The sequence below is a fragment of the Trachypithecus francoisi genome, unplaced genomic scaffold (assembly GCF_009764315.1).
Source record: "Trachypithecus francoisi isolate TF-2019V2 unplaced genomic scaffold, Tfra_2.0 Lachesis_group5, whole genome shotgun sequence".
Taxonomy (NCBI): domain Eukaryota; kingdom Metazoa; phylum Chordata; class Mammalia; order Primates; family Cercopithecidae; genus Trachypithecus; species Trachypithecus francoisi.
This window is the reverse complement of record NW_022681470.1, coordinates 119,457,657-119,746,014: the sequence shown is the minus strand read 5'-3', so window position 1 is coordinate 119,746,014 and position 288,358 is coordinate 119,457,657. Positions and strand designations below refer to the sequence as shown.

General features: G+C 35.0%; 1 protein-coding gene and 1 pseudogene across 1 annotated transcript; one reads left to right on the top strand and one right to left on the bottom strand.

Annotated features, from left to right (window-relative positions):
• Positions 1 to 75,269: 75,269 nt before the first annotated feature.
• Positions 75,270 to 276,132, bottom strand: OLFM3 (olfactomedin 3). Its single transcript, XM_033197368.1, has 6 exons — positions 275,645 to 276,132; positions 108,444 to 108,590; positions 102,227 to 102,382; positions 96,966 to 97,185; positions 78,791 to 78,897; positions 75,270 to 77,628 (listed from the first exon to the last, which is right to left on the bottom strand). Exons 1-6 carry the CDS (start codon positions 275,711 to 275,713, stop codon positions 76,951 to 76,953), a joined length of 1,377 nt encoding a protein of 458 aa, XP_033053259.1. The 5' UTR covers positions 275,714 to 276,132; the 3' UTR covers positions 75,270 to 76,950.
• On the top strand, positions 142,597 to 163,761 carry LOC117076047 (annotated as a pseudogene).
• Positions 276,133 to 288,358: the final 12,226 nt, after the last annotated feature.

Genomic DNA, 288,358 nt, shown 5'->3' with positions numbered 1-288,358 from the left:
TAGTAGCGCCCCTCACAATTTGTGTGTCTCCTTCCATAATGCCCATAACGCAGAGTTGTTGCTAAGATGTGGTTTCCATCCAGCAAATACTTTCCCTACTTTACGTTTTTGTTTGTTTGTTTTGTTTTTGTTTTTGAGAGGAGTGTCGCTCTGTCGCCCAGGGTGGAGTGCAGTGGTGTGATCTCGGCTCACTGCACTGCAGGCTCCACCTCCCGGGTTCAGCCATTGTCCTGCCTCAGCCTCCCGAGTAACTGGGACTACAGGCGCCTGCCACCACGCCCGGCTCATTTTTTGTCTTTTTAGTAGAGATGGGGTTTCACCGTGTTAGCCAGGATGGTCTCAATCTCCTGACCTCGTAATCCGCTCACCCTGGCCTCCCAAAGTGCCTATTTTACGTTTTACTTTTCAGCAAGGGTTTTAAAGAAGCATGTGTGCCTTTTTTCACTGGCTTTTTCACCTTCTGTCATCTTGGTTTCAGGGAGCATGACAACCCTGAAAGCCACATATGGAAGATGGCAGAAACATACGACGGAAGGAGTTTGTATCCTTGAATTATTACTTTAGGGAAAGCTTCCAGTCAATCAGGAACACCTTTGTGTTTTAGAGGAAGAAATAAAATTTAAATGTATATGAGCTGTTTTTAGATTGATTTGTTACAATAAGCTAATGCTGTTAACTAATAAACAAGGCACGATTTTGTGTTTATTTTTAATTTTATTATAAGGGAAATGTTACAGACAAGAAGTACTTTAGTGATATTTAGGTGGTTAGATGCCAGGTTGAAGGGAAGTCTATAGTGAGGGAAGTCTGTCGTGACGTGTCCTGGGATCCTGTCCTGTCTGACTTGTATGACATGCTTTGCAATTATGTTACGATTATTTAACTGGAAACCTATAAAGAAGTCGTGTTTGCAAGAACTATCAATAATTACAAATTGATTTACAAATTGCTTATAATTTTATTTTTATGTGAGAAGTCAACATACTTAAGTTTCACGTAGGAGAAAGGAAAGAGAATTGCTGTTTTTATGTTTAACAAGATGAGTAAATACAGGATGAAGAAGATGTGACTCAACAGCAATTCATATAAAATATCCTGAGGTTTTTCATTGGCCACAAATTCAATACAAATAAAAATACCAACGTATTGTGGCTACGTTGTGGAAGTTTCCCTAGCCTTCTCATTTTACGAACATTTGAGGGAACTGAAGATGTATGTCCTGGAGAAGCAATAACTGAAAAAAGACTTAATATCCGCGTTCCAAGCTTTAAAGCTATCACATAAAGTTGTATCTACTGTGGCTTCAAATGCCAGAAGTTTCATCAATTCAAAGAAGCTGGAGGGGATCTTTTAAACTTTTTTCTCTGACAGATCCTTCAAAGAGAGTTGTTGTTTCATAAAGTACTGAGGAATCTGTCACGGAAAACATACACATGGAAATCAAAGAGCCCTGTGCCAGAACGACTGCAGCAAGCATTTCTTTTCAAGTAAGTTTGACTATGTATCTCCAAGGTAGTGGCTCCCAACATTTTCCATATCATGGCACAAAAGAAAGAAATATTTGTGTCTCACAATGTGGTTAATTGTGATAGGCCATTTAAGGTGAGTGACAGTTGGCTGAAGCTCAGCCCATCCCACTCCCTGTTGGTGGTGGGAAAGGTTTATCCATTCACCTCTAACCTTTTCAGAGTACAGCATTGTGTTGTGGCACATGAGGTGGAAGAACTTAAGTCATATCCAAGTCTAAGATTGCATGATTCTCCATTAGAGGATGGAAAGGTCTTTTCTTTTCCCTGCAAGAAATGGCTTCCATTTTAGACTAAATGGCAGGAAATAGAGCAAATGTAGATGAAATTTATTCTTGCTTCTGATTCTTATATAATTGCTACAGTGCTCTGATCCTCAGATTTGAAACTGGGTAAATAATTCTGTATTTTTATTATTCTGGGAACTTGTCTCCAAAAGTAGGGTACTACTTCATAATAAGTCCATTACTTGTTAAAATCTGTGCAAAGAAGTAAGGAGAAACAGAATATTCGATCTGTAGAAAAGAAATAAGGGCTTCTGCAGATGAAAGCATATTAAGCAGAATGCTAGAATAACAAATGATAATGTCCTTTTCAGAGGGAGCTAACAGAGCTGCAAGATCTTGGACTATGTCCATATTTAGTTTCCCATGTCAGTTCTGAATTTTTAGCTGCTTAGATCTAAGTTTTATTTCAGCTAGAAGGATTGTAACTACTTATGTCATATTGAAGATATCAAGTGGGCAACCAATTTATGACTACATACAGGGGAAATTATATTATACTTTTAGTCATGAGCTCAATTTTAATCCACTAAGAAAGTCTTCCTTGCCAGAGGACTACTTGTGTTTTCCAAAAACATGACTTCTTGGATCTCAACTCTTTTGTAAAATCTTTAAGGTGAGAGAAAGGGATGAAGGATCTTGTCAGAAAGAGAAAACAGATCTCCCATGTCCAATACATGTTTGTTCTGGATTTTCATCATTTTAAAATTTTTGTCATTTTATAGAAATAATGCAAATTAGCAATAATTTGCTGACAATGTTATGGTTATTTTTTATTTTCCATTTTTTTGTAACAACTGCTATAGTTTGGATTTCTGTTGAATTAATATTTATTTATTTATTGAATCTTTAAACATTTATTCAGAACTCATTCTGTGCCCAGCACTGTACACAACATGTTGGGAAGGACAAATGGAAAAAAAATAATTATTGACCAGAGAGAATAAATAGTCTAGGAGAGGAAATAAATATACGTGCTGATGCTTACATATAATGTAGCAAACACTCTGCTCCTATATATTCAAGATTATACACAGGCGAAAAGTGAACAGATTAGATGGAGAAAAATTCTGAGAAACAATTTTGCAATGATGTTGGGCACAGAGCTGAGTCGAGCTCACTCTGTGCTCACTTTTATTAATTTAACCTATTGCTCTAGTCTTCTCACAGATCATCCTCTTAGATTATTTCTAAACGTTAGGATAACTCTGATCCCTGCCCTCTGAATCACTCTCCATCATTTCTCTGCCCTTTCAAACAAGAGTAATCAATTTATCCTTACCTTCTGCCAGATCCTGTTATTCATTCGTATGCTCTTTCACACAAACACTTTCGTTGTTCTGTTTTTCACATTTTCTATGTTCCTACTCATTTATTTTTGTCTGTGTGATCTGTCAGTTATTGGAAGATGTATATTAAGTCTTTTGATAATGGATGTATTAGTTTCTACTTGTAGTTGTGTTGGTTTTTGCTTTACATACAGTCAATTCTCATTGTTTTTCATAGTTCTGTTTTATAAAGTTGCTGTGAACACTGAATTAGTGAATATTGAACCATTATTCTGAGGGGAAATACAGGGTTAGGTTCCTGTGAGTCTCTGGTCATAATATTTCCATCAACTTACCAATACATAAGGTTTTTGTGTGTGTGTGGTTTTATTTAAAGACACCTTATTTAGCATACATTTTTGATTCATTAACACATAATTTGTGGCCAACAGCATTTAACTCATGCTTGAACAAAGCTTATCTAATAATAAGTATTTTCTTTATAAGGTACATTACAGCTTGCTAGTGCTTATGAAAACTAGACAGCATTTCAGCATTACACTTGGGGGCCATTTTATACTGTGAAATCACCAAGAAAAAGCACAAAAGTCTGAAAGACACAGAACTACATAGACCTTGAAAAGAACACCCGGTTACAGTGTCAGTGCTGAAACAAGAAAGCAAAATGTCACTTTCTTCAACCTCCTCTGGGAAGGTGCATTTAGGGCAACTCAAATGTTTTGCTACTCTGTACATGTCTGAAAATGACCACAAAAGTCCTATGACTATTGCTTTGGGGGATACAAATAAACTGTAGTGAGCGGGAGAATTTGCAAATGTGGAAACCGCAAATGACGAAGATTGCCTGTATTTGAAACTGCTATTAGGTGCATATAAGCTTAGAATTATTATACCTTCCCAAATAATTCAACCTCTTGTAAATAAGGAGTGAATTTCTTATTTCTAGTAATGTTATTTGCCTTAAAGTGTGTTTGGTATTAACTGTGTATCAGCTTTCTCTTGATTAACGTATGCCAATCTTTTTTATATTCAACTTTCCTGTCCTTGTCTTTTTTTTAATGTGATAAAAAATACATAACATAAAATGTATCCTCTTAAACATCTTTAAGTGTACAGAACAAACATAGACAACACCACTAATTTGCATGTCATCGTTATGCAGGAATCATGCTAATCATTCTGGTTTTCATATAAGTGCTGCCCAATTGAGCACTATACTTATGTTTTAACTCTGCCTTTTATAAAGAACTTTTGGATATACTTACAATACAGTCTAAAAAAGAAAAACTTTCCGTCTTTCTCTTGAAATTTTAGTCCTTTTATACTTACTAGAATTAACTATTTGGATTCATTTCTATCCTATTATTTTGTGCTTTCTGTTTTTCCCACTTTTACTATATTTTTCTTTCTTTTTTCGTCTTTATTTACATAGATTAAACTTTTTCTTGTCTTCTATTTTTTCTTCTAACTGCGGAAATAATTTTTAGCTATTGACTCAATTTATCTAATATATATAAGACCAATCTAATTTCTATTTTATCTTGGATCAGTTTAGAGACTATGTTTATTTCTTTTCTTACAATGATTATCACAGATGTGTTAGCATGTATATTTTATTTAGGGAAAATAGAATGGAACCAGGCACCAACATTTGAATATTACTCATATTAGAATTATTAGCTCTAAGGAAATTTACTTCATTATTTGTGGAGAAGAGTCTAATTTTTTTTTTTTTTTTTTAGGGCAAACGTTGAGCTGCCCTCTGGACTCCAGTGTAAAAGATGTGGATAGTAGCTGACTAGTGTACATATTATGTATGCAGACTTTGAAGGAATGCCCCTTGTTTTTAGCTGTTCTTCCATTGCTCCTGGAGACTCTGAGTTCAGAGATTTTCTAGTCTCTGATGGGCAGAGTGGCTCCTTTCCTCCCTGCAGTTTTCTTCATGCCACATTCTGGATTACAACCTCCTCCAAAGCGTGTCGTCTGTCAATATAATGCCATCTCTTGATTTCTCTGTTTTCTTTTCTTCACTATAATAGGTAATTCTATGTTTTAGCAGATCTAAATACTTTGCCTTCATATTCAATCCTAGAGACTAATTCCTTATTGAAAACAAACTTTACTATTTTATCTGATTAAAAAAGTAATAAGGTACATTTCAGTAACTTGGACTATAGAGAAATTATAGAAAACATTAAAAATCCATCCACAGTCTTGTAACCTAGAGATTACCATTGTCAATATTTCTGTATTTCTCTAGTAGTCCCACAACATACATTTCAAGGTGTCTAGGGTGAGCCAGAGCTTAGATTTTAAGTATAGATAGGCATGTGTACTGGAAGGTTTAAAGTGTTAGCTTCATCAATAACAAGGTGTATGGCTTTGGGTAAATCTCTTAGTCATTCTGGATTGTTTCCTCTCCTGTACAATGGAAATAATAATACCTAATTGGCTTATTGTGAGCAATACATTAATTGACACATGTAAAATGAGTAGAAGAGTGCCATGCACAAAGTGAAGACTATATAAATGTTAACCATTTTTATCCCTTCTACCCATGCAATTGCAAATGAGAGCCTTACAAGTGAGGAAATTCATCCATCTTTATATGAGCCTTGCCTACCTTGTTATAGTGGCTGGTTTTGTCATGGACACTTGAACTCAGTGGGAACCATCACATTAGTTGCTGACTTGGGAGAATAAACTGACTAGATGAAGATGAGAGAGAGAGTTTTTGTGGTGCTAGCTCCAGTTACTCTTGATACTATTTGCTGTCTTTGTGCTTCTGTATCTTATCTTCTTGTGGCTCTGTTAGGTGGGCAAAATCTTCCTTTTGCCTATCCAATTTACAGTATTTTCAGAGTCAAATCAAAGAGTCTTAAAGAATGCATTTATTTTCCTGGATATTAATATTTTCCTGGACATGATTTATTAGACAAACATTTCTACTATAAATATGAAACACTTTACACATATATACCCATCTAATGATTACCACAGTCCTATGTAATATGTATTAAAATCTCCACTTAATATTCGAGGTTACTGTGACACAGAGAGGTTAAGAAACATTCTAAAGCAGGGAGTCTAGGTCCAAAATCTATGTTTATAAGTGCTAGGCCATGTTGACATGCCCCGGTCACTTGGGCTACACTCCAGTTTGCAATATGCAAAGAGAATATAGATTCCTTTGATAGAATTTACACACCAAAGAATCTTATGAACCAACGTCAATCTGCTTACCAACTCTCTCTCTCACACACACTGACTAGAGATGAATCACTAAATTAGTCTAATCCAGTAAAATTATGCCTACCTAATATTTTAATTAGTGCCTTTATTTTTTTCCCTTGCCTACCATCTCCTCCAGGTGACATCTGATTGCATAAAGAAGATTTCTTTATTTGAGATTTTGTCTCAGAAGCGAGTTCAGAAAGAAAGGAGCTTGGCATTGGGTTTCCTTTTCTGCCTGTGTAGGTGATGGTATGTTTGGGTGATAGTATGTTTGGGAGATGGTAGGGGCAGCACTCCTGCATACCAGGGTTGTAGTATGGTTGTTAAAGCTGATCAGTGACTTCTTTTATTATATTATACCTTTCTTCTACTTACTTGAGAAAATAAGCTTCATATGCTAGGGGACATGCTTTACAGAAAAATAATATTTTATAAGTATTTTTATTCTAACTTTAATATGGCCATTCTAGTTTCCTGTGGGCATTCTTTTATCTAACACATGTATTTCTTTCTTCCTTTTTTTTTTTTTTTTTTTTGAGACGGAGTCTCACTCTGTCACTCAGGTTGGAGTGTGCAGTGGCATGATTTCGGCACACTACAACCTCCACCTCCTGTGTGTAAGCAATTCTCCTGCCTCAGTCTCCTAAGTAGCTGGGACTACAGGCGCATGCCGCCATGCTCAGCTAATTTTTTGTAGTTTAGTAGGGACAGGGTTTCACCGTGTTGCCCAGGCTGGTCTCAAACTCCTGAGCTCAGGCAATCCACCTGCCTCGGCCTCCCAAAGTGCTGGGATTACAGGTGTGAGCCACCGCACCTGGCTATTCTTTTTTTTTTTTTTTCCATCACTTTGATTTAGTACGTTTCTTATAAGGAACCAGCTTTATTTTGTTTAAAGCCCCAAGTCATGCTTTTGCTTTTTAATTGATATGTTTAATTGCCAGAGCGTATATAAGTTCTCCATTAATTTTGCCTGTGATTTGGTGGGATATTTTGATTTTTAACCTTAAGCCAGATCCTTTTGTATCTCTGCTGTCATGGCAGGCCATTCCCTTTTGTCGTGTGCAGACCATGCTCTCTTAAACATACCCCCCAAATTTTATTCTATCTTTTGAAGAAGATTATTTTCGGTGATATATTTTTCTTCTCAGACTTCAAAGCAAAGGCTCCTTCTCCTTGATTGTAAGTATCTTTTCAGAAACTACATGACTTTTTTCTGTTCCCTCCACTCACCCCCAAATAAAAATGTTTCATTATCCAGCAGGTGGATGGGTCATGACTGCAGTGTCCCTAGCCTCTTTTAATGTCCACTTGTATGCTGGCATCTATCCCTGAAAGAAACTTTTGTGTCGTTGGTCCTTAGCTCTATTTGTTGAGTACCATGGCCATTCGCATACAGAGGCCTGCTAGAGGGCTTGTCTCTGCTTCAGCTGTGGATATCTTTGCCTTGTTAAGTGGATCATATGCATTAGCTGTCCTGCTTTATAAGTGAGGAAAATGAAAGACTAAACGCAGTAATGATATCAGTGCTTCTCTCTCTCCTTCTAATATTCTTCTGTATATAACTCAACAGTCCTGTATGCAGTGTGCACAGCCATAAAGTTCCATTTCCTGTCACGTTGTATACTGGGAGTTTCAATCTCTGTCTGATTTTGTAAATAAAGGCTCTGACAGGGAAGTGGCTGAGAGGAGGATAAGGTTCGAGTTAAGTTGCTTATAATTCCAATGCGATTGAGGTAGGTCTTTTTTAAGTGTTCGCATTCTGGGATTGGTAGTACATGGCTGGAGTTAGTCAAAATGTTGTATCTAACAGTCTTAGGGTCTTCTGTATTCTGATGAGGTTTGTGGAGTTTATCCAGGCCTTTCACCCATGCCCACTAAATATCACCATTAGTAAAAGTGTAGTTTAAGTAAGAGAATATGGCATTCCCAAAGCTTTGATTTATAGTGCCATTCAAAGTTTTCATCTTTCTATGTCTCTTTGTGGATTGTTAGTGTAGTGTTTTCTTGCTATTCTGATAACCTGTTAACATGAAGACTTGTCATCTCATCTTTATTCCCAGTCTGATTCTCTATATATTTACACCACTTCCTCCTTGAAGGATATAGTACCCAAAGCATGAAAGAATGTATTTGGAGAACAGTTGGATATATGGAGTTAACAAACCCTTGTTTGCTTAATTTATCTGTGAGTTCATTTGTATATCAATTTATCTACCATCAAATATCAGAAGATTTAATGGTCTTTCAAGTTGAGAGAAAGAGCACGTGCAAAAGATGGGAGACCAACCCTCACATCACATTCCATCATGTAATAAAAATACCTAGATGTTTGGTGCTGCTTTAAATGTGAACAGAGTAATGGGAACTGAATTTACTAAGGCAGGATGAAATGAGACTTGCTAAGCTGGTGTTTGAACTTTACCCTATTGGCAGTGTGGAAACAATGAAGGTAATTAAACACCAAAGTGACTTGATTCAGATTTGTATCTCAGGGATTTAGCAACTGAGGCAGCCACTGATCAGGTGGAAAGTGCAGGGACCACAGACAGGACTATCAGTTTGGAAACTGTTATAATAGCTTAGGTGAGAGTTTCTAAGGGCCCACATTAAGACAGTGGTCACATGAAGGTTGGAGAACAGGGGAGGTGAGAGATTTAAGAAATACTTAGCTGATAGACCAATTAGATTTTGGATTTGATGCGATGGGGGAGAGAGAAAGAACAGTCAAGGATTACAGTTGTCTATATGTTACTTGGATTAATGGATTCATGTTAATTTCTCACACATTAAGGCATGTGGAAGGGGCAGCAAATGTCTGGGGTTTCTGAAAGACAACCAGATGGAAGGAAATTAATATTTATTAGCCACCTACTAAGCACTTGTACAGTGTTGGAAACCACATGTTGTTTCATTTTTTTCTCCCAATAACAACATGAAATTTAATAATTTTATTTTACAGATAAGGATCCTGACTTCTGTACAACTTAGTTAATTAAGTCACAAATTCTTGCTGATAATAGAAAATTTCATGATTAATGTACTGTAGCCCAGAGTTGAACCCAGATCTAGCTGTGTCTTATTCACACACTTCCAGTGATGAAAGGCTAAAGGGTATCGGGGTGGAGTTGGAGAGCAGTCAGTACAAAGACCCTGGAAACAGAGTGCCTGTTTCACATCCCACCTCTGCAAGTTTTAAGCTTTGTGGCCTGAAGTAAGATTTTTAAGCACCCTGTGCCTTATCTTCATCTTTGATTAAATAAAGCACAAAGTAATAGTAGTATCTGTTGCATAAGGTTGGTTTTTGAAGTTTAAATGATGCGAGTGCATGTGTGTGTATGTGGATTATGTACATATCGTGTGCGTGTGTGTGTATATATATACACACACATGAATAAGTGCATATTATATAGATATATACATATCACTCAAAAACAGTTTCTGGTATGTATTTGCCCTAGGTAAGTGCCTGACAATTATTATTACTATTATTAGTGTTATGACATTTGCATTTCGTGTGAAATCATCTCTTAGAGAGTTGCAGATATAGGTACAGAGGCCAGGAAGAAAGGTTAGGGGTCAAATATTTTGATGTAGGTCATAATTAGAGTCAGTGAACTGAAATGATTTTCCTTCTAGTTTTAAAAATTGTTTTGAATATTTAAGAATCTGACTTTCTGGGAGAGAACTTTCTTTTGTAAAAGGAGATTTGTATTTATAATATAATAATAATTCAACCAAAGCACATACTTCAAAAATCTTCACCTGTGCTTTTCTTTTAATATGTTAAAATCCCTTTGGTGTCTTTGATAAATTAAATTTATCTAGGTTTTCTAGAAATGCTTTTGGGATTTTAGTGAGGAGGAAAAAAAGCAGTTTTCATATGTAAGTGCAAAGTACAAAGCAATTTTTTCAGAGTAATATAATAAGAAACCCACAAAAGTCCTGATGGATTCAAACTCCAATTCTTGCACAGTATTTCAAAAGAAAATTACGATAAAGGGAAAGTGTAAGCCCCATAGATACATGAAGCTGAGATTTGCTTTCAAAGCCATTTTATGTTGGGTTTGAAACTGGTAACTTTCTTAATTGTTCCAAAAATTCTGAACCTCTGCCCAGCCTGTTATTACAGCAGTTTGTAAAACCTTCATTTTGCTAATGTCAGATAACTTTTGATCTCATATAGGTTTAAGGACTGTGATAAGGGTTCAGATATATAGGGCTGACTAAGGAACAGTTCTCTATGACAAGCAATTCACAGTCACATGGGAGAGACAGGGAATGGGTTATTAAACACAGGTTATTATGGAACACAAAATAGGCAACTAACATTGCTGGGGGGAAGAAAGTTTTTCTGGAGGAAATGACACTGAGCAGAATCTTTAAGGGTATGTAGGGTGAACCAGGTAGAAAGGAGAAGAAGGGAAAAATGTTTTAGGTTGGGGGAAACAGCAAGAGTAAAGTCATCCAGGTGAGACATAGCCTGGCAAAGAAAGAAAACTCCTACTTAGCCCTAGCAGTGTTGCTGGAGCATAAAGGGCAAGGCCTGGCTGCATTCTAGGTGAGTGAGTGAGGACTTTAATTAGATCAATGGTGAAAAAGGTGGAGGCGACAAACATGGTCACATTTTATGACTATTTACTCTTTCAATGAAGAAGACTTTCTTAGCTAGATAGGAAATCCAGAAGACTTAAAAAAATGATTGAGAAACTAGACCACATGCAAGTGACAGATAAAGATGTAAACTTCTTGGTATGTGAATTATTAAGAAATCAATAAGGCATATCCATATAGAAGAGTGTATTCTTCCCACAGCTGGTAGGATGGAGTCTAGTCCTTTTGAAGATTCAGCCTCTGAGAGAGCCTTTTGTGCTTGAGCTGACTCTAACATGTCAACAGCTACCTATGTCAGCTGGTTAAGATCATAACTTTCATAACAATCCCCCAAGCCCATTAGAGACAGCAACAAAGAAATAGTGGGAGATATCTATCTCTTAGCTTATCTGTTCCTCTAAGCTGGGTGATATGTGTAAAATAATGTGCAGAGTGACTACACATTTAAATATAACAGCCACATAATGTATTAAGTAAAAGATTTGTAGGGTTTTGAAAAGACTATTTATACGTTTAGTCATAGGAACTATTAACTATATCTCTAACCTTCAAAGACGGCTTACACACCAATAATAACACTCCTCTCATAGGAGCAGAGTTTTTCTTCTCTAGCAAATATATCTATATTAAAATGACAGATCAATGTCCTTTTGGGGGAAATTTCTCTTACAATCTGATATCAACTCACTTGTGAAATTTTCATAATGAAATTTTAGTTTAGGAATTGCAGAGGTGTTTTAACTCTACCTTTTCTGACACCTGGGCCAATGGACCCAATCATAGGTGTAACTCCGAAGAGAGTAAGTAGACCCTGTTCTTAAATCTCATACATGTTTTAGTTTGCCCTTTTCTCCTCCAGATGGAGTGGGCAACTCCCTCATTCTTCTTCGTTCTCTAAATCCTGAGATTAATCTGTTAATCTGAGCTGTCTATGAAGACAGATCCACAGATAAGGATACTGCCTTACTGGATTTTCATGGCAGGGAGAGTTTGCTGGAATTTTATTTACATGTATTTACTTGTTTTCCTTTTTATAAGCTATTAGGTGCACTTTAATCAAGGAGATAAATTAGAAAAGGGTATAGGAGAAAACAAAACACCATGTCCTATTGCACATATTGTATAAATTCTCAATATCTGCTTGTTCCCACAAGGGTATTGAGTCCTTAAATCCTATTAGAGAATACAGATTGAGTTTGTAAACTGAAAGATCTCTGGAAGTAAGTTTGGTCATAGTTTATGAGTTTAACTCAGTTATGTATTTCCTAAACTAAAATCAATTTCATTTTTATTACCACAGAAACAAACATACATAGTTGAAGTCTTACTTTAGACATACTTAATTGAAGTGCTCAAATTATTAAATAAAAAAATAAGGCTTGTATTTGAAAAAGGAAAATAAAACAACAACCACAACAACAAAAAGACAAGACAGAAATACTAAGCAACTTTATTTCAGCCAGGTGCTGCTTGAAAATACAACAAACTATCTTCAGAATACTTTCATGTGTTGTTGAAAGAAAGCATTGCAACTAATATAGCTACAAAGGAGAAACAGTTATTCTTAAATGTGATCTGTTTGCTGGACCTGAACAGGGTAAGGATTCAGACTTGATTCATTCAATTACTGTTCCCAGCAGTGTTCTCACCAGCATATTGCTTTTTTGGCTGCTCAAGAAAGTTGAAATAAGATTGGGTTGTATGCAAGAAAGACCTTAAAGAAACAAAGAGCAGGTTATTGGCTTTAAAAACTAAGGAAAGTACATTTTATATTTTATGTTATTTAAATGAATTGAAATATAATGCATTTTATTTTTTTAACCTCCAAAAACTAAGCTTTTGGAGTGATTAAATAAATATAAAATCCAAAACATGAGTCGAAATATTGTCTTTTGTGAATTTCAAAACTTAGCACTCTAGTTTTGCAATAAATGTATTCTATTTATTGCAGTGTACAAAAATGCATAAGTTAAAAAATAACAGAATTAGATAAACATATTTTTCATCACTATTATGTCCATTTTCTCTTTACAAATCAAATGTTTGAAAAATAAGCCTTATGTCTCAAAGCTATTTTACTGTATTCAAAATATTTGCTGTTACTAGAAAATGATTTTCTAAAGGAATCCTGTTTATTGATTTTTGTAATAAGCCTAACCCAGTATAGTTCTTTTTAAAATAAATCCTTTAAATTTAAAAATAAAAATTGTATATACTTATGGTTTACAACACAATATTTTGAAATATTCATATATTGTTCAATGGCTAAATCAAGCTCACTAACGTATCCATTTCTTCACATACTTATTTTATTTTGTGGTGAGAACACTAAACATCTTTTAGCAATTTTTATGCATGTAATAAATTGTTATTAACTATGGTCACCATGCTGTACCACAGATTTTTAAATGTCTTCTATCTAAAATCCTGTATCCTTTGACTGTATCTCCTCACTGACTAGTATATTTCTACGCATGTAATATGTTCTCATTTTGCACTAATCTGGACAAAATGAAATCTTTACGGCCTTAGACATCTAATCATATATTAAATTTAAAATTAGCACCATAGTGAAAATTTTTGGAACATTATTTGCAAATTTAAAAAAATTGCATATTATAAAATTATTGCCTATGGATTCACTGGATACTTTAATGAATAATATGAATAATATTTTTTCATTCATTGAATGAATAATTATTTGGCATTTTTCCCTAATTAACTGAAATATTTATTAAAAAGAGCTATTTACTTGTAACTCTGATTAGTAATTAGAATACTTGTCTTCAAGTAGAATTCACTGGTAGTGCAGTGTTATAGTTGATGGATTTAATAATATTGAAGTTATTATTCTGGCATCTTATTTTCAAGACTGTACCAACAGAAAAGCATGTTTTGAAGGAATCTGATCCATTTTGTAATAGGAAAATACCTCCTATGAGTCATTTCTTATTATATTTTCTGTAGTGAGTTTTAGAATTTCATAATTTTAATGAAGCAGTTTACAGAATCATGTTTCCTCAGAGGGTTATTAGTAATACATAAGAATTCTACAGCCTTTGACAAATGAGTTTAAAACATAAGTATGAGTAAAATGTGATATTATTTATAACGAATTCTTTTCTACCTGGTGATTTTTTTTTTTTGGAATGCCTCTTTTCTAACTCAGCAATACAGAATTTCTTAGTACCTAAAGCATATAGAGTTGAACCTTGTTTTTTTATTCATCTTCTGATGGATTGCAGATAGAATTACATCTATTAAAACAAAACAAGATTTAGTAAAAGCTGTTACAAATTACAGGTAGATCATGAAATGAATATTAATCTTTCCTCCTCAACAGTCATCTTATCAAAGTGTTCCCTAGGTGGTTGACTAAGGTAGAGAAAGACTGATGTATGGCCTGTGATATTTTCCCCATCGTGCTCTCAGGAAGGACACCTGTTGACCTTCAGGTAGGGCTCATTACCAGCCCCAGTGCATCCCGCTGCTGTCTGATATGCCGCTGCCTTTCCCTATGGTCCCAAATTAACCAGCCTATCATAGATTACTTTGATGGGTAATTTCCCAACATTGCATTAACTCAGTTCAGCAGAGCAGAAGAAGACAGGCCCTATTTATATGAAAGAGTTAATGAGGCTTCATAGTTAGTCACCATAGCCCTCAAAGTAAGCTAGCATTAGCAGACTGGACAGTTGCTCCAGTTCCTCATGAGAACTGACCTAGCATTTGATATAGTATGATGTCTTGATTAGTTCTACAGCTTTCCAGGAACACCAGACAAGCTTATAAATGACAAAAGTTTATCAATAACCACAGCAACTCTATGTGTTTGATTTTATTTATCAATAACCACAGTGACTTTATGTCTGTGATTTTGTCATGAACTATTGCAATTAATTGATCATTATTAATATTTTCTAAATGTATTCAATAGAAATAATGTTGAAGTATGTTTCTATAATCAAATAATTTTGTTGTTGGTGGTGGTTGTCTGAATATTTCATCAGGGATTTGAGAATTTTTATTATGCTCCTATACATTGTGATTCTCCAAGCTTTATTTGGCCATAAATGTTTTTATTTTATTTTAATATTTTAAATTAAGATCATCGTTTTAGTTGAGAATCTTTTCTATAAACAATACTCTTTTCTACTCTTGATGTGGGCAATAGTGTAGTTGTACACATAGCACAATTGCAGATTTCTGAGGCATTGAAAATAAATAATTCATGATCCCACATATTGACTGAAGTAAAGTTTGTGCATCTGCGGTTTAAGCATTACAAACCACAATGTTAACAATAGATTTTGCATATTAAAGAGTATTCTTTTAATGAACTGTGTGTTACAAAATATTGCCACAAAGCTGTCTTTGTAATTCTCTGTTAGAGATTTGGCTTCATTCTTTCCTTAAGGCCAAACTTCAACTTGAGACTTGGAAAGTGTCCTCATTATGCTAGGATGCAACTGTTCTTATAATTATACAAAGAGGCAATAAACATTGCCAAGGATCAAGGTAACAATTTTATAGTATTATGCCATCCCAACAAAACTCATCTGAAGTTGATAAAATAGCTCCTGTATGATCAGAGACCTTTGACTTAATGAAAACGGTTATAACATCTCCAGAAAATTGACTCACTCAGTAAAGCTGTCTTTTACATAAAACGACATATTTTTTCTGTTTGGAATGATCTTTTCTGCCGAATACTGCCTTAAAGTTTTAAATGAGCTTAGGCCAAAAACCTTACAAAACAAATGAATTTGTAATACTTTTGACTTACTGGCCTGTAGTTCACCTTTGCAGAAACTGCTAGTGAAGCACATTTGCTGCATCTTCAACAAGGACAGGGCTGACTCTCTGCCAAATTGCAAATGAATGTTCTTCTATCCCACTTCCTGGAGTCCTTGCCTTCTCTTGTCCTGTCTTACTTGGAGCATCCTCTTAAAACCTCTACTAATGACAGCATTTCAGACAATGTAATAAAGTGGAGATGGAGATACTTGGGAGATGAAGACCTGCCCAGAGCTCCAAATAGCACACTGCAGAAGCCAACACTGATTCAATCTGTCATGAGGGTTACCTGAACCAGGAGGCTGGCTAGCTCACTTTATTTTACTATTTTTTAATTATAAATAAACTTTATTGGTATAGTAGTTTAGAACATGATCTGTATAGATTATTGACCTCCATCTTGGTAAAATAGGAATAGTAACAGTGCCTCATAAGTTTGCAAGAGTAAAACGAGTTTAAAAACGGATAGTGCTGGCCGGGCGTGGTGGCTCATGGCTGTAATCCCAGCACTTTAGGAGGCCGAGACAGGTGTATCATGAGGTCAGGAGTTCGAGACCAGCCTGACCCACATGCTGAAACCCCCATCTCTCCTAAAAATACAAAAATTAGCCGGGTGTAGTGGCACATGCCTGTAATCCCAGCTACTCAGGAGGCTGAGGCAGGAGCATCGCTTGAACCCAGGAGGTGGAGGTTGTAGTGAGCCGAGATCGCGCCACTACACTCCAGACTGGGTGACAGGGCAAGATTCCGTCTCAAAAAAAAAAAAAAGATAATGGTTAGAATAATATCTAGCACATAGAAACTGCTCAATAAATATTCATTATTAGTGTTATCATTGTTTCTAGTTCTCACATCCCAGAGCTCTTTACACTTACCTTCCAAGTCATCCGCCATTTGGTTCTGTGCAATACTGATGCTCTTCCATTTACAAACTTTCAATTAACATAATTTCAGAGACACACAAAGCAGTGCTCCAGGAAAAAAGAATGCAGAAGCTGCCTACACTATAGATGGTGACAGTGGCCAGTGACAGACTGTCATTTTTAACTAGTGACAGATTAACTTAGCAACAGTCTTTCTGAGACTAACCTGCCCCAGGAAAGATTAGCTTTCTCTGTTTTCTTTCTTCTTTTTTTTTTTTTTTTTTTCACTTGCCAGCACTAGATTTATTTTTAGGAGGCTAGCTCACTTTGAATAGAAGGGCAGACTATTCTCTGCAAGCACCTTTTTAGCAGCAGTCTTAATATTCAAATTATTCTTGTGTTAATGATAGCTAATTCACCTGAGTAGAGTAAAGCACTAATGAAACTGTCTAAGGTGATGCAAATGTATTCTATGAGTCCTGTTAGTTGGTCAGCCAGGTGAAACAAAGATGAATTGTGAAAGAGGATAAGGAGAACCACAAAATGCAAAGATAATTTTTGTCAGAAAAAGGACCAACAGAAAAAGCATCACACTTCCCAGTAATGCCCCTCTCATCCCTGTGGTACTCATTTATTACACTTGTATTTACAGAGACTCTGGGCCTCCCTGCCCTTGCATATCTCTGCTCCATATGAATTTCAGAGGCGTGACCTTAGCACTTCAGAGCGTTAAGGTGACCTACAGTACCAGTTTGCCCCAGGTTGAGGGGTTTCCTGGGACACAGAAATTTTAGTGCTAATACCAGGGCAGTCTGAGGCAAGCCAGGATGGCTTGTCACCTTAGCAAACAAGCAGATAAATGCTTTTCAGGCCCCCTTCTCTCTCCCTCCAACTAAGAGCTGTGGTAGTTCATAGGAATGAAAAAAGCATGGTTTTAAAATGAAAAGATCATTGCTTAACTTATTTGTGGCTAGGCAAGATAGTGAACATTTTTCACCCCATGTTTTTATATTTGTAAAATGAAGATAATAAAGTTTATCTCACAGGATTGAAGGAATATGGAAAAACTTCTTACAAAGAGAGCAGTAAATCAATGTCAGCCTCCTCTAATTTTCACAGGTGTTTTGGTCCTTGAAGACTGTAAGCCAATACTTTTTGCAAAAGACATGTATTCTAAATTTTTTTTGCTGTAAAACTGACCTCCTCAACATTTACATGGAGCCTTGTATTTAAGAACTTTATTTTACAGTCCTTGAATATATCTGAGTATTCCAGGTGACTCACATGAATATTCAAGGCCTTTGAGGTGTTGTGTTGCATTAGGCATAGATCTTCTCTAATAAAGTTGCCTACACAACATCAGGTAACTTTGATTTAGTCAGTTCAGTAGGAAAAACTCAACTACTGCTTAAACTTATATGTGGCTTTCCTGATTTAACTTGTAATTTTAGTCAAAGTGGTAGATCTGGTAACTTTAGGCTGAATCCTCATGAACTGTAAAGCAGCTCCGGGTTGGATATGGCACATTACAGCAGAGGCATGTCATTTTACTTCACTTCATCCTTCCTTGCTTTCTGGGATTGGTCTAGACTCACTAAGTCTAAAAATATAGCACTTTCTGGTATTAAAAAATAGAAATATATCTGCTTTGTGCTTTTAAATATTTGGTCATATATTTGTAGCTCAGAAACTTAGGCACTTTTCTCCCATACTTTGCTGATCACGGACTTCACAGCAACTTTTGCACATAATTGAAAATCTTAAGGAGAGAAGGTAGAGTGTGAGCTTATTTCACTAAAAAGTAATGGATTTTGTAATTTTTTAAACATGTCCCTTTTTTGATTCTATTCAATATTTACTATTATTAACTCAACATAAATATTACTATTCTATAAGGCCAGAGATAGGAAAATCTGTGTTTATTAAGTTGATGACATTACTCTTAATGGCATAAACCACAATTACTTTTGCATCAACCTAATAATATGGAGGGCCATTATAAGGACCCCTCACACACTTTACTGACTCAATAGACACATGTTCTGATCGTAAAATTTTAACTGCTATGCTCATCACTGCCTCTATGCCTTTGCACTTTCTGTTCTCCCTTACTAAAATGCCCACATTATCCCTCTTAATTATAGTGTGGGGCATAATGGCACACTTATACTCATTAGTTAATACATAGTTCAAATGGCCTTCAATGTAAAGCTTTTTGGAAAAATTAATGCTGTAGCTTCTTGTTCACATGCCTATCTCCTTAATAAACTGTGATCTCTATAGCTCACTTAATTCTTCTATCCCCAGCTCCTAGTGTAAGTTCTGGCAATGCATATTAAAATGAAATAAAATTTTGTTGAAAGAATGAATAAATAGATGAAAGATGAGTTTTTAGGTTAAGTTTGGCCATTAACTTACTGTGTACACTGGAGTAAGTCATTAGCCTGTATTTGGGACTCAGAAAATGATACTCCCAAATGAATGCCTTCAAAGCAGCCTCAGAAGCAACAGTTTTTCTGTGAACTTCTCTTACTCTCCTGTCTCCCCGTCCCGTTCTCCCCTGAGGTAAGCCATAGAAATGAGAATCCCTCTTCCCCAAGGTGGGTCATAGAAAACAGAACCCCTCTTCCCCCAAGTCAGCCACAAAACCTAAAAATATTACTCTAACTTTCCCTCTGCCCTATCTGTATAAAAGCTGGCCACAAAGAAATCTGACCTAACTTAGTTGATTATAGATCATAAGATCCTCATTCTGGAGAGGGTCCTGCCTTATACCCAGAAAGAAGGAATACATGCTCTGAAAAGCCAAGAAGAATCTAGACAGACAGGCCTTACTGGGTTTCCTCACTCAGCCTTTTAGCATTAGAACATGCTCTTTTTGTCCAATCATCTTTCTACATGGCAGACCATACTTCGTTGAACAAAAGTATAAAAATGGACAATTTCCCCTGTATCTTTGGGTCTTCATTTAGTAGGTTCCTGTGTATACACGTTAAATAAATGTGTACGTGTTTTCTTTACTTAATCTACCTTTTTTTTGAGTTGATTTGTCAGCTAACCTGGAGAGAGCAAAGTCCTTGGCCCCTTCACCATTGAAGATTCTTTACCTATAAAATAAAAGTACTGGAATAGATTATTTTTATGGTATATCACATCATTGTACCCAATCAATAATGCCCCTTCCCTGTCCCTCAAAGTGGATTATACAGCCCAGCTCAGTGCCAGGCAACTCCCAGTTCTTTCTGTAGGTAAAGTATAATTCCCACCCATGATCACAATGCCAAGGGAAGGAACAGTGTTTCAGTTTTGAGCATAATGTGTTTCACTTAAGAGCCTGAATTAGAGTTATGGCTGATGTGTAGCCTAGATATACTATGAATGAGACTTAAACAATTGTTGCAAACCATTTGAATAATTCACTCCTCAAGTTTTCTTTTCTAGTCTATTTTTCCATAATATTACTAGCATTTATTAAAAATTTCTCTACTACACTTGGGTTTTTTTTTTTTTTTTTGACAGAGTCTCGCGCTGTCGCCCAGGCTGAAGTGCAGTGGTGCGATCACGGCTCACTGCAAGCTCCGCCTCCCAGGTTCACGCCATTCTTCTGCCTCAGTCTCCCGAGTAGCTGGGAATACAGGCGCCCGCCACCACGCCCGGCTAATTTTTTGTATTTTTTAGTAGAGACGGGGTTTCACCGTGTTATCCAGGATGGTCTCCATCTCCTGACTCCGTAATTCAGAGACCTCGGCCTCCCAAAGTGCTGGGATTACAGGCATGAGCCATTGCGCCCGGCCTCACTTGGGTATTTTAAATATATTTAGAAAAGATGAGCTTAAGAAGCATGTGAGGCAATCTTACACGTGTGAGGCAATCTTACATCATCTTACAGAAGATGAAGTACATCTTCTGACTAGTTTGCCATGGAACTTTTAGGCTAGCGTGAACCGTCTTCCAACAAGCACTTGAAAACCAATAGAAACTCATCATAGTTATTCCAGCACAACTCCTGGCACCCAACTGTTATGGCCGTCAAAATATAAGTTGGTCCCCCAATAATCCCTACATACTAGTAATCATGGCCTTGTATAATTCCCTCTCATTGAGTAACTTGCTTATAACTAACATAATACCTCAGTGTTGACGGGATATTGCTTCTGTCATTAGATCACAAAAGATTCTGACTTTTGTGTTGGTAGCAGACTCTCTCCTTTGCTGCCTTCGATGAAGCAAGCTGAAATGTTGAGAGTTACATATGGCAAAGAACTGAGGTTGGTCTCTGTCCAGTAACCAAAAAAGGACTGAGACTTTCAGTCCAAAAACCTGTGAAAAATGGAATCTTGCCAACAATCACACAATCTTAGAAACAGATCCTTACCATTCTGGCTTACAAATGAGATGACAGCCCTGGATGACACCTTGATAAGAGGCATGTGAGAGAGAGACTCTGAAGAAGACCCAATGAAGCTGGGCAGGGACTCTTGACCATAGAAGCTATGAGATAATAAATGTGTGTTACTTTGATCCTCTAAGTTTGTGATAATGTTTTACACAGGAATAGATAACTAACATAACTGTGATTTATTAATTCAACCATCTGTTCATTCTACAAATGTTGATGAAGTATTTGTTATGTGCTAGAACAATGTTGGCACTGGGGATATAACAATGAACAAGCAGACATGGCTGTTGTCTTTTTGGAGCTTATTGTTTAGAGGGGAAGACATATCATTAAATTTGCAATTTTAATAAAGTGTGGTAAGAGAGTACAGAAGAGGGATCATGAGACACTGGGAGTCTAAATGGCAGAAAAACCTGACTAATAACATTGGTGTTGGGAAGGTTTATTTTAAAAAGTGTTATTTCACTTGAATTCTGAAGAATAAGACATTTATTACATGAAAAATGAAGAGAATGCTCCAGGGAGAGAGAACTTACGTACGATGAGTTAGAGATGAGAGAGAGTTTGAGAAAAGGGTAGAATTTCTGTATTTTTGAATCTGAGACAGAAAAGTCTTTTTAGATGTGTTGAGACAAGAACATGAAAGCCTGGTAAATCATTTTCAGACGTAAGACATCATGCTAAAGAAAATAAGCTACAATTACTAGTACGGAAACAGACACATAGACCAGTGGAACAGAATAGAGGATCCAGAAATAAAGCAGTACACCTTCAATCATCTTATCTTTGTCAAAGCCATTAGAAAAAAACAAAAAACAAACAAACAAACAAAAAAAAACAAGTGATGGGGAAAGGACTCCCTACTCAATAAATGATGCTGAGATAACTGGCTAGTCATATAGTCACATGCAGAAGAATGAATTTGAACCCCTACTTTTCACCATATACAAAAATTAATTCAAGATGGATTAAATATTTAAATGAAATACTTCAAACCATAAAAATCATAGAAGAGAACCTAGAAAATAACCTCAACATTGTTCGGCAAACAATGGCTAATTCCTCAAAAGCAATTATAACAGAAACAAAAATTGACAAATGTGACCTAATTAAATGAAAGAACTTCTGTGCAGCAAAAGAAAGTATCAACAGAGTGAACAGACAATCTACAGAATGGGAGAAAATATTCACAAACTATGCATCCAAGAAGTGTCTAATATCTACAATCTATAAGGAACATAAACAACTCAATAAGCCAAATAAACAAACAAAAACAAACAAACCCTATTAAAAAGTGAGCAGAGGACATGAAGAGATACTTCTCAAAAGAAGACATGCAAGTGGCCAATAAACATATGAAAAAATTGATCCACATTACTAGTAACAGAAATGCAAATCAAAACCACAATAAGATACCGTCTCATACCAGTCAGAGTGGCTGTTATTTAAAAGTTAAAAAATAACAGATGCTGATGAGGCTGCAGAGAAAAAGCATATTTATACACTGTTTGTGGGGATGTAAATTAGTTCAGCCACTGTGGAAAGCAGTTTGGACATTTCTCAAACAACTTAAAACAGAGTCACCATTCAACCCAGCAATTCCATTATTGTATATATACCCAAAGAAAAATAAATTATTCTTCAAAAAAGACACATGCACTTGTCTGTTCATTGCAGCACTATTCACAGCAGCAAAGACAAGGAATCACCCTAGATGTCCATCAACAGTGGACTGGATAAAGAAAATGCTGTACATGTATACCACAGAATACTATGCAGCCATAAAAAAAATGAAATCATGTCCTTTACAGTAGTGTGCATGCAGCTGGAAGCCATTATCCTAAGCGAATTAATGCAGGAACAGAAAACCAAATACTGCATGTTATCACTAATAAGTGAGAGTTAAACATTGGGTACTCAAGGACTTTAAGACGATAACAATGACACAGGGGTCTACTAGAGGTGGGAGACAGGGAGGGGACAAGCATTGAAGAACTACCTATTGGATACTATGCTCACTACCCAAGTGATGAGATCATTCATACCTCAAACCCAAACATCACACAATTAACCCATGTAACAAACCTGCACATGTACCCGTTGAATCTAAAATAGAAGTTGACATTAGAAAAAAAAAGAATTTTAAATAAACTGCCACCGATGACTTTCAACAGATGAAGAACATGGTCACATTTTTGTCTTTGGAAAGACCATTCTGCTTGCATTGTGGAGAATGGTTTGTCTACTGGTTACATTCAGTTGGAGCAGAGCGATGGTGACTTTAATATTAGGGATTTACTATAGGAAATGAGCCTTATAAAATGTAGGAGAATGAGGGATGCAAATGTCTAGAAAGAGAGCATGAAGATCTAAAAGGCCAAGCACATCCAGCCTCTGGAGAAAACCCGGAGGAGTTGTTTGTGGAGAGGTCTATGACAAGTGGTTGCCTCTGTGTGGCTACTTCCTCTGGAGTCATAGATATGAATCTGATGGTGAGTCAGGGGTTGCTGTTGGCAGACCAGAAGCTGGGAAGATAAGCTTCACATGCTTCTACTATGCTCTACATTTTCTTTTTTCTGTAGTCTCATCACCTTCCAACTGACTATAAAATTCCTTCCTTTGGTATATTTATTGTCTGTCTCCAAATTAGAAATATAAACTCCATGAGTGTGGGAATATCTGAACATTATTTTTATTCCTATCCATTAATATTTATTTCTATTACTAAGTAGCTTAGATCTAGCCCAAAACAATACCTGCTTCATCAGATACATATAAAAAGTAGAAAATTTATGTAATTTCATTTATAAAGGTATATATTGGCAGGTGTTCTGTGATAATTCTTCAAATTTATTAATTGGCTCTATTTTGCTTATGTTAAAATGATAAACAGTTTATCTCTAATATAATTACAAATGTTTTAATGTTTCTATGCCAGGATTGAGGCATTGTATTTAATTCTTACTTCTTACTACAGAGATGGAAATCAACTTAAGTGAAGTCTAATGATGATGATTGAATACATTAACATTGGAGGAAATTGTGTTCATAAGTTAATAGTCACATGGGGACATAGATCATTTCTCTTTTTCTGTAATATTTATCTTTAGTTCATATCTGATCAATTTATTTTGAAGATTCACTTTCCAAATTATGAAGTTTTCCCTGTGGTTCTGCATTTTCATATTATTAGACTGTTCTAAACGTGGCAATTTTTCTGATTTCTAATCCTTGTCAAGTCCTTATGCTTGTTCTGCGCATTGGGACTTAGATCAGGAAGCAGAAGATTTCTGTTTCCATTAGAGATGATGTCTTGTTAGAACTGATTTCAGTAACTTGTTCTCCTGAGATAAAGTCACTTTCAAGTTTCTTGAATAACTTGCCATCAAATTTCTCATGATTGGTACTCAATAATTTCTCAGCCTTGAAAGTCTTCTTGTATATTAATGTTGCAAAGCTCTGCCTGGTTTTGATTCATAGATTCAGGTGTGACAGTTCATCCCTACCCCCTGGGAAACCCAGTGAAAAGGTCTTTTCGAATATGAACTTGTTTTCATACATATACAGAGACTTCCTGGGGCTGTTTGTGAAAATTTGCTGGAAATGAATGCAGGCATCCTGGGGTGAGGGTGGGATATTGCATAGATTGTGGATCCTACTTCTACTTTATATCTTTGTTTTTGTTTGCTGTATCTTCTTTACTTCTGCCTCTATTCTACTTCATTTAGTCCTGGACCACAAATTAGAACACTAGATGGACACTATAGGAAGTGGCTTTAAAATAAGACAGGGTTTGGATTAAATTATAGATGTGCTGGTCATGCCATTTACAAACTACATGGCCTTAGGCATTTAACTTAGTTTTGTCAACCCCTATCTCTAATATAGATAATTTCTCATCTGTAGTATAGATAATTTCTTTATCTCAAAGTTGTATGAGAATTTAAATTGTGTGTGTATGTGTGTCTGCAGTCTCTGGAACCCTATAGGTGCTCAAAACGTTATTTACTGGTATTAAGATGGGATTAAAAACTTAAATGTACATTCAACTAGGTTTTTTAGTAAATGTGGAAAACCAATCGACAAAGATGGAAATTTGAAATGTAGGTTATGTCATCTTAAATAATCAAGAATCACTTTTCTAAATTAATTTGCTTTAGTTTTTTCTTTTTCTTCTCTTCCTTTATGCTATTTTTTTCAGCTTTATTGAAGTATAATGGACAAATAAAAGCAGTACATATTCAAGTTGTACAGTGTGATGATTTCATATACCTATACACTGTGAAATTACTACGTCAATCAAATTAATTAACACATGCATCACCACGCCAAGTTACCATTGTGTGTGTGTATGTGTGTGTGTGTGTGCACATGTGCGTGTGTGTGTGTGGTGAAGACACTATAGCTCTTTCTAGGCAAATTTCAAGTAAACATTACAGTATTACTAACTAGACTCACCATGCTGTTCATTTGTCCCATGACTGATTCATCATATAACTGATAATGTGTGCTTTTTGGCCAGTATCTCCCCATTCCTTGCCACCCACCCCCCTCAAGCTCCCAGCAAACACCATCCTACTTTCTGCTTCTATTAGTCCCACCTATTTAGATTCCATGTATAAGTGAGATCATACAGTATCTGTCTTCCTGTGCCTGCTTTATTTCACTTAGCACGTGTACTCTAGATTTACTTATGTTGTCACAACAGCAGACTTTTCTTTTATAAGGCTGAATAGGTTTCAATTATGTATCTATACCACATTTTCTTTATCCATTCATTGATGATGGACACTTACGTTGATTCCATAGCTTGGCTATTGTGAACACCACTGCAACAAAAATGGGTTTGCAGATAACTTTTGGACATAATGATTTCATGTCCTTTGGATATATATCCAGAAGTAGAATTGCTAGTTCATATGGCAGTTCTATTTTTAATTTCTGAGGAACCTCCATACTGTTTTCCATATTGACTGCATCAGTTTACATTCCCTTAAACAGTATAGAAAGGTTCCCTTTTCTCTACTCACTGACCTTTATCCTTACCAACATCAATACTATAATATTTCATTATAGTTTTGATTTGCCTTTCTCTAATTAGTGATATTGGGCATTTTATCATACACTTTTGGGCCTTTTGTATGTTTTATTTGAAAAATGTCTATTTGGGTTCTTTGCCAATTTCTTAAATTGGGTTATTCATTTTTCTGCTATTGAGTTGTATGAGTTTCTTTTATATTCAGGATATTAATTTCTTATCAGATATATGTTTAACAAATACGTTATTTCATTCTGTGGGTTGCCTTTTTTTTTTTTTTTTTTTTAATGGAGTCTTGCTCTGTTGCCCAGACTGGAGTATGGTGGTACGATCTCGGCTCACTGCAACCTCCACATTCCAGGTTCAAGTGATTCACCTGTCTCAGCCTTCTAAGTAGCTGGGATTACAGGTGCATGCTGCCACACCAAGCTAATATTTTTTGTATTTTAGTTGAGACAGGGTTTCACCGTGTTGCCCAGGCTGGTCTGAAACTCCTGAGCTCAGGCAATCCACTCGCCTCGGCCTCCCAAAGTGCTAGGATTACAGGTGTGAGCCACTGCATCTGGTCTGCCTTTTCTTTTTGCTTGTTTCCATTGCTTTATAGAAGCTTTTGTTTGATGTAGTTTCACTTGTTTGTTTTTGCTTTTGTTGTCTATGCTTTTGGTATAAAAACCATTGCCAAAGCCAATGTTAGGGAGTATTTTCCCTGTTTTCTTCTAGGAGTTCTATGGTTTTATGTCTTAAATGTGAGTCTAATCCATTTTGAGTTAATTTTGGAATATTTTAGACTAGCTCAAGTTTATTCTTTTGCATGTGGATATCCAGTTTCTCAACACCATTTATTGAAGAGATAATTTCTCCATGTGTACTGTGTACTTTTGTCAAAGGTTAGTTGACCATATATTGTGGTTTTATTTCTGGGCTCGCTATTCTGTTCCATTGGTCTATGTGTCTATTTATATGCCAGTACTATACTGTTTTGATAACCATCAATTTGTAATGCACTTTGAAATCAGGAAGTATGATACCTCCAGCTTTTTCCTTTTTATTCAAGCTTGCTTTGGCTACGCTGGGTGTTTTGTGGTTCCATACGAATTTTGGGATTTTGTCTTCTATGTCCATGAAAAAATTCATTGGAATTTTGATAGAGATTACATTGAATCTGTAGATTACTTTTGGTAGCATGGACAGTTTAACAATATTAATTCTTCCAATCCATGAACACGGGATATATTTCCATTTACTTGTGTCTTCAATTTCTTTCATCAATGCCTTATAGTTTTTGATGTACAAATATTCTACCTGCTTGGTTAAATTTATTCCTATGTATTATTATTATTGTTATTATTTTTGAGATGGAATCTGGCACTGTTACCCAGGCTGGAGTGCAGTGGTGTGATCTTGGCTTGCTTCAACCTCCACCTTCTGGGTTCAAGCGATTCTCCTGCTTCAGCCTCCTGAGTAGCTGGGACTACAGCTATTTTTTCTGTAGGTTTTCTTCTTCCATGGGTTATTCTTTCCATCTGCTATACTTGTCCTGCCTTAACACAATGTAGCCTAGCTAACTTATTTTCTTCAATTCCCAACCCAGTGTTCACTTATTCAAGAAGTAACCCCAGATATCTTTAACTAGAACAATTGTCCTTACTGAAAATGCTTATAGAACCATGTACATCTCTGTTATAATGTTGATGGCCATTGTAAATTAACATGTATGCAATTTTTAAGTCCTCAACAAATGCTTTCGCTCTGTGAGTTGCCAAGGTTAACTTTGTTTGCTGTTCTTGTTGTTGTTCACCATTTAACTTTAGCACCTAGCACACAGTATCTCGAACAAAATAGCAAAAAATACTTTTTGCATGAGTGTCCGAATGCATTAAGCAAACACATTTAGATTGTACTTCTCAATTTCTAGAATAGTAAGTACAAACTCCATATCTCCCTTTATATTCAAAGCAAATGAAATAATAGAAGTGTTGGAAGAAAGTGTTAAAAAGAAAGTGATGACTGGGCTAGATGTCAAGTGATAGAATTTTAGATGTTGAATCTTCAATTTCATACTTATGCCTCTTTAAGCAAGACTCCACCTCAATGTCATTTTTAAGAAAGAAATAATAGCTAAACTATGATAAATTTACTATATGCATTAGACAGCTGGCTAAATGATGTAAAGGCATGTCCATTCATCCTTAGAATTCCTATGAAATACATACTAACATAAAAATTAAAACAATAACATCTGCCAATTATATAGTACCATATGCCCAACACATTTTCAAGCATTTTACATTCATTATTTCATTTATGTACCAGGAGGATTAGACAAAATATTCATGAGAAATATTGTGTATAGTGTACATCAGAATATACAGGTGTTAATTATTATATCTATATAATCTAATGAAAAGCACACTTCTGTGTAACATGGAGATTAGTTATGCTATTTTATGACCAGTACTGTGCTTCTTTATTTTTTGCCAGGACTATTTTTCTTTCATGCCTCCTTTTGCAGTAATCCATTGTTAGTCAGTTTTCACCTGTGAGAATTTTGTCATATTTGACATTGCATATTTGGTATTCACAATTCTCTAACACTTCATGGCCAGAGGAAAATACTGTTTTGCATTCTTATAGTGTGAGATAACTGCAGAGAGTTGATAAATTATTTTTATATTCTTGAGGCCTATAAAATCATATTTTAAATGTGTTTACAGGCTTAAAAATCAGAACTATTACATATGATAAACAGGTTTCCTAATGTATTTTTGAGATATTTTGTTAAATTAAAAGTAATTATTTATTTCAAAAAACTGAGATAAATAACACAAAATACCTAAGGACATTTCTAACAATTGTAAAAAATAATAGAAATACTGACATCTAATCTTTGAGTATATAGCATATTACATTTAAGTTGAGTATACTTTCCTATTATGAACTAAATAAAATTCTGTATAAAATCTTATGAGGAATAAGAATAATGGAGAAAAAGTATTCAAATATAAAGTGATTTATTGCATGAAGCCTGCTTTTCTATTTTTTTTAACCTTAGCAGTGTATAAGTCTTTCTTCAAAACACAGGTTCTTTATTTATCATATGTATATTGGTCAATCATAGCCCTTGAGTGTTATCTTCAAGCATTTCTCAATCTTTGCTTATTAAAATAGATTTTTCTAGCTCATTTTTCTTACTTACAAATAGCCAGTAGCAGAAATAATAGCATGTAAAGTTATACAAAGCTGACTTCCCAAATAAAGACAACCCGGAAGTGAGAAACCAGATCCTAGTTCAACTTACTATGGGGCTTCTGTTTCATCATGTGTAACACAAGAAGTTAGGACTAGAATTCCATTCATTCATCATTCAAACACATATTTAATGTACCAGGCACTGCTCTAGATGCCAGAGACAGACAAAATTTTTTGTGAAACTTATATTCTACTGGAAAGACAGCAAAAAAATGACTTTATGATTAAATAGCATTTTTATTAGCATTCTTTTGCAGAAATATTTTAACACCTATATAAATAGTACTTTGTTTATAGTTGTAATTTAACTTAATAAATTTTATTGTATTTACTGGCTTATATAGAGAATTCCTTCTTTGGAATTCCTCAAAAATTAAAATAATGTTTTAATTTTTTTTATAGGTTGCAGTACTTTCTACAATTCCTGGAACATATGCCTGCTTAACGATAGTTTGCTAAGCAGATGAAGGAATACATAAATTAATTAATTAAAGGAAGAAGAAGGGAATGAGTAAAATTTTTGGAGCCTAGATTGAAGCCAAGGCTTTCAATAATCTCATTCAGGCCAATGTAAATTGGAAGTGGCGTTGAAGAATTTGCTTTGTGAACAATTAAAATCAATATTACAAATAACCATTCTCTTTATTTGGAGCAACAGAAATTGAAATCTGGTGGTATACATTAACCAGGCAGCAGGGCAAAGTCATGTGGATGTTCCCAGGTCAGAAGAAAGAGCTGTAATAAGGAAACAACAAATGACATGGTAGAGGGCCTGGAAATCTTCTATAAGGAACCATGAAATATTTCAAAAGAACATTATTACACATTTCCATTCCCTTACATAGAGAGAAACTATACCTCTCACTCTTCACATAGTAGTCAATGCTGCCTAAGATAAAATGGATTAATGTTTCAGTAGTGTTAAAAGTTGTAAGAAAAGAAAAAAAACTTATGCAGTAATTGCCACTAATCATATTGATCTTATGAATACATAATCCATTTATTTAAAAAAATAACATTACTTATTTCTCATCTATTAAACTCAATTGGATTAGTAATTTTATGACTTATTTTGATATAAACAATTTTACTCTTATCTTTTATATATGTGGATGAGTGTGAGACTGTTCATATGTATGTAAAACATATATTTATAATGCATATATTTACTTCAAAAATATTTAAAAATATGTACAATAGGGCCAGGTGCGGTGGCTCACGCCTGTAATCCCAACATTTTAGGAGGCCAAGGTGGGCGGATCACGAGGTCAGGAGATCGAGACCACGGTGAAACCCCATCTCTACTAAAAATACAAAAACATTAGCCAGGCGTGGTGGCGGGAGCCTGTAGTCTCAGCTGCTTGGGAGGCTGAGACTGCAGAATGCTGTGAACCTGGGAGGCTCAGCTTTCAGTGAGCTGAGATCGCGCCACTGCACTCCAGCCTGGGTGACAGAGCAAGACTCCGTCTTAAAAAAAAAAAAAAAAAAGTACAATAGATGATATGCAGAAATCTTTTTTTTTTTTTTTTCCATCTGCGGTGTAGCTTTCTCTGATTCAGCTACTTGAGATCAATCATGGTCCAAAAATATTAAATGAAGAATTCTAGAAATATACAATTATAAGTTTTAAATTGTGCACTCATCTGAGTAGCCTATGAAACTTCACACTGTCAGACTCTGTCCTTCGTGAGTAGTGAATCATCCCTTTTTCCAGAGTATTCTCCTGTAGACTCTACTCATTCATTAGTCACTTAGTAGAAGGCTTGGTTACAGGATTGACTGTTGAGGTATTGTAGTGCTTGTGCTCAAGCAACCTTTGTTTTACTTAATAATTACCTCAGAGTACAAAATAATGATGCTGACAACTTGTATATGACAAAGAGAAGCTGTAAAGTGCTTCCTTTAAGTGAAATGTGAAAGCTCTCAATAAGAAAATAAAAGAAAGAAATCCTGAGATTGCTGAAATCTAAAATTGTGGTAAGAATGAATCTTTTATCCATAAAATTCTAACAAAAGAAAAAGAAATCCACACATACTATACATAAGGTTCAGTACTACCCGCAGTTTCAGACATCCACTTGGGGTCTTGGAATGTATCCCCTGAGGAAAAGGGAGTACTACTATATTCCTAAATATTCTGAGTTGAAGATTTTCTTAAGCAGAGAAATTTAAAATATATATTATGTTAGCCTTTTCAGACTCTCATCATAAATGTGTGATTAAAAGCATCCAGTAACATAATACTAAATTATTATTGAAAAATATAACTATACACTTAAATATGAATTCCTTTTAGTAACATTTTAGCTTTTCTGTATTTACAAATAATAAGACGAGAAAGTAAAATAAAAACAAATTTTGCTGTCTAGTATTTAAATTTTGGCCTGAATATATTTCCTGAAATCTAGACTTTGGTTATAATCTCAAAATGAAATCAACAAATGATCTGGAATTGGCAGCATCATTTTTCCTAGAACTACGTTAAAATGTCATATTTGAATGGTATTATTCATGAAGCACAATGGGACATTTGAGCTTTGCTGGTGCCCATGGAATGAGATTTTATCTGAGGGATATTGCCATTTAACAATTCCAAATGCCGATCAGTAAAATCTGAAGTCCTTTTATAGTGACCTTGAGCTTGCTTCAAACCATGATGAACAACTTGAGAGATTAGTGAAGTAAAAGATTCCAGGCAAAGACAATACTCACCTTATCCAATTTGTGATTCTCATACTGTATGGATTAGGACTTTTGTGCACAGTTAGGGTGGTAGACAATAACTAATTATGTCAGAAATGAGAGCTGTCAGCACATGAAATCCAGGGCTTCAATCAAGTAAACTATCTTTTTAAAAATTATTAATTTGTATTATCAATATTAATACATTTATTCACATACCCATTCTGTTACTCTTTATTTCTTATGATGGCTCTGGGTTTCCATCTTGCATTATGTTGTTACTGATAGTAAATTCTTAAATATATTCTGTGCTGGTTTACTGGTTCATTATTTGAATTCTTCTTGATTGATTTATTTGTGAAAATACGTTTATTTCACCTACGTTTTTGAAGGCTATTTTATATGAGTATGGCAACGTAAGTTGACAGTTATTTCTCTTAGTACTTTAAAGATTTTGTTCCATTTTTGGTTGAATTCTGTTATTCTTTTGAGAAATCAGTTGTAAAATTAATTTTTTTACTTTGAATAATGTGTCTTTTAAAATTGTATTCCCTATTTTCAGATTCTCTCCTTTTGTTTGAGGTTTTCTTCTATAACTAGATCAGGTGTGTTTTTGTTGTTGTTGTTATTGTTTTTATTGCATTTAAATTTTCCAGTGCCTCTTGAACATGTGGATTGTTGCCTTTCCTGGGTTCTGGATTCTCCCCTGTCTTCTCTTCAAATTTTGCTTCTGCTTATTTTCCTTTCTGATTTGTGTTTGGGATTATATCTACATTTATGTCAGATATTTGACTGTGTTACACACAGCTCTTTTTTTTTTTTTTTCAACTTTCCACTTTTGTAGATGTGCTTTTTTTTTTTAAACATATTTTGACAGTCTGCTATTAAATTGTTTAAATTCTCAGCATTCCTTTTTTTTATCACATTTTTCTTTTGGGATAATTTTTTCCCTGACAATAAAAATAAAATGTTTCCTGAAACATTAAAAAGACATTTAGAGGGTTTTTTTGTAATGATTAAACACAGTTTTTATTTCTACATATTTAAAATTTATCATCATCCTCAAATGATTATTGTGAAAATGTGTAATTATAGGTTGGTGATTATCTTCTCTCAGCACTTTAAAAATATTATTTCACTGTTTTCTAGCTTCCACTCTTGCCATTGCTGAATATCCTTTTAAGTTAATCCTCATTCTTTTAAATACAATCTGTCTTTGTTTCTATCTTCAAGGCATTTTTTAAGATCTTTCCTTTTTTGTTTTTTCTTCTTTGGTTTTCAAATGATGCTTTTAGTTAAATTTTTTTCTTTATCCTTGTTGTACTTCCTGGGCCTGAGGATTTGTGTATTCAATAATTCCAGAACATCATACAAATTTTAAGAACATTTTGTTGAAATATAATATGCACTCAGAAAAATGCTCATAAGTGTACAGTTCAATGAATTTTTACAAACCACACATATTGATCTAACCAGCTCACAAATCCAGAAATACAATATTTGTAGAACTCCAGATGCCTCCTTCAGGTTCCCTTTCAGTCATCTTCTACTGCCAAGTGTTACCGCTTCTACTGTCTGGAATTTTGCAACCAAAGATGAGTTTTGCCAGTTGTTGAACCTTCCATAAATGGAATTCCATAGTACATATGATTTTATGTTGACTTATTTTGCCCAATGTTTATTTTAATCACCGAGTAGCGTTTTATTTTTCAAATACAGCCATTAATTTTTAAATATCCCTTAAAAAATCATCTTCTCAAAAACCAGTTACATATATGTTAGACTTTCTTATTTTCTTTCGTATCTTTTATCTTCCAGCTTATTGTTTTACTGGCTTGCATTATCAGTAATTTCTTTCCTTTTTTTGAGACGGAATCTCGCTCTGTCTCCCAGGCTGGAGTGCAGTGGCGCAATCTCGGCTCACTGCAAGCTCCGCCTCCCGGGTTCACGCCATTCTCCTGCCTCAGCCTCCTGAGTAGCTGGGACTAAAGGCGCCCGCCACCACGCCCGGCTAATTTCTTTCGTATTTTCAGTATACATGGGGTTTCACCATGTTAGCCAGAATGGTCTAGATTTCCTGACCTCGTGATCTGCCCGCCTCAGCCTCCCAAAGTGCTGGGACTATAGGCATGAGCCACCGCGCCTGGCCCGTAATTTCTTAATACACATCTTTCAATTCATTAATTTTCTTTTGAGCTTTTTATAACCTGCTGCCTAATCTGAACTTGATTTCAATCTATGTTTTTAATTTTAGTAATGATTTTTATTTCTAGAAATACTATTCACTTATTTAAAAAATATGCCTTATCTTTTAAAAAAATATCTTATTGGTGTTTTATATCTTTATTCCATTTTAAATGTATTTAAATATTTAAAGATACTTCCATCATATTCTAAATCTTATGGTTATATTATATGATATTATCAATGCCTAATTATACTATTGGCTGTTTCTGCTCACTCTCCCTAATGGTATCTTATGTTCCTAAAGTGTTTTGTGATCTTAAGTAATTAGATCATTTGTAACATGAATTTTTTTTAGAATCCCAGGAGTTATTGATTTTTTTGTGCTACTTTCTTGAGAATACAGTATTTGCCTTTGATTCTTCATGAGGCTACTATTAAGTTAATTTTTTCTTGGACTTTGCAAATAGTATAGATTAGAATTCCCAGCTTTGGTGTGACTTGAAATTTCCAGGAGAATATTTTTCATCTATATCTCACATAAAAGCTAAAATTTCCTTGTTTTTCCCTTATGCCGATATTATGTTTTCTCATCTGTAATTTTACTAAGGTTATAGACTTCTGAGGCATACCCTTTCACGTAGGGAGCTCCTTTCTAACACTCTACCTTATGTGACACTCAAGGTCTTGCCACTTATTCCATAATTGGCATGAAAGACAAAGGTTATTTTACTGAGATTAATACATCATCTTAGATTAGCTATGCCTTTTGAGTAAGCTCACTATTTATGTTTTCAGTTCCTCTTTTATTTTGCCTCTGAGATTTTGTCTTTAGTTCTTATAAATTCAGCTATGTCTTTAAAATCATGTTTGCTGTACATTATAGATCATTTTTAAATGGTTTGTTTTGGGAGTTTTAAAGGCATCTGTTCTGCCATATATCTGAGTTAGAGAATTTCCTCTTTTCTTTAAAAAAGACTCACTCTATTTTATTAAGTAGCTCCCTCCGTAGTTAACAATGACTTTGCGGAAGTTACTTTAGCTTTTGTGTCTTGTTTTTGTTTGTAAAATAAAGATGATAAAATTGTCTATTTCTTGTGATTTTTAATGGATCAAATAGTATAATAAATGTAAAGTGCTTTCAATAGTGCCAAACACATACTAAGTTGTTAGTAACTGTTAGTTATTACTACTAGCACTATTGTAACTGTTGATGACTCCTTTGAAGTATCGATTTCCAAACTTTCAATTATATTAACAATAATAATGGATAACTTAATATTTATAAATTTTCCATGTCACATCTTTTATGCAAGCTTCAATTTATGCTGCCAACTTTTCCTTAAATAACAGTTTCTCCAGAGTTTAAAGAAATCCAAAATGTTATCTATTCCAAATTTCAATCAATTTGAATAATGTCAAACAGATTGCCATCCAGTCTGTCTTGACTCATGCAGGGATGTGGAACTCAAGGAATATGTTTGATTTGTAATTCCCTCTTTCTTATAACTCATCATTACCTTTCCTTCTTCCTTCTCTGGCCTATATAAATGATATGTACACTGATGTAGGCCATACATAGAGAAAAAGAACATGATTTATAATGCTAACCATTGGACCCTGACACATCGTTTCCTGGGAGAAAGGAGAATAGAGTTCAGTAAAGAAAAAATAGTGACCTAGTTCAATATTATATATTTTTTTTCTTTTATGTTTGGACTTTTTCAGGCAGCAGTTCAGAATGGTTTCTAGATCCAGTGAGAATATATGCTTGAGGCTCTTGTACTTATAAAAGGTCAAAAAGAAAAAGAAAGAATGCTCATGAGTGTTTCTGTTGATTAAGATTCTTTTTGATTTAATGCTATGGAGACCAGGATTAAATATCCTTTGGGATTATGTTCATATAGATATGGCATGTATTATTGAATTATGCTTCCCAGGCTAACCCAGTAAAACAGGTGTAGTTTTAAGCCTGATAAGTTTAGGACAGTTATAAAATCTAATATTTTTATTTCTTGTTATGTTATCCTTACAGTGACATTTTCACTGCTTTGCTTTACAATGTGAGAATGAAAATGATAGATTCTATTTTATTTCTGTCCTTCTGGCATAATTTAAAAACCCTCATAAAATAATCAGGGAAATTGTCTCTATGAACAATTATGAAAAAAGCCATTCAAGCTGAATGCCTCTAAGTGAAGCTTCAAGAATGATGTTAATTTGTTGTAAGATACATTTCTGATGAGAATTATTATAAAAGGAGGAAAATAAAAAGGCATACCAGAATTCTAGAAACCCTAAAGAACTAGAAGCACACTCATACAACAACTTATTTTTCCTCCTCTGCCTCCTTCACAATTTTGAAGGAAAAATACATAAAGTGCCTCATTTTCACTTATTATGTTTGCAATGGCATTCTCGGATGAAGGCTGGCTCTGTTAACATCAAATTCTCCCTTTAAATTATAGCAGAGATGAAGCGTGTCACCTTTCTTTCAATTCTAGCACATAAAGAAAACCTAAGTTTTTTATCTTAACACTTCAAAATTTCTATTTCCTGGCACAGTATTACAAGATTTTTCAAGAACTAGCAACATTATTGATGGTATCAAAAAAGAGGGAAAGTAATTTTTTTCTTACATAGAGTGTATCTCTAGTAGCAATTATTTTCTTCTTCTTAGGAAATCACATTGATTATCCCTTATTCACAAATGATTTAAAAATCTTTAATTTGGAACTGTAGATCTATATGCACAATGAACTAATCATCTGAAAGTTACACAACCTTTCTAAATTTGAACTCCTTATTTTTCCCCAAACCCTATTCGTCTTATACTAAATGAATATCCTAAATGAGACACATTTCCCCAAGCTTCAACTACTAAATGGTTCTCTCTGCTTCCTACCTCCAACATAGACTTCACGTTCTCTCCATAGTGACCTACTCAAAGTTTATTCTATAGAACATGCTGCTCCAAATGTCACAACCTTCTCACACTCTGCTTCCTTTTCCTGGAACACAAGTCTCCTTGGCTTCCTTTATGTCTCCATCTCATTCTTTTGGATCCCTAACTCTCCTAGGAAGTGATGATGACTTAAGAAGCTCTCAGTTTAGAAGGAGAGATGGGAAGCCAAAAGAATACTTTAATATAAAGAAATGTCATAATAGAAACTTCATTACAATAATTTGTTTATATGTCTTTAAGCTGTTAAACTATAATCTTTTTGAGGTCATGGGTTCTATCTAATTTATCTTTGTGTTGTTAGTGCTTAGCATAATAACCAATAAATATTATTATATGTTTTTAATGAATAGATGATTAATAAATATTTACTAAATATATGTAGTTCTCATGACCTACCATTACAAAACCATTATTGTACAAGTATCAATAACATTTTTCATTCTCATATAAACTCTAGTCAACAGCTCACTGACAAGATTCAGATTTACATGAAATCATAAATTCTGAGGCAAAATCCCAGGTGTCTTCCAAAATTGGCATAATATAGTTTACACATCCTACTGCAGACTGTGCTTTTTAAATGCAAAGGAGCAGCATTAAACCAAGGGAACTATAAGGCCCTTAGAAGAAATTTTTATAAACAAATTATTTTCTCACAATGCAAGATGACTTCTTTCCTCAGCAGGATCTATATAGAGTTCTAGTTTCCTATTGGTCAAAGGATCAGAAGACCTGGTTTATGAGGCCAGTTCTGGTTCCTCTATGAGTTAGTGATATAATTTGTATATTTTTTTGAGGTACATACAGTTTTTTTATTTACAAATGTGGGTGATAATACCTACCATGATTACCTCACATAGATAAAGTGAGGCTCAAATGAGGCACTGCACATGAAAGTACTTTGAAACATATAGGTTGCTATAACAGTGTAAAATATCATGATTAGATAAAATGTATTAGCTTGTCATGATTGTATAAATAGAGGTGAATGTTACAGTGTAAAAAATAAATTTCTGGTCATGAAGTCTTTGCCCATGCAAAGACTGAATAGTTTTCTTCTAGGGTTTTATGGTTTTAGGTCTTACATTTAAGTCTTTAATCCATCTTGACTTAATTTTTGTATAGGGTGTAAGGAAAGGATCCAGTTTCAGTTTTCTGCATATGGCTAGCCAATTTTCCCAACACTATTTATTAAATAGGGAATCCTTTCCTCATTGCTTGTTTTTGTCAGGTTTGTCAAAGATCAGATGGTTGTAGATGTGTGGTGTTACTTCTGAGGCCTCTGTTCTGTTCCATTGGTCTATATATCTGTTTTGGTACCAGTACCATGCTGTTTTGGTTACTGTAGACTTGTAATATAGTTTGAAGTCAGGTAGCATGATGCCTCCAGCTTTGTTCTTTTAGTTTAAGGTTGCCTTGGCTAAATGGGATCTTTATTGGTTCCATATGAAATTTAAAGTAGTTTTTTCTAATTCTGTGAAGAAAGTCAATGGTAGCTTGATGGGGATAGCATTGAATCTATAAACTACTTTGGGTAGTATGACCATTTTCACAATATTGATTGTATCCACGAGCATGGAACGTTTTTCCATTTGTTTGTGTCCTCTTTTATTTCCTTGAGCAGTGATTGGTAGTTCTCCTTGAAAAGGTCCTTCACATCCCTTGTAAGTTGTATTTTGGATATATTATTCTCTTTGTAGTAATTGTAATGGGAATTCACTCATAATTTGGCTCTCTGTTTGTCTATTATTGGTGTACAGGAATGCATGTGATTTTTGCACATTGATTTTGTATCCTGAGACTTTGCTGAAGTTACTCATCAGCTTAAGGAGATTTTGAGCTGAGACGATGGGGTTCTCTAAAGGTTCAATCATGTCATCTTCACACAGAGACAATTTGACTCTCTGTTTTCCTATTTGAATACCATTTATTTCTTTCTCTTGCCTGATTTCCTGTCCTGAACATCCAATACTATGTTTAATAGGAGTGGTGAGAGAGGGCATCCTCATCCTTGTCTTGTGCTGGTTTTCAAAGGGAATGCTTCCAACTTTTGCCCATTCTGTATGATATTGGACAGCAAAAGCAATGGCAACAAAAACCAAAATTGACAAATGGGATCTAATTAAACTAAAGAGCTTCTGCACAGCAAAAACAAACAAACAACAAAAAATAAAACAAACTAAACAAACAAAAAAAAACTATCATCAGAGAGAATAAGGAACCTACAGAATGGGAAAAAAATTTTGCAATCGATGCATCTGACAAAGGGCTAATATCCAGAGTCTACAAAGAACTTACAAAAATTTACAAGAAAAAAAACCCAAACAATCCCATCAAAGAGTAGGCAAAGGATATGAACAGGCACTTCTCAAAAGAAGACATTTATGTGGCTAACAAACATATGAACAAACATATGAATAAAAGCTCATCATTACTGGTCATTAGAGAAATGCAAATCAAAACCACAGTGAGATACTATCTCATGCCAGTTAAAATGGCAATCAATCACTAAAAAGTAAGAAAACAGCAGATGCTGGAGAGGATGTGGAGAGATAGGAACGCTTTTACACTGTTGGTGGGAGTGTAAATTGGTTAAACCATTGTGGAAGACAGTGTGGTGCTTCCTCAAGGATCTAGAACCAGAAATACCATTTGACTCAGTAATCTCATTACTGGGCATATACCCAAAGAATTATAAATCAATCTACCATACAGACACATGCACACATATTTTTTTTGCAGCACTGTTCACAATAGCAAAGACTTGGAACCAACCCAAATGTCAATCAGTGACAGAGTGGATAAAGAAAATGTGGCACAAATACACCATGGAATACTATGCAGCATAAAAAGGATGAGTTCATGACCTTTGCAGGGACATAGATGAAGCTGGAAACCATCATTCTCATCAAACTAACACAGGAACAGAAAACCGAACACCGCATGATCTCACTCATAAGTGGGAGTTGAACAATGAGAACACATGGATACAGGGTGGGAAACATCACACACTGAGGCCTGTCAGGGAGTGGGGCGCTAGAGGAAGAATAGCATTATGAGAAATATCTAATGTAGATGGTGGGTTGTTGGATGCAGCAAACTACCATGGCATGTGTATACCTATGCAACAAACCTGAATGTTCTGCACCTGTATCCCAGAACTTAAAGTATAGTTAAAAAATAAATAAATAAATAAATAAATAAATAAATAAATTCCTACATTTGATAAAAAATAAAATCTTATCTTAATATAGTTGTTAAAATTTTTTCTTATCAATAACTATATTACCGTAATAATTGCTAATTTATTGAGTGTTTGCAATGCACTAGAAGCCATGCAGATTATCTCATTTAATTCTAACTACAAATCCATAAAGTAGGATGGATTATGAGCATCCTTACAGATAAGGAAGATGAGACTTACAGGTACTAAGTGATAAGGATATTCTATACTGTTGCATTATTTCAACATCCAAATTGATTTTACTCCAATTCCTAAAGTGGCCCTTGTAAAGAAAGGGGAAAAAAGTTCTAAAACGTGAGTATACTCTTGCTAGTCAGTGAGTTATTTACTTTTCCTATACTTTCCCAAGAATTATTCTAAGGTGAATAGTACATGAAATTACTCTTAGCATGTTTACCAAGGTCTGTTTTTTTTTTAAGTTTTTATGATGACATAAGAATAGCACATGGTATTATACCAGGAGGGTAAAAAGGAATCTGCATGAGATGCTAAACTTTTTCTCTAAACAAGCATCTTCCCCTGAGACATTTCTTTATCTATGTTCCCTAAACCAGGAGATAACGGTTAATTATCTGCCATTTGCTCAAACTAGAATCATTGGTATTATATTATTTTTAATTTTAACCTTCCTCCTTCATCCCTACTTCCCTATCCTTATTTCATTTAATCAAGTATCACGTCCTGTCTCTTCCACCTTGTCTGTATTTCTTGATTTAGTTTTCTTCTCTTCATCTCCTTTCTACCACACTAGTCCAAGTCAAAATGCTTCTTTGCTTAGAATACAGCAAACGTCTTTCAACTTGTACCAATGCATCTATTTTACATTTCTTTTAATTCATTCTCCAATGGCTAGATCAATCTTTTATATTGCCAATTCAATAATGCTGTACCTTTGTCTGAAATAGCTTGTGAATTCCAGTTGTTCTTCAAATAAAGTTGAAAAGCTCTGACATGGATTTTGAGTCTCTGTACGATCTGTTTTACCTAATCTCATATCATACTATTTCCCCCTCCTTTTATACCTAGTAGCCATATAGACCTTATTTCACTTTAGTCAATACCCACGCTTCTTCCAGCCTTGGAAGCCTGTATTTATCAGTTCCTCTGCCTGCAAAGGTCGGTCACCCTCACCTGCCACCTGGATACCAATAAGTCATTCTTCAAGCAGCACTTTACATGTCACTTTTTTTTTTTTTAATTCTTTTTTTTTTTGAAACAGAGTCTCGCTCTATCACCCAGGCTGGAGTGCTGTGGCCGGATCTCGGCTCACTGCAAGCTCTGCCTCCCGGGTTTACGCCATTCTCCTGCCTCAGCCTCCCGAGTAGCTGGGACTACAGGCGCCCGCCACCTCGCCCGGCTAGTTGTTTTGTATTTTTTAGTAGAGACGGGGTTTCACCGTGTTAGCCAGGATGGTCTCGATCTCCTGACCTCGTGATCCACCCGTCTCGGCCTCCCAAAGTGCTGGGATTACAGGCTTGAGCCACCGCGCCCGGCCAACATGTCACTTCTTAAAGGAGGCATTTCTCCATTGCCCATAGATTGGGTCAGATTGCCTGTTAATTGCTTTTGTGCATGCTGTTTTTCTTTTTTTTTTAATAACCTATATCACAGTAATTCTTAATCATGAAAGAAATTATCTTTGTAACTCAAACAAACACAGAGTTTTTGTTTTTCTTATACTTTTGTCCTTATAGCTGAGTAGTGTAAAAAATATTTCAGATCCCTCAGAAAGTGAGATGGTAAAAGATCATAAATAGCTATGCTCTAAAATTTCCCCTGTCATACCTGTTTACTGCTTGAGGGCAGGATTTCTATTTTGTTTATTGCTGTACTGTGTGACTGTGGCACAGAGTGGGTGTGCAATGACTATTTGGTAAATGAGTCAATATATGAAGTTTCTCTATGGATCATCTAGAACTCTAGAATTCTATCTAGAATAAAATAAAATATAATTCATTTCTTACTACCCAGATAAATGGAAACTACCGTTTATGAATCTCTTCATGGAATCAAGAATCTTTAGCCTAGCTAAATTTTTATATATATTTTTAATAAATTTTTAAAATTATAAAATTTTTAAACAAATTTTTATATATTTGTTATCCTTTATGCCTAATATATTTCTTGATTTTTATTACTTAATCTTGGAGACACCAATCTGAGTTGAATGCCATTATTCTTATTTTTATAAATAAAGAAACTCACTGGTAGTCTTCTAGCCACCCTCCACATCCTTTACCTCCTTCCATAGTAACAGGACTCCGGCTGGCACATAGTTTGTTCTTTTGGCGAATTCTCTCCCATCTTGTAAGAGAAACTATGTGTGCCTCTAAGCCTGAGCTTTTCAGAGAATGGATGTGCCTTCTCTTCTTCAAATACTTTCTCCCTTCCTCTGACTAACCCTGGGTATGGTAACTCAGCTGCATCCCTGTCTCTGTGAGGAGGAGAACGTCCTTTGTGCTTGGAACATACATGTAAGCAGCAAGCAAATGTGTATTATGTCTGACGTGTTCCAATTTGAGGTCCAGTTTTTAAGCAGTTTGCCTATATAATCAAGGTACACTCAGAAACGTATAATAATATTATCTATGGCCACCAGGTGGCGACCAATCTCAGGACTGCTTGGCTCAAAGACCATCCATCGCTTTCAAGGACGTCTCTGGGGAAAAAAATACAGAAATGTCTCTTTAATTTGTGTACGTATACAACCCTGCTTCATGTATCCTAGTTCTTATGTGATTATTTTCTCCAATTTCTTTTTTAGGTATTAATGTGTTTCAATCAGTCATCCAGTAATTCTTTCAATTAACTTTTAATGAATGCCTACATTTTTGGAGTAGATTCAAAGAACAGTTAAGTCTCTACTCCCGAGAAGTCTGTTGGTGGTCAAAAATACAGGACTCAAGCCTGTAGTCCCAGCACTTTGGGAGGCCGAGACGGGCGGATCACGAGGTCAGGAGATCGAGACCATCCTGGCTAACACGGTGAAACCCCGTCTCTACTAAAAAATACAAAACAACTAGCCGGGCGAGGTGGCGGGTGCCTGTAGTCCCAGCTACTCGGGAGGCTGAGGCAGGAGAATGGCGAGAACCCGGGAGGCGGAGCTTGCAGTGAGCTGAGATCCGGCCACTGCACTCCAGTCCGGGCGACAGAGCGAGACTCCGTCTCAAAAAAAAAAAAAAAAAAAAAAAATACAGGAAAGGAATGCTTAATAAATAAAAGAGAAGGCAATGTTAAAAGTGGTGCATATCGTAGAAATGCGAATACAGAATTTGAACGCCACAAGGAGAAAGTGCCTGTCATGTTTCTGTTAATATGAGCTGATGACTAATTAGCCAATATCCTGCTTAATTTAGTTTCTTCCTTACAACCCAGTAAGGTCAGAGCACTTCTGACATCTCTATTTGAACTAGAGTAGACTTAGGAATGAAAGAGGAGGCCTCTGATGAGATTCTAGCCCTTTATCTGCTTGTAACAGCCCTTATACATTGAGTTGCACAGTTTACTAATGAGCTCTAAATTGTGTCATTAGGCAGGTAGTTTGGTTTCATTATCACCAATTCTTTCAAAGTGGCACTGCTAATCTTTCCAATTAGCCAAGGAAAATCACCGCCAACCAATGGGATAACTGGGCTGGTGAAAAGAGGTTAGTTGGAAATGGTTGGTTTGAAACATAATAGTGTGTTCAGAAAATATTTTGGGAGAAATAGTAATTCCAAGGGGCAGGCAACATACATGGACATGGACTGCTTGAAAATAGTTTGGAGCGTTGGGTTGTCTTTGAAAATTCACAAAATAAAAACAATATTTTCAGAAATTTAATAAATTATCTTGTTCTTCAAACATTTTAATCTTTTATGATTACATAGGTATTCTGTACCATAGATTGTTATCCCCTCACATGTTCACTTCACATGCTTACATGTACACTTTCATTTTGTAATGTCATCCATGTTAGAGCACATAGTCTATTATTAGACTTATAATAGTCTAATAAGTCTATTAATAGACTTATAATAGTCTATTACAAGAGAATAAATTTCTCTTGCTCTGAAAATAAATATGTTGAATTTCTTCAACATTTATATATGGCAGGAGACCATTTGAATAGTTAAAATATTTTATAACTTTGACATTAATTTTTGATTTTACTGAGTATTTTCCAAATACAAAATAGAATTTTAGATCTTGAGTTTATTGTACATGGAATTTGAGAGAAGCAAGCTTTACTATCTGAAGTTAATCTTTTTTTTTTCTTTTCTTTTTTTTTTTTTTGAGACAGAGTCTCGCTCTATTGCCTAGGCTGGAGTCCAGTAGCATGACCTCAGCTCACTATAACCTTCACCTCCTAGGTTCAAGCAATTCTTGTGCCTCAGCCTCCCAAATAGCTGTGATTACAGGCGCACACCTCTATGCCTGGCTCCTTTGTATTTTGTTTGTTTGTTATAAATTATGAAAGGTTAAAGTGATGACAGTTGCTATTACTCACCCCTTGTCATCCCTTTTCCACTTTATTTGGGTTACTTCCCTTAACTTTTATTATTCTGTCACTATTTTTTAAGTTGTCCCTTACCTAATTCTTGCTTTGCATGTGCCCTTCTATTGCAATACAGCCTATTAGAGTTCATTCTAGTAATAGTGGTAAGCTAAATTTCATATGCCTTAATATTATTAAAATTATTTTACTTAGAAAGGGAAGCTTTAGAGTATGGTCTTAAATATCACCTTAAATTCATCTTGGATTAACTTTTTGAGAGCCAACAAGTTACTTATTCTTTTGGAGCAAAACAAACTGGGGAGCACAGGTTGCTTATCTCTGTAAATATAATCTTTTCTGGTCTTAACTATCTGTTTATACAAATATTGTATCTGTTCTATATGTTTATGCAGAGAGTTAGAGATGATTGAGAGATAATAGGATTTGATGATATTAAGTGACAACTTTAATGAGAACCCTGAAGTCAGACCAAGAGAGCTGATGGGAATTTCTTCCAAGAGATATATATATAATTGTGGCTTGAACATGTTTTAAAAGCCTGGATGAATAATTCTATTAAGAAAAATGCATCTAACAAATAGAACTACTAATTGAACTGTAATGCTGACCTTTAAAAATAACAGACATGATTAAATGCATATCATCAGAGTGGCCTTCCTGTCTAGATATAAGGCTTTTAAGTATTTCATTCCTCTCTGCTTATTGACTTTGGTTAATATATTCTGTGGATTTACACTTGATATATTCAAGAAAGTAGAAAATAATTAACCACCACTTAGGTTACTGTCAAGAATGATGAAGTAACAGAGATCCACTAGGTTTTCATGGACTGCTGGACTCAGAACACTTTAAATCCTTGGGATCTCATTAGTAGTACTTCCAATACAGTATCTTTGAAAATGAGCTTTGTTTCTAGTTTATGAGACACATGATTATCTGGTAAATTTAACTTAATAGAAATGAATTTTATCAAAAACAGGATTTGATCAAGAGATTTCAGCTCAACACTTGAGAGACACAAATGACTGAGCTCCATGAAATGAATGATTGGTGTATTAGTCTGTTTTCATGCTGCTATCAAGACGTGCTAGAGACTAGGTAATTTATAAAGAAAAGAGATTTAATTGAATCACAGTTTAGATGGCTGGGGAGGCCTCAGGAAACTTACAATAATGGCAGAAGTCAAAGAGGAAGCAAGGCACCTTCTTCACAAAGTGGCAGGAAAGAGAAGTGCCGAGTGAAGGGGGAAGAAACCCTGAAAAAACCATCAGATCTCATGAAAACTCACTCACTATCATGAGAACAGCATGGGGAAAACCACTCCCATGACTCAGTTACCTCCACCTCTTCTCTCCCTTGACAGATGGTGGGTTTTATGGGGATTATGGAGATTATAATTCAAGATGAGATCTGGGTAGGGACAGAAAGCCTAACCACATCAATTGGTAAGATACTACAATTTTGGAAAACCAATGGATACAGGAGGGGAGAAAGAAAGTCTCATGACTCTTCTGTGGAAGATGAGTTGATTAATGATGTTTGTAAGAATAAGCTAAACACTAGATATATACATTTAGCAAATAGACTTCTCCAAACACACTATGAAGTAGTAGCTATTATTATCTAAATTTGATGTGAAAACCTTGGTTTGCTTGGTGAGGTTGAATAACTTTCTTAAAGTCACAATGCTGGAAATCAGCTACAGTCTGTGTGACTCCAAACGGACTTTAAGTTTCAAGATTGTTTGGAAAAGCAAGGTGATAAATTTTAAGGAGTGAAAAAGAACAGGGTTGTCACTTGGTGAGCAAAAAGATAGAAATTTAAAAAGAAAAACATCCATAAGAAGAACATAAAGCAGGAAAAACTTTGCTACTTGAGATTTTTTGAGGCTCAAATGAAGCGAGAGTTTTTTCTAAAGAATAAAAAAATATACATTTCAGTTTTTTCCAGCTATGTTCCATTTATAAAATGCAAAAATTCTGAATAGCTGCTTTTATTTTCTACTTAATGTTCTAAGAAGAGACACACTTATAGTCAAATGTCAAGTCAGACACGAATCAGCCTGTAATTATTTTATATATATTGCCTAGCTAATGTTCTTTAAGTCCCTTCTTATTCATTGTATGATTTAACATTGCTCTTTTTTATACAATTAAAATAGAATTCACTATGGAGCTCATACAACTACCACCTTTAGCTATTAATCAAGGAGTCATTCAACTGAGAAAGGGGAGATTGAGATGCTGAATCATGTCTCATTTCATAAAGTCTACCAGAATAATCCATAAAGCAAATATCAACCTATTTCCAGTGAGTTGTGCAAGAAAATTATTTAGAATAAAATGACAGTTTGTTTTTTCAATTCACACATGGCTTGAAAACTGGCTTTTTCGGTGTGACAACAGCATTTCACATGACACTTTCTAAAGGTTAGAACATTAGAACAATTTGCCATACATTTGTTATTTGTTTGCTCTAATACTTATTGTTGAAGAGCAGAACAAATAATTGTGCACACTGCCTCAGCCAAGACCTTATTCTTGGCTTCTCAATTTACTTGTATGTAAATTAGCATAAGAAATAAGTGAGAAAATGAAAATTTCTGTTGACTTTTACTTAGATCAGGAAACAGTAAAGTTTTTCTCTTACAGAGCAATATAGAAAATATTATAGGCTATGATTGGTCTCTGTTACAGTCACTTGGCTCTGCCACGTAAGGGAGGCAGCAACAGATAAAATGTAACAAATGGGTGTGCCTGTTTCAGTGAAACATTATGCATAAAAACAGGTGGTGGGAGGATTTTGTCTCTAGGCTATAATTTGCTAATCCTTTACTTAATTCAACAGCCTACCTCTGGGAAAAGTATGGAAAATAAAAATCAGAGTTTTAGAAACATATGGAATTTTAGAGGTTCTGTGGCATTCCTCCATTCATTTTAAATGAGAAAACTGAGGCCAAAAATAAATAAGTGAATTGCCTGGAGCATCACAGGTATGCAGTCACAGAAAAAGAATCCTGGTCTCCCAGGTCATTGTTCTGGCAGGATTGCTGCCTTGGTTGCCCAGAGAATCGCAGAGGGAAAATGACCTACCTGGGAGTGTGGAAGGACACATTTTTGGTAGTCTGGTGGTGCGTCTTTCTGTATGTCAATATATGTAAATATATGCTAATTCAAATGGGATATTTGGCAAGCCTTAGGGCTCCCCATTTAGCTGCTACTAAGGAAGTTATCCCCAAAGAATACAAACTAGAATAAAATTGTTTCAAAGCCTGATTAATTTTTTGTGATCTGTGTAGAGCTGCCTGTTCATTTATCCAATTCCCTCAGCTGGGTCTCCTCTGTGGTCGTCTCTTCATTTTTTGCAAAGATCACCAGGCAAATATGCTCAGACTCCTCCTTTTCATGCAAGCAGGAGCCCTGGCTCACTCTGGCTTTGTTGACCATGGTGCCAGACAGATGCTGGAGATCTTTTAAACTGAATTTTTTCATTTTTGGTGATAGACTGGAGTTGAGTGATTTCTAACTTGGAGTGAGTCCTGGAGATTAAAGCAGGTGGTTGACTTTGGAACCAGACTTCTTTCAGAGTAGGAGACTAAAACTGGGAGCAACTTTCCTGCAATTTGCTTTTGCAAAGAAAGTGCTTTGAAAATACCAAAAGCAAACTCACAGTTTTGGACATTAGAATATGAACATTAGCTAGAAGTTCTTATAAGAGGATTAATAAACATTGCTCTGATGAAGATGATGATAATAATAAGCAATTATAGAAGGCTTACTATATGACATAAACAATTCTAAGTCTTTTCACATGTATTAAATAATTTATATTATATTATGTTCTGTATAAAACCCCTCCAGAGCTCTCCATTATATAAAGAATAAATCCAGAATCCTTAGCATCTAGATCAATACTCTCCCACATACTTTTTAGTATTTTCATTATTCTCCTGCATATATCATATGCCGTAGACATTTGGTGCTACTTGCTATTTTTTTAAAAGCTTTTTATTATCTTCTCTGGACTAGACACTGCTTAAGTGCTGGGAATACAAAAAACAGAATTCCCTTTTTACTTTTGAGACGCTTACTCCCTAGCTGGGGAAACAGCGTTCAGCTGGTTCTAGATTCTATAAACCTAACTGGAAGGAGGGGAAGTTAATAAGGCCTTTGTTGAATCCCCAACTAGTTAACTAGTTAGTCATGTAACTATGTTTATTGCACATTTGGATCCTCTCATTCAAATATTAGATTCCATTTATTACTTGAGTGCTTTCCAAGGTACTGTTGAATAGAAAAATATAAGTTAGAAAAATATCAGTTTCTTTAAGCTTATCTACATTTAAGAAAAAGAGAAATAAGCTTCTCTCTAGAAACAGAGAAATAGTTTCTCTTCTCTAGAGAAGCTATTCTAAATGTTGGGGAAAAAAAAGCCCAGGGTTGATTATTTGCATAAGGGAAAAGAGAACAATCAGAATAAAAATACAGTAAAAAAAAAAAAAAAAAAGGTCAATATCTTGACGGTCAAGATGTTGAAAAGGGTCAAAGCGAATGAGGACTGAGAAAAGGCCCTTTTATTTGTCAGGGAGGAGATTATCAAGAAAGCGTATTTAGTAAAGGGTAGTATTAGAAGCCAAATTTCTAGTGGCTAAAAAGGAAACAAGTAACCAGGGTCTAAGAAGTAATCATGGAAATACTTTGCATCGATTGGAATTTCCTCAATCGTAGCTTTAGAAGCAACAGAAGCTTGGTAAGTCTAGATTTTTAGAATCTTTGGTTACCTGTGTAACCATAGGAAGAGATCTATAAGCTTTATTTATGTTAGTGTTTCTATATGAAGGATTTTTATTTTTAAAATTTCTTACATTGATAATGTGAAGATATGAGGGTCAACAGAAAGTGTATGCTTAAGAAAATGAATCCTGCCAGACTCTTTCAAATCGCCTTGAAACTTTGGCTGATGATCTAAAACCAGCTGTCTTTAGGGATATACAAGAGCAGTTTACAGAAAACACAGAAAAAATGATGGGATTATTTTGAAGGACCACTCTGCCTCCTTTTTTTAGGATTAATATGCCAATAATTCTTTGGATGAAATTTTGGTTACAAATAAAATTTTGTTTTTAAAAAATTATGTTCTTGCTCTATTTTTAGAGTGTCATAACCCTAACACATTTTTATTGACCAAACACAGAGAATAGCAAGTTTCAAACAGTACCAACTCTTGAATTAGAGCCTTTTAGTCCTATATAAGCATAGTGTGACTTAGAAAGCAGTGCTGGAATGATGGCTGAATATTTCTTTCTCCTCTATTCTCCCAATTTTGGTAGAAGTAAATTAAAATATAGCTCACAAGCAGCAATCTATTTGGTAGCAGGGCTAGCTTTGTATTTCAAAACATTGAGAGGGGGACTTTACTTGACATGTTTGACTAATAGTGAAAAAAAGTTGGCCTTCAAATGTCTGAATAGTTGAGGACAAAAGCAGCTATTTGGTGTATTGTCTTATTAGTTGCTTAGATGTCCAGAGATTCTTGTGTGACTAATTAATAGGTATCCTGAAAGTTTACTCATTGTTAGACCATGTAGTCTACCACAGTGGTTTCTAGCCTTTCGGATTCGGAGAATGTATAACTTTTTTTAAAAAGTCGGCACAATTATATTGTATGGCCAATATATTATTTTAGCAAGACTTGTGGACAGCTGATGTTTTTGCTTAACTCAAAATTATTCACTTTTTCTCTGGTAACAGCACCCTGATTTTCTTAGAGGATCCAGCTCTTCCTCCTTTTTACTCCACGTTGTTCATAAGGGTCTGACTCTATCTCTGGGCTTAGGTATGGACATTTAGACCATGAAACCCTCTGGCTACAATGATTGGTTCAGGGTTAGTCTTACGATCTACCCATATACAGTAAGACTTTTGTTGAACTATTAGGAAAAATTTTCTTTCCACTACTAGGATTAGAAGTAAGGATGATGTAAGCCTGACTCCTATGAGATCACTGTCAAATCTGAGGATAAAGCCCTTTTAAAAGTAAAATAGAGCTAAGAAATGGAGAGAGATCAAGTCCTGAAAACATCACTTGAAACGTAGATGTAGACACATTTGCAACTATGACAATGAATTTTTTTCATTACATGAGTCAATACATTCTCTTTTAGTTTAAGCCAGTTTGGGTTAGGTTTTAAACATGTGCAACTGAGAGAATTCAGACTAATATACCAAGAAAGACCATTTAGAAATGCAAATATCTACCATCGTTTTATCATAAGCATTTATTTATTTTTATTTTTAAAAATTGTTAAAAATTTTGTGGGTACATAGTAGCTGTATATATTTATGGGGTAGTAAGATGTGTCAATACAAACGTGCAATGTGAAATAAATTCATCCTGGGAATGGGGTATGCCTTCACTCAAGCATTTATCCTTTGAGTTACAAACAATCCAATTACACACTTTAAGTTATTGTTAAATCTACAGTCAAGTTACTGTTGACTATAGTCACCCTGTTGTGCTATCAAATAGTAGGTCTTATCCATTATTTCTAACTATTTTTGTTTGTACCCATTAACCATCTCCAGCTCCCTCCCAGGCCCCTACTACTCCTCCTCGTCTCTGGTTATGATCTTTCTACTCTCTGTGTCCATGAATTCAATTGTTTTGATTTTTAGATACCACAAATAAGTGAGAACATGTGATGTTTGTTTTTCTGTTCCTGGCTTATTTCACTCAACATAATGACCTCCAGTTCCATGTTGTTACAAATAACTGGATCTCATTCTTTTTTTATGGATAAATGGTATCCCATTGTGTATATGTACATTTTCTTTATCCATTTTTGTTTCCAAATCTTAGCTCTTGTACATAGTGTACAAAAAATATAGGAGTGCAGATATTTCTTGATTTACTGATTTCCTTTCTTTAGGGTGTATACCCAGCAGTGGGATTACTGAATCGTATGGTAGCTCTATTTTCAGTTTTTTGAGGAACCTCCAAATATTTCCCTATAGTGGTTGTACTAATTTATGTTCCCACCAACAGCACACAAGTATTCCCTTTTCTCCACATTCTCCCCAGCATTTGTTATTGCTGTCTTTTGGATATAAGCCATTTTAACTGGGGTGAGATGATATCTCATTGCAGTTTTGATTTGCATTTGTCTGATTACTAATGATATTGAGCACCTTTTGATATGCCTGTTTGCAATTTTTATGTCTTCTTTTGAGAAATGTCTATTTAAATCATTTGCCTATTTTTTGATCAGATTCTAGTAAGATTTTTTCTATAAACTTGTTTGTAATCCTTATATATTCTGGTTATCAATCCCTTGTCAGATGGGTAGTTTGCAGATATTTTCTCCTATTCTGTGGATTGTCTCTTCATTTTGTTGATTGCATTTTTTGCTTCACAGAACCTTTTAGGTTGATATAATCTTATTTGTCCATTTTTGGTTTGATCACCTGTGCTTGTGAAGTATTACTCAAGAAATCTTTGCCCAGACTGATGTCCTGGAGATTTTCCTCCATGTTTTCTTGGAGTTGTTTTATATCTTGAGGTCTTAGATTTAAGTCTTTAAACCATTTTGATTTGATTTTTGTATATGGTGAGAGATAGGGCTCTATTATTCTTCTGCATATGGATGCCCAGTTTTCCCAACACCATTTATTAAATATACTGTCATTTCTTCAATGTATGTTCTTGGAAACTTTCTCAAAAATGAGTTCACTGTAGTTTTGTGGATTTGTTTATGGGACCTCTATTCTATTTTATTGGTCCATCTGTCTGTTTTTATGCCAGTACAATGCTGTTTTGGTTTTTATAGCTCTGTAGCATAATTTGAAGTCAGGGAATGTGATACCTCCAGTTTTGTTCTTTTTGCTTAGGATAGCTTTGGATATTCTGGGTCTTTTGTGATTACATATAAATTTTAGGATTTTTTTTTATTTCTGTGAAGAATGTCATTGGTATTTTGGTAGGTAATACATTGAATCTGTAGATTGCTTTGGATAATATGGACATTTTAACAATATTGATTCTTCTAATCCAGGAACATGAAATACTTTCCCATTTTTTGATGTTCTCTTTGATATCTTTCATCAGAGTTTTATAGTTTTCATTATATAAATCTTTCATTTCTTTGGTTAATTTCTAGGTATTATTTAATTTTATGTGTGGCTACTATAAATGGGATTAGTTTTTCATTTCTTTTTCACATTGTTCACTGTTAGTATATAGAAATGCTACTGATTTTTGTATGTTGATTTTGTATCCTGCAAATTTACTAAATTTCTTTATCAGTTCTAATAGCTTTCCTGTGGAGTGTTTAGGTTTTACCAAATATAAGATCATATCATCTGCAAATAAGGATAATTTGACTTTTTTGCTTCCAATTTGGATGTTCTTCGTAACTGTCTCGTCTGACATCATCATTTAATTTAAAAAAAGAACATCTTCATGAAAAAGAATAAAAGGCAATCCTTTGAAAAAGAAATAATTTAATTTTATAAAGTCATTGCATTTAATATTCTTATTTCTTAACAGACAAGCGAAAACCTTATCAAAAGACATCAAGGAATGACTGGTCCAATAGGACAGTAACTAAACTGAGGCTCAAAAGACAACAGTTTGAGTTTAACTTGTACCAGTCAGTATTACAGATTATTGGACAGTTACTTGGATTACTTGAATGGGTGACCCTTCAGTTTTTAACTGAAATGAATGATTCTTGCATAGCTATCCCATATGCTAGTTATGAGAAGAAATGTACAAGCTAGTTTATATAAAAATGTTCAAAAATTTAATGTCAATATAGTGCACAATTTATTAATTTCTTACCCGTGGTTATGACTTGAGGGCTGGAGAAATTTTAGTTTAATCTCTGAATGACTTTGGTAAATTAAGCTGTATCTCTACATGTATGAGGAATCTTTCAAAGCTTAAAATATTTGTAACAGTCATTACAATATATGGTTTCAATTTTTTGCTAACATTTTGGGTACAATTTAACTCAAATATTATAAAATGCACACTCATTGAATATGTTAGAGTTAAATAAAGTGATATTTTTCAAAAATGCTCATATTATGTGAAGAAATGAACATCTGTTTTATGGGCTAATTACGTGATGTGTAGCAAGCACTTTTTGTTCCTAGTTCTGTTTTGAAGGATTGGTCAATGAGCCATATCATAAACACTGTTAAAATGGGACTCTGGTGCATGAATAAATCTGTATTATTTTCTGTACTCTCAGCAGATTTTCTGTTTTAAAAGACAGACTTGATTTTTAAATGAATTTTATGGCCAGAATGAAACAACTGACTTTAAACCATTTTAACTGGCAAAAAGTCTGGTTTAGTGAAGTCCAGGATTTCTTTACCAGGAGACTGTTCTCTTTGGTTTTGTTACGTCTAAAGTTCTGGACATTAAGCTGAGCTTCTGTGAATTAGCGGTCAAAGTAGAGAAGTATGGTTGTTTTTCTATAAAAAGGATCTGCTTCATAGTCAAGGATTTGCATCACGTCCAATCACATTTGGCAGGAGGAAGAAGAAAACCGAGAACGCAGATAAAGCAATTGCTGACTGCTCTTGAGGCTACAAAACCCTGTCCTTCCCTAATCCTACACGGGTGTATGTCGATTTAGATGGTCTGTTCATTGGCAGCTTGACATTCAGATGAGTGGTTCTTCTCCTTTCAGTCTGACTTTGAAGTTTCTTGTTGCAGGGACCAGAGATAATAGGGGCCATTTTGCACCATTTATAGGAGCAAAGTGAAAGCAGCAATTTCTCCTTCAGAAAGCTACTGAAATGTCACCTGCAGTGAGCATATGTTTGGCAACAAGGTCATGTACTTGGCTATTTAAACAGTTTGACCAAAACCAAAAGGCCCCAGTGTTTTGAAGTGCTACAGTTTCACTGGGGGCATTATGACTTGGCCCGAATATGTCAGCACCTTTTCAGGTTGGCAACTCTTAGTCAGCTTTGCGCTATTTCATTTCAATATTGTCCTGAACTGACCTGATTTATTAATTTTACCAGTGCTGTATGCCTTCCATAGCTGTGGCTTTGTTAGGTAAAATGGGTTTTGCTGCTTCCAGACTTAAATGATAAATAGTGTGATAGATAAAGCACATGGGCTCTGGAGCCAGACTATCTTGAGGTTCAAATCTCACTTCTGTCACTAATTAGCTATATGATTTTGGGAAATTTGCCTACACTTTTGGTGCCTCAGTTTCCTTCTATGTAAAGTGGAGGTAGCTACCTCAAATGTTTTTTGTGAGGATTAAGTAAACTATCATAAGTAAAAGTGTCTAGCATATTTAAGTACTTCATCAGCATAAGTTATCATTATTATTATCATGGTTAAATTTTGATGCTTTATTGAATCCTCTTATTTTTGCTGATCCAGAAAAACTAATGATATCATCACACAATTGAGTCTGGAATATTTATTGACTATATGTACTTTGTTCATATCACTATCATAAGTGCTGTTGATGAAAGAAAACCCGATTATTAGCTCTTAGATGACTATGGCAATATCTGACATAGGGATAATTATAACAGAGAATAAAAGCTGGTAGTTTTCAAGGGAACTTTGCTATTTATTTTGATTGAATTAGTTAAGTAAGCAACCAAATCATCTATAGCCCTTGGTGCTACAGTGAAGATACTGGGCAAAGCATTAGAGGGTCAAAGAAATAGGTTGGGAGTTCTTTTCCACAAAAGGACTTGAGGCTTGTAGAGATTTTGTGTCTCATCCCTTAGTATTTAGAGTTAAAATGAATACAACACCTGGCTCCAAAGACAGTGCTTGACACACAGTGAATATTTTTTTCAAATAACTGTCCTCTCACTTTGCGAAGCAATTCACATGTACCTTCTCATCCAGGGTTTCTCAGGCTCAGCAGTATTGGCTATTTTGGGCTGGATGGTTCTTTGTTTTGGAGGACTGTTCTCTGCATGTAGAATGTGTAGCAGTATCCCTTGTCTCTACTAACTGGATCCGCATTCCTCACTTCCCCCACCCCCAGTTATGGTAACCAAAAATGTCTCCAGACATTGTTAAACGTTATGAGGGTCAAAATTACCTCTACCTGAGATCCATGAATTCTCACTTGATCCTCAAACTTTTTGTGTGGGGAATGATAGTATCAGGTTTCAAGTACACAGCTGAGAAAACAAAATTTCAGAGCATTTAAGTGACTTATGCAGTGTTCTCTCGCTAGTGACTGACAGAGCCAGCACTTGAACTTGGCAAGTTTTCTTGCATCCTAAGCCCTTCTTCTGACTTACATGACTGTACATGGCATAAAAGCCAAGACAGAAGCAGGTGGAATTACAGGGTGCAATAGCATGCAAGGGCAGCTGGCTGGTTCAGTTGGGCTGGTTAGAGAAGTGAGCACTCAGCAACTCTTCAGTTATGTTTCTGTTCTCCGGGCCATCTTTGGAAAGAACAAAAAATGGCCACAGTGGTCATTTCTGCGGATGAGTAAAACTCCCAAAAGGAACATCTGTTTACTTTATATCATAGAGCAACAAAGTGTCTATCTTATCTAAAGAAATGGAAAGAATAGCTTGGTCAAATTTTCCTAGCCATGGACACAGCTTATTGATATAGAAGGACATAATGATTTTGTTTATATCTGTGAGAGTCTAATTTAATTTCTTTTTCTTTCTTTTAGAGAACAATATATTCAAATCTTTCTTGAGGGGAAAAGTAAGGAAAAGAGCACCTGACGTCTAGAGTGTGTTTTAAATCATTCATGCAGACTGGCCTGTGAAATATAATTGCTGTTGCTTCCAGGCGGTTTTACAGACACAAGAGATCTAAATTTTACCTAACTGTGAAAATAAATTAGGGCCTTTTCCAGATGATGCTCCCTGAACTATAAATCTCCTTTGCAGTTTCAAATTCTATCTAAACAACTTGGCATTAAAATTCATTCAATAAGATAAGCTGGGCTAGCACAGGTGTAAGCAATGATCACTATTAATATAAAGAGGCCAGAAAGAGATAAAATGGAAGCAACAGAAAACAGAATGAGGGAGCTGGAAAGAGTTTAGAGGACCACATGAAAATTAACACATAAGAATGATTTATATGAAGAATTTAGTGAAAAAACAAGAGATGAGAACTTTCCGTCATAAATCAGATCTCTTTATATGCATTGCAGTGATCATAAGGGCACCCAAGACAGATTTTAGTTAAAAAGTAGATGTTGATAGAAAAGAGTTTGAGGATTTATCATTTGCTTCCAAAGCTATTATTAATGTGATCAATAAAACATTTATTCCATGCAGGCCAAAATAAATGGATGTGAAGCAGATTGTACTCAAAGCATCGAAATCAAGACTTTGGCATTAGCTAACTCTATGTGTTTAGACAAAATTGAACCATCTCAAAGAACACAGACTATCAGGCCTTACCCTAGAGTTTCTTATTCAGTACCTCTGGTGTGAGGGCACAAAAACTGGCCTTTATAACAAGTTCTCATGTGATGCTGATGCTGTTAGACTGGAAGCCACGCTCATGAACCATGGGTTTAGATATCACTGGAACCCTCCTGAAGCCCATTTTCTTAGGTGTAGAATGTGACTGAACACTACTTACCACCAAAGTATTTATCTGTGAGAAGTCCTTTTTAAAAGCATATACATACTTTTCTTTAAAAAAAAAAATATATATATATATATATACATACACATTTTTAAAAGAATTATTTTCAGTTATAATCTAGGACCACTCCACTGATCTGACTACTTTATGAGAAACATAATCAGATTATTATAGCATATGAAGACTGTCAGTGGTACATTCTAGTGACACCCTGGATATTATATTATTGAAAATAAATGGAATTATGGGATTTTTGGGGGGTGGGGAGTGACAGAATATTTGCTTTCATTACTTTTAGGATGTCCCATCTCTAGCTATTCTTTTCTCTTGCTTTCTGGTATTCTTTTGACAGTTAGAAAAATGAAAAATGTTGATATAGCAGATACATTCTTGAGCTAACACTTCCACCAATCATTGATAATCCATTTTCCAACTTCTTCCAATTCCAGACCATCAACAAGTAAGTACTATCTGTCTATATAGTGTCATGTTTTATACTCATATTCTAGTTTATAAATCCAAATCCTTTACAAATGTCTAATGATGACCTCTAATTTAAAGAATGGCTAAACTGAATTATATAGAGTTCTAAAGAACAAAATATTATTTAAAAAGTAGTGGTTATTTGAATACTTTATTACCCACTCCGTATTTCTGTATGTAGTTCTGTAAATAAGATGGGACACTTCATATGTTTAGGGAAATAAAATTATTATTTGTAATTTTGAAGGAATCTTTACATGTTTAAGCACTTTGAGTCACACCATGTCCTAGGCATTATACTAACTGCCGGAGAAACATTTAAATGAATAATTGATCTCAGTTTTTAAGAAGTCTACAATATATGAGGAAGATAACTTACAAATAACTAAAATATAATACAATTTGAAATCTGATGCAATAGGGGTATATACAAAATAGTATGAGAACATACAAAAGAGAGTAGAAAATGCCGTATAAATAGAAAACTATTTTTAGAAAGAAACATCTCATGAATGACCCAAGTTCTTTAAAATTATTTAGGCTATTCAAAACAGTAAATATGATTAGCTTTGGTGGAATTAAGCAGCAGAAGTTAAAACCATTGTGGAAGACAGTATGGTGATTCCTCAAGGATCTAGAAGCAGAAATACCATTTGACCCAGCAATCCCATTACTAGGTATATACCCAAAGGATTATGAATCATTCTACTATAAAGATACATGCACACGTATGCTTATTGCAGCACTATTTACAATGGCAAAGACTTGGAACCAACCCAAATGTCCATCAATGATAGACTGGATAAAGAAAATGTGGTACATATATGCCATGGAATACTATGCAGCCATAAAAAGGAATGAGATCATGTCCTTCACAGGGACATGGATGCCATTATCCTCAGCAAACTAACACCAGAACAGGAAACCAAGCACCACATGTTCTCACTCATAAGTGGGAGTTGAACATTGTGAACACATGGACATAGGGAGGGGAACAACACACATCAGGGCCTATTGGAGGTGGGGGTGAGGTGATGGAACTTAGAGGGTGGGTCAATAGTTGAGCAAATGACTACGGCACATGTAGGTTTTTTATGGAAAAAACCTACACGTTCTGCACATGTATCCCTTTATTTTGAAATACAGAAAAAAAATTGCCAGTAACTTTTAAAGGCTTGTTTTGCATGTTATTCAGGCCTAAATCAGGGTTCTCAAAAATTGATAACCATGTCCCTTTTCATCTGTCCATTTATGCTTCTAAATGGTTCTTCTTGGTTCACTTTATTTGAAGGCCATAAGCATTTGCTGAGTTACCAGTTTAATTTGTCAGTATTTCTCCAATACATATATTTAAGTGCTTATCATCTTTTAATCCTAGATATTCTTTTGGAAGTAATAATAAAAGTTGAAGCTGGAAGGAAAATAATTTTAAATGGTGTTCTTGAGATTATATAGTGTCATTAAGTGTCAGAGCTAGGACTAAATTTCAGATATTTTGATTTATAATATGATTTATGATAGGATTAAAATTTTTGCCACATGACATTACTTGCTTTTGAAAGTTGAAATGGAGCTATGTTTTGAACATACTCAAAGAGGAGTAGGCTTCAAATGAAGAGTGTCCCAGGCCTGGAGTGGCAGTCCTGTTGATGAATGGGGGTGAGTGGCAGAGCAGATTGAAAAGTGGAACTTGAATTAGCAATTAGCAGAGAACCATGGAATTTGCCTTCTTTTAAATAATAAAGACCTTTTTTAAAAATTTGAATAGATGCTGCTTTTAGAGTGTTAAATTATGTCTTTCCTGATCAGGGTCATCCTGGCGTGTGAGAGTTCCTAAACCTAGCAATGGGCCGTTTTCTTCTGCTTTATCGACTAAGACAGAAATTAGTTATTACAGACCAAACTGTGACTTCCCAAAATGTAAATGTTGAAGTCTTACTCCCTATTGTGACTGTATTTGAAGATAGGGATTTTAGGGAGGTAATTAAGGTTAAATAAAGTGAGATTCTAACCCAATGGGATTGGTGTCCTCTTAAGATAAGGAAGAGACAACAAACATCCCTTTCTCTCCACAAATGTAGAGGGAAGGTCCTGTGCGATTGCAGCAAGACCGCAGCCATTTGCATAATAGGAAGAGAGGCCTCTCCAGAAAGCAACCCTGCTGGTGCCTTGACCTTGGACTTCTAGCCTCCCGAACTATGAGGAAATGAATTTCCATTCTTTAAACCCCAAAGGCTGTGGTATTCTGTTGCAGCCCAAGCTGACTAATACATTACTTAACGTTAAGAAGTAGTATATACCACGGGCGCCGTGGCTCAAGCCTGTAATCCCAGCACTTTGGGAGGCCGAGGTGGGCGGATCACGAGGTCAGGAGGTCGAGACCATCCTGGCTAACACAGTGAAACCCCGTCTCCACTTAAAAAATACAAAAAATTAGCCGGGCGAGATGACGGGCGCCTGTAGTCCCAGCTACTAGGGAGGCTGAGGCAGGAGAATGGCGTGAACCCGGGAGGTGGAGCTTGCAGTGAGCTGAGATCCGGCCACTGCACTCCAGCCTGGGCAACAGAGCGAGACTCCGTCTCAAAAAAAAAAAAAAAAAAAGTAGTATATCTTTATTTTATTCATTTGATCCCACTGGTCTCAACATCTCTAGAATATTATGTGATTAGCTGAGACTAGATGGACTTTTCTAAAAATATTAAGCTTTGAAAGGGATGCTAGTCTCCTTGGTTGAAAGGTAAGAAATCAATGGTAAAAAATCTGACTTATGACAAAAATAGGATAATTCTATATAGTAATTTAATATAATGACAAACTTTTGCCCTTGAAAATGTCTGCATATTCATCCCATGGATAATGAATAATTCCTGCTATATTTTAACTTTATTTGTTCAATATATTCCTTAAATTCGTGTACAGCATGTACTGTGACTAACACAAACAGAGCAGCCATGAGATCCATTTCATTAAGAAAAGATTAGGTAGAGATTTTGAAAATTTCCCATGAAACTTTGAAGCACAATTCACTCCTTAATTAAAAGCAAACAGCTTTGCTTTTTGGGATTAAGCTACCTAATTATACAAAAAAAGAGGGAATATGTTGATAGAAAATGTTTGACTGAAAAGGGAAGAAAATATTATCAGAATTTGCCGCAAATGAATACCATTCCAGAAAGTATGATACAAAAATGAAAATCTAAAACATTTTGTAAATTCTATTCTTCAGTTTCCCCCAACTAATGAAGAATTAAAATCCCCACTGCTCCAATCACAAGCAGAAGTTAAGCCAATGATACTGAGAGATTGTCAACCTATACTATAGAGAACAATCTTTCTGAGATTGGAGCATTTATTCTGACCTCCCTATAATTCACAGTATAACCACAAGAAAGTTAGTTAATCTTTCTGTGACTTCATTTATGCCTTTGTCAAATGGAAATAATAACATTTACTTCGTGGGAGTATTTGGAGGTTTAATTAAATTAGTTCTTTGAGCTTCTTAGATGAAAGTGGCTATAGAAATGCAAAGCGCAATTATTAAAGTCATTTTTTCCTTTCCTATATGGAACAGGATGATTGAAACACATTTATTTTAATTAGAAAACTGACTAATTGCCTAATAGAAAACCTTGCTTGTGGCGTATGATATAATAGGTCAAATCTCTTTATGATTAATTATATCATAATCTAATTCTTTAGTAACAACAAAAGTATAACTGTGGGAAAATATTTTATGTTGAGAATCATGTAATATATAAAAATTCTAATACCTTAAGGTAATAGTGATGGAATTTGACTTATAGTCTTGTCATGAAATGTGTTTTTTTCTATACCACCATCTATAGGGTTGATGCAATTCCCCAACTTTTTTTGTGTGATGAATTAGTTACTTTTGCTTTTTGGTTAAAAAGAAAAAAGCAATGTTATCTCAGTAAGGAGGATGTTAATTCTCTAAAAAGAAGAAGCTTCCACAAGAAAAGCAATCTGTGTATATACACTCTTATCTGGGAGTTTGACCACATGATCAGGTAGTTTAGGATTAGGCCACCAGTCAGTAGGTTAAGGAATTGAGAAGTTCCAGTGTTGGAAGATCATCTACAGTCATAGTGTTGGAGACAGCAATGATGAGCCAGGATGCAAAATATTGGGAAAAAAGGAGTAAGATCTAAAGGTCTGCAGAAGATTCTACAAGGAAATTTAATGATGCTGAAGCCTGACAACAAGAGACTCAAAACTGAGCAATGGTGCTGTTTCAATGAGTGGACAGTGAGTGGCAATGAAGAGCAGAGGGAACTCAAACTCACCTCTAGACCCATGTGTATGAGGGCCAGTGAGAGAGGAAATAACCTTCTTTGAAAGAGAAAGTTATGTCCCTTGGGGAGAGCTAGTTTTCCATTAGACTCAGTAGAGGTTTTCAGCGTTGATAGCTTACTAGAAATGTTAACATCTCCTCAGAAACGCTAAAAGCAATACTGCTGCTGGACCCCATCCAAGACCAAGTCAATCAGAATCCATGGAGAGTAGATTCCAGAGAACAGTATAAAAAGGCTAGTGAAACATGCAAAGAGAGTCAGCTGATCTTCGACAAAGAAGCAAAGATAATGCAATAGTGAAAATATAGTCTTTTCAATGAATGATGCTGGAATAGCTGGGCATCGTTCACAAAAATTAACTCAAAATGGATCAGAGATCTAAATGTAAAACATAAAACTGTAAAATTCCTAGAAGAAAACATAGGAGAAAATCTAGGTAACCTTTGGTTTGGCAATTATTTTTCAGTTTCAACACCAAAGGCACAATTTATGAAAAAAATGATAAAAATTTATTAAAATTAAAAATCACTGCTTTCTGAAACACACAGTCAAAAGAATGAAAAGACAATCCACAGGCTGGGAGAAAATATGTGTAAAAGACATATCAGATAAAGGACTATCATCCAAAATATACAAATAATTCTTAAAACTCAACAATAAGACCACAAACAACCCAATTAAAAATGTGCCAAAGACCTTCACAGACACCTCACTAAAGAAGATATACAGATGGCAAACAATCATATGAAACAATGCTCCACATCATATGTCATCAGATAAATGTAAATTAAAGCAGCAGCGAAGCACTACTACACTATTAGAATGGATAAAATCCAGAACACTAATAACATCAAATGCTGGTGAAGATGTGAAGCAACACGTACATTTGTTTATTGCTGATAGGAATACAAAATGGTGTCGTCACTTTGGAATATTGTTTGGCACTTCCTTATAAAACTAAACACACTCTTACCATAGGATCTAGCAATTTTCCTCCTTGGACTGACCCAAAGAAATGGAAAACTTTTGTACACACAAAACCCTATACACAGATGTTTATATCAGCTTCATTTTGTAATTGTTAAAACTTGGAAGCAACCACAATGCAATTCAGTAGACGAATGGATAAATAAACTGTGGTGCATCCAGAAAATGGATTAGTAGTCAGTGCTAAGAAGAAATGAATTATCAAGCTATGAAAAGACATGTAGAAAACTTAAATGCATATTACTAAGTGAAAGAAGCCAATGTGAAAAGGCCACAGATGATATGATTCCAATTACATCAACATTCTGAAGAAGACTACACTGTGGAGATAGTAAAAAGATCAGTGGTTGCTAGGAGTTAGGAGGGAGGGAGGCATGAATAAGTGGAGAACTGGAGATTTATAAGGCCGTAAAATTACTCTGTATGATACTATAATAGTGGATACATGCCATTATACATTTGTCCATTCTCATAGAATGTACAACACCAAGAGTGAACCCTGATGTAAACTATGAACTCTAGGTGATAATGATGTGTCAGTGTAGGTTCCTCAACTCTAACATATGAAGCACTCTGATGTAGGCTGTTGACAATGAGGGAAATTTTGCCTGTGTAGGGACAGCAAGCATGTGGGAAATCTCTGTACCTTCTGTGCAGTTTTGCTTTGAACCTGAAACTGCTCTGAAAAGTGTTTTTAAAAAGCAAGCAAAAAACCAACAGATACCTCTCCAGAAAATCAAGCTAAGCTTAAGAACTGTTACTGTAGGCAGGCTTCCATTAGATCAAGATGAACGGAGCTTTGGGAGCAGAGATTAGAAAGGTGGGGGATATTTTTTATGACCAATTTTGAGTTCCAGAGGACAAACTGGTTGGGAGTCAAAAATCTGAAAGTGAATGTACATGTCATAGGAAAGTAGACTGAACTCTAGTTTTAGGTTTCTTGAACCAAGGGTATTAGACTGGGTGATCTCAAGCTGTGAACCTTGGGTAGTAGGATGGGGAAACAGGAAGTTCTTGTCAAGAACTCTCAGAGTTCTCTTGCTTCCCTTTTACTCTTTACCATGAGTCACAGGGAAAAGGAGAAGGAAAATTCGATTCTTAGCAAGTAAGGTCTTCCTTTGATCCTTGCCATTAGGAGTAGTGATGAATATAAACTACAATCCAGATTACCTTTTTTCACCTTTACTTTTCTTTTTCAATAGTCACTCAAAATATTAGCCTCATTGTATGTCTTTGTTTTTAAAAATAGCTTTGATTAACATACCTTATAACGAATTATGCATTACTGTTTCATGGTCATTTCTCGTGCTTAGAAAACTTGTATCTCATGCAGATAAGCAATTTAGGCTTTGACAAATGAAAGATTTAGTACTAGCCAGTTAATAGATGGCATTCAATAAAAATGAAATCATCTTAACACAACCTGCCTGTTAATAACAAGAAAGGTAGAAGCAGCTTTCTCTGCTGGGGACTAAAACTCAGTATGATTCTTCTGAAGATTAAACTCTGCAGTCTGGCCTCTTGACTATCTGAAAGTTTCTGGTAAAATTAGATTTTACAACTCCTGTGGTTCTGAGGGTCTAAGATATAGAAGATAAAATGTACAACATCAACATGATCTGAAGACTATATGGTTTGATTTAAGAATTTTGGAAGTCAATAAAGTGAAAACACAGTTTTTAGATGTAGGAGATGACCTGGTGGACTTAACTTTTCTTGTTATCTTTTTATCCTATGACACTTCTGTGACATTTGGGGAAAATAGAAATGGGAACATGGGTAAATGGCCCAATACATCTAATTTAATCAGATTCCTTTCCTACATCATATGCAGCACTGCAGACTTTATGCTTTCTTTACTCAACTGTATTCTGTTTCCTTAGACTATTACATCTGTCATGCAAAGCATTTATTTTATTTTTCTGGCTGAAGCAGTAGGTGTGGGCAAAGTTCTGTCAGCAGGATGTTCTGGGGAGCCTCAAAAGGCAGGATACTTATGACTGCAACAGATGTCGATGATTTTTAAGAAAATGCTGACTTTATACTGTGGATCTCTACCTCTCTTAGGGAAAAATAAGGAGTTTTCAATTGCCTGCAAGCTGTAAGAACAGAAGGGCTAAACAGCCTAGCTATAAAAGTGGAACACTAAAATTCTGATGAGGAAAAAAAAAAAATAACAGAGAAGACTTATCTCAGTTATTATTAGAGAGGAAGAAAATTTCTCTCTCAATGGTTCATTCTTTGGTTATGGTTCCACAGATACGATTAAGAGAAGAGGTAAAAGAAATTTAACCCTACATTCTGAAATACTCATCTCTGTTTCAATCTGATTTTTAAAACATTAAGCTGACCACAGAAGTGCAAATCTTCCCTGCTGTTAGTTTAGTATTATTATTGGTATGAGTAGTGGTGAAGTAGTAGTTAACAATCATTGTACGAAGTCTTAAGCATATTGTTCCACTGTTATCACATTACAGGTAAAAATAACCAAGGCATTTGACTGCTGTTATTGTAGACTCCAGACTTGAGGTTTCTTTTAACCTGGTACCTAATAACTGTGTTTAGGCAAACATGTATTTAATCCTATTATGTATATGAACACAAACATTTCAAAGCAATTAAAAAATGAACAGAGAAAGAAACAACTAAATAATATCAGATGTTAAGATATACACGTTGGAATTCTGACTTTGAGACAATTTTTTTTAAACAATTGATTGCTTCATTCTTTCATTTGTTCATTCATTTTTTCAACATTCATTGGGAAACCTCTATATCCCAGCCACTAATCTAGGCACTGCAACTAAAAACATCAGCAACACAGTGATAGTCTCTGTTATAATGGTATTTACTTGCTGTTTGGCAGTGTATGAAAATTAGAGAAAATAAGCAGGTTCAAAAATACAAAACTGAGTCTTGCAGCTTTTAACAAAGTGACCAACAGAGAAAATAAGCCCACAGAGCACACGGTGAGAAATAGAGATGTTCTCATTGGTCATCAGTGGCTCTTATGAAATTCCTCCTGCACTTATGAAATTCAGGACGAACTTGATCAGGCACTGTGGACTGCAAAGTTCATAAAAGACGCCCTTAAGTCTGCCTTTAATTAGTTTCTGGGTCCACAGTAACCAGTATCTAGTTTATTTAGTAAATACACTTGGTATTTTTTGAACACACCATAGATATTTACTGAATGAAGGAATGAATTGTTTCAATTCAGTCATCTTGTATATAGCTTAAACTTCTTTTTTTTTTTAATTCTTACTAAAAGCTTGACTTTATCTTCTACATTGCCTTTATGTTTTCTTTTCTTTTCTTTTCTTTTCTTTTTGAGACGGAGTCTCACTCTGTCGCCTAGGCTGGAGTGTGGTGGCGTAATCTCGGCTCACTGCAAGCTCCGCCTCCCGGGTTCAAGCCATTCTCCTGCCTCAGTCTCCCGAGTAGTTGGGACTACAGGCGCCCGCCACCACGCCCGGTTAATTTTTTCTATTTTTTAGTAGAGAGAGGGTTTCACTGTATTAGCCAGGATGGTCTCGATCTCCTGACCTCGTGATCCGCCCGCCTCGACCTCCCAAAATGCTGGGATTACAGGCGTGAGCCACCGCTCCCGGTTCCTTTATCTTTTATTTATTATTCATTTAGGATCTAAACTGCTTTTGGGGATATCCCTGGTTTTGGTGAAATAAACCTAATGTTTATTAAAGTGTCAGGAAGCTTTCACTGGACCTAAGACGCCTCAAAATCAGCCTAAAGAAAGCCCCAGAGAGGATAAAGCCTTCGTATTACAGTTGAACCTGTAGTACAGACATAGTTATATAATAATAAATACTCCAATTCCCTTTGGAGATTCATTAGAGGAGTCTTTGCTTCTGTTTCTTAGAACCACTAGAAACTGAATCATTCCTCCAGAGTAATGCACCTAATATGAGTTGCTGTGGTGAACTGCTGGTTAAAAAACAAGGTTTATTTGAGCAGATTGTATAGCATCATTAGTCAGCTTCTGACAGAAATTGGTCTGACAAACAGCTCACATATATTTGGGAAAGTAATTAATTGTGCTATAATATCAAGGGCAAGGTTTTATGTTTGTTTGTATAATAGATATGTGAACTTGCTCTTTCCTGAAAATCATTTCACCAATATCACTGTATCCTCCTGCAGAAACCAAAAACACATCCTTTCTTTTAAATTTGTGTGACTCTTGCTTTACCTTTCTTTCTAATGTTGATGCTATATACAGAATTATTTGGCCTGAGTAGGCATTACATTGGTCCAAGAAGCATAAGTGAAGATTTCAACAAGAGAGGAAAGATGACATTCAGAATGTGGATACTAGATAAGCTTAGAGGAAAGATGTCTATATTATACGTTTGTGGACAAGGATGGAGACTGAATGGATGGATGAGTATTTTGGAGGATAATGAAAACTAAGTTCTAAATGTTCGGCGAATTCTGCCAATTCAGCTTGAAATTGATGTAATGGGAAACAGAAAGTGGTTCATTGATGAGCAAAGGTGTGTTATAAATGTTTTATGAATATGAACGTGATGGAATAATGCAGGTTACATTTTGTGTGGAGAGAGTAGAAGAAGAGATATATGCCAGCAGCATGTTGTAGTACATTTTCCGGATAGAAGATGGTGAGACCTTCTGTCACTTGTAATGCTGGTGTGAGTCAGTGTGATTGAGGAGAAAGCCTTTTGGAAGAAGAAATAACAGATTTGTGTATGTTATTAAGAATTTGGACATAGGGAATGAAGGTGATGGAAGAGTTAAATGTGTCCAGAAGAATAGTGATATTATTGATCAAATATAATGGTTTAGCTGGTCAAGCTAGCAACATATAGAACCTACTTAGCAGAGATCACTATGTTAATATAAATATTGTTCTTGACTCCAGGAGATTCATAGTCTACGGTGGGAAGTGGACTAGTAAATAGATATTTATTTGTAGTACAATTGCTGTGATAGAGGTAAGTACAAAGTAATATGACAGCACACACAAAAGAGCAAATCACACACCTAAGGGAATAGTTAGGAAAGCTTCATAAAAGAACAAAAAGTTAAGCTCATCTCTGAAACAGGGGCAAGAAGTAACCATTTAAGAAAGATATGACAGATAGTGTTATAGGTAGAAGTGACAGAAGGGAAAAAGTGATGAGGAGTGAAACCTAAATTCTTATTTATTGAGGATGATGAAGGGTTGTGTATACTGTTTTAAGGAGATTAGACTTTGTATTCCCTAGGAAGACGGTGTGGGAGAGATTAGTTCATTTATGGAGATATTACCTTTAAATTCATTGAACATTTGCATACAGATATTTAGATAGCTAGAAATGCTAATTGCTGATGTGAGATGAATTTGGAAGTCATTCAGTAATAGTTGAAGGAAGTGAGAGGAGGAGTTCTTAAAAGCAGTGTAACGACGAAAGAGCCATAGACTTTTGAACTGAGATGAGGGAGAGACTATTCCTAGTTAGGTAGCAAGTTTAGTCAAATAATAGCAATATGAAATGTTTATCTTAGTTTTAACATAAAGTAGGTAACTCTCTGGAAACTACTTAAAAACTTTTGGAAACTGAATTAATAAACTTTTATTTTATCTCTCCTTTCCCTTTGGTATTTTCCCTTTCACTACAGAACCATTAGTCCCAGTTCACGCACAGTCTTTATTGATCTTTTAGAATCACAGAATAGTAGAAGGTTAGAGCAGAAAGAAAGCTCGGAGACCATCTGGTTAAGTGGTTTTCATACTATTTTTTTAAACCACAAAATGCTTTCTGACCAAAACAAAACAAAACAAAACAAGCCAACATAGAAACATTTTTAAAAGTAGATAAAAGTAAGGTTGTCTTTATTGGAACTGAAGAAAGAGTTTGTGGTTTATTATATCATCTCAATTAAGTTCATCTATCCCTTTATGGCAGACTCTGAGGAAAACCTCAAGCTCAAAAGAGTAGCTTTGAAAACTATGCTCAATATTTTCATTTACAGAAAAAAAAATTGCTCAAAGACGTATCATTATATTTAACTTTAGAGCAAATAGTCTGCCTTCTGGAAGAATTGCTTACGTTATATAAAGAATTGTTCTTCACTGATGTTACTTAAAAGGCATTGTCAGGTGCACTTACTTAGAAACCAGATGGATTAATGAACATCAGGCTTCTTGTTGGTGTACCCCATGAAAACACAGGCTAAGAAAGGAGGGGGTAACTCCATCTTTCCCTGGCCTTGGTAGTACATGTCCCTTTGATAAAATCCTGTCTGTTCTGCCAAAGACAAATCATATTTCTATGAAAAGTTTTTACTTACAGGAGAAAAAGGGGAAAGTCGGGAATCAAACGTTGAGTGGGTGAAAGTTAAAATGATTTTTTTTAAAAATTTTAAAAACAGGTATTAATGAGAAAAATAATAAAAATAACTATGGGAGCCCTTTTAAGCTTCTTTTTCCTGGAATAAAATGTACTGTATCAGGAGGGGTCCACTAATCCAAGAGAGCAAATTAAGCCTAGTTTTACCTTTTTGACACTTCTTATCTTTAGAATTTTACCTTAATAAGATATAGAAATTTATTTCCAATAAAATAAATTTGGAAAAGTTAATTTATCATGATGTTCCCAGAATGAAACAAATATTTTAGTGTTTTTATATATGGTAAAGAAGTTACTTGACTACTTAGTCTTATACTTCCTTGGTTATTAACACTAATTTTGGTATTGCTCTGTCAGACACTTTGCTGGGGCAGGTATGTAAGGCAAATATTCCATTGATCCCATTCTTGAGGAGTCCACACTAACATGAAGGAAGCAAATCATTGCAATGTGGTGTGATAATTTGATAATACAAAATAAATACAAAGGGAACACAAAATAATGATGGTTTTGTATGAAATAAGATGATGTCTTAAGTAAATTCTAAACGATTAATCAAAATTTAATGAAAGGGAGTTCGAGGTTAACCTTGAAGTGAATTATGAGGGAGGCTATATAACTCACTCTTTCATCTGATTTGAAAAATAATGGCTTACTTCGTAAGGGAACATTTCATAAAGCTGTAGCTGATGGCAGTACTCCTTGGCCAAAGGAAAAAGTAAAACTGGTTATACAGGAAAAGTAACAGAGGTGAGTAAACAAAAGAATCATTTCCAAACAGGGCACCAAATTCTGGGCATAGAGATGGAGATTGGGAAATTGATTGAATGAGAGCTGAAATCACTGAGTGAACAGAAAAATTTGGAAGATACTTGCTGAGAATAAATACTTGGAACAGGCATTTATTTACATGATTAGATTTTATCTTTTCATAAAAATCTGATGTAAGAAATTGTTCAACTTCTTTTTCTATGCATACTTCATATTCCAATAATAGTTTCTAATGAAATTTAATAAAGTTACTAGAGAATGAAAATACTTAGTTTTATTATTTTTGGTTTACATTGAAATGGAAGCTAATGGGTAAGTCTTCTCTAGTCCTTCATGATAAAAAGTCAAAGTAAACATCACTGATGGAAACAGCCTCAATTCTGTACTCAGCATTACTTTATCTGTGTGTGACTGTATTTTTTTAAATAAAAACATTTTTTAAAATCCTGAAGCTGTAGCGTATGTGCACGTCAACCACCATAGTTTCTAAACCATGGCAAGTGTTAAAAGCTTTCTCTTTTCTGTGTATATATTGCTGCAGTAGCTAATTTCAGAAGAGGAATTTGCAGTTAAATTTGATGGAGCACACTGCATTTGCTCAATTCTAGTCACAGTCTAATGGTGCTGCCAAAAGGCTGCATTAGCATTATAAGACAATGTTCTCCAGACTCAAATAGACGTAGGATAGGCTTCATAATAGAGACTTTTGGGTCACTGAATCTAACAAGAACGTGCCTGTAAGGCTCTATCACAGAAAAATAACTGGATTCATATATATATATATATATATATATATGTGTGTGTGTGTGTGTGTGTGTGTGTGTGTGTATATATGTATACATATGTACACGTATATATGTATGCATATATACACACACAATATATATTACACACACACACACACACACACACACACACATATATATATATATATATATATATATATATGTGTGTGTGTGTGTGTGTGTGTGTGTGTGTATATATGTATACATATGTACACGTATATATGTATGCATATATACACACACAATATATATTACACACACACACACACACACACACACACACATATATATATATATATATATATATAAAATCTCCTTAGAGGTTTTACAGGGAACTACTTTGTCTTGAATTCTTATGAAAACAAAACACAAAAAAATTACTGATAATGGGACGTTGATTTCTTTTCTTTCGGAATCAAGCTGAAATTCTTGAAGATTTCAAGAAAGATAACAGCCATTCAGTGTTTGTTAAAGGATATTTAATAAATTTGGGATTAAATTAGATTAAATTGACAGAGTAGTGGTATTCTGGGATATGGATTTCTTTGGAAATCTGATGAAAACTGGAAATCCTCTACCAGAAATAGTGCACAACCACATCTATATATTACATTTAGCATATAGTTTCAGGGGGTTCAGCCATTCCCGGAACGATATTTTTGGACTTCAGTTTAAAAAAATAAAAAAAATAAAAACTTCTGTAACTGAGAAATGTTAAGAATGTTTGGTCCATAGATTTCTAAGAACAGAAATAAACAGGACATATTATTTTACATGGAATAAGTGATGACGTTTCATTCTTTGTACGAATTTGCCATGGTAGGCTTCTTCTACAGGAGACCTCCCTTGACTATCTCCTCTAAACATTATCTCTTATCCCTTAACCTTGCCCCTAGCAACAACCAGTCACTCTTTATCATATAATTTTTTTATTTTTTCACAGCAATTAATACAATTAGAACTTATTTTTGTTGCAGCCTGTTCCCATTAGAATGTAAGCACATGAACACCTTATTTGTCTGTTAACAGCTATAACCCTAGCATCTAGAATGTCATCTGGGAATACATAATGCAGTAGTATCTGGTTGTAAAGTTGGATGACTACCCACTGGTAATATATATGAATTCATGTTAAGTCAAGAATGATATAGACAAACAGCTGGCTGGAAATGTATTACTGCAGCATGATACGCTTCCATAACATACTTATATGGTCAGTGTTTCTTTTATCCAGCTCATTTCTTTCTCCATTTAAACATTTTTTTGTCACAAAATATTAACTTTCTTAAAATGTCTCTTTATATCCAATGTTTTCAAGTCTAAATTGTGGTAGGGAATATATATTATGGCACTATTTTAGTCATTTATAAAAATCAGCTGCAAGCTCTTCCAGGCATAATATAACATTGATAGGGATGAAACATGATGCTGAACTGCATAGATGTGTATGGTTTACTCGCAGACTTCTCAGGGGACTAAAATATTCCTGAGAACTTTTCCATGTTCACCATATCACTTCATATCTTTAACTAGGAATAATTATATTAATACTATGTTTTAAGATTGCCATAGATAGAAAATATAAAAGTTATATCCTCTTAGCAATGTACAACTTTATTCTTTTCTTTTATGTCACTTGTAAGTCATATTTCATAATAATTTATATCTGTAAAACCTATTTGGCACTTGATAAACTGAGCTTCAAAGGGAGTAAGTTTTATGCCAACCAGTTTGACATTTTGGAGACAAGGTAGGCTCCAAACAGGATTAAAATTCCACTTAGCCTGATGGAATAGATCAACCAAAAGAGAAAAACTGCATAACATAATTTGAAGATGTAAGTCAGATAAATCAGCTTTGTAAATTCAGTTGGAGGGAACATTTTTTTTTTCCTGATTGGCTAAATAGTAGAGCAATAGTTTTCTATGCTTTATTCAAATGATTTTCAAGATTTGCATTCATGGTTTCTTAGAGAAATAATGACAAATTTTTCATGAAGTTGTTTCTTCTTCCATAAGTTAATGCTGTCATTATTTTATTTCCTAGTAGAAGTCCAACAATTCAAAAGAACAGATTTTATTAAGTCCCAGACTTTCTCTGAAGCCACTAGTAATGACAAATTGTTAGCTAATAGTTTTATGCTGAGTTTAGTTAACTTTTAGAATGAGAAATGATTCTATAATCTTGATTTCAGTAAGGATACTGCTTGCTGAACTGAATATTTATGACTCTGGGCCTGTCTATAAATAACTGTTTAAAGCTATAAACATTAAGTAATGAAGGCTTTGTTTCATTCTACAGAGTCCGCATATAATTCATGCTCCTTTCCTAGAACACTAGGTAGACTATCTCATAGTAGCACATCTCATGTTCTACTCATCATCTGATGATGGAGAAAGTGAAGTACACTTCGTTTCTAGATGTCCATTTTTTGTTTAAAGCTTATAAACAACAGAAATGTATTTCGCCCAGTTCTAGAGGTTGGGAAGTCCCAGCTCAAGGTGCCAGTAAATTCTGTGTCTGGTGAGGGCCTTTTTCTGCTTCATAGGTGATTCCTTCTTGCTGTGTCTTCACATGAGCATCCATCCTTTGATCATGTCATGGGAACTTTATCACATAGAGTACAATAAAGAATATAATCATAACTGTTCCATCAGTTCAACAAGATGACTTTTTGATTCTGTTTTCCAAATATTATATTTCTATAAAGCTTGGCTTTTACATACTCTGCAATGGTTAAAGTGATCAGATAAGTTTTTAAAATTTTTGTAAATTATACTTTGAGGAGAATAACACTAAAGAACTATTACGTGTAAAACTTAGCTTAATAGGGAAATAATTGGTTTTATTTTGAAATGAACATAAGCATAATTTTATATAGTTGCATTTTAAAAATAATTTTGCTGGTTGAAAAATTCATACACCTAAATTTGGTAATTATTTTAAGATATAAAAACATGTTTCTTATTAAGAATAAGAAACAATAAGAAATTAACATCATCTTCTGAAGATAACATTTCATCATCAGAGAGAATACTACTGACTACAAAGGTGAAATGACTTCATGAGTATGGAGACACGAATCAGAGATACTGAGTTTGTAATGAACCTTAACTAATCATAATTCTATTTATATAACACATCTGCTGTCATTTTTTCTTTTATCTCTACTTATTGGAAACATACTGAAATACTATCATTATCTGAACTCGTAGATGTAAGTTTAGGTGCAAATAATAAGCATATGATTCAAGCACCACAAATAACACACAGACACAATCAGACCATGAACATATTATTATATGAGTGATATGAAAGCTTGTTAATGATCTGGCTAATTCAGAAAATATCAGTTACATAGTTCAGTTAGGATTAAGACTTTCTGAGCTTGGATTTCTCCAATGCTTTGATTATGTGCATGATTCAAAAATACTCATTATCTCCCTCATAAGATTTATTTTATTTGTTGGAGATTTAAAAAACAGTGAATAGAGTAGTTCTTATTTATTTCAGGCACAAAACTGATAATAATTTATTAAGAAAAATGCTTTTAAACTGTAAATGTTTAATAATTATCACATTTTAAAATTCTTGTTTCCCCACTTCCAGTGACAATAATATCTGTGCTTACTCTAGCAGCACATACACTATAAATTGGAAATGGTGATAAAATCTTACTTAGAAAACAATAAAGTGGTTTGCAAGCTTCATACCTCATGAATAAGCTGTAATCAGCCAAATTTTGAATGTATGTGGTACCATATAACATTGTTTTAAGCAAACAAGTAGTGATGATACAGATATCTATTAGAGGCTCTCTACTTAAAAATTCATTCTTTTTTAAAATTAAAGTGACTTCCTTTCCTCGTACAAACTCAATATATGGAACACAGACTGATTATTTTTGTGGTGTGTGTGCAATGACAAGTGAATCTCCGAAATTTTCCAACTCCCAGTAGCAAACCAGAGCTTACATCAACTTGTAAAAAAAGAATAAAATATTGCAAAAAGACCCAGAGGAGTCATTAAATCATGCTAACTTTTTGTAGGCAAAAAAAAAAAGAAATCATTGTTAAACTTTGACAGTTTCAATATTGGGTCATTTAATTCTACAATTTTGACAGTGAAATATTTGAGGATGATGCTTTACTTGTGACATTTGAAATGAATTACACTTACATATTAGGATTTCTTTACATGATGCTTTATCTAAATTGTTACATCCTTATCTTTCAAAGAAAATTGTGGTACTATGTATGTGTGAAACTAAATATTTAAAACAATGTTTTATTGTTTATTATAGAACATACTTTTTAAATTGTAAAACCAATCCATATTAGTTTCCATAAAGCTGCCTTAGGGAACTATTTTTTTAATATGTGAAAAATACAGTCAAACTCAATGAAACGTTTGATATATAGTTTGATTATATGTTTTGTAGAGTTATTAATGTAAGTATTATTAAAGCTCTTCCCTTTCAATTACATTATTTTTCCACATACAGTGAATCAAGGTAACAAGGGGTTGTTTTTCCATTTTGTTTTCTGAATTGGTTATTTACACTTTTGAAACCACAAAGACAACTCCCAAGTCTCCCCATCATTTTGTTTTGCACAAATCTTGCCAATAACTCCTCAAGCCTCATAATCTAAATCTAGAGGACATTACAGAAATTTTTTTTCTAATAGTTTTCAAATGTGCTTATGTACTTTTCAGGGTCCTGACATAAGGAATTTCATTACTGCAAGTTGTATGTAAATTATAAATTAAATGCTAGTACATTTAACTGTGAAGAACAAAATGTCTTTAGTATATAAGAAATGAGTAGAGTCAACTCAAATCCAATATTTGGAATCTAGCTGCATCTTGTGCAAAAAACTATATGGGTTGCATTCAGTGGAGTGAGCAGAGTAACTCAGGTGTACGAAAAGAGGTGTTGCATTCAATGTCAGTGGCCCAATAAACTTGGGGTAAAATAAAGACTCTATGTAAGGTATCTGGTTTAGTTTTCATTTTAGTTTATAATGCTTATGTAAAGGGGTAAGCCAAGAAGATTATTCTTGACCACACTTGAAAATGGACTCAATTGCTGAGATTAAATTTCAGTGTATTTTATAAAAAAATATTACTTTCACAGAAGTGAAGAGATACAATAGCACAATGGTGGTTACAATGGTAGAAATACATACTGCCAATAAAATGTTAGCAAGAGATTTAAAAATGACTGTACAGCACCGCATCAGAGAATTGTGTTAACAACAAAATGATTAATATTGTTTTTCAATATAAATGAAATCCTTACATTTTTTTTAAAAGAAATAGATGGGGTAAAAGTGCTTTTTGTTCTTCTAATTCCTACCAAAATATTTCCTGGTATGGAGCAAAAGACAGTAAAAAAATGACAGTTAAAAAAAAAAAAAGACATTCATGCATTTAAGCCACCATTAGTCTCTGACTCTAATATAAGGCAGATCATTTATCTCTTGCAAAACTATGACTTTAGCCACTTAAACTCTTTTGTTTTAGTGCTTTTCATGACAAGGACATGATAGGTCTTATAAATTTAGAAGTTAAGATGTGTTTCCAACATGGTAAGTTAGACAAGCTCAGCTATTTTTTTGAAACACCAACTTTACAATAAAAATGCTTTGCTTTGGAGAAATGATGAAAAATAATAATGAAGAAAAAAAATGGAAGGGGTCCTATAGAGTTTATCACAAATTACACTGTTTAGATCAATGAAAACATATCACATTTGCCTATGTGTCATCCTCTGTCTTGATGATATGGAAAAGGGTGACATTGAACAGGACCTGGTGGCCATTGTTCCAGGCATAAAGAGCTCGATCTCTTGCATTGTAGTCAAGCATGGATATGTGAAAGTATTGGTTATGGAAGGGAATGTCTGTGTACTCATATGTGGAGGTTTTGGTGGAATAGGAATAATACACCTTGGCTCCAGTTAAGTGGGAGTTGGTGACATACAGTGTCCCACAGATCATGAAAGACTCCCCTGCACTTCTCTTGGGGTAGCCAGTGCTCCAGCTCTTCATCACCTCCAAGGTATCTTGGTTAAGTTGGCTGATGACAATATTGCCTGCATTCTGGTTAGTTGCATACACAGCCCACAGCCCGATTTCATCAGCCATTAGGTCGATGTCAGAGAATCCACCCCATGTGTAGGGATAAACATTATGAAAACCAGCATACTCCAGGCTTCGTTGGGCAAGCACTCTCCCCATATCAAAGCTGTATTTGATGATGATATTACTCTGATACTTGTTAAAATAGAGTGAGCCATTGTAGACAACATGGTTAGTTCCTGCCCACTTGAAAGGAAGGTTGTATGTCCTTGATTCAGCCCCACTGACAAAGTCTGCAATTGATTTGTATTCACGAACAATTTTATTGTTAGTATAACTGTCCATGTACCAGACCTGAGAAGAAGGAAAAAAATAAATGGAGTGACGAAATTCTGTACTTTTCTGATAATTCCAAAAGAAAGACAGTGAGAGTCAACACTTATTATTATAATTCTCAGGCTCTGGAAGCCACACTATCTCACTGCTGACCTGTTGCAATGCATTTCAGGCTTTTGTAAAAATATTGCTATGGTCTGTCTATGTGGAAAAGAAATAACTGAATTTGCTACCTTGACATCAATTTGCTTTTTTGCTTTTTCTTTCTTTGTTTTTTAAATTCCTGACCATTTGGTGCATATCACTGAGTGAACCAAACATATGTCAATGCAAATTACAACACTTGATAAATAATGCAATCAGTGAAAACTACAACAAACATAACCTTCAGCAAATTACATTTATTCTATCTCTTGCTCTGAAAAAAATGTATAGTCTAGTTTTGCATATTAAACTGAAATAAGTACCATAGAATCTTCTAGAAACACTTGTTTATTGGGCTAGCTTGTAAGTACAACTACATTTTAAAGAAACCATTTTACTAACTTAATAACTAACTTATTTGGAAGGAACCCTAGAGAATCTTAATTTATACTGAGTTCTGTATATGACATAAATAGAGCTATGGTAAGTTTCTAGTATATTGATTTATATAACACAAACATTGTCAACTTACGATAGTACCCCCCAAAAGTTTCAGTGCTATTGCTTTTAAAATTACTTCTAGACTTCAGGGATATTTAAGCTTATTTAGTAAATTGGTTTTGCCCTTGAGTTTTTCATTTATTTAGTGCTATTTTTTTCACACTAAAGAACATACGTTAGAAAGAGTATGCAGGGAAGTTTGCCCTTGAGTTTTTCACTTATTTAGTGCTATGTTTTCATATTAAGGAACATATTTTAGAAAGAGTATACAGGAAGTTAGCCTTTCTCAAGCATAAAACATGACTAAAATCAATAAAATTAGATTTGCTAAACTGATGAATTAGAAGATGTAACATTTTACTAAAATAGATTTGCCATTCTTTCTTAGATATGTTAATATCAAACAAATTATTTGCAAATTATGTAACAGTTTTCAAGTACAAACAAATATCCCTGAAGAAAATGAATAGTCTAGAAGAGAAAAAGTGTAAGCAGAACTTAATTCTAAGCAAAGGTGTTTGTGGGAGAAACATACTCTGTTGTTTTTTTCAGATGCTAAAGGATCTGTCATCCAAGCACCAAATCGGGTTCCAGATGTCTTGACTGTAACTGGGCCTGTGATTTTCATCAATTTGCCACATGCTGAAATTAGAGAAACACAAACATCTTAGGTGAACAAAGCCAATGATTCCAGTACGCATACTCACACTAAGAGCAAAGAAGGGGATCACAGAACTAAGCCAATCCATGGGATTAATATAACATTTCTGAATAAATGATTATTCACAGTGAGTGCTGGGCCTTTAACCGAACATTGAACCACGAGGAGTTGCTTTTTCAATGCTCCATATTTTAAACATAAAATTTTAAAGCAGGAAATGATTTGTACAATCTGCAAAGAAATAAATGAGGGACATCATTATCATTATACCAATTCAGTGGCAGCTTCTCTTAAGTAAAAAGTTAGACAAATGAAGCAAATTGCCCATGGATCTGTTTAATTGATGGCTAGAAACTCCTGCCCTTCCCCTGTCCCTATGCTTTGTGACTATAGATAACTTATACCAGCCAGAAAAACACTACCAATTGTTTTTCATTCTATATTGGCCAAAAAGCAGTCCCCAAGAAAGATAACTTTACAGGCTATAAGAATAAAAAATTCAACCACAGTCTATAAGAAAGATATAGAGCTTTTAAAGGTAAATGCCTTATACAGATAACAGGTCTGATAGGGCAGATACGAACACACAAAGAACAAAACCCCCAAAACTCAAACCCTCAGACTCTGAAGTCACATGTAGATGAAAGATGAGGAGATATAATACCTGACAAAATATTAATGACTTTCATGAAAAAAGTTGTAATATTTTTATCAGCCCAATCTGCCTGTGAATAAGATCTTAGAAATAGCTTGGACTTCATAAATGCCAAAGCCAAAACCAAACAGAAAGCTACACATTTTTGTGAGATTAAAAAAAAAAGATTACTATAAAGTTTTAACCATATTATAAAATAATATTTTTGCCCCTTTAGCTGGATTATATTAGTTTGGGTCACTTATTATGCTTATCTTTCTTTTTATTTATTTTAAATTCATCTTTTATTTTAGGGGTACATGTGCAGGTTTGCTACACAGGTTTTTTGTACCCACATAGTAAGCATAGCACCCAATATATAGTTTTATGAGATTTTTAAACAGCAAAATTTAAAAATGATTTATTAATTACACACATTATGAAAGGCAATATGACTGCCTATAAATGCTGGATTTTGGTGTAAACAAAAAAAGTCTTCTTTCTCATCCATTTATATCATGTTATTTTCTGCTATTTCTTTCTTTTCTTAAAACTTTTTTGGGTCCTATTTGTTCTACATATCTTCTTTCCTCCTCTGACTATTTAGAATTGATCAATTTCTATTAGCTCCTGTTGGTCCTTGTTTGTTTGGAAAGACAAGGACACATACCCAAAGCAAATCAAAGACAAACTAATTATAACTTGAAACTTATTTTGGCTCAGTTTTCTCTATATGTACTTCTTATGAGAATAATTTATAATTGGCAGAATACTAAGCTTTGCAGTTAGGAAGATGATGAATGGTAACATATTTTGCATTATTAGTTCAGTGATAACCACAAATTTAGTAATCTCTAGCATTTCATAAAACCTGAATTGAATATATTTTTCCCTTTATGTAAAAAAAATCAAATGTGATAGTATCATTATATCCATAGAGTGGGTTACTTTATGATTTCCTCAAATCAGTAAAACTAGACCAATAGTTCAGAAGACTTTATGACATTATCTATAGAATAGCAAGACCTTGCATTAAGCCTATTTAGAATATATAAGCTCTACCTGCTATAAACACATAAACAATATATGAGTAAAGTAGTATCAGTTTGAACTAGAAAATGTTAATCATATTCTGAACGGATCTAGTTGAGTATATTTTCTGAATGCAGAATAAGTGGGAGTAATATTATTTTTAATAATGTCCCATACACATTTTTTAATCCACAGATCATATGAGCATAACAATTTCAAGTGTAAATAGAGTGTAACAAATAGAAGGGCCTCTCTTTCCCCTAAAAACATCATAAAAGATGTGATTTTTTTTCTAAGCATAGAAAAGTAATTCTGACTTAAGATGATGGAGTGATACATGATTTTATCTGCTTTCATTTTCTATGATCTCATTAAAATGATGGTAAAGGAGTAAACCATGAGCGGAAAAAAAAAGAAAAAAGAAAAAAGAAAAGAAAGGTACAAGAGCCATTAGTGAAGAAGTTTTAATCAATTTCCAGAAGGCAGGGTTGATGAAGAGTGGTCATTAAAGATGAAGATGGAATAAGATGCATTTGTGTCCACACAGAGCAAGTGAGACCCAAGGAGGGAGATGATCTGCCTTGAAGAGAAAAAAAAAAGGACTCAGAAATATAAGTAGAAAGAATGCTAGGAGTGAGATGGGACTCTGAAAACAGGTACACCACTTAAACGATGCATTAAAAACAATTGATTCCATCTTCATCTGTAGATGTAGGACTTCAGAAGGCAAAGGAAAAAAAATATGAAACTATGTTGGTGATCTGAGAGTACTTAGGGTGACTAATAAAGACATTGGAGGGCCAGAACAAAGGCTTCTACACAATGACATTGGTGGTTTCCCTTTCTACTGACCATAGAAAGAATTGTCAAGCCCTATCTTAATAATAAGAGTTTCCAAGCAGATTTATTGTTCAAAACTTTTAAAATGTATGCATATCCAAGGATGGCCAGATATTTTCAGAAAGTTTGTAAGAATGACTGATGTAAATGTTCAGAAAACCAGGGCTCCCCACAGAAGAGATGACTCAGAGAATAAACAAGATCCTAGTACCTTCTAAGAGATTTGTGTAATATATACTGTGTATTGTAAAAGAAAAACACAAAAGAGCTATTAGAAAACAAAAATATAATTATATTAAAAAATAGGTTGCAAGATAAAAAGAGTTATCCCCAAAATAAAGCAAAAAAGATAAAAATGAAAATAAGAGAAAAAATATGGACACGTCTTGGATCAATCTAGAAGCTCCAACATCTGGAAAGCAAGGTTTCTAGAATGAGAGGAGAGAGAAAAAGAGGGGAGAAAATTATCAAAGAAATTATACAGGGAATCTCCCCAGTAACAAAACCTAAATATTCAGATTAAAAGAACACATAATAATGAATGAAAAAAAGATCTACTTCTAAAAAAACTACTGTGAAATGTTACAAGATTAAGAGTAAATTGAAATGGAAACTTTTTAGAGAAAGAATATGAGCTTGTCACATGCAAACAGGTAGAATTAGACCAGAATTGGGCTTCTCATCACCAATACTGGATGCTAGAAGACAATGATGAGGGCCTTTATATTGAGGAAGAAAATCAGAAGAAAACAGAATAAATATATTTTTTGACACGTGCACTTTCCAAAAATTTACCTACAACGAATTCAGAATATACTTCAGAAATTACTTGGATATATATTGCAGTGAGTACACCAAGACAGGGGTAGGCACCAAACAGGAAAATAGTGATTTTCTGTCCCAGAATGACAACTATGTAGTGGACCTTGAGAACAACCAGCCCAGAATGGAAACACAGTTCCAAGAGGGAGGTCTCAGAAATAAGTGGAATGGATACATAGGTAGACTATATGAGATCTTCTAGAAAAACTGGGTAATGCAAAGGCAATTATTGATGTATATAAAATAATTCACTTGAATTTAACTCTAGTAATAGGCTCCATTGAATGGAACAAATATGACCTTGGGGGTAAAGAGGAAGGAAAGGTGTCTAAGTCCACCACTTAGCTCCCAAGGAACAATATAAACATTGCTATAATAATCTAAACACTCATGTCTAACTTGTAGAATCAGTCCATAAACTAATTACATAAAACTTGTTAGACATCTCATCTGCTCTGTGATTACCGGAAAGCCAAAATGTTTCCAACCATGACAACATGGAAGAATAAGTAAAGTCCACATTGTTAGGGAATTAAACATTGGGAGAGGAAATGGAAAGAAAGATGGGGGTGTAACTGTCTTCATATTTAAAAAATATGGTGGTAAGAGATTTTTCCGATTGTTGAAAAATAATGAAGATTTAAATCTAAGACTTGAAACTACAAAATTGGTAGGGTCGAAGTGTGAATAGTCATGAAATCATATTAGGAAGAAACACGAAAGAAAGTGAAGTTGGCAAAGTTATCTAAATCCTCATCTTGCAGAGCAGGAAGTCAATAAACAATGTCTAAAACTGTAAACTAAAATAATTGAAGAAAAAAAGCGTGTTATTAAAAATATAGACATAATCACTAATAGCCCTAAAATTAAACTGTAAAATGCGGTTGAAACTGGGGAGCAGAGCTAAAGAAGGAGACTGTTGCTTTTTATTCTAGGCATACAATTTCCCAGCTATATGCATATAATATTTAGGTTATAATGTAAAAAGTTAAAATAGCTACAAAATTTAGTAGCCTTTAATTTTATAAAGCAAAAATCACATTTATATATTGCCTTTTGAAAAATCATTTCCAGGTTTAATATGCCATGCTTCCTTGGGGCCAGGAAGTAGATGAAAATGGAAGATGTAAATAGTTTGCAGAAATTTAAACTGTGAATGTTCTGCATTTTAATTTGGTCTTCATCCTGCAAGGAATAGATTGAAACTCTGTTCTTTAAACTTTTAGCTCTTACAATTGACATGGCAATCTCTTGCTCTTTAATTCTTTCAACCTTAAAAAAATAGAACATATTATGAATTGTGATAATATTTATCACTTAATACATCAAAGCTAATAAAATGTACAGTGGTTACTAAATGTGTAGGAGCTGTAATAAAAGATGCTGTACATACGATTCAAGTAGGAATGATGTGCATTTTCAAAGTAGTTAAATGATTACAATCTTGGAAAAATATACTCCTGTTGAAGATCCACTAGTTAAAGGAGAAAATGTTAGTCTAAAACTTAAAAATATTTTTAAAATGTGAATGGTTTTTATGATTATTTGAAAAAATATACATACACAGGATCTCAGAAGTCAGTTGAGTCCAATTTTGTTCTGAATACAGATTAATATAATGTCTCAAATATGAAACATAAACATAATGTAATGTGCATTCCCACAAAACTTTATACTCAGAGGAAATTACCAAGTGGAAACACAATAGGTAAAAATTTATGGTGACCTCAAGTTCTTTCTGTTGTCCAAATGAATATAGATTTTGTAGTTATGGAGTTTGACTAAACATTTTAGATGGCCAAACTATAAAATTAAACTTCAAAGTGAAGTTCGCTTTACCAGAAAAACTGCCTCCTATGGTATAGGTACCTTATTAGCCAGACTGAAGCATGATTTGTACAAAGCAAGAAGACACGATCCCGGTATTTGTCTCAAATATCTGCATATTTCAGACGTTGAGGTGTACATAATCAGATGTTGATTAGTTGAAACCTGAACAAGAACTGTCCGTGGGGCTGTAATCATACCATGAGCCTTATCTAATCAACATTTCCGAACAATCCACAGCATATCACTGGCTTGGAGTGTCTTTGGCTTCGATGGTGCTTGAATCTAATCCAGCCTTGCATCTCTATGGCAAAGGGACACTGCTGAGCCTTAGGTGATTTTGGCCAAAACTTAGGACAGAATTTGTACCGGAGGTTAAAAGCTTCTGGCTTGGGCCGGGCGCGGTGGCTCAAGCCTGTAATCCCAGCACTTTGGGAGGCCGAGACGGGCGGATCACGAGGTCAGGAGATCGAGACCATCCTGGCTAACACAGTGAAACTCCGTCTCTACTAAAAGAATACAAAAAACTAGCCGGGCGAGGTGGCGGGCGCCTGTAGTCCCAGCTACTCGGGAGGCTGAGGCAAGAGAATGGCATAAACCCGGGAGGCGGAGCTTGCAGTGAGCTGAGATCCTGCCACTGCACTCCAGCCTGGGCGACAGAGCGAGACTCCGCCTCAAAAAAAAAAAAAGCTTCTGGCTCTTAAACTAAACATTGGGTGACCATAGTAAAGTGGTCTTTTGGCTAGTTGACTCTTTTATTTTGCACCTGGTTTTGTGGGAAAACTGATTCTTACTCCAGTCAATCTTACCTTAGAAAGCAAACTTTACTTTCTTGTAGCACTAAGCATTTCTTTGAAATACATTAGAGGGTAAAAACAATGGTTACTATTTAAAGATTTAATAATTAATTTATTAATTTGACAACCATTTACTGTGAACTTATTTTGTACCAGAACTATTCTAGGTGCTGGGAATACAAAGGTTAACAGGGAGGCAAGTTGTGTGTTACAGCTTCTCAAAATACTATTGCTTATGGTTCTACTGTTGCCTTTTTTCTTCTTCTTTTCTCTTTTTTTAAATCAACTGGCAAAGAAATTTAAATAAAGATGCTATATCAGACCAAATCTGTATTGAGAAGAAAAGGACATAGCAATGAGTGCACTAAATATTTGTCAATATTAAATAAAAATTATTGAAATTCAGTCATGAGTACTGTACCATAACAGCATTCCTTAAGACAGTCTTCTTAGATAACCTGAAATATAGCTTCTGTTTAGCAATATTTGCCTCTACTTTTCTTCCACAAAACATACTCATAAGTTGTCAACATAGAAACAAGCAAATTAAACTACTGCTCCATGTTTAGTGTTTGTAAAAAGTGAATACATAAAAAAATCAAATAAAGTTATATTTCACCAAATCTCACTGATTTGTTCCTGCACATGTATCTTAAAGGTAATTGTTCTGTCTGTATGATAGAAACTTATCCCTATAATCAGGAAATCAATATATATATATAGTGTTGGCCAAGGAAGGTCTTATGAACACTTATGTACTTAGTGTTTTGCATTATTTGATTCTTCTCTGTGTAATCTTTTGGTTATGTTCCTTCATGTCTACCATCCATTAGCTGTCTTGTCTCTGCCCAGTGACTCAAAATGTGCAATTCCAGGCTTTGTCTTCATGGCATTAATCTTTATTTGACCTCAGTCCATCACAACTTTTACTCCTGGAGTCAAATCCTTTGGGTAAACTAATTTTTGTTGTATTAATCTAAGAAACATACTATAAATGAAGTTAATGTCCCAAAGCATTAACAATGTAAAAATAATAACTGCATCTTCAGTTTCTTATTCTGAAATAGTGAGTACATTAAAAATGTTATACTCAAAAGCAATATACTTGCTTAAAACTCAAAATATATAGGTATATGATAATTATGTATGAAAATGTCCTTTACTTTTCACTGAGTAGGGGACAAAGTGCTTTGCATAAAGTTTCTCTACATTTGGTGACCATGTAAAGTGGTCTTTTGACTAGTTGACTCTTTTATTTTTACCTGGTTTTGTGGGGAAAACTGATTCTTACTCCAGTCAATCTTACCTTAGAAAGCAAATTTTTAGGTGCTTAAAAGAATAGCTTTTGTATGTGACCTATAAACCGGAGTGCTTCATTCATTTATTCATTCATTCATCCAGCTAAGGTTTTTTGTTTAGCAGAAAGCACTGTTCCAGATACTAGAGTTAACAATAATGAGAAAGCATGACACCTTTGTTCTGGTGAAGCTTACATTTTGGTGAGAAGAGAGAAAGAATAAATTAAAAAATATATAAAAAAACAAACTAAACACATCATACAGAAATAAATGTAAGGCCAAGATTTAAGTGGGGCAATTTTATAAGAGTGACTGGGAGGGTCACTTGACATTAGGAGGGTAAGGAAGACCTCTCAGTGTGTGATATTTAATTTGAGATCTTATTGACAAGAGAAGGACATTTAGGCCTTTAGTTTATTTACTGGAGCAGCTGTTTAGTGGATTTAGCCATTTAGAGGGAAGGCAGCATCTTAAAGTGGTTGGGGACATGGGCGAAAGAGTCTGCCTGGATTTGAATCCTGATTTTATCCCTTATTCACTGGAGACCTTGAACAATTTTATAACCTCTCAGTGTCTCACGTGTAACAATATATATAATATCTATATCAAAGTGTTATTGAGAAGATTAAATAAAAAATACAGGCCACATGTTTAAAATAGTGTTTGGTACATAGTTAAGTACTTAATAAATATTAGCTATTATTATTGTTATTGCAAGGGCCTTAATATGCTTGATGAGTTAAGAGGAACAAATAAACAGAAAGGAGATCAGTGTGTTTAGAATACACTTGGAACAGAAGACGACGAGGTTGGAGAGATGAGTAGTCCAGTAGTCCACATTAAGTTTGTAAAATTTGTGAAGGAAAGATTTGGATTTTACTCTAGGAATGATGGAAAGTCATTGGATTATTTTAAAGGGAGAGGGGAGTGACAGAATGTAAGCTGCACCTTAGAAAGACCTCTCTAGCTACTGTATAGAATATTAATTGCAGAGTAGATAGAGTATAAACAGATAGGCGCATTAAAAGGTTATCTGTTGGGAGGCCGAGTTGGGTGGATCACGAGGTCAGGAGATCAAGACCATCCTGGCTAACACGGTGAAACCCCGTCTCTATTAAAAATACAAAAAAAAATTAGCCGGGCGTAATGGCGGGTGCCTATAGTCACAGCTACTCGAGAGGCTGAGGCAGGACAATGGTGTGAATCCGGGAGGTGGAACTTGCAGCATGCCACTGCACTCCAGCCCGGGCGACAGAGCAAGACTCCGTCTCAAAATAAATAAATAAATAAACAAACAAATAATAAAAAAGGGTTATCAGGCGGATTTAGGTGAAAGATGATGATGGAAGCAGTTGTGGAGATGGAGAAAAGTAGATGGACTTGGGGTATGTTTTTAGAATAAAGTGGATAGGACTAGGCTTTGGATTAGATGTGAAGAAAGGGAATTTAAAAACTCAAAAAAAAAATCAAGGATAACATCTAGATTGTTGACTTGTCCACCTAGGCAGATTTTAGTGTCATTTACTCAGATGAAATGATTGAGGGAGGAATGGGTTTGGGAGCAAAAATCAAGAATCCAACAAGGACAATTCTAAGTTGTTCATGACTGTTACACAGTAATATGAATCTAGGGAACAGATACTCCTTTGAGTTTTGACGACACAGCTTTGACGATTTTTAGCATAATAATGACAGTGAATGCTAGGAGTACATATTACCTCAGAGGGAAGGCATACACAGAAAAGAGAAAGGTATCTAGCACAGAACTCTGTAACTCACAATTTTTATAGGACTCAGCAAAGAAGCCCATGAATAAGCTATAAGTGGGATAAAAAAAAAATGTGGTATTAAGAAATCCAAAAGAAGAAAGTGTTTTAAGAAGGACGTAGTACTGACCTGTGACAAATACCACTAAGATGTCTAGCAACAGAACATCAAAGAAATAACCGTAAAATGTGGCAGCAAGAGTCACTGCTGATTACAAAACTCAGATAAAGAGTGGTGATCCCCGAAAATGAATTGAAGTTGGTTTGAAAAGAACGTAAACCAAAGCAGCAGCTATAAAATATTCTTTCAAGGGAAAAGAAGCAGGAAGATAGGGGTAGGAAAATATGAGATTACAGGACATTTTTATTGTTGTGCTGATGTTGGTTAAGAAAGGTTTGTTTATACAAATAATCTAGTAGGGAGCAATACGCTGATGTTGTGAAAGACAGTAATTAAATAAATGAAGCCCATGAGCAGATGGTAGTTTAATCTGTTTAGTAACCGTGAGTAATCATGCTTCTATCTTTCCTTTTTTTATAATTTTTGTATGTGAGTGTCTGTCTGTTTTTACTCTCATTAATTTCCCAGGAAACATTCTTAGAGTGCTATATTCCATCCAGGTTTGAACACTGAGGCATGAGTTAGCAAGCCTGGTTTCAAATCTAGGCCACAGCTTTCAGTCATCGTATGTTGGACAATGCACTTATTCTCTGGAGTGGAATTTCCTCATCTATAACATGAAAATTCTGAGCTTGACATTTTTTCATTTTAACTAAGGGAACACTGATTAGATAGCGGATCAACAGCATGTATATGCTGATGGAGAGAAGGTGGTACTTGTGGTTGTGGTAAAAGAAACACTATCAGCATTATGTTTATCATCACTATCATCTACCGTTATTCTCAGGAAGCAAAAAACTGACAGAGCTCTCCATGTTGATTTCTTCTCAGTAGATGCTTCCCTTACAAATGGTTATTGATTTCCTAAGCTAGAATTCATCTTGCCAAATGAAATTAGTAAAATTAAAGTTACGGGAATGTATAAAACTGGCAGCGTTTTTGTTTATAATTTTGTGTACCTTAGTGTTAAGTAAACACAGGTATCCCCAGATTCTAATGGAGCACAGATATTGTAAAATGTGGTAACATAAAATAAACAATAAGAGTCATTTTTTATTTCTCAGCTTCCTCAAACTAGCTTTTGTTCGAATAAATCATTATCTTTCTCACTTTACTCTCACTTTTTATGAGGACAAAGGGAGCCAGACAGAAAGGGTAATTTTCCCAAATGCCTGGAAGACAAACGTTCCTGCAAAGGTGGATGGCAAAGAAAGAAGTTAGGAGTCTTACTTCATTGATTTTCTCCTGCTCTGCTCTTCTGTCTGCAGTAAGATATGAAAACATTAGCATTTGTCAAATATTGCATGTGCACATTGCGTATATTCAGAAAATGTACTGAAATATACATCTTACCAAATGTTATAATTGAAGAAAGTGATCATTTTATTTCTATCATGACTTTTGGACATCAAATTTCTTATAATCAGTTACAATGTGTATTTATCAATTAGTAGCTCAGGAAAAGATATCATTTGGGATTCAGCAGAAGATCAGTTGTTTGCACTAACGAAGCGTAAAAACCATCTGTCCTCTCTTTTATGTATATATATTTCTTACTCTGTAATATCCTGCACTAATACCTTCTGGATTCGAATCCTAAGGCCATGCCCTTATAAACAAATCAAATGGATTACTGAATATGTTTATGGACAGAATGGTATTTCTTTTTACTTAAGGCCATTAGAGAACTCATGCATTAAGAAATACTGCTGATTTGTTCTTTAAAGTCTACCTATTTAGGTACTTAAAATAAGTTTATCTGTACCATACATTTGGTAGTAAAATAAATTTATATTATTTAAACTTTTATTTGTCTAGCCTTACGAGTTATATGAGTGAGGGAAAGGTAGGGGCAAGAATGGATATTTAAAATATTTTATTGGATAGAGCACCTGAATGAGTTTCTAATGACTATCTGGCTAATGGGATCAAGAATAATATGAACATGTCCAAATAATACACATTTTGCAATGTTAACACAGTTTCACCTTTTTTATTATTTTTGAAACTTCCTTGACTCTTCCTTTTACCTTTTCTGGGATTAAGCCTAGATTATGAACATTTCTTTAAGGAGAAGCCTGTTCAGCATTCAAACTGAATGATGACTTGTGTTATGAAATCCCAACTAATTTTACAATTCCTATTTGCCTTTGGAAATACAGGTTTTATATTATTAAGAGGCTCATAATTTAGGTGTAATCTAGAAAAATGTAGGAGGTAAAAAGAGGAGAATTAATAATAAATAAATACATGATAAAATTTACCAATTACCAAAAATGTGACTAAAATATAACTAAGGTTCCAGAGTTCCAGAAGAATGAATAAAATGCATAGACAATGGAGACATTGCCATTCTATTTTACAACCTAGAATTTTGGGAAGAGCAAGACTCCTTTTGATAAATGACTTATTTAAAGGTTCAATTAAATTTAAAGGAATATTCTTATAAATTTCTTCTATTGCATTTCTGAGTCAAACCTCACTCCTCTCTACCTGAGGCACACAGCTTGACTTTTTTGTTAATTCCTGCTTTCACTGAGATCTTCAGTGTCTCTTGCTTTAAGTGCTAATAAAGCAAAGTATCAGCTGTTTTGGAATGAGATACTGCATTGCCATTGAAGAGAGGACAGTTGGCAATGACAACAAACATGAAAAAAAGGCTGTGCTTTTATTTTCCTTTCACCCCAGAAGCTTTTTGGCTTTGTAAAAGATATTGATGTGTTTTATATTTGACACACATTGATTTATTTCTTGAAAACAACTTGAAGCTTTTGATTTTACAAATTAAATTTGCTCTTGAACATTCTGCAGACACTAATTTTTGTCCACTATGTTTCAGGTATACTGTGATGGTCTCCCAAAATTCAACTAGAACAAGAAGTTGATTCTGATCTCTCAGTGCAGGGAGAATTTATCTATAAGGGTATGAAGATTTAAAACAGAAAAACAAATGGGCATTTTCTGTAAAATGTGTTAATGTACTAAGTGTCATGGGAGAGTAGGGGAGGTGGTTGTGGAAGACTATGCCAGGGGAATCCAACCACATTAAGGAAAAATCATGGAATAGTTAAAGTGGGAAGGAAGAGTGTCCGATGACAAGGGAGAGCAAGTTCAATGTCAAGAAGGTAAAGAAAGCATGCACAATTGAGAAACCGAAAGATTAGAATGGTTAAAACTTAGAGTGAGTGCATGACGAGAACCTGGGAACTCAAGGCCTGGAGAATTGGGCAGAGTTCATTTCATGAAGACAAAGCATGCAAAGGTGTTTGGATTCCATTTTAAACATAAACTACTTGAATACAGGTATAATATAACAAGATTTGTATTGGGGAAAGATCACACTAAATATTTTTTAGTGAGGGAGAGCTAAAAAAATGATTAGGAGGTCATTTGAGTAATTCAGCTGAAAAATCACGAATGACACTCTGAATTAGGTTGGTGGAAGTGAGGATGTAGAAGAGGTGGTTTTGAGAAATTGGTGAGAGGGGAGATAAAAGATGCAGTGATTGAATGGTGGTGTGAAGCTTAGGGAAGAATCAAAAATGAATCTAACTTCTTTTTTTCCATAACAATTGGGTGGATGGTGGTTCTATTCATTAAATTAAAGTTATAGATGTATCTAGGGGGGTTCTTTATTATTTTATACCCCACAAAAGACATTATGTGTGAGGAAAGAAATTTCAGTCTTTGAACTCAGAAGGACTTCCATGTGAAGTGATTGCCTCTAACATGAATCTTTGACAAGTTAATTTAAACTTTCTGTGCATCTGTTTTAGTGAAGTTGTTGATACTAATGCCTAAACCAGAGGTCTTGCATAGATTGGAAATAGCACATGTGAAGCAGCTGGCCTAGTGCTTGTCAAGCAGTAGGCACTCAATATTGCTGTAGTTATTGACTTATGTGTCAGATGTCCCCACTAAAATGTAACCTTGACAGGAAGAAGATGGTCTCTTTCCCATCTTTGTATTCACAAATACCTAGCAAAGTGCCAGCACACATTAGAGAGTCAATAAATAATTGTTAAATTAAAGTATTAGCCTATAGATAATTTGGTTCTCATTTAAAAATTAATTTGGCAGAAACAGTAAAGACAGTAACTCAAGTCTCTACTTGTGACCTTAAGTTTCTAATGCTCCTTCTGTTAAACATGAAGTCTCAAAGTTGTGTAATAGAATCTAGTGCTTCCCTAGATGGCACCAAACTACTGCCCTAAAACAGCACTAACACGACAGAGTCAGGGGCAGAGGACTGGAAAGCTGGAACGTCTTATTATAATCTACATTAAACATCTATTTGGTGTTCTTAGGGGTGTGTACAAACTTTAACCATGTTTTTTCAGTAGAATTCTCACATACATACAATTACATTCTGCATATCTAGGAATGTGACATGATTCAGTTAAGAACAGGGGACTTTATTCTATTCCGTCTTTCATTGGAGTACATTAAGGACTTAGAAAAGGACATTACTGTACCTCATTCAGGCCAGAGGGTCCATTGCTGTTGACAGATTTTCCTAATTTCTCCAAATCTTTAATTCTGTAGTAGAAATAAGCAAAATGGTGCCCATGGTGCCCCAGTGGTCTTGATGAGTTGTGATTCCTTTGGGGCCTTATTTACCATTTGGGGGTAACTTAGATTTTGTAGGCAATGAGACTAGCTTGTTTTTAGCATCTTAAAATTCATGTGATATACGCTGTGACATTTATTTAAAAGCAAATCCACTGAAAAAGTGAGGGAAAACACATTCATCGTTGTTGCAATTTTATTGTTTCTCTCTAATCCATTTCTACCCTGTACTAATTGGCCATGTGGGTTAAGAAGCATTTGTGTAGAGAGAAGATGCTATTGATGAATAAGCTTTCTTGCTCTTGTTACTATATTGCTGATTCTATAATTATCCAATGTCCCACTCTAGATCTGAGCAGCATAGCAACTGAATTATAGGCCCTTTTGGAACAACTGAACCCCTGATATGCTTTTTTTCCTCTACCCTTTCTGTTAATGGTCCTGATGTTAACATCAGGTTTCTTCCCCAAGTGTATGCATTCTGATATATGGATAACTGGGCGTGTATTTATGAGATAATATTAGCCTTGGAGTTCAAGGGTTCTCAGAGATGAACTGATCCAAACTGTACCAATTGCCAGGAAATGTAAACACTAAATTGAGTGTTAATCAAACTATAACCTACTGCTATACTTAAAGTTATATGTTTCATTTCTTCTGCAACTGTGTATATACATACATATATTTATGCACCATATATAATAATATATATAATATATTCTACCACACATCTTCTTTCAAATAGAGTGGCTCTTTTAAAAATAAAAAATATGAAGTTTCAATTATTTATTTTTTCAGCAACCATGTGGCTTTATACTTCACTGTATATATGACTGTATGGCTCTGCCTGGACGTTTTCTACATTGTAATTAAGGGTTGTGGTCCAGTCGATAAAATATCCTCTTTGCTCAGGAGATGCTCAATAAGTGGTTAATTGACCTAAACATGGTGGGATAGTAAAAACTATCCAGTTCTTGAGATAAAAAGCATGAAAAATTACATTCATTGTTTGTGGCAATGGCCTCTCTACTAAGTGAATAAAAAGCTGAGGATGGCTAATAATCTACAAAAGCATTTATGAAATGTGGGAACTATTTTCAGTATTTTATAGAATCATCTCCACTAATTTATGTAGCAACCATCTCATTAAATAAGAAAGTTGAATACCGATTTTATTGCTATTTGATATTTGTATTATATTAGTTGCCAAGTTTTGTTTTAGATTAGCGAAAATAAAAATAAATATTGATTAATTAATGCAATTTATTTGACAATCAAATTATTTCTAACATTGTGATCCTCTGGAGAAAATTAATTAAAAAGATCCATGATGTTACAGATATTAAGGATCAAGTCCTAAGCATAAGGATGCTATAGAAATATTATGCAAAGTTCAGCAGGAAGAATAAAAAGGATGAATATGTGCCTATTTAGATTAACCCTCTTTGTCCAAAATATCTTTTTCAGTATTGGAAGGGGCTATATGTGGGGGGGGTTATATGTAGGTTAGAAAAAACAAACAAATGGGGTTAAAAAAGAGCTGAGGAGAATATAGAACTACTCAACTGCAGTACAGATTATTTCCATCTAGGTAAACCAGACAGAATACCTGTAGAAGGAAAGCTCATTTCTAAAACTGAGCAAATACCAGAAGTTGTTTTCTGTGTTGTTCATTCAAAAACATAACTGACATACCTTTAAGTTTCAGGAGGTTTACTAACTAGAATCACTCTATTGCCTATCCTTACTTCAGTAGAGTGCATTTGTATTTAGCAGATGCTGGGTCACTACATGCAATGCCTATGTGCTTGGGTTTATTGTGACATGCTAGGAATAAAAGAGTGAATTGATTCTCAGGGTCTGGAATGGTTTCGCTATAACAAATGGACCTCCTCCTCAAAAGAAAGTCAAAACCCCACACAGACAAATCCTATAGATTGTCACTTGCAGAAAATCTTTAACCAGATATTTTATGAGCTAATACAAAATGCATCTGGATATTTCTTTGTAAACCTCATATTATTGAGGACACTGTGTAATTCTTCATTTGAGATTTACTTCTTATCTTATTTTGTGGAGACACCATCTGGCAAGCCCTGTCACTAATATGCACATTAAACTAAAGATATTTCTTAATATAAAAAGAATCAAATATAACAGCAGAATTTCCTTATGTAAGTAATGTTTACCTATTGTATATTAAACATAAACTCCACAACTTGAATTATAAAAGCAGAGCATGTAAAAGAATTATTTAAATGTTATGTTAAATAAATAACTTTTCCCTTGCTTAGTCTTATAATGCCCTGCCATTTTGGCTCAAATAGGATGTGGCTAAAAAGATGCGTTTCTTGTTATGAGTAAAACAGATAATTCTCTGTTACTTGAAATAGGTAATACTCTGTTGAAAAGTGTATAAATTATTCCTATGACTCCTTATAGAGTAAATTCATTCACCACATATTTATTGAGTGACTTTTCTTCACCAGGTAGTTTTCTAGGCATTGGAAGATACAACATGTAGAGTGAACATGATAGACATTGTTCTTGTCCTCAGAAAAAAAAGTCTAGCAAGACACATTGTACTACACATGCAATGATAATGAAACAAGAGAAATCCAATCATTAGTGAAATATCAGGGTTTGGAAGTGCCTGGCAAGGACACCAGCCTAGTCTGGGAGAGCAATGAATGATTCTAGCAAGACACAACATTTAAACTGAGACCTGACGAATGAATAGTTTATCACATGTGGCAGGTGAAAGTGTGTTGATGGAGGCTGGGTACACAGGGGAAGGAGTGTTTCAGGAGCAGGAACAAACAGCATCTTATAACAGCTCCATGGTAAGACAGTGTAAGGCACACATGACTGGGACTTAGTGTGTGACGAGAGAAGTGGCCAAAACTAAGCCTGGAGAAGCAGAAGGGGCCACACGTGAAGGGTCACATAAGCCATGCACTGTATCCTATGACATAAGGAATCCATAGGAGATTTCAAGCAGAGCAAAATAATTTCAGATTTATACTTCAGAAAATCCCTTGGGCAATAATGTGTACAATGAGTTAGAGAGGAATGAAAACTGAATTCACAGAATCTATTATACAAAGTTGATTGTTAGGAGAACAACTGTAAATGAAAAAATGTAGACTGTGTTTGACGAGGAATAAAGAGCTGAGGATTCTTGAACATGTGTTTAGGCCTTCAGGTTTACCTTATTTCCTCCTGATTCATTTTGTTGGATTCTTTTAGAAATCCTGTTATGATGACAGCGGAGCCTCTGATGTAGCAGTTTCCCATACTATTTTGAGACTGTGATAACCAAATACAATATTTTGCATTTTGGATCTCTTTTTATCACTTAAAGCGTATTTGTAAAATAGTCTTTACAATGTTCTTGTAAGCCACTCAGATTTTATTTTAAATGTTTACATTTATTCACTGAAGTTTTCTTTACTAAAAATCAATCATTTTTTGTGTGTTCTTTACTTCTCTTCCCTATTTTCCTGATCCACAAACGGATGTATTTATCTTGAGAGAACATTTTCTATGGGTATTGACTTGCCCTCCCTGTCATGTCACATCATGTCAACAACTAAAATACTGATCCTAAATGAACTTATAACTCTTCCTTATTCAATTCATGACCACTTGTTTATTTTACATTCAAGTTGCAGACTAGTCCCATGTTGACTTCAACTGAATAATTAGCTCATGGATATCATGAAAGAATTTGTAACTCAGACCAGCTTGGACCACACATTTTAGGAGGCAAGAACTAGAGTCCATGACCCAGGCATGTCACATGCTTGATTCTTTACGTAGTGGTGAGTTCCCATTGAAGTAGTTGCCACCTTATCATTTCTTGAGTAGATCAGAGCAGTTGATGGCAATTCTGTAAATTGGAGGAATTGTTTCCATTTTCTTTAATAATTGCTGTTTGACATTTGGTCCCAGGGCAACTTACCTTTCCCTAGTCTCTAAATTTCTCCACTAACCAAAAAAAAAAAAAAGCCTTTTTCCTCCAGCCAAGCAATGACTAATATCACATATTGGAAAATAAAATGTATATCCACTAGTGTAGTCCATAGAATTGACTGTATTTGCCAGACTACTTATTTGAAGCCACCAAATGGTAATACAGTGCTCTAAAAATCAAGAAATCATTAGTCTAGCACAGAGTACCCAGACATGCTTAAGTCATTAGGGGACAATTCACACTTAGAAAATGGGCTCTGGTTTCTTTATAATTAGATATTTTATGACTCTTTATAAAACGTAAGAACACAATTTTCTTTGAAACTATATAAAAATGTACCTTAGACAAATGAAATTGCCATACTCACTTAGCTTTTTCATGCAGTCACGAAGTCTGGTTTCCAAGCTCAGTACTCTTTGATGTAGTTCCTCATAGTCATAGGCACCAATTTCCTCCTGAATTCCAGTGAGGACGGCAGACAGATTCCGTATTTCCTCCTTGAACTGGGTGATTAACTTAGCATCTGTTTTGTACTGTTCCAGCACAGGGATCAAAGGCAGGAGCTCATCCATTTTCTCTTTCAACTCCTGTGAAAAGCAGTCTATTGTTCCTGAGAGTCATTTAAAACAGATCATGCTGCTCTGTTCCTTTTATTATGATACTTAAAGGAAACTATTAAAATAGCTTCAACATTTCTTATTGATTTTTGGTTGAAATTAGGTATTTTGTGAAAATTTAAGTGGTCATGTGATGATTAGTAGTAAGTCCATCTATTTCAGCTTTTCCATACAAGAATCTTTCTTTAATGCTTACTTTTCTACAGCAAATGTCTCCTTATTATAATTAGAAAAACTTGCAATAGTAGAAACTATGGGTTATATACTATCTCGTTTTCTGGTAACATTTTATATAGTGAACGATGTATTATCTAGTTAAGAAATATAAGGAGAATCCATCTTCTAATTATGAATTAAGTTTGAATAAAGTGAAAATAGATCAAATACCCTATGATTGTCCAGTTGAGTCTAATCATCCACCTACTAAATATCCATGTTACGGGGCACATACAGAAAATTTTGGACTCTGGATCAGCTTTTCTCTGACACTTAGAATTTCCATCATGGCCATCTACCAACTTTGTTTTTCCTTTGTGCTCAGGTATTCCTTGATCTTTTAAATACCAATTTTAGCACAACTTCATTATGAGGTAAGTTTAGAAAGTATAATAAATCACGTGAAGCTTCCCAAGGCTCAAAGAAATGTATGTTACTGTTTACTATTTGGAATTATTACCTATACTTCGACTCCATTTATTTTACCATAGATAATTTAGAGGTCGTTATGTATGGCAGAATTGCTTGCCCATGTAGTGAATTAACTCTTTAAGAAACCAAAGTGTGTAATTTATGTAACAGATGAGCCAGTTACACACAGTTGTTTGAAGCTGAAGCATTGACTTTCATCCAACACACACACACAAATACACACACACACACACACACACACGAAGTGTTTGTGTCAAGCAGTATCCCTCACCCCTAGCCATAACAGGACTGAAGTATGCCTACAATTTCACCTTGAGTTTCTAGACATGTGACCTTTACTTTTTTCTCTTTAACTTCATAGTAGTGGATAGGTGTATATATATATATATATATTTCAGGAGTTTGATTCAATTATTAATTTATTGGAAATAATATCATTTATGGAAAAAGTTGCCCCTCTTATGATTATTTGAGAATAATACATAGGTGCTGTCAGAAATCACACTGTACACTAATGTAAGGAGCTGAAAATTGCATTTTTAGATTACATTCAGGAGATGTTATTACTATAAATGCATTAAAATAGCAGGAGCTCCCATTGCTGCCCTGATTTACGGGCTTGAGTTTCTTGTGGGGAAATTTCCACTTGCTCTGTCAGTTCAGAATCTTTGAATTTGTTCACATGTACATATTGAGTGGGAGGCTATGGAGAGACTTAATAATGAGAAAGATTCATAAATATCACAGTCAAAGGCAGAATTGCAGAGCTTTGCTCATTTTGTCAGCTCATTTGGAAACAGACTTATTAGAGTATCTTGCAGCATCCCTAAAGGAAGACACAATTGTTTCATTAGGATTTTAATGAGAATATTTCTGTTAGTATCATTTTCTGTACATTATAACAACTGTTACAATCAAAGGTTTTACATTGTACTATGGGCATATTTAAAAGAGAGCAATTCAATGTGAAAATGCTGGTAGTTTTCTTCTCCTTCAATTCAAAACTAGGTATTTAGATTTGTTAATCTTTTCAACAATTCCTAAGTTGATGATTGGCAATCAATAGTGAAACTCAGGAAACTTATATGAGAGCATTGGAAAGTCCACACAATGCTCATATCAAATACTTTAAAAATTACAGTAGAATAGCATAGATCTATGTTTGCTAATCTCTTCTAAAATTTCACTTTCTACTATGTTGCTTTTATATCCAAGTTCTTAGCTAGAGTAAGCCAACATCAATCTCTTCATATAAGAATGACAATCTCAAGTATAGTAGTTGCCATAAGCTTTCTATCTGAAAGAGTGTAGAAGACAAAACCTACTTAACATTCTTGATAAGATGGAAATTGTGTATCGGAGGGAATTTTTTTTTTCTTTTGAGATGGACTTTCGCTCTGTCGCCCAGGCTGGAGTGCAGTGGTGCGATCTCGGTTCACTGCAAGCTCCACCTCCGGGGTTCACGCCATTCTCCTGCCTCAGCCTCTTGAGTAGCTGGGACTACAAGTACCTGCCACCACACCTGGATAATTTTTTTTTGTATTTTTAGTAGAGACAGGGTAGGAAGATTTTTTAAAAAGTATTCTTCAATATTGAATTTACTTTGGAATGTTCCATTTCCTCTTTTCAAGTATAGTACTAGCATCTAGAACAAAATCTAACTCATGGTAGGTCTCAACAAATAAATAAACTCCACAAATATATGTTGAGCGCCTAATTATTATTATTTGTAATTCAGAGACCTAAAGTCTACTTGGAGAAGCAATGCAACATTAGTATTAGGAGGTATAAGTCTGGAGATGGATTTTGTATGTTGAATCTTGGTTCTCATGCATATTAGATATATGTCTCTGGACAAATTACTCAACCTCTTTGATGTGGTTTGGCTCTGTGTCCCCACCTAAACCTTATCCCAAGTTGTAATGCCCACATGTCGAGAGGGACCAGGTGAAAGGTGATTGTATCATGGGGGGGATTTCTCCCATGCTATTCTGATGCTGAGTGAGTTCTCATGAGAGCTGATGGTTTTAAAGTGTGGTACTTCTGCATTCATGCTCTCTCTCTCTCTCTCTCTCTCTCTCTCTCCTGCTGCCTTGTGAAGAAGGTGTCTGCTTCCCCTTCCACCATGATTATAAGTTTCCTGAAGCCTCCCCAGCCGTGCAGAACTGTAAGTCAATTTATCCTCTTTCTTTCACACATTACCCGGTCTCAGTGCAGATCTTTATAGCAGTGTTAAGAATACACCAATACACTCTTTGTGCATCCGTTTCCTTATTTTTAAAATGGAAATGAAAATAGTGCCTGAGTTACAAGATTGTTGTAAGGATTATACAGTTAATATGCTGAAAGTGCTTAGAACTGTACTTTGAATATGTATAATATTCTGAAAAATCATTATTATTATCATTACTGTTATTTGGATTTTGACATATAACTTCAGCATATACTTGGAATACATGAACTAGGAAAATCCAAGTCATTGTCACAAGGTGCTGCTGCCTGAAAATTGTTTTCTTATCAGTAGCCTGCTGATTTGCTGCTAGGCAATTTATAGGACTAGGCACATTATTTCCTTGGGGTTTATCTCAGTTTTGTATCTTTTTTTTTTCTTAGTTTCCTGTCTTCTGTCAAAAGTTCCCAAAGATGCACATGCTTCATCATGCATTTCCCAGCCCTGTCAACTCTTACACTCTCAAGCTGTCCTTTGGCTTTGCAGAATTCTCACTGCATTGTCCATCTGTGCCAAACAGTCTGAGCTCCTCTCCTCCTGACTAGTTCCTTCTGGGAACGCTCTTCCCACACCTAAGGTGCCAGCTTACTATTTTCTGCTTTGCCGATGACCTCAGCATTAGGTTCACATTGTTATTTTACCATCTACACTCTAACCCTGAGCACTGAAAATTGACATAGTAAATCTTTTGGTTTTCTCGACTCCCCCTATAATTTAGTAGTGGAGGGATAGGGTCACTAGTACGAAACTGCTTTCTCATAACTCTTCTCCTGGTCTTTTTAAAACAAAATTAATTGCTTCTCCCTTTGCACTCATAAGTAATGTTTATACCTCCATTCACCATCAGTTCACCTGCCTGTTAGTTGTCTTTCATAGAAGAGAGATTATGTATTATACATCCGTCAGAGGGGCCAGCTGCACCTTGTGTGTGGTATGTGCTCAATAGATATTGGCTAAAATTAATTATTTTGCTCTTCAACTTCATATTCTTCTCTGTTTACCATTTATCCATAAGTTTCCTATTTATCCGGTTCAATCATACTCTCATTTTCAATAATCTTTAAATTTAAGTATATTCTAAATCTTGCTCTAATTTGTCCTAATTTCTTAACCTGCTGGCTTTGCTTACTTCTCGCTTCTATTTAGACCTCATGATTAATCACTTCAGTCCCCTCTCTTTTCAATACCCTCAACTTTCTTGCCCTCTTTTTCTTCTGTTGTGACCTTCTGGGTAAAAGTTTAAAACGAGTTCAGGGTGTAACCCTCTTCCACACCTCTTTACTCAGTCTCTTGAGTACCACTGAAGAAAATTACAAAACCATGAAACTTTCTGCCACATTCAAATGTGTTATGCAGAGACTCAGTTACATGTTCCTCACTAGCTCCCCACCCAAAACCATTATGTGTAGGAAGCACTCCTTTCCTTTCCAAGGACTTGAATTCAGATCCACTCCCTCAACATCAGCCATGAATCTCACTTCCTAATTCACATGAAAACTAGAGGCTATTAAGTGGGCAACCACAGTGTTTTATGCTATGGGCTGTGCCTTGGTAAGGCAAATGGTTTACTTTTAATGAGAGCTCAAATTGCATTAGCAGGCCAAGAGTTTTTTCTTAAAATTCATAACTCTTTCATATATAGTTAACAAAAGTCCACATAGCATGATTTCTTTCTCCATTTTCAGTATTTGTAAATAATTGCCAATAAAATACTTAAAATCTAGAAAAATATTTGTATAAATTTATGAAACAACTCTCTCCATATGCTCATATTAATGGCATAGTTATCTCTTTAAATAATTTATACCATCTACATCTTTCTTCATATTAGCAGGGCATAAAACCATTAGAGAAACATTTATAATTTAATTATTAATTTTCCTTGGGGAAATTTTCCTTGTTTCAGAAACTCCACCAAACTCTATAATGATGAAGCTTTTTTTTATAGCAAGGCTTCTATGTCTTCCTACCAGCTAATGGTCAGTTTCAGTGGAGAGATGACTGAAATCCCTATGAGTCTTTTACCTTGCACATATGAGCCAATGCATAGTCATTTCTAGCTGAGTGCCCCACTGCTGTCCATCCCACTCCGTGTCTGATTTGGATTGACAAGACTGCAGAAGTCAAACCTACCTGAAAATGCTTGGTCATAAGTGTCTTTCGATCATCTTCAATCTGCCGAAACTTTGCCTTCAACCCTTTCATTTGGGTTTCCATTTTTAAAACATACTGGAAATCTCTCTGAGTTCTCAAGTTTAAGACTTCAATAGACTGGGACATGTTCTGAACCTGTTAAACAAGAATATTGTCTGTACATTATTATCTGTTTGCAGGTTTGTGTAATCACTAAAAAAATAGCAAAAATGTCGTTAACATAAAAACTAGAAGTGCCAAATTCATAATTGCATTCCCATATGACACATTTTCAGAAGAACAATTCTTCATGATAAACATTTAAACAATTCAGCAAGAGAAAATTATACCTAGACAGGAAATTTAAAAATGGGCATTCTATCATTAGAACTGACTGAATATAAATGAGTTTAATACATTAGAAAAATAAGCTTTAAAAATAGGATTTTCATTTTAAGGCTTTGTAAGCTAATAACACCCCAACCTGTTAAATGTCAAAATAAGTTGTTTCTCTAAATACTAATTCTAATTTCTTAAATATCTAGAATGTTTAGCAACTGTGGATGGTAGTGAAGAGTTGAAGAGGCCTAGAATGCATTCATTCTAACTCAATAAGTTCTTAATGGGTCTGAAGTACTCCCAGAGGTGAGACTGAATTGACCAAGACAAGTAGCAGTACTAGAAGACTCCCTAAATTGGACAGCATGGTGTTTGAGGAACCTGGAAAATGGTAACTGTATCAAGTGCTTGGTAGACAGGTCTTAAACACATTTTAAGCCAATGGCACCATCCCAGGTTCGCTGAACCCTGGGCTATTTAGAAGTAAAAGAAGAGGCAACCTATAAAGCATGCAGAAATGAGAGGAAAAAATGACTGGTCTAATTTTTGTAGCAACAAAAGTCTGAAAACAAAGAGAAAGCATCTAATAATGGGGGATTTGTTAAATAGAGAAATAGAATATGAATGACCCATTATAAAGAATAAGATAGATCTCTCTTATTTTGGTATTACCTAGGAGTTTGTCAGAAACGCAAAATCTCAGAAACGCTCATCCAGAACTACTGAATCAAAATCTACATTTTGTCAAGATTCCCAAGTGATTCCTATGTCTATTAAAGTTTGAGAAGTACTGCTCAACATGGAATGATTTCAATGAGGAAAAGCAAACATAAAGATCTTTACATAATTTCATCTTTTTTGTTGCTGTTGTTGTCGCTGTTGTTTGTGAGATGGAGTCTCACTCTGTCACCCAGCCTGGAGTGCAGTGGTGTGATCTCAGCTCACAGCAACCTCCACCTCCCGGGTTCAAGCAATTCTCCTGTCTCAGCCTCCTGAGTAGCTGGGATTACAGGTGCATGCCACCACTCCTGGCTAATTTTTGTATTTTTAGTAGAGTCGGAGTTTTACCATGTTGGTCAGGCTGGTCTCGAACTCCTGACTTCAGGTGATCCACCCATCTTGACTTCCCAATGTGCTGGGATTACAGGTGTGAGTCACTGTGCCCGGCCAATCTGTTTATTCTAAATCAAATACACATACTTGCACACACACATAATCAGTAAAAAGCTATTTTCATTGAAAAAATGTGAATTACAAAGGGATGACTTGTTCAGACACAAGTTTTTGTCATCAGATAAAGTGACAATGCTTAATGGATCAACCAGATGTAAAGGTCCCGTAGTTGGTACATTCCTTAGAACTATACTATTGGCAAAAGGTAATGAATACTGCCTTGGCCTGCCTCAGTTCTTTGCCTTTTTTTCACCCTTTTCTATTCCCTCTGCTGTCTTGATCCATCATCTTGCCCTATTTGAATCCTGTCCTTTTAGGACATAATACAGTCTGGCTTATCTTAAAACTAATTGTGTTATGTGGGTGTGGGGTAGGGGCAAGGAAGTGGCTTTTCCTCTGTGAGCTCCATGAGGTTAGAAGCTGTGTCTTACTCATATCTCCCATTTCCAAAACCTTACACAGAACCAGGCACAGAATAAGTGTTCAATAAATATTTATTGAGTGAAATTATCTGGGTTTGTAATAGTAATAATAAGTAATTAGAATTTTAAGGAGAGTCTTCCTCCTCCTGTCTCTGGTTAAGCAACAGCATTATAGGACTATAAGTATTTCTTAATTTACTAAAAGTTTAATATTCAGAAAGCTTTATTTTTATTTTTTAAAATATTTAGTCTAGCACAAAATTACTAAGACAACATTGAAAGCACGGTGACGACATTGTGGATAAATGCAATGCTTTCAACATAATTTTCTAACTTCATTTGTGGTTAAACATGAATAAGGAAAATCCATTTGCATTAAAAAAAACTGTCTACCTATTTACATATGCCATTTGTCTGCGAGGACACCTATCATTAGCATAGCTGATATACTGGAAATAATTCTATGTACCTGGGCCAAGTCCTACAATTAGAAAATGATGGGAAAGATAAGGTATTCTGGATAAAGTTAAAATAGACTGTCTTTATTTCTGCCTTTGACTCACCCTATAAAGTTAATTTTCAACTTCATTTGTGTTACAGGAAAATGCACTGAGATAATTTTTGCTAAGACTTGATTGTGACCTATATTGCAGAATCATGTGTAATTAGAGGAGCTACATTAAGCGTAATAGCTAGAGCTAGAGCTGTCTAATTGGGCAGGATTTGGCTTCAGGTTGTCTTAAGCATCTCCTGCTGGCTGTACCTAAGATTGTTTAGTTTCCCACTGGCTATGGAGGCCCACAGAGCATCAGTGTCCTGATGATACAGGAGACTGGATACCCATGACGATATGTATAGGGAAGGAGAACTGTTTGCTATGTTTGCTCTTTTTGTTGGCTTATCTCTGCGGTTGTTCTGTGATTCAGCTTTCCAGAGGTGTTTCTGTGATTAGGATCTCTCAGCATAGATTGGTAAGTTCATTGTCACCCTTCCCGGATAATGTTTTTGGAATTTTTATTTATTCTGGTTCTTTGCTTAAATAAAATATCTGGGGACTTTCTGAACTTAAACACAAATTAACTTAGATTTTCAGTCTCACTCATGATTAGTGCAGCTACTCGAAAAAAAATTCTATTAATTAAATATGTTTGGACAGCCTTGAGTTTAACACTTATAAACATATGTCTTGACTGTAGGACTTAACAAAACCTTTAGTAGTAAACTGTGTATTAGAAATCTTCAAGAGTGAAGTATCATATACAATGTTTCTTAAATTTATGTTGTTGGTGAGGATGATGGCAGTGTCCTATTCAAAAAATCACACTTTAGGAAATACTGACTTAGATAATAGAAGACATCTGTAACTTACAGGGAAGCTACATAGTTAACAAACAATTTTTTTAGGTGAACAATTTTAGTTTTGGCATACTAAGACCTGAAATACTGTGAAACCAATTATATATTTTTTTCTAATATTCAATAGTATAAATACTTGTTAAAAATGGTAAACTGAGCGTCACTTAAATAAGTGTAGATATACCAACGGCATTTTGTATGATACTGGTATAGCATTGAGAAAATGCAAACAGACCTGTGATACAGCCCACAACCTACTGATTGAGTGACACTGGAGTTTTCAACCTGAAAACCACCAGTTTTCTTTCACATAAACTTAGAAAGATAGCTACCCCTTCTGCAAGGATTGGATGAAGTGGATACAAAACATAATACAAAAATATACTAATAATGGGAACTATTGTTGTGAATATTGTTTTTATTAACAATATTCCCTTCTATATGACTAAATCAATCTTTTTGGTTAAAAGTGAAGGAGGTTCTTAAAGGTCATGCTCTTGTTTGCCCTTTGGTGCCTTGCATGTATGTGAAACTATAGAGAGATGAGCAAGGGACTGGCTCAGTCTGAAATACTGTGATATCCCAGACATCTTTTCTTTGGATCAGTGCAGCAAGCCAGTGCTACTTAACCTCCTTCAGGCCACTGTAAAAGAGTGCACACAATTTCCGATTCCTCTGTTGCCCTAAAACTACCATATGGTAAATTTAACACATCTACCTTGTAATGACTTCAAATTTGTTAATATATTTTGTGGTTTTTTTGTCATTTATGTATTAATAACTTTTGAAAAGCATGATGTTCTAGAATTTCTTGAAAACATTCAGACAAATTACCTGTTGGATGACAAATTATCTGTTGGATGGATGGAGTGGTCATATTAATTTCTACGATTATTTTCAACCAACCAATATAATGCTTTCATACATTTTTGCTTTATTCATCTTTCACTAATTCCCAGTTTATCATAGCTCTGAAATACATTTCACTTTGAACCTGTAAAGGGAATTATCCACCTTCTGGCATTTATACTTTACTTGAATTTTTTCAACTGATTTTTGAAGAAATGTTCGAGTCTATGTGTAGGTGTATCTAACGCTCTACTGGAAAATAGCAACACTGAAGATAAAGTATGGTGTCTAAGAAAATCTCTCACCTTAGTTTATGTAGAAAAAAGGTATTTCTGGGTAGAAAAGAAGATTAGTGAAGAATGTTGATTATCTGAAGGGAAATACAATTTAACAGAACAGCAAAATTGGATGTGAAAGATTAGATCTTTTTACTAATGTAAATAATTTCCCTGGTAAACAAACAAAATTAAAATATATATTTGAATTTTTATATAAATAAAAAATCAACATTGGAAAATAAACCCAAGAATAATCATAATTCTTGCTCTGTCATCCAGGCTGGAGTGCAGTGGTGAGTTCTCGGCTCATTGCAACCTCCACCTCCCAGGTTCAAGAGATTCTCCTGCCTCAATCTCCCGAGTAGCTGGTATTACAGGTGCACACCACAACACCCAGTTAATTTTTGTATTTTTAGTAGAGATGGTGTTTTGCCATGCTGGCCAGGCTGTGTTGCCAACTCCTGGCCTCAGGTGATCCACCTGCCTTGGCCTCCCAAAGTGTTGGGATTACAGGCGCGAGCCAGCACATCCGGCCTTGTCATGGTTTCTATTAGTCAAATGCCTGCTAGCTGGAGTCATTATTCTGAACGAAACTGACATATGCTCTTGTTGGAAGACAGATATTGAGGAAGCTGAAAGGATGGGATCTTACCATAAAAGGAGGCTTAAGAAGAAAAAGCCAATAGGTGATGATAGCTTCAAGCAGAGGGGAAGGAGAAACAGACTACGCTTTGCATAAGCACATGAAAAAAATCTTAAAATCTTAGAGCATCAATATACTTGCAAATAATATACAAAGAGGAAACTTATTTTCACTATATAGCAGTGGAAGAAAGTCACCATGGCAGCCTGAAATTGTGTAAACAAGAAGTGTCTCTATTAAAAATAAAACTTGATGATTTCATTTTTCTATCTTCTCTTCATTTTTTGTTAAAAAGTTTCTATTCAATGCTATAAATATGTGGGTGATCATGAAAATGACATCATACAGAGTGAATCGTTAAACATGATGTCCTCTAAAACACATACTAATTTATCTTATTATTCCTAATGACATTTAGAATCCAAACACGTCATATTTCCATAATCTGGCCACCCCAGCTGTCTTACTACATTTAGAGCCCAGCACGGTGAAAGTCTGAGTGAGAATATTTGACAGAACCATTCATTGGTTTTCCTCCCTCCCAACTAAACATAAATAACCTTTCATGAGCTCACATTTATGTGTAAAAGAGAAAAAATCAAAGACATTCTGCGTTTGATTGTTATGAATCCATATTAAGTAAATTATGGAGAGAATGGTATTGAATGAAATTGAAGAGCTTAATGTTAAAAGGAATGACTTAGAGAATGATGATAAACACTTGGAATTATTCATTATCTGTCCAGATAGCTTGCATATCACATGAAATTATTTTAACTTTCTTGCAAGGTTTTCATGGGATTCAAAAGTTTGAGATCCAAGAGTGTAGTGTGACCCTGAGAGTCGAACTGAATTTTTGGCTTCAGAATAAGATGCTTTTTTTATTTCTTAATGAGATATTAACTAGAGTTTAAGATATATGGTAGAGAGCCAGTCTTAAGGTGCCAAGGTTAGAAAAAGTAAAAAGTCATAGAAATAGGACAAGGACAATAGCAGGAAGCTTGAGGTAACCCTTTCAAGGGCCCGAAAAAAGCTTATTTGAGAAAGGAGACAAAAATTGAAAGAATCCTCTTCACTATTATCGGCTCTGCCAGACTTCCTTTGCAAAGAATGGTCGATTTTACTAAAAACATGCATAGGGGACACAGGACACCTACCTTTTCCAGTAGTTGGCGAAGTTGCCTGCTTTTGGCATCCCGGGAACACAGGTTTTGTTCCGGAGCAACAACTGTGCAAATGCACCGCCCATCAGGATCTTGAGCTGAGCTGTACACCTGCCACCCTTCTTTAGGACTAATCTGAGTCTGAGGAAACCAATGGGAAACATAAAACACAGACTCCCGTTACAGGATAAAGAGAGTGTTGGTTTGTAGCATTTCAAGTGAAACACTTTTTTGATAATTTAAGTTTGTGTTTTTATTCTTTAAAGTTAGCAGAGAGATATTAAACAATTTACATAGGCAGCACAGCTTCATTCAGTATACCCCCCTTATCAATGTCCAAAACAAGATCCTTTCTCGTCTTTAGGTGCCATATTAGTAACTGATTTTGATCTCATACTATATCCCAATGCTTTTTCCATATTGTGATACTTTAATGCAAGTTTAGAAGCATCTAGTAACTACTTCATCACATATGACTAGTCTTTCTACATAAGATCTTCTTAACAGTAAATGGCAATTACTAATATTAATATATTATTTTCTAATTACAATTCATGTGTGACATTCTGAAACAAAGTCCAGTTTCAAGGAGGTTTCCTATATATTTAAGGCTTAATTATTAATAAAGTGGAAAAGAGATCATTGATGACATAGGGTAAAAATAATTAGACCAGCACTATTTTGCAAGAAATGCAGACTCTTAGAGGACTTAGAGTTTTTGGCAGAGTCTGCCAAATTGATTTTCCCTTCTGTGAACTTATCACTCTACCTTCTTAGAACTCAAGTGTGAAGGGGTGGTATTCCAGTTCTACTGCAGTTTTTCTATGATTTATGCTTCTAGATTTATCTTCTGTACCATCCAACAGAAACCTTTAACCAAATCAGTCTGTGTGTGTCGTGCAAGCATGCCATGTTGATTCACGTCTTTGTATGTTGCTCATTTCCTTTTTCCTGCTCGGAATGCCTCCTTTATAAACCATCAGTTTATTCAGCCCTTGTGATTTCTACCTGTTGTGAAGAAATTGTCTGTACTATTCATTAGGTATTTAATGTATATTGTCTAGAATTGTCATTTGACTTTCACATATCTCATTTCAACAATTAACTTATATCCACTTTTTTCTTTTTTTTTTTTTCAGACAAAGCCTCACTATGTCGCCCAGGCTGGAGTGCAGGGGTGAGATCATAGCCCACTGCAGCCTCCTGGGCTTAAGCAATCCTCCCACCTCAGCCGATATCTCAGCTCACTGTAACCTCTGCTTCTCATGTTCAAGTGATTCACCTGCCTCAGCCTCTTGAGTAGCTGAGATTACAGGCATGTGTCATCATATCTGGCTAATTTTTGTATTTTCGGTAGAGATGGGGTTTCACCGTGTTGGCCAGCCTGGTCTTGAATTCCTAGGCTCACCTCAGCCTCCCAAAGTGCTGAGATTACAGGAGTGAACCACTGCACCCAGCCCAGCTATTAGAAATGTAAATATTTCCTATTTGCCCTATCAAGTAGACTCTGTCAAGCACAAAGATGAGCATTATTATTTTTTATCAAATCATTTTTTAGCAAGAACATCAATAGACTTCCAAATAATGTACACCAAACAAATTTATTTTCATAAATAAATTTCAGTGGAAGAAAGTTACCACATGTAGACTTGAAATTCTATAAACTAGAAGGGTCTGTATTAATAAACTTGATGGTTTTATTTTTCTAGCTTCTCCTGATTTTCCATTAAAAAGTTCATTTCATTATATAAATAGAAGCTATTTTAGTAGAGATGTATTTTTGCCATGTTGGCCAGGCTGGTCTCAGACTCCTGACCTCAGGTGATCCACCTGCCTTGGCCTCCCAAAGTGCTGAGATTACAGGTGTGAACCACCATGCCAGGAGCAAATTCTTAAAGTAACTGAAGCATGAGCCAGGTTGACTTCTTTCTCCACAGATTTGCCATAATGTGTGGAGTCTTCTGTCTATAGAGTTTGCAGCAGAACAGACACAATCTCCTGTATACTTTGTCCTAGGTTCCACCTCATAATATACCATAAACCACCACAAAGGTCTTTTTCTCTTGAAAGCTTCAATGATAACTACTTCTAGGTGCTGATACACCTTCCAGCAATAAGCATGAACAAATATTGGGAAAGTTAAAAATTATAAACTCAAAAAACTCATGATGATAACACAGTCATTGTCTTTGATCTATTACGTAAAGCAAATGGCCCCAGACATATCTTTTGAATGTCTTATTTTCTAACTCCTTTAAAAAAAAATTAGTTCAGTGTCCAATATTGCCTTTTATTTTGGGGGGTCAGACTCATTAACATTCTCCACATCCCTTCTTTCTAGCTCTTATGCCTGAATATCCAGTTAGGATAGAAAGATGTACTTAGAATTACACATTATTCAAATTAAATAAGATCTTAGAGATTACTGGGTTAGTTTTTAATATTTTTTTTAAATGCAGACTACCCACAGAATGGAGATAGAAACAGCTTAGCAGAGTAATTTTAATGATATAATTAAAAGTTCAAGTTGAGTAACAGTATACGATTGATATATCTGGACATAAGCCCTGCAGTTTTAGCTGGGCTTCTCCTAACATTGGACACGAGTCTAAAATATGTCAGAAAATTAAGGCTTGTCACTAGGATAAATTAAACTGTTGGACAAAGGATGAGAGGCCACCCATTTATCATATTAAAATTTTTTTTTTTTTTTTTTTTTTTTAGGCGGAGTCTCGCTCTGTCGCCCGGACTGGAGTGCAGTGGCCAGATCTCAGCTCACTGCAAGCTCCGCCTCCCGGGTTTCCGCCATTCTCCTGCCTCAGCCTCCCGAGTAGCTGGGACTACAGGTGCCCGCCACCTCGCCCGGCTAGTTTTTGTATTTTTAGTAGAGACGGGGTTTCACCATATTAGCCAGGATGGTCTCGATCTCCTGACCTCGTGATCCGCCCGTCTCGGTCTCCCAAAGTGCTGGGATTACAGGCTTGAGCCACCGCGCCCGGCCCATATTAAAATTTTTTAACAGCAGTCCAAACACTGATTATTAAACCTGGCAGCATTAATATTGATGTGCACTTGCCAAGTGTTTGGCTAACTAGTGTGGAGCTCCTCATGACAGAACTCCATGTCAGTTGCTCTCTGGAACCAGGGAAGTGGGAAAGGTGAAGAGGGTTTAATGTTCATTTAGCATTTCCCCTGAAGTGTCAGTTCAATAAAACTAAAGACTCCAGACTTGTTTGTACTTCCAATTGTCTTATTGTAAGAATCAGTGAAAAGAGCCATGACCTTCTCTACTACAGAGTTACTTTGAATGATCTAAACTATAAAAAGTCACCTTTTTGACAAGAAAAAGGTAACTCAAAAGAGGAAAAAGCCTAATAGAAAAGATGAGTGCTTGACAGTCCTGTGGGGTTTTTAGAGACCTCTGTGTTGGGGTCAGTGATAAATAGAAGAAGCTTTATGAGTGTTTCTAGTGTTCTCTTTTAGAGAACCCATGCTGGCATTGAAAAGAGAATCAAAATAAAACCAACTAAGATCTTGGATGGAAGGATGTATTTAGATGTTTTTTGGATACCCATAAGAAAAGACTTGCTCTAATTTTAACTTATAAGAGCAATTATTCAGGTGTCAATAAAACATACAATAGTAATAGCAATCATTAATGGAGTTCTATTCATTACCTGGCAGTTCATATGTACTATTGCTTTTGAATATTATAAAACCCCCATGGATTAGGTGGTGATATTCTGCCCATTATACAGATGAGGAAACAGACTTAGAGACACAAAGGAACTTCTTCAAAGTCACGCAGGGAGTATCAGCGAGTAGGGAGGTTTATGTAAATCTGCATTTTAAGCAGACCTGGGCTTTGTACTCAGATAGTCTTATTTCAGAGACTGAAACTTTTTTTTTTTTTTTTTTTGAGACAGAGTCTCGCTCTGTTGTCCAAGTTGAAGTGCAGTGGGGTGATCTCAACTCACTGCAACCACTGTCACCTGAGTTCAAGTGATTCTCCTACCACAGTCTCCTGAGTAATTGAGACTGTAGGCACACACCATCTCACCCAGTTAATTTTTTTATCTTTTTGGTGATGGGGTTTTACCATGTTGCTCAGGCTAACCTCGCACTCCTGGGCTCAAGCTATCTACCTACCTCAGCCTCCCAATAGAGATTGAAATTTAACCACCACACTACACCATCAATTATTTTAATCCCCTTTCATATGTAATGATTATAACCTTGGTAGCATTTTCTGAACTGCTGTGAAGCTCAGTGCTTAGACCTGGAGGGTACGTATAGTTTATTGGTACCCAAAGCATTAATAATCACAGTGATTACTGATGCAGTTCTCTTTGAACCTTTCGTGTTAATTGGAAGAACTAAATGAAGTATTGAGCAGTTTTTAATATTGTAAACCTCATAAAATATTTAAGAATGCTCTACATAGGAGAATTAAAATTATAATTTTAACAATTGTATTTCAGATCTGGATTATTTGCTTATAACTTAATTACAAAGCTGTGCTTTATAAATATAAAGCTACTGTATGACAGTTCTAAAGCTTCAGGGGCTTTGTAATAGGAAAGAAGGATCTTGAGGCTTGACAGGTAAAAGTAAAAAATAATCAAACTACCTTGCATTTCAATAGATTTTTTGCTCATAAAATACTTTCTATTGTTTCAGTCTCACTTATCCTTAGAAATAGACAGTATTTACATTTACTTATGAGGAAAATGGAAACTAAGACTCAAAGAATTTAAACATGTTTTTCCAAGTCATCCATTTAGTTAATCCCATATATAGGACTTATACCAGCTTTCCCCAGTTTCTAGCCCAGAGCTTTTTATGCTCATCCTCTTTGGATAAATGTAGATAGATCATCTATGTCCATTCACCAGTAACCATAAACACTGCTATAGAGAAGACAGGCCCTACTGTAGTTGATGAGAAGAGATGTACCCAGGCAGGTAGAGGGCATTATCCAAACAGTATGGAAACAAGTAGCCATTGGTAACCCAGAAGAACATATAGCAGTAAAGGCTCTGCAATATATAGTCAGATATTCCTGTGGAGGGCACGGCAATCATTTATCAGGGTCTGGATGGAGGGAGAGGCAATGTAAGAGAATTCTGATCCTTTGAACAGGAGAAAATCAAGAGATTGAATATTGCTACATTTTTTGTATTATGCTGATTTTCTGGGTATTTCATAAAAAGGGCAAAAAGGGACATAGCTACTGAAAGTGGTGTACAGATGGAGGAAATAAAGCCTAAATAAGTCTGTTTATTAAAGCTTATTTGATTTAGAGTGGAGATACCTGCGTGATGAAAAATCTCTGATAAATTTTCTGTCTGAAGATAGGCTTGGTCCCAGAGAGTGACATGTGGTTTAACATGCTAATGACTTCAGTTGTGGAGACAAGAGAAATGTGAGGACAGGAATTAGAGATATGTCGACAGACCACACCAAAAGAAGCTGTGTCCTGGAGGATGTGTTAATAAAGATGTCACTGCATAGTTGCTATTACTTGTAAGAATGCTTAGGACTGAATAAGAAATTCATATTCTTCACTGAAGGAAACCTCCAGGCTTTAAGAAAAAACAACTATAAAAGCAAAATAATAATAATAATAATAATAATAATTAAACAAAAACCAAAGACATTATCAAATTTAGATTAGGGTGTAGTGGCTCAGGTCTATAATCTCGACACTTTGGGAGGCTGGGGTGGGTGGATGGCTTGAGCCCAGGAGTTTGAGACCAGCCTGGGTAACATAATGAGACCCTCATCTCTAGCAAAAATACAAAAATTAGCTGGGCGTGGTAGCCTATAGTCCCAGCTACTCAGTGGGGTGGGGTGGGGGGTCGCTGAAGTGGGAGGATGGCTTGAGCCTGAGAAGTCGAGGCTACAGTGAGCCAAGATAGTGCCATGGCACTACAGCCTAGGTGACAGAGTGAGACCCTGTTTCAAAATAATAATAATAATAATAACAATAAATTTAGGTTGGTCATCTCTGCTCATGCCCTTTGGAAATCACAATGACTTACAGTTAGGAAGTTCCTTAGAAGTCATATTTAGTCCCATGTCTTTCCACACAATGGAACATCTCCAAATTCTCCTTGTGTTTCCATTTGACCTCTGAGTGAAAGGGATTTCACTACTTTACAGGCAGCCCCCTCCACTGAAGAAAAGCAGAGGGGCATGAGCCGAACTTCTCTCTCTACAGTTTTCCTTCTTTGGCCCTACTTTTGCTTCAGAATAAATCTACTAGAATAAATAAATCCACAGAATAAATAAAAGTAGAATACATCTACGCTCTTATTCATGTGATGATTCTTCTATAAGAAAGCAATGATCATATTCTCTGTCACCATCAAGATTTGCCATTCTGTTCTCTCACCTGGCTCCCCTCCTTAATTTGTTCAGTTGCCCTATCACAAAATGAGCATTATCTAAGAGTTTAGGGAAGAAAAACAGAATTTTGGGGAAAAAAACAGTCATAGACAAATCAGTTAAATCAAGTATCTTCATCCAGCACTAAAACACATTGGTTAATTGAGGTTAAGAAAATTAGAAGATATTGATGACAGTTCATTTCAGGGTATTCTACTCATTTTACATAACTCTAAATTGACTAACTCATCTAAGTAGTTATTCATGAGGAGAAGCCAGCTAGACCTTTGAAAATGTACCAAAACAAATGACATGCCCACAGGTTCCTTCGAGGCCTCTTTCCACCACAGCAGTTGGGCTATTTGAGAACAGCAGGTGTCTGCTGAATGTCCTCAACTATTTTAATTGCTCTTTCCAGGGTCTTCCTGGTGTGAAGCCCACAGCGTGGGGGATTTCTCAGAAGCTCAGCCTCAAGGGGAAGTTATTCTGCATTCAAGAGATGCTCTAGAGGGAGCCTGAGCCTTCTGAGAGCTAAGGCTTCCTCTGCTCAGAAACCAACGCCTCCAAAGGCTGATGGGCCCAGTGGATAGATTGGAAGGGGAATAAAACAGAAAGAAAACAGGGCCAACAAGAAGCATAAAGGAATGTTTCAAGATTCTGAGATAAACAAGAGGGAGCTTATTCCCCTAATGACGAGCTATATTTAACTATTTACTAATAAAAACATCCTGGAAATTTAAAAACCCCTTTCAGCTTTTGAGATAATCAAATGTGCCCTGTTTCAGAGGCACTTGCCATAAATTGAATCAATTGCCATTTAATGATTCAAATCCTATTTTTCCTGGTTTTCTTTTTCCAGGTCATTTGAAACTATCATTCTAAAAAAAGGACTATGATCATATTTGTGTACATCTCCTTTTCTTAAACCATCGAATTTATGTTAATCTGTTTTTTTAACCTCTGCATATTCCATGAACATTCAGATTTCAAGACCTACGTGTGCGTGTGCGTGGGCATGTGGTATATTGCAGGCTCATCCCATTCATACTGTTTAAAGTGAGAACATGGAATGAGAAAATTGATGAGAGGAGCTGGTTTACTACTTTACAGCAATACCTAGTGAGCCAGGGAGCTGTCAACCCTTCCATCTAAGGGAACAGTTTTGCTGGCCCTCCATGTGGAAGCAGCAGTAAGAGTCCCTTGGAATTATTTGAGAGGCAGCAGGAAGAATCCCCTAAGCAAAAGAATCACTTTCACTGCTTTGCCACATGCCTAAAATGCCAACAAAGGAGGATTTTTTTTCTTCTTTATAAATGCAAAAGCTTTGGGAATGGTTATGACATAATTGAGAGTATAGCTTTTCTCCAACTCTGTGAGGCAAGGGAGATGAGAAAATACACATTAAAGGATGAAAGTGTTGGTGTGTAGGAGGGAAAGAAGAAGAATCCAGGGACATGGAAACAATTCGAGAAGGGTAGTGAGAACCTAGTGGGGCACCCAGGACCAAGAGGACCAATGACTGGCAAAGGCAATGGTGAAATGACTTTGTTCAGTAGGGAGGTAGTCATGTAACTTGGTCCTACACTTGGCTCTGGCATTAACCAAATGGGAGAAATCTGATTGGTGGCTTACATATTTCTAGTTAGTCTCCCCATTTGTAGAATAAGGAGACTGAATTAGATCAGTCGTATTTCCAGCTAAACTCTTGAGAGCCCTAAGATTTCTAAGGAGATATCTCGACTGAGGCAAGGAGTTGATTGTGTGAGGAGATAACACATGGTGGAGGTCCAGTAAATGCCTCTCCCAATCATTTATTATCCGACCCACGACCTCTTTTATATTTTGAAATTTCATTTGGTTTTATTGAAAAATATTTATTTAGCACATGCAAGATTTAATTTGCACAAAAAATCTGCTGCTAAAAATAATATGAACATAACTGGCTTGATGGTTTCTAAGATCCTTTCCACCTTTCTATCATTAACATTTTATGTTCTTAGTCTAAGAGATACTGATGCATTCTTCTTCACCATGGGAATCTTAAAGTATGAGCACTCATTTGGATAATTAGGGAAATGTCACAGGCATTGCTCTTCTGTAAAGTATACTAAAAATAAAAAAAGAAACATCTAAAAAAGGTTTTCTCCATTCCAGTGAATACCATTTACTGATTTATTATCAGTAGCCATAGTGCAAACTTTTCTACATTTTCTGTGTTTGTTCTTTTCTTTTCTTTTCTTTGCAAAGAGGGAGGATCAAAAGTAAGAATTGTCTGTCAAAACATACACATACATACAACAATGCTTCATATTTTTCAACTAACAATTTTTCAGTCAGTAAGTAAAGATATTTTATTCACTTGCAACATAACTAGAAATCCTAAGAGAATCGTGTATAATTTTGAAAATTTGATTCTCATCAGTCAACAATAAAAAAAAATAACCAAGCCAATGTCTATATACACAAAAAAATACATGTCAGAATCAAGGTGCCAAGTTTGAAATATAACTCATTCATTAGTACCTCAGTTTGCATTCATTATCCTGCATGAGTGAATTCAACAGTGATGTTGCTGAAATCAGGTACTTGGACATTGAAAAAAAAATTGGCTCAGTAAATATTAGATAAATATAAATCTATGTTTTGTAATTGTTCATTGATGTCTATCTTGCTTTCTTTATAACTCCAAATATCATTTACATCCTTCCTGTCAGGCCACTTCATGCAGGTAGGGAAGAGAATCTCAGCAATGGAGGCTCTGGGGTTCCATAAGTAACCTAAGGGAAATGAAAATGTAAAAGCAGGTCAAAGTGTGGCTTGTATGTGCTCTGCTGGTGCCGTAAGCACTGGGAGATTCTGGAAAATTATGTAATTATTTGGTCAGACTATTAAAGTTAAGTAACATTGGTTGATAGTTTATTATTAGCAACTATAATAAAGAGCACTTGGAAATGGAGGGCTACTTTTCTTTTCATATCTGACTTTTTCTGATCCACTGGAGTAACCCACATGAAAGTGAAAACCCCTAGTTTTGCTTCTGTACCTTTTATTTCAGGGCAGAGGAATTATTTTCTAATAAATTCCTTTTATTTGAATTTGTAAATTTCTATTTCAAAAAGCAATAGTTTTCATTTTTTGTTTGAAACGTCGAACATGTTGCTCACTGAACGTTGCTTCAAACTATCAGGAAATACTTTGTTAGAATGTAGGGAGGATTAAAAAGCCATTAATTTTAGATGAATGAAGATTATACAAGATAGTCTTGTGATAGGAAGTCTTCATAAAATATTAAAAATACACGAAGATGTTTTTATCAAGTTAGTTTTCTATTGTTCATGTTTCTTAGCTTTCTTAAAGGAATTTTGGGCAGGCTTTAAATTGGTGAGTTTTTTAATGCATTTATGCTTAAAAGATGTTAGTTTCTTTGAGTGAATTCATTGCAAATAATCACAGGCATCGCATTCCAAGGAAGAATCTGCTGTAGTAAAACTAGATTTGACAGAATATACTTTGTAGCTTACTTTGTGGGAAAAATTATGAAGATTTTTACAGATATTAAAATAAGTAAAAGAATAAGAAACAAAACATATGTATATATTTTTAAGATTTGCCCAAGCTTCCAAGTAATATAGTTAAAGCTTTTCATCCTTAAGAATTTAATGACTCTAGTATTCTCTTTCATAGCTTACTTCTCAAGCAGTCCATTTTTGGGGTGTAACTATAAAGTGTTCATAAAGAAATATCTATGATGAGAGTTACCACATAGACACCACATTTTTGAAGCTGATCTGTAAAGGGAGAAGCAAAATCTTAGCCTTTGCAATTTACAAACAAAGCCCACTAAATGCACTTACTTCTCAAGATGGCCAAACCCACCGCAGTAACTTACTAAGGTATCCGGAGTCGACAGCCTCGTGGTGTTCAGTCCCACCAAGGATGGGAGAGTTTGGGACATCCAGTTTGAGATCATTGCCATGGTACTAAGCACAGCGCCAAGCTTCAGCAGTGGAAGACTCATTGCTGTGGAGCTAATGAGTTTTCATAGTGACTGATTAGGATCCCAGTGCTGGGCTGGCAGCGGGAGGCGTGACTGCAGTGCGCCACATCTACAGCATGAAAAGAGATCAACTTCCCCAGCTCTAATCACCCAGGAAAGCTTACGGAACCTCCTTCCCCCATCCTCGTGGGAAGTGCCCTGCCCTTCTTTTTCCTCCCTTGCCGGGCATTTTGCTGGATCATCAAACAAAATATTCTTGATAGGCTTGGTTGGTAATTATCAGAGAGCAGAGGCTGGAGGGAGGCTGAAACTTGAGCTTTCCCAGCTCCACTTTAGTTAGTTCATATCAACAGAATCCATTTCCTCTGGGGTTTGTGTAAGTATAATCAGCTACTTTTTATCTTTCATTTAAAAAAAAAACCACACCTTTAAATGGAGGTCTGCCAAAGTGCACATTTCAACACCAAATTTAATATTTACAGATTTCTCTGGGCAAGGATAGAGTGCTTTTAGGAAGAACATGAAAATAAACTCTGCAAATAATTTTCAAGATGATCATATTGAAAGTAAGAGATAATTTTTTTTTTTTTTTTAGAAAGTAAACTAAAATTAGCATCATTGCTTTAAAAATATAGTCAAAGATTAATAGCTACTGTTTATGGCAAACATTACCTTTAGGCATCTTAGACCTGAACAGACAGAAAAGGCAGCCTTGCAGAAAAACTTCTGTTATAGAAATTGTATATGTTTCCAGTTTTGCTTTTGAGAATGAAGGCTTTGCTTCGTAGGTGTTCAGTCACACAGGAAACTCAGTTAACTCTATTTTCAGTTTGTGAGGAATGATGGACTGATATGGAAAGTCTGTATCTTGAGAGAACATGTGATTTCGTATAAAGGGCACAGGACTTGGACTCAGGAAGTCTGGGGATCTAGTCTTTGTTCTCCTCTAGTTAGCCATGTGACTGGCCAGTGATAAGATTCCTTGGCTTCAGTTTTTTCTACAATATATGGGTGTTGGAAAACATGCTCTACAAGGCCCCTTCCAGCTCTCAAATTCAATGATCTGTTTATTAGATTCCATTAGCAAGTGTGGTATATAGAATCCAGGGTTTATGGATACCTTTATTATGTTATTTTCATAAATACTATAAATTTCCCACTTCTAAATCTCAGGTTCCAAATGAAAGAAATCAGAGGTCTTTGTCTTATCCAATATATGTGTTTTAAAATAAAAATATAAAGAGAGGACACAAAACAAAATATGGATGAATAAAAATAAGAAATTGGTTACAAAAAGGAAAAATATTGTTTTGATTTCTTGGGAGAATTCTGGACTTGTTTGTATTTGGAATCTTCAGCCAAAGGTGTATATTTTTCTTAAACAGTTTTGGCAGGAGAAATAAATAAAATATCCTTAATAAAATTGAAAGAGATATATATTTATAGTATGTGTATACTTTATTCTCAAAAACAACTTTAAACTGGGGTGGATGCTAAGAGACTCCTCAAATCTTCCTTGTAACTATTAGCTTAGAATCCAGGCCATTTTATTTTTTCAAAATATATCCAAATGACTTCAATCGATTCTTATTTTTTAACCACAGTGCCCAGAAAACCAAATGTTATTACTTTTCTATTCTTTCAAAAATCATGCCATATGAAAAACCAATAAAGACACAGTATTTATGTATTAAATTTAGCAGAAAGCCCTGTGAAATTTTACATTAGTATTACAATGTAAATGACAAAAAGCAAAGTGGATTTACAAATCTAATGTTGAAAAATACACCTGGAACTCTACCTTACTGTAATAAAGAAGGGGGGTGTCTTTTCAAGAGCTTAATTTCCAAAATTGAAAGACAATATACATATAATTACTAGATAATTTAAGAAATGAGGTGGCAGATGGTAATTATACTTATTAATGAACTATCAGTCCACAAAATAATAGCATTTTTAGAAGAATGTAAGATTGATTGTCAGGGGAAAACAGTGCTCTGATTTGCAAATTATAAAGAAAGGAAGAAATAGAGAAAAACAATACAAATGGGATACTTCTTGTAATTTTCTAGAGATGCAAATTACTGTACTAAAGAATTGAAGTAGAACAATGGTGAAAGTTTATGATTCGGCGATGTTTATGAACAACATAGAAGTTAAACTGTGTTGTTTTTAGAGCAGGTTTAAATGGCATACATTGAAGTATAAAAGCTCAAATTACAATAATTATTAGTTGTGGGAAATTAAAACAACTGAAATTTGCAAAGAGCTAACTAGTTTGCAGTACTCTGGTAGTCTACTGAAGTGATACCCATTTGAAAAGTTGAGTCCTAGTTTGCAAATGGGAGAAGGGATTAGCCTATTTAGAAGTAGCGGACTGTGTTCAGGGCAAGCAACTCAGTACTTGCAGAAGTTCCACAAGCATAGTGTGAGTGATAATGACATTACCACTGGCAATGAGATAAGGCTGCAAATGCTGGCTGTGACCAGCTCCAAGGGCTTCAGGGTCACCCCAAAGCATTTGGACTTTATCTTGTATGTAATTCAAGAGTTTAAAGCAAAGCAGTAAGATCATTAGTTTTATGTCGTGAATCATTGCTTTGTCATTTTTATGATGCAGGATAGGCAGGCGGGGGCTGCAGAGAGTGCAAAGCATATCAGAGACAGGAAGGTCACTTAGAGGTATATTCTCACAGTTTGGGCAAGAGATGATGAGGTCCTGAAATAATAAACTGTCAGTGAGGTTCAAAAGGATGAATTCCATAAAGGTTTGCACAACAATTGGCAGTCTTTAGTGACCGAATAAATGTGAGGCAGTGGAAATTACCTGGGAGCACTTTAGTTTTGGGGTTTGGATGATGAGTGTCAATCCTCAGAATAAGATACACAGGTGAAAGGATAACTTTATGAAGAAGATAGAATTTATTGCAGCTGATATGCATTACCTGTAGCACAGAGGGTCACTGGATGATGATGTGCCCCACACCTAGAGTTCAGAAAAGAATTAATTTCCCTAGGCCACAACAACTTAATGGACTAGTGAGAATAATGTATCATACATGTATGAAAAAAAATGGTTAACTTTAAAATGCAGTTTTAAAACTACCACGATTTTCATTTATTCAATTCATGGCAATCTATAAACTTAATTACTTACACAGTCTTCCTTAAAAATGGCAAAGCAAAATCTATCACTAGTAAATAGTGATATATTACTAAATCTAATAATCTCACAAAAAATGTGACCTGACTACACACTTATTTTCTCTGTAGAATTTCATAGTGGATCAATAACTATATAACCTCCAATTGTGCATTATTGCTCATGGAATGCTGAAAGCTATTGGTTAATATATTTATTCATTAGATTTTTTATAGTAACCTGTCCTTTTTATTACCCAGAGAGTATATTTCATGATAGACTTATATAGTAAATAATTAATAAGCAAATAAATGAGTGAGAATCACTCATAGGTAATTTATATAATATTGGCATGTTCTGTCATTAGAATTTTATTTTTTCTTTTATTTGTAGAACAAAAGTTAAATGTTGCTTTAATGACTCTACACAGACATATAATAATACATATTTCCTAGTTTGGGACTGTATGTATGCTAGATGTGGGAAGGTTTCTAGAAAACACAACCTAGGTAGATATGAAAAATCAAATACATGAAAAAAAACCTGATGATCACATAAAATATGGTAGAAAATAAACAGTTAATGAGGTAATTGTGACCCAAAAGTTTGACTTTAGGTAAAATGAGAAGAGACTTAGATTGTTTTTGCTAAACAGTAGAAACTTTAAGAAGAAATAGTGTACTTGTACTTTATTTTTATTATTTAAACCAAAATTTAAATTTGTGAATGTCTTCAGGCAGAGGGGAAAGTGGTTTATTAGATATAGTTGCAAAGGTACAAATATAGGCTGAAGAAATTATTGAAGAAGGAGGAGGAGGAGAAGAAAAAAGAGATAAGAAGGAAGATGGCAATTGGGTAGAACACCGAAAAATGAACTGTATAGATTGATTAAACCAGAGTGACCTCTAGAGAAAAACATTGGGCTTTTGTTAGCACGTTAAGCAGGAAAAATAGGAAGAGTAGCATAAAATAGAAGAAGGTGGAAGACAGAGTGCTTGTGTTGAAATCACTTCGGGAATGCTGGATATCCTGGATGGCGTGTGGTTTGAGAACGACCAGGTACATAAACAACTCTCCAGCTCCTGTGGCACTTTAAAAGCAGTTTAGTGAATCGTCCTCCAGATTCTTCCACTTACTAGAAAGATACCATTGACTAAGTTAGTCTCTCAGTCTCCATTTTATTACCTGTAAAATGAAGATAGAAGTACCACTGTGAAATGGTTATTTGAGAGACTGAATGAGATGATATATTTTGGAAGTGTCTATAGTATGTCCAATGCAAAATAAATGGCAACCCTAATTTTGATAAGAAATACCATGATTTGAGCTGACCAAAAGGAATAGACCAGCTGAAGGAACCATCAGGCCTAGAGAAGGTGGAAAGTTTTGCAGCTTTGCAAAGGGGTAGCTGAGTGGAGCTTGGAGTATAGGCTGTCTTGCAATTCAGTCACCTTGGGTTAATAGAATAATACAACTTTGTGGCATGACATCATCAGTCTGTGGCTCTGGGGCTAATAAATTCAAAGTAGAGGAAAGGGAATGATTGCTATTTCTGCTTCCTTCTTAATTGAAAAGTCGAGGTAATTACCACAAAACTTCCATAAAGCTCCACTACCACATCTGCTCACTTCCTCACCTGTGCCCACATACTGTACCTTCCTTTTGGTTGCCATGGATAAACTGACTGTGTTCCTAGATAAGGTAGATCTCTCCTCTGTGCAACACATCAGTTTTTTTGGACAGCCATGCATAATAATTACTTGCAAGCCTGTTAAGACCCAATTTTCTAGGTCTCACCTGAGTCTGATTTAACTTTAGGACAGGACAAAATAGTTTGCATTTCTAACAAGCTCCCAGATGTTGCTGATGCTGCAATTTTTGGCCCACCCTTTGAGTAGACTGCCCTAGCTTATATCTCTCTGACCTACTCAAAGATAATTCTTATTTCCTCTTTTTCCAACATCAATACACTTTCCCTCTTTAGCAGATCATTCCCAGCATCATGTAAATGCCACCATACTTTTCCTACTTTATGCAAACAAACGAACGTTCTTGATCTTACTTTCTCTCCAGTAATTCCACCGTTTCTCACTCTCCCTTTACCGCATACCCTCTTGAAATAATTGTTTATACTCACCATCTTCAATTTCTCTCTTCCAAATTGCATTTTTGTTTACACTTCTCCACTCCGCTGACACTGCTTTCATCAGGCTACCAGTGACCCCCAGATTGCTAATCTAGGAGTCAATTCTCAGTCCCCAACTTTCTTAACCTATGGGCAGCATTCATGAGAATTTACTTTCTCCTTTTTGAAATAATTTTTTCACTTGGCTTCCCGGATGCCACACTCACTAGTCTTCCTCCAATTTTATGACCTCTCTTTCTTAGTGTCATTTGCTGATTCTTCCTCATCTATATGCTAATGATTTCCAAATTCATTTTTTCCCAGCAGACCTCTCCTATCAATTCAGACCTGCATATCCAATTATCTACTTGACATCTCCACTTCAATGTTTAATAGACATCTTAAATTGAGCACATTGCAAAAGTGAGCTCCTGTTATGGCTCCCCCAACCCCAGAAAAGAAAACAAAAGAAAAATACACCAAACAAATAACAACAAAAATACACAAGCAGCCATTCCTGCAGTCTTCCCATTTCAGTTAATTGGCAACACTATGGTTAATTTGCTCAGGCCAAAAAGTTAAGTTTCAATCTTAATGTGTTTTCCTCCACATCTCTTATCAATTCAGTCAGCTAATGTCTACTTTCAAAATATATCCAACATTCAAGTATTTTGTACCATCTCTGCTGCCACTGTGCTGCTTCAAGCCTCCATTGTCTTTTATCTGGATTGTTACAAAAGTCACGAGTTATTGACTTTGTATCACTTCAGCCCGTTTGTTATTGCTGCAAACTGACATTATCTTGTTAAAATAGAAATCAAATTATGTTATTCCAGTGCCTAGATTCCTGTCTCTCTCATGGTGAAGGTCAAAATATTTAGCTTGCATTGTAAAGTTCTGCATAATCTGGCCTCCTCTTATCACTCCGATTTCATTTCTTTCAACTCTCCCCTTTGTCAACGCCACTGGAGCCACTGTGGTCCCCTGGCTGTTTCTCAGAGAGAAAGGCAATCTTTTACCTTAGGGCCTTTGCACTTGCTCTTCTCTTGTGGAATTGCAATCCCTCAAATATCTTCTCACTTCTTTTTCTCTTTCCTCCCAAGATCATCTCTCGTAAGGTCTTTTCTGGCCACACTATCTAAAATGTCTACTCTTGTCACCTGGTTGCTTTATATTGTCTTTTCTGCTTTACTTTTTTTCTCCTTAGAACTAGTTAGCATGCCATATATTTTATTTATACATCTTGCTTCTTATGTTTTTTCCACTAGAAATCAAGCTCCATGAGGGAGAAATGATTCCTGGTTTCTTTACGGGGGTATTTTTAGCCTAGAAGAATGTCTAGCACACAGTAGTTTCACAATAAATATTTATGAGAGAAATGGAAAAATGAATGTTACTATTTAATGCCTCGCCTGCTGTCAGCTTAAAAAGGAAAACATTTTTAGTGTAAATACACAGTACAGCTTATTCTTGCAAAACAAACCAGTACAATATATTCCAGTATTGTGTTTTGCATGTATGTTTTTATGGGTGCATGATGGATCTATACATGGGTAATGGATAGTGAAAAGTATTGAAACATTAGGCTTATAGTGACATGTATTTTTTCCTTCCATGTTTCGCATGTAAAATGCAAGCACTTTTGGTCTAAGCAAAGAAGTACTAGCTACAACTTTGATTCTGTCTTCTGTTGATAAGCCTCAAGGGTCACTGGAACCCTCCATAAATATGGAAGCAATCTTTCCTTCTTCTTGCCTTTGGCTAGCCGAATTTTTCTCTAATCGCATCGGGGTGGTAGAAGGGACTGTATGGTATGTAGAGAATATTTTTAAAAAACCATTTCACTATCTATATGTATATCAAGTATCATGTCGTACACCCTCAATAAATATGATAAAATTTAACAAGAAAAGACAGATTTAAAGAAAGCGGTTTAGAGAAGATAGAGATCTGAGTCTCCTTTGAACCAAATCTCCTTCAATTTGGCCCTTGGCAACCAATTAGGGACCACTTGTAGGTCCTAGAATCAGTGCTTTGTCATTTTTACCTTGACGTTTCAGTATTGTCTTCAAAGTACTCACTAATGAAAGAATGAATTTAGAATGAAAAACATTTGCAAAGTTCTTTAAAGGCAGGATTTCTGTCTTCTCATCTTTGTCTTCATCTGTGAAGCTGACTGATGCTCTATAAGCCCGGGGGATCCTCCGTTGGCAGCTGTTGTTGCTACTTCAAAGGAGAAAAAATGGATGTGTGGGAGAGAAATATATTCAGGGCAAACATTTTTTTCCTCTTTCTACTCAAAATTGAAGAAGTGGGAAAATATAAATCCAGGATTAGTCCAGAAATAAAAAAGAAGAATGCAGAGTGGTGTGACGGAAACCTTCAGCTTAGTCACTACCTTGCTTTGGGGCTTAGGTTCTTCAAATAGGAAATAAAGCTATTAAACTGAATTTCCTATCTAGCCTCTTTCATAATATAGTGCCAGTCTCAAGAGCTCAGTCTCTATCCCTGCAGTCTCACAGGTACCCTTTCACTCCCTGTTCTGGCACTAGTAGATGACGAGCCATGTGACCTCCCAGAGCTGTGGTGTTCTCATGTGTAAGTTGGGGAAAATAAGAGATGCTCTTTTGTGTTTGTGAAGATAAAATAAACTGCTACATAGAAAGCCCTGTTTCAGGGCCTGGAACATGATCAGTGCTCAATCAATGTTTGCCACCACTATGCAAAAGCAATGTATGCGTCTTCTACCCATCTTCATGGAAGAAAGCATAAGGACAGATGTTAGTGACAAAAAAGCGAAGTTCATCAAACTTGGGAGTAAATTAATAATATAAAAGTTTATCTTTAGAGTTTAAATATTCATCTTTCTAATATGGTTTGTTCATAGGGATTGACGTCAAACATTCTAGAAAGTATATAAAATGTGCCCATCCTATGTTTTATTGAGAAGCTTCCTTATTTAAACCCATCAGGCAGGCACTATGCTAAGAACTTTGTATGTATGAAGTTGTTTAATCCTCAGACAAGCCTGATGGGTTAGTATTGTTATTGTAACCAGTTTATAGTTAAGGAACTGAGACACTGAGAGGTGAAATACGTTAACTAAGGTCACATAGCTAATAAATGATAGGGCCAGTATACGAACTCCCAAGTCAGACCCCAGATAGTGTGTTGTTAGTTATGCTATCTCACTGTGTCTCATACACACACTCACCATCATAGTTCCGCAAAAAAAAAAAAAAAAAAAATAGCCAATATTGATTTCAAATTTTGTCTTTTTAAAATAATTAGACTTATGTGAGTGAAGCATTATAGGTTGGTTATTTGCATGCTCTATCAGTAAATGAGTGCTAAAAGCTAAGCACAAAAATTAAAAGCAACATGTCTTCACTTATTGAGTTTATCTTTGAATGTGATGGAGCAAAGCTCTCACCAGGGAGGCACTGACACTCAGGTAAGGGCTTGGTGCCCCTGCTTTATTTTCACTGCAATCTATTTTCAGACTTTTCTAATTCACCCTACTCACTAGGGCAGACTGAAGTGTTAAATTATTGCCAAAGGCTTTTCTGGAAGAAATTGTTTAGCAAGAGAAATTTTAAAGAGATTGGGAAATTGCCTGGTGATCAGAAAGGAGACTGTTTCAATGGTTGTGTGAAAGAACAAAATTGGATCTTCAAATGTGCAATTTTCTGAAAAGTTGTTATGAGTTGTTTCATAAAGCTTATCTCCCTCATGGCATATAAAATGTATGTTTAGCAGATACCAAAAATCTGGTGGTAGTAAACAACCCCAAACATCAAAGTATGAAAGAGGATTACATTTGTAGCCTGCTTTTTAACAAATTCATGCAAATAGGAGATCTGCAGAGTAGGGTTTTATGTAGTAGCATAGTTACACTGTTTGTCATCATCGTCCTCTTATCAATATGTGTAGTAAAGGTTATTTTTTGTTTTGAAAGCTCTGGGCAGACAAATAGGGTTAAATATAAACCTCTAAAGATCTGGTGTTGAAATAAGTCAGGCACTATTTATCACTGAAAGCATCCTAAGAGTTACACATTTTTATGCGAGGTTCCCAGAAACAGTTAAGGCTGGTTCATTAAAATAACCACCACATAGATGAGCCGTGTAAAGCCTTTACTTCATTAAATTGCCCTTTTTGGCTTCAATGCAATTAAACACTTTTAACCTTATAAAAACTGTTTCAGGAGGACATAAGTAACTCAATTTAAAAACAACTTCCTTTGCAAATACTCATCTGAAAAGAGACCAGTGACTTATGTATGAACTTATCAATAAATAAGTGAAGGAAAAAGTGTTGATAAAGGTTGTCTCTTATTATTAAAATTAAATAGCTGATTTTTTTCTGCTACTTAATTTTTTTTGTTCTCTTCACATTTTCCAGCTTAATTATGTATTATTTTCTGTTGCCAGAAAAACATAAGCAGAAGTATGTTGTGTCTCTCTCATTGACCTTTAATGGCACTGATCTATTAAACATTTATCAAGTGCATTCTTTGGGGCAGGAACTGTACTATTCTGAAATAAGATTAATATGATACAGCTTCTCTTTTGAGTAATTTATCAAACTGGGATTGTAACAGAATACAAGTGATTATGTATATTGGATTCAAATAGTTCCAAGCTTGTAAGTACCTATAGGGATATAATGGGGGAGTAAAAGAAGAGGGAATTAGTATCACATAATGTAATGGTCAGGAAAGACCACAGTGGAAAAGATAATGCTTGAGCTAGTTTTACAAATTCAGATCTAAATTTCTAATTTACTCAGAGAAATTGACAGTAAAATTTACTACGGGCCGTAAACATAAGATAAAATTTAAGTCATAAGGATCTTGGTCCTATACTCCAAAAGACATTTATATATGTTAGCTCTTTCTTTATCAATGTACATCTGTTGCCCTAGTACTTTACATTTTCATCTCTCTTTTCATTAATAAAATAAAATAGTGATATTTACCTAGTACATAATACAGAGCTACTGAATGTAAAGAGACTGTGAAAAGGAAGTAACCGTTGTCAGGAAAACAGTATTTTCCTTAAGAAGCACAACAGACATGTAGAAATATCTGAGTTCTTGGAGAACCTTGCATTATCAAGAAAATATATTCAAAATTGTTCATGTGAATCCTTTCAAGATTCTTTATGTTACTTGACCCACATGAAAAAACTGATGAAATGTTTTTTCAAACAAATATTATCCAACAAGTAGTTTGGATTATAAATTTACACATAATAAGTCATAAAATACAGAGCTAAAACTTTAAATCTAGTATAGAGGCTTCTTGTCAGGTCTCTGCAAAGAGGTATATATACAATTTATAAACATCATAACATGAGTAGTATTAAGCTATTTACTATTACTGAAAATGGATCAACTTTGCAAAGCATTCCAACTCCTCCCCATGCTCTCCTTTCCCTTCTCCTTTCCCCTTCTCTCTCCTTGCCTTCCTTCTCTTACATTCTTACTTTCATCCATATTTCCTTCTTTTCTACCTCGGTCTCCTTTTCTTCCTTTTTTTCCATCCGTATTTTCTCCTTTCTTCTTTCACTTTCACCAAACTTTACTGAGTCCTTTCTAAGTGTTCTGCACTGAAGTAGGATTTAAGTATGGTTTCCAAGTATTTCCCCAGTAATTTTGATGTGTTCTCATGTTTAACCATTGCCTGGCCCATATGGCTGCAATTTAAGCACAGATCATTGTAATATTTTGCACTTCATATTTGGAACTTTTGATTTACCTCTCCATTCATTCAACACTCTTTTAAAACAAAACAAAACAACCATTTTCTTATCTGAACATTGAAACATGCATGTGTAGGTCACAATTTACATTTTATTGCAATCCATAAGGTTTTCAAGAACTAATTGATCTTAAAACTGGAAACTCCTCATAACTGGTGCTTAATAATCATAGTATATTATTCATGTGATCCTCATTAATAGCTTTTTCTTACAGGACTGGTTAATAAATATGTCAATGATAAAAAATAAATTTTCTCTCATATATTTTCCATTTCAATAATATGTGCATTAATAGCTATTAAAATATCCATATAAGTTAGTCAATATTTTTCTACCAAAAATATATTTAAAATTATTTGAAGAGCAAGGTCTATTTCACAGTGAAACATGAAACAGGCATTTATGCATTCAGTAAGGATTTATTGATCATCCTCTATATGCTAGACACTAAATGCTGGAGATCAGGAATTAATGCAATTTACTCTGACTCAAGATCTCCCATTCTAGTGGGATACTGACAGGAACAAGAAAGAAATATAGCTCTAAGTATAATTTAAATATAGTGGGACCCGTAATGTGTACAATGTGCAATGGGTCATTTATATGGTTTAGATTTGTGTCCCCGCCCAAATCTCATACCAAATTGTAATTCCCAATGTTGGAGGAAGGGCTTGGTGGGAGGTGATTGAATCATGGGGTGAATTTTCCCCTTGCTGTTCTTGTGATTGTGAGTTCTCATAAGATATGGTTGTTTAAAACGTGTAGCACCTCCCCCTTCACTCTATTCCTCCTGTGCCAGCCATGTAAGATGTGCCTGCTTTCCCTCTGCCTTCTACTATAACTGTAAGTTTTCTGAGGCCTCCCCAGCCATGCTTCCTGTACAGTCTGAAGAACTGTGTGTCAATTAAACCTCTTTTCTTTATAAATTACCCAGTCTCAGGTAGTTCTTTATAGCAATGTGAGAACAGACTAATACAGTCATAAACCATTAGTGATTAATTCCATTTGGGTGGAATAGAGGAGGCTTCAGAGGGATAGTGAATTTCCATGGCTTCAATAAACTTCCCAAGAAAATCAGGAAGGAAAGGCCATTTCAGCACTGGTGACAGCATGTGAAAACTCATTTCTGAAGTGTGAAAGATCCCATGTTATTTAGGAGATCTGAGTTGCTCGCAGTTGGGGCAGTGAAAAATGCATGATGGGGGAAGGGAGAGAGGAAATAGAGTTGGAAAGGTAGTAGGAAACAGAGGTAGTAGAAACATGTAACTCTACAAAGAGAAGATTAAACATTGCTACCACTATGTCTTTACGGAGTTTCAGGGAGAAACTGATGATACCAAACCGGTTTGTTATTTAGATGAATATCATTCAGAAAAGATTCATTAAATATTAGGGAGTGGGTGAGGAGTGAGAATGCCAGCTGGGAGAGTAGTTAGGGGGCCTTTTTAGTGTCAGCATAAGAAATAACAGAAAGACTGGGGAAGAATAAGACATGGGCTAGGCACATTACGCAGGATTTTGTGAATAATTAGATACAAAGACGAGAGAGAGAAACAAGACAAAAGTGGCTTCTAGATTTAACAAAATACAATACAAGTTGAATGTCTCTTATCTGAAATGCTTGGGGCCAGAAGTGTTTTGGATTTTGAATTTTTCTGGATTTTTAAATATTTGCATTATACTTACTGGTTGAGCATTTCTAATCCAAAAATCCAAAATCCAAAATGCTCCAATGATCATTTCCTTGGAGCGCCATGTTGGTATTCAAAATGCTTTGGATTTTGGAGGATTTCAGATTTAGATTTTCAGATTAGGAAAATTCAACCTATAAAACAGAAAGTGTTTAAGAATTGTCTAGGCCAGTGCTTCTTAAATATTAAGGTGCAAATGCATCACTTGAGGATCTTGTGAAAATGTAGATTTTGGTTCAGAAGTTGGGAATAGAGTGTTCACTTGAGGAGCACATATACTAAAATGGAAATGATACAGGGAAGGTTAATGTGGCCCTTGCCCAAGAAATTGGGGATAGAGTATGAGATTCTGTATTTTTAACAAGCTCCCAAGTGATGCAGAAGGAGCTGGTAAAGAAAATACTCTTTGAGTAGAAGGAGCCATGGAAGCCAGCTCAGAGACTGTGGAATTAAGTGAAGTGAGGATGTGTGTAGACAATAAGGAGGCACAGCCAAAGTGGGGTTGGGGGAAAGGCCAACTATGAAAGAGAAGTGAGAGTGAGGATTGCCCAGAGGCACACATGCTTCTTATCAAGAAAGGGGGTCCAGAGTTCTTGCCATCCAGAGCTAACTGTTAACAGAAAACATTTAAAAGTAATCCATTTTAAATAGGTATCAACATTCCTTAGAAGCAGAGAAAATATGTAGTTAAAAATTTATCTTCAACAACAACAAAAAAAATCTTATCCTTATCGTGAGGATATATTTGCAACTGCGTGTTAACTCAGCATGAATAATGAAGTCTTAATTCATGTATGTATGTGTTTATGCAATTATTTTAACAATCTCATTATTTAGTTTCATCCCACAATCATAAAGAGATTTGTGTTTGCAAAACTCTTCAAGGAATTCCATAGTTTTTTCAGAGCCTCTTTTATTCTTTTGATATCTGTATCATTGTCTTTTGAAGAGTCTGTCCCATAAATTTTCTCCTCAATTGTTAAAGAATATGTACCTTCCAGCTACTCTTATCAATTCCTTTGTATTTGGTCAGACCAGTTCTCTCATAACACTTCCATCAACTTCATGAAATCATTTATGTGTCTTTTACATGATATTAACTTCCATCATATTTACAATAAATACCATTAAGTACTCATAATATCCAGAAATCCGTGGCTCAAGAAGGATTGCCACTATTAGGCAATAAGGGATACTTTAGTGAGATTGAGTGGGATCTCACTCAATTTAGTGGGATTGCCACTGTTAGGCAATAAGGGATACTTTAGTGGGATTGAGAGGTAATTCATTAAATAAGTGGCCATATAATTAGTGAATATTTCTGATGGCTTGGATAACACATACTTTGATAACTTTAACTCAGGGTTGTCTAGAGGCTTAAACATAGTAGCCAGTCACCCATATGCTCTGACTTTTTGATATAGGTAGAAAAGAAAGAGAAGGATGATGCTTTCACATAATTCACTCATTTTAGGGAAGGATTGTACTAACTACATGCAGAAGAGCTAATGCATTGTGTTCTCAGCAGCTACAGAAATTTGAAATGAAATAGTTTGATTTGATTATACTTCTTTTTTTCTTCTTCTTCTTCTTTTTTTTTTTTTTTTCTTTTTTTTGAGAAAAATTCTTGCTCTGTTGCCTCCCAAAGTGCCGGGATTACAGGCATAAGCCACTGTGCTCGGAGATTTGATTATACTTTTGTGTGTCAGAAAAAAGATGATCAGAAGATAACTGCATCACTGGCTGCTGCCTAGACGTTACCAGCGTTTGTAGTTATCTACGTTACTACTGTCTCAGTGAGGCCTGAGTATCCAGGAAACACCATAGAAGGTTCAGGGAAAAGGGAAAGCCTGAATAGTAGCCAATTGGCAGCTGAACAAAGATTTCCCACATGACAGTGGATTGGAAGGTCACGATAACGGAATTCTAGTCTTACTGTCCATGTGAAGTTAGCAGCATGGTATGCTTTAGTTTCTTTTGAAGCTTCAACATTCTCTGACTCTCTGCATTCTGTTAAGAGCATGGGCTTTGAAGTCATATAGATCTGGATTGGAATGCCAGGTTTGTCACTTACTGTGTGACTCTGTGTAAGTTAATTATTTTTCTGAACTTCATTTTACTAATCTTCAAATTAGAGATTATAATATCTACTGATGAAGCCCATCTGACAAGGTACACCAAAGACATACTTATAGTTCAACGAAGTTGGGTTTATTAGTTTGTTGTATGAAGGGAGATTGCACAGCAGAAGCATCGAGCATCCTATCAGGCAAAGGAAGAAACAGGGTTAAAAATAGGATTGGGGAAAAATAGTGTTTAGGCATACTTAAAGCAGAATCTTGATAGTGCTAAAAATGAGCAATGCTCAAAGTAAAGAGGTTAACATCAGGCCAGAGTTAAGAAGTGGACTCTGGATTCTGTTTCCTTGGAAACTCCAAAGTTAAGATAGATGTTGAATATTGTATCTGAAAAACCCTTATCTGAAACTTTGCACCTGGGTTGAAAATTGAGGCTGTTTCTTGGTGTGAGTGACTGAAATCTTCCAGGCAAGTGTAGGTTGTTCCATTTTTACTGATCTGATTTCAAACAGCAAAGCTTCTAATAGTCTATGATTTTAGAGAACAAAGTGTCGCAGTGTTACATCCTTTGGTAAAGTAGCAAAAGCAGAATTGAGAGGTTGAGTCATAGGCTTGTACAAATCAAATGAAGCAATGTACATGAAGTACTGAGCACAGTGCTTATCTTATAAACAATTGTTACTCTTACTAGTATTGTTTAGCTGTCCTTTCACAAATAAATATCCCATAATAAGACTGGGTGCTGACTTAAAATGACCAAACTTTAGTTACTGAAAAGCACAATTTCGAAAACTTAACTAGCCAATAAAGGGATGAATTCATCCTTATGACCTTAGGTACCCCATGCTTTCAAGAGGAGTCTAGATGCAGCACAATCACCTGTTGCCTTTGAGAATACTGATTTCCTGATCCCACCTCACCAAAAATGCTATTCAATAAACAGGCTTACAGGGTAATATGTATTTGCACTTTTTAAAAGCTCCTGATTTTGATATGCAACCAAATTTCAGAAACACTCATATAATCAAATGACCATGAGGAAGCATTGCAGTACATACACTATTCCCAAATGATCAGAAGTAAAAGTTTAAAACATTAAAAAGTGTGGCATAAATATGATCTTGTGGCATAAATAGATTTCACTCAGTGTTATAATGCCCTTTGAAAGTCCCTGATACATTGATTTTTCAAGTTGAATACCTTCAGTATTGGTAAAAATAAATTCTATGTAATTAGCTGCTTATTTATTTATTTATTTATTTATTTTTGAGATGGAGTGTTGCTCTGTCAGCGCATTGTAACCTCTGCCTCCCAGGTTGAAGCGATTCTCATGCCTCAGTCTCCTGAGTAGCTGGGATTACAGGCATGAGCCATCACACTTGGTTAATTTTTGTATTTTTCAGTAGATACAGTGTTTCACCATGTTGGCCATGCTGGTCTCAAACTCCTGGACTCAACTGATCTGCCTGCCTTGGATTCACCTGCCTTCCCCCCACCCAAATCATTGGGATTATAGGCTTAAGCCGGTGTGCCTGGCCAGTAGCTGCTTTTGATATTGGATATTCCCAATCATGAAAAAGTCCTTGCTAAATTCATATTCCATTCATTTTCTGAGTTCTGCTTTCTGCTGCACTAGTCAAGATTTACTTCTTTCTGCTGCATAATAGCCCTTCAAATGTCAAGCTACTTCAACTTGTATGTTTTAGGGAAGAATATGGCCCAGATTTTTGAACATTTCTCTTATGATATGCTTTCAGAGCTTCCCCCTTCCTGGTTATTCTCAGCTGGGCACACTCTTGCTGGTTAATCTTACTAGGCTCACTACAGAATGATATACTCTGAAACATTCTAGGTTGGTGTGATGAGACTAGATCAGGAAAGTAAGGAGGCTTATTCATAAAAATGTCAACATATTTTTCCTTATAGAATCAGGAAAATTATCACAATTTAAATATATTATCTTTTTCATGAAGAATTGTGGTTATATAACTGACACAAAGAAAACATTTTTATTCTAATTCAAAAAACACTGTCTGCTAAAGTGAAGTTCCATTGCAGAGGACATGGTTATTTTTCAATTAGGATAATATATATCTCAGTGATAAATTGAATTAAAATTTCCTTATCACTGCACATAATGATTTAAGTTATATTCTTAAATCTCATTAAAGATTTACTATCCCTAATTGCTATTGGCTCCTAGACAATTGTCTTATAGGATGGATCTCTGAGCAACTTGATGCTTCAGAAATGGGCTGAGACTCCGTGGGGAGAACGGATTAGAGGGCACCAGTGCCTCTTCTCTTCTGCTTCAGGGCTTTGGACTTTAGTTTCAAATTTAGCCCACTCTCCTTTCTCCTAACTCCCTTAACAACTTCAAGTGTTATTGAATTAACTTATATGCAATTGGTTAATTGGGGAGTGATGTCAGTATAATGTGAATTTGCTCTGGTTCATATGCTTTTTTTCCCCCAAAATCTTTAATATTTTATACCAAAAATAACAAGCAAAGTGTATTATCATAGCTGAAAGCAGTAAGCTGCAGTTATGTAATCCTTTACACAATGATAATTTGCTTATACTTATTTTCTTGACTTGATTTGGATATGTGTTGCCTGTGTTACTCCCTAATTGTGCCTTTTCTCTTGTCTCTGTAGCTCAGCTACCTCAATCTATACTTACATCCATTTTTTGTCAAGTAATTTTCAACATGAAAGTTAAGACTCTATACAGTATTTACTGAAGTATTTTTTATTTATTAGCAATATAAATTTTTTTTAGCTGTGTTAGTATGTAACACAGTTACTGTTTTTTGTTAATTCTCTAACAAAATTGTATAGGTTTGAGGGGTCTGCCATAACCCTTCTTGTTCATAATGCATTATTTTGGAAAGCATGAGGTTTTCCTGAGAAATGTGTATTTTGCATTTTATTAGCACCATGATCAGGAGTCTCCCAACCAGAAGAGGCCAAGAGACAATGTGGTTGAAGGGGGTTTGTGAGGCTGGGGTCCTCTGAACTCATCTCAATGGCTGTAAATCCTTTACCTCAAACATTTGTGGTCAACTTCAATATCAGTGTCAATATGTCTCACTGAATGTGAAAAGTTAATGGCTGAAAATATGATATTTTTATCTCCCAGTCCAAGGCTTTTAAGACATGCCACACTACCACAAATAGACGCTGGCCCATAAAAACAGTTTCTCAGGATTCTCCCATTTCTGCCCTCATCTTAATGACTTCTAGCCCATTCCATTTGGTTTTATCTATTAGGTTGGTGCAAAAGTAATTTGCTTTAGCTTAACTCCTTGGCTTCAATTTCTTGGCTCAGAGCCTCAAAGGTGATTAGTATTTCCGTCTCCTCCTTATGTAGAATTCACTTTGGTTTCCCTCAGTCATTTGTACCATGGACTTTCTGTGTGGTTTCTTGCTTATTCTGTCTTCCCTGTTCCAGTTTTGAGCATTATGGAGCCCCCTGCACCAGGCTGATTTCTCAGCAGTGCTCCTCGTTGAAATAGCCCTGGCCAATCCTTAAAATGAAGTTGATTTAGTAAGACTGTCATGAGAGAATATAATGGCATTTTTGATCCTGTGGGCTTACTTTCAAAGTCACTTTACTTTCGAATAAGGCTACGCCTTTTCAATCTTTATACCTGCAAAAGCAATCGAGCTATTAGCACAAACCCAGAGTAGAACTCAATCTACACTGCAGACCCCTAAGCCTTTACTTCTTCTTTTATAGTGTTTTTAAATGCTGTTTCACATTCTGGTAGCTTCTCCAAGTATGTGATATTACTCCACATGTGGGAGGATATTGGAATAGAAAGTAAAGACACATTGATTCCTTCAAATCACTGACAGGTCATTCAGCAGTGCTTTGTGCCAATGTACCATATAACCACTTCTAACCCGACAATCATTAGTATCTATCCTAGCATATCCAACAGCCCCAGAAAGTCACAGCCTGGACAAATCTTGGGAGACACTGGCTGTAGTGCTGTCATTGAAAGTCTAATAATGCCCACATTGGCTCAGAGTTGGAAAATTCAAGGACTACGAGGTCAAAATTATGTAACCATAAAATTATATAACATTTACCTCTACTAGATTTGCTTTAAAAAGGAAAATGAATAATTTGTATTAACATCTTAATGAATTTACACAGCATGGCTATTTGGTTGAGTGTTTATTGTATTTGGTCAGAATTCTTCTTAAAGAGAAAGTTAGGCCAGTGATTTTCATCATATGCAACAAAGCTGTTTGCCTTTCCAAGTGCACATAAAAAACAGCAATCATATTTCATCAGCTGAAGGAATCTATCAGTATGTAGAGCACTAATGACCATTCATTTGTATATTTAAAATATAGCCAGATGAAATAAAATGTCTCAAATTTCCAGAAACTTGTTTTCTCCAGCCAACTGTATTTAAGGAAACACTATGTTTAGTAATATAAATAAATATTATATAATTATTTCTACATTAAAATATAATTGCTCTGTTGGAATTAGAAGATCACTACTTTTTTATTTTAGTCAGTTGAATCATTTTGAATAAAATGTATTTTTGAGCTGGTATTAAATCAAATCAAACTGCTTTAAATATATCCATTCTATTTTAATTTTACGGAAATAAAATATCTTCAATATTATTGTTCAAATACTGCAAATTATGTGTTGAATCAATAGATAATAAAATTCTAAAAATATATAATGCCACATCTTTTTTAGCTTACAGTGATTAGTACCGTAATTTAAATGCTTGCTTCATAAAAGCATAAGTAGTTTGTTAAATGTCAAAGTATATTAGGAATGTAATGTGCATTTTAAAATCTGTTAATATTAATTTAAAAAATAGCTATGAAAGAACATAGAAAATTAAAGAACATTTAATACTACTTAATATAAACATAGTAAATTACTTAAACAAGCATTCATCTGCTCATATTACTGTTTTACATATGCATTCTGCATAAAAATTTTTGCAAGTTAGGTAATAATTTAAATGCAATATGTAATATCACTTATCCTTTATTCAAATATTTGCCAGGTTTTAAAATATAAATAGTAAGTATGACTTGGTAATGGAATGTATCCTCTCTAATTTCAAGTTTTATGTGTGTGTGATTTAAAATATTTATTGGTTTTACTACATGTAGTGCCTGAGAGAAGAGCAGAAATATTACATTTTAATGGAGTCAGAGGATAAGGCCATTATTTAAACCCCAAACACTTGGCTCATTGCTGACATGGACAATAGTGACTTACTGGTCTGCACCTTCATGCAGTCAATGGGGAGAGCATTATGACACTATATTTAAACAACACATTACTTTACAACCTCTTATGAGCCGTTATATTGCCTATACATTAAACAGGCTTTGGTGGTCAATTTGTATTGCTATACTTACTTTAATGATGAGTAATTGGAGGCCAAGAAAGGCTAAAAACATGACCACTGTTGCACAGCAATGTAACAGGAAAAGTTGAACCTCTGATTTATTTATCAGATCTGGAGAGAGTCATTACTACTAATTCTATCCTTTTTGATCTTCTAAGACTAAAGCATTTGCTATAAGAACCTCATTACTAGGCCGGGCGCGGTGGCTCAAGCCTGTAATCCCAGCACTTTGGGAGGCCGAGACGGGTGGATTACGAGGTCAGGAGATGGAGACCATCCTGGTCTACACGGTGAAACCACGTCTCTACTAAAAAATACAAAAAAAAAAAAAACTAGCCGGGCGAGATGGCGGGCGCCTGTAGTCCCAGCTACTCGGGAGGCTGAGGCAGGAGAATGGCGTAAACCCGGGAGGCGGAGCTTGCAGTGAGCCGAGATCGCGCCACTGCACTCCAGCCTGGGCGACAGAGCGAGACTCCGTCTCAAAAAAAAAAAAAAAAAGAACCCCTCATTACTAACGTAAAAATGATAGACTGCCTTTTCAATATTACAGTGGTGTCATGTTCTTAGTATCTTAATTGTTCTTAACGTTCTTAATATGGAGAACTCCTGAAGGATTGTTACCTTCCTTGTCAGCCACATAATGTTTATAAAGTCAATCGAGATTAGAATACTATTCCCCAACCCAGTTGTTTCCATATTAGACAGTTTTCTGTTTTCCAAGGCAGGGTGAATTTCACAGTTATTTGTCCCATTAGATCACAATAACTCAGTGATGAAGACTTTGTACTCCATGATTAGCCAGACCTAGATGTGAATTCTGCCTCTACTACCTAACAACTGTTTGACTCAGAAAGTTATTTAATTTATAAATATTTCTTTTACCTATGTCTATAACAGGAAGAAATACTAGTTTTTGCTTCATAAAGTCAGCATGTGGGTTATGCTATGGTTTGGCTGTGTCCCCATCCAAATCCCATCTTGAATTGTAATTCCCATAATCCCTATGTATCATGGGAGGGACCTGGTGTGAGGAAATTGAATCATGGGGCAGTTCCCCTATGCTATTCTCGTGATAGTAAGTTCTCACAAGATCTGATGATTTTATAAGGGGCTCCCACTCTGCTCAGCTCTCGTTCTCTCTCCTGCCACCTTATGAAGAAAGATGTGTTTGCTTCCCCTTCACCAGGATTTTAAGTTTCCTGAGGCCTCCCCAGCCTGCAGAGCTGTAAGTCAATTAAATCTCTTTCCTTAATAAATAACTCAGTCTCAGGTATGTCTTATAGCAGTGTGAAAATGGACTAATACAGTAAATTGGTACCACCGAGAGTGGGGTGTTGCTGTAAAGATACTGAAAATGTGGAAGCAACTTTGGAACTGGGTAACAGCCAGAGATTGGAACAGTTTGGAGGGCTCATAAGAAGATATGAACACGTGGAGAAGTTTGGAACTTTCTAGAGACTTGTTGAATGGCCTTGACCAAAATGCAAATAGTGATATGAACAATGAAGTCCAGGCTGAGGTGGTCTCGGATGGAAATAAGGAACTTGTTAGATACTGGAGTAAAAGTCACTCTTGCTGTGCAAAGAGACTGGTGGCATTTTGCCCCTGCCCTAGAGATCTTTGGAATTTTGAACTTGAGAAAGATAATTTATGGTACCTGGAGGAAAAAATTTCTAAGCAGAAAAGCATTGAAGAGGAAACAAAGCATACAAATTTGGAAAATTTGCAGACTATCAATGTGGTAAAAAAGAAAACCCCATTTTCTGGAGAGATAATCAAGCCAGCTGCAGAAATTTGCATAAGTAATGAGGAGCCAGATGTTAAGCACCAAGACAATGGGGAAAATGCCTCCAAGGCATGTTATGGTGACCCTTCCCATCACAAGACTGGAGGCCTAAGAGGGAATGGTTTCATGAGCTGGGCCCAGGCTCCCCCTTCTGTGTGCAGCCTCAGGACATGGTGCCCTCTATCCCAGCTGCTTCAGCTCCAGCTGTGGATGAAAGGGGCCAATGTACAGCTCAGGCTGTTGCTTCAGAGGGTGCAAGCCCCAAGCCTTGGTGGCTTACCGGTGCTATTGGGCCTGTGTGTGCACAGAAGTCAAGAACCAAGGTTTGGGAATCTCTACCTGGAATTCAGAGGATGTATGGAAACACCTGAATGTCCAGGCAGAATTTTGCTGCAAAGGCAGAGCCTTCATGGGAAACACTGCCAGGACAATGTGGAAGGAAAATGTGGGGTCAGAGCCCCACACAGAGTTCCCACTGGAGCACGACCTGTTGGAGATGTAAGAAGATGGCCACCATCCTCCAGATCACAGAATGGTAGATCCACCAACAGCTTTTACCGTGCACCTGGAAAAACTGCAGACACTCAATGTCAACCCATGAAAACAGTCTGAAGTGGGGATGTACCCTGCAAAGCCACAAAAGCACAGCTATCCAAGGCTCTGGGAGCCCACCTCTTATATTAGAGTCCCCCTGGATGTGAAACATACAGTCAAAGGATATCATTTTGGAATTTTAAGGTTTAATGACTGCCTTTTTGGCCAATTTCTCCCTTTTGGAATAGGAGTATTTACCCAATGCCTGTACCTCCATTTAATCTATGAAATCGCTAATATGCTTTTGATTTTACATGCTCATAGATGGAAGAGACTTGCCTTGTCTCAAACGAGACGCTGGACTTGGACTTTTGGGTTAATGTTGGAATGCGTTAAGATTTTGGGGAACTGTTGGGAATGCATGATTGTGTTATGAAATGTGAGCACATGAGATTTCAGAGGGACCAGGGGGCAGAATGATATGTTTTGGCTGTGTCACCACCCAAATCTCATCTTTAATTGTAACTTTCATAATCTCCACATGTCAATGGAGGGACCCAGTGGGAGGTAATTGAATCATGGGGTCAGTTTTCCCCATGCTATTCTCATGATAGGGAGTGAGTTGTCAGGAGATCTGATGGTTTTGTAACCATCTGGCATTTTCTCTTTCTTGCTGTCATGTGAAGAAGGACATATTTGCTTCCCATTGTGCCATGACTGTAAGTTTCCTGAGACCTCTCCAGTCTTGCAGAAGTGTAAATTTCCTGAGGCCTCTCCAGCCTTGCGGAAGTGTCAGTCAAACTTCCTTTCTTTCTAAATTACCCAGTCTCGAGTTATTTATGGCAGCGTAAGAGTGGACTACTACAGGTAATTATGGAATAATTGACCAGATAAAATGCCTAGTGTAATGCCAGAAATATATTAATACACTTCAAAAATATTAGCTGTTAACAATATTAACATCCCCATCATATTTATTTGTTAAATAGTCCCAATAGATAGCATGTAGTTGATGGAAAATTGTGAAATTTTACTTGGTAATTACAAAATAATTGCTCCACCTTCCCCCATAATGTGGATATATCTCTTTGTAGCTGAAAAAGAAAATCTCTGAGACATCAGTAGCTCAAGGGATGTTGTTCATTACCTTAAACATTTTCCACAATTCATCAACAACATCATGTTCTCACCTTTCTCCCTCACAATGTTCCCAGACACAGTTTCAGCTACAGTGCACGGCAATGACTTCTGGTGTCATATTTTTCCCCACTGCTATCATTGGGACTATTGGATATAAAAGTATCCACCCTGAATTAGCTAAAGACAATACAGTTGCCTTGCAGTACAAGTATTTGAGATTCCTAACTTTTCATAAAGCTTATGTAATCTTTGTCTAGCTTTCCAACTGCTTCTTCTACTGCTTCCTCACACATCCCAATTGCTACATTTCTAATGCCTCTGTCCCCTTAGATATTACAGACTGTTAATGGCCTACTAACACATCAAAATTAAACTCAAAGTTCATTTCCTCTCAGAAGGTTTCTCCAACTCCTGGCCTCAAGCAAACTTAGGAGATAATGTGGGTCTTTTTTTCTCACAGTGGCTTCCTGTGGGGGTATAAGCAGAAAGGTCAGATTTATAATACCTAGAGAACTTTCTTTTTAAATATCCATATGCTGAGGGCTTTTCTTCCCTAAATGTTGTGGGAATGAGTGTAAGAATGTATAATATACAAATTTCCCAAGGTAACTTTAATAAAGCATCCACTACTTCCTTTTCCTATGACACTATACATAAACATTGATTCTTGACTTTGTAACTCTTATACATACCCAGTCACTGTGCAGTCACCTTATTTTATAAGTTTAGTTTTATATTTATCACCCTTACCAAAATCCTTGACAGCAGGAATTTTATCTTTTTAATACCAAGAAAGTATAATGCTAAATACTTGGTAAAAATCAGTAAGTGTCTTTTTATGCTGACACATGATGAATATATTTTAAGACCATTTTACTTATTTTATTGTCACTTAACTATAAATCTCAAGTAGAATAACAAAACATGTGTTGAAAAAAAGTTTTTTTATATTCCAACAGAGAAAAAACAGTCTAAACATTAAAGTTCAAATATTTTGTTTTATAAGAAAGTCACCATTCACTTTTACTGTACACAAAATAAATAAGGTTAGTTTTACTTTACTAGTTAATTTACTCATAATAAATTGTGTAAAAATATTGAGTGGTTTGTCTGACATCTTCTGCAGAAAGATGCATCATCAGCAGTAAGAATTGATAGCTTGACAGGCTACTAGTAGACACAAACCCTAAAACAGAACAAATCCTAAAACTGTTGAGAACTTCCATGTGTCTTAATTTGACAATAAACATCTCCATAGATATGTCACTCAGGCACAACAGAACCAAAGCCAAACCGAACAAAACAAATCATATCTATAATCTAGGTTGTATCAAAAAAGTTAAATTTCTTTTGTATTTGATACAAGTAATATAAATATGATTTATAATACTATTAAATACTTTCAAAATAGAATGCACACAAATATGCATTGATATATTTTGAATATACAGTGAAACTAGAATTTACATTAAAATTATTTAAAACATATGTATTTTAGCTACTTATGTGCTAGAACGTAAGTAGTACAAAGAGAAGTGAAGTAGTCACATCATGAGTACATAATATGATGAATGTTGTCATAGAAATATGAATTATAATTGTGTGATCACAAAGTCAGCTACTCACTTTGACTTAAAGATTTATGAAATATGTTAGATGACGATTGAGTTGAGCATTAAAGAATGGGTGGCAGTTTTGCAGGAGTGAAAGCAGAAGCTCAGAGAACCTGGTGTGTTTGGGAGGAAGGTAAGAAGGTTCATGTCCTTGAAGCATAGGAAGGTGAAGATAATAGATAAGTTCAAAGATGTTGGAAAGACATGGAACTCGCCATAGAGAAATGCAAATCAAAACCACAATGAGATACTATCTCACACCAGTTAGAATGGCGATCATTAAAAGTCAGGAAACAACAGGTGCTGGAGAGGATGTGGACAAATAGGAACACTTTTACACTGTTGGTGGGACTGTAAACTAGTTCAATCATTGTGGAAAACAGCATGGCGATTCTTCGAGGATCTAGAACTAGAAATACCATCTAGAACTAGCCATCCCATTACTGGGTATATACCCAAAGGATTATAAATCATGCTGCTATAAAGACACATGCACACATACGTTTATTGTGGCACTATTCACAATGGCAAAGACTTGGAATCAACTCAAATGTCCATCAGTGACAGACTGGATTAAGAAAATGTGGCACATATACACCATGAAATACTATGCAGCAATAAAAAAAGATGAGTTCGTGTTCTTTGCAGGAACATGGATGCAGTTGGAACCCATCATTCTCAGCAAACTATCGCAAGAACAGAAAACCAAATACCACATGTTCTCACTCATAGGTGGGAATTGAACAATGAGATCATTTGAACTCAGGAAGGGGAACATCACACATTGGGGCCTATTATGGGGAGGGAAGAGAGGGGAGGGATAGCATTAGGAGAAACACCTAATGTAAATGATGAGTTAATGGGTGCAGCACACCAACATGGCACATGCACTCATATGTAACAAACCTGCACATTGTGCACATGTACCCTAGAACTTAAAGTATAATTAAAAAAAAAAAAAAGAAAGAAAAGAGATGGAAAGCCTCATAGGCTATAGGTGCATCAACATATTGGCAACAGGAAGTTAGCAAAGGTGTTTATCAAATGCAGTGGCATGAGCAAATGTATTTGTTTCTTTAATTTAGTCAGAAAACCCAAGTGGTTGAGTGGAGAATAGATCTGGTAAAGTTAGGTGACTATGGCAAGAGTTCAGAAAATTTATTTTTAGAGGTCTGAAAAAGGCTAATGACTGATGATATATTAAAAAGCTATTTAGGATTGGTTGAATAGGAGAAAATAAAGAGATGAGTGGAAGCTTTAATACATATATGTCTGATTGAAATAAGTGCTATACTTTTCCTTAGAGGGGATTGGTTTTTAAAACTAAAATTATAGCTTACTTCTCAACTTTAAAAAATAGTGTCCGTAAAAACTATTTATGTAGCTTCCCTGGAAAGATCTCAATTGTTCTGGTTCAATTTCATTTCCTCAGAAGTTAGACTTTCCAAGCTAAATGATGATGAATGATAATTATTCTGTAATGAAACCTCAACTTGGCACCAACAAACAAGACAACATGAAATGGGGATTAAAAGTTTGCCTCTAATTACTGTATTTTAGTAATGAAGATGAACATTTTGGTACTTTTTAGAATTCAAAAGGCTTGTTCTATCATTTTGGCTTCTGTAGAAAAGCTACTGAAGGTTGTCTACCACTTTACATCTTAATGGGTACAATGCAAAAAATAAGTTAGTTTTAGACAAAAAAAAGGATTAAAATTTAAAATCTTTAAAAACATGTCAACCTAATTTTAATTACATGATTGTAGAACATTTAAAAGCTGATATCAGCTGAAAATTTATATTTCAGTGAATACTTAAAAATTTTAGAATATACAACTTACATTTTCACAAATTAAGTGAATTGCTAAGATAAGATGAAGTGTATCAAAATGTCACCATAAAACATAGCTACCTTAATATGAATAAACATGAAGAAGATCTGAATGGCTTCATAGAATATGTAATAAACATGTGAGGATGAGAAGAGTTCCGTGTCCCTTTACATTGCCTACAAGCTTCCCTTTTGTTGTTCTTCCTTCTGCATATGTATATTCATTTATAAGAACATAAGCAGGAAAGAAGAGCCTCAAGAAAATCCCAAAAGTGATTTAACATTATATTCTTGGTGTTTTATATATCACAATTTATTTTGTATGGGAGAAATTGCCTTCAATATATGAAATTTAGGCTCATAAAATGATAGGCTAATAAAATGCAAGCTTTTATATTAAAAATAGAAAAGTATACACATTATAATACTATCATGTTAGTGATTTGTAGAAGTTGTACAAAATACAGCAACCCTGTAAGGCCTATAGGACCTTAATTTAAGGAAAATGTAACTGGCTCAGGTGGGGGGTGCAAGTATTGCAACTTTTTCATGGTTATGGATACTATGTGGTAGATCTGGGTTTTAATTTTTTTTTATTTATGATGTATTTGTTCTTCCCTAGTATAACAGAATAGTTGAGTACAGAGTCTGTGTTAACCACATGGCCTGTGTTCAAATTCTATTCACACCATTTTCTAGCTTAGTCAAGTTACTAGTAGATCTTTTTTTCAGTTTTCTCTAGTGTAGAATGAAGAAAATAATGGTACTCTGAGAGCTACTGTTTGGTTTAAATGATGCAATACTTGCTCATCATTTAAATTTTGCCAGATCAATTAAACACTAATAAATATTGACTTTTATTGTTGTTCTCCAAAAATTTACATTTTATTTATTAAAATAAGTAATATCCAACTTCAGGATCTAGCAGAGAAAATATTTTGACTATTAAAATGTAATATGATTTCAACATTTAGTTATTCATTTCTTCCTCTTACCTACATTGCTTATTATGAGCAGACTGGCCTGAGAGCAGGAATAATCATCATAGCTTTGTAGTCCTCTAATTCTGTAAGTTGAAAAAATAGATAGGGAATTTTTTAAAATATGTAATACTTTTACAATTAATAGCGGTTTTTGAAAAAAACCAAATTAATTAAAACAATTTTAAAATAGATAATCTCCCCTAGATTGGGAGGAAAAATACTGAGATGGCAGTAAGCAATCTGAAAAAGCAATTAAAATACATTAGAGGAGTGAAACTATTTCTGCCTTTTCTGCCTCTTGACCATGTGGTTTTCAAAGATTAATTATATTTTGGATGATTTCACATTGGAAAGTAAATAGACACATGTCAAACTAACCCAGAGGGAAGCTGGGAGAAATTCCAATGACTATTACTTGAATTGAACATTGTACCCACCACTAAAATGCTAATTTACTTTGGCTGTACAGCTAAAGCTATCCATGTCTGGAATGGAAGATCTAGTAAGTACCTTGATCATTTTTGCCTGAACTGCAGTCAGCTGTTGCTATGGTCAATTTCTACTCTGTATCTTCACAATATAGTAAGAATTCTAATAATATAATAATAATAGTAATAGTAACAACAGTGACAAATATTTATTGAGCATCTGTCAAATGTCTGGTACTATGTATATAATTTTGATATATACTAAATAATTTGATCATTACAGATATTGAGGCAAGTGTCAACCTGTTACTCACATTCAGTATTTTTAAGTAAGGAGTTTGAGGCTCAACAACATTAAATATCTTGCCCAGGGCCACACAGTGTAACTGGTATTATTTTATCTCAAGTGTTAGATCTGTTGCTCTGTGTTGTGATACTGTTTGAGGTATTGAATGGAGGGAGAAGGCAGATTATCTGCAAATCTAACTTTAAGAAATAGGAGCAGGGATCTAGGCTCATCTTCCCCAACTGGCTAAGTAGTTTCCAACTGGCCAGCTGGAATTTTCCCATCTTGATTTAAGTAATGAGCAGACATTACACTGAAAGTCATTGCAGAATTCTAAATCCCAGCTTCTCTTATTTGTGGATTAGACTTTCTGAGTCACAATGACTATGAATCCCCTCATGACTAACAATTTCATTATTAGAATTATTTCTGACCTCATAGTCCTAGGTAAAATCCATTTAAAGATATTAGTTTATGAAAAAGTAATTAAATTCACTGTTAATGAAGAAAAATTAAATGATTCTGTATAAACAGAATTTTAAAATAGATAATCTCTCCTAGATTGGGAGGAAGAATACTGAGATGGCAGTAAGCAATCTGAAAAAGCAATTAAAATACATTAGAGGAGTGAAACTATTTTATATGATACTGCGATGGTGGATACATGTCATTATATATTTGCCAAAATCCATAGAATATACAACACAAATTCTACTGTAAATTGTGGAGTTTAATGTTAATGCATTAGTATTGGCTAATCAATTATAATAAATGTAACATCTTAATGCAAGATGTAAATAATAAGAGAAACTATGTGCATGTGTATGGAATAGAAGGAAGATATAGGAACACTAATTTCTGCTCTTTTTTTTGTAAGTCTAAAACTTGTTTAAAAAATAAAGTCTGTTAATTAAAAAAAATAAAATGTATATTCTAGGACATAGGATGAGTTAAATAGAAAATAAAATGTGCATACAAGAAGTGGTTATCTGCAGTCCCTATGCTGAACTTAAGAGTATCATTTCAAATATTCTATTTTGTCTGTCATCAGACCACTTGTCTCCATTTCAAAGCCATATCAAGAGCTCAAAATATGTATGCATGGAATTGAGTTGGAGAATGTCATCAAGTCTTATACCTAACTTCCAGTAATCTTGCTGGAATTGCCCTGACAGTTTTAAAACAACTACAAGAAAAGACTTCAACACTATCATTTAAGTGGATGTCACAAAGTAGATTTCAGTTAAATAACAAAATGATTTAACTTTCCTTGAAAAACAATTTGCACAAAAAAATGAGGAAACTATTTACATAAATGACTGGCTTGCTCACGCTAAAAGAGAATGTATCAGAATTCTCTGGCAGATTCAGTTTTGCACTCTTAATTTAGTTATAGTACTTCAGATTAAAGAATTTCACAACATAAGAATGTTGTAAATATTTAAGAGATGATGCCTTAGATCAGCAATTCCTAAGGACCTCACTGTTTAAAATTTATTTTTCTCTTATACTTAAAATGAAGATTGGGATTGTTTATAAATATTCATTTCATGGATATCTTCCCACAACTCTCTTCTTACAGCAGGAGCCACCTGCTTTGAACAGCCTTAGAGTGCAAACCATACTAAAAGGAATTGGCAAATGCCAGAAGACAGTGGTGTTAAGTGTTGGCTGGCTTCTTAAGCTCCCTCCTCCATACAGCAAGTCCAAAAGTGCCTAGGCGATGAGCACTCAGAGAAATGGTGGCTATTGGGCCACTACATACCTATATTCTGTAAAATGCTTTTACAAAATTATTGTTTCTAAAGTACTTCTATATCTCTGGGACGAAAAGTGTCTAAAAAAATTACTCCTACATTCAGAAATTTAGAGCAGTCAATTTAATAGCTCTAGTTTTGTTACTTGGTTTGTATTTGTTTGCTTTAGAATAAAAACAAGTTTAAGTCTGGCCAAAATAAGAGGTTATTTTAGCATTAAAATTCCAAATTAAATATTATCATTTATCTAGCTTATTAAGCTTTTCTCTATTTTATTTTTTATTTTTTAATAATCATCCTACCTGAATTCTATATGTTAAAATAATTTAGAAGACTGCATGGTGGTTTTTCCAGGGTTTTAGTACAGGTTGTAACAAATCACTGTGCCATATAATTGTGTTCATATTGTCTTGTAAATGTCAGTATCCTAAAGTGGGAGGGACACAAGGTTTGCAATCACTATATCTCAATTCCTTATCTAGCTCCGTCATCCTCTTAGGTGTATCACTTGGGTTATAATTTCAGTTTGTCTAGAAAAAGAGAGTCCAACCTATTCACACAATATCTGAAACATACTTGTTGGTGAACGGATCCTTCACTGAGCCATTTTGAAGAACAAATAAGCTTACATATGAAAGTTTCTTTGTATACAGTAAAGTAGTATGCAAATATGTTGTAAAATATTCAGATAGTTGCAATATTTGACTAATAGTAAATATACAAACCATGGTTATTTCTAATTTGCTGATCATTTGAAGAAGTCTGGATTAGAAAGTTGAAACTTTTAGCCCAGCTGTTCATTTAAGATAAAGCTTTAAGAGTGACACCATCAGTATCTATTAGGATAACTAGATTCCTCTCTTTCCATTACTTCTTCCTCATACCTGAAGGACTTCTTGATACCAACAAGTTTTATCCCTTGACTACTATTTTATAATAGTAAAGAGATCAGGAGATCAAAATACAGAACATGTATTTTGTTTGATTAAACATGTTCCAATTTTGTTGAAACTGATATTACATATTAGAAAACAATTTTTCAATGAGCTGTATTTCCAAAACAACACTATTACATAAAATAAACAGCATCATCAGAAGTTACTTTTGTATATATTAATTTTTGTGAGACAATGTTGCATAAGAATTTTGGAATAGGAGAAGAAAGAGGGAATGATAAATAGGTAAAATCTACTCTGGACTTTTAGTGTTTAGTGTTACGTTCATTATCAACCTTTATTTAAATTAAATGTAAGAGTAAGTTTAATATGTACAATCTTACTAAAAATGATCTTAGTCTAAGTATTAAAGTCCCTTAGTTGTTAACATTGTGTTTAAATATTTAGTCTTTAATGAAGCATCTTTTTTCAAATTTTATTTTTACAGCACATCTTTTATTAAAGCTTAGTTGTAACTTTAATATCATTATGATAAAGTCTTAGTATTATTCAGATTCCCTTAGAGTTTTAGAGTTTGCTAGATAAGTTTTTTTCTATTTAATACTTATAAAACTGGCTTAGGATATGTATGGCTGATGGCATCACCTTAGATACAGCTCACAAAGTGAAAGGACTTCAGGAGCATACTCTTGAGACACAACGGGAATTTAAGTGCCTTCTCAACCACATGTTCTAGAGAAGCTACAACTAGGCACTAAGACTTTCATTTCAATGCAAGACCTTGAGACTCTGAAAACTGAAAAATCTTTGGAAAGACCCAAAGCTGGATTTATGTCTTAGAGACATTTATCAGAGAAGTGTGGGTACTATTTTTTAATTAATGTGATGGTGGTTAGATTGTTTTATCTCCATTGTTGTGTTAATGGTCATATGCTTCATTTTTGGATATTGGGTGGTAGGCAGTGATGACGCAGCACACTGAACTAACTTCTCCGAACTGCTCTGTGTGGACCCCATCAGTGCCAGAGGAAGCACATGTAAACTTACTATGTAGAGTCCACAAAACACGCAGGCACTCATATATGTTGGGTCACCCATTAAACTGGTCACATCAGAGGGAAGGTAACTTTCATAAGCTGATAAATTTGTATTCTACATCAGCTACAGTGATGAATACTGATGCCATCTGTAGCACTGAGGCTCTAACACTGGCTTGAGATTAGTGGTTATAGGAAGCAGTAGAGGTAGAAATAATGGAGACAAGATTCCAGTATTGACCTGGGCTCATGCTGGAAGCCATTACCTGTGAGCTAGTAGCAGCCTTAGTTGCCATACATCTTCTGAGTCCATCTTTTGAGCAATGGCAACAGAGTTCTAGGAAGCAACTCACGATGGTGGCAGAAAAATCTTACTAGACAGCTCTAGAAGACAGAAGCAACCACGGTCCTCGAAAACTAATGAAGAATTAGCCTTGGTACAAATGTGTGCAGTTCAGATCAGCTATAGTTCAGTTGGCAGAGAACAGTCGTAGAAATAGCTTTTAGGTGTGTACCTCATCATGGACTTCAACCAGTAATCATTGCCCCTTAGAGAAATCATATGAGCTGCAAAATATTTGCAACTGAACCACATTTGGTAACATATTGACCACCAATGCTTGTGAAAGTTCTGAGGAATATTACCAAGGGAGGGAAGCAGAGAAGGGATAATTTGGAATGAGCTGAATTATCACCTCAGCTTTGAGATTGTACTAAAGTTAAAGAAAAACTATGAACCTTATTCAGAGGATGCCACAGAGTCTCAGTGGATTGTTGTATCACTCTTTTGTCAAGGACTAATGAGAATCAATTTTTTGCTTAAAACACAGGAAACATGGATTGATTTTATTAAACACTACTTTTTTTCTTTCAATGTCAATTTTTATGACATTATTTATACATGCTACTGACTATATAGCATAGTTTGAATCTGAACTTCCAAATGTATTTATAGTTCTTCTTATTCTTGATCATACCTCTATCTTATATAAATGAGAAATTATTCCTTACAATAATAATTTTCTCTCAATTCAATATTTCAGCTGTTTTGCTATATCTTAAATTATTTGATGCTGGGCTCTATATCATTTCTTCTTCTGTTTGTAAAAGATTTTGTTTGATATTTGTTTGGTATTTTTTATGTCTTACTTAATGAGCTATTTTGCTTTTTGATGCCATACATTGGGTCTGGGTCAAAAATCATGTATTCCTATCTTTCATAATGGCTGGAATATTACTAATTCACTTAATATAAGTGGATTTATATAGAAGCCTAGATTTAGCTGTGGATTGATTGAATGCCCTTTTGGTAAATGTAATTCTGAATAGCAAATAGCCAAATGTCTTTTATTCTGTATTCAGGAAATTTTAATTTAAGGAAAAGTGATGCAAGGTTTACTTGGTAAATGCATTTTCTGAATTTCATAAATATTCTGAGTCAGTAGTCACTCCTTTATGAATTTGTAAGAGGCCAAATAACACCCCAAAATAAAGTTTCTCTTAAATTACATTCTTATTGTAAAGGAAAATAGCATGTAATTGATGAAAAATCTCACAAAACATTCTTTCTTCCATCTCCTAAAAAGTAGAATTATAAAAAGAGCAGCTGTACAACAAGCATTCAGACCTTTCACTGTCAGAAATGCCATCTGCTTTTCTGTACTTTTGCCTAAATATTTAATAATTATGTCTAGACATCTGATAAAAACACAAAGAGATTAACCATTTCTTCACTGATTACAACTTTAGAAATTAACCTCATGAAAATTCACACCACATAACATAATTTAATTAGTTTTATTTTAAATACAGATAATGAAAATTTAGTCATGAAATACACACACACACACACACACACACACACATATGACATTCATTTGATTTTAAGATACCATTGAGTATAACATGCGAAATTAAAATGAAGATTAATGGTGTTTTGGAAAACTACATGAGTATTGATTATATAACAATCAAATTTTCAAAAATACTATATCCAAAAATTTATGTATGTCAAAATCAAAAAAAACAACAAAACACACTATATTACTTCTACCCTTAATGTAAGTGCATATATATATATATATATATATATATATAAGATTAAAAGAAGTTTTCTAGTTCTGCTATTGTTATATAGTCATATATAGAATATCCACATATATTAGATTAGGGTAACTAAAATTTGCCAAACAAATCTTTAACTAAGCCACCTTTCATGTCTATGGAAACCCAAGTCAGTATAGCTTGCCAATCCTGCTGCCAGGGCTGCCTATAAGATAGTATTGATCCAGATCCTTGAGAACTCCTGGAACCTGGAGAACTGCTTTTTCTGTCAGGACACCACTGCCAGGACAACACTGATGTAAGCCTGACAGGGCATGATAAGTTAAAGTGAGAGATGGTTGCTATGAGTTTTACATCTGCCTCATTTCGGTGCAGAAGACCACAATCTAGATAGATTCTTGGGCAGTACCAAATGACACTGCCCCAGATGTAATTGCCAGTAGTGAGTAAACCTATGAAGGTTTGACCAACCTCAACAAGGCAGGGACAGCTGCCAAGGATGGTGAAGTCCAGGAAATCATCTGGTATTTTATGAAGTCCGGTCTCCTGAGAAGGAGACTGATCACCTGTTTTACAGTAACAACAGTAAGGTGAAAGTAGACATGAAAAATAAGATTGTCTCCCATTTTGACAGTTTTATCTTTCATATCTACTTACCCCAAATAATCTAGTCAGAATGGCTCTGGGCATAGTTCCTTAGTTCAAGGCTTTGGGTAGTAGTTTGTTTACCAAAGACCTTCTTGAGTGAAAATAGGAAGGAACTAAGACATGACCAATGAAGATCAAGTGAGCCTAAGTTTACTTCTATCAGTCAATCTTACTCTGCAAAACTGTCCCAGGTGGCTGTCATTTTTCCAGTGGAATAGAAGATGAAGGTAATGGGTATTACAGTTTTAAAAAAATCAATGGTTTTAGCTTGACTCCTGGAGGAGCCTGGTTAATATCAAACCTGAATATTTGCCTGCTTATATTTACTGTAATATATATACTATATATAATATATATACATATATACAACTTCTATACTATATATACACACACATATATATACACACACATATGATTCAAAAATATGGAAATTCAGATTTCTGCTTCCAATTAAAATAATATAGTCATAAAATATTTCAAGCCATTTCTTATTCCACTGTGGTATAAGCTCCCTAAGTAGTAGGAGGAGTACCTCCTACTGTATATTTCAGAATCCCTTCCTTCCTTACCAATGTGTGTCTGTGACATCCCCTTAATGTCATTGATAATGTCCAATTATGTGTTTCACTGCATCACTTTTCTAAGGCATGTTCTAGTTACTTGGCTTTTCCACCTGGGTACAATATCAATTTTAGTATAATTACCTGCCTCTCTTTTTCTTGCCAGAATAGTATGAAAAAGAACTGATGTGCAATTAATAATTATTATATCTATTTACATACACATAATTGCATTTTTGCATTCTCAAGAATGTATACTTTTAGAGTTACTGTTTACATGTGTACAAGACAAACATCTTCAGAGTTAAATACATCCATGACATTCATAATATTTAGAATAATAAACATTAAGAGTAAAGGACAAGAGAGCAGGTTCCATCTGACTTTCCAAAGGGAAATAAAAACTTGCTATTTTGTGTTTTTTTTTTTTAAATCCTGATCTGTATTGATTCTCACCATCTTTTAAGCCACTATCACCAGGAGTCTTGAAAATATGGGAGAAAGTTTGGGCTTATTCTCAACATTCGGTCACAGCACCATCAATGATCTAGAAGAATCTGCACTTTCTTTGACTTCTTAGATCTTCTGTTTTCTATCCCCATCTATGGACTTTCTGGAGTCCCAGACCTCTCCCAACATCCTCTCCATTTTTCCTGGTCCCCTTGGGATTTCCCTCTTTACTAAGAAAAGTCATTACATGAGAATTTAAAGTAAAAGGAAGGTGAGGAATCTAAAGCTGGAGAATTTAGTGCCAGCAAAGGATGGTTTAATGTTTTCTGAAAGAGATTGACTGAAAATGTCAAGATAACAGGAGAAATAGCCTCTGTTAACTAAGAGGCAGCAGATAAGTTCCCAGACACCCTTAAGAATATTGTTGAGAAGAAGACACCTTTCTGAACCAGTTTTTTTAATGCAGAGAAAAGTGTCCTATTCTGAAAACAAAAACAAAAACAAAAACAGACAAAAAGTGCCACAAGGGACATATATTAGTAAGGAAGAGAAGCGAGCACCAGGATTTAAGACAGAAAGTAATAGGCTAATTGTAATGTTTTGTGCAAATGCAGTCAGTTTATAATCAAGACTGCCTTTATCTATAAGGCTGTTAATCCTGAAGCCTTCAAAGCAAAAGATAAACACCAGCTGCCAGTCTTTTGGTTGTACAATAAGAAGGCCTGGACAATGAAAATCCTTTCTCTGGAATGGTTCCTTTGATGCTTTGACCCTGAAGTCAGGAAGTACCTTGTTAGTAAGGGATTGACTTTTAAAGTTCTTTTGATACTGCACAATGCCCGTGGCCACCCAGAATCCCATGAGTTCAATATCAAAGACCTCTAAGTGTTCTACTTGCCCTGAAACACGTTTCTAATTCAGCCTGTAGATCAGAAGGTCATAAGAACCTTCAAGGCTCATTACACTTGTTACTCTATGGGAAGTATTTTCAGTGCTATGAAAGTGAACCCCAAAAGACAGAACACCATGAAATTCCATTGAAGATGTCACTGTTCTTATAGAAAAATCCATGAAATCCATGAAAGCCATCAGATTTCTGCTGGAGAAAATTGTCCATATGTTGCACATGTCTACACAGGATTTACAACAGAGCCAGTCAGGAAAACTATGAAAGAGATTGTGGATATGAAAAAAAAGGTGATGAATACAGGGTTTCCAGCTATAGATTTTGTAGACGTTCAAGAGCTAGTAGACACCACACCACAGGAATTAACAGAAGACCACTTTATGGAGATGAGAGTTTCAGAACCAGAGCCAGGTAACAGACAGAAAGTTTATGATTATTCAAGACTTCCTTTGCTTTTTATGACATGGGCCCTTCCATGATACAAGCACTGAAGTAAAGTAAATGATGGAAAAAGGAAAAATATGGAAATATTTTTAGATAAATGAAAAAGCAAAAGTCAGAAAGAATTACGATGTATTTTCATAAAGTGACATGGAGAGTGCCTGCCTCTCCTTTCTCTCCTTCCATCTCCCTCATCTCTTCTGCCTCCGTCATGGAGACAGCAAGACCAGCCCCTTTTTTTCCTTTTCCTTCTCAGCTTAATCAATGTGAAGATAATGAGGATGAAGACTTTTATAATGATTCACTTTCACTTAATGGATAGTATATAAATTTTCTGTTTTCTATGATTTTCTTAATAATATTTTCTTTTCTCTAGCTTACTTTGTCATAAAAATACAGTATATGATACACATAACACACAAAATGTGTGTCAATCAATGCTTTATGCTACTGGTACGTCTTCCAGTCAACAGTAGGCTATTAGTAGTTACGTTTTGAGGGAATCAAAAGTTACACATGGGTTTTTGACTGCACAGGGCATCAGCACCCCTAAGTCTCTCATTGTTCAAGGGTCCAGTGTACATGTATAGATATTAGCGACAAAGGAGGAGGTGTGTAAACACTCAATTAATATTTTATAATAAGTGATGTAAAAGCTTCAGTTGAATTTTTGAATATTCAAGCTTGAGCTTAATTTGGAATATGAGCAAGAGGGAGTACATACAAAAACAAAGGTGTTTGTCTTTTAAAAAATGTTTAACTTTCTCCTTTTGAGTTCATGCAAAAATGAGAAGGTTCCGCCCTCTCCCCGCAACCACCCAAGATTTGAAATGTGTAAGAAAAGAGAGGCGAGGGAGGAGAAAACATACATGGTATGGAAAAAAAATGTAATAAAAAGTAGAAAGATTTAAATTAACTAATACTTAATTTTAAATTGTTCATTTTATAGAAGTGCAGCTCAACTTTTGGCTCAGCCATTATGCAATGATACATAAAAGTCTCGGGGAGGGAGGAGGCCGGCTGGTAGGTAGGTGGAGGGTGATAATTTTGTACGTACATAAAATAAAGTGGTGATGTTTCTCATCCAGTTCAGTCACAAGGCAAAGGAAAAAAGTGAAGTGAGACTGGAGGGGGAAGAAGCAGGATCCAAGGCATAGCATGTTGGCTTGGGGGAACCAGCCCCTGGCTACTGCAGCCATTCCAGCTAGGACATCAGACATGTGAGTGGGGACACTAGTTAAGATGATTCCAGGTGTTATCTGACTGCAGTTGCATGAAAGATCTCCAAATAGAAACAACATAGCTGAGGCAAACCAATCCACAGAGCTGTGAGACAGACAATTAAAAAATCACCATATGAAGTCGTGAAATTTTGGGATGGTTTGTTGCACAGCAATTGATTATTGGAACAAACTCCTTTACCAGATTGCTAATGAGACCATATTTTCTCCTTGTTGATTCTTTCCAATTTATTCATCAAATATTTATTAAATGTCATCTCCTATGACAGGCTCTGGGTATAATAAGGTAAATAAAATATCATACTTTCCTCCAATGGACTACCCTCAGTTATATAATTGTTTCTCTTGAAAAATCTTAAGAGGGGAATTAATGGATATTTTAGTATTTGCTATCAGAACAATTAGTTAATACTCTGTAATAAGTTAATTTGACCCTTTTTTCTCAAATTATCTGCAGAAAACTTTGTTTTCTTGAATAAATTATAATGCATAAAAATATAGATATAGGTGAAATATTTTTATAACCTCCTGGTGAGTGAGGTTATACAAATATCAGGACACAAAAAGCCATGAATCAAAAAATTTAAAGATTTGACTCCATGAATGGAAAAAAAAAAATATTGTGGCAGTAAACATAATAAACACAATAAAAGAACAAACATTTGAAAGAAAAGAATTCTAAATCTATGACAGAGAAAATGTTAAAAATTTTTAATATTAAAGAGCTCCTAGATATTTATAATAAAATGTCAAACCAATAAAATATAGGCAAGAAATGTGGAAATACAATTTATGGAATAAGAAATGAAAATTAGAAATATACATATAATAACATATTTAAATTCATTAATAGGAAAAATAAATTTGAAAGAAATTCTCCTTAAGAGAATTTTCTCTCCAATAAGGTTTTAAGGTCAATAATGTCTAGAACATCTCTTAATTCAATCTGATATGGGGAACAGGCAGTCTCTTATGCAACATGATTGCTAAAATCTTTTGCAAATTCAGTATTATTATACTCTGTGTACAAGTAATAATATAATCATCTTGGAAAATACTTATTTTCCAAACAGTTATAATGTAGTATAAAGTGAAAATCTTTGTGTGTAAGTAATACAAACAACCTTAAAATTGTCTGTTAAAATTCTACAAATCCCACAGTTGAGTCTATTATACAGAAAAAAAAGCATCAGTATATGAGAATACATGTCTCATGCTTACGGCTGCACTGTTTGAAACAACATAAATGCCAATCAATAAGAATAGTTAAATTAAAAAATCATATATCCAAACTGCGTAGTTTTATAGTATGCAGCTTTTTTTTTTTTTTTTTTTTTTTTTTTTTTGAGACGGAGTCTCGCTCTGTCGCCCAGGCTGGAGTGCAGTGGCCGGATCTCAGCTCACTGCAAGCTCCGCCTCCCAGGTTTACGCCATTCTCCTGCCTCAGCCTCCCGAGTAGCTGGGACTACAGGCGCCCGCCACCGCGCCCGGCTAGTTTTTTGTATTTTTTTAGTAGAGACGGGGTTTCACCGTATTAGCCTAATCCTGAAATTAGGTCAGGATTTCTCCTGACCTCGTGATCCGCCCGTCTCGGCCTCCCAAAGTGCTGGGATTACAGGCTTGAGCCACCGCACCCGGCCGTATGCAGCTATTAACATGTGTGTTTCATTTATAATTATTGACTTGGAAAAGTACTTATATTACTAAGTGGGAAAAATTAAATGTGAAATTATGGTGTGATTCATTTTTATTGTTCAAAAAATAAACAGAAATAAAAAAGTGCATGTAATAAATTTGTGTATTTGGATATACTGATCTACCATAATTATATAAAAATGTACATAAAACTTAGTAGTATTTGACTAAGAGGTAAAAGACTAAAAGGAGTTTAAGATGATTACTCTTATTCTATATGTATTTGTCAAATTTAAATAAATTATTTTTCTACTTTTAAATATCTTATTTTTCATATCATTTGAACCTATAATTCTACTTCTCAGAAGTCATCTTAAGGATAATAAAAAAGCCAGAAAAAAGTGGAGAACAACTATTGTCGTTCATATTATATATAATGACTAAGTTGAAAACACCCAAAAAATTCAGTCACAGGGAACTGATCAAGTAAATCAGGTTGAAGTCTTAATTATGATACTTGTTCATATTAAAAGTATGTCTTTCAAAGAATGTTTAATGATCTTGGAAAATAATAGCTTTTAATGAACTTGGTAAATAATAGCTTTTAATGATGTTGGAAAATAATGATATTGGAAAATGATTTTGGAAAATAGTTTTAATGATCTTGGAAAATACTTGGATGTAGTATAAGTGAAAAAAGGAGGATAATCTTTGTGTACAATAATATGAACAACCTTAAAACACAATTATGCCTATAGAGATACACACATATACACAGAAAGATAAAAATAATATAGAAGAAAACTATTGTGATGAAATCTTGCTACAATTAGGAGTGATATTAGTTTCAATTTACTTTTTACACTTTTCTATAATTTCTGAAATTTTTATAATAATTGTCATTGGTTTTCTAATTCTGCAAAAGAATATATCACAGTCAACATGAAAATATCACAATGAGTCAGGAATTTTGTGACTTCTTTAAGAAGGTATTAGTTGATTATCCTTCTAATCAAGGTAAAACTTTGTTTCTGATATCTGTATAAAAGAATTATTTCCCATGCTTATTCACCAAAGTTCATTATGCAGAAAAAAAATTAAACAAACAAAAATGACTACATGAAGTAGTACTGAATATAATGAATATCCTGAATTCTAAAACTCAATGAAGAAAGAACTACTTGATTCATTGTTTAAATGATTATAAAAATGAAATTCAAGAAATAATTTGGGAATATTTGAATACTAATAAAAAGATGTAATAGTTCAGCAAATTGAAGATAACAGAATGGATTAACATTGTTGGAAAAAATTAGCCGTCAAACAGCAAATATTTCCACTTTTCAGCAGATACCATTGTCTTTCATGCCTTATGCAATATAGCCTAACCAAATATTTAGATAATCTGGGAATTCAATTTAATGAAACAGCCTCTTTTCCCATCCATTATTAGTAATACATTAGTTTTCACAGTGATTTAGCAAATTTATCTTTCTAGTTATTTTGGTTGAACTAATGTTAGCACCCTGCAGATTGTTCTTGGTGTGAGAGAATATTTCTTCCACTCAGGCCTCAGAGTTTGGCAGCATTTAGCTAGAGATTTTAAATTTGCACTAGTTAATTCATCCCATGAATCATTAACCTAGTATAAAAAATAAACAGTGACTTGGGTTAAGCACAGCAATTTAAATATTTTGCAGAGATTCAGGAGATATTTTAAATGGTCAGTAGTTTTGGAGGAAATAATAGTATATTTTGTCAAGTATTCCAGATAAGGGAGGTAGATACTATATGAATAACATGCTAGTTATTACTGTATGAATATTAAAATAAAAGCAATAAAAATAAAATGTAAGCACTAGAAGAATAATCAAAAATACCGATGAGCTGCTAATCACTGTTAGTCATAGGAAGCACGTTTTTGTTTGTTTTCTTAAAATATGGACCACTTTCTTGTATAGTATCGCATGTTTGAGATACTACTGAATGTTTCACTGAATGTTTCATATTGTGATAAATATTAAAGACTAGTAATTATATGCATTAGATTATCTACAGTAATGTCATTTTTCATAGACAAGCATGGTGCTTAGCTATTAAAGAAAATAAATGTTAGTGGCCAAATCTCCAATGTGTATACTCAAAGCTATTTACATTTAATACTCATTACTGATGTTTAAAATTTCAGGTTTAATATGGACATTATGTACCATGAAAATCATAAAGTGTAGTAATATTTCACTATGCATTCATTAGAATTATATGGAATTGCCATTTTTAAAAGATATAAATGTTGAACATGACCAGTATGATATGCATTTATCTAATATTTAGTTCTCCCCAAATCTTAAACTTGTCTTTAGGTACACTGTGGATTGTAGAATTAGGCATACTGAACAACATTTTAAATTTTTTAATGTGTAAACTTAATTGTATAAAGCTTGAAGTTCTTTGTTAGTTCAAGCTTCATATTTTCTATGGCCCTGCTGGACAAGAATGAAATTACACTCTGCCCTGTGTGAGACTTTATTAATTTTGATAATAAATGATTCTGCAATTTATTTTTCCTGTTTACACTATACAGGTGTGCCAAGCAAGAGATGCATTGTACTGGTTCTAGTCTCAGTTCTGTGATGACTAGAGCAACCTGGAGAGATAATAAAGCTTTTGTATTCCCCAAAAACCCTTCTAACAACAAGCTGGTGAATATAAGAGATCCCAGCAGATAGCCAGTCAAATTTAAGCTTCTCTACAAAGACTTCATCTATAGAAGCTTATGAGCAGCAACAACTGAACAGCAGTCTTTGAGATCTGCACATGTGTCTAACAAACATACTTTTCCTAATTCCTTTTTCAAACATTAAATCTTAGTAGAAAAATATGGTCACTCTTTAACAAATTTTTAAAAAATGACTTTAAACAATCTGATTTACAATATGTTTGCTTCTCTTTTCTCCTCCTTTCTCCTCTCCCATTGCTGCCCTTTCCCTCCCTTTTCTTTGTTCTTTTCATTTTAATGTGCAAGGCTATTAAAGAAACTACATGATTTTGCCTACTTATACTTTAAAAATGGTGAAAAATTTGCATTGAATTCAAAGTTTAGCCACCATTGTGGCTGATGCCCAACTCTTCTTTTCTTCTTTGCTGTAAGCATTATCATAGCCTCGGGAAAGAAATCCACAGGGGCTAGCAAACAGGCTCTCTCCAAAAGAGAATGTGTTTATAAACAAGTGTTTGTCCTCTCTATTCAACCTTTACCTATTCAAAATAAAAGCTAACTCTGTTCATACTTTGCTATAAATTTTACTCTTAATATTTTTGGTGAAGGGTAACAGGATAAGTAGGATTTGAATTTTTTCAAGTAGATTGTATGGTAACATTTATATTCATTCATTTATTCATTCTAATCAACCTCAGTTCCTGAATCTTTGATCTCTCTTACAAGTGAAAGGATTCCTAATGTCCATGTGAGCCAAGTTTTGGTTTCCGAAGAGGAGGAAGGATGCAGACTAAAAGGAAAGGTAAACATGTTGTACACCAGCTCTCAGTAACGGTAGAAGATTTATATGATGCTGCAACAAGAAAATGGGCTCTGCAACATAATGTGATTTGTGACAGATGTGAAGTCAGAGGTGGAAAAAGAAAAATAGAACAGCACAGTGCTGTCCTAATTGCTGAGGTATTGGAATGCAAATAAGAATTCATCAGATAGAACCCAGAATGGCTCAGCAAATTCAAGCTGTGTGCATGGAAACCCAGGGCCATGCAAAACAGATCAGTCCTCAAGATAGATGTAAAAGCTGCAATGGAAAGAAGATAGTTTTGGGAGAAGACAGTTCTAGTAATTTATATTGATAAAGCATGAAAGATGGCCAGAAAATAACATCCCATGATGAAGGAGACCAAAAACCAGGACCGGAGCCAGGAGATATTATCATTGCGTTAGATCAGAAAGACCATGCTGTTTTTATTTGACAAAGAGAAGACCTTTTCATATATATGGACATACAGCTGGTTGTAGTATTGCATGGCTTCTGAAAACCAATATCCACTCTTGACAACTGAACCATAGTCATCATCTCTCATCCAGATCATGTTGTCAAGCATGGAGCCATCAAGTGTGTGTTAAATGAAGGCAGCCCAATTTATTGTAGACCACATGAAGAGGCACTTAATCATTGAATTTAAGGTAAACTTTCTTGATAATGGCTTTCCCTTTTTTGACAAACTTCTTGCTGGAAAAACTCCTACCCAAGAGGAAAGAAGTAGAAGAGACTGATGAGATGAATCAAGTAGAATTGGTGGACTTTGATTCAAATCAGGAAAGACGATGCTGATGCCACTACAATGGAGAAGCAAATGCAGGACTATTACAATGGAAAAGCATGAAGGTGATAAACATCATTTCAGAGCTGTTCAGTGTCAAACCTTTTAAGCGGACCAGTGATAACACACGCTGCTGGCATTTTATGTGCAGTAGTGAATGAGCAGAGGACTGTAATCCTAATATGCTCACTACTTGCTACTGTTTTGTTTTACTATTCAACTAGAGTAGTGTTTTAAAAATTGAAAGAAGAATAAATACAAATTTTTAAAAAGTTGACAAGGATGAGCATGGCCAATAAAGCTCTCTCCACTTTCACAACAAATAGTTTTAAATTTGGTTTCCAGTGTAAGTTAATAGAAGGTATAACACAGAGAGCCATCAATACAAAGTGCTATATTAGTGAGATGCCAGAAGAGAAGTGATTATTCCTAATTATTATCTGATATTTTGTAAAACAATCTCTTTTGAGATACTAAATATATACTGAGAATCATAAAATTGTAAACATATAAATTATCTCATTTAGTAAATCAGTGAGACTATTTAATCCAGATAATGTAAACACTAAGAATACTTTTATTTTCCAGTAGATTGACTTTTACTTATTTTGCTTATTTTCTTTTGCATAAACTCAAAGGGAATTACATTTTTTCAGACTATGTCATTTAATATTTCCAATTTTAAAGAAAAATAGAGTATTTGGCATAATAAATGTCTATTTTACTATTTGTCTTTAGGTCATATGTAATTTTTCCTCTTAAAGTTTATTTTAAATGTGTTTTACAGTCCAATAAAGGGAACACTAACACAGATTGTAATTGTATTTCAGTAATTTATACTATTCATTCTATAACTGTGTAACCTTAAGCACCTTTAACACAAATTATATATATTGAAATGATAGGTTCCTTCTTTAAGCTTTCCATTAGCATGTTTGGAAATATTTTCCCTACATGGAGCTTAAGCATGTTATTTGTGGCATGGAAGCACCTGAGAGATTTCTTTGGTTCACAACACTCAGGACAAAGGGGACATGATCCCAGCAATGAGCTATTCACCTTGTATAAAGAGAATAAATATAATACTAATAAATGTAAATACCCTGCCTACTTTCAAGCCAGCTGGAATTGGAGTGACTAAATAAGACAAATGGGCTTAGGTTTAACGTGTTTATTTTTAAACCCTTTCTGAGAGTCATTATGCCCTTGTGCATGTTGTATAACCTTTATTTCTAACCGCAATGGGACTTAGTTTTCCATCAGTTTTACCATAGCTTTGGACTAAATTCCTCTATTTGTTTATTTGTTTACAATCTATTGTCTTTTTTCTGTTGCACTCTACTAGAATCCCAAACCTCCACTTATCTCTGTTGCTACAGCTAAGTTAAGCATATCAGCACACTCTGACAAAATTACTTTTAAACTGGGATTTTGACCTTAGACTTATGTGCTATTCTACCTTGGTAAAGCTCAAGAATACACACACACACAGACACACACACACACACACACACGATTATATTAAAATACACCTAAATTCCATGTTTCATTAATCATTTTCCATGAATTTTATATTAATCTTGTACATCAATGAGAGCTTTTAACAATTTCCTTCTCTGATTTTGAAACTTCAGTCTTCTCATATTTAACCCATTTTTGGACCTTTGATCCATATCAAGATAGCCTGTGAAGACTGTTGAACTGTTTGGCAAGGTCTCCAAAGCAGTGGTTTACAAATTGTGTGGCTTCACTCACATTCATTAAATTAATGTTCAATTAATTTAATGGCTATGAACAGACTTAAAATTGAAATAGAATAGAATAAAATAACTCAGATTGAATTTTATAATTTTTATATTACACTGAAAATGAAAAACTTGTAAAATTTTCAGTGTACACGTGTGTATGTATATGCTTGTGGTAAATATATTACTTTCATTACTTACTTAGGTTTGTATTTGAAAAGTTTTAAAGCCTAGAGCAGGATTTCTCATGCAAGAGTTACCAAATAATCCATTTAAAACATAGGTAATATAATAATAATAATAATAGTATGTGTATTATTTGCTTATAACGATTTATGTAATAAAATATACATGTACAAAGTTATGCAACAAATATGTATAAAGATTAGGAATAAATTTATTATTCATTTTACTTTACATAGCAAAAATGCCAGAAAGTTCCAGTTAAATAATACATTTTAAATTAATAACATTAACATGGCACACGCACCTGCTTTCCTGAATTTAAACTGACGAGGTTGTGTTTAATAATATGAAGATGTATTAGTACCTTTTAATTTTCAGTTGCTATTGATTTCATCTTTTAATTTTAAGAATGTTGTGTTGTCCTTGAATTACTGTGAAAGTCATTGTAGTTATTATGCACATTTACCTTGGCACTTGTTACTAAAAACTGCAGTAAGCTCATGTGTTCTAAGAGTGGGCACAGTTCGTGCACTCACAATTTGCATCTGATATTTACTGCAGTCGTGCAGGACATTTTTATTTTTCGATTTAGCGTGCTTGCAGACTCTTAACCCATACAATATCTCCATTTTCTGATCTCTTTTTTCTTTCAGAACTGATGCATAACTTTTGTTTTATATCATTCCTTGAATTCATTTGACTCTCTCTCAGAACAAATGCAGTGGGAAACAACAAGTAAGTGAAAACAATAAAATTCTTAGGAGAAAAGATGCTCACAAAATGATCCAGAACATGATTGGATTAATTCCTTTTTTGCTTATCTTTGAAATCAGAAAGTGAAATGTAAAATCTGTCATAAAACTTCCAGAATGTATTCTTGGAGCTTAGGATGTTCATAAATGCCAACGTGGAAAACCTGATCTAGATAATTTCTTCACATTTCGTAACTGCAGGGGTGTGTGTGTTTCTTATGTACCAACTACCTGTAGAAAAATAATCTGTGATAAGAAAAATATTGAAAGAAATAAAATGTTTATGCAGGAATTATACATGTTCAAAATTAATACTATCTACTATGCTAAAAATAAATACATGCCTATAAAAATATTTTAAAATACATACCATGACCAACACAAGACAGCAATTATAATGTACTTATAACAAAATATTCTTTCTAAAACTTATTAGAATTCCAACAATTTGTATTTGTGTATGTATACAATGAGCTTTGTAAAATGGTTAAGTTTTACATGGCAGGAGAACACTAAATTGCAATGCTAAGTGAACTCTACTCCCTAATTTTAGATTGTGAATGCCAAATTATAATAATCTCTATTTACTCTCTTGAGAAGTTACTAATATAGCCCTCAAGTGAAAAAAGAGTGAAAACCAGTTGTAAATTAATGGGACTAGAGTGCATATTTTTTAAAAATCAGTTTGCAACCACAAGAATTCATGTGGGTAATGAACCATACATTATGAGACATGACACTAAATGTTTAAATATAATATTAGAAATAGTTATAATTTACCAACTTTTAGAACAGTAAATAACATTGTTCTATATTAAAATATTAAATAAATCTAGATTTGATTTAATCTGGAATATATAGCTGAGGATATTGATTAACATAATCCAAGTAACTCACATGATGCAAAGTGGAAAATCATGATTTCTAGAGTAAATAGAACTTTTAAGATTATTTTTAGAAGTATAGTTTGTAAGATCATAAACAACAACAACAACAAAACTTCATTTTTCTAAAGCAACTTTCCAAAATTTCTTATAAGTCATATAAACAATTACTATGTTTTGATTGAGTATTGACCCTTAGCTTGAGGTACTATGTGTCTGAAGGCAAATTTTATTTTATTTTCCTTCTAGACATTTATTATATTTATTTGAATTGGGATAAGAAAAATTTTTAAAAGAAATAATTCACCCTTCCCTAATATTTACCTACAATAGAAATATCCATAGCTTACTGAAAAAAAGTATTTTGGAGAAGTTATCCCATATTTTCAGTTTTAGAAGGATAAGTATAAAAAACTGAATATTTTTGAGCAATCATTATATAGAATATAATATTGAATGGAATATCTGTATTGAGTAACATAATCTCCTTTTGACAGATCAGGAAACTGAGAATATGTAGTAAGACTGAGAAACTCACCCAACATTATATAACTAGTAAGTGGCAGATTCAGGATTTGTTTTTTGATGGATTCCAAACACATACAGCTTTATTGTGAAGTGTACCAAAACTCTGAAATTATAGTGGGTGGTTAAGCATAATTCTAAATGATGTTCAGACCTGACTTCTCCACATTTAGGCATTTCTCTTTAATATTGAGCAGTTTGGGGAACTAATTTATATCAACAAGTATGCATTTCCCATAAAATAAAAAGCAGAACTGAGCCTGGGCATGGTGGCTCATGCCTGTAATTCCAGCACTTTGGGAGGCCAAGGTGGGTGGATTACTTGAGGCCAAGAGTTTGAGACCAGCCTGGCCAACATGGTTAAACCCTGTCTCTACTAAAAATACAAAGATTAATCAGGTGTCATGATGTGTGCCTGTAGTCCCAGCTACTCAGGAGGCTGAGGCATAAGAATCACTCGAACACAGTGAAACACCGTCTCTACTAAAAAAAATACAAAAAACTAGCCGGGCGAGGTGGTGGGCGCCTGTAGTCCCAGCTACTCGGGAGGCTGAGGCAGGAGAATGGCGTAAACCCGGGAGGCGGAGCTTGCAGTGAGCTGAGATCCGGCCCCTGCACTCCAGCCCGGGCGACAGAGGGAGACTCCGTCTCAAAAAAAAAAAAAAAAAAAAAGAATCACTCGAGCCTGGGAGGCAGAGACTGCAGTAAGCCAAGATCATGTTACTGCACTCCAGCCTGGGTGACAGAGCAAGACTGTGTCTCAAAAACAAACAAACAAAACAGAATTGAATGACAGCAGTACAAAATCTTGAACATGTATTTAATTCACTTATTCAGCAATTCATTCATTCATTATACAGGTGCCATGGAGTACAGAGAAAAAAAGCAATGATATTAAGTATTTATTGCTATGTAACAAAGTACCCCAAAACTTATTTTCTTTAAACAACAAACACTGATTATCTCACAGTTTCTTGTCACGAATCTGGGTACAGCTCAGCTGGGCGGCTCTATGTTAAGGTCTCTCACAATATCACAATCAGGACTGGGGTTGTGATCATATCTGAAGGTTCAATGGGGAAAGATCTGCTTTTAAACTCAATCACACGGTTATTGCTAGAATTCACTTCCCCACCGATGGGGACTGAGGTGTCATTTTTTTCATTGGCTACCGGCCAGAGGCTGCCCTTAGTTTCTTGCTATGTAGGCCTCTCCCTAGGGAAGCTCACAATATGATAGCTTGTTTCCCTCCTGGCAAGCAAAAGGGAGAATAAGAGCAGATGAAAGACAAAGGCGAGGGGCAAGACTGTAGCAAAAGTGTCTTTGAAACTAATATTTAAGGCATAATTTTATCACCTTTGCATATTCTATTCATAAAAGGGAGTTACTAGGTGGACTCCCATATTCAAGCAGGTAGGATTCCACAAGGGCATAAATACAAGGAAGTAGGAATTTGGGAGATAATGTAGAAATTGCCTACCATAGCAATTAACATGTGTTAGTTGCTGATAAACATTTGACATATGAATTGCATGCCTTTTATCTCATAAATTCAATCTATAGGAATTTCCTCCCCAAAATAACTAGAAAGACAAAAAATTCTAAACATACTTATGCAAGAATAATTTGAATTGTTAGAAAAAACAAAATGGTTTGAATTTTCAATAAAAATGGATTGAAGAAATACATTGATAAGTTTAAAATGTAAACAAATAATTTAAACTTGAAAATGTATTTATATTTTTTAATTTAACATTTAACACATAAGTTACTTATTTAACTTCATTCTTTATTCTAATGTCAGCTCTTTGTTCTAATGTTAGCTTCTTGTAATGTTATTTCTTTGTTCTAATTTTAGCTTCTTAAGTATTGAGGGAACCAGTCCCCAATATTTCAACTTAGGTTCTTTTCTATTTTCCCTAAGTGTCGGCTGGTCTGAGAAATAAAGAGAAAGAGTACAAAGAGAGAAATTTTACACCTGGGCCTCCGGGGGTGACATCACATATTGGTAGGACAGTGATGATGACCCTGAGCCGCAAAACCAGCAAGTTTTTATTAGGGACTTAAAAAGGGGAGGGGGTGTACGAACAGGGAGTAGGTCGCAAGGATCACATGCTTCAAAAGGTGATAAAGATCACAAGGCGAAGGCAAAATTAGAATTACTGATGAGGGTCTATGTCCTGCTGTGCTGATGAGAGTCTATGTCCCACTGTGTATGTATTGTCTTGATAAACATCTTAACAGGAAACAGGGTTCGAGAGCAGAGAACCAGTCTGGCTAGCATTTACCAGGCTGGACTTTCCCAATCCTAGTAAGCCTGATGGTACTGCAGGAGACCAGGGTGTATTTCAGTCCTTATCTCAACCGCATAAGACAGTCTCTCCCAAAGCAGCTGTCTATAGACCTCCCCGCATTCCTTCCCCAGGGTTATTCCTTGCTGAGAAAAGAATTCAGCAATATTTCTCCTACTTGCACATCCATTTATAGGCTTTCCGCAAGAAGAAAAACATGGCTCTATTCTGCCCTACCCCGCAAGCAGTCAGACCTTATAGTTATCTTCCCTTGTTCCCTGAAAATTGCTGTTATTCTGTTCTTTTTCAGGGTACACTGATTTCATATTGTTCAAATACACGTTTTACAATCAATTTTTGCAATAGTGGTCCTGAGGTGACATACATTCTCAGCTTACAAAGACAATGGATTAAGAGATTAAAGTAAAAACAAGCATAATAAATTATGAGTATTATTAGTGAAGTGATAAATGTCCATGAAATCTTAACAATTTATGTTCAGAGATTGCAGTTAAGACAGGTGTAAGAAATTATAAAAGTATTAATTTTGGGAACTGATAAATGTCCATGAAATCTTCACAATTTATGTTCTTCTGCCTCAGCTCCAGTCGGTCCCTCCATTCAGGGTCCCTGACTTCCTACAACACTTAAGGAACTCTTCTCTGTCATATCTTGACCCTAGAATTTTAGGTAAGGTAGTGGAAGTTGAATTGTCACAAGAAATTACAAGATCTTCGCTTGAAATAGGAAAGCTAAATAAAGTAAAAAAAATACGTGAAAGAGTTGAATTTGGGATATGATACTATGATTGAGATGTAAAGGATATTTGAGGTGGCAAGGCCAGAATGAGACAGGAAAATGGGTGGCTAAAGTGGATTGAGGATAAAGATTAATGGAATCTATTTTGGGAATGTCCTAAAATATTAACTTTACAGATTTACTGCAAATTTAGAAATTCCTTTCAGAAGTGGGTGCCTATATTTAACTAAATTGTTAAACCTGTTCAAAAGTAGGGTGAAATGCAGCAATTGATTCCCTTATTTTTGGATTCTCTATGACCTTTCTATTTATCTTTAATAATATTCCTAGTAATAAGTCAATATCAATAATATAATTTATCATTTTTCCTCAGAGCCTACTATATGGTATGAGAGTTACAAAGACAAATGAGATTTCCTCACTTAACAAACTGGTTAAGACTAATACTGGCTAAGACAGGCAGGGAATATTCTAAGAAGTTTACATAGTTTGGGACATGCAAAATAAACAGCTGTTGTACAGTTGGAAGAACCAGGGAAAGACTTCAGAAAAATTGTATCTGAGTGGGTCTTGAAAAATACATCGAGTTTTATCAATCATATAGGAAAAAGTAGAATTTCAGATGGAGACAAAAATCTCAGAGAAAATAGTAGAGATAATCAAATGAGACAAGCATTTGAGAAAGAATGAGTACTGTACATGGAACATGGGATGTCCTTACATATGGGTATAGAGATTTAGAGCTGGAATGGTGAGATAGAGAATAATACTACAGGAATAAGAGTCTGGACTTATACGGGTCTGAACGTTTTCAAGATGGCTAGGGACATCGTCAGCAAAATGTAAAATGGAAAAGGAAGTAGATTAGAAACAGAAATACCAACTAGGATGCTATCGAAAAAGTCCAGCAAGGACTAATAAGAGCCTGAACTAGAATAAAGGAAGTATGAGTGAAGAAGAATGTAGACGTGAGAATTATATGGTGACTTCTAGACCTGATAGATAATTGACTATGGGGGCAATGGCAAAGGATGGTGTTAAAGATGACTACTAAATTTCAACAGGGAGAGCAGTGGTACTTCAATAGCAACAGGAGAGTAAGTGGAAAAATAATAGGTATAATAAATTGGTATTTTCTGATTTGATTTAAATGCTACAGGTAAATCAAAGTTGAGAGGTTAAACATTCAATTTAAATTTTGAGTTACAAATTCAGAAGTGAGGTCATAATTAGAATTTCATATTCAAGAATCATCTGCATAGAGATGAGATTAAAAAAACTTCAGAATGAACGAAATTATTAGAGAGCAACAGGGTTAAAAACAGAACTTGTCTTTGATGAGAGATATTACTAATAAAAGGTGAAAGGAGGAAGGGGAGATAGAACTAGAAATAGAAAAGGAATAAATTTCCAAATAGCTATAAAAAAAAGAGAGGTGAATGATGATTGTATGATATGGAAGCCAAATGGGGAGGGAGTGCAAGAAGGAGGGCATGGTTGGTGAAGGCCAACCATAGTTTGAAGAGGATAATTTCAAAATAATATTCAAAAGATCTATTCAATAGAATAAGTCCACACTGAATCCTGATTATAATGGTTAAATTTGAGAAGTAAGTACTTCTGAGAAAGTGGTGACATCAAGATATGATCTATTTCCATAAGTTTGGCAGCAAGGCAGGGGGACAGATGGTGTGGAAGCTTGGAATAGTAGCATCACACAGAGGAAATGAAGAAATTGAGCATGTTTGCCACCCGAAAGGGAAGGAACTAAGTCGTAGAGAGGGAGACATTAAAGATGGAAATGAAACTAAGAGGAACTAGGAAATTTAGAATAGTCAGGGGACTAAAAGTACACATTAAAAGAGAAATGTTTATAAGAAAGAAGGTCTCAGTCAGGTATACAAAAAAAAGAAGTGGAAGTTCTAGAAATAATTGATATGTTAAACAAACACCACTTGGTTGGTTCTAACTGCAGTAATCGATTTAAAAATAGCTACTATTTGTTTAGGGGTTACTATTTTCCAGGAACTGTGCTTAATAGCGTACATGTACTACCTCATTTAATGTTTCCAACAGCTCCATGGATTATGTACTATAAATACCCCCATTTTAAATGTAGGAAATTGTATCATTAGAGAACGGAACTTGTTCAAGGCTGTCAGTGAGAGTTATATCTGTGAATCAAACTAAGATTGGCTCCCAAGCCCATGTGCTTGACCACCTTGCTGGGTGAGTGGATTGAAATATGAAGATTCACCACTGCATGAAGGATAAAGGGGATTCTCCAGCAGCAGTGGAAATCCACTTGACAGCTTGGCTTTCTAATGTGTTGTATTTAGTGTGGTTTTGTGAGTACTTCCAGAATTTGACAACAAAGATGGTAGATAATTTCATGACTTGCAAACAAGCATTATAGAAGGGCCAGGAAAAGAAAATTCCAAGGTGAGAGTTGACGTGTGTTTTCAATGACTGACACTGGAGTCCAGTCTGAGTGGAACAGAAGGGAAGCTCAAAGAGAGTGGCTAATTGGAAGCACAAGGAATAAGCAAGGGCTTGGGCAACACAAGAACAAAGACAATTGTTATGTAGAAGAGAATGAAGAACTGTGTTAAGAGAGGAGTTTCATTCCTTCAAAAGTATTTATATGTCAAACTGATGCCATTGTGATAAACTCAGGATATTTAAAGGTTAATTAGACATAGTTCTGCCTGAGAGAAAGATTTAATACCAAGGAAAATGAGTGGAAATTGGGGTTGCTGCAGTCATGGAGCTAAGGGACCAAACCCACAGATAGGCAGAAATTTTAGTCCATGCATGATGTTAACTGTTGAGTTTGTAAGGTTTATAATATTGACTTTAGTAAGGTTGTATGCTATATAGTTTTTATTGCTTTTGCTATTTTATACTTTGTTTATGATTAGTGACACTTACGAACTGCTTTTTTACAGATTCAGCTAAAATCTATGCTTCTTGCATGTCCTATCAAAGAAAAATATTCCTTGAAACTATTTTGTAAAAATATAGTTTTATATATTTCAATGCATGTCCTTCTTAAGGAAATTTGATATCTGAAAAAAGATTTGAAACAAAACATTGTGATATTTTAAGCAGATAAAAAGATTTTTTTTTACCATTATAATACTTATACGTGGCAATAAATTATTTTAGGTATTATTTTTAAATGACTGGTTACAATAAGGAAATGTGATTGTGCTTGATTTATTAATATGATGTTGGATACCTCTACATTTATTAACAAAGTAATTTTTATTACTTTTCTATTCAGAGGGCTTTGGATACAGGAACAACGTATCCCTTTATTTTAACAAAACCAAACTTTTTCAAACCTTGCCTGTTCTGTAACAACTATTATTTATTAGAGAATATCGGCAATTGTGAGGAATCTTTTGTTGACTCAGTCATCATTACAGTTTGCCAAGTTATAGTTCTTCATATCGAATAGCCCACAATAACACACTTACTTGAAGAAACTGTTTAAGATCATCAAAAAATAAATGGAAGAAGTTAAAAGGAAATGTTCTTGAATGATTGAAGATGGGAGAGGATATGGTCAGGGTAAATTGGAACAGAACTCCAAAAACTAATCATGTCAGGCAGGAGGAAAAAATATCTTGACTTTATTTTAGGAACGAGTCAGAAGTTATTTGTAACATTTAGTAGGGTGGAGGAAGAGAGAGAAATTCCATTTTTCATTTCTGAAGATGCAGCTGCTAGTGCTAGCCTGACACATGGTCCATAATTCTACAGAAAGAGTGGATGAGAATGAGTTTGTCAATATCTAACTTTTAAGTAACTTGGAATATATTGTTTATCCTTTAATATGTGGAGGGAAGCTAAGCCTGTTTGAGCACTTGAATAAGTGGTTGATAAATACATGAAAACTGCAATACACCACGCTGTGAACAGAATTCCAAAAAGCTGGTGGCCAGCAATACAATTCAATGATGACAAATGACTGTTTTCCAAAGAAATTTTCTTCCTGGAAGGAGAAAATTGATGGCAAACAAATCAAGGCAAGCAACTTTCTCCCTATCACTGAGAATAACTCTTACATTTATGAAAAGCAGCCATCCAGAAAAAATAAAATGCTGAGATGAATTCTCCTCCCACCTGTTTACCTCTACTCCCCACAATCACAACAAAACCAATGCCCAGCTAATGTCTCAGATAACTCCCTATCAGCATGTGGTAGACACATAAAACTTGTAATCTTTGGGCACAATAGAAGGTAGAAACTGGTAAGGCCTGAAGAGTTATTGGTCAAAAATTATTGCTGTAGGGTAAGATAAAAGGAACCTTTCCAAAATTTCTGAAAGAAGGTTTTGGTAGTGAGATTGTGGCAACAAAGTCTTTGATGGATGTTACTCATCAGAACATATATTTTGTGTATTTCTTAGTTTTTGTTTTTAATTAGTAAGTCTTCAATCAGCTAGCTACTTTTACTTCTGTGTACATTCTTGGACAGTCAATACCATGCCTCTATCCATATTGCAAAACTCTAACGTAACTGTGCAAGAAAACACCTCCCCCAGTTTTGAAACAGTGAGAGTAATGTGAAGACACAGAAACATTCATTGGATTGCAATTGACTCAATGAAACTTACTGAAACATCAAAATCTCATTAAAAGCAGCTATTGAATAAAAATATCACTTAGGATACACTCAATGATGGAGTCAGGCCAAATGTAATTTAATACTCTGTATCCAGACTGGGTGTGAGAAACTGTTAACTCATCCTGGTGCTATATTGCCAAAAGAGTTGTTCTAGTTTAGATCTATTTACTTCTTGGAGGAAGCCTACAATTTGTTCTCTAAGGGTTCCCCTGTAAATTTAAGGAAGTTGTAAAGTAAATTTCTCAGTGGGGAGTGCTCATCAAGCTAACAGCCAGTTTCCAGGGAATAAATAAAGCGTCTGAAATTGAGATGACATCACAAGGGGAAGGCGCTTTAAAAATTGTGATCACTGGCTTTCAGAATTGTGATTGGTCATTAATGCCTGAAATCACAGCTGCAGTCAGTGTTTTCAAGGCAGAGTTACTGGCAGCAGCAAGCATCTATGAAAACACACACCGATTGGCCCAAATTTACCTTTAAAGTTGAAAGATTAATTCAAAACCCAAAATAATCTGCCTCTGACTTGAAGCAGAGAACCACATTCTCAGCAATGCAACCAGGAAATGACCTACTCTTATGGTATTAACTTTGTATGGGTTTCTTTTCTCTTTACTATCTGGTTAAATCACTAGTAACCAGTGAAGATGAGAGAAAACTCATTTTCTCACATCTCTTCCTTTTTTTAAGAAAAGCTGTAATAGGGCTGAATTTTGAGTGATTTCTTTTTGAGGAGCCAGGAAAGAAATAGCTATCTTTTTCTCCACAAATTGAAGATGTTTCCTTGACTAATAAATCAATTCCATAGAAACCAGAGTCTAGAGTCTTGGAGAAATGCCTTTTATAGCTCCAGTAATTTTAATGTTTTGATGATAAGTATACTTATAAAATACTCTGATTTCTTATATCATTCCTAAGTTACTGAATTGGAACAAATATCTATTTACAAATGACACAGATCTAAGTTTAATTTTATGCCTAGACACAGCAAGAAAATGCAAATATCTGAAAAAAAGTGGTATGTCTCAATATTTTCAACTGTGCATTGCCTCTTGAATAGTATTCTCATATTCTATTTCATGTATTTTATGTTACCAAAAAGGTTATCTTAGAAATAATTTATTTTAATGCCCTCATTGTACATGTAAGAAAACTAAGGCCCAATGAAGCTAAACTGATTTCCATGATTAGAAAGATAAATGGTCAAGGACTTAATTTCCTTTGATTTTAGCTTAATAATCTTTTTATAATTATATGTAAGTTCTGTCATATTTGAAAACAAAACAATAAAACCATGGAAGAACCTAAGATTTTCCAGTGCCCACAAATGTAGAGCAAGTATCACTCTTTTATCCCAAGCAATGGCAGTCTGTAAATGAAGATTACACAGTCTTGACAAAAGCTAAAATGAAATGGAAAACTACCACAATCATTTGGAAATCTGACAGCTAGACTCATTCAGTTGATTATCACCATCAGTGACCAGATTTTATACATATATGTATGAATCATTCACATACAAGCATTTTGAATATGATATATATGAATATATATATGCACACATACACAAACATGCATGCATACATATGTATACGTTACTCTCAAACTAACCTAGGAGAAGTCTTTGATTAGGATAATCAACCATTATTTTTCATATTTACATTTCATATTTTTCATAAGGACTTAATTTTGAAATTAAAATATTTAATTTTCTAACTGTTCTCTGTGACAATAAAAAAGATTAAAATTGAGTTACAAGGTAAATGTGACTATATGGCATGTGCTCTTAGACAGAGATTTTAGCATTTTTTTTTTTTTTGCCATGGGATTCAGATAAAAATCATAAACTGAATGAGATATTTGGATAATCATTTACATGCAGTAAAAGGAATTTTTAAGTTTTAATCTCTGTAGGGAATATGTTTAAAATACACAACTCACATATACAAACACCAATCACTCATCAATTATTAGGACTATTTATATACAAAACCATTTTGATGACAATGCCATTCTCTGCCCTGGAAGAGCCAGATGGTATTAAATGCAGACAATGGGATGCTGGTTTCAAAACTCTGCCTCACTCCTGCTGACTGCTTGACCTTACTTGATCTTATCTGTGCAGACTGTAGAGGAAAATAACCAGGACACTCTGACTTTGATAGCTGTTTCTGTGATGCTAATTAGCAGAATTGCAGAAGCAACCCAGGACACCAGGTAGGGATAGCAAAGGGGGGAAGCAGACGATGTCAGGGTATGTTCCAAATTGTATGCACATTTGTAAATATTCATTTGTTTTCAACATCACATGTCATTGGCATTACTGCAATGCCAAAGCTCTTTTGGATACTGTGTGCTCTAAGGCTAACTTCTAATGAAGAGACAAAAGTTGCTAATCAGTCTGGGATATTTCATGGTTACCTACTTTGAGTTCAGAAGATTCTCTTTTGCAAAAGGAGAAAGGTATTTGGATTCTTTAGAAAGTTCTACTTCCCTTAAAATAATCACTCGGACACTTGGAAGTAATACGAAAACATGTATAATTTTTTCCAGTTCAAATTAAATTTTCTACATACCTATTAACCTCTACTCACATATTATTATCTATATGCATCCCCAAAACATGTTAATTGTGAAAAATGTTAAATGGAGATATAGTAGTTAATATTTGCAAAAGTCATCTATTTAGAATTTTTTCCTCACTAAATATGTAGATACAATCCAAACTGTAACAAATACACTTTATTTTTACATTGTGTTTTATGTGTTACAAATGGATTCGCCTCCATAATTTCATTTAATGATAGCACATGCCTGAGGAAAAAACTTACATCCTCATTTTACAGATGTGAGAAATGAGTCATAGACAGTTTAAGTGATTTGACCAGTAAAATGGGATAACATCTTAGTAGGAGGAATTAAATCCTTTCTCAACAGCCATATTGTTCTTGATCATGCCATATGTCAATAGTAGGAAAAATGTCTATAACTAAAAGAACAAAGGCAAAGTATTATGAGGAACAATCTAAACCCAATTAGTAAACAGTGGGGGAGAGTAAATTATATGTGCTAGAAGCTCTTGAATACTTCACACCTTTTATTGGAAGGAAGGGTGTAGACTGAAAAACTAGGCAGACCAGGTGGTTCTCAATGGAGCAATTCTGCACACATAGATGCATTTCGAATATTTGTAGGAGTGTTTTTGGTTGTCACAATGAGGCATAAGAAAGCCACAGCCTGGAATGGAAGTGGGTTAAGTGGTGACCCCCTAAAAGACAGGTACATGTCCTAGACCCTGGAACTTTATTTGGAAAAAGGGTATTTGGAGATGTAATTAAGTTAAATATCTTCAGATGAAACGATCCTGGATTACCCAGATGGGCCCTAAACCCAGTGACAAATATTCTTATAAGAGATATAAAGGTAGGCAGCCACACAGAGAAGAGGAGGAGCCAGTGTGACCCAAAGCAGAGATTAGAGTGATTCTGTCATAAGCCAAGGAATGCCCGGAGCCACCAGAAAGCTGGAAGAGCCAAAAACTCAAGTTTACCCTAGAGGGTTTAGAGGTCATGCTGCCCCCTGGATTGCAGACTTTCGGTTCCAGAACTATAAGAGAATAAATTTCTGTTATTTTAACCCACTAAGCTTGTGATAATTTGTTACAGTAGTCACAGGAAGTGAACATAAAGGTATATCCTACCTTTATATTTTTGTGTCCCCCTTTCACTTTGCTTACCTTCTTTCTTTAGCTGTTGCTATGAATTTCCTGTCTCCACTCAGTTGTACAATACATTTTTCACTCTGCATGGGGCTTCTCTGCTGCCACTTGGACATCTCTGAGAAACCACTCAGTCATTCTGAGGGCTAACACACAGAGAGGCCACAGGTATTGTAGATCTAAGGACAGTCTCAGATAGAAAAAACAAAAATCTCCTGTAATACCCTCAAGACATTCAAATGCTTCAGGAGACATTCATACGCGCAAAAATTCTATTTGTAATTTGATCCTATAAATAACATTTTTTGCACAAATGAAAAGTGTTTGGGCAGGCTTATAATACACACTGAGTTTTCCATGAATATATTCATCATGTAAATTGAGGGAAGATACATTGTATTCTGTTTGGGTTGGAACTTAACTAAGACTAGTTCACTATTTTAAAAATTGTCTATGAACAAATTTAGTGTGTTCTGTTAGCAACAATATGCGAATTACCCATACCACACACTTCATTAATCTTCATTTGAAACTCTCACATTTACAGTTATTCTGCATATAAGTGTGAGCACCTAATTACTTAATTATATATTTTAAATATTGAAATGCGTATTATTCCATTATAATTACTTGTCTTATATTTCTCAATTATATTACAGTTAGATAGTTATACTGAGTTTTTAAATTTCGATGCTGGTAAGCCATGTTATTTTTGTGTGTAGGCTGGGAGGTTTATTTATTTATGGAAAGAATTGCTTTTGGGGACATTAAAAATGTTTGTAATCAAAAGGGTGTATACTGGTTTGAAAAATATTAAGATTTCTAAGCTAGAAAGCTATCTTTCAAGGCAGATTTGGTGTCCAGGTAAGCTATAGACTCATCCAAAAATCTTCAATGTACCATATAAGCACAGCTAGACCACATCTCACCTTGATTTATAATATTAAGGCTACTTTTTCTCCTCCTCACCTTTCCCCTCCATTTTCCTCCTCCTGCCTTCCTTCTTCTCCTTCTTCATATCCCTTGTCTCAGAGAAGCTTCAGCTTTACAGTTAAATAATCCTCTTCATCATCACAAGATGTTTATCCAGTATCTATCATGTTACAAAGCACATTCTCGACCGGGCGCGGTGGCTCACGCCCTTAATCCCAGCAGTTTGGGAGGCCAAGGCGTATGGATCACAAGGTCAGGAGAGATCAAGACCATCCTGGCTAACACGCTGAAACACCGTCTCCACTAAAAATACAAAAATTAACTAGGCCTGGTGGTGAACGCCTGTAGTCCCAGCTACTCGGGAGGCTGAGGCAGGAAAATGGCGTGAACCCGGAAGGCGGAGCTTGCAGTGAGCGGAGATTGTGCCGCTGCACTCCAGCCTGGGCGACAGAGCGACACTCTGTCTCAATTAAAAAAAAAAAAAAAAAGGAAAAAGAAAAAAGAAAAAAGAAAGAAAAAAAACTACTTTCTAAATATACTGTAAAGAGTATAAATTCGGCCTTCTGTCCTCAAAAGCTTATCAACATGAACTGAAAAATGTATGCTGTATACATAAAATATACTTAAAATCATGATTAGCTGTGTCAATTTCCTGGTTTTCTTCTTGGGTTAACGTTTTGCATGTCTTTTTATGTTTCTCCTTGGCAGTACTTTCTTAGATTATAAAGTCCTGAGGGGTTGGGATTTTATTTAAATAATTCTCTTTGTACAGATCCTAAAATAGCACAATGAAGAATTAGTAGTTTAAAATTCTTTTTGATGAGGGAGTGAAGCTATGCCTAAATCCCTGATAGAAATCACTACTATTTCCAGGTTATATAACAGCTATATTTAAAGCTTCTGAAATAGAGCCATTGGTAAAACTAAGATTCAGTGATACTTTTGGGAAACTTAGGATTTTAGTGAGCATTTTTTTAGTCACAATCCAGAGAGGATGTTCACACAATAGTTATTAGCATTGTAATGTTAAAATATTTGAAAGGAAAACAGCACAATGGCATAGTGACTCAATGGTAATATTTTATGAATCTCGTTATGATTTCACACGTAGCTACTCTGTGTGTAAAACCATTGTAAATCTAGTCAATGATTTACTAAGGAGCTCAGCGGGTATCTTTTGAACAAAATGGAAGCAAACATCTGGTAGGGCAAAGGCATGATCTTCTGTAACTTAAGATAAATATGATTATATTTAGAAAAGGACACTAGAAAATAGGAAGGAAGGGTAGCAGAATATTAAAATGAGATTTTTAACTTACACAGAAAAAAATAATGATAATTTAAAATGAAGAGTCAATACCAGAAGAGCAACATTAAAATTGAGACTCTGAGTCGAGGCCACATTGTAAATTCAGCGGTGAGGCAAAACAGATAAATGACCGAAACTGCTTGGGCCCCTTACTTGATTTTAGGAAGTAAGAAAGGGACTTACTTTAAGGATTGTGATAGCATAGCTACCTATTTAACTATATAATACAGTGGGGAAAAAAAACAAGTGAAATTAACATACTCTGGGTCTCTACATGCTACCCAAGTTTAACCTCACAACAATCCCCAAGATTGTCAGAAGGATAACAAATGTCAATTGAACAGTTACAGTAAAAAGAAAGCAATGAGCTTTACACATACAGTTAATGTTTTAAGGGGCTAATATCTGCACAACAAAAATGTAATTTTCCAATTCTCAGAGAGGAGGAAATCCAGGCTCAATCAGATTAAGAAGCTACCACCAAACCAACAGTTTGTAAATTGAAGAAGGAAGATTATTAATTTGAATATAGGCAATTAATATGAGTCGTCACACTACCTTAAACTTATAAGATTTCGAACTACTTTTTTGAACTCTCTCCCATATCTTGAATCTCTAACCTTATTTAAGTAGGTAATTGTGAAAGGTGTTTATTTAATAGTTCAAGTTGCTTTGTTATTTTCATATGGAGTACATATGTTATTAATATTAAAAATATCACAAGTGGTGAAGCTTTGGCAGTGAGGCATGACAGGTCCCCAGCCAGGAGAAGAAGGGGGTTTATCGAGCACCTTTGAGCTCTGCCTGACATGCCCTTGGCCCACATACTTATTCTTGGCAATGAGCTGTGCTGATATAACCTAATAGGAATTTTTTTTTTTTTTTTTTAGTGGGGGGTCTATCAATCATATGCCTTTGCGGGTTTCTCTGCTTAGGCCTTCTCTACTGCTATATTTTGGAATACCGATGGGAACCCACGCAGACATGTGAACTGACATATGTGCAAAGCTGGAAGTGCAAGGAGTTTAACACTTCAAATCTCAACTAATTGGAGACCTGGGCCAGAGGATAAATATTCCCCTTTTAATCATTTTATGTAAGCAATCCGAGGTGCATTCAACCTGGCTTCTCTGAAGATCATCAGCAATAACTCCATTTGCCATCCATGGAATCTTTACAACAACCCTATGACATAAATTCTGTATCTCTATTTTTAAAATGACAAAACTGAAGTTTAGAGATGTAGAGCAAAATTCCAAAAGTCACACAATTTCTTAATGAAGAACGTGAGGTTTGAACTACACTTATTCACTGCAGAAATGCTAAAGGGATATAAGACAGAGTTTGAGAAAGCTGCAGAGATGCCTACAGGGAGAGAAAGAGAATCATACTATTGAAGTACTTCAAATATGATGTCTTCCAATTTGGAATGATTTGGAGAATATCTAGATGATGCCTTCTACCCACAATCTCTTACGATATTATCTGTATTTCCTCCATTAGATATTTATTAGGTCTTCAAGATCTGTTCAAATGCAAATACCTTTTAGAAAAATTACTATAAACTTAATGGTAAAAAGGGCTAGTTGTTAGCTATTTGAGAGTAATAGCTTTGAAAGAGTATAATCCAGTCCTAGGATATAAAAATCACAGGGAAAGAAGGGAAATTAAAAGAGGTAAAGGAGCTACAAAGTCAAATTTCACTTTTATTTATTTTGTTTAAGGTTTGTCCTACTAGTAACTAGAAGGAATATGAAACTTCAAAGCAAGAAACGATTAATTAGTAGGAAAGCCTTTTTATTTAAAAAGTCTTAAAAGTGTGTAAGGAGCAAAGCAATTTCTAACGCAGTGCTCCAAGTTTAGCTTTCTAACTTTAGTTAGGATATAAAGAAATAATTATACATCTGACTTAGTCATAATTGCACCATCTTCACTCTCATGAAAGGCTACAGATTATGTAACTGCAGCTATTGATTTTCCACATCAGACATTTTAATTGAAAGGTTAAGATGAAGCTGGATCAGAAATGTTTGAGGTTACTAATTCTGCATTAAATAATTTGTGACTTGAACTCCCTCAACAGACAAGAGGCTAAGAATGTTATAAGAAACATTGCACTTCTTGGAAAAGGAGTATTACTATTACCAATTAACAGAAAATATTTAAAGTTTGGGCTGAAATAAAAGACATGAACTTCAAATAACCTTAGCTTATGAGTGGGAATGTTCTGCCATTATTGGTTTTGCTGATTGTGATATAGACTACTACTCAAAACTTACTTCCCCTTTAGAACTGACATCATTTTTATTGACATTGTTGTTAACATTTGAGGTATTTAAGTAAAGAAGATGAGGTCAGAATGATCATTTAGTAACTATTGCCATCCAGAGGCTGAGTTCAAACCTTAATCCCAAAAGCCCCACAGGAAAAAAAAAAAAAATCAACACTCACTATTCAACTGTCAAAATGACTGATATCCCCAAGGCCATTAAGTGACAACAGTAAGCAATGACCCCCATCATCATTAGGACTGGAATTCATCTAAAAATTTATCAACAGAAATACAATGATTTAAATGTTTCAGGAGAAGACATAGATTAAGTAAATTAATATGAAATAAAAGGGACCAGGGAAGATCAATACGTTACTAAATCTAGACTTTGCTCAGAGAACCCACTGTAAAACTCCAAATATATTCCCTGTATACTGAGCTAATAAGTGCTACACTCGACATACAAAACTACAAATTAGACATGTAAAACTAAATATTTACAATGAGACTTTCATAAAGAATTTTAATTATTTTTGTCAATATTTTCTAAGCATATCCTTCCCTTTTCAGGTATGTGGACATGCATAATTAATTACATAAACCTTAAAATGTTTATTATGTGTTGCAGTGAACTAACATCTAACAGTTCTTAGTCATCCTGCAAGTCTGCCCTGACGACCCATCATCATGAAGGCATTCTGGATCCCTTTATCTGAATTGGGTTCCCATCTCTTTGCCCCTACTGTGTACTGCACACACCGAATTTCTTAGGGTTGACCACATCGTTTTTGAAATTGTCTACTTAAATGTCAGTCTCTGCCAGTAACTGAGAGCATAACTGAGGGTGGTAAACATGTTTTCTACAAATTGGTAATAATCTGCTGCCTCAGCATTGCTTTTCAGATAGTTGTATACAACAGTAATTCTTAAAGAAGTCTGAGTCCCAAATTCAGAGCTTAACCTGACTTATTTCCCACCTAAATTTCTCAATTTTTAGAATACTATTTCAATACTATTAAATTAGCTCACTGTTTTGGAGTGATATTGCAGTGACCTGTGCCAACATATGTGTTACTTCTAATAGTGCTACAATGCTGGACATTGTTCAAGGGTGAGAACATGATGAAGCTGGTATCAAGTGCCAGAAATTAATGTTGTGTAGGTATAGCCAAAGGGGGGAAATCCTGCATGGGGCTCTTTCCAGCCTTTAACCTGTTGCAGTGGTAAAAACAATAAAAGAGTTTTCAGTGGTCTGAAGGGAAATCATTGAAGTTAAATACATGTATGCTCATGGAGCCCAGCTATAAAAACATGTTTAACAGAAAGAAGAGGTTGGGAAATTTCCTTGTAGAATGGTAATTTAAATGCTTGACAGTTTGGCTAATGTTTGCATTATTCATCACTTGGTACTTGATGAAGATACTGCACTTTTTATCTTGATTTCATTCCTCACTTGACCTACTAAAGTATGTATATTTCAAGTCAAGTAAAGTCAGCAAACATTAACAATTTCAAGAGCTCCAAAAATTATATAGGTACTAACACTACATAAAGTAGGTTCATACTACATACTACATTGTACACATTCAGTGTTCGCAATACAACATTGCAGAAAAAGAAAGTCAATTTGATTTTTAAGTTGCAAGATGTTATGCTAATATCAAAATTTCATGTATAATCGGGCCTTTATGCTGTTAGGATACAGAAAATACGTGAATTTTTTTGGTATGCTTTATTTAACCAGCTGGAATTACTATTTAAATAATATCTACTTCTGCTTTTTAAAAACTTGCTATAAATAATTGTACACTATAATCCTCTTAGGATTCAATCTGTTTAAAAAAAAAGCATCTTTAAAATAAGTAAAAGGCACCAATAAATAAAGCTCTGTTATTTTAAGCCAAATGAAGTATCATGCTATTGAAACAATGAAGCGCTTTATCTTAAAATTCCTTATTTTTTAATAGATGGATTATCTGCTGTTGATAAGCTTAAACATAATGATAATCATTTGATGCAGCTAAAATACAATATCTCTCCTCTCTTCGTAGAAATAGTTCAACATTTCTAGAAAATAAGTTGGCAAATATTCAAAACATGAAGAAATTGATGAATGTTAAAATAAAGTAATAATCATCTTTGCAAGGTAGAATGGTTTCACATCCTATCGCTGGAAACCACACACAGCTGAGGATATTCCAACCTTGGCATCCTTTCAGAAGTTATTTCCATATACTTGCCAAATCATAGGGAAGTTTCTATTCTGAAAATACATCATTGTAATATCCTTAGTAAGAAGGTCCATTGTTAAATTAATGCCAGATTTATCTGTGCTGTTAAAATTATTATGAGTATTAGCACAGCTATTAATAATACTACCCTGTGGTTTTCAAAGAGCTTTCATTTGTACTGCCTCATTTAGTTATTTCAGCAACTCTGCAAGGTAGAAAGGACTAGTATTATTATCCCCATTGTATATATGGGAAATTGACACAAAAAGACTGAATTGACACTACAAGTTACACGGGAAACTGTGACTTACAGATCAGGAATCTTTGTAATTTAAAAAGTAGTGGAAATGTTTATTAAACATCTGTTATGGGCAGTCACTTTCATCTCCTAATAATAGTTATCGTGAATTGTATATTTTCTTTGTGCCAGATAATTTAACAAACCCTATCTTTCAAAATTCAAACAAACTTTCCAAGACAGATATTATCATTCCCTTCTTTCAGGTGAGAATGCAGTAGCCCAGAGGTAGCATAATAAATTTTAAATTCAGATCTGTCTGACTTCCAAGTTCAAGATCTTCCCTCTGAGATATTACTTCATCTAAATCTTACATTATCACTTTGAAGTAGGTATAGTGTCTCTCCTTTTTTTTTTTTTTTTTAAACAGACCTGGAAATGATCTAAGAGAGTTAATATTACAAGAAAACACTGGTTGAAGAATCATCTTTCTGGCTGGCTGGATTTTCAATTTTAGTGATTGTTGACAATTCTTTTAAAGTATATAATTAAATTTCCTGCCTTACTAAGAAGAATACAATTAGAGCAACTGTAGTTTTGGTTGAAGATGGTTACTTTTCAACTGCTAAAGACATTATTTTAATCTTATTTTGCAAAACATCTGTGTAAATATTGAAGGTAGCATATGTGCTTGAATCTGTACTGATCATCACATATGACTGAATATTGTTTTTAAACATAAATTATTAATGTCAAAGAGTTTTTGTGATTGTGAGATCTGGGTAATTGGTTTATTATTATACACCTACTGTGAGCCAGATACTAAGCTATAGCAAAGGGGATAGACGTAGGAGTGAGCTAAGCACATGAATTAGATTTTCCAATACTGAGAGCATCAGAGTTCCGAACAAGATACAACTAGATATCAGGGAAAATGCTTCACTAAGCTATAAGCAATTTAATATTTAATCATAGCATAAAGAAACCACAAACAGGAAAGCAGTACAACAGATTTACATTATTTGTTAAATATAAAATAATCATCTGGACAATTTTATTTGAGGCTATTTATGTTATTTATGATTTAAGAGTACAATATTCTGTTATGTGTGCCAAGAGGAAGGTCAGTATATTTTAGCGTTAAGTCAAGAGTTACCATCACGATAATTATTAATACTGTTCCTAAATTGCAGTATCATCTGTTGTAGTAACAACATTGCAATGAAAGATTGAAATGAAATACAGCATGGTTTATGTAAATAAGCACAGATTTTGTTTTGTGTAATAAACAAACTGTTTTTAGAAAACACTATTTTAAATAGATATATTGTTAGTCTTTCTTTTTGTAAACACTGCACCAAAAATAAAAATAAAAGCCATAAATAATATGTATACATTGAGACTGAGTCTTGCTCTGTTGCCCATTCTGGAGTGCGGTGGTAGGATATCTGCTTACTGCAACCTCTGCCTCTCATGTTCAAGTCATTCTTCTCCCTTAGCCTCCTGAGTAGCTGAGATAACAGGAATGCGCCACCACACCCAACTAATCTTTATATTTTTAGTAGAGATGGGGTTTCACCATGTTGGTCAGGCTGGTCTTACACTCCTGACCTCAAGTGATCTACGCATCTCAGCCTCCCAAAATGCTGGGATTATGGGCATGAGCCACAATGTCCAGCCCATAAACACTATATTTTATAAATCACATTCATTATTGTTGAAGTTTTTAAAAATATTGAATTATCTTATTACTTTTCCCATGATTAAAAATATACAAATCCTATAATGCAATCATAGTACAAACTTGGAGAAATCAAATAATGTATCTTTCTTCTGATCTTCAGCCTTTACAGTGGTATTCTCCTGAGCAGAAAAGCACACATAATTTATAATTATTGAGGTTTTCTTCTATTTATGTTGATAAATGTATTTATTCTGGAAAGAACATTGATAAAAAAATACCACATTTTATCATTCTTCCCTTTGGGAGTTTCTTTCCACAGACTTTTTATAATTACTGTTCTGGTTTTGATATAATACTTCAATGCTAATTAAATTGTCCAAAGAAATTCAACGATCATTTATTGAACAACCACTAAAGGCAAGGTACTGTGGAGATCTGTAAAAAATAAAGAGATGAAGGACATCACAACCTGTCTTTGAACAGTTAAATTTCCTGAGGGATCTAGAACAAATTCAGCAATTGCCCTAATACATAGTGTGTCAGTTCTCTGTCACTCCTGTAACAAATTACCAATAATTTAGTGACTAAAAACAATACAAATTAATATCTTATAGTTTTTTTGGTCAGAAAGCTGAAATAGGTATCGTAGGGCTGAAATCAAACTCTTGATGCACTGAGTTCCTTCTGGAAGTTCCAGGAAAGAATTCAGTTCCTTGTCTTCTCAGCTTCTAGAGGCTGCCTGCATTCCTTGGTTTGTGTCTCCCTTCCATCTTCAAAACCAGCAATTGCATCACTCTGATCTCTGTTTCCACCATATGTCTCTCACTCTGACTCTCCTTCCTCCTTTTTTTTTTTTTTACCTATAAGGTGCCTTTCCATTACATTATTCCCACTCAAATGATGCAGGATAACATCTCTATCTCAAAATCCTTAACTTAATCACAGCTGCAAGGTCTTTTGTCCATGTAAGATAACATATTCACAGGTTCTGGGGATTTGAATGTATAAGTATCTTTTATTAGAGGGGGCATTCTTCTGCCTATCACACTTGACTAAACTATAGTGAAGCGATAAATACTTCACATTTTAAATGTAAACACTGACATACTCAAAAATTCAACATTTAAGTTGTTTTAACCTATTCATATTAAAACATTCAAATATTAACAGGGAAGATTATAAGGCCAAAAGTTTATCATACCCAATTAAGTAAGCAAGAAAAATTTTCCACTTCAGTTTTCAAAAGAAGGGAGCAAATTTATTGATAATGCATAGATTAAGTCTTAATAAATAAATTTACATTCATATTTTTAGTTCACTGTCACATATCAACTACCTAACTGTAATTTTATTTGAAAAATCTTATTAGAAAGGAAACACAACTGGACAGAACTTAATTTGGTTCTACAGAAATTTCTTGTGCTGACTTGTAAAACAATGAAATACTAGTTTTGAAAACAAAATTATTAAATGAATAAAAATATTTAAATACTTTATAAGATCTTTTTATTTCACATATCCCTCTATTATCCCATTTCTCTGTTCCTTCTTAAAACAAAATGATTTGAAAAATTTTTTTGAACTTTCTATCTACAATTTTTTTTCTCATTCTACATTTAGCCCATTTTAGTCATGTTTTGCTCCCATTATATGGAAACTTAGTTTTAGTGAAAGTTATCAGTGATCACCACACTGCTAAATCAAAGATCAAATCCCAGTCCTTATTTTACTGGATCTCTCAGTAGCATTCAAAGCAGATGATTATTCTCTTTTTGAAATTCTTTCTTAATTTGACATTCAGAACCTCAGCTCTCTTAATTTTCATACTATTTCACCATTGAGTCCTCAGCCACATTTACCTCTCTTCTTTAACCCCTTAACCTCAGTTTGAGTAAACTCAGTCTGAGTAAAATCCAAAGTCAGGATAGTGGCCTATAAACTCCTGCATTCTTTGGTTTTCCGTTACCTACCTGAGCTCAACTCACAGGTTTTCACACGCTCTTTCTCCTTCTGGAATGTTCTTCTTTCCCATGAAGGCAGAGTATTTGTCTCCTTTATATTTTCAGTTTCAGACATAGACACTGGCACAGTGAAGGCACTCAGTGAATGTTAAATAGGTGAACATATTTTATCTAAAACTAAATGTGAAGTCAAATATGTTCACTACTTTTCCTCTTAGAAAATCTAATAACAACAAAAATGTGGAGGGTTTATTTTTCCTGCTTGTGTTTAGCACCTGATTCTAAAAGAATTTATAGGCTGAGCAATGGTATGTAACCAGTGACTTGCCTGTATTTTTCAAATTAAGGATTACTTGACAACTGATAGAGGTATTGGGGTTAAATAAATTTCTGCTTTTGCCAGAGCTCTTGTATCAGTTGTCCTTAGAGTTATCGCTGGTGCTTTAGTTAACAATAGAGACGCATACCCACTGCTTTATTCACTGTCAGTCTGGCTGCTGCTAATAGCAACCAGGCAGGTCCTGTTTTTCATCTGTTTGTTTTATGTGTGTATTGAATTTCTTAAACATCTGAAAGCTATTACAATTTCTCTTTGAATTTTTCTCAAAAGTTTTTTCTTTGTGTTTTTATTACTTCTACTGTTATAGGTACAATATTCTATTAGGTTGTTTGTATCATTCACCTTCTCCTGCCTCCACTGAGAATTATTCTCCATAAGCCCAAATAGAAATGTCTTGACTATTTTTCTTATTTCACTCAGTATTTTAGAGATGCTCAGTGGTGAGTGGAAAATGTAATAGTTAATAATAATTATAATAAAATGCCTGGTAATCTCTTAATTAGATATATAACAATTAAATTATTAGATAGTTGATAATCTAAGTTTGCGCGCACACACACACACACACACACACACGCTAATATTCCTTTCATTCCAACCTCTCATAAGGCTGGTGATTACAAGGTTCTTACAGCAGAACAAGAGTAAAAGAGTCAAATGCTTGTCTCTGAGATATAAAATCTAAAATTCAGCCACAAAAGAAACATATTTAGAAGAACAGAGGCTGCTGCAAGTATCTTCACCTCCTCCCAACATTAAGCTCCTCTGCTCTAGAAAGAGAGCAACTTCAGTCGGGAGGTTTAGTTACAGCTGGTGTAGGCTCCTTGAGAGGAGGAGCAGTGCTAGAATCCTCAGAGAAGCTTGGCTTGAGTAGAAGGCACTCGGGCTCATTTCCATTTGGGACCAGTGAGTCAGTAAGCCTTAGAGTTCTGTCCTCAACTACAGAGGGGTAAATCTCTTACCTCAGAAATTTGTTTGTTTGTTTACAACAAAATTTGTTGAGCATAATAAATGCATTAAAGGTGCTATCTGATTTATCTCTACAACTCTGTATGAACTGATGAGAAAACTGAAATTCAAAAAGTTTAAGAAACATGCCAGGTTGGGTGCGGTGGCTCACGCCTATAATTCCAGCACGTTGGGAGGCCAGGGTGGGCAGAACACTTGAAGTCAGGAGTTCAAGACCAGCCTGGCCAACATGATGAAACCCCATCTCTACTAAAAATACAAAAATTAGCTGGGGGGGTGGCGCATGCCCATAGTCTCAGCTACTCAGGAGGCTGAGGCAGAAGAATGGCTTGAACCCAGGAGGCAGAGGTTGCAGTGAGCATAAATAGTGCCACTCCACTCCACCCTGGGTGATAGAGCGAGACTCCATCTCAAAAAAAAAAAAAAAAAAAAAAAAGCTGCCTAAAATTGTACCACAAGACACAAGAGTGGGTGTGGTCTCCACAGACAGATTGCCTTGTGTGAAACCAGACTCCATTTCCTGTGAGTTGTGTGCCTTGGGAAAGTTACTTTGTGCTTTTGTGCTTTCTTTCTTCATCTTTAATACTAAAAATTATAGTTATTTTATTTTATTTTATTTTATTTATTTTTTTTTTTTGAGACGGAGTCTCGCTCTGCCGCCCAGGCTGGAGTGCAGTGGCCGGATCTCAGCTCACTGCAACCTCCGCCTCCCGGGTTCACGCCATTCTCCTGCCTCAGCCTCCCGAGTAGCTGGGACTACAGGCGCCCGCCACCTCGCCCGGCTAATTTTTTTGTATTTTTTAGTAGAGACGGGGTTTCACCGTGTTAGCCAGGATGGTCTCGATCTCCTGACCTCGTGATCCGCCCGTCTCGGCCTCCCAAAGTGCTGGGATTACAGGCTTGAGCCACCGCGCCCGGCCAAAATTATAGTTATTTATATGGTTCTTATTAGTACTAAATTAGTTAATACATGTAAAGTGCTTTAGTTTTAGTAAGTGCTTAATAAATATTGGCTCTTAATTTATTATGCAGCAGAGTTAGGAGTATAACCAGGACTCATCTGACTCCAACCCGTCCTCTGAACACCATACATACAGGCCCATACATACACCTGATCTCGCTATTGTAAAGACTGGAGAGGAATGGGATGTGGTTGACCTTCAAGAATAGAATCTCCCTGATTCTAGCTAAGCAGGGCTAACTGAGGCCCAAGCAGACAGGTCAGATGTTTGTTTCTTTCATAAGGACATTCCTCTGTTTAACTTTACCTCTTCATTTCTTCATCCTTCCTATGGATTAAGCTGTTTAGAACCACTTATTCCTATGAATACCTGTCAGAGATCTCTTGTAATTGTCTTCTCTGAAGTAAGAATGATTAAAATTATAATACAAACTCTCCCACTCTACCCTAAAAATGTGTTGTTACTCAGAATATTTTCCCCCAGAGGTATCACAATGTGCCTGTGAATATGTAAGCTTGCCTTTTAAATCAATACCTGCGAAAATGTGAAGAATATCTTGTGAAATTAAATGGAAGTAATTGCTAACATATTTAGAGTTTATGATGAGGGGAGTACTGTACTAAGCAGCTGACATCCAATAATTCATTTAATTCTTATGGAAGCTCTATAAAGCAGTTGCTAGAATTTCTCCCAATATAGAGATAAAAGTGTGACTCAGTTTTAGCTCAAACAAGCAAAGTCATAGCGTCTGAGTATTATCCAGGCAGTCTGACTACAAGGCCCTATGGCTTAACCATGAACCTCAGAAGATTCTGTTCAGACGTTTTCAAGATGCCAGGTGGTCTTATCCAGCAGACAATGCCCTTTATTTCATAGGCATATCTCTGTAGAGTGACTGATTTAAACTTGATTGCCCCAATGTATGTAAATTTTAAAATTTACACAAGGATATATTCCTTCCTGGGTGACTCTTTTCTTTGCTTTTGAATATTTGCTCCCAAATATAATATAAGACGTGGTAGAATTTATAAATATTTTAAGCTTCTCCTGTGGCCATGTCATTTTAAATCTGTGTATTTATAATATCAATCCAATTACTTATTTTTAACTTACATTTTTGCACTAAATTCTACAGGGGAATCTAAAACACTTCAGCATTTCTGAATTCTGAACAACCTGAAAATAGGGATGTCTCAAGTTATATTCTTAGCTTCATCTTGCTAGTGGAGTAATTAAAGCATGGGTAAAATCTGTTTAAAGTTTAATGTAATTAGCAAAGCTTTGGGGGAAAGTCTTACTAAATTCTAACAAATAAAATGTATATGGATTTTTTTTTACTTATTCTCAAAAAGTGAAGAGAAAAATTGAGTTAATTATCAGAAACTCTAAGTCTCTAAAACTTCTTTACTTATTTTTATCTTCTCAACTTGTAATTCTCTTGATAGTTTCTTCCATTTTCTAATTCAGTTTATGTACATATGTGCAGAACTTAGACAGTTACAGTTAGAGTGGTTTCCCTTCAATAGGCTAGGACTGTGTTTTTTGCTAAAATATTCTGTATCATTTCTTCCATACATATGTTTTTAAAGTCTCTACTTTTTTATTTTCTCCACTTAGAAATATAACTGTGATAACAGAAACTTTGGAAAAAATAATAGTTGAGGTTAATTTATTGAGGATTAAAATTTCTGATCCACATTTGAGGCCTGAGTATTATTTTAAGCGCAGGAAACCATTGTTGAGAACTGAAAATTATTTCTATTAGCTAAGAAATAACAGAGGTAAATCACATGAACTTTGTATCCACAGTCTTCAATGAAAATGCTTTCATTGTGCATCTTTTGTTTAGAAAATGAACCAGCTTTGTTAAATTTAAACATAAGTTGACACGATTCTATCAATTTCACACTGGTTATCAAAATTTTTATAGTGAATTATTTGCATAATAGTGGATACAGAGTGCCACTGTGGCCTTTTCAGCATGTTTGCATGGAAGCAAATAAACCCACTATCAAAACCAGAGTGAAATTCACAGTTCTTATGGATTTTATTTTTATTCCTGATTCTAAGCATTAAAATACATTACTTTTGTTTCAGCATTGAATCTGAACTAACAAAGGATGAAATGAAGCAAGAGTGACATGCAGTTGAAAACAAATCTAATCTGAGTAATGCGTGTTCAACCTATCACTACTAAAGTTTGAATTCTGGAAAATTAACCACATTGTATTAGATACCATTTGCATGATATAATATTGTATATTTTTACAAAGGATGTTTGCTTTCTTCATTAATTCTCATTTGTCTTTCTGACAATTCTATGCAACACCGTCATTCCCAATAAGTCTAGTGAAATATTCCCACTTGCATCCTCCAAGTCACACCTAACTGGCTGCTTCTTGGGTCTCTCAATTTAATTCCCATAATGGTTAATTTTAAACTCTTTTATTTGTTTATTTAAACACTACAGTTCTGGAAAAGTAGTATTTCCAATCAGATTAAAGCTCTTCAGTATCAGGACAAAATTATTCAAAATTCAATGAATATTTATTTAGTTCTTGAGATAGGTCAAATAATGTAGCAAGAAGCTGAAAATTCATAGATGAATAAGCTACTCAAGAATTTTGAAGGCAATTTGTAAGAAGCACTATAGTGTGGACGTACACAGAGTGTTGTGGACCACAGGGGAATGAATAAAATCTAGGACTGGAAAGAGGGTAAGAGACATGAAATAAAATACAAAACATTCCATTTGTGTTTTAATTAATGAGTAGAAGCATTTCTCATGAATAAGGAGGAGGAAGAGACAGAGAATAAGACCAGGTTATGGGTTTTCATAAAACATGGCCTACTTGGCAAAGAGAATGGAATAGTTGTATATGGACACAGGGTGCCAGAGAGGGAATAGTGGGAAATAATGTTAGACAGATGGAAGGCAGTCAGATTGGGAAGGGCCTAAATATTTGTCTTTATTTTTTTCTATAATATTTGTATTTTCCTATAGGAAATGGAAAGACATTGATCTATATTAAATTGAAGTTTTTTAAATGAAATATCACTTTCTTTAAGAAGCAGTATCATACTCTCCACCTCTAAATTAGATGCTTTCTTATGCATTCCCAGATTTCATAGTATGTTGTACTTAGTTCTACCATATACTCATCACAGTTTTGTGTATGTGAGTGTGTGTATGTGTGTGTGTGTCTGTAGTCTATTTTAACTTTTTATTTAATTAATTTATTTTTACAGGTAGGATCTTGCTCTGTCACCCAGGCTGGAGGGCAGTGGCATGATCACAGCTCACTGCAACTTTGAGGTCCTGGGCTGAAGAAATTCTCCTGCTTCAGCCTCTTGAGTAGCTAGGACTACAGGAACATGTCACCACTCTTGGCTAATTAATTTCTTTTCTTTTTTTTTTTTTTTTTTGTAGAGAAGGAGTTTCTGTATGTGCACCCAGGCTGGTCTCAAACTCCTGGGTTCAAACATCCTCCTGTCTTAGCCCCAAAAAGAGCTAGGATTACAGGCATGAGTCACTGTGCCTGGCCTATGTCTGTAGTATATACTAAACTGCGGTCTTCTGTAGGACTTTAACATACCTTATTCTTGGTTATACACTCAGTACCTAGCACTTGGCTTAGCTCATGGTGGAGTCTTAGTAAATATTTGGTGAATATATTAATCCCATTTTTAAAATGAGCAGTCTGACATGAGTGTCAAGGATGCAGAGAAGTGAGATGGGATAATCAAGGAAAGTGGCAAAGTATGAATTTAAACCTGAGAGATTAGTTTAAAGTGTATATAGTGAATATGCTATGCTTTGTTCATTATAAATAATCCAGTGTTTGAAGCCTTAGGTTAACTAGACCATTAAAATATTAGAATTTTCTAACTATAGGCTTAAGGCAAGTAAGCCATATTCAACCACATTAAACTATTTTGTCATATGTCTTTTCTTTTTTACTATGGCAACAGAGATAGTACTAATATGGGGATGATGATATTGAATCTATATCTAATAGTGTAGTCTGTATCACAGGCAAAATCATATTTACAGTATCTTCCTTTAGATTTGACAGTATGATTCAGTACCCCAAGCCATTTCTACTTACCTAGGCTGCCATTATATTCATGCAATAGATCAATGGAACAGGGCAGCCTGGTGTAGCAAGAAGAACCCTGTTTTAAGACAGAAGTCTTCAACAAAAGTCTCAACCTTGCAATTAAACTCTCTTGTGACTTTGGATAAGTTATCAGAGGCTGGAGCTAATGCTTCTGGTTTTAAATTTTAGCAGACTTAAGTGAGGTAAAGTATACAAAGTCTCTAGTACAATAACTGACATATTGGAATTGTTAGGCTCCTCCCTGGTCACCTCCCTGAGTTTCTTCACTTACTAAAGTAGGAGGTTTCGTGGCAGTCATTTCTGATATCATCATGAGTGTATTATTCTATTAAGATGAATTATAAAACTAGTTGTTTACACTTCACATAGGGTAAACAATTGTCTCTCAAATATGGCAGAACATTTAAAAGGGGAAACTGAACAAAGTTTTCTAACATTGGGTTTTTAAAAGGCTTACTATTTTTAATGCGTTTCTATAAAAGAAGTCCCTTAATACTAGCATTGCTTTCTGGAAAACAACAGCAGTAGCAAAAGAATTGGAAGAATAATACAACTGCTTTTGCTTATCCATAAATGAATGAATGATGCAGCACTTTTAGAATTGAAAAGCATTTGAGAGCCATGCTTAGCTTGAAATCTTTTTAGAATTATTTAGCCTTATTTCTAAGGAAGAGTAGCTTTTATTTTTTACATATAACTACTTCCATCTTTTATAAAAATAGAAGAGACTGAAAATGACAGTCTTCTATAACCCTATGCTGTAAAGGCCTAGAGGAGAATTGTGAGAGAAGAAGTAAAAACTGCCTGAAATGGTTTGATGTAAAATGTCATTTTTTTTCTAAAATGATTGTGACTTGTCTTTCAAATATTTTGAATGAAACAGAAAAGAACTAGCTTCCTATTAATCTAGAATATAGTTTTTTTTATCATTCTTCAAAAAATAATCCATTCAAACATTTCTTGGCAATATGGAAGAAGACTTGTCATCACTCAAAATTTTCTTTAAGAAGCCTTGTCTCATAAAGTCAGTCAATCTTTTAAGATTTGAAGAATAATGATTATCTGGTAAGAAGATAATGAGGTTAAAGCTAGCAGCACTGTGGAAAATTTTCTTTCTTGAGTCTACAAGGACTGTTTGGCTTTTCTAAAGCCTACGGTTTTGTTCCCAAACCTCCTTACTTTAAGTCCAAGTTCATGAAATATATTAACTACTATCACTTAGTCATTATGCTAAATAGTAACATTTTTATAATATACTGCTTTTGCAAAAGCAAGAATATATATAATATGTATAATTACACAATTTTTCACTTTTATTATATTTATTTTAAATATTTAAAGTTTTAATATAATATACTAAAAATATTATAAATATTTTGTCTATATATAAGAAAAAGTGAAAAACACATACCAGACTATTGTTGGTGGTACATTCACAGAGAGTATATGGTACAGGAAGTTTTCTTTCTATGCTATATCTCTTGAATTTTTGTTAAGAACGTAAGTATCTTTGGTAATTAGAAAATATTTCCTAACAAAATTAGTAGATAAACATATTAAGAGAGTGATATGTGAAGGAGAAGGTATAAACCCCATTAAGATAGTCTGTTTCTGTCTTGTTCAGGATTGTGTTTCATAGTGCCTGTCTCACAGAAGGCACTTCATAAATATTTCTTGAATGAATGAATCAAAACATTAAAGAAGCTGCTGCAACTAATTTAGAAGCTGTCTCTAGAGAACACATGAAATCTTTCTTCATATGGGAACATTTGCGTTGTTAGACTAGGATAATACATCTTTGACCACTGCCGTGGGAATACATGCCTTGGAAATACTTTCAGGTGCAAGTCTTTGGAAATATAGTCATTCAGCAAGAAACAAATAAAAAGTGTGTTCATTATGTTTGTTAGAATGGCTCTTTTTGTAGGATTATAGAGGTTTATTGTGCATGACTTAACACATTTTGAATTTGGCAAGATCTACAAAATGAGAGGAATAGCTACTGGCTCCTTATCTACTTGTGTCTTCTTTTCCTGAGAGAGTGTTTTACTGGCAGTCTACCCAGAAACACTAGCACAGGATTCATATTTCCTTTTACTTTCATTCATAAGCACTTTTCCACTTTCTAACAAAGAAAACTTGAGAAAATTCATTGAGTCTTAGAATTTCGCTCATTCCTGGTGGTTTCTTCTCTCGCAGAGATTCTAAGGGTGTAATAAGGGGTAATACTTTCCTTAGATATGTCTACAGCAACTGTAGATGCAGCAGCAACTACTGTGTCCTGAAGACCTATTATGTGTTTGGCACTAAATACATTTTCTAATGTAGTTTTTCTAAAAACCTTATAAGGTAGGCATTTTTATATACGTTTTTAGATGGCGAAACTGAGGCTCAGAGATATTAAATGTACTCAAATGAGGCTTGTATTAAAATGACTTACTTGAGACTCAATTCTGATAGGTCTGGATCTAAGGATGTTTACTGCTGTGGCTGTTTTGTTTTGCAACTTTCCTATAATCCATTGTTTTTATGGCTTCGCTCGACAGCTGCCCCTTCTATGTAAAGAGTGTGCATAGCCTGGGAAATTCTGATGAAAATTAGAGTACAATCCTGAAATGCCAGAACTTGGATTGCACTCAAACTGTCACATGCTTTCTAGCTATGATAAATGGGCCTGAACTCATTAGTGATGGATTTCTAGCAGCAGCAATTGCACAGGTAAAACTTCTGAACTAAGCAGCTATTCAATCATTCTGGCACTGCAAAATGTCATAAGTGCTCTCAGTGTAACCATCCTTTTGTTTCTTTGCTACATTTGGATGAGTAAAATCAGGAAGCATTAGAATAATGCCAAGTCCTTCCAAAAGTCTAGGCCAAATGCAGAGGTATTTTGGGAAACCCACTTCTTGTGTCACACTAAGCTTTCTTGGATCTTGATTATTTAATGCCAAAAGTGCTAGTTGAATTACAGTCTTGTACACTCCAATGCAGAAGAGTAAGTGGACTCAGCTCTTGGTGGAAGTATACCTTTATTTCCTTTCTTTTCGCTCTGACAGATCCTCATCTATCTCTATCTTTCGGGCTCCAAGAGTTTGGCACTTTGCCACCCAGTCAGCTCCTGAGACGGTATAATGAAAGTTAATGGACCGCCAATTCAGGTAATTCACACGAATTAAAAATAACTTAGGAAATCATTTAGGGCCCTATAAAATCAAATTTAGAATACTACATGCAGAGGTCATAATAGTCCAGTTCAAACTTTGTGCCACACAAAGTAAATTAAATTTATTTGAAATATCTAAAAATTATTAAAGTCAGAGAGAATAGAATTTTTCCAAGTCTTTTGCAAAATAAATAATCCCAGTAATTTTTTCTTGCTTGATTAGTTCTAAATGTTTTAAGATCTGATTTAAAGATTGCTTACACATTTTAAAGTACATGTAGGAAACACTTTTAGCATATAATAAACTTACATAAAATATTTTATAATTTCTAAAATTCTATAAAAGTTATGATCCAATATAGAATATAGAGTATAGAGGAAAAGGGTAGTATTCGTGCAGAAACCACATAAATTATATGATGGATGAAAGAGAATGAAAAGGGACCTTGACTTTGCTTTAGAAGAGACATAATAAACTTACTGCTGAAAACCGTTTAATCCTTTCTTTGTTACAGATTGAGCTTCACTTAAACCAACCCAGAGGGACTGCTGAAATCTCTTCCAGAGCTAAATTTCTCAATTCCACAAATATTTATTAAACTAGGCTTATGAATTCAAATATAAAGGTCAGTAAAGTGCTGTCCTATCCTTAAGTAATCTACAATTTAGTTATTAGATAAGGCAAGTACTGGCATCTTACAGTGCAAGGAAGAATATAATAGTAGCCACAGGCAAAGCACAGAATGCTCTGCGAGTTTTTTGAAAGGAAACTAAATCATGTTGAAGTCTGCATGGTAGAGTGAGAAAATATAAAACTGAGGTTTAAATCTGTTTTTTCCACCTTCTAATTTTGGGTCCTAGGAAATTATTTAAACTTTTAGAGCTTTAGCTTCTTTTGATATAAGATGCACTTCACAAGTGGTTTTTACAAGATTTTCTCATTATCTGTTTATTAATCCATAAAGAAGTATGTACTGATTGCTAACTGTTTGCCTGGTTCTATAGCTATACAGGCTATAGTATAGTTGGGCAGCAAAAGTATGGTAAGTGCTATGATAAAATGGATATGCAGATTATATATAGCAGGGCTTTAAAGAAAAGTGTGGTCACTACTACTCAAGGGAGATCCAGAGTCTCTTGTAGAGGAGCTGCCATTTTGATCTTTACTTTGCAGATGAGAAAATGAAAGCTAAGAACATTTGAATAATTATCCCCAGGGTGGACAGTTACTAAGTGGCTGAGCCAGAAACCAGGGCTCCAGCATTTTTACATGAGGCAATCAATTCTGTGTTAGCTTTGAAAAGGATTATCAAAATCACGGGAGCTAAAGGAATCATTTACATCAATGGGAATGTGCAAACCTCAGTATCTCAGAGCATTTTAAAGAAATTGACATTTTGTTTAGCAATTACTTTTTATGATTAATGGTGACATATACTCAATCATATAACTGTTACACAAAGCAGGCTTTTGAATAGTATGTGGAAATATTTAAGAAGTCTTCTAGTTTCAGGTTACTTTCAAAAAGAGTTTTTGTTTCCAAACCATCTCAGTGGAGATAAAATACGCTGTCTCTGTAGTTCAATAATAAGCTCTCGTGACCTCACCAAATGCATATTTTTATCCTATGTCAAGGCACTATTCTTTTGTACAAATGCATAAGGCCAAAAAATTATTTTCTTCTCATTGCTTAGGACATTCATATAAATCAATCCTCTCAAAGGGGAGAAATCTATCCTGTACTTTCTCATTCCTCCCTGCTTTCCCATTGCTCTCGTAAAGGGTGGGAAATGCTGGTGACACTTTCCCCTGCCATTTGAAGGCAGCTGCTATCCCATGGTACAGCTGCTGAGGAATTGCTAGAATTGATCTTATAGTAAGTGACTCTCAGTAAGTGCCTTTGTCATTGTCTTCCTCCCTTTGCCTCCACTGTGGATGCAATAATGGTTCATGTATTACTGCATGAGCAATCACAGAGAGACTATATAGCAGAGTCCAAGTTAGTGTTTACACAGATAATGAGAATAAGGTGCCCATAGCTATACTGAGGAGGTGCCTGATTTTTAATGGGAAGTGGGAGAAAATAGAAGACTGCTCATGCTTTCCAGAATCCACAGGTGTTTTGACTTGTGTCACTAATATAGCTGTGGGGAGCTCATCAATATCATCTCCTAATAATAACTGGCAATCCACTGGGGTTACCTGAATTTTCCATCTTACAGGCACAAGAACCTTTCTGTAGCTTTGTGGGTAGCTAGAAAAATGGAATCAAAATACTTATGGCAATTCATCTTTGACAAAAAGCAACAGGGCAGCACATCACCTGAGACACACTCATGTTGTTCTCACATGATCAACTAAAGGTGACCTACAATAATGAAATAATTGTTTATTATAGGGCATGAATGTATTAAATACATTGGGGAATCTCATGGCAAAAATCTGCATGGCTCTGGATTATTTTACTTAAGATGAAGATAAAAGGTGTAGAGTGCGATTTTTTTCCCTGCTGTACCATAAGGCTTTATTTTTTCTTCTGTGGAAATACTATATTCTGTGTATTGACTAGCTGCAGTGGTTTTTAAATTTTAGTGTGCCCAAGAACTTTCTGGAATCATGTTTAAATTGAAATTGGTGGGTTCGTCTTCAGATATTCTAATTCAGTAAGATAGTGGTGAGACCCAGGAGTATGCATTTTAAAATTGGATTTTGACTGAGAAAAGTATTACATAAAATGAATGACTGGATGCAACCAGGAGAAACAGCTGCTACCAATAGACCATGACATTGGGAAGACAGGCACACTATGAGCAGATCTTTGGAGGAAAGGCATTGAGGGTGGATGGAGGGAGGACACAGACACTGGGCTGAAGTGGGAGGAAGCTGGAAATCCTGCATGGGGCTATTGAACACTGGGACTCATTCCTAAACCCTGGTAACACTGTGGGAAGAGAAACAAACTCGGTCAACTGAACCCACCTTATACCACAATGAAACCCCCAACGGCATCACACAAGATTTAAAAAAAAAGCAAAGCAAAGCAAAACAAAACTTAAACTAAAAACATGGAAAGAATAGCAACTCCAGAGATTGAAAGAACATCAGCCCACACAGATGATAAAGAACTAGCACAATAACTCTGGTAACTCAAAAATCCAGCATGTCTTGTTACCTCCAAAAGACCACACCAGTTCCCTAGCAATGGTTCTTAATATGGCTGAAATGACAGAAATATAACTCATAATATGGATAGAAACAAAGATCATCAACATTCAGGGGAAAGTCAAAACTCAATCCAAAGAATCTAAGGAATACAATAAAACAATACAAGAGGCTGGGTGCAGTGGCTCACGCCTGTAATCCCAGCACTCTGGGAGGCTGAGGCAGGCAGATCATGAGGTTAGGAGATCGAACCCATCCTGGCTAAGACGGTGAAACCCATCTCTACTAAAAATACAAAAAATTAGCCTGGTGTGGTGGCAGGCACCTGTAGTCCCAGCTACTTGGGAGACTGAGGCAGAAGAATGGCATGAACCCAGGAGGCAGAGCTTGCAGTGAGCTGAGATCATGCCACTTAATTCCAGCATGGGTGACAGAGTGAGACTCCATCTCAAAAAAAAAAAAAAAAACAACAACAACAAGAGAAAAAACATGAAATGGGAATTTTAAGAAAGAAACAAACTGGTCTGATAGAGCTGAAAAATTCACATCAATAATTTCAGAATACAGTCACAAGTATTAACAGCAAAATCAACCAAACTGAGGAAAGAATCTCAGAGCTCAAAGACTGGTTCTCTGAAATAACTCAATTAGATAAAAATAAAGAAAAATCAAATGAGGAAGAATAAACCAAACCTCCAAAAAATATGGAATTATGTAATGAGACCAAATCAGTGATTCATTGGCATCCCTGAAAAAAAGGGAGAGAAAGCAAGCAACTTAGAAAGCATATGATAATATTGTTCATGAAAATGTCCTTGACCTCAATAGAGTAGCTAACATTCAAATTTAGAAAATGCAGAGAACTCCTGTGAGGTGTTATAGAATACAAGCATCTCTAAGGCACCTAACCATCAGATTCTCCAAGATCAAAATGAAGAAAAAATGTTAAAGACAACTAGATAGAAGGGGCAGGTCACCTACAAAGGGAACCCTGTCAGGCTAACAGTGGAACTTTCAACAGAAACCCTACAAGTAAGAAGAGACTGGAGGCCTATATACAGCATTCTTAAAAAAAAAAAATCCAAAGAAGAATTTCGTATCAGGCCAAACTAAACTTTATAAGCAAAGAAGAAATACAATCCTTTTTAGACAAGCAAGTACTAAGGGACTTCATTACCACCTGACCTGCCTTGCAGGAGGTCCTTAAGGGAGTATTTAATATGGAAAGGAAAGACCATTACTGGCTGAGACAAAATCACATGTAAGTAGATTAACTGCTGATACTATAAAGCAATCATACAATCATGTCTGCATAAAAACCAGTTAAAAACACAATGTCAGGATCAAATCTGCACATATCAATATTAATCTTGAATGCAAACCGGCTAAATGTTCCAATTGAAAGACACAGAAAAGCTAGTTGTAAAAAGAAGCAAGACCCAATGGTATGCTGTCTTCAAGAGACACATCTCTCATGTGATGATACTCATTGTCTCAAATAAAGGGATGGAGAAAAATCTACAAAGCTAATAGAAAAGAGAAACAAAATTAAACAAAGCAAAGAACATGAGTTGCTATTCTAACCTCAGAATAGTCTTTAAATCAACAATAATCAGAAAAGGCAAAGAAGGGCATTACATAATCATAAGGGGTTCAATTCAACAAGAAGAGCTGACTATCCTAAACATATATGCACTCAACACAGCACCCAGATTCATAAAATTCTTAGAGACATACGAAGAGACTCAGATAACCATAGAATAATAGTGGGAAATTTCAACATCTTACTGACAATGTTAGACAGGTCATCAAGTTTAAAAACTAACAAAGATATTCAGAACCTGAACTTGACACTTAACCAAATAGGCCATCTACAGACATCTACAGACTCTCTACCTAAAAACAACAGAATATGCATTCTTCTTATCTGCACATAGCATATACTCTAAAATCAAACATGCTTTCAGCCATAAAACAGTCCTCAGTAAATTGAAAAAAACCAAAATCATACCAAAACACTTTTTGATAACAATACAATAAAAACAGAAATCAATACTATAAAAACCACTCAAACTCATGCAATTATAGGGAAATTAAACAACATATACCTACATGACTTTGGGGTAAGGAATAAAATTAAGGCAGAAATCAAGAAATTATTTGAAACTAATGAAAATAAAGATACAACATACCAGAATCTCTGAGACACTGCTAAAGTGGTATTAAGAGAGGAGTTTATGGCATTAAACGCCCAATAAAAAAGTTAGAAAGACCTCAAATTAACAACCTAACATCACACCTAGAGAAACTAGAGAAACGACAGCAAACCAACCCCAAAGGTAGCAGAAGACAAGAAATAACTGAAATCAGAGCTGAAATGAAGAAAGTTGATCTTTTGTATAAAAAATACAAAACATCAACGAATCTAGGAGTTTGCTTTTTGAAGGAATAAATGAGATTGATGTGCCACTAATTAGACTAATGAAGAAATAAAAAGAGAAGATCCAAGTAAACACAATGCGAAATTACAAAGGGAACATTACTACTGACCCTAGAGAAACAAACAAACCAAAAATCATCAGAGACTACTGTGAACACCTCTATGAACACAACTAGAAAACCTAGAAGAAGCAGATAGATTTATGGAAACATACAATCTCCCAAGATTGAACCAGGAAGAGATTGAATCCATGAACTGACCAATAATGAGTTCCAAAATTGAATCAGCAGTAAAAAGCCTACCAATCAGAAAAATATCAGAATCAGATAGAATCATAGCTGAATTCTACCAGATGTATAAAGAAGAGCTGCTATCATTCCTACTAAAACTATTCCAAAAAATTGAGGTATAGGGATTCCTCCCTAAATTATTCTAGAAAGCCAGCATCATCCTGATACCAAAACCTGGCAGAGATGCAACACAAAAAGAAAACTACAGGGAAATATTTTTTGTGAACATAGATGCAAAATTTCTCAACAAAAATACCAGCAAACTGAATCAAACAGCAGATCCACCATGATCAGGTAGACTTTATCCCTAGGATACAAGACTAAACACACGCAAATCCATAAATGTGATTCATCTCATAAACAGAATTAAAAACAAAAACCACATGATCACCTTAATAGATGGATAAAAGGCTTTCAATAAAATTCAACGTCCCTTCATGTTAAGAACCCTCAACAAACTGGCATTAAAGGAACATGCCTCAAAATAATAAGAATCATCTATGACAAACACATAGCCAACATCATTCTGAATAGGCAAAAGCTGGAATGTTCCCCTTGAGAGATGAAACAAGATAAAGATGCTCACTCTAACCACTCTCATACAGCATAGTACTGGAAGTCCTAGCCAGAGCAATCAGGCAAAAGAAAAATGTAAAAGGCATCAGAGAAATAGAGAAGCTCAAACTATCTCGCTTTGCAGATGATATGATTCTCTACGTAGTAAACCCTACAGTCTTTGCCAACAAGCTCCTATGCCTGACAAACAACTTCAGCAAAGTTTCAGGATACAAAATCAATGTACAGAAATCAGTAGCATTTCTATATGCCAACAATGTCCAAGCTGAGAGCCAATGAAAAATGCAATCCTTCTTACAATAGCCACAAAAAGAATAAAACACCTAGGAATACAACTAAACAGGGAAGTGTAAGATCTCTACAATGAGAATTACGAAGCACTGCTCAAAGAAATCAGAGATAACACAAACAGATGGAAAAACATTCCATACTCATGGAACCAATATTGTTAGAAAGACCACACTGCCAAAACCTGTTTACAGATTCAATGCTATTCCTATCAAGCTACCAACAACATTCTTCACAGAATTAAAAAAATGATTTTAAAGTTTATATGAAACCCAAAAAGACACTGAAAAAGGAATAAATCTGGAGGCATCATGTTACCCAACTTCAAACTATACTGCAATGTTAGAGTAATCAAAACAGTATGGTACTGGTACAAGAACAGACACATAGACCAAATGCAACAGAATAGAGACCCCAGAAATAAAGCTGCACATCTACAGCTATCTGATCTTTGATGAAGTCGACAAAAACAAGCAATGGAGAAATGGCTCCATATTCAATAAATGGTGCTGCTGGTGGGATAAGTGATTAGTCACATGCAGAAGAGTGAAAATAGACCCCTTCCTTACATCATATACAAAAATCAACTCAAGATGTATTAAAGACTTAAATGTAAAACTTAAAACTTTAAAAATTCTGGAAGATAACCTGGGAAATACCATTTGGGACATAGGACCAGGCAAAGAGTTCATGATGAAGGCGCCAAAAGCAATTGCAACAAAAACAAAAACTGACAAATGGGACCTAATTAAACTAAAGAGCTTCTGCACAACAAAATAAACTATCAGCAAAGTAAACAGATAAACTACAGAATGGGAGAAGATATTTGTAACTATGCGTCTAACAAAGGTCTAATATGCAGAATCAAAAAGAAACTTAAACAAAATAACAAGCAAAAAAACCAACCCCATTAAAAAGCAGGTAAAGGACATGAACAGACACGTTTCAAAAGAAGACATACTTGCAACCAACAAGCATATGAAAAAATTCCCAATATCACTAACCATTACAGTAATGCAAATCAAACCCACAATGAGATACAATCTCACACTATTCAGATCATCTACTATTAAAAAGTCAAAAAATAACAGATGCTGAAGAGGTTGTGGAGAAAAGGGAACTCTTATACTCAGCTGGTGGGAGTGTCAATTAGTTCAGCCATTGTGGAAAGCAGCATGGCAATTCCTCAAAGAGCTTAAAATAGAATTACTATTTAACCCAGCAATCCCACTGCTGGGTATATACCCAAAGGAATATAAACCCTTCTACCATAAAAATCCACACACACATACGTTCATTGCAGCACCATTCACAATAGCAAAGACATGGAATCAGCCTAAATGCCAATCAATGGTAGACTGGATAAAGAAAATGTAGATTACTATGCAGCCATAAAAAAAAGAATGAGATCATATCTTTGCAACAACATGGATAGAGCTGGAGGCCATTATCCTTGCAAAGTAACATAGGAGCAGAGGGTCAAATACCACGTGTTCTCACTTGTAAGTGGCAGCTAAACAAGAATACATGAACACAAAGAGGGGAAAACAGACACTAGGACCGGCTTGAGGGTGGAGGTTGGGAGGAGGGAGAGGATCAGAAAAACTACCTATAGGGCATTATGCTTATTACCTGGGTAACAAAATAATCCGTGTGCCAAACCCCATGACATGTAGTTTACCTCTGTAACAAACCTGAACATGTACAACTGAACCTAAAATAAAAGTTTAAAAAGATATCAAATAATAAAGTGAAATCAAATAGGAACTTGAGTCAGAAGACTCAGGTTTCACTCTCAGTGTTGTTACCTATTAGTTGCCTGTCTTGGAGTAAAACATTTAATTTCTGTGAGCTTTTCTTTCTTTCTTATTAAGTGTGAATAATATTAGCACTTAATTTTATAGTATTGTTGAGCAAATCAAAGAATAATATAACAGCAGCTAGCATTTAGCAAATTAATAAATGATTATTGTGTTCCAGTCAAGTTGTGAGTACTTTATGTGTTGTATCTCCCTTATCTTTATTACAGCACTCTTAGTTAGCAATGTTGTTATCCCCATGGTAAGATACATAGATGAGAAAACAAACCCATAATGCTTAATTAATTTTTCTAAGGTTGTACAACTAGTACATGGCAAATCGGGATCCAAATTCACATAGCCAGACTTCAGAACTGGATCTTCTACTTACTGTATCATACTGCTTTGAATGAGAAAATATTGTGAACACCACAAGCTTTACGTAAATATGATTGTAATAAAATGATATGTGGTTTGCAAATATGGTAAACACATGTACCTGGATTTGTTGATTAGTTCAAATGAATATTTGTTGTAAATATCTAAATATATTATTCTGGTTACTCTGGTTATGTAACAAATTACCCTGGAACTTAACGGCTTATACAACAATATTGAGTATTATTTTCTATGGTTGCCATAGGTCAGGAACTGAGACAGGTTACAGAGAGGATAGCTTGTTTCTGTTCCATGATGTCTGATATCTCAGGTAAAAGAGTCAAAAACTGAGTGATGGAATCATCTGAAGGCTTTTTAACTCATGTGGAGGTTGGCATAGCCTTTTGTGGGGGCCTACCTAGGGCTGTTGGTTGGAATAACCTTAGGCAGTCTTTTCATGTGGCCTGGGCTTCTCTTACAACACAGTGACCAGGTTCTAAAGGCATATCTCCCAAGAAAGAGAATAGCAGACAGATTTCATATTGCCTTTTATGACTCAGCGTTAGAATTCAGAAAATGTTATTTCGGCTACATTCTGTTAGTCAAGGCAGTTACAAATGCCCACCCAGCTTCAAGGAAAAAAAAAAAAAAAAAATAGACCCTGCCTCTCAGTGGAGGAGTGTTAATGTTTCATTATAAGAAAATCACATGAAATGGGAAAAATGTTGATTTGGCCATCTTTGGAAAATATAGTCTATTACAACCATATTCACAAGAGGAAAATGTATTTGCAGAGTAAACCAAGATAGCATTCCATGCTACCCTAAAACAGTCACAATATTCATAACTTTGAACAACTCTGCATGTTAATGAATAAAACTATACAGACACCTTTTCTTCCCATCACCCCTTTATTTAAAATGAGGCTCCTTAAAGCAAAGCTAATACTTTTTTTTTCTAGAACAGAAAACCCCTATACACTGATGTCGCTTTTCCCAAATCCCTTCAGACCTTATGTGTTGAACACAATGATGTATCAAGCAGCAAAAATCATGGAGACGTATCCCATTTGTCTGCCTTCCAGACTAGTGTCCTAGGTTTGCTTCTTAAGTTTTTTAGAAGTAAATATTTTAAAAGAATGTTTTTAAATATTTAAAAGTATATATTTATAACATTTTTTCTAGTTACAAATGTGTGGAAGTGTAGGAAAACTCTCCGCACTCTGCTATCACTATCCGCCACAACACAGGAGTAATTACAATCCTGACTTCCAAGTCTGAAGAATGCTGTTGTCTACTTTTGATGTATAAATGGAATCATGCAGTAAGAATTCTCTTATACCTTATTTTCACTGAAAAGCATAGATTACAAGTTTGGTGAGGGTATGCTGGATCTGGGTTTTTTTTTTTTTTTCGGGTTTTTTTTTTTTTTCTGTGAAGTCTCCTTTGCTTTATATGACATATCATGTCATTCAATAAGTATTTGCAGAACAAATGAAAGAACATTAAACCAGAAAAAGTCTGTACTTTGAATTTAGATCAACTTGTACAAACTGATTCTAAGATGGTTTCAGATGATTACTCAAGATTTTCAAAACCTAAGTGTTCTGTTTCCTTAAGAAAAATGAAAATAATAATCAACAAACACTGTGAGGAATATTCAGTGCGCTAAGATATTTAGAGTGTCTGAGGTGCTTAATAAGTTTTCTTTCATCTATTCCTTTCCTGTTACATTTCCTGTTTATTGTTTCACAAATAAAAATAAGAGATTACCTAAAAATATTTTTTCTTATAAAATATGTTTATTTTATGTGTGTATCACATTGATTAGCAGCAGACTAATGCTTTACAAAGAAGCCCAAATGTGAAAACATGCTTGTAAAACCAAGTCTTAAGCCAGTGATTTTAGCTCTCAAATCTACTTATTACTTGAGAAAAAACAGAGTATAATGTAAGAGAAATTCCCTACAGCCTTTCAAATTGGCATGGAAATAATATAAAAATAACATAACCTGACACTTCCAGGAACATGTTTTCCAAGCTTTTTCTCTATATATTATTTATAAATAAACTTATATTCACAAAGTTCTAATAATAACATTCTTGGATTCTAATTTTCCCATAAAACAAATTAGAATTATGTTATGATAAGCTATTTATATAAAGCATAGCGTACAAAATCCTTTATGCTCTCTCATGTTTCTGGGTCTTTGTTCATCTTTTTCCGTGGCATAAATACACTATTTTTTTTTTTTCTCAGAGTAATTCCTACCTATTTTCCAAAATATTTCAATGTCACCATGTCTTCAGACACACTTCCTGAGACACCTTATCTTGCCTCCAAAGTAAAGAATGTTACCTCTATATATGCTCATCTGCATGTAAGAACTTACAAAAACGTCCACTGGATATTCATAAATGTCCCCATCCCCTGTAAGAAACTGTAAGAAAGACTTCTTTTACAGTCTTTCAGTCATATAAGAAGATTCTTGCTTTAATTATTAATAGGATGGCTTAGGCACACTCTCCAAAAAGTAGTAATTGCAGTTGCTTCTCAGAGGTTCTGCAAATTATGCAATGTTTAGTATTTACTCCAATTCCCCAATACAGGTGAACTCTGAAGCCTCTTCTATTTTGCCTCCTGCATTGCATTCCCCTCGGTGCCATATTGATCCAGACATGGATCTGATGCCCATCTCCCATTACCCTAAGCAGCACTAATAAAAAACTGTGTTGATTAGAAGCAGGGATGAAGGTTGTGGAATATATACTCTGCATAGTACAAAACAAGATCTAAAACAATATCAAAGAGTTAGCTACTGTTATCCAAACTTTCATCAACCATATCCTCCTCTGAGGTGAATTCTTGTTTTCCATTTTCCTTCTTTGGTATCAGCTTATTATTATCTCCTTGGACCTCTCACTCCTGACCCGTCATTCTTGTATGCTTCCTGGTTTCTCACACTTCTCTGACATGCTAGTTGGATTCAGGTGATAACACCTAAATTTCCACCATCTTTCTGTATAGAGAAATATCTCTTTCTGTTTTACTTGCATTCTACACAAAGTTATGCTATGGTCTAGAAAGGTTGGAGAGTTGAAAAGAAAAACCCAGGTTTCTTTTACATAATGAAAGCTCATGATAGAAGTATTTTAACAGTATCTGTCATATAAGAGCTATATGTATGTATGGATGGATGGAGGGATGGATGGATGAATGAATGAGTGGAAATTTCATTTTTTATTATAGATATAATTTTAATGAATTATTTTACCATTTTTACTTAGCATAGCCCTTGTAATGGAAGATTTAAATTGTTTTAATTTTACATTATTGTAATAATATTAATAGTAAATAATAATACACACTTAAATATTAATAGTAGATGCTTAAACATTAAGTGTCCACTGTGTGCAGACATTTTAAATGAACTTATTGTAATATAGCCAAACAAGATATAGATGCTATTACTATCCCAATTAACACATAAGGAGAATGAAAAACAGAGAAGTTAAATCCCTACCCAGAGTTATCCTGGTGGTGAGCAACAGATGACTTGAATTTAACAAACCTGATTCTGGAAAGCATATTTATAATTTCACATACCTATTTCACATATTTATTTACATACCTATTTCCCATACTTATTTTCATTTCAGAAATAGGTGTGGTCATCTTTTAAATTGTTAACTTTGTAGAAAAAAAAGACATTTAAACTTAGCTTAAAATTTAAATTAATGAGTTACAATATTTTCTATGCATTTTTGGACAATTAGTAGTCCATATATGGTTTTTTCCTGCTTATTTGTTTCTTTATCCTCATCATCTAATATAATACATGACACATTGTAGAAATTCAGAAAATATTCCCTAAACTGAAATCTCTAAATCATTGTACAGTGACCTGCCCAAGAATAAAAGCTTTCTTCATTATCTTTTTATCTCTAGTACATAGAAATCACATGAGTAGACTTCAAATACATTTTAGCTCAGTTCACATTACTTCTTGTTAACCTGTGTTACTCATCTGCTATTGGGTCTCAATATTTTTTCTCCTTTTCTGAACTAGTAAATTGTATGTTATTATTTATGAATCTTTTGTTGTATTTGATGTAACTTTTTTTTACATTTTATTTTAATGACCTCTCTAGAATTTTCAAATTGTTGTACCATCAAAACTAAGTATATGATTCACTCTATTATTTCAAGGTTAAGAAAGTTATTTTTTCCCCACAAGAATTAATAAGCACATTCTTCTATTGTATGTCAGCTTTCCTGTGACTATATTTGTACATTTAAGCCTCTGCTTCTTGAGCCGTTTGCTCCCTTTGATGTATAAAACACCACTCTCTTTGTTCTTCTTCCTCAGTGGCTACTTCTCAGTCTTACAACCTCAGTGTTTACCCTTCCCAGTCAGAGTAATCCCCAAAATCCTTAAAAGGCTTGCAAGCACTACATGCTTTTTACTCCACCCACTCATACATCACTAACTGCATTTCTTACTGGTCTGTTCCTGCGTCTGTTTATTCCAGCTGAGGTGGCATTTTTGCTGTTCATAAAACAATACAAAAATGCTCCAGTGTGAGTTTTCTGTTCCCTCTTCCTGAAATGCTCCAACCCAGATGAAATGCTTTGGCTCTGTCCCCACCCAAATCTCATCTTGAATTCCCACATGTTGTGGGAGGGCCCCAGTGGGAGGTAATTGACTCATGGGGACAGGTGTTTCCCATGCTGTACTTATGACAGTGAATAAATCCCACAAGACCTGATGGTTTTATAAGCAGTTTCCCTGCACAAACTTTCTATTTGCCTGCTGCCATGTATGTAAGATGTGACATAGTCCTCCTTGCCTTCTGCCACAGTTTTGAGGCCACCCCAGCCACATGGAACTGTAAGTCTATTAAATCTCTTTTCTTCCCAGTTTCAGGTATGTTTTTATAAGCAGCATGAAAATGAACTAGTGCATCAGATATATCAAGGTTCACTTTTACATTTTTTTCATATCTCAAACACTTTCTTATCAAAGGTATCTCCTGACCACCCTATACATACACAATATCTGGTTCTCCTTATTTGCATTATCATTATTCTAAGCACTTATTCATCCCTTACATATTATAGATTTTCTTGTTTACTTCCATATTGGTTGTTTTTCCCCGCTAGAATGTAAATTCCTCAAGGGCAAGATTTTATGAGTTCTATTTATTGCTGTCCCTTGAGCTTCCTGAACACTTCGGCGTTTAGCAATTGCTCAATAAATATTTATTGCATGATGCTCTTCTTGCTTTCTGTTGTGAGATATAGCAAATTTAATGTAGAAATTGAATATTTTTCATTGTAACTTATTAACAAATTGCTTCAATATCAATACTCTTCAGAATGATGCTTTTTTCTCCTCAGTATTTGTCTAACATCCTTTATCAGAGATATAATTCCTAAAAAATTGGGCCCACTATTGTGCTTTGTATTTCACTGAGCTCTCTCTATATAATCTATTGCTACTTGTGTAATATTTTATATATAGGCAACTCCAGCACAATCCATGACTAGAAACACCAATGTAAACTAGAACAGGCCTTTACCTCTGATCCTGATGAATCATTGGGGGATCCTCCAAGTTTTTCTAGTCCCCTGAAATACATGCATGAGTCCTTAGGAGACCATGAACACATCCTCCACTTTAGCCTTCTTTTGCTTGTCTTTGCTGTCTTCTGATGGTCTACCTTGTGACCCATACCTGGCCGCCAGATAGTGACATGATTATTGCTATTCCCACCAAGATCATTAACACGAATGTCTCTTAAAGTTACACACATCATAGCACAGGCTGCTTTTGCAAGGAAAAGAGAGCAGCTTTGGCCCACTTGTGCTAAAAGTTATTGGGGTTCCTGCTGAGTTTTCCCATTTGCTCAGTTTTGTGTACTGCTCCCTGGCACATACTAGAGGGATCTATGAAGCCCACGATCTCAGTTTCTTACAGCTGCCTCTCTCAAGGTATTTGTAACAAGTCCTCCCCGAGGCTTGAGAAAATTGGAGTGTCTCTATCAAGTAGTCACCCAAATCATCTTCCCATGCTGAGAATCAACATGTTTGTCAGGACAAATCCCAGATGGTTTGTGTCTCTCAGTCTAGGGTAAATTTTCTACCCACCAGGAGTCCTTGTTGAGAGACTGGGACTGAAGAGAGGCAGTGGCTCTTTCTTTCTCTTTTTTTGTTCCGTAGTCCTAATTTGAGTATCTTTTATAAATTATCATGCTAATGTATAATGTAGGTCTCACTTGGTAAGATCCCTGCAGTGCTTAAAAAAATCCTCAAAAATCCTTCATGAGAAAATAAACCATTTCACAACTTGCACCAACATCATCCAGTGCTACAGACAGGTAAAGAGAAAGACTGCAACTCATTTACTAAACTTCATGAGTTTTATTCCCAAGAAACTAATTTCACTTGCATTTCTACCTGTTGTTTGCTTAAGCGCTTCTTTGGCAACTAAACTTGGATGACAAAATGTTAATACATAGGACAGTAAATGGCCAAACATAATTTATATTAGAAGAATATTTTGAAAGTGGCTTTTTTTGTGTGTGTTCGTGCAACAAACATGCTCATTGCCCATTAGTGGTCAGACATGTTGAGCCAACAGAGATGAATATACACAGTGTTTGCCCTCAAGTACTAATAAATAGTAGATATATAAATCTAAATCACTCTCTTTAAGAGGCTTATTGACAAACTTGAGTGCATCTTCATAAATGTGATGATACTGTTGAGGATCTTTGGAGCAGCTGAGGGGGAAGGTAACATTCAGAAGGCCCTGGATACCTGTCTTCAAGGATTTGAAAGTCTGTCATGTGGACGAAAGAGTAGACTCAATGTGTGTGGCTTCAGAAGGAAAAATTAAAGAGATGCAGGATTGAGAACATTGAGGAAAAAGATGTATCAAGTAGACTGTTTAGAAAATATGGACTACCTTCAGAGGAGCAAAGTGGTGGAAGTTTTAAACAGTCATAAGAGAAGTCTTTTATTTTTGCTTGTTTTGTGTTGGTAAGAGGTTATACTTACATTGTTTTTAGAGTATTTTGGGTGATCAAACTTAATGATATTATCATAGCCTCTACCCACACAGTGCTTATCTTTCCATTATATTATTTTCATCTAGTCCGTAAATCAGTTATTTAAAAAGAGCATTAATTCAGAATCTATAAAATTGTGGTAAAAATGTAACAACTTCACATTTTCATCTCAATTTGATTTAATGTTCATAATTCTTTACTCATGAATGTGGGAATTCATATGGGCCAATTGGAGTGTAATAGACATAGTCTGACTATGTTTGTGATAGGCAAGCACATGCATTCTCTCTAATATTCTGAAGGAAGAAGTTATAGAGAGGTGTCTCCAGCCAGTAATATAGAATAGTGATACTGGGTCAATAAAAAAACTGATGAAAAAAAGTAGGACTTTAGGATGCTTTCTTGTTTCTTGAGTTTGACTCATTTTTCAGAACCACAATAGAGCCGTGCTATTCTCAGGATCCATGGTCTATGGAAAAGTCTTAGAACATTTTTTTGGTTCTGCATTCAGGTTCTTCTCACATCCCTCTCTTTTGGAGCTTTGAAAAAAAATCTAGGCCTTGATTTTAAAAAATTTTTATCTATCTATCTAACCTATTATCTATCTTTCAATCATCTATCTCTATCTAATCTATTATCTATCTATCTATCTATCTATCTATCTATCAATCAATCATCTATCTACATTTGTGCTACACCAAGTCCCAGCTATGTTGGAGGCAAATATGGGTATGTTTGGTGGGTGGAGTCAGGTGTCACACATGCCTTGATATTCCCCAAACTGTGTGTGTGTATATATATATATATATTTGTTTGTGTGTATATATACACAAAATAAGGTACATGTATAACTATAACTATCTATGTAGCTATATCCAAATACATAATTTATTTAAATCTAACTGAATCCAACTATCTCACTATCCAAGCCTAAGAAATTGGCACTCAAAAGTGGTATTTGAGGTTACAACAAGTGTCTGTTTCCTGAATCTGTACTGGTGGATACATTTGTACCATGGGGAAAAATAGGCTGTAGATAAAATGCAAAGAGTTGCTTCGTTAAATTTTGCAGCATTGTGAGGCTAAAGGAACCCTTCTGCTGAACCGTCATAAGAGAAGGAAGTGTGCTGTTTTCCATTTTACTTCACAGAAAAGTGTGAGGTGTGATGGCACCAGCAGATTGGAAGCACAGGTCCCCAAGGTTTGACGGAGGTCCATCGCAGAACAGAGCAACAAAGATCAACCACAGCAGCAGCAGAGTTATTGGCACCTGGGGCCTGTGGATGGTCCATGTAAGGCCCAAATTGCAGCATCACAGCAAGAAGACTGAAAAGCAGCAGCATAATAATGGCAAGCATGGATCAGGGTGTGGCTCAGCAGGGAAGGGTAGAACAGTTGGTTTTCCTGGATGGAATTGCTGAATGTAGGAATCTCCCTGGGGTCACCTGGCAATATGCCAGCAGAGAGATCATTTTTAAAAGTAGAACTGAGAGATTATAGTTATATTCTTTGGGGAAAATAAGTTTATGAATGTAACCTCATTTGTGTCCATGAATGAAGCTGGTGAGACAGCACAAACAAGTTATTTCTGTTACCCCACTTAAGCATGATATTGACTAATGATGAGATAATAAAAGGAAGGAAAATCTAGAGACATCACAAAATTAAAATTGTAGAAACATTTAAAAAACTTTAAAAAAGCATATGACGTTTCAGAAGTTATAATCAGAGGTTACTCACATTTTAACTCCGGTATTTCTTCATCTTTGCTAAGGGAAGATGTAAGTAACCTCTGTTAAAACTGAAGCACAGCCTAGGTTCAAACAAGTGGGGCATTGATATTACCTGCTTCTTAAGGTGGCTGTGTAGTATTTCCAGGCTGTCAGAAAGAGTTCTCAGATAGAAGACCATGCTTTTTCACTCTTAAAAAGATACCAGTAAAACAAACTTATGTAAAACACTGTAATCTACAAACCTCATTTATTCATCATCTCATTTATTATTCATAATGAAGCCTTTTCAAGAAAATGTTTTTATCCTAATTTTGTAAATGACGAAGCAAGGTTCAGAGATATGAAGACACACCCTAGGACATAGGGACTTTGAACTTAATTATTTGGATTCTAATTACAACGGTCTAGCTATAAGTATAAAAGCCCAGAGTGCATCTTAATCGTTTTAGGGTAATGGCATATTTGAGAATAAAAAGAAAGTGGTAAACCGTCGCCCCAGAATAGCTACATAGATATGCATATATACAAAATTAAAATATTCTTTCAGAAACACTTCTGAAGCATATTCAGAGATATGCTACACATCTAAAGACCACAGGATAAAAAATCTAGGCTGAAAGTGGTAAATTGGGGTGCTGTAACAATCTTTAATAAGTGAAGAGTTTATGTGAAAAAGAAAAAGAAACTCAAGAAATTTAATTTTGTAATCGCAGTCTTATGTTTTGTGTTCCTTGGTGATATTACTAAAAGTTTTCTCCTAATATAATTCATATGTTCACACTGAAGGAAAAGGTTTTATGTAAATGTAGTTCTTATTTCTCTTCTGTATGTTTCTGAGACACCTCTTTGTATTTCTCTATTCCAGTTGCAGCAATCCACATCATTGCTATATAAAATGGTACTTTACAGTGCTATTATTTTATGTACCGCTAAGGTTTTTCCAATTTCTACTAGACAATTGCCTGTCCTAATTGGTAGCCATGAGGTGAACTGATCTTTGATGCATGTGGTATACAATATGAGGGCTGTTAACTTATTTTTCTCCCACAGTTAATGAATACGTTACTGGAGAGTGATACTTGAATAATAGTATTGCATTAAGAGAAGCCAAATTTCCATTCTTGCTTTGTTCTTACAAAACCAGAGGGAAAATAAATCAAGAATGACCTCTAGCCTTTTAGAAATTAGATCATAATTTTTTCTGTGGTTACTAACAGTGGCTCCTGAGAGTCACTACTTACAATTCCATTTATTTCATTGTACCTTAGGGTTGAATGATTTATGAATGTCTGAGCTCAGATGCATACTGGACTAACAAAACTCTTAGCTTTCTAGTCTCCTGTCTGCTAACAGGATAATGGAGCATCGTGATGGTCTTTTAGATGTGTCAAGTTGACGAGGCTATAGCCTCTAGTTAGTCTTTCAAGCATAAATCTAGGTATTGCTGTAAAAGTTATTTTGTAAATTGTATTAATGTTCATAAAAATTGACATTTAGTAAGGGAGACTGTCTTAAATAATCTGGATGAGCCTGAATCAATTGACTGACGAACCTTAAAAGCAGAGATGAGGGTAAGGGAGACTGTCTTAAATAACCTGGATGAGCCTGAATCAATTGACTGACGAACCTTAAAAGCAGAGATGAGGGTTTCCTGAAAAAGAAATACCACCTGTGGACAGTGGCTTCAGCCGGGGCTATGAGTTTCAGCACGCCCTTTTTGACAACTTGTCCTACAGATTTCAGATTTGTCTAGCCAGCCCCACAATTTTGTAAGACAATTATTTGCAATAAATCTCTTACATACCTCCTATCAGTTCTGCTTTTTTGGTTGTCCATTTACTGGCATAAACATATGTGCAAATATCAATTGAGTTAAAGCAATAACTTCAGGTACCTCCTCATTTTTCAGAAAATGTACAAGTTCAACAGAAGGAGTTACCCTGAGATAGAGAAAAATGTGATGATTCTCTTGAAGATTTCAAAACATTGAACTAGTCTAGATCAGAATGTTGCTACTCTAGATGTACTGTCATCTATTATTTTAACTTAATTTGCAAATATATTAATTATCAGCTTTAGTTGGAATGTTTTCTTAAATAAAAATGTATAGATGTATGTATCTATATATTATAGATCACCTATTATATATCCACGTCTGTATGTAATACTATTTAGTATGTATTTGCATAGCTATATCTAAAGGAGGATTACTGCTGTTATTGTATATTGGTATATTTAATAACATCATAACTGATTAAATTCCTAAAACTCTAGAAATGAAATCCAATTGCTTATTATTTCTGATTGAAATAAAAATGTTTGCTTCTTACAACATTGCCTAATAACTTATGATAAAATAACCTCAACAGAATATTTCATTGAAAGTTTTATTCCCACTATATATATCCATATCTAGGTTTTATATATATATATATATATACACACACACACACACACATACATAACAGTAACTAGATTACTGATGTATCAATGATGTTAAATAATCTATGCCTACTTCTATTTTATATTTTTTTATTGCATATAAATTATGTTTAATTATTGCCAATACCTAGGAAAGTAAGCTCTGAAAATTAAGGGCTTACTTTACATTAAAGTCAAGTTATCACAGACCAGAACGTATACTAAAATTTACACCTAAAGACTCTAATCTTGCAAGAATTGCCTATAACTTCATTGTAATAATAATCCAGAGGAGGGATGCAGAAAATGAAAAGCGATAGTTGGTCAGGAAAAGTAAAGGAAAGAGCCAGAGACAAAGTTCGATAGTGACTGTTGAAGCAGTGCTTAAAGGAGGGGCTTAACTCCTGCAGAAAACCATTCCTAACCTAGATATGGATAAATCTAACTCTCCTTATTTTGATTCCACATGTGCACCTGCATATCTTCCTTCATTCTTCAATCTGAGACATTCAACCTGCCATTAATAGTACCTGGACACCAGGGGCAGTGGTTCATGCCTATAATCCCAGCACTTTGGGAGGCCTAGGCATGCAGATCACCTGAGGGTAAGGAGTTTGAAACTGACCTGGTCAACATGGTGAAACCTCGTCTCTAGTAAAAATACAAAAATTAGCTGAGTGTGGTGGTGGGTGCCTGTAATCCCAGCTACTCAGGAGGTTGAGGCAGGAGAATTGCTTGAACCCTTTAGGCTGAGGTTGCAGTGAGCCAAGATAGTGCCACTGCACTCCAGCATGGGTGACAGAGTGAGACTCCATCTCAAAAAAAAAAAAAAAAAAGGTTCCTGGGCATGTGCCATTGTGAAGAAATTACCAGATGCCAGAGAAGATGCTCAGTATTATTTGTCACTGGGAAACAGAAATTAAAACTCCAACGAAATACCACTACACACATGTAGAATGAATAAAATTATAAAGATTGACCATATCAAGTTTTGGCAAGAATGTAGAAAAACTGGAACTCTCATACACTGCTTGTGAAAATATAAATGGTGCAACCACTTTGGAAACACTTTGGCAGTTTCTTAAAAAAATAAATATACATATATTAGATAGCCATTTCACTTATAGGTATTTATCCAAGAGAAATGAAAGTATATGTCCAATACAAAAGACATGTACATAAATGTTTCATCAGCCTTATTTGTAGTGGCCAATGACGAAAACAACTCAAATGTCTATCAAAAGGTGAATGAATAAATAAATGTGATATGTCCACACAATGATGTACTATTCAGTAATAAAAAGGAATGAACTATTGATATAAACAACAATATGAGTGAATCTGAAAATAATGCTGAGTGAAAAAAGCCAGACAAAAAGAGTATATATGATATGATTCCATTTATATAAGATTCTAGAAAATATAAACTAATTATAGTTGCAGGAAGCAGGTCAGTGGTTTCTGTGGGAGGAGGGTTAGGAAGAAATGGGAAGAAGAGATTACAAAGGGAAGATTGGCATGGTGATAGATTTTGTTTTCTTGATATTGGTGATAGTTTTATTAATACATATGTTGAAATTTATAAAACATAAAACTGTACATTTATCTTTATGGTTTTGAAATAATAATAAAAATCTGCTGGGCACAGTGGCTCACGCCTATAATCCTGGCACTTTGAAAGGCCAAGCTAGGAGGATTGCTGGAGACCAAGAGTTTGAGATCAGCCTAGGCAGCATAGTGAGACACCTTCTATAGTAAAAGAAGTGTGTTATCCCAATAAAGTTATTGGGATATAATTGACAAAACAAAAACAACAAACGCAGCAACAACAATTTTTTTTAAAGAGCACAAATAAATAATGTTATTATAATGATTATAATGAGGTGAATGTATTTCTGGTTGATAATATTGAGGCAGGGACATGGCAAGAGTCTGAATGTTTTAAAAATGGAATTAAGTGCCAAAAGTGTTGTCTTGTGAGAATGCTGTTGCTGAGACTATCATTTCAGAAAATGCATGAGGTTAGTGTGTTCCCAGCACTATCATCAAACCTCAACTTGCTGTGTTGGTCAGCAGCACTCTTAAGCTTGCAGATCACTGAGAAATACTTCAGAAAGTAAAAAAGAAAATCAGTGTAAAACTGATGGCTTAGATATTTCTCTAAGTAATCAGAATCCAATTTGATTCAATATCTGTCAAATGATAAGTAACGAATTAATTTTCTCTGCAAATGTGAATATGTTAATGACATAAATAACACTTATGTGTTAGACATAATTTATTTGATTCTCACGAGAATCCTTTGAAAATCCAGAGGCAAAGATACGCTACTTGAACAAGAGAAGTGGTTTTCAAAGTTGTTAAGCAAGTCAGAATGTTAAGACTGTATCTGGTTCCAACCCTTTAAATAAACAGGCAAGCAAGTAAGTACTTAAATTATTTAAAACTTCCTTTCAGAATTGTTTGATAGAGTCATTCAACTTATATTTTTAGAGTACCTATAATTTGAAATGAAAAGTTACAAAGAGGATAAGTGGCAATCTTTTACTCAATTAACCATATTCTTAGTCATTCAGTTATTTAGGCATTAATGTAACAGTGTTTATACTGATTATTTACTATTAAATAGTGTATCAGGAACTGTCATTAATAATGAAGAATGCAAAGATTAAAGATACAGTTCCCATGGCCCAGGAGGTTCTGCTGAACTCTATAAACTTTTTTGAAGTAAGTAAAATGGAAACTTTAGTAGATAAAACAACCAATAAAATCTATAAAATCATATTGTAGGATCGTATACTTTAAATAAGTGTATACTTACAATGATTGAACAAGTGAAGCATAAATACATAGCACACAGTGAAATTCAAAATACAATTCTTCTGTTTTATTGCATATAGTGAAGTAAAAAACAAAACGCCTTTTGGAAGATGAAATTAAGTGCTTTTGTTAATGTGAAAGAAAATGAGAAATTTTTAAGTGAGAAAATCTGGCTGATTGTCTCCTCAGCAATCAGACAATTGCATGGTTCCATTTTTCCTTGAGATGCTTTGATAATTTTTTGCTATACTTTCCCAAGAGAATTTCTATTTCAGTTTTAAGCATATCCTCAAAGTTTGAAAATTATAATTATTATGAATTACTTTTTAATATTAATATATAGTATTATATAATATATAATATACTTTTTAATATTAATATAAATATTATATTATAATAATATTAATATAAATATTAAAACGTTTAGATCATTTTAATACCATATAATGCTTTGCTTGTTGCAAAAAATATAATTTTAAAGTTTCACTACATGATCTGAATTTTACCAGGAGGAAACCAACTGAAATATCAAAATAATTTCATTTCCTTTTTGCAGTTGGTGTTAACTCTTCGTGTAATTATAGTTGAAGAGTACATACAAGCAAAGTTCAAGTTGTGGCATCTAATTTGTAGAAGTTCATAATTTGTTTAGGAAGGTAAGACAAAAAGATTGCCGTTTAGAAATAAAATTGTTTCTAGTTTACTAAATGTGTTGACTCATACCTGTCATTCCAGCTACTTGGGAGGCTGAGGAGGGAGGATTGTTTGAGGCCAGGATTTCAAGTCCAGCCTAGACAACATATTGAGACATAGCAATTTTCTTAAAAATTATTTTTTCTAAGAATAAAGATAAAATGTAGTATAGAATTAAGTTTCAATATGAGTGTTACAAGTATTGAAATGCTTATGAACTTTTAGTCATTGATTAAAGTGAGATAATGTGGCACAATAGTTCAAGTCCCAGTGCCATCACTTAATAGGCATGTGATTTTCGGTGTGTTATTTAACTGCTCCATGGCTCTTTATATGGCATATAGATAATAATAGTTGCTAACTTATATGAGCTTTGTTGACAAGACTAAATCAATTTCTGTATTGTTACTTAGAATGATACCTTGCACAAGTAAGAGCTCCACGTTGTCAATTAGTATTGTTTAGTGAAAGGGAAGGTGGTTGACCAAGCCACCTTTTGCCACCAATGTGTTTGGGGAATCTTAGAGGCCTGGGAATTATCACAATAGATCTGAAAATTCAAATGAAAACCAAAAGATAACTGGTTTAAAAATTATAAGCAAATTATTAAAATAGGGAGATGCAAGCCTTTTTAACATTGAAACAAGGTTCTCATACTTGAAAAAAATACAATTACTGATAAAACAAAAACTAAGTATTTGAAATTAAGTTTGCTTAGACTTTAATGTCAGTTCTGTCCCTTATTGTCTGTGATACTGATAATAAGTGGTTCAAATCCTGTCAGGTTTGTTTTCTTTACCTATGAAATTATATTACATTGATTAATTGGAGATAATGAATGGAGAAAATTTCAGAAAGTAAGTTTTCTTCCCATTCTTCCTTCATTCCTTTTCTTACCAAATCAATTATCAGAGAAGATTTTAGGAAGTAGATGAGACTTTCTTTTTATCCTGAAGTTTTGTGTTAAGATTTGTATGAGAGAGACAGAGAGAGAAAGAGAGCACGCGCGCGCGCGCGTGTGTGTGTGTGTGTGGTGTGTGTCTTCGCTTAAGACTTGAGTCAGATTTGTTTAGGTAATTTTTTTTGCCAGTTATTTTTTAGTTTAGTGCGAAATAAATGTTATTTGGTTCCTCACATTATTGGTGATTTCTCTTAACTTTCAATGTTCACATTTCACTTTAGTTTTCTAAATGTTTGTCTAAATAAGTCTCACTGAAACACATTTGTGAACACATACCTTCATTCCCTGTTGTATCAAATTGGGTACTAAAAGAACCAGTTGTCAAAACACTCAGGGTTTTCTCTTTTTATTCCCCTCTGCATAAATACTGATTTTATATCTCTAGTTATCTTTAGTATAATAGAAATGAGTCTTTTCTCTTGGCAATGCTGTGACTATATATCCTATTATATATTTTATATATTACTTATTTATATATTTTTATTATTATAGATGTTATATATTTTATGCATACATACAATAAAATAAATAACAATGACAGCAAACAAATAAAAGCAAGCCTGCCATTTTAACACAAACTATGCAGGAAGTTAGGATCGTCAAAAAGTGATTGCTAATTATATCTTTTAATGTCACATATTAAAAAAAGTTCTTCCTATGTATTTGGAATGAAATTATATGTCTTATATTTTGCCTGTTTTTAATTGTATAATATACAATAACACTATTCTAATCATATCTGAGTTTCACAATAAATATCCAGAACTTACTTCTTCTACAACACTTTTTTACATGGTTTCCAAAACACCACTCTTTGTGTTTCCTCACTACCTCACTGCAAGCTCCTCCTCAACCTTCTTTGCTGTTTTTTTTTTATCTTCTTGACCTCTGAATGCTGGAGTGCTTAGTCCTCGGGTCAAGAAAGACAGAAAGGTATTTTTACTTTCCTGCACTCACCTCCTAAATGAGTTCATGCAATCATATCATTTAAAGTATCACGTACATGCTGAGGTTTCTCAAAATGGTCTCATATACCTTATCTCATGATAGGTCAGCAAATGATATTGGTGCTACTTTCAAAATCAGAGCTGTCCTCACGCTTTGACTTCTATTCCAACTGTACAAATATACATTAGTATATATTCCAATTTTTTGAACCCCTACATCTCCGTCTTCCTACTTTCTCCAGAGTAGCAAAAGCGGTCTTTTTATAACAACAGATTTGAACAAGCCATTCCTCTGTTTAAAAGCCTCCGATGGCAGCAGTTTTTACTGAGGATTCAATCTAAAATCTACTTACCATATTTAAGACCATTTGGGATCTGGTCCCAGCTACTTTCTTAATATCATCTCTGATCCCTCCCTAATCGCCTAGAAGTACGTTGGCCTCTTTTGTGTTCCTTGAACTCACCAACATGGTTCACCGCTAAACCCTTTTACTCTCTCCATCCTGGAACACCCATCCTCCCCATCCTCTGCTTTCTTCACATTTCTGCTCAAATGTCATTTTAACAGAGAGGCCAACCATGACTTTAGTGTATAAAATTCACAGACCAACTGAACCCTTTACCCTTTATCCCTTTATGTAGGTGGATTTCTCAACTTACCACACCCATATTACTAGTAGTAGATTTATCTGCATTTTAAAAAATTTACTATCTCTGTCTACTAGTATCCTCTGTAAGAACAAAGGCTTTGTCTGCTTTATTCATTGCTATATTCCTTACAAAAGTGCCAAGCTTGGAAAAGGAACTCAATAAATACTTATTGATTGAACAAATAAATGAATTCCACATCTGCCACTTACTGCAAACATGGGCAAGTAATGTCAACTCTCAATGTCCCAGTTTCTCTATTTGCCTAGCAAAAAAGAAAGAAAACCTAACTTACACAGTCTATTTAAGGTTAAATGGCACTATATGCTATGGGGATACCTGAGCATGTAGTATATCTTAATGAATAATTTATGTTGCTTTGACAGTCTAGCCAGGAACTATTTGGATTAGCACAGATTTTTAGCACTTGAATTTTCCTATTCTAATTTATTTATGAGTCAGTTTCACCTGACAAAAATTAATGACCATCACAAACATGTATTTTGGAAGATCAAATGAGACAAATACACAAAATTTGAATTAGTAATGGTGAATGCTATATGTTAATTTATAACATTTTTCACTGAAGTTTGTTTGTTTATGCTGTGGTATACAAAGGAAAACCAAAGTATTAACCTACATGTTTGGCAAAATATGTTAAATGAAACACAATGGTCTCATTCCTATCTCAATATTCCTGGTGTATATAGCTTAGACCTCATAATAAACTGAAGACCGACTTAATGAATCATTCATGATTAGTTTGAACTAATCATCAGAATGATCAGACGTTGGCAAGGGTTCCTGTAATAAAAGGAAATGATCTACTATCTGTAAGTGCCTCAGAATTCAGAAGGTTCTTAGGTTCTATTTTTTCCCTAATACTTAGTCATTTTCTGTAGCCATTTATCTTGAATAAGCCAAAAACAGGAAAGGTCAGCCAGATTTAAGATTTCAAAGGTGTCATTTCTTTAGCAAACATGCAGTATTCTTGATAGACTTTGAAATATTTTGCATCTATAAAGGTTTCATTCAGAATCATAAATTACAAGATCTTCCGATCTTTAAGATAAGGAGTGTTTTGAGCTTGAGTCAGCAAAACCATTCCAACTCAAATTTCTTTGTTCCAAATAATGAAAGGATTGCCACTGGTGAAACAAATACTAAATTTTTTCAATTTTTCTATCTTTATAAACAAGGTGGATTGTAAATGGAGAGGTGTTGATTGGGATAATTTTTTTTTAAATAAAACTAAAATATGTAAATATTTAAAGTTTTTCAGATGATCTGAAAAATACTTTACCAAATACGTAGTTAGTTAATAGTTATCTATCTATCTATCTGATTAACTTTCTCACTGGTACTTTTGATCAAAAGTCACTATTTATTAAATGTACCCTGGCTTTGCTATTTACCACCATAAACAACTGATTTGTCTTAGAAACACGTATCAGGACTTCAGGACTTGGTTCAAGAAAGCCTGCCTTTATGAAGAAAGTATAATTTCTTATGTTCTCCTTTACTGGACTAACTTGTTTGCATATAGGTCTTCTTGGCTAATTTATAGAGTCCTTGAGTTATTTAATCTTCTTTTGTTTTAGTTTCCTAGTACTGAATACAATTCTATTTTAAAGTTCAGAGTTATTTAATCTTTTTAGTTACCTAATATTGAACACAATTTTATTTTACAGCTCAATTATTTATTTTAAAGCAACAGAAACATTTTGTGAGTAGATAGTAAATATAATGACTAATAGAATCAATGCTAGTAAATAGATTTTTCGCATCTCTCTGCAATGAAATAAGAAAAAGAAAAAGAGATGTAGTATTATAAATATATGTAAGACATGCATATGTGTATATGTCTTGCATATGTTTATAAAGGAGATATAGAGTTATAAACTTATCAAGACAAAATCTTTTCTTCTTTTTTTTTTTTTTTTTTTTTGAGGCGGAGTCTCGCTCTATCGCCCAGGCTGGAGTACAGTGGCCAGATCTCGGCTCACTGCAAGCTCCGCCTCCCGGGTTTTATGCCATTCTCCTGCCTCAGCCTCCCGAGTAGCTGGGACTACAGGCGCCCGCCACCTCGCCCGGCTAGTTTTTGTATTTTTTAGTAGAGACGGGGTTTCACTGTGTTAGCCAGGATGGTCTCGATCTCCTGACCTCGTGATCCGCCCGTCTTGGCCTCCCAAAGTGCTGGGATTACAGGCTTGAGCCACCGCGCCCGGCCCGACAAAATCTTTTCTTCTAAAAAAATTATCTAAAAATAATGAAACTACTAAGATAAATGAAGTATGTATAACAGGAGATGATACAACCACTTACCAATGAGCATTCATACCTTTGTTGGTTCATTCATTTATTTATTCACACAAAAGCTTTTGGGGCTACCAGTAACAAGATATTCCTGAGCTATCTTTGTTTTGTTTTTGTTTTGTTTTTGAGACGGAGTCTCGCTCTGTCGCCCGACCCTGGAGCGCAGTGGCAGGATCTCAGCTCACTGCAAGCTCCGCCTCCCGGGTTCACGCCATTCTCCTGCCTCAGCCTTCCGAGTAGCTGGGACTACAGGCGTCCGCCACCTCGCCCGGCTAGATTTTTGTATTTTTTAGTAGAGAAGGGGTTTCACCGTGTTAGCCAGGATGGTCTTGATATCCTGACCTCGTGATCCGCCCGTCTCGGCCTCCCAAAGTGCTGGGATTACAGGCTTGAGCCACTGCGCCCGGCCTCTTTGTTTGTTTGTTTGTTTGTTTTTTTAAATGTTGTAATTAAAAATCAAAAGGACTCTGGACATCACAGGAGACTGACTACTCTCATAACCACATTCATGGTCTGGAGCTACATATTTCATTATGAGAGCCACTAGTCTTCAGTAGCTATTCAGCACTTGAAATGTGTCTAGTCTTAATCGAGGTGTGCTGTAAGTTTTATTCTACCTATAAGTTTTATTTCAGAAATAACATGAGTAAATGTACAAAAATGCATGCTAGTTTCCAAGACTTATTAACTTAAAAATGTAAAACTTCTCAATATTTTTATTAATAACACATTGAAATGATAGCATGTTGGACATACTGGGTTGAATGAAATTTATTAATAAACTTAATTTCACCTGATTCTCTGAACTTTTCATTGTGACTACTAGAATATGTCAAATTACATATATAGCTCACATTATATTTCTACTGGACAACAGTATTCTAGGACTGAGATTGGCAAACTTTGGCTTGTGGGCCAAATTCATCCCTCCACCTGTTTTTGTAAATAAAATTTTATTGGAATACAGCCCCACTCATTTGTTTACATATTGTTCATGCCTGCTTTTGTGCTATACTGGCAGAGTTGAGTAGTTGCAATAGATACTGTATAGCCCACAAAGTCTAAAACCTTTATGATCTGGCACTTTACAGAACAATTTTAAAGACGCCTACACTAGATGTTGTTTCCTCTCGCTATCTCTGCTTCTCTTTATCTGCCTTTCTGCCCCTTCTTGCTATGAGTTAGGCAAACCCCCTTGTAATAACCAAATTCTAGAAGTAAACAGACTTTTTGGTTTATCCAATTACTATTAATCCTACTTGTTCAGAGTATTTTCGACCAGACTGTATTATCCAACCTATAGATCAAATGTGTAGTTCAGTCCCGTAAGTGACTAGCTTTGGGCAAAAACTAAACCTAATATTTTTACCCTTCACATACTTCTGTGAGCAGGTAGAATAGGCTGCTGGGCCCAGCAGGTACTGTGACACATGTGTCCAACATATTTAGCACTGTATTAGTCCTTGGGTAAAAAAGATAAGAGAGTGACAAATACAGATTTATATAACAAGAGACAACTAGCTCAGATTCTGGGTTATGAGAGAGAGTCTTTAATAGAAAGCTTTGAGGGGAAAGGAAGCATTGGTTGACAGCTAAGAAAGTAAGGAAAATTATTTACCTTTCTGATTTCTTTCCTTGATCTTTATGAATCACAGTGCTAATACTTTATTTTAAATCAAGTTTACTTGTAGTATACATTTAGATCTGAGTATAAGTATTAAAATATGTATTCTAACATAAATTTAAAAATGACCTTTATATTATCCATTTAAAATTATTTTAATGATACAACCATTTCTTTTATAATTAAGAACTAACCAAACTGCCCAACCCTTTGAATAGAATTATAATCCAAAAGCAAATTGCTTTTCTATCTTATGTCACAGAATGAAATAAATTAAATTAACTTTTTAACTTTCTTTATAAAAGGATTTACTTCAAATTTACATGTAAGAATGTATAATTTATTCTACCTATAAGTTTTATTTCAGAAATAACATGAGTAAATGTGCAAAGTTGGCTAGAACAGATGGATATATATGACTATTGTGAAATCAAAGTGGATTTCATTCTATTTCTGGAAACATGACACACTGTTTCTTGCTTGTAATGAACATGTACTCTAAAATGTTTTAATTTAGCTTTAATTTTAGCTTTTGATAATTTCATAGCTCTTCTAAGATGTGTACTTACCTTGAGTGTAAATAATAACTTGTGGCTAAAAGTAAGAACTCTACGTTCAACATTTTGAACTAGATATGTCACCTAAACCTGAAGATAAAATAAATTAAAAGGCAAATAACAGTGTTTCTAATGTTTTATCAATAAATTCCTTTCCTCAAGAATGAAGTCCATCCTCTTTTATTCTATCCTAAAGCAGTAGGAGTGGTGACTGGGGTTAATCCAAATTTAAAACATTTTATTGGCTACTGTGCTAATAAGTGACATTTTCAAGTGATGTTAGACAGCTACATATGACTATTTTCAATGTTGTTCCTATGAGAATTGTCTTCCTCCCAATCATGCTTTGGGTCAAAATACACTGAATTGTAAGTGTATGGATATATGTAACCTTTCTGCACACCAAACTCAATTTCAACAGTTTTACTGCTGGGGAGGGAAAGGCTGAGCCAATCACACGACCTGGTTCATTATGAGGCTATTTCAGTAGACGAAGTATTATGTAAAGTCAAGTCTCCATATGGTTCATTTTGGCATGCTAGAATTCCACATTAAAAGTTTGTAGGATAAAACGTTAAATTGTTTTTCTACTGTGGTACCTATATCTTCATTGGAGATCCAAAGAGGAAAAATAAGTGATTGGATTTAAGGAAGGATTTAGGTATCTCCTAGTTTTGCTGAACATCATCATGATGCCATCCCAGCTGGAATTGGGAGACAGACTTCAATCACATTTTAACAAAATAATCATTCTTATCCAAGGCACTATCACTCTGGGCTATTCTTACTCAAATGATGATGTATCTCGTTCTTTGTAAAAGTAAGATTTTAATGAATTGTCACACCTACTTGACATCTTTATTTAACCTTTCTTGCTTTTTTGTGGACAAAACTTTAGAGTTTTAAACAAACTAATAAACACCATATTTGATAACCTATTTTCAGCACTACTTGAATTCTATGTGCACTTTCTACTACTAATGCCCATCCTCTACTTCTTAAAGTTTTTTTCATCCCATGATTTCTAAGACAATTCTCACTTCTATTTTTCTCATCTCTCTGGCACTAGTGTTCAGTTCCCCTTACTGAAGTCTTCTTCTAACTTGTTGAAGTTCAACACATTTTGGTTCTTTATTTTCACTTCTAGCTATATATATTTTGGAATTATCTCATTTACCCAATGGTTTCAACTATCTGCAATGTGTTGATACCTCTCAGATCAATATCTTCAGTCTTGAAAGCTATACATAGTTATTATATCTAATTGCTTATTGCACATACCACAGGTTCCTCAAATACTATGAGTACCAAGGAGTACTTTCATGCTTTCCCTTTACCACCACCTCCAAAGTCTATTCCTATTCTTGTATTCTTTTTCCCAGTTAATGGCATCATCATCCACCATCAAGCTACAAGTCACAGAGTTATTAATTTATTCTTTTTCTCAGTTTATACATTACTGGTCACCAAATTCTGCCAATTATACTTTATGATTTTTTTTCTAGCATCTGTCATGTCTCAATTCAACACAATAACAATTTTTTTTAAAAAAAACCTTTACAGAATTTTCCTGGAATTCTCTCCCTTCTCTGTTACCAATCTTTTTCTATACCAGTCTAAACTTTACAGCACTGCCATAGCAATCTTACTAAAAACAAAATCTGCTGAAAATCCTTTTCTAGATATTTGATTATAAAGTAAAATAAAAAGCCTCTAATGTACCACATAAAGGCCTTTATAATGTGGTCCTGATCTACTGAGTTAGTCCAGTCTCATCTCTTATTATTCATTCCCACCCCCTCATTTGTCTTTGATTCCAGGTATACCACACTTTTCACTGGACCCACAAACATCAATAATTTTTTAAAAAATCCATACCTTTTTCAATTCTGTTTTCTTGCTGGTAATACTCCATCTACTCTCACCTTCTCTTCCTAGGAAATATCCATTTGTCTTCCAATATTCAAATATCCTTTTTGTTCTTTGACACTTTGGCAGAGCTCTACCTTCATTGGACTAGTGAATACCTTCAATATTAAATATAAATTTGGCTTTGAAAATTTTGAGTCTGTAAATATAAGCTTATTATAAGCTTATTCATTTTATCTAGACTTACTATAATGTCAATGGAAAGCTTGATATTTTGAATAGCACTTAGTAGTTCTTCAAATGTCTGTTTTGAACATTTAGTAAGAAATAAAAACATGTAACTACAACTGGACAGATTTCCCCAAACATAATCTATAGGGAATCAAAGAAAGAGAAAGAGATGGGATCTTTTGCATCTATTTGGTTTTTGATTGTCTTAACTCTGTGTCCATATATTATGACATGACATAATAACTAATGCTTTATTATTCCTCTGTCTTCCTAATCAGATCATGAACTCCTCCAAGGTAGAGAATGTCCATCCTAGGACCTCTAATAGCAGAAACAATAACAAAAAGTGGCTGTAGATCAAACTTCAGATAAGATAACTTGATAATATCAAAGGAGAATCATTAGAGAAAAACTCTGAAATACTAAAGTCACAATCTTTCTTTTAGTTCCACAAGACCTCTCTTGGTGTTCAATGTTCATTGAGAGGCCAAATAAAACCAATTACATAGCTATGATTTTAAAGATATCATTTGGGAAGGGCTGTGATGAGAGATACACTTTTTAGATGTTTGGAGTCAGTCTCATATCTATATGGCTTAATCCCAATATGTGGGGATTTTGTGATTGTTTAATATTTTGTACTGTTTTATTTTCCCCTCTTTCATCAGCAAAAAACTCTACAAGTCAATTTATATTTTACTTACTTTTTAATTATCCACCTTTAGCTCACTATCCCTAAACCAACTTGTGCTGCTGGTGTCTTGGGTTAGGATGGGATGGCAGAAATGGAAAAAACTGGAAAGACAAAAGGTATTTGGCAGGCAAAATCAAGAGAAATGGAAAGGGAGAAGGTAACAGAGAAGGTGTCAAAAGTGACTTCAAAATTTCTGATTTGTACAAATGGATAGGTGGTAAAATTCACTAAAGCAGAAATAATTAGACCAAATATATGTTAACACTAAGGACTGGAAGTCCATGAATTAATTTTTGGACATATTAAATGTGAGGTACTTTTGAGACATCTACAAGATGTCAAGTAGCTGTTGTAATGTTAGCTTAGAGCTCACAGTAGTATCACTAAATATAAGTAATTAATGACCTTACTAACTAAAAATAGAATTTTGACATTTGAAAAAATTTATTGATAAAAGGTTGACATTGGTATTTTATGAGACGTTAGCAGTGTTGAATTGTACAAAGATAGCTAAAACAGTCCTATCCTAAGAGTTTATTACCTATTCAGAGAGATAGGCATACATATGTAAAAACCACAAGTAGCCATACCCTAAATACCATACTAGAGGTATAAACCAAATGCTATGAAGCCATATAGAAGGAAGCAAATAATTCTGTTGAGTGAGTGAGTCTGGAGTATAAAGATGAGAAAATATAACAGGATACATGAAAGTTCAGCAGGGTTTTGTAAGAATATTGAGCACTGAGCCGGGTGCGGTGGCTCATGCCTGTAATCCCAACACTTTGGGAGGCTGAGGTGGACAGATCACGAGGTCAGGAGATTGAGACCATCCTGGCTAACACGGTGAAACCCCATCTCTAGCAAAAATACAAAAAATTATCCCGGCGTGGTGGTGGGTGCCTATAGTCCCAGCTATTCGGGAGGCTGAGGCAGGAGGATGGTGTGAACCCAGGAGGCGGAGCTTTCAGTGAGCCAAGATTGCGCCACTGCACTCCAGCCTGGGAGACACAGCCAGATTCCATCTCAAAAAAAAAAAAAAAAGAATATTGAGCACTGTCATTCATAATGGAAAAGAATGAGTTAATTCTCAGAGGCATTAAACTTCATTACATACTGGAGACTAGCAAATGGTCCTTTGTGAGAGGAATATAGTCAGGCAAGTGATGCTTTTCCTACAGCTCTAATTTCTGGGAAGAATTTTTGAAAACACTACTCCTCAATTTCTCTCTTTCCGATAATCTTAAATTTTGTAATTCAACCAATTTTCTTATGATAACAAAATTAGGTTGATAAGCTTCTAGACTTAGTTATGTATTTTCTTGCCTGTACTATGTCTTTGCAAATATTCTGTGGTTTTAGGCAAGTTGATTACATCCAAAACAAAATGATCAGGTGGTGTTTTGTGAGGCTTGGTATATGGTGTATGATTTCCAATAGGGAATACAAGTACTCCCAAAAATATAAACTATGTAGGTGTGCATTCAAAGGCTGCTTCCAGAACTAACTGTTGCTTGAAAAAAACAAGGTAATTTTATAGCTATTGTCCCAGACCTGTGGATTATCTCTGAGTTTCCACTCAACCCATAGTGAGCAGAACCTTTTTCTTGTTGTTTTGATTGCTAAAAAATGAAAGATGTTTGAAGAACGCTTAGGCTGAATGTCCATGTAATGTATTCCATCAGTGTCAGAGACAATGAAGATCAAAAGGCAAGTAGATCCAGAAACACCAAAGGGACAGTATGAAAGCTGCATAGCAAACTCTGAATACCAATGAAAAACAGTTTCACCTTCACAGTAAATCACCCAGGGGAATTCAGATTAAAAATAAAACACCTAACACAATGTTCAGTTACAACATCACCTAAAGATCTAAATGTTGCTAATTTCATAGCCAAATGTAACTGAAATAACAATGTGCATGATTGGTTATTGCACAGGAATTCAATAATTGCTAAGAAGTTACATGTACTTTCTTTTTCTTCCTTGTGTTACATAAGTGAGGTCTCTCTGGGAAGAGGCTGAATAATTAGGAAGTAAGAGAATAACAGTGTGGCTTCTTAAAAGGTTAGAGACTATTGACATTGACAAATAACCAGTTCCAAGCATCAGATATCTAGCAATAATAAGGAAGTGAGAATGGAAATTAGAGAAACTGTAGACATTACTTTCCTCCTAAGCATATTTAATTCTGAAATTATCCCAAGGGATAGGGAGGGTGATAACATAATGCTTGCATTTAACTGACAACCAGAGAAAAATGTGAGTGCACAGCAGAAAGAGGTGCAGCAACTGTGGATTGTGCTATGATTTACGAGACTAAATGAATGAGCTGTAGAGTTGCTACCGCATTCTGAAGACGTTGGCAAGTGAATGGCTTATATCACCGATTCTGCCTCTAATTACTGAGCCTGTAGTAACTAACCCAGTTTCCCTGAAACATTGAAACTTTTAAAAACATAGCGGGAAAAAGGCACACTGTATGCTTTACTCAGTACTGAAGTTTTGAATTACATATTCATTGTGCCCACTGTTTTTATTAGCTTGAAAAGTTTTGTTAAATTTCACATTTAAAACATTGCAGTATTAGAATGTCACAGATTTTTCACTATTTAGCCCATCATATCTTTTCAACTAAGTCATTTCAGTGATTCTTTTTTACACTGTGAGGTAGTAGGCATGACGGATGTTATCAGTCCTGTTCTACTAGGAGAAAATAGGCTCAGAAATGTCTAATGCTTTTCCCAATTCATATAATTTATTAGTGTTGAAGTCAACATTATTCCACTATTGAGAGTTCTAGCTACGATACTACATTGTAGATTTGGGGACTAGCAGAGCATACAGATTAGCTGCATCGTAAGTTTTCTTCAGAACATGTATGCTTTTTATCATCTTAATTTTAGAACGTAGCAGTGTTTGTGATCTCCAATCAGGCGAGATAAAGAGGGGATTTGGAGAAGACACAAGAATAATTTCCTGTATAAAATGTATGAGCATGAGAGTGGATTCATGAGTGGAATCTTGATAATCACAGGTATCCCTCATCAAGCATTTCTACATGACATGCACTGTATTCGGCTCATAAAACATCCACCACAACCTTATGCAATAGGTATTTGGATATGATCAGTTCTTAATGCAGAAAATTAGTCATAGAGAGATCTTTAAATTTGAATTTAGATCTGTCTCCATTGGGTTGCAATACAGAAATTAGACTTTTAAAAAGGCTGCATGGCAAGATAGAAAGGTGACTCAATCTCCAATGAGGCTAGATAGCTGCTAAGTCAAGACCCCATAAGGCAGCATTAATCTATGTAAGTTCCTTCAATTTCAGAAGCTGTTAGTGATTGGACATGACAGAAATGAGGGTTGCTGATATGTCAACCAAACTCACAAGAAAGTGGAATACATAATAAAAAAGCAAATTTATAATTTCCCATGAGAAATACGAAAAATGGATTAATTATTTTATTTACACGGACCCCTAATTATCAGATAATAATCTGTGTAAGAATGCCTCGTCATATAACACTAATAATATCAGTGTCTATATCCTTAATTCTCTCTACAGAGGATAAAAGTGTTTCTGTTGCAACACAACACTTGTGTTCTTGAAAAACCGTGTATGCTGCAAAACTATGTACTAAAAATAAAATTACAAGGCTGATGGAGGAAACCTATGTAATTGTGTACCCAAAGCACTAACATAAACAGTGATTGTTACCTAGAGAGATTACTTGAATAACTTGGAAAGGGAGTTCAAGATAGCTGGACTTTGCACCATGAAATATTATAAAGGCTGAAAACAATTGAATGGAAATGCTGACTTTTAAGCCAGCATTGGTTGACAACGCAGAATACAGCAGAACTCAGACTCATTGTGACTGCTCTTCAGATGCACTCCGCAGTAACCGCAACATGCCAGGAGCTTAGAGCAAGGCAGGGAGTGAAGAGATCTGGGGAGGGTAACCTGGGTCAAGGGCTCATTATAATTTCACTCTCACTATTCCAGCTCCACTTGCCTAGAATAAATTATGTATAAAACCATACAACATTTCTGTTTTACTAGCATTATTGCTGTATTTGCCAATCATATGAGCTACCTGGTGTTACAGAAGATACATTGTAACGGAGCAGTCTGGCTGTGTTGTCCTAAGAGAGTACTCTTAGCCCTGTGTAGTTCTGGGGTGAGTATTGCCAAATTGCCTTAGTAATGCTCATTTTATATTTATATATGACTGACCAACTCTCCCTTTTGATTGACACATTCTTAAGCTCTGTAATATCTTTAGTTAGGGTCTTTCAACCCCCTCTACAGACGGAAGGGATTAGAGTTAACTAGAACTCTAGAGTTCTGCTAGTCCAACTGAAAAAACCCCAGAATAGCATCCATCGTTCATGTTAACCACTCTGCTTCAATTTATACAGAGATAGAAAGTTCACTGACTTCTAAGATGGCCTATTTATTCATCTACTTATAAAAAACACACATGATCATAATATTTCTAACATTTTGAGTGTTTAGAAAGGACAAAATACTTAAATAAATCTTAAGTCTAAGAATAAATTAGACAGAAAGAAAATTCTGATTTGGAGACAATGATGAGACTATTTGGATAACATAAGTAAAATGTTCAATGGCTCTAGGAGTCATCTTTTTAGAAATGGCAATTTACTGTAGGAATGCTTATCTATAGAACTGGGAAGAGTAGATCATGGGGAAAAGAAAAATTTCTCAGAAGTACATTTTTAGACGATTAATGACTTGTAAATTTCTCAAGTAGTTAATGATAGATTGTTGCATATAGAAGCTGAAAGAGAAACTAATTTGTATTTATATATAATGTTACATTTAATTTGTAAATGGAGAAATTTAAGTTCAGTTAACAAGATGATCAAAGTCATTTGTAAATTATAGTAACATATTTAAGATAGATACTGTATTTAGTAATCTATCAAATTTTGCATTTTATATTTCATTCCTAGAACTTACTAAATACCACATTTGAAGCCTTTTTTGTTAGTGAAAAATAGCAGAGACATAAGAAATCATTTTTCTTAACATAGACATTTTTTATAAAAAATATTTTTAAAATATTTAAGTCTAGTAAATAAAATTAAGTTAGATATAGAAAATAGCTGCTGGGAGGCCGAGGCGGGCGGATCACAAGGTCAGGAGATCGAGACCATCCTGGCTAACACGGTGAAACCCCGTCTCTACTAAAAAATACAAAAAAAAACTAGCCGGGCGAGGTGGCGGGAGCCTGTAGTCCCAGCTACTCGGGAGGCTGAGGCAGGAGAATGGCGTGAACCCAGGAGGCGGAGCTTGCAGTGAGCTGAGATCTGGCCAGTGCATTCCAGCTTGGGTGACAGAACGAGACTCCGTCTCAAAAAAAAAAAAAAGAAAAGAAAATAGCTGCAGAAATCCCTTTCCTGATGATACAGATCCTTGAAAGACTAAAGGAATTATATAATAAACAGTCATTAATATTGTTCTGATTTATAGTCTTGTAGTATTTCAGAATAGAGGAGATAGAGATTTACTGCAGACAGTGAGGAGAGACCATGCATTAGAAATAAGCAAATTATCAGAATAGGTCGCAAGGTAACCAATGTATTTTCATGACTGAAAGATATAACTTATAAAGTTATTCAGGACACTGGACATAAAGTTTTCACAAGAGGTGAGTTGCATAGAGCTAGTATGTTTAAAAAAAAAATTAAAAGAAAGAAAGCCATATAGCAATGTGTACCTTGAAGGGTACAGAGAGTTCTGAGAAGATCTCAGGGTTCAGCTACTAAGCTTCCTTTCCTCTCTTCTAGGTTTCTTTTCTACCACCCACAACAGCTTCCCTTTCATCTGTTAACACTCCTGTCAACATTTTTCATTTTACTCACCAAAATCTTCAAATTACTCAATTCTTTAAGCACAATTTCTGCTTGTCGTGTAATAGGCGTAGAGGTGTTTATTGAAGCTAAATTAAAAGTTTACTGAAGCTAAATTAAAAGTTTACTGTTAGTCACTGCTCATTAGTTATCAGCACCTTTTTCTTTTGGGGAGTTCAGTGTTGTAAGAAGAAGGGGTGATGGATGGAAGTACAGGGATTATAAACTTCATGGAGGTCTGCAATTTGATGCAATCAGTTTGTATGGAGTTTTGACTGAATATTATATATCCCACCCCCTTCAATCTGGAATACCTAGCAAAACTCTTTCCTTTTAGTAGGGATTTTGATGTGATTAGCTAATGTAAGTTATAGTAAAGTGGGTGTTTTTGTTTCTTTTCCTTTATAAAATACAGAAACACCAAATAAAAGAAAAAATCACCTTTTTTTTTTTTTTTAGAGAATTGAGCTTTATTCTCCAACTGGATTGTTGAGCACAAATGATGAGTGGATTATGGCCAAATGCAACTTTCTTCTTGATTTTTATTGATCCTTGATAATGTATCCAATGGAGTGAGTTTCTCTGCCTCCCAATGAAAATTCTAGCAGGTTCCATGACTTTTTACATTTTGATAAAAATAACAGCTTTAAAGTTACTTCAAAAAACAAACAGTTTTGATTCAGAAATTACCTTGTCCCTCATAATAACCAAAGAACAGAAACTGTTCTGTGTTAAATATTCTTCTCCCATCTCAATCTGACTTCAAACTGAAAATGTGGAGCTTTACTTGTAGTTTTCTTTATCATTTCAACCTGTTTGTCTCTGCTTTTCCTTAATAGTTGTCAGTCACTGTCAAAATTGACAGTCCAGGGTGGTACATAGAGAGGAGCGGAGGTGGAAAAGTCAGTTCTTATTTGCTTGAATATTATTACGCTCTTTGGGCTGCTAGTTAAATTTGGCAACCCTACGTGGTGTTCAGTTAATTGAAGCTAACCATCTCATTGTGTAACTTTTTGGGATTTTCATGAATCCCCTGGTGGGCTCTCTTTCCTGCAGTTCAATTGATACTAGTAGATGCACCATGTGCAGAATGGAGCTCCTTTCTCAGCACTGGACACCTGGCAGTACACCTTCAGATTCATTCTGCTGGGGTCTCTTCAATGCTTCTGGGTCACCCTATTGGGCAGGACTCAGAGCTCTCATTATGCATTACTCCCCCATTACCACCCATAGTGTGTGGAAATTCTCACGTATTTCTTTTCCTGACAAACTCAAGAAGTACAGACACTTCTATGATCACGCTCCTTGTTCTGCTTCCACAGCAGAAAATCAGCTTTTCCCTTGACTTCTAAATCTTTTCTGGTGGGAGGGTAACCCCTGACCACAGTAAACTCCGACTGGGTCCAGTATAAGTTTTATGTGTCTAATTGCAGAAAATCCACTTCAAAGTTCTGCGAGTGGTTCTTTTGAAGCCCTCTTCACTACGATTTGTATTAGAAGGTAGCACCACAGGTATCTGGGGTAAGGAGGCTGACTTAAACAGCCTGGCTTGACTCTCTTAGGAGAAATGTCTCCATCAATTTTTTTCTTTCTCTTAAAAAAAATATCTCAGACTACTTTGTCTTTGAGTTTAATGAGATCCAAGAGATACAACCAAGTTTCATTTCACCTCTTTGTGAATTCCTTTATATCCTTTTTGTATCACTGGTTTTGATAAAGAGACCAAAAGAGCTGGGAGGACACTTACATTCATCCCTTTAATAAATTCCTCATATGGGATTGGAAATCTACCCTGTCATCTGTTGAAAGTGAGGAAAGGAAGAGTTTCATTTTAGGTTTTTTTTTTTGTTTTTTTTATTTTCCGTTTACACTGCCAACATAACAGTTATTAAATGTATTGTAAATACTGACTTACAAATGAGTTTTTTTCATCAAGGATAACCATGTCCTAGAAGGAGTGGACTCTCCTTATTCATGTTAATACCACAGTAACTAGTACAGTGCCTGGGGCATACAGATATTCAATAAATAGTAGTGAAAATAAAGTTTATGCTTATATTGCACAGCTTTCCCTTTCATTGATATGTCTGATCGTTGATTTTCTTCTCAGTTCAGTTAACACTGAGCAAAGCTTTATAGAAGAGATTCCTAAATTAGTCTTGAAGCAGATTGTAGGTGGTGATGGTGGTTGTATATGTATGTGGAAGAAAGTTTAAGGAAAGTATGGCCAAGAGAACAGCAAGTACTAAAACATGGGGGTGTGAGGAAAAGCATGTTGGGAAACGTTGAATATTGCTGGAGTGTGTGGTAGAATGAAAAAGGCAATAAATGAAATTAGAAAACAGCATACGGGTTTTATATACCCCACTAAAGGGTGTGCAGTTTATCTTTAGGAGATTGGGGGAATTTTGAAGAATTTTAATTGGAAAATACATTAATTGAGAATAGAATATGTTTTTACAAATTTATAAGAGAAAGAGTGAAAGTAAAAAATTTAATTGAAAGTGCAATGTGTTTTAAAATATTCAGCAATAAAGTTTCACGTTTCTGTTGATTAACTATGTAGGACTTTAAATGGACCTTTACCATTATCAAGCAGTTTGCACTTTCTAAGCTTTGTTTTTAGGAAAAAAAAGAAATTATTGTTTAAACTATGAAAGTTATTGCTATTTTCACCTCACAATCATGAAGAAAAGGACCTGGGAATTTTGCTCTCCACTCCTTGCAAGTAGATTCTTTCCACAAATGCTCATTTAATTCTGAGTTAAAGAAAGTAAAACTAAATACGAGAATATCAGCTGACAGTATACAAGAGAAACCCATTTTTATTTTAAGCAAGTTGGTACAAACCAAGGGAAGAAAGCAGAAACTGGGTTAGACGAAAGGCAATACTTCAAGGGAACTGGCATTTTGCCATAACCTCTCTCATTTATTTGAGGGTATGTCCTGTCATGTGGGTAAAATATAAAGAAGCATTTTTGTGACAGCAAATTAGTCAGTATAAGACACTCAAGTCTATGTTCTGGCTTAAAGAGGGAAGATCATTCAAACCTCTTTAAATTGTGATGAAGTTTAAAAGCAAAGAAAATAGCAACGACAGTAACTCTTTTAGGAGAGAGCAGCAATTGTTTAAAGGGTACTAAAGGACCCCAGGAAAGTACAGAAGGATCAATTGGAATTTCCTTAGTACTTAGGAAACAGTGCTTTTGTTAGTTTTGGCAAAAATTGTCTTCAAATAACCTGAATAAATGCACAATAGTATATAAACACCCAGGCTAATGGGAACGATCCTTCAGGGCAGAAATCAATCAAAAGAAGAATAAAATGTTGTGGAATTAAAATGTGAGCTGCAAAACAGGACAAAGATTTCGAAGGAAGGAAAAAAATGTGATATTTCTGGAGAATTAGCCATTAAGTCATGCACATTTATTGTAGCCAGACTTGGCAGTACAACTGCTGGTAAAAGAATGTCAGAGGTTTCAATAAAAAACTCCTATTAGAAGCAGTTATTGTGTAAAATTAGCTATCCAGATCTTTGAGCATCCCACACCATCTGGCAGAAATGTACAAGCCCAGATGTCCTATATCTTTATGCAGAGTTTAGTGTCACTGGGTATCAAACCAAGAACCATAAATATCTCATTCCAGGGAAAAGCTAAGATATTGTTCATAGGTTCAATTTACTCTACTTTGTCATTAGTTCAAATAACACAACATGTTTATTTATAGTACCCATTCCACTAAACCAAATTGAAGAGGTTATATATTTTCTAAATATATTCTGAAGAGGCACATATTTTATGTACTGAAGAGTCATATATTTTCAATTTGCATCTCCAGATCCATTCTTTACCCTTCACCTCCTGCAATGTGTTTGTGGGGAAAGGGGCTGATCATTGCCTTTTGGTTGTATTTGGTAAATGGGAGATACTGTAGAACATCAAAGACAGGAGGAAAATGAAGTCCATATATTTATTCCCTTAATTATCTGCGTTTGCCAAAAGTCCTAGTTTATTTTGCATGAGCCTCTCCAAAAGGTGTATACCTTTCCAATGTAGATAGCTAACTCCCCTTCTTTCATTAAGCTTGGGATAGTAGTTGTTCTCTTCTGCTATTAGCCCCATGGTGCTGTAACATTTCTTGTTGATTTTATTTAACCTTCTCATATGTTTTTTATTTTTCATTTTCATTTTTATTTATTACTTTATTCATTTTTGAGCCAGGGTCTTGCTCTGCTGAAGTGAAGTGGTGCAATCATAGCTCACTGCAGCTTTGATCTCCCGGACTCAAGGTATCCTCGTGCCTCAACCTCTTGAGTAGCTGTCACCAAGCCTGGCTAATTTTTTTTCTTTTCTCTTTTTTCTTTTTTTTTTTTTGTGCTACAGATAAGGGCTTACTATGTTGCTCAGGCTGATCTCAAATTCCTACGCTCAAGCGAGCCACTTGCCTTGGCCTCCCAAAGAGCTGGGATTACAGGTGTGAGCCACTGTGCCGGGTCCTTCTCATACTTTGGTAAATGAATCCTTTATTAAAGTTCTTTGTTTGAATTTGCCATTCGTTCCCATTCAGGGCACTGATTGATAAGTATCCACTTACTAAAAGGTAAATGGCTTAGCTTGTGGGGAAATGTTTTCATGTTATGTGCTGATCTGGTGTTAGGAAAATGTACAAGATGACAGAAAACCAATTAGTTAGAGCAAGGGAAGAGAAAATGAGCCCTGACATTCTATTTGACACTTACCAAAGCATCTGGAGGTCTTTACTGAGATCCTGGCTTGGCGCTCTCATATTTCTAGTTAATACACTGATATGAGGGCTTAATTTTGGCAGGTGTCTTTCTGATTTTGAAGGGTGTATGTGTGTTGAAAATACTTTTCCTTTTTTATTGTTAGCAGTTTGGGTTTGATATATTTCTTATATCTGATCATTGGATAAAATTCAGATATAAAAAAATAAGTACAGTGTAAGTTTCCCAAAGGGAAATATTCTGAATGTCTGCTATAGAAATTAGGGCAAGTGTGGTTGTTTCATTAGCATTTTATTTCTCTGCTTCTCTGTTTCTTTTATCGTGTTTGCTCATTAACCTCCACCAGTTGCTATTCATATTAAAATTCCTCCAGGCTGTATATTGCCCTTCACATTTTTATCTTTTACACTACCTATTTCTTTTGGGATCTAACACACAGCAGGATTTCAATATACTATATCTATATCTAAATCACTCAGGAATTTGGGTTTCTTGTTTATATTTCTGAGTTGTAGTCCAACTGTGTACTCATGCCTACCCTTAAATGTCTTCCCTATTCAAAACTCTGACAATTTCTCATTTCATTTTGACCAAAAAACAAAAAAACAAATACCACGACCTCTGTGGCTATAAGTGATTTGCCTTCAACTTTACTGTGTTGGAATTCAGTCTAAGCTGCTGTAGCAAAAAGAGAAAAAAGGTAATATGGCGGCCGGGCGCGGTGGCTCAAGCCTGTAATCCCAGCACTTTGGGAGGCCGAGACGGGCGGATCACGAGGTCAGGAGATCGAGACCATCCTGGCTAACACGGTGAAACCCCGTCTCTACTAAAATATACAAAAAATTAGCCGGGCGAGGTGGCGAGCGCCTGTAGTCCCAGCTACTCGGGAGGCTGAGGCGAGAGAATGGCGTAAACCCGGGAGGCGGAGCTTGCAGTGAGCTGCTGAGATCCGGCCACTGCACTCCAGCCTGGGCGACAGAGCGAGACTCCGTCTCAAAAAAAAAAAAAAAAAAAAAAACAATGGCTTAAGAAAGGCAGAAGTTGATTTTTCCCTCATGTAACTGTCAAAAGATCAATTGTTCAGGGCTGGTCACAAAGGGTTCTGCTAACCACTTACATAACACTTTCATTTCGGGATCCAAGGTGACTGCTCAAGGTCCTGCCTTTTTACTTCCATCCTAGTCAGTGAAAAAAAAAAAAAAGGGAAAATAACTGGAGGACGAAAGAAATAAACACCAATCGTTTTAAGGACATGGTCTGAAAGTGGGAAAACTTATCAGCAGAAACAGAAATTGGCTTGGGAACTGTGTTATACAGTCATACCATGGAGATGCAGACCATTTTCCCACCCTGGCCTGTGTTTCTTTGCCCTGACATATCCTGAGAAACAGGAATGGTAACAAATAACTTTTTTTTCCTTTAGAGGAGTTGGGGGAGGTGGTATATGGCAGTCATTCTTCAGAGTATTCTTCCGCCCCCAGCATCCACTCTCACTCTTTTCCCTTTTACCACTGACTCTTCTCCTGAAAGGTTGGTTGCCTGTTATTTTTGGATCAAACATACAAAGAAAGCCCTTAACTTCTCCTTTTGGAAGTTTCAAGTTTCAGGAAGCCAACTAGCCAGTTGGTTTATTTTCTTGACCTAACAGTAGTTCCATGATGCATTGGTTTTAACAAGGCAGCTGAAGCAACAAAATGAGTGGCTTGCCATTCTGCCTAGTCACTATAAGCTTGAGTACTAGAGTGAACGGCAAATAACTTTGTGTGAGTCCACATATTTTTAAAAATCTCCTAATCCTATGAGTTCATAGCTTCTCTACCTACATGATGCATTTGGCACTAGTTTGAATTGTCCCATCACATCCTTTTTACAATTGCTCTCCTCATCTAGAAGAAAACTTCACACCGTAAAGAATTATGTTGCAAGAGATTTCCAAGTCAGAGAAGATAGCTTTCACAGAAATAATGCTCCAAAGTGAGCTTAGGTTTTCCAGTTAACCCACAGAATAGTGTTTAGTCCATAGTGTAGATAATGTGTAGCACTATTTTCAATTCTGGATCTTAGGAATGGGGTATCCTCTAGTAAAGGAAACTGAAATGAAAAAGAACTTCCTCTCTTTTTGTTCTGGAAAAAAAAAAAAAAGCGTTGGTACCCCTTCCTCGTATATCCCACTAGTATTCCATATACCCTTGCTTTTTTAAGGCCACTTATATGGAAAAGGCAAAAGAAAACTAACTTCTATTCCAATACTGTGTTTTCTCATTACCTTCAAATTAGCTACTCCCGCTATATAAAATTGTCCCTGTCTCTCAATGACTTCAGTTTGAGAGGAAGAATGTTATAGGATTTAACAAATTTCACTAATATGTGAACAAAAAGCAACAGCTCCTTATCATTCTCAGAAATCACTGGAGTTTTTAAAGAATGATGATTTTGTTGTGAATTGATTCGTAGAATTTTAGGAAAGATAACAAGGTAGTCAAGTGAAATCAGGAAGCACAGAGATTAAGAATGGGAACATTCTGGCCGGGCGCGGTGGTTCACGCCTGTAATCCCAGCACTTTGGGAGGCCGAGGCGGGCGGATCACGAGGTCAGGAGATCCAGACCATCCTGGCTAACATGGTGAAACCCCGTAGTTCCAGCTACTCGGGAGGCTGAGGCAGGAGAATGGTGTGAACCCGGGAGGCGGAGCTTGCAGTGAACTGAGATCGCACCACTGCACTCCAGTCTGGGTGATAGAGAGAAACTCCATCTCCAAAAAAAAAAAAAAAAAAAAAAAATGGGAACATTCCTGCTTGAGATAGCTCCATGGAGCCTTTCCTGCCTTTTTATTCCTTCTCCTGTCTCTACTTCAGTGTTTACAGATTCTGTGAGGTTTTCAATTGCTTTCCTAGCGATGACGTTAGTGACCCAGAGTGAACAGCCATTGCATGGCAGCGCTATTTGTCTTATTATTTTACTTAGCTGGATTACAAACTAAACCATGTCTTACGCGTATTTTTGTTTTTATTTTTGAGACAAGGTCTTCCTCTGTCACCCAGGCTGGAATGCAGTGGCATGATCAGAGCTCACTGCAGCCTTGACTCCCTCCAGGCTCAAGCGATCCTCCTGCCTCAACCCCTAAGTAGGTGGGGCTACAGGCGTGCCACACCACACCTCACTAATTTTTTTTTTTTTTTTTTTTAATAGAGGCAAGGTTTTGCCATGTTGCCTCGGCTGGTCTTGAACTCATGGACTCAAGCGATCTGCCCACTTCAGCCTCCCAAGAGTACCGGGATTACAAGTGTAAGTCACCATGCCCGGACATTTGTCTTTTTATTTTCATAAAGAGGCAAAGCATTAGGTACTCATAAAGATTTATAGAATGATTATGTCAACGTACATATACTTTTTCCTCCATTTAAATAATCAATTTTCTTCCTCTGTTATTCAGACTTTAATAATATGTAGCCAACTCCAACATGTTAGATGAGACTTTCTATTTCTATGTCCAGCAATTCTTAATGTTGTCCATGAGCACAAATCTTTTCTGGATTTGCCTTCTTACTGATTTTTTTTTTTTTTTTTCCCCTCTTTGGGCTTTTTTTCCCTCCATACCATCACTAAGATGTGTCTGTGTCTATGTCAGGGAAAGGATGTCAGTCAGAATGGTAGTGAGGATAAGTGAGTCGGCACTATGAGAAGGTACTGGAACCAAGGGTAAAGGAAGAGGTATTTCTTTTTTTTTTTTTTTTTGAGAGCAGAGTCTCGCTGTGTCGCCCAGGCTGGAGTGCAGTGGCGCGATCTCGGCTCACTGCAAGCTCTGCCTTCCGGGTTCCCGCCATTCTCCCGCCTCAGCCTCCGAGTAGCTGGGACTACAGGCGCCCGCCACCGCGCCCGGCTAGTTTTTTGTATTTTTAGTAGAGACGGGGTTTCACCGTGTTAGCCAGGAGGGTCTCGATCTCTTGACCTCGTGATCCACCCGCCTCGGCCTCCCAAAGTGCTGGGATTACAGGCTTGAGCCACCGCGCCCGGCCAGGAAGAGGTATTTCTAAGTGGAAACTCGATTAAAAAGGAGAGCGTCTTATACCAACCAGCAAGTCAGTGGGGGAGGTCTGGAGTGATTAACTGACATAGGAGTTTCCTCCAGGTCTCCCTCATGCCCTTCAGGCTACTGGTTGCCATTTTGAAATGACAGACCTTCCCCTCCTCTCCCTTCCCTTCCCCTCCCCTCCCCTCCCCTCCCCTTCCTTTCCTCTCCTTTCCTTTCCTTTCTTTTTTCTTTTCTTTCTTTGAGATGGAGTCTCACTCTGTTGCCCAGGTTGGAGTACAGTGGCACGATCTCCGCTCACTGAAACCTCCGCCTCCTGGGCTCAAGCGATTCTCTTGCCTAAGCCTCCCTAGTAACTGGGACTACAGGTGTGCTTTTACCACACCCAGCTAATTTTTTATATTTTTAGTAGAGATGGGGCTTCACCATGTTGGCCAGGCTAGTCTCGAACTCCTTACCTCAGGTGATTCACCTGCCTCGGCATCCCAAAGTGCTGGGATTACAGCCATGAGCCACTGTGCCCGGCCTTTTTCTTTTTACTTTAAGATTATTCTTGGCATTTATTTACTTCAGATATCACTATAAAAATATTTCAAGTAGCGAACGGAAAATAGTGAGGAGAAGACGAAGACAAAGTAATTTGTCTAAACACTACTTTCTCCTAATGAATTAATTCTTTTCTTTCTACCTTTCATCTACCCCTACTTTCTCTAATCTTTTCCCCCTCTTTCCTCCTTTTCTTTCTTACTCCTTTTACAAATGATTACTGGTACCTACTTCCTGTCAGGCATTCTGCCAGGCTCTGGGGATATAGATAATGAAGACAGGACTCTGATTCTTGTCTTTTAGATGCTCACCTTCTACTGGGGAGACAAACACAAGCATAGGAAAATCATAGTAAAATTAGCTTTTATAATGATTTCCCCAAATACAAAAGAAGAAAAGGACCATGCTCCCCCCACCCGATTTTCTGCTGGAGTACACTTCATGCAAGAGGAACAATTTGAGCTGAAGCATGGGTGGGAGTTTTCAAGGCAGAATAACATGGAGGGGAGGATATTCTCATCCTGAGGGATAGCGCATACATAATAGACTGTGGCATGACAAAAATCATGTTTTGAATGTTAAAGCACATTACTGCTGTGTATAAAGTGCAAGTAGCTGAGTGATGGCAGATGAGCAATGTACAGCCAGCTTTTGAAAGCCTCTGTATGCCATATAAAGGAGTTTAGGTTTTGTTCTGAGATAATGAAACTGTTTTGATGACTTTTGAGTGGGATTCTGAAATAATTACATTTTTAGCCATCGTTGGAAAGATTATGCTCACAGCAGTGCTGATGGCCAGGTATTATTAAAAATACAGTATAGGAGAGAAGTGGGCATCAATTGTTCTGATCTGGTGAGAAATGAGGATCTAAGCCAGAGCAGTAATGAAAGAACTGGAGTAGAAGGGCTGATTTAAATTAGATTATTGGTGCACACACAGGGATTGGTGATTGCTTGAATGTGGAATGTGGAAGATATTTGGAATAGCTTTTGCGTTAGAATTGAGGGTGACCCTATGCTTTTATTTTCAGCTGGTTTCTGCCAAATATGAAATTGCAATTTGCATAGAAAATTTTGTGAAGACTTCAGAATGAAGAAGTCTGCATTTTCAAGTCTTCTGGTAAAATCATGTTCTTGTTGCAAATTAGAGAACAGCCCCACCTGTTGACAGATCTTTGATGGCAAGGCTACATTTTCAATGCTTTCTAAAGATGCAAAAGTTCCAGAATAAAGTTCAGAAAACATGGTGAGTTAAAATGAATAAGTTACTTAATTGGGTATATGGTATTGTTTTCAATATTAAAGATATTTTGAGGGCCACTTAGACAAGCTTTAGTGACCTGAAGATGTCTATATTTATATTATAGTTCGAGAATCAGAGATGATAAAAATTTGGTCAGATCATTTCTTAATTTCTCTTTGTTCACTTATTATTAATCATGTTGTTAGGAGAATGGGGACTGTTCCTATGAGAACTAAAGGAATCTTTTTTGTTTGTAGTTTATGTCCCAGTAGGTAGATAATACAAATTAGTTTTGCTTTAATAATTTTAGGATGTATATGTGTGTGTCTTTATATATTTTATATATGGCATATATACACATGTATTATATTTAACTGTAATATATAAATATAAACTTGACTTTAAGATAATTTTTTAAAGTAAACTTTTAGTTCAAAGTTTATTTCTCTTTAAATCAGATCTTTTTACCCTTGTACATCTATAGCTGTGGCATAACTAATATTTTTTAAAGTTTATGTTCAATTTCTTTCAAGTCTTCAGCATTTGATTTTACTGCTTTCATCTTCCTTTGTGAAAGTAATGATAATGTGGCACCTACTGCTCCATGAACAGATTGAATGTTTCTGTCCCATTAGGAGATAGTCTTGTGATATTTCCAGAAGGGTATTAAAAATCTCACTTTATAGTAGAAATTATCTCTTTGTGAATACTCAATGTCTTATCATAATGCTGTTGATTCTGCTATTTTTTCATACATTTCAGTGGCAAAAACTGAAAATTAGTGCATTGATCATAATATTAAAAATGCATCCCTTTCTACTACTTGATCAATAGTACTTTCCAGTGGATTATCTTGTCTGACTGAAATGTCTGTTATCTTTCATTGGCTAATTCTTGAGAGTAGACTTTAGGATCTTGGTTTGGAAAACATTTTAAAAATGATTATATCTAACTCCTTCAATTTTCAGATAAGAACACTGAGTCCAGAGAGCTCAATGATGATAAATGTCTTAGACAACATTATAGACCCAGGACTAGAACTTACAGTGCTTTGAAGCACAATCTAGTAGTTTTTTCAGGTTGGGTCTTGATATAAAATGTTCACAACTACAAGAAACAAGGCTTTATTTATTCTCGACAGGGCTCCATTTTGCTTTTTACATGTAATTACTTTCTAAAACCATCTCTATGCTCAAAAGCTTAGACCCTTCTCTCACTTGTGGAGAAAGCTGCACGGTATATTGAATATAGACTGTACGTACCATAGAAAGTGGGTTTATAGATCTTGATAGATCTCAATTCCTTCCACAACCACTTATCGAACTAGCTACAGTGTGCCTCCTCTGCAGCAATGGCAAAAATAAAGTGGATTGAATTTCTGGCCTTGAGGCATTCATGAGAGAATTGGATACCTACACAAACGACTCTAAAAAAAATAGGCTGTTTAAATGTTATAGAAGAAATGAAAAAAAAAAATAGTGCTATGGGGCTGTATTAGGGTCTTCAGAAAAACAGAAACAATAGGTACATATGGATGTATGAGAGGTGATTGTTTACGGGAACTGGCTTATATAATTATAGAAGCCCAAAGCCCCAAGGCATGCCATCTGCAGTGGAGAACTAGGAAACCCAGTGCTGTAATTTAGTCTGAGACTGATGACCTGCAAATCAGGCAGGGTGCTGGTGTAAGCCCTGGAGGCCAAAGGCCTGAGAACCACGAGATTCCATGTCCAATGTCTGCGGCAGGAGAGCATAGATGTTCCAATTGAAGAGAGAGTACATTCATCCTTCCTCTTTTTTTTTGTTCTTCTGGGGTCTCAAGGGATTGGACAAGGCTCACTCATTGTCCAGGGTAGGTTTACTGATTTAAATATTAATCTCTTGTGGAAACATATTCACAACCATACCTAAAAATAATGTTTTGCCAGCTACCTAAATGTCTGTCTGTCTGTCCAGTCAAAGTGACACTTAAAATCAACCATCATAGGGGCCATGGAAAGAAAAGTCAATTCTGCCTGGGGGAAGAAGAAATAGTTGAGTGAAACTATGAAAAATCAGTAGGCTTAACTTAAGAGTTAAAGAGTAGAACAATTGGTCTTCCAGGCAAAATAAATATTGTAAAGCAAAGGAATGAAGACTCCAAAGGCACATATGTGGGAATGGTAATTTTAATAGGCCTACAGTAGAAAGTATCAAGAAGGACTAGAAAGAGAGACGAGGTCGCAGACAAGGATTTTGTGTGGAATTTTTCATTTTTTTCTAAAGTCAGTTTCTGATTGTTGGCAGTTTTGATAAAAGGAGCAGATGGAAAGTAAATTTGCTTTCTTCTACTATTTCCCCAAGGATTTTGAAATAATATAGCTAAGACCATTCACCCTTCAAAAAGATTATTACAGTCCGAGCACTTTGGTTCATTTCCTTTTTTTTTTTTTTAATTTGTTTAGCTTCAAGACCCCATTTACACTGCATATATACATGGCTGTTATTGGCTGTCCAGTAGTCAGCTTTTCTCCTTTCCCTAACTCGTAGAGGTTCTATACCACTAACAAAAATTTAGTGGCTCGATCATGGTAGATGCAAAAAAAAAAAAAAAGACATTGACAGATTTAACAATTATTTTAACCCACTATCAGGTCTACGTTTAATGCTTTTTAAATTTTTTTAATTTTATTTATTTATTTATTTATTTTTGCCAATGACTAGCACTTGGTCGTGTTTGTGGAAGAAATTAGTGCATGAGGGGGTAAATGGATTTTCTAGGGTTTTGAGTGTTTCCACACAAAGTATATTGTTTGACATCAACCTTCTGATTGCTAATTATTTTTAGTAGGGTAACTAAGCTGTAAATATCTTTATATCATTCCTCAGCTCAATAATTTCATAGTTACTAAAGGAGTGTCTTAGAGATCCTGATCCCTTAATTGGACCAGTTTTACCCTCACTTCTTAGTTTTAGACATTGAAACAATGGCTCTTCTTTCATAATTTTATGTCACTGTGGAGATGCTATAAAATTCCTCTTATCCAGGTTATAAGGACCCATAGTGTTCTGTCAATGTATTGCTGTGCTTCTGCTGGGTTTCTCGAAACAAAGCACTGCTTTAACCTAATTCTGACAGGGTCTACTAATGGTACATAACCCTACAACCAACTGATGCCTGTGCTCCGAACCAGGCTTGTGGCAGACAATTTGCAAATACTAGATAGTTTTGACATTTGCTTCTCTATTTTTTTGTTTGGTCCTGGGTTCACAACTAGAGTATAAGCCCCATGTACTAGGGATTGTTCCTGATGTATTTCTGAGCCATGTTCTCTAGAAAATGGTGCAGGTTAAATTGGGAACGTGAAATAACATTTTTGTTGTTCTTCAGGGTTCTTCATTCTATCTTTCATAAAAGAGATGTCGGAAAGCTCTTTCTCAGTCACCTTTACCATGGCACTTGTCTCCTGAGTTGATTACGACTTTAACTCAACAATGAGAAGCCAATATAAACTCATCAGTTCATGGTCTGTGCAGGGACATGCTGTAAAGACGGAAATAAATCATATAATTATCCCTGCTCCACAGGAAGCAAATTATTTCAATTATCTGAAATTAACTCTACATCTAGACTTCTCCTAGGTAAACAATTGCTGTTTGGGGACAGTGGTGTGGATATTGTCAGAAAACATTTATATTAACACTTACAGTGACACATTAACACACTTACATAGTCTCATGGATAGAAAGTAAATATCTGGCTAAATCACATACATGCATTTAGTTTCAGAAATGAAATTAAGCTTATTATCTGTATGCTGATGCTTTTATTTCTATGGAAATATAAGCAACAGCCTGTGGACATTATATAATTAACAGTAAAACATTAAAACAAAAGTTTTCAGTTTTTAAAATATGTCCTTTTTTTGCGGTGGATAGAGAAATCTTTAAAACATATGAAATAGTTGGCTGTATTTTTTTTTTAAGGGAACAGGTTTTTTTTGGCAGTTGACTTACAGCCAGTCTTTTCTGTCAAAATATCAATGTTTTCTTGAGGATAAAAATAGTCTCATTGCAGCCAGCAAAATGTCATTTGAAACTACAAGTAACCACTGTCACAGAAAAGGTAAACCACTTATTATTAATGCTTGTAACACAACAAAGAGTGCAATGATTTCAACAGAGATTGCTCTTTCCACACAGCTCAGAGTTATCACAAGAGATAGCAGAAGTAAGGGGAAAGTAGCAGAATGTAGCCCATTGCACAGAGGCTACTATATTGAGGAAAGAATATTCAGGAGACACAGGGAGGAATGCAGCTTAGTACCCACACACAGAGTTGAAAATATCAGGGAAACGAAGATTATGCAAAAATCAAAGAAAGAGCATGAAAGAAAAGCAAAGTAAGAAAGAAAGGACAGAAGAAAAAAATAGCAAACTTTTAAGGATTTTCTACAAGTTAACAAAAGTCTAGCTATACTTAAGTGGACATTATTAAATTCTAATGGGAGATTTTAATGTCTTTGAATAATTAATAAGGAGAGAGTAGAAAAGAACATAAGATTGAGACACGAAAGTCTCCAAAACACTCCAAAACAATGCAGTCAATTTGCAATTGGTGATGTGTGGGTATTTCTGTTATTATTTTAAAATAAAGTTACCAAATACATGATTAAATAATTTTTTTTGAGACAGAGTCTTGCTCTATCTGATTAAATAATTTTAAATTACTCCATTTTGTGTTTAAATCCCACTTAAGGAACTCTGACCTGGTATTATCAGTAGCTGAACTACATTGTATCCAGGTAGACTGTAGTGACCATCTGGTCCCTGGACAGCTGCCCAAGACTGGACAGACTATTGCTGATTTTTAGCTGCACCCATGCCTTTTTCACCAAATGGAGAGGATTTACATAATTGGTAACCTAAAAAGAGACAATTACACACAGATATAAATACTAATACAGTAATAGAATTAGCTGTCAGGCTATAATTGGTGTTAGTGTTTTTGCTTATTTCTGTCTTGTTGTGTTTTAGATGCTGCCAGAAACTAGTATCTCATGTACTTCCCATAATAATCTTATAAGTCAGGCTTCATTTTTTCCCTAAATTTGTATATAAGTAAACTGAGGCTTGTAGAAGTTTGTAATTTCTCAAGATTTTACTGCTAATAAGTATACACTCAAAAAAATCATCTCCATATCATGAGTTTTTAACCACTGTGGTATATTCTGTAAATTAGAAAAATAATTTGAAGTCTTTACCATATGCTGGACTCCAGGAAATATAACTTTTCCGTTCTTCCCTTCTAAGAATCTAAATTATTCTAAGAATCTCAAAACTCTTAACACATACATTAAAGATTTACTTGGTTTGATAGTAAGGTATATTTTATTAGAAGCAATACAAAGTGGAAAGGTGCCTTTATAGGTGTATATATCCCCCCAGCTCATGGACAATTTTTAAAACCTTTCCTGAATAATTTGCCCTAAACAATGCTTTCAATAAAAATTAGGTGACAGTAAACTAGAAATTTCCAGAGTAAAAAACTACTCTGGAAATCTCAGTAGTAGTTATACAAACTATGTGTTTTAACAATTTTTCAGAAGGTAGAATTAATATCTTTTATTAAAATGGAAGAATATGAAAGCATTTATAATTAAATAAAATGAATTCAGCGATTATAATCAACACTTTTCTCATTTGAAACATTTTCACCATAGCAGTTGGAGAAACTTTTCACGTGATTATTAAAATGATCATTTTAAGTTAATTTTTGAGTTTTTGGAGATATTCTACCTTGCTTAAGAGTCAGAACAAAAAGTCACATTTAGATCTGTTTGTATTTCTCTTTTCCTTTAATACTAACTGTGATTATGAATAAATACCAAATGGCTCATGAGTACAAAAAGAGCATAGAGAGTTGGAACAAACTAAAATCACAACATCTGGGAGACCTGAACTGAACATGTGCTCAGCAAAGATTTGTTGGATTAAAATACATTTCAGAATTGGGAGGGACATTAAGGATCACTTGTTAGTTGAATTCTATCCTACTTTATGCAAAAGAATTTTTAATAGCAGAAGTGATGTATAGATGATCTGTGAGTAAAGACAGAATTTTTTTTTTTTTTTTTTTTTTTGAGACAAGAGTCTGGCTCTGTTGCCCAGGCTGGAGTGCAGTGGCCGGATCTCAGCTCACCGCAAGCTCCACCTCCCGGGTTTACGCCATTCTCCTGCCTCAGCCTCCCGAGTAGCTGGGACTACAGGCACCTACCACCTCACCCGGCTAGTTTTTTTGTACTTTTTAGTAGACACAGGGTTTCACCGAAAGACAGAATATTTAAAATGGCTTCCTTTCACCTCTCTTTAGTCAACTCTCATGGCAAATCAATGGTTGCTATTTTTTTTTAATAGTTGTGCTCATGATTTGTTCCATCAAATATAGCCTTTTATGTTTAGAAGGGTCTTTGTGTTTTTATTTTTTTCTCTTTTTTTCTCATGAACATAAACACTTTAACATCATTGCTTCATAAATTAACCTGAAAACATTAAACTTCATGAAGAGGGGTTAGGAACAGGTAGAGAGTTTATGAAAAATAATATGTTTATACTTTGTTTCTTTCTCATAACATATACTGGAATCATGTAAAGTTGAATAAGATGAACTGAATAGGTAACATCAGATTACAGATTTAGTACATTAGTTACAAGGTAGAACATATAGCATGAGCAATATTTTTTGAAGACCAATTTACTGAAAAATAAGTTACTGTTTATCTTGCATTTACTAAATGCCAGGGCAGTGGATTCAGTTCAAAATGTTATGTGATTTAATGTTTATGTAGTCCCTTGAGGGAAGTATTATTTTCCCAATTGTATTATGGAGAAACGTGTGATTTGGAGAGAAGTAACGTGCTTCAAATGAGACAAGTCTTTTATTGTAATTTCAAACAAGAAAAATTATTTATTATAATTTTGCATCATTTGAACCACATAATAATTCCCACAAAGATTAAAGATAAGATACAGAGAAGAAAAGGTATGAGCTTTCTTAGAGTAAATGAAATTTTCAGTAGGACTTTAAATTATATGAAAAAATAATTTTAAATTGTTATGTGTATTTAATTGATAGGATAATTTGAAAGTCACCTCATTTAGTTTTTCAATGAGTTTTAAGAATATGTTTAAGACAACAGCTCAAATAAAATTCATAGAATTATTTTAGGTTATTATGTAATTTATAAATAATAAAGTACATTTAAAAAATTATGTAATTTATGTCACTCACTTACTTTTTCTAGAATTAATGTAATTAGTTTTGATCATTGAGGTTTCACTCTTTAGTAGTTACCAGATCAAACTCTTGCTCTTTTACGCCAAACATATATATGCTCACACAGACAGGCACTTGAATTTTTTCACTTTCAGATTTATAGCTCAACAACATTGCAGTACTTTACGTACTCCTTTCATTCTATTATATCATCCCATAGCAAGGGAAATGGGAAGAATGTCACATAGGTCTTTTTTTTTCTTTCTTGCTTTAGTCACATAAAACTAAAGTTAACATTTTTCTTCTTTTATGTTTGTTGGATAATTAGAAAGACATTGTATAATAGATTAAGAGTCATATGTGATCCACGTCTCCTTAGGCATAAGTTAGAGCAGAAATAAATTGCTAAATGTAACAAATGACAAGTTTATTTCCATTAACGTAGTATATTTAAATTAAATTTTATTTTTGGTATGAGAATTTTTAGAAGGAACAAAAGTGAACCCTATTCTTCTGTATGTCTTGCAGGGGGCTGCAGAAATAATACATTCTCTTAGACATGGGTTAATTTTTACATTGCTTTAAAGATGTTCCAAGGGAATTTTCAGTGTGGAGTTTTGACTAAATGTTGTTAAAATATACAGTCTTACCTGCTGTCTACTCTGCCCTTCTTTCATAGTTATATCATATCCACCTCTAACACTCAATGGATGAGTCTTCCCTTGAGTAAAATATGACCACTGATATGGTTTGGCTCTGTGTCCCCACTTAAATCTCACCTCAAATTGTAACTCTCGTAATCCCCATGTTTCAAGGGTGGGACAAGGTGGAGGTAATTGGATCATGGGGGCGGTTTCCCCCATGCTGTTCTCGTGATAGTGAGTGAATTCTCATGAGATCTGATGGTTTTATAAGCATCTGGTGTTTCCCCTGCTTTCACTAACTTCATCCTGCTGCCTTGTGAAAAAGGTGCCTGCTTCTCCTTTACCTGCTACCATAACTGTAAGTTTCCTGAGGCTTCCCCAGCAATGTAGAATGATTTCAGAGAATGTATGGAAATGCCTGGATGTCCAGGTAGAAGTTTGCTGCAGGAGTGGAATCCTCATGGAAGACCTCTGCTAGGGCAGTGCAGAAGGGAAATGTGGGGTTGCAGCCCCATACAGAGTCTCTACTGGGGCACTACCTTGTGGAGCTGTGAGAAGAGGGCCACCATCCTCCAGACCCCATAATGGTAAATCCACTGACGGCTTGTACTGTGCACCTGGAAAAGCTGCAGGCACTCAATGCCAGCCACTGAAAGCAGCTGGGAGTGAGGCTGTACCCTGCAAAGCCACAGGGATGGAGCTTCCAAAGGCCATGGGAGCTCACCACTTGCATCAGCATGACCTGGATGTGAGACATGGAGTCAAAGGAGATTATTTTGGAAGCTTAAGGTTTACTGACTGCCCTTTAGATTTCAGAGCTGCATGGGGCCTATAGCCCCATTGTTTTGGCCAATGTTTTCCATTTGGAATGGGAGCATTTATCCAATGCCTGTACTCCCATTGTATCTAGTAACTAACTTGCTCTAGATTTTTATTCTCATAGGCAGAAGGGACTTGCCTTGTCTCAGATGATACTTTGGAGTTTGGACTTTTGAGTTAGTGCCTGAATGAGTTAAGACTTTGGGGGACTGTTGGGAAGGCATGATTGGTTTTGAAATATGAAAAGAAATGAGATTTGGGAAGGGCCGGGGTGGAATGATATGGTTTGGCTGTGTCCACACCCAAATCTCACCTCAAATTATAATCCCCATAATCTCCATATGTCAAGGGTGGGACCAAGTGGAGGTGACTGGATCATGGGGGTAGTGTCCTCCATGGTGTTTTCAAGATAGTGAGTGAGTTCTCATGAGATCTGATGGTTTTATAAGCATCTGACATTTTCCCTGCTTGCAGTCACTCTGTCCTGCCACCCTGTGAAAAAGGTGCCCACCTCTCCTTTGCCTTCTGCTATGATTGTAAGTTTTCTGAGGCCTCCCCAGCAATGTGGAACTGTGAGTCAATTAAACCTATTTCCTTCATAAATTATTCAGTCTTGGGTATTTCTTCACCACGGTGTGAGAATGCACTAACACAACCACCTAGGGTAAATCTGGCCCAGAGTGAGAGGGAAGGGAGTGATACATCCTCCCACTTTCTATTATATTTTGTGTTGAATGCCCTCCAACTAGTTTATGGCTTTGTGCATTTTCCACATCAGAAGAAAATTGGACTAACTAAACCTTTTCATAGGGTCAGTGAAAAAAAAAAATTAGTTCCTGGGGAAAACTCAGGCTTGTCTTTCAATGCATATGAAAGATTCATTACCGATTTAGTCCAGACTGCAACAAGTGAGGAACTCACAATCAATCATTAGTGACATTTCCTCATGTCTGCTCATTTCTCTGAAAATATTTTTCACCTTTTAACTTCTACTGAAATCTGATTCTCCTCTGAACACACAGCTGCCCCAAAAGAACTCTCAAACCCTTTGCCACACTTCTGTCACTGAGCCTGGAAGTGTGAAAAGCTGTCCTCCTTGCTCCTAATTGCAGTTTTCAGGACATTATCCTTTTCTTCTCCCTACAGATAACTCATCCTCCCTCTCAGCTGCTGACCATGCTTCCTATTTCACCGAGAAAATGAAAGCAATTACAAGGGAGCTTCCATGCACTCACACACTCTTAGCTGAACTGCCAACAATATTCATATACTTTGTATATCATATACTTTGTCTTCCCACCTGTTCTTCTAAAGGAAGTCTCTGCATTCCCATTTTAAAACAAATCTCTCATGTATCGTTCCAATCAGCATCATAGTAGAGTGTTATTTCTTCCATTTTAGACATTAACAAAAACAAACATGTCTGACGCCATATTCTCCTCTAGGTATACTTTATTTCTCCTTTCTTTTACAGCAAAACTCCTCAGAATTCTCCAGTTTCATGGGCTTAAAAACTGTCGGCACACTAATGATTCTCAAAATGATATATTCCATTCAGACATCTCCCCTGAACTTCAAATAACAGCTGCCTACTCTACAATTCCACTTGGATGTCTAATAAACATTTCAAACTTACTTACATGTTCAAAATCAAACTCCTGATCTTCTCTCTCATTTACCAAAATTTCCCATCTTAAGAAACATATTCCCTTCCAGTTGTGAAAATTTTGGGAAGTTTTTGGCTCAAGCCAAAAAATTTGGAGTCATCCATGACTCTTCCCTTTTAGCTAATGTCAACATTAAACTAGTTATTTTATATCACCTGCTCTCTTAACTCCCTCCCTTACCACCAAAAGCAAATTTTTCCCACAGAAGGCAAAAACGGTTCTTTTAAGACATAAATCATGTCATGTCACATCTGTGCTCAAAACTCACAATATCTTTCCATGTCAATCAGAATTCTTAAAACCACACACAGAGATCCATGTGATCTAACCTTCTGATAAATCACTGATCTCATTTTCTGCTGGTCTCATTCTTGCTCCTTCTGGTTGAAGTTCACTATCCTTCTTGCCCTTTTCCAAACATTCCACATATGCTCTTGGCTTATTGAATTTATACTTAAAATTGCCTACTTGGAACAATTTATCTCAAGTATCTATGAAATACTTCTCCACCTTCGTCACATCTTCGCTTTCAAGTATTGTGTGTACCATGATACTGATTCCAGTCATTTGTCCCTGCACTGCAATATGCCACTGTTTCTCTCTCATCTGTATTGTTTTCCCTCCATGTGATGTTTTACTATCTTACATATGTTTTTGCTTGTTTGTTTATTATTTGTTCTCAACTATTTTGTAAGCTTTAGGACAGAAATTTGTGTCTTCTTGTCACTGCTGTATCCTTAGATCTTAGATACAAGTACATGGCAGACATTCTGAAAATACATTGAAACATTTTGACCATAAATCCTTGGTAATACAGTTGTCATGTAATTGATGATTGGAACCAATATCAAACATGTATAGCAGGCTTACTCTGGTTATTTTGTTATTTTTTTCTATAACATACCAAACCATTACACGTGATTTGAACTTTTTTGCCTAAATTGTAGCATTATGATGGAGTTTTATTGTATTTATAGAATGAATAAAATAATGAAAGAAAGGATATGAAGAAGTAATAAAGGAAGGAAGTGGGGAAGGGAGGAAAGAAGGAAAGACATTGAAATATAAGAAAGATATGAGTGAAATAATTACTCTTATCCCAAGAAGAATAAACACTGAAAAAACATTGATCGTTCGAATCTGAAATCAAAATGACTAAAATGTTTTAGGTTATGCTAAATTGAAGGTCAGTTTAATCAAGCCAGAGTCATCTATAGTAGAAGATTCTTTATTTGGGGGAACCTCCCCAACAACAGACTTATTATAAAAGAATTCATAAAAAATTAAATAATTGATTAATATGCATGTATAGTGATGGTGATGGAATCTACAGTGCAAAGAATCTTCACTTATAATTATCTTGGAGTGCAATCAGTGTAATTTCAACAAGCAGAGAAAATCACAATAAAATCATGGAGACCTTGAGGTAAGATATGCATTGGGATTCCTCTCAGTAATTTTTGTTTAGATGATTAAAATAAATAGATGGTCCCATAGCTAGCTAGGTACGTAAACACAGACAGAGACAGGAAGATAAAGATAGAGAATATAGAGACACTTATAGTTTTTAAAATATTTTACTACTGTGATGGTTAATTTTATGTGTCAACTTGACCGGGCTATGGAGTTCCCAGATATTTGAACAAAGAATATTTTGCATGCATATGTGAAGGTGCTTCCAAAGGATATTAAAATTTGAATTGGTAGGTTGAGTAAAGTAAATTAACTTCTCTAATGTGGGTGAGCCTCTTCCAATCTGGTGCAGGCCTGCATAGAACAATAAACCTGAGCAGAAGAGAACTGCTCCTTCCTGACTGCTTTTGAGTGTGGCTATCCATTTTTTCCTGCATTCATCCATGAGCTGGAACATTGGCTCTTCCTGGTTCTTCACCCTCCAGAACATCTGACTAGAACTACACCCTCTCCTTGGTGTCCAGCTCGCTAAATGAAGATCTGGGACTTATCCACCTACCTAATCATGTGAGCCAAATTCTTTAATGAGTCTCACTCTCTGCCCCTGTCTTTGTTTCTCTACACACACACACACACACACACACGCACACACAATTTATATATTGGTTGTTTCTCTGGAGAACCCCTAATAGTACAACTAAAGTGTGTGTTTTTTAAATTTGTTTTCTTACCTGTTGTTTGGAGTTAAGATAACTAAATTCCATAAATATTTTTAATCTGGTACAGGTTAAGTCCTGAAATATTTGAGTAATTATACTTTTATCATTTTAATGCCACCAGTGGCTCTCTTTCTTTTACATCTTCATCAGCCTTTTTTGCATCTCACATAATTAGGGCTAAGAAAAACTCAAGTCATGTAAAAAAGCTCTTCAGTGTTTCACAGGCTTGTACATCTCTTTGACTTCATACATGCTGTTGCCATATACTGGAATACTTTTTCATTCTTCATTGTCTAGTTAACCTTTCTTTAAGGATTTCTGTCCCCAGGGAACTCTCTCTGTGCTCCATTCTGCTATAGGTCCCCCACCCTCAATCCTGCCACATTCTCTTTTTGTGTCTTATACAAATTTCTGCTGTGAGACATGTCATCCTATAATTATTAATAAACATCTTTGGGTCCTCCAAGTGTTAAGCACTTCAGAAGGGTAGAAACTGTACAAAAACATGTTTTATGTCCAACTCCTAAAATAGTGCCAGTTGTAAATATTTATATTTATTGAAAAAGTAGTTACCACATAAATGCCAATAGTCCAGTCTATCCCACGTGATAATTTAGAACATTGAGAATCTTTAATACCTGAACTAATTATATTCTTCTTTAATAATTTTCTTTATAAATTTTCTTAAACCTAAAAGCAATTCTCAATTATCTGCAATTAAATAAGCAAACTCAAAAACACAAATTTTTTTTTTCTCAATTGCACATGAAAGAGGAAATCCTGGATATGTTTTAAGACATGTGTCACTAAGCAATCATCATTTATTTGCCTGTTCTTTATGAAATATGCATTGGTTTTCTATACAAAATTGCTTTCATTGGAAGACTTGCCAGTGCCTTTGGTAGATCACATTTTGCCTGATAACAGCGATGGAGAAGGAAAAAGATGGAATCATAATCATCCTTGTATTGAATCACGGGTAGCCTGCTTATTTGTATTTTCACCAAAAAAAGTAGATTACAAAACAATATAAAGAAGTTTTCATCCAGTGCTTTTAAAAGACCTATGATGGCAAAGAAATGAAATTCTTAGGCGGGCTCAGTGGCTCACACCTGTAACCCCAGCACCATGGGAGGCCAAAGTGGGTAGATCACTTGAGGTCAGGAGTTTGGGGCAACATGGAGAAACCACGGCTCTACAAAAACCACAAGAATTAGCTGAGCGTGGTGCCGCAGGCTTGTAATGCCAGCTACTCGGGAGGCTGAGGCCTAGAATTGTCTGAGCCTGGAAGGCAGAGGTTGCAGTGAGCCGAGATGACACCACTGCACTCTAGCCTGGGCAACAAAAGGACAAACACAAGACTCTGTCTCAAAGACAAAAAAATAAACAAAGAAACAAACAAAAAGTTCTTAGATTGCAGGTGAGATTCTATAGGCAGATTTTTACCTAACAACAAAATGATTTATTTTTTATATTATAAATGTCAATCAGGGAAAACCTAAACTTTTCATGTAATTCACTTAGGGCTATGTGTAATCCAGTTATAGCCTACTTCAATAAGCAGTTTTGTTTTTTTGTTTGTTTGTTTGTTTTTAGAAGGCGTCTTGCTGTGTCTCTCAGACTAGAGTGCAGAGGCGCCATCTTGGCTCACGGCAACCTAGGCCTCCAACGGTTCTAGCGATTCTTCTGCCTCAGCCTCCCGAGTAGCTGGAACTACAAGCATCTGCACCATGCCCAGCTAATTTTTTTTTGTATTTTTAGTAGAGAGGGGTTTCACCATGTTGGCCAGGTTGGTCTCGAACTCCTGACCTCAGGTGATCCTCCCACCTAGGCCTCCCAAAGTGCTGGAATTACAGGCTTGAGCCACTGTGCCCGGCTGCAATTTTTCATTTCTATATTAGCTATCTTCTTTTATAATACTTAGACCACACTGTAATTTATGTCTATGGTCTTTCTAATTTTCATATTCACAATCATAGACTCTAGCATTATTTGCCTGATTATGTTTGTACACATTAATTAATGAGGCAATTGCCAATTATTACTAATATATATAAGCCAGTGTATTAGTTTCTATTGTTGCTGTAACAAATTACCACAAACCTAATGGTTTAGAACAACACAAATTTATTGCAGTTCTGGCAGACAAAAACCTGAAGACTTTTACGAGCTTAAAATCAAACTGACAGTAGGGCTGCATTCCTTTCTAAAAGGTCTCTGGAAGCATCCATTTCTTCTTGCTTTCCGGCTTCTAGAGGCAGCCTGCATGGGTTGGCTTGTGCATCATTTCCCCATTTTAAAAGTGCATCTCCCCAATCTCTGCTTTTGTCATCCTTGCTTCTTTTTCTGATTCTGGGTCTCCAGTCTTCCTCTCAAAAGGACCATTTTGATTATATTGAGCCTACCCAGAAAATCCAGGATCATATTCTTTTTTTTTTTTTTGAGATGGAGTCTCGCTGTCGCCCAGGCTGGAGTGCAGTGGCCAAATCTCAGCTCACTGCAAGCTCCGTCTCCTGGGTTTACGCCATTCTCCTGCCTCAGCCTCCCGAGTAGCTGGGACTACAGGCGCCCGCCAACTCACCCGGCTAGTTTTTTGTATTTTTTTAGTAGAGACGGGGTTTCACCATGTTAGCCAGGATGGTCTCGATCTCCTGACCTCGTGATTCGCCCGCCTCGGCCTCCCAAAGTGCTGGGATTACAGGCTTGAGCCACCGCGCCCGGCCAGGATCATATTCTTATCTCAAGATCCCTACTTTAGTCACATCTACAAATTCCGTTTGGTCATGGAAGTTAACATATGCATAGATTTTGCGGATTAGAATGCAGACATCTTTGGAAGGATGTTATTTTGTCTGCCACAGTCAGTATGCAATCTTTATTATATTTTGCCAAAAAACCATAACACAGTAGCAGTAAATATCATTAGAAGTACGTGTAACTCAATATAGAAAGAAACTTTCCCATAATTATTTCTGATTAAAAATAAACCCTATTCCTTGAATACTGTTCTATTCCCCAATATTAGAAACATATAGACAGAAGCTAGATAACTATCCATCAGTTATGTTATAGATTTTAAATAGAGGTTCTCTCTATTTTCTTATAACTTTAGCCATCTCTTTTGCTTTAACTTTCATAAAGACAGTAGAAACACAAAGTCATTTACTCATTAATCTTTCAATTAAATTTGCAAAAACTAATGAAAGGGAAGATACAGAATACATGTTAAATATGCCATAATGCTTGGGATGTGAAATGAGCTTATATATTTTTGTATTTTTGTGTGTGTGTCACTATATGCATACAATGAATTGCGGTGATTTTTCTCCAAGACTTTAATTCTGATTTTCAGCAAAATGAAAGCAATATACATTTTTACCTTTAACTTAGTCAATTTGAAAGGCTATCAGCAGAAGTAAAATGAATGAAAAAAATAATGAGCTATATTTTTGAGAGACTGATGTGCCCCATTTCAGGATGACCTACCAAAAATATAAGAGCATTTGGTGGTTCAACATACTCATCTCGTACATGAGGAAATGGAAAGCACAAAACTTCAGTGACTTGCCCGGGGCCATACAACTAGATAGTTACAGAGCTGTTATAAGGTCCCTGCTTTGCTAACTCCTAATTTGGTACTCTGTCCACAATACCATAAACTTTTCAATATCCTACTTAGTATATGATTGTCTCTGATTTGGTATAATTTCTCTTTTCCTTAATCTCCATTTTGTATACGAAATTAATATTATTTAGTTGAGTCTCTTGAGAGGGAAATAAGATCTTTTCCAATATCATTACGTACAAATAGACCAAATGCAGTCAAGCTTGTTTCCTCTTTCTCTGCAAAGTTCAGATTTAAGTAGGGAAAGAAAAAGGAGCTTAATGATGTTTTCTTGCCTTTTTCTTTCTTGTATTTATTCTTTCTAAGAAATATATATATATATACATATTTTTTTTTTTTTTTTTGAGACGGAGTCTCGCTCTGTAGCCCAGGCTGGAGTGCAGTGGCCGGATCTCAGCTCACTGCAAGCTCCGCCTCCCGGGTTTACGCCATTCTCCTGCCTCAGCCTCCCAAGTAGCTGGGACTACAGGCGCCCGCCAACTCGCCCGGCTAGTTTTTTGTATTTTTTAGTAGAGACTGGGTTTCGCCGTGTTAGCTAGGTTGGTCTCGATCTCCTGACCTCGCGATCCACCCGTCTCGGCCTCCCAAAGTGCTGGGATTACAGGCTTGAGCCACCGCGCCCGGCCAGAAATATTAAGATTAGTTGAACTAAGATCTTATTCCAAAGTTTAATGCCAGCAGTCATAGAAGGGTAACTAAGTCTCATATTAATTAATATAATCATTCTCTGTGTAGGGGGTGGGGGGTGTAGGAAGCAATAAAGTTAACTGAAATATTTAAATACATATTGGCAAATGAATCATCTGTAACAACTTAAACCATCCCTGATATGTAAACAAATAGCTTTCCTCAATTGTTTTTCTTTTAACTGTATTTGAATGTGCTCACCTCCATGCTACCTATAAACTCATTTGTAATTTTATCACTTAAAGTCTTGTTTTATTTTTGTTTTAGAACAAATATTTAGATATGGAGTCTTATCTTGATTTGACCAACAAGGAGGTCATGAAGCTTTGGCATCAATGAGGGGTGCAATGAATAAATAATGAATTATTTACATTCACTTGATTCCTTACCCTCAAATACCTTCTGCTCAGTTTGGGGTCATTATGTTACAATAGGTATCTCTTTGGCATAAGCTTCCTTACTCTTTTTACATTTCCTTCTGCATATCCCTTGAGTACTTTAAGATCAATCAAATTGAAGTCATTTTACTCTCTGTTTCTTGTACCCAACTTCATAAAGAGTAGAATATATCTGTAGCATCTATAAATAATAAGTATAATAAGAAGTCTTTAGAGAGTCTTGAGCCAAATAATATTTCAATTTGTTTTTACTACAATGATATGTATGAAGATTTCATTATGACACAAAACTTATGTAAGTGTAAAAATAATGACTGTTGGTCCTGATTCCAGATAAATAATTCCTGATGCAGCCATAAATGTAGATCGCTCCCAGAAGAGATGGCATCTTTTGTAAGTCATATTTTACCAGTGACATTTTGGTGCTAATCAACATTTCCAGTACTGATTCTCTATTTGAAGAAATCCTGCCATCTGGAATTGGTCCCTCTAGTAATATTATTTAAACCATCATGGGGTAATGCTTCTTAATCACCTTCAACTTAGTTGGAAAAATTAATAAGCTTGTCTATTCAATTTATGTCCTCCATTTGGGGTTATCTAGGTATCTGTTTATTTGTAATATTTAAGCAATTTTATTGCTGATTTTTTTTTCCAGAGCATTTTAAACCACAAAGTTAATCATACAAAATATTTAATTTCTGATACTATTTAGAAGTTACAATTCAGATGAATATGACTCCACTATACTTATATTTGTTTTTAATTATTAAAAATTATTCTTAATGGTGGTGTTATGTTCTTAGAATAATGTAGTAGAAAAATAGAGGCAATATGGCTTTTCTTTATATGGCACAGTACCATTATAAGTGTATATACTAAGATAATAATTTAAACAGAACCTTTAGATACGTAAAAAAAAGTCAGTCTTTAAAAAGAGTTGGAAAAATATAGATAATATACTAATTTATGAAATAAAGCTAAGACATTACATACAACGAAAGTAGTCAAAACAACATGTACACATTAATAAAATGTTTGTACTTATAAGTCCATGCAAATGAAATGGACACTAAGAGAATATACTAACTTTGCCACCAAGCATCATTAAACACAGGTAATGCACAGGAGTATTAAGGTTGTAGCACTCTAGAGAGCTACCACAAGTCAAAAATAGCACCAAGGATAGTGGGGTGTGCAGGAAATTAATAAGAAATTTAAAGAAACATAATTTTTAGCGTAAGTCAAGATAAGTAACCTGGCATAAGAGTTCTAAGGCTTTAAAGGTTCTTAAACTCAGTCTCACTTCCTTGCCTCAGTATCTTTGTCTGATAGAAAAGTGGATCAAAAACATAGATTATATTCATGCATCATTTAACCCAGGATTTCAAGTTTATTAGGTGTTCCTTGACTTATTTATTCTTCATATATTCATTATTTTCATGCAAAAACTACTTACTAAATACCTTATATCAATAAGACACTGTGCTAGCTGCTAGATAGGAAAGAATAGGATAGTGTCCAAAACACTGAACCTGCCCTTACAATTTATTAGAAGGGATAAAACACAATAAATGAATACATCACAATTTAATAAGAGAGATACAATAAAATAACTACTAATAAAGTAAGAAAGAAGTATGTGTACATACTTCTGAATACTATTTCGAAGAAGAGTGATTAGAAATTGTTTTGCAAATTTGGGGTAGGGAGGAAATACAATTCAACCTTTGTTCATGAACAACTATTCTGTGTCAGACATAGTACATGCAGCTAAAGATACAAATATAAAGAAAACATCATGATTTTCTTCTAGGAGTTCTTAGTTTATCAGGATTATCTACTCTTGGGGTGCAAGGAATGTCAGGGAAGAATTTATGGAAAAAGTGGTACTGGAGTTGCATCCTAAAATGTAGGTAAAATTTTGACATATGGAGAAAAGGGAAAAAAGCTTTCCAGGGAGAGACAAAACCATGACTACAACAGCATCTGCAATCTTCTCTCTAAACTTATTTTTATACTTCTGAAGGCTTGGTATGAAAATAACAGAAGGCATAGCTCTGTGATACATGCTTTACAACACCTTGTTTTTAATGCAAAAAGAATCAGTGTTCTTGGAAATATCATTTTTGTATTATTTCAGCTGCATTTTTGAATATTTTTATTAGTGCCATTGAAATTACCTGGCACTGTAGATAGAGATGGTCTTATGCAATTTCCATATTTTAGATTCCCCCAAATAATCTGGAAACTCTTATAGAAAGTAACAGAGATAAATTAAACCTCATTATGGTATGGTGTGCAAGTATTTTTAAACATTTTTAAAATACTAGTTGTTCGTAAGTGGGGTCTATTCTAGACATTACGTATTTGTTTTTGTATGATTTTTACCCTTCATTTTATTTACATGGGTTGAGTATAGAAAAGAAAAAAAATTAACTCATGAGCTACTGAAGTGGATTTGCTATGGGATGAGCAACATCAGCAGAAATATTACAATAACTAATTGAGGGTCAAGGTCTTTTGAAAAACTCTTTAGAAGTCTCTACTGAAAAGAGCAAGAAGATGAATATAAGCAGAGGGACACAGAGCAATCCAAGAGAAAAGAGTAGAGAAACTATATTCCTAAATGTGGTCTTTTCTCCATGACCCTCTGCCTTGATTAACTTGAGAAAATCCCTTTTCTGATCTTCCCTCTTTAATATTATTTTTGAATCTTCAAGAGAATTTAAACTACTTTCTCATTAGCATAGTTTACGAAGACATAAGAAGTCCATACTTTGCACACTGGCCAAAAAAGGCAGTTTTATCTGTTGGTAGATTCTTTGTTTAAATCTATCTTTCCCTTCTGTGATCTCTTCTCCATGATTAGTTTAAAAGCTCTTTTCTTGATGTGGTTGAGCTTTGATATTATGAAACCACACTTCGTGTTTTACATTTTTTCCTAAGAAACTTGTAAAAAGTGACTTTTTGGATATAATTATGATGTAAACTTGTAAGGTGACGAGTTTAAATTGGAGCTTTGACCAAAATGATGGACTGGTTCTGAGAAGCTATGCTAACTTTATACAATATTCACTTTTCGCAAAACTGAGAAGAGGAAACAGCAAGAGTGAAGGAATATGATAAGCTTTTTAAAATTATTATCAGTCCTTAATATGTGGTCCACAATAGGCTTTAGATTTGGTTATAGGTTGATTGATGTAAGTGGAATATTTGCACTAAACTTTATGGTTTAAAATATGTTTTCGCATATATTAATATCATAAATAATTGTATAAGTTCCATTGCTGTTACATTATTTCATTGTTATGAAAACTGAACTTCAGATAGGTTAACTCACTATTGAAAAGTTTTACTATTAGAGCTGAAAGCCACTTCTTATTTCATGTCTAGTTTCTGCTTTTGCACTGATTTGAAAGTACAAATTTTAAAATTGTATTTAAAATATTGTCATAATAGCATTAGTTTCATTAAAAGTGTACTTCATGATTTTTGATTGGTAAGTGGGCATAGACTGAATAGATTAATGACCAGTGTTAGGTGAACTAAAATGTTCAAGGACCACCATTTCAACATCATATTGTAGATTTAAACCAGGGTAATGAGTGTTTACATAGCTTTGATATTGTCCTAGTACTTGAATACTATTGGGAAATAATTTCACTCAAATATGTGGAAATGTACAGATAATCCCAGCGACTCACTGTAATTAATTTCACCTAACCTACCAAGAAAACGGTCTGGTTTTGCATATTTCTCTAGTTTCACTACTGCAAATTAAGTTGTGTTTTATCCTTTTAAGTAAATTGATGTTTAATTAATACTTACCTAAATCAGATGCAAGGTCTTAGTTTTTAAGCTGAAGCTTTATCCTGTCTCACTTTTTTCTTTATATATTTTCTTAGCACAAAAATTGAAGCTTTAAAAATAATTGCCAGTCCAAAATCCTTAAGGATGTGTCTGCCTAGAAGAGTCAGCAACAGAATATGTAGCCCTCCCAAATACCTTTCACATCTCTTTAATACATCCAGTGCTTCCTTTCATATGGGAAACAAGTTTTTACTTTACTTTTCCCTGGATGACTTTCAGTTAAATAAAATTCTTATGGCTGAAGTACGAAACATGTTGGTTTTCAGACCTACTAAGTTAATGAATGATCTCTTCAGGGCAGCAATGTTTGATAGGTGAATAGATTGAAGCCTGAGCATATGGATTGTGTCTATGAATACAGGCGGGAAGCAGAAAGTAGAAAATTGAAGGTTTTAAATGTGAAACCGAGCAGATGAAAACTGCATGATATTATCCAGGGAGGCTCATTCTCAGGTGTCACAAAGTTTATGCTATTACTAACTAGACCCTACAAAAGAATTGGTTAATTTTTGATAAATGGTCAAATATTATTAAAAAGAGTCATTCTAGAGTTTAACAAAGTTTTCAGAATGTCTAGGCTCCTCATTCTATAGGTATGAGCATCAAAATCACAGCTTCCCCAAAGTCACATCTATGTATGTCATCAGTAGAAGAGGTAGTGTCTAGAAATGAGGAGCCTCGAATCCCCTGTGTTTCTCCCACTTGTGCTGCTTTCCCTCCCAACAGAGCATCGATCATTACAATAGCCACTTTGTAAAGAGAATAGTTGCAAAGCTATAAGCAGTAAGAATTTTAAAAGAAAAACGAAGAAAGGTGATGCCATTTAACTGTTTCTAGTTGCCAGGAGAGAGAGTGAGAAAGAATATTTACTTCTTCCAAAATAAAAGTTTAATCAGGTTAAGGAAGATGAGAAAAGATAAGACCAGGAAGCTATTTGCTCCTTCAAAACGTAGACAGGCTGCCTTGAACTCTTCAGTTTTTGCCATATCAGGGTTTACTGGTGCATAATTACAGGTCCTTGCCAAATGTCATCAATCCATATTTCTGTCTAATTTGAGTTGATCCTGTTATGAAGAGGATGTCTCTAGCGCACAGGAGAAACAGGAAAAGACAGATTTTTAAGGTGAATTTTAAAGCAAGTAGTAATCTCAGTTTATTTCTCTTGCTTTTTTTGCTTTTCCTCAGTTTCATTTAAAAATAGTAAGAACAAGAACTTTAATTAGATTTATGTATGAAAGCTACCCTTAGACAATTTAAGTCTGATTATTTTCTTTAGCAATATCAAAATATGAAGGTTGTATGGTATATTACATTTTGAAACATTCAATAATATAATTATTAAAATATTCCTAATTCTCATCGTGCTTATAGGGCTTCAAAGCAATCATCTTATTTGGGGCAACAGATCTAATTGACTGGGTTGCCTTGAACAGAAACCACAGTTTAGTGATGGAGATTATTGCTGAATCATTGTTATATTTTATGTCTGTAGTGTCAGCAAGTATCATGAAGTTAAGTTTAATGTATTTCTACATAAGAAGATAGTAAATGTTTCCGCAAACTCGGTACAATTCCCCTGATAGGGCATTTTCTGATATATTTATGAGACAAGTATGACTTATATAAAGTTTAGCAGTCACAATGGTGTGTAGATATGGCCATGTCACCTCTTTTTAACTGTTCCCCAAGTATCTGGCTGGCTCCAGTGTCAATGTTGTGTTTGAAATCTGCACAGTCATATTTATATCCTCCTATCTTTATAGTTCAGAGCAGAGAAATTCATGGTTCTGATTCACAGGAATTACTGTTTTGTTACAATGTTCAAATAATGGCCCGCTAAAAATCTTCTTGCAACAGAAGGAAGTCCACTCTCCTACTATGAAGGTCATTACTGAAATCAATGCCTTCAGTTTAAAAGCACAGAGATGCCATCTAGCAGCCGCCCTCAGAAATTCCCTACACAGAAATAGTTCTTTCCCTGTAAAATTGAGCAATAATTGAATTCCTACAAGCTTTCAGTGTTTGAAATTTTGCTTATAGAATGATGATTTGGCATGTTGTCTATAATTCAAACACTCCATTACAAATGAAATTAATAGACTTCCCTTAAAATAGGCAGTGATATACATCTGAGTTTTTCTAAAAAGAACTGAAAATGTACTAATTATACTTTAATTAATAAAAAGTATTTCAAACAAATTTCCTAAAAGAAAAATTGATCATCTGTCCCTACAAAAATACAAATAATTACTTAGTGTGAATTGCCTTCCTTTGTTGGAAGAGAATACCAATCTTGCCAATTTTTTGATACAGTAAATGAGAGAAAAGAAACTAAGTACATGCTGAAACTAAGCTCAGTCTCTGAACAATGGATCTTGGCCATTTTTAAAAATTTAAAAACAATATTGACTTTCAAGTAACTTATCTTACCATAAGATGGCGATACTTAAGCACTTTATAAAATGCCATATAAGACCTGTAAGCTTCAGTGATAGAACACACACACACACACACACACACACACAGCATTATAAATGTAAATATTATACAGTCTTCCATGAAATAGAATTGGCACTGTTGTCAGAAAACCCAGCAGTCTTCAGGTGAATTGATATATAACAAGTGCTTTCTAAGATGTTGATTTCCAATATTTGATATATGTAAAATCCTACACCTAAAAAAACTCTATTCAATTTTAAGAGTTCTCCTATTTTGCCAGTTTCTGTTTATCCATGTTTTATATATATATACACACATGTATGTTTACAATAAATAGAAAATATAATAATATAGAATAATACTTAAAATAATTTGAAATTTTGATTATGATATATATCATTCCTAATGTATTAAAAGGTAAAAAAGCAGTTGGTTAGCATTTCTGTTCACTTAAGTGTTATCACAAATTATTTCTTATTTGTCCAAAAACTGTATTTTTTGTAGTACTATATTAAATGGATTTTTGATTTTAATTTCACCATATATAATTTGCTTTATGAATCCTGACTTTTAAAATCTAAGCCCTTAAGTAACTAGTGGAATAAAAAATAAAATTGTAGAAAATTCTTAGCTTGTAATCTAATTGACAATTCTTTTGAGGACACAATGGTGCCATCTGTAATTTTTTTTGGGGGGGGTAATATAAATATATATTATATAAATATATAATATAATACAATAGGAACTTCTCTTCATTTTTTAAAGCAATGTTTTGTCTAAAAGTCCTAAAACTTTTTACAACATTAAAATTACTTGTTTTGAAAGTTTTAACATTCTCTGTAATGTCTATGATATAGAACAAATATCTTTTGAAAAAATCATCTTTGTTCTTTGCACACTGTATTGCAGTGTGTGGAAGCTGAGAAGGACAGTTTGAAAAGTTAATGTATGCCTTCCCTGGATTTTTCAACTCATTTGTGGCAAATATCCACAGTTCATTCTGAAGAAACTAAAAAGTTGTATAGCATTGAATATACACAAATAAACTCACCAAAACTAGAAAAGATTATATTGACCAAAGATGCATTGCTTATTATAAAAATTTGTCTTCATATTTAACAGAAAATTATCTATATATTTAATTTTGGAAAGAAAGGGGTGCAAACAGTGAAGATATTTATGCATCAAAAATACCAGACAAATCAAATCACACACAAAATTGTTAATGAAGCTCTACATTTCTGAATTTATTTTAAAGAAAAACAAATAAAACTCACTTTAAGTCAAGTGACTTTTTCTGCAGTAACTTAGTGATTAACTTTGCTTTAAAAAATGTTCTACCAAGAATATTCCCAAATCAGATATATAATGGAATGTATTCAAAAGTTTTAAGCAATATATAATATAAAAAGAGTGGCAATGGATAGAATGTGTCACTACAGGGTGCAGAGTCAAGAAGAAGAAAAAATAAATATAAAAACAAAATCAACACTTTTTCCTAAGTATAAAATGCTTTAAAGTTACACCTTAGTATATAAAATATGCCTTTAAGATTATTAAGATGACATTCACACAATGTGAAGCATTTACATCAATAATACCAGTACAATCAAAGCTTTAAAATAAAATGAGTTTATTCTTATCAGGTCCCTCTAAATATGAAAGAGTACAGAAATGATTACAAATATATATGACATGATTCTAAGTTTTAACTGTATACTATATTAGGCCTACAAATATCACAACCACAGTATTAAATTATGCTTTATTACATCTTAGTTCTATTCAGTAATGAAAGGAAACTTAATTTGTCTACACTGCACACATGATGTAAAGCTTTAAAAATAACTTTATAATATTCCAAAATATAGCTTTTATTAGTTTTATAGCATGGAATCATTCTTCCTATAGTGTCAAATTGCTGTTGGCCAGTTAAATAAGTAAAATAATAAATTGTATCTCTTAGTCTTTTTCACCAGGTGGCTTATCTGTTATTCCCTATCATTATGATTTTCTTAGAAGCTTTCAAATTATCTCACTTTGTCACCAAGACTTTTCTCAGACATCGTTGAAAATATTTGTCCATATTTTCCTGTCTTTTTATCAAAGGAGTTTAGCGTTCACTTTAATTGCCAGTACTAGATAATTTTCAGAGTTCAACATCTACGAGCTAGCTCATCCTTCCTATTGCCCTCCTTGGTTTAAGGTTCTCACTTTCTGTTTCTTAACACTGATAATCAGAACTTCCTCAGTGCCCCCTAATTTTCTTAATGAAAAGAAAGAAACAAACACAAGCTGCTTTCACCAACGCCTCTCAGCCATGGCAGAGAGTATAGCTCTGCTGCTCTGCCATGTGTGTTACAAGCAGCATCCCAAATGTTTTGGACACAAACCGCAGCACGTCTGCGATGGGAGTATTATTGACCAGGATCAGCTGGAAAACGCTTCCCTGCTTTCAACAAAGAAACGGTTCACCATGTCCTAATACATGTTTATAAATTGCATTGTTTCTACTGCAAACTCCTTTGCATTACCCGTCCGGCTTCAAAAGAGAGCATTAAGCAGTTGGACACGGAATAAGCGAAATTCCCCGGAGAGCCGCATTGCCCGCTGCCCATGCACATTATATTTTCTCCTGGTCCCTCCCCCCCGCGCGGTAGGACTCTACCTTGAGGAGCTATTCCTCTGGTAGTTCACCTTGTTATCTTCCAGGCAGTGGGGATATGCCAGGCACCATAAGGTAGCTGAAAGAGCTGTCTCTCGTGCCGTTTTTGACATATTTATTTGCATTTTTGTTAGGTTTGTTACATATTGCACATATATTTCAAACAAGACTCAAAATATTGTTCATACCTTGGAAGGATCTAAGCCGGCAAGCAAAGACAGCAGCAGGAGGTTGAAAAGGTTGGACGTCGCCTGCATTCTGATCTGGGTTTTTGCCCCCTCTTTACTCTCTTTTATGTAGGCACTCCACTCACTGCAGAGACCTTTCCCTCGTCAGTTGCACTTTCTGCCTGCCAGTCAGAGCAGAGTGGAAGCAGAGGCGGCGGCAGCAGCAGTAGCAATAACAGCAGCAGCGGCAGCGGCGGCAGCCGCCCTGGGGGGCGATCATTCCGCAGGCATTCTCAGAGCTAGGAGTCCGGGAGCTCAAGAGAGTGGGTTGGGCTGCAGTGGGCGCTGGCCGCCGTGCTGAAGCGCCTCCAACCCGCGCGCCCCAGTTTACCCTCTCCTCCGCTGCTATATAGCCAGCCTACCTCAAAAGTTTTGACCCAAGGAATAGATAAAGGGAGTAACTGCTGAGAGAGGTGTGGAGACCTGGACAACGGATATGACATCACTACAGCTCCTGGGGGTTTCGGGGGGATATTTTGCGGGGAATTTGTTAACCGAACAAGGATTGACTCTCGTGCTCCAGTTCAGCATTTGCCGGCAACTTGAGCTGCAGAGAAGTAAAGAGTCAGCTAAATACAGGATTATGAAACAAATAGTGCACTGGAACCTTCTGCTGTCATTGACAGAGGACTTGACATTGTATTTAGTGCTTTAAACAAAGTTTGCAGCGCAGTCTATCAGTGTGTGTTTGTCATCCAAGGCACACGATTTTCAGCTGTTATAGATAGATAAATGTGGTAATTTATAGATGTGTACAGTCATTTGTGAATAGCTTATTGAAATTATATGTTTGGTTACGTATTGATGTGTATCTATCTATCTATGTATCTATGTATCTATCTATCTAGGGATTTTGGTCGTCTGAAAACACTATGCATAAGCAAATAAAGAGACTTATATTCTTCTTTTAGTTATAAATGGTATATTCCATTAGTGTTCCCCCAACTGAAACAGTCCCACCACCCCATATGCACAGCCATACCTGGAAATATAGTTTTCCTATCAGTCTGACTTGCATTTTTACTTGAGGAAGAATTCACTGATAGATGGATAGTGGGATGGGAAAAGTGACTATTTCTAAGCTTTCAAACACTTCTGTAATCTAGGGCTCAAGAAAAGACAGAATACCTGCTTCACAAGAGCAAAGAAAGGGTAAATGGCAAACTCTCTTACCCTGCATCATTCAGCCTTACTTAAGCAATTTCATTTCTTTGAATGTAAAAAAAGTGTTCTCAATAATATAAAAAGGAAGAAGTTTGTAGCCACACTGAAATATCCCTCTCATACAATTATGCCTTTAATATTTCCATCTTCTGTTGATTTTTCTAGAAATTATACTTCCTAAGGGTTAAAATATATAAACAGGGGCTGTGGACATTTCTTCCTTTTACTTCCACATTTAAAAGACAATGAATTGAGATATCAGACACATACCGAGTACAAAATCTCCATCAACCTTTCACGGAATATATATCGTATTTTTAAATATAAGAAATCCTAATTAAGACTCAAATACATTTGAAAGTTATTGCCCCCAAGAATTTACAACATATTGCCTCTGTTTTCATCCTAATATTATAAATGTTACTGGAGGTATTTATTTTCTATAAACATAAATGGCATGAAGTTCACTACATCTGATAATTCTTTCTGACGGAATGGATCATGCAAAATAGAGATTACAAAATCATAGAAAGTGAAATTACTTATGATGGTGTTAATTTAATAACCTTAACAGCCATAACCATATTTAGAAGTTTCCATTATTTTGAGGTAATAGATAAAACTACAGAGTTGTACTACTCTTTGAGATAACTTCCTAGAACATATTTGTCAAAGAGCTTTTTTTCTTTTTGCACTTGTTTCTTGACCTAAACTTTTCTACCTATCCACATCTACATACTTATCTATCTATGTAGGATAAAATCAGCATAATTTTTTAATAAATCACACATAGAAATTATTGAAAATTCTGCATCCATTTAAAAATCTTTGATATGACTGTGCAGATTGAAAATGAATTTGCAGAGGTGGGTTCATTGAATGATTATAATAGTACATTTTTATTATCCATTCTCTAAATACATTTTTTGTTGTTTGTACTTACATATGCTTTTCCCTCTTCCCAAGATGTCTTCTACCATCTTTTTTACATCTCTACCTGTCAATTAGCAGGTAATAGTACATAATACTTGTTTGAGTAGAGGAAGCTATATTTAGCAGATACATACAGTAATATGAAAATATAATCATAGCAGTTTTATCACTTCAAGACAAACAGATATTCTTATAATGAAACAAATGTGTTTTTTTTTTTTTTCCTGGAAACAGAATTATGCTGATCTCATACATGGTTTACAATATTAGTGACTGGACCAAAACTTTTATGTGGGCAGAGATTTTTATTCTCTTTAACTCTCCTTTTTTATGGCATTGGAATACCGTTTGTAACAAGAACTTAATAAGAAGACAAATTCTATGAAACCTTGTCAGAAAAAATGTGATGGAAGGAGATGATAATATTTAGAGATCCAAAATAAGTAATATGTGGTGATTATGTTACAAATGAAAACAGATGATCTTAGCATACTTACAACAGATTTCTCATAAGAGAAGCTTCGTCATTTGTAGAGAATAATCAAGTTCAGTAATGAATCAAAGCTGTATTAAACATGCCACTGAAAAACAAAAGCTGTAATCTAAACAGTACAAATTCACCAATACTCCACTACTTCCTCTATCTCTCTTCTAAAATAAAACAATACAGTTGCATAGCTTCTCTTAAAGATAACTATTGGTTTTAGTTAGTAATTTATTTAGTAATAAAACTCTCTTATAATGTATTTCCATACAATCAATTTAACAACATTGTAGGTAACATCATATCTTATTCATACATTGCAAACTATGGAGCATTTCTCATTGCAAGAAAGAAATTCCAAGTAGTTCTTTGTATCTTGTGTCTTGCATTAGCTAGTCAAAAGGATTCTACTAAAAGTAATAAATGGTGCATCTTCTTGCATTTTTTTTTTTTTGCTGTCACTTCAGATTTGTAACTGTAGTTAATCGATTACAAAATTATACGTAATTATATATAACATAACAAAATTATACATAACTTAGATTTAGAAATCTTGTGTTTTTGAGTGCATGCATAACAAAGTATTTGATATTTATGTGTCTTGTCAAAGTTGGTCTTCTTAAATTTATATGAAGTTGTGGTATAATACAACACCTAGAACAAATGATGCAAATTTTTAAAACATTTGTGTCTAATATTACAAAAGTTCTTAATTCTATATTTGATTATAGTGTTAGCTAAATGTTTTATGCATTTAATTTTCTTTTGATAACAGACTGTATGATATACAGTTGACCTTTGAATAATGTAGGTATTAGCAATGTTGACCCCCAGTGTAGTTGAAAATTTACAAATAATTCTGACTCCCCCAAAATTTAACTACTAATAGCATACTCTTGACCCAAAACCTTACCAATAACATAAATAGTTAATGCATATTTTTTGCTATATGTATTATATACTGCATTCTTGCAATAAAACTAACTAGAGAAAAAATGTGATTGAGAAAATATATTTACCATTGTTTAAGTGAAATTGAATAGTCATAACTGTTCTCATCCTTATCATCATGTTGAGTAGACTAAGGAAGAGGAAGAAGAGGATGGGCTGATCTTGCTGTCTCCGGGGTGGCAGAGGCAGAAAAGATGTAAGAGATGGGAAGGGAGACAGGAGATGCAGACGCTATTAGTGTAAGTATACAGAAATTACGTTGTAATTTCTATCTGACTTTTTACTTTATTTTCTCTAAACATGTTTATTTTTAATAGGTTGACTATGTAGTACCAATCTTTCTTTCATCATTTGCTTTAATTTCAGTGCCCATATCATAGAAGTGTCCATGTCACAAAAGAAGTCAGAAGTAATCTGGAATAATTTGAATCCTTCCACCAGATTGTCTAATGTCAATCTGTGTTCTGGCAATGTCTTCTATGTCTTCCTCCTCATTGTCTTGCATTGGTTTGGAGGCACTCATCTCCATCAAGTCACCTTTCAATTCCTCTGGTGGGGTATCTATTAGTTCTTGAATTTCTTTAAGAGTCACACCTTGATACCTTTTGCCCCTTACCTTCTTTTGCCATATCTACAGTATCTTTCATGGTTTCCTGAATTGTCCCTGTCATAAATCCTGTGAAGTCATGAACAACATCTGAACACAATTTTCTCCAGCAGGAATCTCTTGTTGTGTGCTTGATGGCCTTCATAGCTTTTTATATAACAACAATGTCATCTTTAATGGTATAAGCCTTCTAAACTTTGATCAAGTTCTCTCTATTTAAGTTCTCTTCAATAATGTTGATAATCCTTTCTATAGAGTACATGTGCAATAGAGCCTTAAGAGTCCTTATGACACCCTAATCTAGTGGCTGAAAAAGAGACATGTTTGGGAGCAAGTGGACCACTTGGATGCTTTCAGTGTTAAACTTTTGGGTTCCAGGTGACCAGAGACATTGTTCGATATCAAGATAACTTTTTAAAAAGCAGTCCCTTACTGACAAGGTACTTCCTGTCTTCAGGGACAAGGCATAGATGGAACCGGTCCATAAAAGGGGTTCTCATTGCCCAGGTCCCCTTGGTGCACAACCAAAAGACTGGCAGCTGGTGTTTATGTTTTCCTTTCAAGGCTATGTGGTTAGCAGCTTTATAGATAAAGGCAGACCTGATCATAAACCCGATTGCATTTGCACACAATGGTAGAGTTAGTTTATCTTTTCCTGCCTTAAATCCCAGTGTTCCCTTCCCTTCCTTATTAATAAATGTCCTTTGTGGCATTTTTTTCCCCAGAGCAGGGCACTTTAGTCTGTGTTAAAAACTGGTTCAGGAAGATATCATTTTCTCTCAATAATTTTCTTAATGGTGTCTGGAAAGTTGTTTATTGCCTCTTGGTCAACAGAAGCTGCTTCTCTTGTTTTCTTGACTTTTTTTTTTTTTTTTTTTTCAAGCCAAAGCTCTTTCCAACATTATCAAACCATCTTTTGCTGGCATTATATTGTTTAGCTTTAGATCCTTCACCTTTCTTTTGCTTTAAGCTGTTATATAATAACTTCGCTTTTTCTGGAATCACATTAGAGTCTATAGGTATGCCTCTCTTACACGAAAACTTACATGTACACAAAAGTTCTTTGGCAAAATATGTGCTTGCTGACATAGCTGCAATGATGGCTTCACACATTTCCTTTTCTTGTTTTTGTAAGGGTCCTTACACTGAATACATTTATGTTAAAATAATGGGCAGTCACTGCTTCAGACCCCAATCTATGGTACAACTTTTTCTTGTAATGTCATAAATTTTCTCCTCTTCTTGGAAGGACTTCCAACATTGCTAATGGCACTTCATACGAATGCCATAATGTTATTTGAGGGTATTGTATAGAGTGTTTTACTAAACATCATGAAAAGAACATGAGAACCAAAAACGTCACTTTTCACTGTGACATGCAATTTAGTAGATAGACAAAAGGCTCACTGGAGATTAGTGTCAAGTGGATACTGGAAACTCTTGAGCTCACTGTAATAGCAATAGGAGGTGGCTACAGCATTATTATAGTAGTACAATATGTAACACAGTTAAATTAATGCAGTTATGATTTAATACTGCATCTTTATATTGTTTATATTTCTTGCTATTACAAATGGCACCACTTACAGTCTGTTTTTGTGTGTAAGTTTTGATAAATGTTAACTTTTTAATAATTTATTGTGTATCTTTTATCATAATAAATGATAAAATAGGCTAGTATCTACATATATTTTATGCACTCATGACATAGCTCATTTTTTCTTAACTTTTTCAATTTTTCTAGGCTATGCAGTTGGTCTGAATTTTTTAAATTGTTGCAAATTTACAAAAAAAAAGTTTCCTATATATTTATTGAAAAATATTTGTGTATAAATGGACCTGTGCAGTACCAACTTGTGTTGTCCAAGGGCCAACTGTACTTTTTAATCATATATTTTATACTTCCTCAAATTTTCAGAGATATTCCACATTGTTAAAAAATGCCGATCCTTATTTTGGTTTCATCTATAATTTATCATTGAGAGACCTAGTTATTTTAGAATAAAACCAAGAATAAGCATGTAATATAAACCCCTTGAGCAATTCTTCATCTTTCATTATGTAAATGAAAATTGCCTTTGACTCATTTCCTAATGTCCTTGACCTGTCAGAGGACTGCCACACTTTCATTTTCTGTCTGTTGGTCTTCTACTCTCTTTCCCGATGACTTTTCTTCCTGCCTGCTTTTAAGCCATTTTCATCTAGATCTCCTACCTCTCCTAACTACCCTATCGAAAATAATACCCCAATTATTCTCTATTTGTCATATATTTATGTCATTTATTTACTGTCTGTCTCTCTTATTAAAATGTATTCTATGAAGGGACTTTGTGTGGTGTTCTACCTTAGTTCAAACATCTAGAACAGTGCCCAGCAACTAGCAGTCACTTAATAATGATTTCTTCAATAAATGAATGAATGAGTGAATTTTTCACCTTGAATTTCTTCATGCATATTTATACACACAAGATTTACTAGATGTCACTATGTAATTTCTTCCATCTCAAACTCAGTATTGCAAACGAATATCTTTCCTAAATCACATTAGTTTGTGACACAATTTTCTCCCCATTGCAAAGCAAGAAGCATGAAAGTCACACTTAACTTCTCTCTCACCTTTATGTCTTCATTCAATGGATCAACATACTGTTAATTTTATCTCTAGAATATCTCTAAATCTATCCTACTGTTCCACATACACCTAGGTCAGGATCTTATTGGTGTCATTTGAAGTATTAAAATGGTTTATTTCCTTGCCTTGCCACCAATTTTTGTTTTTGTTTGTTTGTTTGTTTTTACTTCTATTTTCAACTTGCAATTTGTTTGCCACAAAGGACTTGAGATAATTGATTTAAAGACTAATTTCATCATATTGGTCTCAGATTAAAGGCCTTCAATGGCTTCCTAACTTCTACGTGATCAAGTGTGGAGTCTTTAAAATGGTTCATGCAGACTTTTGCATGATATGGCCCCTGCCTTACAATCCAGTCTAACCATTTTCAACCAATAATTGGAATCCAGCAAATGTTTGGTAATTGCACATCTTTTAACACTGTTCTACTATGAGATTAATAGTTTTTCTTTTGCCTAAAAAAAGTCTTATTCTACATTTAAATTTCACTTTAAATGCCATCTCTTCTCTTTATTTGACCCTTGGTACCCTCCCTCAAGATGTCTCTTCTCATCATGTTTTATAATATCTTGTGTATGCTTTCATCATTGTATTTACTATGCTTGATTATTAAAATCTACTTTTGTGTCTTTCTTCACTTGATTGTAAAGCTTTTGAGGATATTTAGGTTATCAATTACTCTACAACTAACCCTTCCGAAAGTTAATGGCTTAAAATAAAAAAAAATATATTATTAATGGTCATGATTTTGTTACAATTTCTTACTTAGGATTTCTTATACAGTTGCAGTCAGATAGAAGGTTATACTTGACTAGATATTCAAGATGGCTCACTCCCATGGCTACAGTTGATACTGGTTATAAGCTAGGAGCCCAGGTGGCATTATTGACTGGATCATTTCTGTATCATCTTTCTGTGTCTCTTGAATGTCTTACATGACAGCTAGGTTTTCAGAGAGCATCTTAAGGGCTAATATTATAAAAGACCTAGGCAGAAACTGCAAGAAAACTTATGACCTATACTGAAAAATCACGTTATGACCTATACTCAGAATTCATTCATGGCCGGGCATGGTGGCTCACATCTGTAATCCCAGCACTTTGGGAGGCTAAGGTGGGCAGGTTGCTTGAGCCCAGGAGTTCAAGACCAGCTTAATAACATAGTGAAACCCCATCTCTACAAAAAAATGCAAAAATAAAAAATTAGCCAGGCATGTTGGCACATGGCTGTAGTCCCAGCTACTGGGAAGGCTCAGGTGGGAGGATCACCTGAGCCCAGGAGGTCCAGGCTGTAGTGAGTTGTGGTCTCACCACTAAACTCTGGCCCAGGCAACAGAGCAACAGAGTGAGACCCTGTCTTAAAATAAAATAAAATGGCAAGTATTTTTATCTTTTTTTTTTTTCTTAAGCAAGTAACTAAAACAAGACCAGATGTAAGAGAAGAATAATGGGACTCTTATCTCTCAATGTAAAGCACAGCCATGTGCATACAGGGAGGGAAGAAATTGAGGGCAGCCATATTTGAAATTATATAACAAAAGGGATTATTTTGCACACTCATTTAAAAACACCCATGTTTCCCTTACCAATCACTAACCTAGCTGAGTTGGATTTTAAACGTGGATTTTGATTTGCATATACTTTGGCAGTATATGCAGTTTTTTTTTTTGCTAAAACAATTTAGTAAAAATTAGTAAAACAATTTGTAAAAAATTAAGTTAAATATATATGTAAATATATATTAACAAATATATATGTAAATATAAATTTGCAAATATATATTACAAATACATATTTAAATACACACACACACACAAATAAACACAAATATTACAAAGGACTTGTGCTTCTAGTAATGCAAGGCTAAATAATTTGGACCAAGTCTCTTACTGAGAATGACTTTAAGAACCAGAAAAAAATATGTAAATACAACTGCTTGAAGGCATTGGCTAACAGCAATGTCAGTGATGAAATATGGGATCAAGGTCTGAGAGAGTAGAGAAATAAGCAGAGAGCCTGGCTTTTAGGACCTCTTTTCCATTAAGAGTGGCTGTCATCTTCAGAAGAAGCTACCTAAAGACTGAGAAACTTGTTGGAGCCTCTGACCTCACAGGGCTAGGGGAACACAAACTAGAATTCCAGGTTTTGGTGCCTAAGAGCCCTGTCCCCACCTCTCCCTCTTCCTACTTTGAGTAGAGACATTTAAGTGCTAAACACCTATAAGAGAGGGTGAAATCAAAATAGAACAGTCTTCACAGGGACTTTTATGACCAGCTTCTGATCATCTCCATCCCTGACACTGAAGTAATATGACCTGGAATTCCTAGTAATCTTAGACCTCTGAAAAAGGTAATCTGACAGAGGTTAAGGGAGATGTTATTGCCTGGAAGGGAGCAAAAGTTGGTTTTGGAGGGAAGAAAAAACTTATACTTTATAATATTTTGTGACCCTTCTGAAGCTTCACATTATACAACAAAATCTTATTTCTTAGTGCTTAATTACATTTTTAAGAGGAATTTAAACTTAATTTATTTTTCTCCTGGGGAGAGCAAAAATGAAGTTGAAAACCACTGGTTTACAGTCAGCCCTAAGGGGTTCTGCAGGCTTTTCAGGGATGGAGATGGAAGAAGAGCAAAGTGAATTTTAAAAAGACTAAACTGTATTAAGGAAAAGCGAGCCAAGGAGGCATCCATGGTTCCTGAGTTCCACTGCATGTAAACTTGATGAAAAGAATTAAGATGTGTTTGTATTATTTTTTGAACCCTGGATAATTCTGTAATTATTTAACAGGTTTTGTTTCTGGATATGAATTGTACCTGGATGGATTTTAGACATTAATTTTAGGGCATTAATTGAATTAGCAAATCAAATCACTAATTATTTAAATATCTGTTCTGTACAAAGCATTATGTTGTGGATATACAAAGACGTCAACATTTTTTAAATTTTTACCTTTTGTGGATACATAATAGGTGTACACATTTATGGGGTACATAAGATATTTTGGTATACACAAGCAATATGTAATAATCATATCATGAAAAATTTGCCATTCATCTTTTCAGGCATTTATCCTTTGTGTTATGAACAATCCAATTGTACTCTTTTAGCTGTTTTTAAATGTACACTTAAATTATTATTGGCTACGATCTCCTTGTGCCATCAAATATTAGGTTTTATACATTCTTTTTATTTTTCTTGGTACCCACTAATGAACCCCTCATTTCCCCTATCCCTCACACTACCCTTCTCAGCCTCTTGTAACCATTCTTTTTTCTGTATTTTCATGAGTTCTATTATCTTGACTTTCAGATTCCACAAATAAGTGAGAATATGATATGTTTGTCTTTCTGTGCCTGGCTTATTTCACTTAACGTAATGGCCTCCAGTTCCATCCATATTGTTGCAAATGACAGAATCTCATTACTTTTTATGGCTGAATAGTACTCCATGGTATATATGTATCACATTACCTTTATCCGTTTGTCTGTTGAAACTTAGGTTGATTCTAAATCTTGATGATTACAAGTGCTGGTGAGGTTGTAGAAAAAAGGGAATCCTCCTACACTGTTGGTGAAGATGTAAATTAGCACAACTACTATGGAGAGTAGTTTGGAGTTTCCTCAAAAACTAAAAATAGAGCTACAATGCAATCCAACATTTAAGAATTATAGACTAATGTTGAAAAACAGGCATTAATACGTGAAAAACTAAATATCACAGCACACCAACATGGCACATATATACATATGTAACAAACCTGCACATTGTGCACATGTACCCTAGATTATAAAGTGTAATTTTTTTAAAAAGGGAGATATATGTTCAGTGCTATGCAGGATTAATTATTGAATACATTATTGACTCATAAAACTGTGAGTTTAGAGGAATAAAAAAATTTTAACTTGACTTTGAAAATACTTAATTTGGCTTTTAAATGATGTATAGGATATAGATAATAATTTTAAAATGCCACAGAGAAGATATTAAACTAAACGACTTCTAAAATATATTTACTTCTCTAAAAATATCTTGACTATTTGAAAGAACTATTTTAATGGGGTACTGGCCATTAAATACTATTTTTAATGTTCAAAATTACAGCTCTCATAGCAAATAAATACTTGTCAAAGATTTTATTTAACTCTTTAGTTAACAAGAGAATCAGAAAAACAGTTATAACTAGTAAGAAGAAGAATCCACAGAGCAGACATATGTATAGGCCATTAGAAATCCTAAAATGAATTTGCTTAATAGATTCAAAACTGGCCTCTTCCATTAGGGAAACAAAATAAATTGAACCTCCACCACACAGACTTTGCATTTCTATGAACAGAAATTGCTTGTATAGATATCTATTTTCTACAAATTAATTTCTATCTCTCTATGATTGGAAAATAGGCTAGTCAAAACAATGAAAGGCAAAGATAACCTATAAGGTTGACTGGAAATATTCCCTAATACTTATTTACAAGATAATTTAGAAGTTGCCTTTTAAATTTATAAAGCTTAATATAAATACTAAGTGTCTTGAAGTTTATAAATTGATTATTAATTTTTAAATTAGATGTTGAGATATAGTTTAGAATACATACTCCTAGATATGTATGGGAAAATATCCAGTGGGAGGCAGGACCAAACAAGTCATAGAGAGAACATCTAGCCATCTATTGGATTACTTAGACATGTAATCCCAAACCCAAGAATAACTGAACAATCAAAAACTTCAAAAAACATATTTACGTATTTTAAGTATACAAGAATTTTAATAAGCTGGACTTATTCTACTCTTTTGGCAGTATGTGGTTGAACAAAGCTAATATGTAATTTCCTCTCAGCAAAACTATTTGGAGTTCAATTATTTTAATTTTCTAAAAGCACAGGCTAAAGCAAAAAATACATACATTGGACTTCATCAAAATTTTAAATATTTGTCTTTAAAAATACAGTATCAAGAAACCGAAAAGGCAGTATTTGTAGATCATATGTGTGACAAGAGATTAATATTTAGAATATATAAATGCTACAATTCAGCAATAACGAACAGCTTGATTTTTTAAATGGGCAAAATACTTGAATAACATTTTTCCAAATAAAATATACAAACAGCCAATACACATATGAAAAGATACTAAACATCACTAATTATTAGAGACACAAAAATAAAAACTATGATGAAATACCACTTTACATTCATTAGGATGGGTATTATCAAACAAAACAAAACAGAAAATATGCGTTTTGAAGATGTGGAGAAATTGGAACTTGGTGCCTTGCTGATGGAAATATAAAATGATGCAGCAACTGTAGAAACAGTGTGGCAGCTCCTAAGAATGTTAAACACAGAATTACCATATGATCCAGCAATTCTAGGTATATATCTAAAAGAATTGAAATCAGAGGCTGAAACAGACATTTGCACACAAATGTTTATAGCAACATTATTTACAAGAATCAAAAAGAAAACAACCCAAATGAAGATAAACAGATGAATGGAGGAATGTAATGTGGTACATACCTGTAACGGAATATTATTCAGACTTAAAATGGAATAAAATTCTGATACTATAACATCTAGGAAATGTGAAAACATGCTAAGTGAAATAAGCCAGAAGCAAAAGGACAAAGGTCGCATGAATCCACTTATATAAGGTACCTAGAATAGGCAAATTAATAGAAACGGAAATTATGATAAATGTTACCAGGGTTAAGAGAAAGAGGACTTAATGAGTACACAGCTTCTGCTTGACATGATGCAAAAGTTCTGGAAATAAATAGTGATGATGGTTTAACAACATTTTGAATGCATTTTGTGTCAAAACATTGTATACTTAAAAATGATTAGAATGATAAATTTTATGTCATGCATATTTTATAATAATTTAACAAATAAATAATAATTTGG

Excerpts from the sequence above, each read along its gene's own strand:
- OLFM3 (XM_033197368.1), bottom strand. The coding sequence starts at position 275,713 with ATGCAGGCGACGTCCAACCTTTTCAACCTCCTGCTGCTGTCTTTGCTT. Across the intron at positions 97,186-102,226 it reads TTATGACCAAGCATTTTCAG|GAGTTGAAAGAGAAAATGGA; the intron begins GTAGGTTTGACT and ends TGCTTTTCACAG. Across the intron at positions 77,629-78,790 it reads CATCTGAAAAAAACAACAGA|GTCTGGTACATGGACAGTTA; the intron begins GTATGTTTCTCC and ends CCTTCTTCTCAG.